Raw genomic sequence first — 277,311 nt, 5'->3', positions numbered from 1 at the left:
TTCTAGGCTATTCTATATGAGCTTCCAAAATATGTTTTTGGTGACTCTTTAGTGTTTTCTCTTCTCTCCCTCTTTTCCTAAATTCCTATCTCGGAGAAGTTTTTTCTCCCTGCTTGATGGTTGACCCTTCCAAAGCACTGCTACCCTTCCCTCTTCCCCTGGAACCTTTGCCTTATTTCAGCAGTATCTCCCATTAGTAGAGTCTTAATGTCTTTCCTCTGCCAGCAAATGTAGTTAAATCTCTCCTGCACAAGAAGAGTTCCATCACCCTTTTTACTTTCTCAAACTTCTACCTTCTTTTCTCCTTTTTCATCATCAAACTTTTCCAAAAAGTAGTCAAGAAGTGTCTATTGACTCTCATTTACCTCACCCCTTGAATTATGTGTTCCAGCCCTTTTTCTCTCCTGAAATTGCAGTCTTCGAGGTCCCAAACAGTCTCAAAGCCATATTGAAAGTCTTAGTCTCTGTTCTCTTCCTTTGCTCCCTAGTAGCTTGTAATGCAGAACCACGGCCTCCTTCCTGAGGCCGTCTTCTTCTGGCTGTGTGTGTCTGCCCTCTCCTGATTCTTCTCTCCAAGAGGACATCCGTGATTCTTCCTGCCCTCTGAATGTTTGTGTGCCTCAACCCTCATCTTTGCCCTCACTCCACTCTCTCTTTGGGTTTTCTCACCTACTTCTGTGGCTTCAGTGATCTTTACATTGACGACTCACAGTCTTTCTCTTGAATTCCAGACCCAGCTGATACAGGTGCCTGCTAGACAGCTCTACCTGGATGTAACTCCTCAGCTTCCACAAGTCCCCCTCCCCCACACAGAAAAAGCTGCTCTCCCACCATGTTTCCCATTTCAGTTAATGCAGTCATCATACTTTTAGTGATCATGTTCAAAATCACAATCTAATAGCTGCCACGTATCGAGTACCTGCTATATGTCAGGTACTTTCCATACATAGTCAAATCCAATCCGCTCACAATAATTGTGTAAGGTTGATTTACTATTCCCATTGTTGTAGATGAGGAAACTCCTAGAAAGTGGTGGTATTCACGAGTCTAGTTAGTGCTAAAGCCTCTGTGCGGTATTTCACTACCTAATCTCTTCCTGCTCCTCTACCATATCCAGCCAGTTTCCAGGTCCTCTGAATAACTGCATGTGCACTGTACATTTGCCCCTTCTTTATCTGCCCACCAACTCCTTCAGTCAGCTTTTGTTCTTTTTGCCTAGGTATTAGCAAACCCTCTTCAACTACCACTGACAGATTTCATTCTAAACTATAGTTTTGCACGTATCACTCCTTGTAAGTAAAAATCCCAAATTGCTCTTGTGCTGAATGAAATTCTAACCCTTTAGCTTGGCATCCAAGGCTCTCCAACCTTTAATGCCAGCCTTTCATCCTACGAGTGCCCTTTGTGGACTTACATTCCATCTGGCCAAGAACATGAGCCTTCAACATGCCCTGCATCCCGAACCCAGTCTTTGTTCTTGCTGTTACTTCCTTCTTTAATTCCTCTTCTTCCTGAACTAAACCTCTCTTTCACATGTGTCTGTTGAAATCCTACCCACACTTAAAGTCCAGTTCAGATGCCACATCCTACCTAAACCCCCTTCAGATCCTCTAAGGAGACATTTAGTTCTACCTCTTCCAACCCCCACTCAGTATTTTTTGCTTTTCTTCATCATACTTTTTCTTGTCCCTGAGATATTTTTGTCAATGTTTGTCTTCCCAACTAGTCTCTTACATTCTCAAAGGATACGGACTATTACTTAGCTGTCTTTGTATCCGTCACCTTAATCCCGCCTCCCTGAAGAGGCCCATGTAAAGAAAAACATGGCCTGAAGTATGCTCTCTGGATGCAGCTTTTGGATGGATCTTTGTAATTTGGGTTCCAAAACGTATTTTGGCATCAAGCCACTCTCTTGAAATATTCAGGTATTAAATAAAAAGCATATTTGTTCTTCATTTCAATTATCAGGTTAATTTGCCTTGAAGATACAGATGAAAGCTGCATTTGGAAGAGGGTGGGTTCAGACATTTATTTCTGTGTTAGAAGTGCATTATTATTGGGGCCGTGTCCAGAGCAGTCATGTGCTGTGTGTAACTTTTAGTTTGGCTGATTTGAACCAAGAAAATAAATATTTGGTCCATTCTTAATCCTTCAGCTTCCACATTCCAGGCTCTGTCAGGTGAGCTGTCGTGCTGTGTTTCTAGACTGAGTGGCCTTGTAGAAGGGAGTCATTCCTGGAAACTGGAATAGATCAGAGATACCCCTAAGAAGAGAGATTATTTTCTCCCATTGGATTCTGACATGAATAAACTTTGCCTACTTTTATACAGTCAGTTCTGTTCCAAGTATTGGGTAGAGGGAAGCAGTGTTCGAGGCTTTGGAGTCAACCCTGGTCCCACCACTTACTAGTATGACTTAGCACACGTTACTTAACCTCTTGGAGTCTCTGTGAGTACTTACCTCTTAGAGCTGTGAGGAGTCAATATAATGCAAGTAAAGCACTTAGAATAGTGCCTAGCAAAGATTAAGAGTTTAATTAATGTTAGGTATTATAGTAATAGTAGGAATATATAAAATACATTCAAAATGGGTTTTATCTATTTATACTTTAGTATGAATGTGCCTGCCTTCCCGCAAATCCACATCAGTGTAGATTAAATGACACTGCTTCGTAGCTTCTCTTCCTAGCCCAGGTCAGCCTCTCCAGCCCCTCTCTCTTTCCTCTCTCCTCGCTCTCCTGTGTGGGTGAGGATATTGCCATAGCCTTGCATGGCCACCAGGAGGAGCATTTGTGCCAAAGGAGGAGTTCCACCTCTCCCGCAGGCAAAAGTTGATTTGAGTCTTCTGGCCACGTAAGCTACCCTCTAGGGCATGTTGCTCGCTAGTGTGCTGTTTTGCGATGCCAGCACTGCCATCTCCCTGTCCCCTACTCCTCCAGGCATACCTGGGGCTCTCTAGTTCTGCATTTCCATTCTCTTCTTTCAGACAGCCTGCTCTAAATGAGTGAACCCTGGTTGAGAGCCAGGAGACCTGTGACTTACCCAGCTTTGCCACTGATTAGCTAACTGCTTGACTTTCTTTCAATCAGTTTCCTTACCTGTGAAATGGGGATGCTAATACCCGCCCTGTGAGCCTCACTAGGTTGCTATAAATCTTAAATATCCTGACATATGTTGACACTATTTATTTATTAACTATAACGTGCCACAAAGGTTACACCTTTGTCTAATCTCATCCTGTGTCAAGGCTCCCTTCCACTGTCTTTGCAGTCTGTGCTCTTCACTCCCATCGACCCTGTGCCTCAACTTTGAAACTTATGGTCAGGAAGGGGATTCAGAGCACTGCTTCTCTACCTCTGCTAACAAAAAGGAATGAGTCCCAACCACAGCAACAGGGATTGGAATTGAAGTTAACTGGAATATTTAGAGAAAGGCTGGAGCCTCTTTTAACAGGGAGAAAAGGACAGAGAGGGAGCTGTCTAGAGCAGCATGAAAGCAGGGATACCTAGAAACAAACAGAAGGTTGGGGTGACTTGCTCCATAATTGGCCAGAGGGAAGGCTTAGCATATTTTTGCTAAAAGGTTAAGGGAATCAGTGAATGAAAGAATGAATGTATTGGGACTTCCCTGGCGGTCCAGTGGTTAGGATTCCATGCTTCCACTGTTGGGGGTCTGGGCTCAATCCCTGGTTGGGGAACTAAGATCCCACAAGCTGCGTGGCACAGCCAAAGAACAAGAAAGAAAAACTAACAAAGAAAAAAAAAATGAATAAATGAATCAGAATCAGTGAAAGAATGAATGAATGAGTGAAATGTGGTCCCTCCCTAGGGTAAGGTATTTAAGGTTTTTGGACACTAGGTGGCAGCACAAGGCAAGAAACCAAGAGATGAAACGAGGCACCTTATCTGCAGCCTCCCTACTTTAAGCATCTTTTCCTTTTCCGCTACCTACATTCTTTCAAAGGGTGACACTCTCTGATGGTAAAGAAGAGGCAGGGAAAAGAAAATGTGAGGGGAGCCAAATACATGTTTTCTAGGGTCATTTTCAAATAGCGCCTGGTGTTGGAGTTTTCCAGCTTTCAAAAGGTCATTTAAAAATAGGAAAATTTAGAACACTGCTTGAGAAATCTGGATTAGGGTAAGGAGACATTCAGATAGGACTCCCGATCTAGACTGATTGGGAAAAGAACTGTGGCTGGAATCTTTTTTGTTTGTTTGTTTGTTTGTTTTAAATCAAATAATGGTACTCTGAGGAAGTTAGTGCCTCATCCATTCCTGCCTCAGGACACCTAAGACATCTCTCCTCCAATTTCTCCATAGATAGAGAGCTCATAGCATTTCTCAGCAAAGCAAAAGCAAAGCAGAAGTCAGGAGTGTAGTTAATGGAAACTCTTCATTTTACCCTCGCATCAAGTATTGGTTCTTTGCTACAGCTTTGCTACAGGAAAGCAGGCTCTGCCAAAAGCCGGGGGCCATTGAGTAAACCCCAGTCTCAGCCAGGAAACCCTGAAAAGCTACTGTGTTACAAAGCAGGGAGTTGATCCTGCCACCTTTGCCACCATAATGCAAGTCTTCTGTGTCATGAACATCATCCCAGTGGAAAGATGTGCCTTCTCCTTAGTTTCACTCTGCTTGGTTTTGTAACTCTAACACAAAATTCCCTTTTCTATATCATTTCCATGCCTCCCACTGCTCTGTTCAGCATCCCTTTTTTTGCAGCCATCCATGGATGTGCAGCCCAGTGAGGCCCCTCCAAATTTCCTTTAGCACAGTAGAACCAAGACCACCATCTTATCCTGTTTTCTCTGTCTGTGGGATATGACTTCTTGATTCTTCCTGTTTCCTCCAGACCTCACGTCTTCCCATGCTTTTCCTTTGAACTGTAACACTTTTTGTCTTTGTAATAATGCATGTAAAGCACTTGAAACAGAACACTCATTTATTCATTCACTCAGCAAATTATTTATCAGATTCCTATTATACTCTTCTGGGCACTCGACAGAGAAATGATTCCTGCCTTCATGGAACTTTCAAGGAAGCTTATAGTTTTCAATTTAGGCTGACACATCCACTGCTTTGTGTTAGAATCTTGGTATTGGAAGGAATGTTTGAAACAGCTAGTTCAATCCCTTACCCAAATGAGAAGTTCCTCCTTCTAAGCCTTTGATGGGTGGCCATTCTTGACCACACATTCCCTATAGCTGGTCTTTTCTGGCCATTTGTACATTCTTCTTCATGCTAACCCTAATCTGCTTCCTTATTCCCATTCACTGATTCTTCTGCACTATTAGTCCTCCCCTCTTCTACATGATGGCCCATTAAATAGTTAAGGACAGATGTCATGTCTTGTGTTTTTCCATGTGCCAGTCACTTTAGTAGGTGTTTTCATATCATCTCATTTAATCCTCACTGTGCAGCAAATGTCATTCTCACCTTACTTACTAATAAGGAAACTGAAGATGAGATGTGAAGTAACCCACCCATGGTCACACCCCTTATATATCACAGAGCCCCCTCAGGGTTTTTTGGCTAATCCTCTTTTCAGAGCTATTTTACATGTCAGTATCTCACTTCAGATGAAGTCAGTTCAAAGAATAGTAACATTCTTCATCTTACTGGATCTGGATGTGAGTCTTGCCCTCAAAGCCAAAAGTCACTAGCTTTTAGCGGTTACGTGATGGTGATGGTATCGGTTCATAATGAGCTTATGATTACCAAAGTCTTACTAAAATGCATTATCATGGAGCATGGTCTCTCCCATTCTCTCCTCTCCCTACATCCTGCATGTTCAAGGTCCTATTCATCCTTCAAGGCCCACCCAGCCCATGCCACCCCCTTAACGAAATCTTCCTGATTCCACATTACCCCAATAGAATATTATCTCTTGCTCTCCCCTTAGAATTTCTGTCTCATTTTCTGAGCACATATCACATCCTGCTATGCACACCAGTTATCTGTGTCCTTGTCTTCACTCTTTAACCAAGGCATATGCCTCATTCCCTTTTGTGTCTCTTAGTGCTTTGTATATAGAAGCAAATATCCAGCCATATTTGCCAAATGAAAAAATCTTATACCTGGGAAATTAACATTGTGTCCCTAAATGTGCAAATGCCTTACACATTGCTGTTAAATTTCTTGAGCAATCGCTTTCTAACTTCTCTGTGGTGTTGGGGCACAGTCCCTGCTCTGTCTTGCACAGTGTTTTGTACAGAACACCCAAACCAGGAGCTGTGGACTACCTCACTGATTTTTCACAGCGGTCCTGTGAGGTAGGCATTATCTCTTGTCTTACAAATGAGGAAAATGGAGTCAGAGAGTTGAGGATCCGGACCCAGGATCACCTAGCTTGTAAGCAGCAGAGCTGGAATGATTCAAACTGAGGTCGTCCTGACTCTAATGTCTGTATGGTTTCTGTCACTGTGCTGCTTTTCTAAAGTAAAACATGTGCCCCTTCTGGAGACCAAGTGTGTTTGGGGCAGTCACCCCGAACAGGCAGTTCGTTGTTTGACCTGTCTCTGCAGATTGTCGGGCGGATGACAAGACAGGCGGCTGGAAGTCCCTTTAGGTTCTTGAGCAGGTGAGAAAACAGCTAAAACTACTGGTTGAGAGACAGAATGGGTTAAAAGTGGCCAAGACACAGGAGACTGTGGGAAGAGACCGGCTATTTGTGTGTGGAACTCTCTCCTGATTTCCTCTTGAATAATTCTCTCACCTCCTGCAAGTCTTTGTTCAAATGCCACCTTCTCAGGGAGGCCCCATCCCTCATTCTCTTACCCTGTTTTATATTTCATTTATTTTCTACGGAAGTTATCACCTCTTAATATATAACTTGCATGATCTAATTCCTGGAGCCGATTTGCACATATATATTCCTCCTGGTTCAGCCATAAACTTCCTGCGAGGCTCCTCGAAAGCCTCCCTCCTCCTCCATTTATGAAGGCCCTTTTGGACAGTGTAATAACAAAAAGAGAATAAATGTGAAAAGCCTATAGAAGAAATGACTTTTAGATGGAAGAAAATGAGTGTTTATGTGGATTTTCGGGTCCTCTTCCCCACAATTCTGCCAAGGGAGGGATGAAAGTTAGATTTCAATAATTATTTCCTAACAGTCACAGGTGGGAGAAACTTGAAGCAACTAGAGAGAGAGGGACCAAAAATGGGCTGGGGCAAGGTGGCCTTAGAGCTGAGACAGCAGCCCGGTGGGGCACAGAACAGGCTGTCCCACACCTCCGCAGGGGGCTGATCCTCAGAGACCCCCAGAGCCCCGGGCCCGCCCCTCTCCCCGATTCCCATCGTCGCAGGCTCCCGAGAAGAATGCAGGTCAGGAGCATAAGTGACCTTTCACACCTCAGACAAGCTAAGTTTGTTTTCTCCTTTTCTGCCCAGCCCGCAGCGGGAGGGAGGGGAAATGGGATGGGCCTTGTCGAACTTTCTCCTGCTACAATACCCCAGAGGAGCTGAAGTGGAGAGAGTAAAGGATCTATTTATTTTGGCTCAGGAGGGACAATGTAAGCAGATGGTCTTTGATGGGATTAGCGGCGTAATCTCTAAGACCCTGGTAAATTGGAAAATGATCCATTATATTCCATGAACCTTTGGCGGCTTCAGCTCCTGGGGAGGGAGGGGCAGGGCCTGGGGGCACCTTGTTAGAAAGGACCCCCCTCTGGGAGCAGCCAAATCTTGCACAGAGAATTTGGGAAGAAGTTCGTTAGCTGAGCGACGGAAGCCCCTCTCCTCTTGAGAGAGCACAGAAATAAGAATTCTCCCAGTGCCCTCTCTGAGCCTCTTTTTTTTTCTTTTCCCTCCTCCCTCTCCTGGGTGTGCTGGGGTGTCTTCACTAATGTCCTCTGTCTCCAACCCTTTCCATTCCCAGGAACTCTTCTTTGGGGAAAGATATTGGGTCTCCAGCCTTGGGAGGCCAGAAAATTCCTCTTAGAATCCAAATGTTAACCCTCCCAGTGTAATCTCAGTCCATCTCCCACTCCCTCCACTGGGACTCCCTCCACTCTCCATAGACTAGAAAGTCGGGCGGAGAAAGAGCCCAGGGGAGGAAGAATGGGCAAATAGCAACTGCGGCAGGGACTGGGGAGGGGAGAAATGTGAAACGGGAGGGAAGGTGATAATGAACCACTCTGCCCAACCCTGCATCCTTTTAACTCACCTCCATCCCCCCAGAGCCCAAGTGCCTCCAGGCCTAGGATCCCCTCCATCTGGAAAATCTGGGCTGCTGAGCTGGAGGCATATGGGAGATGCATTCAGTATGAGGCGTGGTGCAGCAGGTAGGGTCAGATAAGTTATGTGCCGTGTGTGTGGTATCTTGCATTCGTATAGCGCTTTGCAGTTTATAAAGAAACTTTGATGTGCAGAATGTCATTTGGATTTCATAACAACTAAGCGAAGAAAACTGAAATTGAAAAATTGGAAAGCAGGTTTAGAGGGGGTCAGTGACTTGCCTAAGGTCACCCACTTCAGTAAGTGACAGAACTACGACTGAAACTTGATTTCATTATACTGTGAGATCTACTCATGTTGATAAATACGTCTAAGTTTTTATTTTAACTACTGCACAATAGTTTATTTCAGCTTTTAAGTAATTTCCAAAACTTTATTGTTACAACCACTCTTGAAGAGATATCTGCTTGGAATTGTATCAAATTTATAGATTTAACTTGGGGGATTAAAAGCCAAAACACAAATAATCATATGCATTTTTCCATACATAGAATCTCCACAATTCTTTGAACGTAAATACGTAAATAAGGAAAGTTGGGAGGGGGTGTAGAATGAAAGGCAGCACAAGTTAATCAGTTCCAAATAGAAATTTCAATACTTTTGAGTATATTAAACTGTAAGAGATGTAGCAGTTGACTGGTGGAGGTTCCAGGAGGAATTCCACTCATATAGCATTTTATTTCAGGCTATTTCAATGCGTTGAGGTATGTTTTATTTTAGTATCATTTTTTGAAAGAGTGACACTTTGTTATGTGTGTATTTGTTTATTTGAGATAGTTTGAGGCTGATGGAAGGATCTGTAGACTGGTTAAGACAAGAAGGCAGAGTGAAGAGGCAGGAAGCTACAGCCATTCCTCCCCTCCCAAACTCCCCTCAGCAAATATGAAAATTTCCCCAGCAAATGTGAAAGTCAAAAAGCTGACATAACAATCCTGGATTGGAAGAAAGGTACTATTTCTTGAGTGTCTATGAGGGGCCAAACAGGTACACACCAGGTGCACTAATTCACTGAGTTCACAACCCAAGAAAGTGTGTTTCCTCTCCTGCATTTTACCTGTTTAGAACAGAGGCTCAGAGAGTTTAGGTAACTGGCTTAGAGTCACACAGCCACGTAAGGTGCAGGGCTGCCATTGCAGAGTGTGCTCTCCCCAGCACCTTGCTCTTGCATCACACTGTCTGGCCTTATGTCATCCTCTGCCCAGAGCACCCTGCCTAGTTATTCACCCTCCTGGAAAGGCCTCCTACTCCCTGTTCTCCTTGGTTTCTTCCACAGAAATAGCCCACTCCTCACCTCCCACCCCCACAGCTGGTGGCTTTCTCTCAGGTTCACCCACACCCTGCTGAAAATTAATACACAGTATGTTTACTGATGAAGTCCAAATTGTTCTGGGGTGAGACTGATTGACTCACCAAACCTGGGTTGGTCTCATTCCTTCCTGGCTCTGATCACCTTTTCACTGGAAGGACGTGACTCCCAACCCAGACTCTTCTTATATAAAGGAAGAAATAGCTTGGCCAAAGACACATAGTTGGTCCTAGCAGCCTGTTCCCCACCAGTCCATGGGTATGGGAGCGGGAGGAGAGACTAGGGTAGGTATTTATTCAGGTGTTTTGAGAGTGAAACAAACACGGAGTCTGATGACACTGAAGTCAGCTGGCGCATATGGGTGAGCTCTGAGCTCAGCCAGCCACTTAGTGGCTGTGATCCCAGAAGTGGCTCTGCACCTTGATCTGGAGGACTTCAGCTTGCTGGGTGCATCTTAGGCACCTTCTCTGTGCCCTAGGATGTTACAGCTTCCCCATTACCTCACAGCCTCTCTGTCACCTTTCTCTGCTTCTGAGAGCCACAGGCATGTTCAGCAGAGTCTACACGTTCCTCATTCTCTGAAGCTTGTGGCAGGCTACCATGTTATGGCCTCCCCACCCGCTCTTGGAAGCCCAGGGTCTAAGGGCAGAATTTGGCAGCTTTGGAAGATGAGGGAAAGGGCCCCCAGCGGTGCTTGAGGGAGAGAGGCTATCAGCACCTCCTGCCAAACTCCTTGAGGGGCTCCGCTGTCCTTCCACCACCTTTCTCCGTCTCCCTTTTTCCCTTAATTATCTCTATGTTTCCTTCTCCCCAGCATCTCTTCCTCTCTTATCCGTCCCGTTCTTGGCCTCCTCTTTTCTCCTCTGTCTCTCTCATCTTCCTTCTCCTCATCTTGCCAGGCTCCCCTTACACCCCAGCTTCTCCTGGTTATTAACTACTTAGCCCCCTGGCCCCGCACCACAGTCCTGGACTTCCCGCCTGGGGCCGGGGCCCTGAGCTGCGGGCAAGGAGTGGACCTGCAACCGCCCCCCCGCCCCCAAACACCCACGCTCTCAACAGGCCGGTTTTCCGGAGGCTCCGCTCGGCCCCACGAACCTACAGGAGCGTCTACGAGGGCCTTGCGGCCAAGAACACCAGCCTTGGGGAGAACTGACCCTGACAGTCGGGGGACCAAGAGGGGGGGGATCGGAGGATCATTCCTGGTTTTATTTTCCCCGGGGGTGAGTTCAGCAGCGGAGGTGGGGGCAGAGGGGGTCCTCTGTGCCACCGCTGCTAGCGGCAGGGAGTCGGGACTCACAGACCCTGCAGCGGGGCTTTTCGCCGGACCCGGGTCAGGGGAGCGGGCAGGCAAGCAGAGGAGGCCGCGCGGGCTCGGCCTCGGGGAACGCAGCTGCCCAGATCCCCGAAGCTCTCCATCGCCCGGTCGCCCCGTCTAGGCCCCCTTTCCCCTCGGGCGCCTTGGAGCCTTTTCTTTTCCATCTTGTTTCCTTGCCGTTTCTATCATTTAGCTTAACATGTGAAATGCCTTTGGTGTGTTTCCTGTTTATTTCATTCAGTGTTGGTCTCTTTTGTTTTAACGTTTTATTTCTTTTCAAATAGATTTTGTTTCTCCTTTTTCTGTTTCCGAGGCTCTATTTTCTTGGGCTCCCTTCTCGCCTCGCCTCGGCTCGGGCTCTCGTGGCCTCGCCCTGGGGGCGGCGGCCGGGCGGCTCTCGGGTGGGGAGGCGGCCGCTGGGGTCCCGCCGCGGGGAGGCAGCGAGTGGCCCGCACGCCGCGCCCTCCCCTCCCGGAGCACCCCCCCCCGCCCCCCACCCCGGCGCCGCCCGGCCAGTGCGCGGCCCGCGCCGCGGCGGAGCTGGGACTTTGCCGCAAGCGGGAGCCGGAGCCGCGGCTGCCCGCGGAAGCGCCGGGCAGAGGCAGGGGCGCCGGGCAGAGGCAGGGGCGCCGGCGGGGCCGCACGCGCGCGCTCGGGCAGGGCTTTGGCCGGGCCCAGGCACCCGCGGTCCACACACACAAGCCCCAGGTCCGCACGCACTGGGATGCAGGGGCCTGCTGACCTAGATCCACGAGCCACACAGCCACCGAACCTCACAGCCAACTCGAGGGCGTGCGCTGCGCGAGCAGAGCACACACCGACAGACACAAACACCGAGATCAACAAACGTCTACATACTCCACGCGCAAACACACACTCCACTCACAGAGCACGGTCATATGGACATATATGTGATCATAGCGCACAGACACCAGCCGGCACACACATGATTGCACGCTGCATATAGACATGAGGCAGAGACACACAAACCTGCTCGTGCACACACTGCCGCTCAGGGGTGATTTCAGTGCTGACTCAACCCATTGCAATGGTGACCCTGGGGAGAGCACCGGGCAGCGGGGAGGGAACCTGTCTGCTCTCACCAGCCGGCACAGCAGTAGCCATATACACAGCCGCCCGAGTTCGGTAGCTCTGCCCGGACTAAGGTTGTAGGGTCTCCAAAGGTGGGGAATACTGGCTGCTTGTTTAGCTGAGGGATCCAGCCCAAACCCCAGAGCCTGAGCCCCAGAAATGAGCATCAGACCTAAAGAACCCTCAGTGAAGCAGACAGAAGCAGGCACTGCACCAAGAAAATGGCACTGTGTTGAGAGTCTAAAGCAGGCATGCTATATGTGTGCCAGTACGTATTCCGTGCCACATGTATCCCACACAGGGCCGGTGTTTGGCCAGGCACCCACATGGAGACCATTATTTTTGTGAAAAGGAGCAGAGGAGATGTATATGGTTCCAAGAATAAAAGTAACATATGTATACAAATATAGGTACCAGTACACAACTAGGGAGATGTCAAGTAGAAAATCTCTCTCTAGCTCACTGGTATTGTTCTCAGGCTGGCATGCTAGACCAAGCCTCTGTGGCAAGGTCTCTCTCCTTTCCAGGGCAGCCGTGATTGTTTGGTGCCATGGGAGCTCTGTGGTGAAAGGCTGGTTTGTGGGAGAATCAGATGTATCTGACATATTATCAACCCATCAAAAGGGGAGATTTTGGCAGCTCTAGGGGGAAATTTGGGGTAAAAAACTCTCTGAATTGCACCCCAGAACTCCTGGGTTTAGAAGGTTCCCTAGGCTGTAGCAGCATCAGTGATGGCCAGACATGCCCGGCCGATGGTGGAGCCTGACAGCAGGCAGGTGCCCATACACGTAGACTGCGCTGGATGAAAACATAAACCTGTCCATGCCGTACACAAAACCGCTCCACACACGGACAGCTCTGACAACCACACCAGGCAATGTGCGGTTACAGACGCCCAACTGGATTGCCAGAGAGATTAATTTCGTAGGAGAGAAGATAAGAAATATTTAGGTGCACACACAGGTTTCTACAGGTTTGGAGCTCAGTTATTACACAGGAGAGCCACAGCGGCAAGAAAGTGCCTAGCTCAAAAGAGAAACAGGCAGGAGAGTCCCCATCGTAGAATGCCAGGCTGGGCGGAGATGGGTATCTAAGGAGCAGTCCCGGAGGGATTCAAGGGGTAGCCCTGGGAGGGAGTCGGTCGATTCATTGTCCAAATGACTCCAGATGCATGTGATGGGGTGTGCCTAATGAAGCTGCGGATCTCCTCACCGGTTTCTGGGCTGAGCCTGGGGGAGAAACAGGCAGAATTGAGGGCCTCATCCCAGGTGTCTAACGTGGGATAGAGAATAAGAAGTACAGCCCCTGGGGCTGGCTGGCTGTCCGTTTCTGGGTCTGCCCTGTCCTTGACTGGCTTTCTGGTGCCTCTTAGCACCTTTCTCTTTCATTCTCGCAGGTCACTGTCTCTGGGCTGGTCTCTGCCTCTCTCTCAGTTTCTCTCTCTGCTCTATTTATCTGTGTTCCTCTCGCTGTCTCTTCAATTCCTTTACTATTCTGTATTATATAGCCACAGAGAAACACAGCCAGATCCAGGAGCAGATACAAAAACAAATGCAAGAGGTCGCTGGCGATAAAGCCTATCCATCTTGCTGGTCTATATATATTTAGGTGACAGTACATTTTCATTTTTGTGTAAAAGTCTAAGTACAGCCTTGAAACTTTGTTTCCTTTCAGTCTTTTGGCTGCTGTCTCTTTGTTTGTCTCTGTCTCCGTTTCTTTCAGGGACCTTCCTCTTCTTCATTATATCACTCAAGAGCAGGCGTTGTGGCCCTTGGACACTGCCACAGTTTTGGTAATCCCCTCTCCCCCTTATTGCCTTCTATGAAGTTTGCCTCAGGTGGGCAAAGGTTTTTTTTGAAACAGACAGCTAGACTGCCATATTGCAAGTGGTACCTGGAGGGAGACATTTGAAACACGAAGGAGATACAAAATATCTAGGGACATAAAAAGGGCTTGGGGGCCAAACAGAGATACTTCCTTAATTCACCTGGAGGCTGGAGGCTTCTTCTGAGTGGAGTGGAGGGAAGGATTTAGATGAGGCTCTGAAATCCCAGTTGCCATGGGCCAGCAGAATCCCACCCAGCAAGGCAAAGGAAGAGGTACCCAACTCAGTAGGTCAAGCCCTAGGAACAGTATGAAGGAAAAGCAATGAAAACTCTCAAGGTCCCACTTCCCAGCCTTGAATCTGGTATAAATAGTGTCTGAGCAAAAGAAGGATAGACTAGGAAAAGGGAGGCAGTGGTGTGGCTGACTCCTTAGAGACCTAGGCACCCCGTGGAGCTCCAGCGGGGAGCCAGAGACTGAGTGAGCTGGCGGCAGCACAACTCCGGAGAGAGAGGCTCAGCCCTGGTGGGAGAAAGGAATATGGACAGTCAGACTTCCTTCATGCGATTTATGATTCTCCTGTGGTGGTTGGAATAAATGATCCACCAGAACCCTCTGCTTGGGTCCCTTGACCATTTACCAGGTGGTGAAAAGAGGGCAAAGGACTTGGTCATGTGGGCTGGGCTCTGGAGGCAGCAGAGGACTGGGGGAGGCCTGGGCCCTCAGGCTGCCCCAAGCCCAACCCTGAGAGAACCCGGAGAGCTCATCCCTCCTGCCTCCAGATCCTTGTTTTCTCTCCAGATCTGGATTCTTCATGCCTCTCTCTGTTTGCGACTGTTTTTGGCTTCTCTACTCCCTTGAACTGTGGATCTGTCTCTCTCCATCTCTGTCATTGCCTCGCTGCTTTTCTAGCTTCATCTGTCTCTGTTCTCAAGTCTCTGTGTCTCTGCACCCCCTCCCTTTGTTAATTCAAAGGGTTCTCACTGAGCCCCTCCCTGGGCTTCCCAGAATAACATTGAGTAAAATGAGATAAAACCCGCCTGTGGGTTTTTTTCTTGTCCTACGCCCCTCAGCCCCCTCCTCCAGGGCTACAGCCCCCTCTTATAATGTCAGATAATTGCTGGTGTGCAGCTCTGAGAAGCCAGAGCTGATGGGGTGGGGGGGAGAGGAGAGAAATAAATAATAATCTGCTTCCATTCAGCGTATATAGGTTACCTGATTTGCATATATGCTAATATCGCTATAATTACCCTGCTGTTCTGGCCTATGATCAAGTTCTATAAATACATAGGATGGCAGAGCTAGGCCTAGCGACACCACCCTGAAAATTATCGAGTATACATATGTATCTGTGTGCATTTCTGTGTACTCTAAATCTATAAGCCTCTCTTTGATATAACACACTCCTTTACAGATCCTAGCTCTTCCTGGCTTTTAGTTACCCCTCCTATGTTTTAAGGCCACTCCAGGGGAGGAGGAAAGAGAAACCTGAATGAGAAAATATTCTAGGTTATATTTAAATTCTTAGAATTAGTATCATTATGAATAAGTTATTACTATTTTATTAGAAAAATCAAAGATTTCCCCAAATTACTGAATCAGTTATTCTCACCTGAATGCCCCCGCCTCCTATAGGCCCAGGCTTTGGGGTACAGGTTGGGGGATAGGAAGAGGACACCTCCATATCCTAGGTCTTCTGAGATGTTTAAGAAAGTGCTGTCTATGGGAGAGGAAGCAGAGTCCCCTTCCCCAAATCTGCCCCCGTGCCTCACTCTCTTAGCACACTCCCCACTCTCAGGGAACCAGGGGGGAGATGCTCACAGAGTTGTGCAGATTTTTGGGTGATCGTGGCAGAAGTGGGGAGGAAGCTCGGAGGAACATAAAAGACGCAATCCACAGCTGTCTGCTTTTAATTATAATTATCCCCTTTCGCTTCCTTTCTGGCTAATGAGGGGGGGATTAAATTTTTTTCTCCCTTTCTCCCCCTCCCTCCTTTCTCTGGAATTGAGGGGTGGAGTGAGTTCAGGGTCCTCCTCCCCTTCCTCCCCAATCCCCTGGTTACTGGGAGAAAGGCAGACTCCAGAGGGTGGTGACAGTATGAAGAGATTTGTAGGAACAAAGAAAGGACAGGTTTGGATTGCTGGACACGTCCCAGAGTTGGAGAGACCCCCCCTCCATTCCACTGGCACCCCCTCCCATCCACCCCCCAGCTCCCTAGACAAGGAACTCAATGTCTTCCAGCCGGTGAGAAAGGAGCTAAAGGGAGCCCTGGTCTAGAGGGAAGGAGGAGGGGAGGGGTGGGGAGCTGGGGGTGGGGGGTGCAAAATTAGTCTCAAAGGATCTTTATTTCTGAGCTAGTGAAGCAGATGTAATCAAGGGGAGAGCAAAATAATCATCATGGGAGGACTGAGGGGGGGGGAAGCTGAGGCTGGAATGGGGGGACTGGGCCAGGACAGGGCTGAGAACTGGGGGGCAGGGAGCCTTGACTGGGGGCAGCCTGTTACCCTCTCCCACCTCCCCAAAGTCTCCCTGCCTTGGAGGAGGGAAAGAAGGACGGGGTCTAGGGTCTGTAGACGCGGAGCTTTGCCCTCAGAATCCCTCTTTCAGAGCTTGGGCATGGCCAGGCCAGAAGGTGGCTGGGAAGGCACCAGGGAGAAGAGAGCCCCCGCCCCAGCCAGGGAGGTAGTGAGGAGAGGGGAGACTGAAAGCAGTGGGGGAGGGTGAGAGAGGGGAGCCAGCAGAGACTCAAGTGGCCTCCAGGTCTGTGGGACAAAAGTTGGAGGGAGATTTGTGTATGAGAGAGGAGGGGAGGGGGCCTTGGGGAAGGGGGGGCTTTGACAATGAACTTGAGACAAACTTCATTAGCATGCAGGCCTGCTGGCTGTCACGTCAAGCTCAGACTGAGTTCCCATGCAGGCCAGGAAGAGTGGGAGGGAGCAAAAGGGAGGGGCTGAGGGTGGGGGTGTGAGAGAGAAAAGAGACCCGACCATTGTACCATTCTGGGCCCCAGCTTCCACCAAATATCGGGACCCCAGCCCTGGAAACCAACCCCCAAATCACTCTCCCTCCTCTAAGAACAAGATAATTTATCTCCCACTTTGAATCTGTGGTCCCACCCCTCCTCTTCTCTTGTCTAGACTTCCAAGTGCTGGCCTTTGCCAGCCCCCCACCTTGCTCCCCCCTCCAGCTCTCTGCCTTCATCTTCCGATTGTCACTTTCTCCTTTACAACTAAGATCTGGATTTGTGATTAGCTGAGCTGACAGGGACAGGGAGCTGGGGGAGGTTTGGGAAGGAGAGACTGGAATACTTTGAACCTCCAAATGGCAAACTGTGTCCTCTTTCTATCACTCCTTATCAACTCCACTCCCCACCCTAGACACACATCATTTAATCACACTCTCAAGTTCGAAAGTGAATTAGAACTGGAAGGAGACCGGGGACGGGGTATTTCTGTCACACCCTTTCTCTTGCTTTCTTTGGGGATGAGGGTGGCCTGGAGGAACAATAGCTTTCCTTAGCCCCTTCTTCCTGCCTCAGGTTAGCAAAGGCAGTAGGAGGAGGTGGGAAAGAGTGGAGATGACAAAGACCCCTTCCCGGACAGGCATTAGATGGGAGAGGGAGGGGCTTCTTCAGAGTGGGCTGTTGTTCTGGTGCTGGTGGTGTCTCCAGACAGGGGCAGCACCCCCTTTTTGCTGCCTTTCCAGGGAGAGCAGCAAGAGAAAGAAAGAGAGAGGCAAGCGAAATTCCTGAATGGATAGACAGATGCTACGTCATCGGAGCTGCATCCTCCACTCCACAAGAGGCTAGGAGCCGGGAGAAAGAGGCAGTCCGGCGGCAGGGGCCACCCGAGCAGGACCTCCTCCCCACAGAAGCCGGGTAAGTGGCCATCCATGCGGGAGGGTCCTAGCCCCTCAGGCATCTGGGCTGGGGGTGGGAAGGGATTCCCCTAAAATCAGTCAGGGCGCCCTACCTTCCTACTTTGCCCACTGGCTAATGGAGGCGGGTGCAATAATCACAGAAAAGAAAGGCTGATCAAAGATTTAGGGGGTGACCAAAAGGGACGAGGCCTGCGTATGAGGGGTTGCTGACAGAGTGGGGTTTCACCTCCTGCTTCCCCCATCTGTGTATTGAGGTAAGCAGAGGCAGGGCCCTGCCCAGCTGCCCCAGAGAGCCTCTTGGTCCCCCTCCTTCCCTTAGCCCCGGCCAACCAAATGGCAGACAGCTCGCTAAGTTTGTCAATGGGATTCAGGGGGGCTTTAGGGTCACGGTGCTACTGATCCTATTAATCCGCCCCTCCCTTCTCTCCTCCAGACAGGGCCAACATCTTAATGCTTGCAACCAGAGGAGAGGCAGGAAGGAAGCCTGTAGTAGAGATGTGAGGGAAGAGAAAGAATGGTTCTGTATTTGGACTCCCGACCTTCTTTCCTCGCTCTGGCTCTTATTTCTCTCTGCCCCAAAGACTTCAGGTTTTAGGGGCGGACAAAGTCTGAGGAACGGAGGTGACTGGGGGTTGGGGAAAGAGCCACATCTCCAAAAAGGTGGAGACCAGAATTAGGAAACAGCATTGATAGCATCTTGAGTAGTTTTCCCCATTTTCCTTGCTTGTCTCATGAGCTGGGAGGTGGGAAAGGGGCTGAGGGGAGTTCAAGGGCAAGTGAGATGTTGGGGGCAGAAGCTTAGGTTCAAAAAGGGGAGAGACCCTTCTTCTAGCCCTTATGTGATCCCTCTGATGGTGGTCTTTTAATATCTTGTTTTTTAAGAAGGGCCAGAAGAGATGGAAAGAAGGCATTATTCTTATCCCTAGTCCCCACCCCCATGGTGCTTTCTGGGAGACAGGTGGGGACGCTTGTGGGGTAGTAGAGGCTGGAGGCCAGCAGATTATTTCTGGTACCCCAGAGGCCAGATTTCTGGGAGAGGCTGAGGTTGCCAGCCACCAAACAAGCACACACATGTCCCGTGCCTCCTGGGGTGTGGTCCTGGTGACCACATCCCCCTAGACATTGCATGCGGGGGGGGGGGGGGTAGGGTGGGGAGCAGGGCAGAGGTCAGCAAGGAGAGGTACAACTGCTCCAGGGACCCCATGACTCTTTTTGTTTAGGGTGAAAGAGGGAGCCAGAGACTCCCCATCTGTCCTTGTGCTTATTTTCTAGCAAGTTGGGGGTTGAGGTTGGCCTCCTCTTTGCTATGAAGATAAGCATTTCAGACTGAGACATCCCTTTATGAAATGGATGGGCGAGCAGAGCTGAAGCTGGAAGTTAAGTGGGTACTTGTGGGTGTTAGAAGTGGGGAGGGGGCATTCAAAACACCCCTCCTAGAAATAAGCCTCGGATTTAAGGCTTATCCCTGCTGCCCAGCCTTCCATTTTTTCTGGCTTCCTCTGCATTTAGGTAGATTATCTTCCTGACTTAAAAAAAAAAAAAAAAAAAGAAGAGGAAGAAGAAGAAGAATTCGTTGTGGAATTGAGTTTGAGGTAGAAGGATTCACACATACATACGATGACACTTCTTAGTATTTTAGGAGCTGGGCTGCCGATGGTATACATGTCATTCCTGAAAGCAAATACTGGGAAAGTGAGACTATAAAATATTGAGACTGTGTTTCACATGCAACATAAATTTTTTTTTAAAAAAGCTGCTTCGTATTCACCCCTTTTGTATATGCGAGAAAGAGAAGAAGAAGAAGAGAGGGAGAAAACTGATAGCTACAGGATATGTCTTTATGGGTCCTTAGTGATCTGCATGGGTAGATGATAGGTAGTTAGGTAATGATGAGAAGGGGGAGGAAAGCTAAAGACATAACATTATTGACAGTATCTTAAGTGCATAGCCCTTTATAGTTTACAATGCAGTTACGTCTGGGTAGACAAAAATAGATGTCTGACCCCAGATTCTTCATTCTATCCTGAGCATGCTTTCTGGTACTTGGTTAGCAGCAGGAATCTGTGAGAAGGTGGCAGCCATTGGGCAGGGAATTACTCCTCTAGGTTTAAGTCAGAAAGGCCGTAGCACCTCCAGAGGCTCAGTTCACACCCTGGGGCTGGTGGGTTTTGGAGGGAGGTGGAAGGAGATTGTGAGCATGGGCCTGGGTTAGAGTCGTCCAGGAAGGATGGAGCCGGAGAGGCTCAGGCCAGGGGCCCTGCCTTCCCTGAATGTCTAGGCTTTTCTCTTTCAGCTGTCTTCCTGTGCAGCCTGGAGCTCTGGCAGTTGAAGAGGGAAACCTAGACTGTCTGGGTCCTAAAAACACAAGATTAGGAGAAAAGGAGTTGGTGAGAGAGTGTCAGGGAGACTGGTGCTAGGGAAAAGACTGGAGCCACTCAAAAGACTGTAACCTTTGTATTCTCCTCCTTGACAGGAGCTGGGCATCCGAGAAGAAGCAGCCTCATTTGTTTCTGGTGTCATCGTAGGTGTCCACCTTTGGCTTTGGGGGTATTTATTTTCTTATTTGTTTGTTTTTGATGGTGGTGTTGGGGGCAGGGGTGGAGAAAGAACTTGGCTCTGCAGTCACCTGGGTTTTCTCCTGTTCCCTATACCTCTCTACCCCATGCCCTGTCTCTTCTGGCTTTCAGCCCCTGATTTTGGTCTATTCCAATTGCAGTAAGACCTGTGCAGTCATTAATAATGGGAACGGAACACGGTGGCTTAGGAACGAAGGCCACCCCGCACCCAGTTCCGTGAGAGAGAGGAGAGGCCCTGAGGATTCCAGGGACTCTTTTCCCCTTCTCTCACAGGCTGCTGAGGGCAGACGTGGAGGCCAGTTGACCCGGGGGAGGGGGTTGGTTGCAGAGGAGCAGAGATATCTGTACATGGGTGATAGAGGTGAGAAAGGAGAGGCGTGTGGGTTGTTGGGGGACCTGCAAAGCTTAAGCAGCTGTGAGTGGGGGTGTGTGTCAGGGTGTGTAAGCATTGGGAGGCTGGCACTGCTGGGAGTATCCATAGATATGTCATTGCATTTGTTTTAGTTGATAGGTGTGTGTGCGCGCGTGCATGTGTGTGTACACAGCTCCCTTACATACTCATGCTTTTGCCCCTCAAGGAGGCCATTTGCTGATGGCTAACCCTCTACCACCTCTGTCACCTTGTTCTCACCTTCCTGACTCCATAGAGCTCTCAAGCCAGTGAGCAGTGTGTGAGTTCAAGGACAGAATTGGGAACAGGCAGGGAAGGCATTGCTTAGACAGACCTGGGGCATTCTCGGGCCGCCTCTCAACAGGAGGAAAAGCACTTTGTGGGGAGCGAAGGGTGGTATCTCCAAGGATGAAATCTTCCTGATTATGTCTCCATGTCCTTTAAACTCGCCTGCACATATAGAGATATTTTTTCACAGCTTCCCCATTTTTTTTTTAGTGCCAATTCTTGCTTTTATTTGTTACTATTCCATAGAAAATGCAAATATTCTATAGCAAAAGAATAATGCACGATCACGGCCCCAATAATAATGCACTTCTAACACAGAAATAAATGTCTGAACCCACCCTCTTCCAAATGCAGCTTTCATCTGTATCTTCAAGGCAAATTAACCTGATAATTGAAACGAAGAACAAATATGCTTTTTATTTAATTACCTGAATATTTCAAGAGAGTGGCTTGATGCCAAAATACGTTTTGGAACCCAAATTATAAAGATCCATCCAAGAGCTGCATCCAGAGAGCATACTTCAGGCCATGTTTTTCTTTACATGGGCCTCTTCAGGGACACAGACAATGGGTGGGCATCAGGGCTGTAGGGATACGGGTGAGGACAGGCCCTGGCAAAGAATATATGTTCCTTGGGTATCTGAGACACTTACAGACTCAGATCAGCACCAGGGATTTGGTATGCTCTCTCCACAGTCCTCCAGAATTTCCCTGGAAGGACTTGGGTGGGGTCTGCAGACCATCGCTCTAAGAACACTGCAGCGGAATGTTCTGTGTGCTGGAAGCATAGGGCTCTGCTCCAACTGAGGCCTTCCTAGAGAGACTGAGGCTGTTGGGCCAAGGACGAGGGGGAACAATTGCACCCATGTTGCTCCAGCTGTTAGCTTCTCTCAGGTCTGCTGTATCCAATTCTCCGTAGTAGAAGGGTCTCCTCTGGTCAAAGGAACTGCCGAATAGTCACTAACACACAACGTACAACTCCCCCCACTCCCCTCCCATCCCCACACACAGATCCCATAGGACACACATTTTGTCAATACCCTCCCTCTCCATCCACAATGGGCTCAATCCACATGAAGGCAAACTCAGACTTGCAGACAGATACACACATTCTGTAATCAATTCATCCGTTACTGAAGCATCTACTGTATAGCACAAGGAACTCTGCTCAGTATTCTGTAATAACCTAAGTGGGAAAAGAATCTGAAAAAGAATAGATACATGTATATGTATAACTGAATCACTTTGCTGTACATCTGAAACTAACACAACATTGTTAATTAACTGTACTCCAATATAAAATAAAAATTAAAAAAATTAATTCATCAGTTACTGGGCACCCACCATGCTTCAGGCATAGTGTTAGATGCCATAGAGTCAAATATGTGTGAAATCACCTCTGCCCTTGAGGGGCTGTCTCATTTGCTACCCTTGAATTAGCTTCTCTTTTGAAACTGGAGCAACGTGGCTTGGTATACAAACCAATTCCAGTTAACACGATGGTGGGGAGTTTTCTGCTTCTTTCATGGCTTGTAGCTTCATCTCCATTAGAGTAAAGACGAATGCCCCACTCATCCCTGAGCAGGAGCTGTGGGAGATCAGGTTGTCAAGTCCACCCAGACAAAATCAAGCAAAAAATTACTTCATCAGGAATCTAGGCAGAGAGGGGGATTCCAGGTAGATAGTGCTAGGGCAACTTAGAATAATCTTCATTTTCTTTTGTGCCCCGCCCCCCCTTTATGTTTGGACACTCTGTTTAGACTGAGGTACCTCTGCCGGAGCCAAAGCCATAGTAAGGTGCAAGGGGATGTAGCTCTTTATCTAGCTATTTGGGGAAATTTAGATATGCACCCATTCCTCTCCTGACCTTGGGTTTTGAGGAAGTCCAATTGAGTCTGAATTGGGGCAATAAGGGTGGGGGTGGGTTTCTGTTGGGCAAAAACCCCTTTCTGCCCTCTTCCTTCCGCAACAAAAATATAGCAGTGGCTGAAAGGGAAGGGAGGTTCCTGCTGATCCCAACTGCTTCTTACTAGGCCGTCTAGATGGCCCAGGCCAGGGTAAGGAATTGTGGAGATAAGCTTGGGCCCCACAGAGGACAGGGGACTTGGTTGGAAATTAGTGACAGAGAAGAAAGGGGAGGGTGCTAGCTAGCAAGTCTGCCTCTTTCCCACATGCTGGCCTCAGCCCCCAGGAGCTGGGTGAGGGGAGGACTGAGGGGCAGAAAGATTTGTTTAAGGTGCTTTTAAGAGATCTTGTTGGAGGACAAATGGGGAAATACTTGTAGGGGAAGTTGGTGGTGTGTTTGGAGAAGTGTAGGCTCTATTTAGGATTGCTGGAATGTCTAGAGGATATTGGGTATCCTACAAAGGGGTGTGAGGTGGTATACTGAGAAATATTTGAGGAGGTTTGTAGGCACCAAGAGGCATATGGTATCTCGGGGGGCTGGCATGGGGGCTGCATTTGGGGAATGCATTTGGCAGCACACCAGGAGGGTAGGTTTTAAGCGTGGGGAGGGTTCTGCTTTTCTGCAGCTGTACCCCACCATTGGCTGGTGTGCTTTCAGTTCTGGGTGGGTGAAGAATTGACACTGTGGAAGTTTCTAGAAAGCCTTCCCCTTGGGTAAGGGCCTTGAGACCCTATGGAGGCTGACAGAAGAGGGAAAGGTGTGCCAAGCACAGCCCTGAGAATGCCCTGAGACCTGGGGAAATCAGGCCGTCTTCTTCAGCTCCCTACTGTCATTCTGGTAGGGAAATGGAAGTCCCTGGGCTTTATCCTACTTCAAAGTCCCCTCCCCCCAATCATGCAGCAATTATTCAGACACTGCCCAGTTTTTGAGGGGAGCACCAAATGAACCCCACTGGCATGGCTTGCATCTAACCAAGGCAAATAGCATTCAGGCTGGGCTTTGTCCTAGACTCTGCAGAGCCAGGACACTGGGAGATTAAAACAACCTGCCTGGATCTGATGGCCAAACCCTGCATCCCCTGGAGTGCACCCCTGTTGGTGTAGGATCCCTAGTGATAGGAGCCAACCCACATTAGGCAGATGGACTGGCTCCAGGTATCCAAGTCATAGGATTTTTTTAGAACTGGGGCCCAGAGGAGAGTGGGTGGGAGGATGGGGTAACTCGGGACCAGGAATTAGAACTCCTCCCTGTCAGGCACAGCGGATCAGACGGGGAGCTCCATCTCAGAGGGCTTTGTCAGTCTCCAAGAACCCGGATCCAGCCTGCGGACCGGCGTGTGCCACCCGGATTTGGGACACGGCATTATTCGCGTCTGATTCTCCCGGCCAGGTGAGGAGCCAGGTCGGGAAAGCCCGAACCTGAAACCTTGCTTGGAGAATTTTTCTCCCTGTGACCCCGTCTCTCCAGACAGCCAGAGATGGAACCCCGGGGTTGGGGTGCAGGGCTCGTGGTTGGAGGCGCATAGGGTGGGGGAAGGGAGAGAGAACGCTAGCGAGGGCCTCCAGGGCTGAGTCAAATCTGCGGGTGTTGCCCAGACTAATGCCAGCTGGGATCCCCCAGCCTCCCCTGCCTGGAACTTTGGTGCTGCGAACAAATTTAAGAGATATTCTCATTTCTGCACGGCAAAAAAAGGAGGCCCAGCCTCACTCAGACCCTGCATCTCCCAATAGGAGTCCCAAACTTCCAGGATCTTTCCCTCACTGTTTTGGGTTGAAAACCAACAAGGGAGGTTCCCGTCAGTCCCGGAAGGTTAAGATCACCGTCTGGGAAGGACAAAGAATATCCTGATGAGGGAAGGCAGGTAGAGGTAGAGTCTCCAGTCATTTGATTCTTTTGGGGGAGATATGACCCGATCTGTTGATCTGTTTTCCCATCTTTGAGCTCTGGACCTGGTGCAATGGAAAATGTAGAACCTACAAAAAGAGTGAGGTTGGAGACCAAAACCACAAATGGCAATGGACTGGAGATGGCAGGCAGGTCTCGGGGATGCATCAGGCAGCAAAAGGCTGGGAATCAGCGCACAGACATAGTAGTTCCTCCCCCCGCCCCATTCTCCGGGGTGGGGGGGAGGGCGCCCCAATTGCGAGCTCCGGCTCAACCAGGGAGGGGGGAGGGGCGGAGCCGGCGGGGGAACGAGGTGGTGACGTCAGACTCGGCGGAGCCAATCACAGGTTGGCCTGGGGAAGGAGCGTGAAAGGATGAATGAAAAGTCCGGAGCCGGAGCGCGCCCGGGTCAGAGCCGCGGCAGAAGCTGAGGAGGGAGCTAGGGAAGTGAGGCCCGCTCTGCCCTGCTCGCCTTGGCTCGGCGGAGGCTGAGATCCCGGCGGGCGCCTCCACCCCGGCGTCGGCTGAGCCCTGGCACGGGGGACCCAGGGCCATGACGTTCCGTGGGCGGGAAGGTGCCGGGAGGACCGCGCGGGAGAGCACGGATGGGCACACTGGGCTGGATGTAAGTGGCCTGGCCGGCTCAGGACACGCGGTGGGCTAGTGCCTCGGAATCCTGCGTGCCGGCGCCTCCGGCACGAGGGGCTGGCGGAGCCGCACGCCCTCCCCAGGGCTCCCGGGACCTCCTTGACCGTTCCCGTTCCTGATCCGAACCCTCGCCAACCCTTAGGGCACCTCTCGCTTCGGACCCCTGGCCATTTTCACAGCCCTGGGTGATTTCTGGACCTCTTTGCACAAAGCCATCTCTCTGGGGGGTCCTGCGGGGCCCGGAATTCGGCTCACCTTCCCGGCCCACCTTCCCGGCCCGCCCTCCGCTTTCTTCCCTCTTCCCCATCTCATGGGTGCTGTCTCGCATCCCTTCCCGGGTGGTGTCTCTGCCCTTTCCTTCTCTCCTAGAGAGACTCGCTTGGGAGTCTCTGGGTCGCCTCCCTCCCTTCCCCCTTTGGGTTGCCGGGATTTCCCTGTTTCCTGCTGGGACACCTCTGGGGTTTTACCCTCAAGATCTCGCTGCCCGCTCCCCCATGTAGTCGGCGGCTTGGATTCAGCCCTTTCCCCTGCATGAGCTCCGCTTCGCTCCCACCGCCCTCGAGAGTTGGGAGATGCGGTGGGGCCGGCCCCGCGCCTCCCCCTCTACGACCCCACGCGGAGGCTCGGGCTCAGCTGAAAGCTAAGGCTCAGGCTGTCGGATGCTCCTGGATCTTTCCAAAGGAGGGCAACGCAGACCCCGTGAGGTTTGGGAGGCCGCTGCCGTCTTCCCGGGTGGCACGAAAAGCCCGCGCGTCCCTCCTCCCAGGGACCCGCGGAACTCTGGCTGCGGACTCGAATGGGGCGCGCGAGACCCGGCGTCGCAAGCTTTGGGGATCCGGGGGCGAGGCTCGGACTTCGACACCCTCGGCAGTCGCGTCCTCTCCACGCCTTTTTCGGTCTCTGTCGTGTCTGTATGCCTGTGTCTCGGAGTCTTTTTTTCTCTCTGGGACTCTGTCATTCTCCGCCCCCCACCTCCACCAGGGCACCCTTTCCCCAGCCCCCACCGGCGGGAGACAGAGAGGCTGCGGCGATGCAGCCGAGAGGCTGCGTGAAGAGGCGGCGACGGCAGCCAGGAGGCGGGGTTGGTTGTTATCTTTGGTTATCTAGCTGTATGAGTGGTGTGGAGTCTTCATAAAGCTAGATAACCGAAAGTAAAAATAACCCCATACACTGCGCAGAGGGGCCCCGGGAAAGCTGGCGGCACGGACGGGTGGGGGAGGCCTGAGCGAGGGGCTAGAGCTGCGAGGACCCACAGGCCGTGGGAGGCGAGAAGAGGACCCGGCGGCCCTCGGGCCTCGAGACCGCACCTGGCGGGGCGACTTTCCACCCTCCAACTTCGGTCCGCGCAGGTAGGAGTCGCAGTCCCATTGCACTTTAGCCAGGCGCAAGGCGATCTTTCCTCCCGCCGAGTTGGGGGGTAGCAGGCAAGGGCGCGTGGTTACCTCTCGGGATGGGGCCTTTTCTGGCAGTCTGCGGGTTGGCTCACTGCCGGGGAAGCTGCTCCAAGGGAAAGATCCGTTGAAATCTCGTGGCAGGATTATTCCGGACGGTGCCTGGGGTTCCTGGCCCAGACCTGTCCAGTGGGCGCTGGTGAACGGCTTCCCGCAGGCTATTCACAGCTCTTGCTGGGGCGGGACAGTGTGGGGTAGGTCACCTGAGAAGGCTGGGCTTTGCTTTGACCAGCTCCCCGGAGCCATGTAGGTCTATCCTAGCTTGGTCGGGGGCTGAGAATGGCAAAGTGGAGATAAGCGGAGGTAGGCTGGAAGTACTGGGGGTGGGGGCGGGGTTGTTCAAAAAGAGGACAGGGTGACTGGTGAGCCTTTCTGCGCTCTTTCTCAGCCCCCTTGTTTTCATATTCTTTCCTCCTTCCCACTCAGGACCTGAATCTGATATCTTGAAAAGCTTCTCATGCCAGCTTTGTCTTCACTGACCAAAGGTGTTGAGTTGGGGTCTTTCAGGACACCCTGCCTTCCCATTCCATCCTCACTGTCTTGGAAATCATCTCCAAGAGCAAATGGCCTCAAGGAGCTCAAACACAAAGGAATGTGTAGCTTGGTATTTATGCTACCCAGAGAAAGCAAAGAATTAGAGAGATTAATCAGGGCCTTTCCTAAAAGAATCCATTTATCTGGCCTGACCTAAATATTTTAAGCAAAAGAGTGTTTAGGTGCAGTTGAGCGGAGAATGGTCTAGTCACTTGGTAGGATAAAAGTAACTGTAGCAAAACTAGAAGTAGCCCCCTCTGCACCTATTACCTCTCCCCACCCCAACAATTGTCCCAATATGCCCCCCACCCCACCTCACATTCCAGAACACAGGGCAGGGCAGTAAGGAGTCAAAACAGAGCAGGAGAACTGGACAAATGACCTCGTACTGACTCCCATTTCCTGTGTAAATGTAAAATTTCCTCCCAGGAGCTGATTTTACAGCTAGAAAATTATGATTCAATTATGTGGGAGAAATATTGGGGAATTCAAACTATAACAATTGGGCTTCAGAGAGTCCAGAGTACGTATGTCTTCTTCCTTCCGAGGTTTGGTGGCAAGAGAGATTAACGGCCTTTTTGCTTTTTTTCAGCTGTTTGAAATCCGGTTTTTTGGAGGGAGGGGGCAGCTGAAGACAGGATTAGGGAGAAAGAGAGCGGATTGGGGCAGGCACTATTTAATCCCTAACACCACACGTATTTCCCGGTAACAGCACTCTGCCTCTGTGCTTTTCTCTGATCCTCCAACACTGTGGGGTAGCTGTTATTAACCGCATTTTACAAACAGGAGCCACGGACTCAAATGAGTTGCCGATGTCACTCGATGGTTCCAAATCCAATACTTTTCCTACGTCTCTACTCTAGGCTTGCCTGAGGGGAGGACTAGAGAGGATGAGGTGGGTAGACTGACATGGGGATAAGCTGAACAGGGAGGGAATTCGTGCCTCAGCAGAGGGGGAAACCCACCGAGAGATGCAAGGCCTGGTTGTGAGCACGGGCTGACTTTTTTTTTTTTTTTAACTTTTCGTGTAACGGACTGGAAATGTGTATTTGGAATCTGCTGAGGCTCATCCACAGGAGGCTTAGAACCTAGATTATTGGCCACAAAATATAGGTTTATTTTATCATTGTTGTGTCCCCTTAGCATGTTTGACCACAGGGTCTCCAGAGGAGAACAGAGGGCCTGAGGGAACTGGTGGGTTGAGGGTTTACATCCTATACAACAAGCACATCAATGGAAAGGGGGAAGAGAAGCCAGGAGGGATGTAGGGGTGAGGGTTGGTGCCTGCCTTGTGTGTACATGTGGTTGTGTGGGTGTGTGGACGGGGTTGTCAGGAGGATGACGGGTGACAGTGTTTGTGAGCTGTGTGTCTCTGCTTGTGAGGGTGAGAAACTGAGTGATGTGTGACCCGGTATGAGATTGGATGTATGTGATCTGCGGTGGGTAGGAAGCTCAGATGTGAGATTAGGGATTCCTGGCTACGTATAGCTATAAATCCACTAGAGGAAGGGACACGCTGGGATTTAGGGGGTTTTACCAAATGCAGACATCACAGTGACACCCCTGAGTCCTGCCTTCTGCCTCCCCCAACCTTTATACCAAATAGCACCTCCTCCAGCTAAACCCAATAGGAGAACTGATGGAATGGGAATGTGTGGAGGCTGAGTTGAAAGGAGCCCAGAAAGGCCCACCAATTTCTCTTTTGTATCATCACATCTCTGTGTCCAAGAATGTCTAGGTCTGTTCCTCAGATCATGCTGCATCCACCTATTCCTACTGGAAAACAAATTCAAAGCTGGTTTCTTTACCCATTTCCCTCCTCAGCCCTTTATCCCAATACCCTTCCGTACTGAATTCTGAGTCCAGCAGTACAAAGGAAATTTTCTTCTAAATATGTGTCTCAAGTTTTGCATTTTCACTCACACCCTCACCCTGGGACCAATTTTCCCCCAATCTAGGCATCAAAAGGGTGTTGTTGAAAGGTCCTTACAGTAATAGGAATCATCACCATCAGAAAGCCTAGGGAATGAAAGAGGGTGAGCGAGTGTGGCTGAAGCAAGGGCTGTGTGCAGGTGCCACTCTTTACCAGCCTCAGATCAGATATTCGTACAGCGGGGGTGAGAACTTACCTCCTCAGGGTTGTTACATGGAGCAAATGAAGCATCCTGTATAAAAAATCCTATGTGGTGTGATCCCCACATTTAGAGTAATTCTTAGATTGAAGAGGGGTTCAAGGCTACAGTTTGGAACGACGGTTGGAAAGCATACGATTGATCTCAGGATGCAAAAAGGACACCTTTTTGGTATATGCTCGGCTGAGGATCTCAAAACATTTAAACTTGAGGAAGCTCCTCCTCCTTTTCAGCTTTGGAGTTGAGGAGGGACCCTTGGCACCTGAGAAAGCAGTGTCTGAAGCCTGGGGAGAGGAGGAACATACCCCGGGAAGCCTGTTAAGGGAAGTGGCTGGAGTCCATGTGGCAGAATGACCATTGTATTTTTTTCTCCTTAATGGATCTTACCACGTATTGGTAAGAGTATTTAAGATTGGTAAACTGAGTTATGTAGATAGAGAGACATGGCTTGTGTAAATAATTCCAAATTTATTCTATTAAGCTTCTAGAGTTACTAAAAAGAATTTATTAAACTAAAGGACCAGTTAGGTAGTGACAATAATTAACGAACCACAGAGAGTTCTATTAGCATCCAGACTTCATTGCTGAGTGAATTTAAGAAGGGGTGTTTTGGGGGACTTCCCTGGCAGTCCAGTGGTTAAGACTCTGAGCTTCCAGTGCAGGGGGCACAGGTTCGATCCCTGGTCTGGGAATTAAGATCCCACATGCTGCGCTGCGCAGCCAAAAAATAGAGGGGGGTGTTTTCTGTTCTCTTGCCTCCCAAACCCCCACCTTCCTAACTGCTGACTCTTGATTCCCAAGATTGATAACTCACCAAAAAGCACAGGCCCCTCTGCATTCTCCCATATCTGGAAGTCCTGAGGTCTGCACTTCCCAAGGTTTGGGAGTTGGAATACTGATATTTATTTCTTCACCTCCTTTCCACCCTGATGTTCTGGGGATATTTGACCTTTCCATTTACCTTCCTTTGCTGTTGAGACCTCAGAGATCTTGAGTGGTTATAGCACTGTCTCATCCAGAGGCAGGGTGTGCCAACTTCCCTAGTTAAATGAGTTTAGGTTAATGCTTTAAAATCATTGGAGGGCAAGCGTAGACAAAACTATAAAAATATTCTTGGAGCTTTGAAGAGAATGAAGAGCAGGGTTATGGAAGGTAAGTGTGGGCCAGTGCATATTTAGATGGGAGAGAGGTAAGAGGAAAGGGGAACACTTCCTTGCCACCCAGGCTCTCCCAGGGCTCAGAGTGACACCCCCCCTCCTCCTGCCCTAATCCCCCCATTAAGGCTGCCCTGAGTTTGTTATGACAGCGGCTGAAGGCAGCTGAATTGCTGTTTGCTGTGTCTGCTAATTGGACTGAAGGGTTGGAATCTGGACACTGAAAGAGACCATTGTTGCCGTTTACCTTCCACAACTGCCTCCCTGGGGACCCTCTGGGTGAAGGGGAACAGCATGCCCTCAGGGTCATTGCACCCATTCCCTGTCTGCCCAAGGGGTTGGGGTGGGGGGAAAGGTCATCTCATTGACTTGGAGTGGCTTGAGCTTCCACAGTGCAGAAGAGACAGACTCAGCACCTGAATCGGTCTCCAGGCCAGGCCTGGGGCCATTGGGAACTCCTAGGAGAGGGGAGGTTACTGTTTGTCCTTCTCTTCCCTATTCATTCCCTTCTTCAGGGGTCTTAGCATTGCCTCTCCCTCCAGTTGATCAGGCTTAACCCTTGAAATGTTTCTTATTTGCTTTCTTCCAGACCAGTAACTCTCAACTTGGTTATGCACTAAAATCACCCAGGAAGCTTTTTAAAAAATACTGATGTTTGTGTCCAGTGTATCCCAGAGTACCTGAGAATGAGGCCTAGGCATCAGTGGTATTTAAAAGCTCCCTTGGTGTTTCTAAATGTGCAGTTAGGGTTAAGAACCACTGATGTAGGCTCATCTCTCTGCCTGGGAAACACACACACACACACACCTGTGCACATGCAGGCAGGCACACACATGCCCTTTCCTACCTTCCCTACCTTTCCAACCCCCCAAGCTCCTAATAGCTATAATACTATCAGGCAGATTGTGTATCCCCCTCATCTTTATTACTAAATTCCTCGTAGGAGGCTTAGAATTTAGGGTGGAACTTAGAGGACTGTAATCTGTCAACTACTTCAACCTGAGCTCTACCCCAAGGGCAAGAACTATGACTCCATCTCCCTGTGGGTTTCCAAGCAGGATCCAGATGAGGACTGAGCTAATCTGGGACACTTAAGTCATTAGGGATGAAGGTGTGTGAGTTTCAGAGTTTCACTGACTCTTGATCTCTTCCTCCCCCAAGGTAGTATTGGCTATTTGGAGCTCTTCTGAGAGGAGAAACTTCCTTCAGAAGTACGTTTGCCACTTTCTTTACTGTTTCCAAATGTCTCTGCTTCTTCTCTTCCCTTTAGCTTCTCCTCTGGGGTGGGTGGGTTCTGCACCACCCTCCTGCCCTGTTTCCTCCACAAGGGCACCGGAGCCGCATCCAGCACCACGGACAGCTCCCTGGCGGTGAGTGAGGTGGCTGAGCTGACCCCCTTGGGGAGGGTTAGGAGGGTATCCTCCTGTCTGCACGGTTACATATTAAAGACTCTAGAATTTTTAATCTTTGGGAGTTGTTTGCAGGCAGCTGTTGAGTCTCAGGGAGAGGAAAAGGCTGAGGGCATTTGCTATTCCATCTTCAGGAAATTGGGTTTGTCCACTTTGGGGAACCTGAATGAGAGGGCTCCAGCAGTAGGAAGGTTGAGAGTTAAATTTCAGGAAGAATTTAATTTAAGCTCATGTAAGATGCAGAGTGTATGGATCAGGTAGAGCCTTAGACAGCATCAGCTCTATATCCCTCATTTTACAGATTCCCAAGAGAGTGGAAGAGGTATGACCAAAGTCATTCAACTGGTTAGTGGAAAGGCCAAGATCCAGACTCCTGGTTTCCAGCCTGGCTCTGCTTATTGTATCTGATACAATAAGGAGTCTCCCTGCCTGAGCTGGGTGGAGTTTCCCTGCCTGAGTTGGGTGGAGCAGGCCTATTGCTGGTAGGTAGAGTTCACAGGTTGCCCCATACAGAAAAGGACAGGATGCCTGTCTGGGCATGTGAGGTGTCCACACAAGCCAGGAAGAGATGGAACTGACTGTTATCTCTGTCTAGGGAGGCTCAGAAGGGTGGCCTCAGGGAGAAGCACAGGAGAAAGCATACCTAGCAGGAGATAGCAAGCCCATAGGAGAAAAGGCAAGGGAGCAACCATCTGCCAGGGCAAAGAGGGCAGTGGATGGCCACAAGGAGTCTCCAGAGGCCAGCAAGAGTCACGCAAACTGGAGCGGGGCCTGGGAAAGGCCCTTCTGTGTGCCCAGTTCTGCTCCCCCAACACCGCAAGCCTAGAAACAAAGGGGCCATTCTCTCTAGGATTTGATGCCGCCATCCCCGGCTGGCAGTGCCAGGTGGTGGGGGCATCTGGGGGTGTCAATCCATTCTCCCCCCCAACTCTCTAGGTCCTCTGGGGCTGGATGTTGGGGAGGTGGGTGTTTCATGCTATGTTGCCATGGCAACCACCACAACCCCCACCTTCCAAAGCACAAAGAGAGACAGCTTGCACCCCCACCCCCAAGAAGAACCTGGGTCTCGTTGGGAATCTTCCCTTGGGAATCCTCCTTTCTGATGCACAAGCCATGGCATGCATAAGCATCGCCCTCTTTTCAGCTGAAGGTTCAGCCATCAGCAGACCCTATAGGCAGGAAGGCTGGTACGTCCAGAGTCTCTGGGCAAGGTTGTGTAAGTGAGTCCCTTGTACTTAACCCTCTCTCCTCCCAAGCTCTCCTGTCCCTCACCTATAGCCAAGGCCATCCTAGACCTTCTCAGCTGAAGGACGGGGCCTTGACCTTCTACTCTTTCCCAGAAGTGAAAGACACCTCACTACTCCCAGCAAGCCCCCAGGCTGTGGGAACGGGGAAGAGGGGGTCATTCCTGCCACCCTCCATCTGTACCCTCCGCCATTACTCATTAGGCATTCTGCCCCCTCCTTCCGCTTGTTAAGCCTGATTTGCATACATTTGCATAATACAACTCATTTGCATTCCAGGAGGCTCTTGGTAGGAGCCAGGAAAAATGGGGAGAGGGGCTGGAGAAGAGAGAAAAGGGGGGAGATTTTGTTTTCATCAAAGTGTGTGTGTTTGTGGGGGGAGGTGGCAGGAAGAAGACAGAAATAAAAACTCACACTACTTTCTTTCTTCCCTTCTGCCCTCCCTCCCTGAGCTAGACTCAGATGCCAAAGAGAGATGCCAAGGGGCCGGCTTTTCTGTCCTTTTTTGTCTTGCTTCCTCCGGCCTTGGCTCCCCAGCCTGGCCCCCCACCTCGCTGGGCTCTGGCTTCAGAAAGAAAGGGGCAGGGGTAGGAGGCAAGGCTGTGGGAACGGAAGCAGAGGGAGAGAGGGATGCCACCATCTTAGGTAGCCGGTGCCTATGAAATAGCTGCCTCTGACAGGTGCGGGCAGAGAGCCAGCCCTGCTTGGTGGACGTGCAGGGAGGTGAGACCATAGGAAGGACTTTCTGGCTGACCAGGAACATTGCTGAGTCTTCCTACTAGTGGAATTGGGAGAAGAGGATGGGGAGAGAAGGAAGGAGGAAGTGTTGAGGCATGGCAGCCCCAGAAGAGATGTGAGTCTCACGTGAGCAGGGGTGGTAGAGGGGTCTCTGTGTTGAGTTTCGTTCCAGACCCCTCATGAGTGCCAGTGGTTAGAGGACTTGGAGGACTATGAATAGTGTAAAAAAAAAAAAATACTGGAGGAATCAGAACTGAGAGTATCAACAGAAGGAGAAGTGGGGCTAAGGTGTGGGCAGGGAGGATCATCGTTTTGAGGGTTTCTCTGGGGTCTGTGAAGGGCCACTTGCTATGTACTTGAGGTGAAGTCCCAAGTCTTCTCACCTCAGCCCATCAGTCTGGCTTCCACTTTCTTAACTGGTGAAACCTATGCTCTCTCCAGCCACTCACACAGACTTTTCAACTGGACCCAGAGGCCCTTGCTCAAGCCTGGTGACCTCTGTGGGACATTTCACACTGATGGCCATTTCATACTGATGTCTTCCCTTTTGGCCTTTGGTTCTTCTGTTATATTCCTGATTATTCATTCTGGGTTCGAGTCATTCAGTCCTCTGGGTAGATAGGTTCTCCAGCCAGAAGTGTTTCCCAGGGTTCTGCTATCAACTCTTTGTTTTTTCCTTTCCACTTACACTCTTTCTCTTTGATCATTTCAACCATCGTTGGAACTATAAACACTCATTCATTTCTCTAAGGTCCAGATTTGTACCCTAACTGCTACCTGTGGTCCTGCCTTTAGCTCCCAGATCAGACTGGAGTGGTGTATCTGATTGGCTAAGCCTGGACCACATGAACAGGACCTGGCTGCAAGGAAACCTGAGAAAATACCCATGCTTTTGGCTTCCATAGTGGCATATAAGTACAACCTCCCTCCAAAACTCATGAGATGGCCACTCCCCACACATAGGGAGGGCATTCAGAGGCTTACTCACTCAGCATTGTGCTTTAAGTCTCGTCCTACATTCCTGCTTCCCTGCCTCTATCAATAGCATCATTAAACTTCTAGATCCTCAGGTGCAAATCCTGAGAGTTATTCCAGATTTGCCCTCTTCCTTCCCCTTCATCCAGATCAGTCACATCAGAATCCATCACTTCGTCCTTTGTAGCGCTTCTCACATCCATGCCTTCCTTTCCCTTACCCATATCTCCACGTCAGCTCATTCATTGAACAGGCACTGATTGGGTGCCGGCTGTGTGCCAGGTGCCATGTTGAAGAGGAAGGTGGAATATAAAGCTACTTTGAGGGCCTAGCAGCCTACTGGGGGAGGCGGACATGAATAATTACAAGACAGTGTGAAGGCTGCTGTCCTAAAGACCCGTACAAGGTGCTGTGGCAGCATGGGGGCCGGGGCCCTGGGACACCTTAGGGGAGTTAAGGGAGACTTCCTGGAGGGGGCCAAAAGATAAGTGATAAAGTAAAGGGGATAAAAGTGATCAAAGGTAAGCAGGGGGTTAACAGTCTAAAGAATTTGATGAAGTGCGTGGTGGAGAGTGGATAGCATTATGTGAAGGCAAGGAGGTAGGAAAGAACCTGTTGTGTCAGGGAACTAGAGTGTCCATCTGAGGCAGTCTGGACTGGGAGGAGGTGGGAAATGAAGGCAGAAGTTCAGTTATTAAGAGCTTTATGTGCTTCACCAGGGAGGCTGGATTTGATAGGGGCACTGGGAAGTTCGCTGGCAGCCTCAGAGACACTGGGTGGAGTATGGCTCCGGCAGCAGCAGTAACCACCTCCAGGACGAAGGCGGAAACCCGAATCACGCTGCCCGCTGAGCCCAGCAGCAACCAGATATTTAACTGGCTCTTGGCTGATTCTGAACAAATGGAGGAACATGAAAGGACTGGGAGCCACCTGAAGAAGGGTCTTTGCCTCTCCCCCTCTAGAATTACCATCACTTCCTCTCGACCACACCCACCTGCACACTTGGGGCAGGCTCAAGGGAGCTCCCTGGGAAGATGTGTGGAGAAGCCAAGGGTGGTCCCCAGCCCAGTGAGTGCCCTGCGGTTGGGACAGGAGATGGGCCTCTGGGGACTGGAGTGAAGAACAGAGAAGTTCAGTCCTGGAAACTTCCTGGAGGAGAGAGCATGAGAAGGGGTAGGATCCAGGGGTGGGCCAAGGCTCTGGGGAGATTCTTCCTAGAGAAAGGGTGAGAGGCTGGAGAGACAGATGAGGAGAGGATGAGGCCACTGCCAGCCACTAGGGTAGAATGTAAAGGGGGTGCCGCCTGCCGCCCCTCCCCCAGGCACAGCCTCTGCACAAAGACCTCTCTGTGAGTGGCTGTGTACGTCGCTCTGTCAGGTGAGGGGGCTTAGCTCCCAGGGCCCAGTGGGGGTGGGCTGGAAAGGGGTTGGAAGAGGGGAGGGGGAAGGGCTGGCCTCAGGCTTTAACCAGGGCCTGGAAGGAAACGGAAGCTGAGAATGTGCCAGGTCTCACAGTGAAGCCACGGTGGAGCCGTTCCCAGGACAGGCTCCTCTCCAGCACCAAGGCCCTGCCCCTGCTCCGTCCCCGTGTCTTCCCAGGTGTAACTCCCATGTCACCAGGCCTGTCCAGCCTGCCTTCCCCAGCTCTCCATGCCCTCCCACAGTGCCTCTGCAGCGGCCCCACCCAGAGCCTCTCTCTTCTTCCCAGCATAGAGTCCCCTCCAGCTCTGCACAGAGCTCCCCCTCCAGGGAGGGATATACGGAGAGGGTAGAAATTCAAGATCCACCAGAGCCCGAAAAGGTGTCCAAGATCCCCTCAGTCTCCACACCCAGGGGAGGTTTCTCTCCTTGCCTGGCCTCAGCGCCACTTATGCTAATCGGTGGTGTGAGTAGACCTCCCCTACCCCCGACCCCTCATTGTGTACACTGTCCCTGCTGATAGAAGTTTGGATTTGGGGCACTGGAAGTGGTAGAATGACAGTGAACACACCTCAGCTGGCAGATTGCTCACAAATGTAATAGAGGGGCTCCGTCCACAGGAAGAACAGCAAAAGAAGGAGGTTTTGGATTTTGACTCTGGAATAGGACAGGCCGGTCAAGATACAAGCTCTGTCTTCCGTCCCTTACTAGCTGGGTGGCCTCAGGCAAGTCACTCATGGTCTTTGGATCCTAACTTCTTCCACGGTTATCCTGAGGATCAAATAGGTCGGTGTGGATGAAAGCGTTTTGCAAGGCTGGCTGCATGTCCAGCTTCCATTCTAAATGCTGAGGGACACGGAGTTAGAGGGGCCACGATAGGCAGGTGGGGACAGACAAGGAAGACCTCCAGAGTTTGGAAATAAGGGAGCGGGTTGCTGGGGAGGAGAGGGAAGGGACTCTGGGTGCAAAGCGTGATGAAGACCGTCTGGGAAGTGTGGCTGGGCTCCGTGGACTGGCTGGAGCTCTCTGGTCTCAAGCAGGTGAGCATCTTGCTGAGACTGGTTTGGGAGGCACTTGTTAACCACTAGGCAGTGAAATGGACTCCATGACCACAGCTTCTTTCATCCTTCTCAGGAAGAACTTCCCACTGGCCCTGTGTGAATTCTGTCCATCAGTTCCGGGAAGAGAGGAGGGGTGGAGTGAAGCTTGATTTCCCTGCATTGCAATAACCCACCCTGCTCCCTCATCTCAATGTTCTCCACAGGGAACATTAGCCAGACGTTGTGACCTTCCACGGAATGTGTACAAAATGGTACCTCCAAGCCTGGCCGCTTAGGACCCTGATTTTACGGTTCCTCAGCATTGTCAGGAGTGAGCTGAATTCAGACCAATTTAGATCTCCAGGCCGGTGGGCCAGGGAGACCTTGAGCAGGGGGGTCTTTTGTCTCTAAGCCGCTGTCCCTTGTTGTACAAGCAAGCGGCGGGAGGAGGGGTGGTTTTGGCACCATCCCCCACAGAGAGCAGTGGAGACTTTAGGCCTGGAGGGAAGGGCCAGGCTGAGGCTGGCATATGGAGGGAGAGCCCTGGGCACAGGGGGCATGAGCTTCACCCAGCTGGGGCTACCGTCTGTTGGGTTTGTCCATCTGGTACCAGCTGGCTTACCGGCACTGCTCCCGCAACCAACCAGACTCCTTCTTCTGCTGTTACCATGGCAATTGGCCGCCATCTTGTACTCGGGGCGCTATCTCATATCTGGATGTTCCCATGGGGTTCCTGGAGGATGGGAGGTAGGTCTCCAGGGGATTTCATCCCTCCTCTTGGTATCTGTCCAATAAAAATTCATATTAATATATGATTTTTTAAAATAGCCAAAAAGAAGGCTTACTATACATCAGGCTCTGCTAAATACTTCCTATGTGTTATTTAATATGGCTAAGAAGTCATTAATGAGATAAAATTTAAGAGGTTCCCACCCAGTTACCTGTTTCTTTGACAGACTTTTCCTCTCTCCAACCAGGAAATTCCATGATCTTGCTTATTCCTGTCTTGGGAAGTCCTTTCTAATGTCTAACCAAGATCTGTGCTGCTGAAGTACCAGTTCTTTGACCCTTGGCTTCACATGGCTAATTTGAGAGGTAAGGAAGGAACTGCCACCCAGCTTCAGTCACTTTTTTGAGCTTCCTGGACTGTAGCTGTTGGGATAGGGAAACTGAGACTTGGCTAGATGGGTGAGAGGCTCACGTGCCCCTTAAAGACTTGGAGGTCCCAAGTCTAGAATCTTTTGTTTAGCGACGTGGAGTCAGTGTCACAAAGTGCTTTGAAATTTCTCTTCCTTGCCCCCATCCCCACCCAAAGAAAGAGGCAGGGAGCCAGAGACCACTGGAAAGTGATAGTCTCCTAGGCTGGGAGGTGGTGGGGGTGGAAGGCAGTCTTCCCCCTCCAGCCAGCGGGGAGGCTCCACCAGCATCTCTGAGAGACCCTGGCCTGGTGAGAACTCCCTCCCTCTGGAGCTCAAGCAGAAGGCCGAGAGTGGTCACCTTGAGCTAGAGGGGCACCTATACAGGGCACTGAGCCGGGGCCAGCTTCGCCAGGGAATCTTGAATGAGGAGCAGGTGAAGGGAGAAAGGAGGCCCGTCTCGACTGAGGAAGCATGGGCTGGCAGGGAGGGGCCCGGGATCATTTATGATATCGTTGTTCCCCGCCCCACTTTCCCAGCCCCCACCCTCTTCCCAGCCCCCTGCTACTGTACGGTTGCTAGGAGAGGCTCCCTCTGTCTGGAGCTGGGAGGGTGTAACAGGCGGAGACTGTTCCATCTGGACTCCTCCTCCCCCACCCAGCGGAGGGCACTGCCCTGAGCTTCATCTACCGCCCCTTCCTGGGCCCTGACGGATAGCCGTCTCCTCTGTTGTTCCCCCACATCCAGCCAGCCTGGGGCTAGCAGGGTTCCCAGACACGCTGAGGATCTGGAGCAAGGAGGGAAAGGGAGCTGTGGAGGCACTGAGAGCAGCTGGCTCACCTCGGGGCCTCTGGGGGCCAGCCCAGGCTGGGAAGAGGGCCTGGGGGCGGGGGGGGGCGGGGCTGGAGGGGGGCAGTCAGGGACACAGGCATCAAGGAGCCCAGGCTTGAGGGAGACTGAGTCCTCACCTTTGGGGAGCCTCCAGTTTGATGGATGAGGCCGACCTCCCATCCCCACCCCTCCATAGTATGGTCAAGGTCAAGGTTGGGGACTGGCAAAGGCGGGACTGGGTTGGGGGCAGGGAAGGGGAAGGAGGAGGTGGGTCAGGGAGGAAGGAGGCAAGTCCGGAAAGTCTGAGAGTCTAGGTAGGAGGAAGGTGACACGGATCTGAGCAGAGCTGGGCAGCGCAGGGGTGTGGCCTAGATCCCCTCCTCTTCCAGAAATTCTCTTCTCAGATTTTAAAGCCCTTGGAGAAGTCGGGTGAGCTGAACTTTGGGGGCTCCCAAGTCCAGGTGGGGCAGGAAAGGACTGCCGTGACCACAGCTGTGCTTCTGCCACCTGATTTGTGTGTAGTCCCTACTGATTTTCTTTCCTAAGCACAGCTTCCCTCCACCCCAGGAAGGAAGGAACTGACCTGGATTTGGCACCCAGTTGCTTGTGTAAGCGCTGTCTTAGCCATTGTCCCCATTAATCTTGCGATGGTCCTGAAAACTGGGGGATACTGTCTCCACTTTACAAAGGCATGGTCAGAGCCCCAGGTCACAGGACTAGTAAGTTGGGCTGGGCTTCAGATGGGGCTCGGTGGATCCCAAAGCATGTGCTCTCTCCCTCCCCTGTGCTGACTTCCTGCAGAACGTGTTCCAAACACGATTGATCGAGATCAGAGGGACTGAGAGGAGAGACAAACCAGATAGACAGGGGGACTTCTCCACATGTTCTCAGGAGAGGAAGCGGCACTTCTTCTCAGGTGCAGGAGTGAAGTCTAAGGAATGCTAAGAGTCCTTGCAGGTTAAAGACAGGACTGGGGAAGAGGCCACAGGAGCTGTAGAAGTCACCAAAATCTTTCCAGGTTGGTCCCTGGCCAAGGAAATATGCTTTCTGTCTTCGTGAAGCAAATCCCCTGGGCCACCGTCTAGCCTCTCACCTGTTTGGGATCTGAGTTCCTGCCCTGGGCGTTCCCCTCTCTGCCTCCTCTCAGCCCCCAACATCTGCCATGGCCCTGGCTGGAGCACCTAGAAGACATGCCTAGACTCAGTCACTGTCGTGGTAGCCCCCTTCTTCGTGGAGCCCTCCCTGGTCTCTCGCCTTTCCTGGCCGCTGGACACTTGCCCTCTGCCTCCTGCGGAGGTCTCCATCCAAAGAGAAGTTTTTCAATCTTGGCATTTTTTTTTCTTTTTAGACCAAAAAAGAAGAACCTACTTCACCCAGTTGGCTTGGGTTCCCTCTGAGAAGCCATCCTGATTGACTGAAGGATAAAGCTAAACTCCAGCAAACTGAGTGGCTCTTTCAAGAAGCCTTTGAGCAGGATAGAAGTGGGGAGGCCCTAGCCTCCAGCCTGGGCAGCCCATTGTACCTGGAGCCACCTGGGATAAGACTGCTTCACCCTTGCTCCGGGGTCTACAAGCTGTCTGTCTCAGCCCGTCCTGGTTTCTCTTGTGTTGTCTGAGCTGAGACTCCTGAGATGGAAGTTCCATCTCATGTCTAATAAAGACTCTTGAATATTGAACAATAATACTCGTGGTAGTGGATGTACCTGGGCAGGGGAGGGGCTGAACGAGAGACCCATGCTATAGAAGCCACCACTGCAACAAAAGGGGGAAGCCTCACTAAGACAGAACTCCCACCTGTGGGGGGATGGGCTGGGGAGGAAAGATCTCCTTGGCTCCTTCCACCTCTCTGAGCCACCCCAAGGCTCCTGGGAACAACATCTATGATCAGTCCCAGCTCAGAGCAGTGGCTGACGCTCTCAGCCAAGGAGGCCCCTAGGTGCCATTCCAAGGACCAAGAGAATGCGAGAGGGTGGGTTGCTCCCCGGAGAGTGGCTGTGTGGGAGGTCACTGGGCGGCCCTCTGTCTCAGCCACAAAGGGACATATCCTTAGAAATGTCCTCCAGGGTTTGAACAGACCAGAGAGAAAGAGCACCTCTGCCTCACAGGGCCACCCACTCCTGCTTCCTCTCTGTCCACCCTCAGTAGAGACAGAAGGGGATGAATATGCCTAACAGGGATTCAGGTTATACACCAGGTAGGACTTCCCAACAATACTTGGGAGGGAACCTGAGGGAGCAGGGGAACCACAGCAAGAAGGAGCTGTGCTCTTGGCCTCATTGCCCCCACAACACAGCTGTATAAAACATGCTCCCCCAAAAGATAGCGCCCCCCCCCCATCTCTAGAGAGTTCCTGCTGGAAAGTGTTGGCAGAGTCCAGAGTGCCAGCCCCTTTTAAGCTTTCCACCACTCCCTGAGAAGTCCTTCCTCCCATCTAATGACAATCCCTTCATGGAACTACAGTTTGAATCCTGGAATTTTTCTAAATAAAAAGGCTTAAGATAATACACATGGTACAATTCCACCAGCACAAAAGGGAAAGTGTGCCTCGTTCCCTCCCCTGTTCCCAGCCACCCACCTCCTCTCCCAAGAGGCAACCACGGGTGCCTGGGTCCTCCCTAAAATACTCCGTGCATCTGAGCACATATGTCTACACACCCCTCCCCTTCCATCTAAACACTGACCGCAGCATTTTTAGCTTCTCTAGACCAGGGCTCCGAGCCTCAGGTCAAGATGAACCACAGGGGATACTTGCATCTGCTGAAATCGCACACAGAATGCTGGCTAGGCACCTGGGCATAAGTTCCAGGAAGAAGGAATGTAATAAGAGCCACCTGGTCTAGCCCAGCTCCTCATTTTACAAAGGAAACTGAGGCCAGAGAGGGGAAGGACTGTGTCCAGGATCCTCATCATGGTGGAGGCCTGTCAGGAAGGGTCCAGGCTCCTTTAACCTACTTTCCAAGGAGCCCCAGGATCCCCCACAAGGACAGGGTCTAGGAGTACTAATTTAGGCCAAGGATGCAGCCAGGAAAAGGCAGTTCCATTTGTATCACAATCTGGCATATTTGAGGGGCGGAGTCTGGGCTCACCAGGCTTGGCAAGTGCTTCTGAGTTTCCCAGACCGCCTTTCAGGATCCTTCCCGGTGCCCAGCCTTGCCAGGACCCATCGCAGCCCTGGGGCTCAGTTCTCGGAGGGGGACTGCATGCAGACAGGGTCTGGCCTGGGATCTGCAGGAAGGAAGTTGCCCAGGTCTGCTCTCCCCTTCCTCCTGCTTCTGTTCGGACCCTGGAGCCTAGGAAGCAACCTTCCAAGGCTTCCTTACCCTCTAGGTTTGGGGGACCTGGACAGGGAGAAGCAGCTGGTGACTGGGGTCAGCCCTCTGCCTGCACTAGTGGCCTGGCCTCCTGGCTTGGAAGGGAGGCTCCTGGTGAAGGAGCTGGGGCAGGCAGGAGGAGGCGGGAGGAAGGACTTATCTGAGCACAAGAAAGGAAAGCAGGGCACTGGTGACAGCAGGTGGGAGAGGAGCCACGGAGGGTGGGTTGCCTTTTGGAAACAGAAAGACCCAGACCCAGACTGGGGCAGAAGGGGCGGGGAGGGGCCCCTCCCTCAACAGGGATGCCAGGACTGGGGTGGGAGGGTCCAGGCAGAGACACTTAGGAATGTGCTCTCAGAGTCCCACTGAGCGTATGCAGATGAGGCCTGTCTGTATGCAAATGAGACCGTCTGTATGCAGATGAGGAAAGTGGGCATTCTCTTCTCAGGGTTACCATAGCGCTCACCCCTACCCCCTTCCCTCAGGGCCCCAGCTGCAGGGCAGCCTGGGAAGAGGCCAGGCCTGGGGAGGAGCAACCTGCAATAGAAGGTTAGACTTCAGGAAGAACTTACGAAAGGAAAATGGCCAGTCCTGTGAAAGGAACTGTAGAGGAAATGGGGAATCGAGAGGGGCTGCTGAGAAAGCCAGGCAGAAGAAGATGGGGGTGAACTGTGAAAGAACATCTCCATCACCCAGAAACGCAGGCAGACTGCAGAAAGCTTTGAGAGGGAGGCAGGAAAAAAAAGAACTTCGACTGAGCAACCACATCGTGCCAGGTCCCACATGGGGTGTCTTCCACTCACAGTCTCACTGTTCCTGGTGATAACACTGTGAAGCCTTTCACAGATGAGGCCCAGACAGACGGACACGTCCAGGCCACAGTGTGCAAACGGCAGGCCCTGAGCTGTCTGACGCCATGGCAGGCAGCCACAGCTTAGGACCTTCTTACTCCTTCCTGGCAAGCAGCCCCTCCTACCCTGAGGGGAACTGGAGGGCCTTAGGGGTTGGGCGGCTGTGCCTGAGTGAGGGGCGCTGATACACCTTGAGGGGAGGTCTGGCTGGGTCTCAGGTTCAGATAGGGCCTGCAGAGGGCTGGGCACTGGCAGTGCAAGGTAGGGCAGGGCTGTTGGGGGTAGCTGAGCGGGAAGAAGCCAGGGGGGACCTCCGGGCTGGGAAGGATGCCAGGGATAATACCGTGGGGGAAACTGAGGCCCGCAGAGATTGGGAGGTTTGCCCTCCTCACTCAGCAGATCCAAGTCCAAGCTGGGCCTGAACCCAAGGCGCTGGGCCCCCAGCCCAGGGCCCCTTCCTGGGAATGCAGAGGCTGGGAGTGGGGGTGTCTTTGAGAATAGCCTCTCCTCTTCCTCCAGTGGCCCCCGGCCCCCCCACATCCAATGGTGTAGCCAAGGCCTTTGTGGGGAAGCCGTGGGGAAGAGAGGCCCCTTGTTGGCCCATTCATTGTGCTGGAGGCTCGGCCAATGCCAGCCCAGGCACCGGCTGGGCTCCCTTTCCTGGGGGTGCCGGCCGGCCCCCACCCACTACTGATGCCCGCTCCCCAGCTCTGTCATTTCCTGGATCCTCAGGGCTTTGGCCCTGGTCCCGGCTGAAGGATGGCGGGGAGCCCCGGCCCCCACGCCCCCCGCACCTCGCCTTTCACACACTGGCACCAGAGCCGTGGGAACGCTGGATGGCAGCTGGGCACCGGTACCCAGCTCTGCCCACCCCCAGCCCGGCCGACCTCAGAGAGGGGAGAGGAACAGACTGCCCCAAAAAGAGTCCTCTCCAGGACGGGGGCCCTAGAAATCCTTAGCACTAATTAAGAATCTGGGGACAAACAAAGCATTTGCAAGTCAATTAGTGACAGAACTTTCCCAGGAAAGAGTTTCATCCAGGCTCAACTTCAGATAGGGCCACATGCTGGGTCATCTTGTCCCTCCCCCTGCCTCTGCCCTGCTCAAAGCTCAGGGACAGAGGCCGCCCAATGGTCTGCCAGACCCTATGCGGCGGAGGGTCCCAGAGCCCTGATGGGCAAGGAGGGGCAGGAGGGCAAGGCTGCCCTTGGCTGAGGTCAGCGGGAGGTCACTGTAGCGCTGCCCCCAGGAGAAATCCTGTCAGGGCCCCGGCCTCAATTCCACCTGTGACAGACCTGGCGGCTCCTGGATGGAATTGCCAAGGAGACAGCTGGCCCGGACAGGGTGGCATGGGTGGGTTGACAGGAGAATAGGGCCAGGGGGAGATGCTACCCGGAGGACAAAAGGAAACCAGGACCAGAGGAGACCAAGGGAGAGACAAGTGGTCCCAGTATCTCAGCTCATGCCCAGGTGGGAGGCACCCAGTCCAAGGGGTTCAGCTACCCCCATGGGAACCTCAGGCGGACTAGCCCGCCATCTGGGCCACTTCCCACAGAGAGCGCGGCAGAGCCCGCGAGGCGGCTACTCCCAGATGGGGAGGTCGTTAGCTGGGAGAGGGGCTCTCTGCTGAGAAGACCCCTTAATTGGGGGAAGAGAGGGAGGAAAGGGGCTGTTCGGGGCAAACGCCCTAGAGCCAGGCTCGCCATCTGAGGGAGATGAAGAGATTATCATTAAAACGCGTTTGAAGGACTCCAAGCAGGTGGGTCGGGCTGGTGCTAAGGATCTAATTGCTGCCTTTAGCCGGGGCCTCCGCCAGGGCCTGGCTGCGGGGCTCGGTAATGAGGGGGTGGGGGTTAAAGGAGGGTGGGTGAGAAGAGGCGGGGTCGAGGGGCCAGGAGGGGGAGGCTTTCTCTCCACTTCCAACACCTGGCCCCACAGGGCCACGCGCCCCTGCCGCTCTCCCGGAGACACCGGTGGGGAGGGGGTGGGGCGTGCGGTGGGCTGCAGCACAGTGGAGTTCTGGGAGGCCTGGGGAAGAGTCTGAGGGGCCAGGAGTGAGCAAAGGGGATACTTAGGTGCCCACAGAAAGGGGACATCGAGATAGGGGACGGTTAGGGTGTCCTTGGAACAATGATCACAGCCAACATGAACCGCAAACGTCCTCTGTGTCGGGCCTTGTCCAGAACCCCCTCTGCCCTGATTGCATCCTCACAACCACGGCAAAATAGTTCTCCCCTCAGGACGAGAGCAGGACCCAGCCCCCTGGCTAAGCAGACACCAGGGGTCCCACTGGCCAGGGCTGGCTCTTTTCTAGGAAGGGACAGATGAACAAACCCTCTCTAGACTCTGAGAGACCTCAGGCTGAGGGGCAAGAACACGCACACTGTAGCCCAAAGACCCCTGACTCCGGGAGTCCAGCCTGACCCAGGTGGGGCAGAGCCCCTCCCGCCTCTCGCGCAGAAAGCCCACTAGGGACCTCGACACACACCAGGTGTCACACTGCTAAGCCTTTGCATGTGCTGTCCCCTCTCCTTGGCAAGCCATCCCTTCTGCTCTTCTGAAAGATCCTCCTCTCCCCCGCAACCCCGAGATCCCCTGAGAGTTGAGGGTTCTCTCTGACCACCTGGAGCCTGGCTGAGAAGGTGCTTACCGCGCATTTAGGAAACAAATGAATGGCCTGCAGAGGGGTCGGTGCTTACTTTTATAACTGAGGGTCAGATTAGCTCTGGGAGGATACAAGGGAGACCAGGAACATTAGTTGCCTCCGGGATGGGAACTGGGTGGTGGAGACCCAGATGCAGGAGGGAAACTTTACTGTATGGCATACCCTTTCATGCCTCTAAAATTTTGTGCCTTATTTTATTTTCAATTTTTTATTTTATTTACTATTATTATTTTTATTGGTTGCAATCACTTTGTTGCTGTCCATGGGCTTTCTGTAATTGAGGAGAGCAGGGGCTACTCTTTGTTGTGGTGCACAAGCTCCTCATTGCAGTGGCTTCTCTTGTGGAGCATGGGCTCTAGGTGTGCAGGCTTCAGTAATTGTGGCACTCAGGCTCAGTAGTTGTGGCTCTTGGGCTCTAGAGTGCAGGCTCAGTAGTTGTGGTGCACAGGCTTAGTTGCTCTGCAGCATGTGAGATCTTCCTGGACCAGGGCTTGAACCCACGTCCCCTGCATTGGCAGGCGAATCCTTAACTACTGCACCACCAGAGTTTGTGCCTTTAAAGTGAAGAAATTACTGGGGACTTCTGTGGTGGTCCAGTGGTTAAGACTCCATGTTTCCACTGCAGGGGGCCTGGGTTCTATCTGGTCAGGGAGCTAAGATCCCATATGCCACGTGGCCAAATAAATAAATAAATAAATAAAAATAATTAATATTTTAAAAAAGTGAAGAAATTACTTATTCAGAAGTAAATCTAATTTAAAATAATAATCATTGCATCTTTTTAAAGGCTTGAGAAGGACAGTGTTTAACCCCAGAGGCCAGAGCACAAGAGAACCTCTGAGACTCCTCACGAGGGAGGAAACAGTGGAATTTCAGTTCCTTCTCTCTACCTCCCCCTTCTCCCACCCTGCTCCTGACTCCTCCCAGGGCCTGGTCCCCGTGCCCTGCACTTGGCCCAGGCCTCTGAGAGCATCTCAGTGTTGGCCCAGAGAGCAGAAGCGCCCCTTCCCTACTGGGGGTATTGCGGGCAGAGCCCTGGATGGTCACCAGCCCTGCACAGGGCCAGCCACTGAAGCTCTCCGAGCCAGCAGCTGCCCCTGTGGACACCCGGTGACGGCCCGGCTGCTCCTGCCCGGAGCGCTCTGGGAGCTGCGGCCCCGCCCTGCTCTGCGCATGCCCGAGGGCCTCGCCCAGCCGCAGGGGGGGCTGCTGCGGTGTGCTCTCTCCCAGGCCACCTCCCCCTCCGCCCTTCGTTGCTCCATCTGGGACATGGGTGCATCCCTGCCCTTCCTCCCCCTGTGTGGCTGAGCTGAGGATAAAGGAGCTCCGGGCACCCAGTCTTAGCATTCTTATCTGAAAAATGGGGATACGAACAGTAGCTCTTTGCCAGAGCCGTTGGGGGAATTAAATGAGATAATGTATGTAAAGTGCTTGGCGCGGCGGGGCACGAAGTGGGCGCTCATAAATGGCGGCTCTTATTATAGTTATTAAATGGGAGGGACCCTGCAAAATGCGCTAGCCTGGAGAAGGGACTCCTCATTATTGCTCTGGCTGGGAATAATGAGGCCTTGTGGTAATAGCCCCTCGCACTCCCAGGCCCCTCTGACAAAAGGACACAGCGGCTGCTGCGGACGGACCCGGCAGAGTGAGAAGTGAATGGTGCATAATGGGACACTTAGGGGCTTAGCCCAGGCTGGGGGGCACTGGGAAGGACCCTCCGGCTGCGGCTCCAGGTGCTGAAGGGCCCCACAGGCCAGAAACCCAAGCCGATGGGCTGCCCTTTCCCTGCTTCAAGGCGGCTCAGCCAAGAGCCTTCAGTTGCAAACTCAGGTCATCCGGGCCTTTGCTAATATGGACCAAGCACCCCGAGTGCCAGGCGCTGCTCTGCGTGCAGGGTCCCAGCCTGCACCGACAGGCTCCAGGACCTCTAGCCTCCTGAGGCTAGTGTGGCAGACCTACACGAATCCAACCAAATACGCAAAATACATAGAGATGGTGATGAATGATCTGAAGAAAAATAGAAAGGGAAAGGCGACATAAGGGCTGGAGATGGGGTGGTGAATTCAACTTAAAATAAGGTGCTTCCGGAGGCCAGATTTTGTTCAAGCTTTTCTTGCGGAAAATGTTAAATAGATGCAAAAATAAACAGACTAGCCTAATGAAGCCCCACCTACCCCTCATCCAGCTACGACAACTGCCAATCTTGTTTCATCTGCACCTCTACCTACTCTCCCCCACCTCCCATGTCACTTTGAAGCAAACCCCAGACGTCTCCTTTCATGGAGGATGTGATTTGAGCAAAGACCAAGAGGGATGAGGGAGCCAGCAACGTGGTCATTTGGGAGGTGAGTGTTCCAGGCAGAGGGAGCAAGTGCAAAAGCCCTGTGCCTGGGATTGGAAGATCAGGCTCTAATCTCAGCTTTGCCTCTACTGTCTGCGTAAACTCAGTCCCTCAACTGCTCTGAACCTCAGTTTTGTCATCTGTGAAATGAGGCTGATGCCCTCACCCCACAGGGAGTTTGTAGGGGTGGAGTGAGAATCTCTACAAGTGTTTTATAAAGAAGAGCAACGCGTCAGGGTCAAGGTCTACTCTCAGAAACTCAGTACCTTGGTGGTGAGGCAAGGCCCCAGGGTACCCAAGGCTAGGTGGGGGCTGGGAAGGTGGTCTCGGGGTTTCCTGCCGAAGATTACTGTGGAATTTAGTCTAGCAGGTCACAGTGATGGGGAGGGGTCTTGAGCCCAGAGCTGGGCCATGTTTGCTGGCCTACCCCTCACCCCCACCTGCATGGACGGGCCAGAGAATCCAAGGCTGCTGGAAACAAGAGAAGGGCCAGAGGCCTGAATGGCCAACTGTTCTCTGAGGAGGCTTGGCCCCCTTCAAAGACCCTTATCACGACCTCCACCTCCCTCCCAGGGTGGTTATCACCCAGAGGGGCCTTTCCTGGGGGACACAAAGAGACCCTCCACTCCCATCCTCTAGGCGGGATAATGGAGCATTCACACGGAGGGGACCCCAGCCCCACCCCTGGCCCTCTCAGGCAGCTCCCGACAGCCCCATTGTCACAGGCCCGCCTTGCACACGGGTGTCCGTGGCAGGGAAGCCCTAGCCCCCAGCTGGAGCACTCCTGGCCCTTCCCCCACCTCTCCAGCCGCCCAGACTCGGAGCTCAATCTGGGGGGAGGTGGGCCCACCATTCATCCTGCACCCGCTCACTCGGAATTTCACTCCTCTCGAAAGTCCTTACAGAGGGATGGGAAAATGGGAGGGAATCATTAGGAAAATCATTAGCGTCTCAAGGCCCATCTGAGAGGGATTAAGGGATTAAAAGCCTTCCAACCACTCTCTCCTACTTTAAGGTTGTTGTAGGGGTTTTGTTTTCAGGCCTTTTTTTTTTCCTCCTCTTTTTCTCCTGGGCTGGCGGAGGCTAAAGTCATGGTGCATCCTTCCTTCCAAAGCTGCAGGAAAAAGTCAAGACATTGAAGTCCGAGTGGAGAAGAATGGGGAAGAGCAGGTGTGTGGGGGAGGGTCCCTTCCCAAGCTCTCCTGAGCCACCTTGGGCCACTTCTCCAGACATGAGTGGATGGGGAGGGGGTGCAGTGGCCAGGCTGGGCCAGAGGGGAAGCCCAGACAGGCCTGCTGAGAGCAGACCGGCTCCCATGGAAGGTCCCTGAGAGGCCCAGCCCTGCCTGCCAGGTCACCTGCCACCTCCTCCAAATCCTGGCTCACTGGGTCCAACGGAGGCAAAATGGGCCAAGGGCTCCATGCCACACCCCCTGCCCTGGAAGCCCAAGGCTAGAGGTCAGAGAGGAGGGAGGGAGGTGGGAAGGCTGAATCAAGAAAGCCTTTTACTGTCTGCAGTAAGTGACACACAGCCACTGTCCTTGAGCAACGCCCGGTCCAGCAGAGGTGAGCAGGTCAAAATGAATAGCTCCTTACAACACATTGGGAGGCTGGCTGAAATGTGAAAGGGGATGAGGGGGTCTACAGAGGAGGCAGACCTCATCCATTCTGGAGGGCTTCGGGACAGTCCCCTGGAAGGGATGATGTATGAGAGGATCCCTAGGGCCTGGCACCTGGTAGGTACTCAGCAATTGGGAGGTGCACATTCCACTCAGATGCATCGTCCCCTTTCACATGGAGTGTCTCACTGTCTCACTGAAATGCTTCCCCAACCACAGGAGGAGAAATTCAAATACTGTATCAGCTGGCTTGAGACAAACCAGTATTTGGGTTGCTGGAGAGCCGAGGTGCATATTAGGGGGTGACCCAAGCTCTCCCTAGAGTCTTCATGACCTCCATCCTGGCCCAGCCCCAAACGTCCTGGGGAAGAAAGATACTCACATCACGTGACTCACACAGTGCCTCCCCTCCCCAGCACACACAGGCACGGTTCCAGCTTGGGGTCACCCTGGCGTACAGGCTTCCCCTCCATTTCTCTGGAAGCCTCAGCTAAACCCCCTCCGAACGTCTGTACCCACCAACCGTTGCCTGGAAGACCTGAAGCCTGGTGCGGCAGGCGGTGAAAGGGAGCCGCTCTTCCCAAGATGGAGGCAGGCGGGAGCCATCCTGGAGCCAGCACCTCGCCAGTGGTGCGGGTGATAGATGCCGGCTGCGGCAGCCCGCTACAGCATTAATAATCACGTTTATAAATGGTCGTAATTAGCGACTGCCAACAAGAAGCCCGGTACTAATTCCACCAATAATCGAGGCTTGCGGGGCGTGGACCGGAACGCGAGTGAGGGGATGGGTGACTTGCAGACCCCGTGCATGGCTTGCAGACACCATGCAGCTATAGGGTCCAGCTACGGCAGAGGCCCGCTGAGTGGCTGGAGAGATGAGAAGAAGGGGGACCCTGCCCCCACTGGCTCCCACACCAGGGTCCCTTGATCCCCCACGGCGCAGCCTCCTCAGATGGTGCTGGGACAAAATGAAGCGTGAGGAATTGCAGGGAGGAGGGGAGATCCCTGTCTGTCCCTTCAGAGCCAGAACCCAGACGGCAGCCTGTGGGATGAAGGCGAGCCTGTAAAAGCCCGAGTGAAATGAGCTAGAAGGGGATTGGGAACAAGCCCCACAGTGTCCTGGAGCCACATTCCTTGCTCTGGGGAGACGGAGATGGATGGAGCTGAGCTGAGAAGGAGGGGACACTAGGGTGGGAGGGGGGAAGCAGCTTCTCCAGCTGAGGGCTCTCCTGCCAAGACGAGCAGGGTGGGAAAAGTGAACTTATGAATCCAGCTGATGCCCCAGCACAACAAAGCCCACTTCCTCTCTCAGCCTCAGAGCCAAGCTGGGTCTGCTTGGGTCCTGCCTAGGGACCTTCCAGACACCATCCAGAGCAGCCCCAGAGAGCCCCAGAAATCCAGGCCAAAGAGAGAGAAAGGGCCACCTTCCGAGCAGGGATCTCTGGTCAAATCTCTTCTGGGGACCACCTGCAAATGCCCTGGAAGAGAAGAGGGAGGGTCACAGGAGTCAGGATGTGTCCTGGGCTCAGGCAGGTGGACCTGTGTGTGGAGATGTGTGGGGACTTGGGTTTGGCTTCTTTCGGGGGTGGCTTTTGGGATCCCCGGAGGAGTTTCCATGAAGCTGGGCAGCCCCAGGTCAGAATGTTTTGGAGGGTTCCACGTTGGAGCAGAGACCCAGCGAGGAGTTGGAGGGGGGCCCACTTCCAAAAGTGGGGAGTGGGGGTGCACAGAACTCTGGCTGCTTCCCTGGTGACATGAAATGCCTCAGCTCCCAGCCCACATCCCCTGACCCCAGCTTTCCTCTTATCCACTAGTCTCCCAAATGCTATCCCAGGAGGCCAGGCTCCACTGCCTGTACCCCACCTCCACCTCCCCAGAATGGAGTTGCCAGGCATGTTGTACTGGAACAGTCACAGAGGCCAGGAGGACAGAAGGAAGAGCTCCATCTTAGTGAAAACCTGGGCCAAACCAGAAATGAACAGGCCTCTGGGGCAGCTCTAGAACCCCTGCTCCCCGGAAGACTGCCTGCCCTACCAGCATCTTCTCCCACCTCCCCCCACTCAATTCTCTCCTGCCTTACTGGGACTGTAAACCTGAACTTCCAGGGACTGCTCTCATTTTGATGTTGTGCCAATTGATTTTTGCCCCCCAAACCTTATGAGTCCCAGGAGCATCACTGTTTCAAGCGCCCAGGCACTGTCTCTGAAATAGCTCCTCCCTCAGTAGCATCAGCCTTTGATCACCAGCCTGTGTGGGGGTTTAGGAAAGGTGGACTTAGGTCCTGCACCTTGCAGAGTCAAAAGCCCAATTACTGGAGCTCAGCCTGTAAGCACCTGAGAACAGGGGCCAAGTTCCCTGCTAGAAGGGACTCTGCTGGAAGCAGAGTCCCTTGCCTACTGTCCAGGTATTTTCCTCCAATGTTGGACCAGTACCATCTGTTAGATGGCCACATGCTCCTGGGCTGGAGGTAGAGGGATGCACCTCTTTCACTTGCGGGAGGGGACTTTCTATGGCAAATCATCCCCCCCCCCACCGCCACCCCGCACCCTGCACCGTTACATCAGTGGAGAAGTTTATTTCAGTCCTTCATGGCTAGGGTTTCTCCCAGTAAAACGTGGGCCTTCTTAATGGGTGGTGGCTGCAGAAGGAAGCAGGAAGGAGGCCTGGACTGGGCCTGGGGCTCACAAGTCAGAGAGGATCCCTTGGTGGACATCTCTGTCCAGTAACCTGCTTTAGAGAAACCATGAGTGTTTCCCTCAAGGTTTTGGACGGGAACTGTCCCCAGAGACACCTGTGGTCAGTGTGCTGTGAAAAACTGGATGGAGATGGAGAGGATGGGTACCGGGTAGGGAGGATGGCAAGAGCATCGGCTACAGCTAGGTTTAACCTTCAAGAGACAGAGCCTCAGAGAAATGAACTGATTTGCGCAGGCCGCCAAGCTAGTGAGTGGGGGAGCCAAGCTGGGGGCCCACCACGGTCTGACCCCAAAGTCAAGGCTCTTTGGAGAGAGAAGTAGGTATGGAGAGAACAGGTGACCACCCCTCCTTGTCCCCAAGGCCTGATTTGGGTCGCCTTCCGCCTTCCTCTCCGGGCTGGCGAACTCCGAGATCGGCGATCAGACGGCGGCAGAGAGACAATGGCGCTCTGTCCAGGGCGGGCGCTCCGGGACGACAGCTCATCCCTAATGCAGAGACCGCCTCCCCCACCCGGGCCTGGCCGCCAGCCCCTTTCAGGCGCTGGAAGCCGGGGCGGCGGCAGAGGGGGATTCTCACAGGCCGTTGGACATTTGCATAGCCCGCTCGCCCGCCCGGAGACATTGGCCCGCATTGTTCCCGGGCGGCGGCGGCGGCGGCGGGCGCACGGGCCGGGGCGCGCGGGGCGGCGCGGCGCACCGGCTGCGAGCGGGCGGGAGGGCCAGACAAAGGCGACGGGGCGCGCAGAGCCGGGCGGCGGCGGGTGGGGGAGATCCTGACGGTGGGAGAGGAATATCGGGGTGAGGCAGGGTGGGGGGGGGGGGACGCGGCTGCCGAGTTAGTCCGTCCCGGGACCGCCACCGCCCCCCACCTCGGACACCCACGCCGTGTCTAATTCCTCCCCGAGCCGGGGCCACCGTGCGCCGTGATTTGAATCCCAATAGCGGGGCATCTCAGGCCTTTCCCAGGCTGCACAGGTTCGGAGCGCCAGGTCCTCCAGAGGTCAGAGGAGCAGCTCCTAGCTCCTGGCCCAGGGGGACTCTGACCACACAGGCACAGAAGCACCCTGAGGCCCGCGGGGAACCTTGGGCCTCCCGCCAGATGCCTGGGCAGGAAGCCCTGTCGTCGCCCACACGTACCTGAGCCATGCCAGCACCGCGGCCACCTCCAGAAACCCTTCCCCAATGCCTCTGGCTCTGCTGGCTTGACACTGACCCCAGCACAGCCAGTCTTCCCCATTAGTGGGGCCCTGGGAGGCGAGCAGGGGCCCAGTGTCCTCATCCATCATTGTCCCCAGAGCTTAGGCATTGGGGCTGGACAGACAGAGTTCATGAGTGGGCAAGTGTCCGATTGTCCTGCATTGAGAGCAATAATGGTGGTGATCAGAGGGGCTGTCCCTGAGGGGCAGAGGCCTCATTGTCCTGAAGGGGTGAGGAAGGAGCCCCCTTGGCCCCTGTCCCTGCCATCTCCTTGACCTGCTCATTGTCACCCTGTTGACCCAGTCTGAATGGATGGGCCACCGTGTGGGGGACCAGTGGTGCTGAGCCAGGGGTTACAGGAAAGCTGGGGGAGGGGCTCAGTCTTGGTGTAGCAGAAAGGCTCCAAGGATACCTGTCTTTCCTGCCCTCTGAGCTCCCTGCCTGAAAGCAGTGATGGGACCGTCACCCCCATATCCACACCGCAAGTGACGGCTCAGTCCATTGTTTGGACTGAACGATCTATGGACTGCCCACCAGGGTACTAGGCACTAGAGGAAACGTTGGGAGACGGAGAGGAGGAAATGCAGAGTGCAAAACCAAGGGCCTGGTTTAGGAGAGTTCAGCCCTGGACAGAGTCCCCTGAGCTGTGAAGCCAGGGTGCTGGATCTTCTAGTAGAGCTCGGCAGCGTCTCCCAGGCCATGAGCGGCTTTATGCCGGTGATGGAACCTGAACTATCTGGTTATGGGATATTCAGGGCCATCTCCTGTTGAGCAGCCACCACCCTGTCCCTCCTTTCTCAGGGACCTCTTGGTGGGCTACCCTGGGACCTGTAGCCTTTCCTCCCTTAGAAGCTGGCTGGTTAATTGCCCTCTCCCAGGGAGGGTTGTCACTACTCCAGGAAGCCTCCCTGGATTGAGATGGGAGCAATGACCAGCCTGGGCTAGAACAGTCCCTTTTTGTCAAGCCTGGAGGAGATTTGGTTGTGGTCAAGAAAGAACCAGAGTAGAGGGAAAGGATCAGGTGGGACAATGATGGTGGTATGCATAGTAAATGAGTAGTGTTCTCCACCCAGGATAAGCAAGGCAGGGAGGGTCTTATCCTTAAGTTTCTTCTTTCCTATAAGTCTTTCAGATCTCTGTTTGAGGACTGCTCGGGGAGCTCAGGGGCAGAGCAGGCTGTACCTGGACCCATGCAGGGCCAGAGCAAAGGCTCTGCAGGGTGAAATGGGGATTGGCCTCTGCTAGACCAGACTCCCTCCCTCCTAGCAGGGGCTGGATCTGCCTCCAATGCACCTATCCCAGCCAGCAATGGGCAGGGAGGCTGCGGAGGAAGGAGGGGAGATCAAGGGGAGGGATATACCAAATATATTTGGGCCACATGGCCAGGGATGGCTCCCATGGGGCACTTGTCCCTCAGCCACTCTCCTCGTTCCTCAACTTTTCCTCAGCTCTGCGCTTGACCTCTTTCCCCAGCCAAACTCAGTCCCTTCAACTATAGTGAGGATGGCGCCTCACAGGAGCACCTTTTGCCCCTGTCCCAGGACTAGGCACCAGAGACCCCTCCTTGGGTTCCTAGATGTACATAGGTTTTGGTCTGGAGGTCTGTAGTCACGTCCACTCCTGCCAGAAGCCTGGGGAACAGCAGGAGAGGGCAGAGGGGGGTCCCAGTACTTCAGGGCTGGGGAAGGAGCTCTGGTCTACTGGGAGGATGGATTCTCTGTTAAATGAAAGATCTGGAAGCCCTAGAACCACCTGACACGTGGTGGGGACTGGGTACTCAAAAAAAGTTTTGTGGCATGAATAGCGGGCACCAGAGCTGGAGCAGACAGGAAGGAAGGCTGTGGGAAGGACTTCCATTCTTGGTAGAGGATGAAGGCCATGCCTTCCTCTGCTGGGTCTGTGGCGCCCTCTGGTGGTCAGATGGCTTCAGGCCGACCGAAGCCCTGGGCCAGCCTTCCCCATTCTCTGCAGCAACTCTCATGTGCCCTTCCTAGTCCCCACACCTCAGACTGCGACAGGGACATAAGTTGGTGCCTGGGGCTGGCTGCTTCCAGCTTCTGAGGAGTTAGTGGCAAAAAACTCCTTATGCCCTTGTTAGGCCCTGCAGGGGCCCTCTTCCTACTCTGTTCAGAGGCCACCTAAGTTGAGGGGCAGAGTGGCAGGCATTCTGGAACAGGAAGAGCTCTCCAGGAGCCTGAGCTGTCCTATAACAAACACCCACTTGCTGGAGGAGAACGAGCTCCCTGTCTCTGGAGGCAGGTAAGCCCAGTCTGGGCATCTACCTAGTAGAACACAGCACCCTCAGGGGAGTTCCATGGACCTAGGGAACTAAGGTCCTTTCTCACCCGAGGTTCTAACATTGTGAGTTAGATGGTGGGAGGGACTCCCCAAATTCCCAGTGCACAAAAAAAGGAGTCAGAGTCCTTGGTGACCGTGGTATTTATCACCCTGAGAGAGCCAGGCCCTGGCTCTGGCTTCCCTGTAACTGAGTGATGCTGGTCCAGGGATTAGCAGTCACTTGGGTGCCTCACTTGTAGGGCATGGGGGGGGAGTGGGGTTGTGTGAGGCTCTTTCCTCGCCACGGCCAGTTACAGCCAGCCAGCTTCTCCACCATCTCCCTGGCCTTCTACTGCCTCTCCCCCAGTGCTGCCCATGGTAAGGTGACTCCTTCCGGCTCCTGTCTTCTTTCTTGCAGCAGAAGTGATGGGAGCTAGAAAAGAAGAGCTTCCCAACGGTAGCCAGTCATCATCTTCTAAAAGGAGAGCATCCTTTCAAGGGCTAGAGGCAAGTTAGGCCTGAGTCTCTGGTTCCTCTGCCCTCAGAGCTCCCTGGACTAAATTCTCATGCTCCCCAGGCACCTGGAAGGCAAGGATGGAAGAGCAGGTGAAGGCGCAGCTCCAGGGGGCTGGAGACCACAGCTCAGGGGTGGAACCCAGAGGAGACAGAGCAAGCAATGAAGGAAAGGGGCAGGTTGGATGAGAGGAGGTGCGGCAGGGAAGGGAGGGTTGGAGGGTGAGAGAGCCCTAAGGGCCTGAGGGGCTGCAGCTACATCTCACCTCCCAGTAAATCTGGTCCTCATAGCACTGGGAGTCTGGCGGGGAGTCCAAGAAGGGCAGCCTCAGCAGGAGCCCTGGGGGCAGTAGGGGATATTGTGTGAGGCCCGATGGGGGAGACTACCATCCAATACCACAGGGCGCAGAGGAACCAGGAGGCATGAGGTCAACATGATGCCTGGCACAGGAAAATCACAGCGGTGTTTACCAAGCACCAGCTTTTGTCAGGCCCTATGCAAAGTGCTTGACAAGCATTGCCTCCCTGAGTGATCACAGCAGCCCTGCAAGGTGGATATAGTCCCTCTATTACAGAGAAGGGACCAAGACTCAAAGAAGTTAAATAACTCATTCAAGTTTGCACAGCTGGGAATGGACCAAATAGTGAGTCTGTCACGAACCACAGCTCGTAAGCCTTCTGTGGCCTCCTATCCAGGAGGGGTGCAGAAAGCGTTTATTGAGTAAATAAGTAATTAAATGAATAAATGAACTGAACCTTGTTTGAGAATGAAAATCTCAAGGTTAGAGCAGGAGGCTGGGATACTGAATCACGCATTTTATTTTGCAGGCCCAAAGGACTAAGGCCAGACATCAGGCAGGACCGCCTGAGCTGGCATCAGTAGGCAGGCTGCCCCTGCGGAAGGTTTTTGTGCTCCGGTCTAGTGATGGGCCCCGCAGGCCTCTTCCCTCCCGGTCCCGGCCCTACCCCGCCCCTGCCCCACACAGGTGGCCCCGCACACCTCAGGGCCTCAGCCTGAGGTTGGGCTGCCCTCTAGTGGGTAGAGGGAGCGGCACAGGGAAGCCACAGAGGAGAGAGATCCGTCAGCCCCTCGCAGGCGTCCCACCCTCCCTTGGCACCAGAAAGGAACACATACCCACTTGGTCCTACTTACCTGGAGGAGGTACCCCTGAACTCTACAACCCCACCCCACACCTGGCACAAAGCAGGCACTCAATAGATGTCTGTGAGTAAATGAATGTCAGGGGGATGGGATCCAATGGCCCTTCCTACAGGGAAACACCCTCCTCTGTCTTCTGCCCTCTCTGGAGTTCCTGTCAACCCCCATCCCAGCCAAGGTCACTCACCTCCAAGGCCCCCACCCACAGAGGCAAACATCAGTGTGACAAACAGTCCGAAGAGCTGGTGGATGGCCTGAGACGTTGCACTGCGCTGGCCCTCGGCTATGAGCGGAAACACACTCTCTAGGCTGCAGGGAGAGGAGGGTGTGGGGAGACAGGGATGGAGCACGGAGCCAGGGCTGGTCAGTGCATCAGTGCACGGCACTGCTTCCTGCAGCGGCCAAAAGGGCCTCAAGAGAGCCTGCCAGGCTGAGTCACCTCCAGTCAGGCCCACAGCCCGGAACAGCCTCCTGCCCTCTGTGTGCTGGCAACACCCTCACACCTTTCAAGGCTCACTTTGAGGGTCGCTTTTGCCTGCCCTCTCCTCTGAGCCCTGATGTGCAAAAATCTCTCCTAAGGGTCAGCATCTCTTACTTGACCCTTCAGTAATGACACTATTGAGATCATTTGTTCAGTGACCTTCTGCTGCACTTGACTGAGGACTGGGAAGGCAGACCCCAGTCTTGTTCACTCCCGTTTCTTCAGCTCCCAGGATGTAGTGAATGAATGAACTAAAGAAAATAGCTTTTTTGTTGTTGCTGGTCCACAAAAGGAGGAAAAAAAAAGAGTGAGGGAGTTAGTTCCAGAGGGATAATGATTCCATTGAGGATGGGGGGGGGGTGAGGGGGGGAGAACTCACCCATCTCCGTAAGTTTCATGGGTGGCCAGCCCTGCCACAAGGACCCCCAGGAGGGCTCCCAGGACCCCAGGCATCCCATGGAGGTTGTGGACGCCACATGTGTCTTGGACTTTGAATTTTGACTCAAGGATGGGCTGGAGAACAGGACAGCAATAATGGGTCTTGTGTGCCCCCTCCCCGCCCCGGGCCTGTTGGAGAGGTGGGAGGAAGGGTGCTGAAGACCCCCTGTTCTGGCCAGGGCCCGAGAGGCATCTGTACCGTGAAGAACTTGTACCCCAGGGTGGAGACGGCCCCAGCCAGGAAGCCAGCTGCCAGAGCCCCAAAGGGTGTCAGCATCATTTCAGCCGATGTCCCCACCACAACCCCTCCGGCCAGTGCTGCATTCTGGACGTGGACCTAAGGGAGCACAGAAGAGCAAAGCGCTGGCCGCCTTTCCAGATCGTGACACCCACACCCAACCCAACCCCGCCCACCACAGGGGCACCTCCTGCTTCTGGAAGTCGCTCCACCATCTAACCCTTTAACTCTCCTGCTATCCTATCATCACCTCATGCTCTGACCCCACCACCTCCGGGGCGGCTGGAGCCCCCTGTACCCTTACCTGCTCCCCTGCAGAATCGGCCTTGCAGGGTCTCAGACCTCTCCCCCGCCTCCCAGTCCAGCCCTCTGCCTCTCCCAACACCTCTTCCCCATACCATGTCCAGCCGCCCATCCTCCCCGACAAGGGCTGACAAGGCGAAGGTGCTGAGGGTGCTGGCGGTCAGGGAGTAGTAGGTGTTCAGAGCCGTCCGATGCTGCCCATCCCCCAGCGCAGTGGGTGCAGAGTTGAAACTAGGCCAGAAGATCCATAGGAAGATGGTCCCTAAATGGTGGGCAGGCAGGCAGAATGAGAGGAAGGAAGGGACTCCCCCACAAGGGACAAGCTGTGGAACTGCTGTCAGCAGCCTCAGTTCCCTCATCTGTAAAGTGGGGATAGCGATACCTACCTCATAAATGAGGTGGTACATATGAAGTGCACAGCCCATGGCCTAGCCAGTACTAAATGGCCAACAAATGGTAGCCATCGAAGGGTACTGGCACAGAAGGGAGCTACTTGATTGAAAACCACAGGGGGGTTGAGATTTTTTAAGTATCGGAAAAGGAAAGAGAAAAAGGCAAAGGGCACCACATGTCAGGCACTAATCTGGTACTTGATATACGTAACAGGAAAGTCATTTGTTTTATAACCTCAACTGCCACCTGGAGAGGGTGGGCCCTGCCGTGAGCACCGATGGGCTGGGCCTGCTCTTTTGGGGTAAGGACTGGGAGCTCCCTGTGCCCTGCCTGCCCTGTGAGGTTCCCAGGTCAGTCCTGCAGGGAGAGGGGGAGGGGCCCAGGGCAGGGGGAGGGGGGCTGGGGACCCCCGTAGGGTAGGGCCAGCATGGTGAAGATGCTTGAGGGACTGCCCCACACACACATGCATCTTCTGAGAAGAGTTTTGGGAGGAATCAAAGAAGAGGCCAGTTTTCCTGCCTGGAAGAAGCTGGGAGGCAGAGGAGATCTGAGAAGGTAAGCCTCCAGGAAAGCACAGACATCTTGGGAAAGCCTTTGGACTTCAAGCCAAACTTACCTGGGTCTCAAAGGGCAAGGAGGCCTCCGCTGACCTCGGGTTCCACGTGCTCTATTTCACAATGAACCCAGATGTGAGCCAGAAATACAAAACCAGTCTCTTTTTAATCTAAGAGCGGGCACGTCAGTCACTACTCAATGCTACCTTCCAAAACAAAATATCGATTTCCTTTCCTGACTCGTTCGTGACTGAAGAGAGAGGGGCGGAGGCCAAGGCAGAGGCGCGCGCTTAGAAGAAACAGGCGGTGATGACGGTGCTTGCAGGTCAGACCCTACTGCTCCTGGGGTGACCTACGGCCTCCCTTGCGAGTGCAGGGACTTCCAGGAAATCTCCAGGAGGAAGTGTCCTCAGGAGCTGGGGGGCAGCCCCGGGGCAAAAGCCTGGAGGTTAGAGATGGGGAGAAGCAGAGTCTGGAGAGAGAGGGGGGAGAGAGTGGGTGGGGAGGGGGGAAGGGAGGAGGAGCAGCCAAGACCCCACAGGGGCGGGTGTGCCAGGCTGAGGAGTCTGGTTTCTAACTGCGGGCAGTGGGGGCCCTGGAGGCCTTTAGACAGAGATTGGTGCCATCAGACTTGGATTTAGAAAGGCCCCTCGGATGGTTCTGGGGTCAAGTGCACACCCCAGCGCTGAGTTCCAAGAACCTGTAATAAAGCTACTGAGAATGGTGGGCACAGGTCCCGGGGCTCTGATGGAAGAATCTGAGTTGGAAGGGAGTTCCCAGCCAGAACCCCAAGGGTTATAGGTGGCACCCCAAGACCAGGCCTGGAGAGGAACCGGCCCCCCACCCCCCACCCCTCGGCAGGCCTCACCAATCATGGCGAAGAGGTCCGAATGGTAGACGGAGCCCTGGAGATGCTTGCTCTTCTCCAGCTGGGGCCTATAGAGGACCCTGGAGAGGACCAGCCCGAAGTAGGCACCAAAAGTGTGAATCGTCATGGAGCCTCCTGCATCCTTCACCTGGGGAGGTGGAGCTGAGGTGGAGGGGCAGCCCCTTGCCCCTACCGCTACCCCACGCCCTCCCCGCTCAGCGCCTGGCCCTGCCCACCCCCACCCCCCCACCCCATCCCCATCCGGACTCACCTCCAGGAGATTAAGAAGCACAAACTCATTGAGGCCAAACAGCACCACCTCCAGCAGGGCCATGAGCAGCAGCTGAGCCGGCCCGGTCTTGCCCAGTGTGGCACCAAAGGAGATGAGCACAGCCCCAGCGCAGAAGTCAGCGTTGATCATGCTGGGGTGTTGGGGTGCGGAGGGTGAGAGGTGGCTGCAAACAAGGGCAGCCCTGGGGGATGGGGGGCAGGTAATGAGCCTACCCAACTAAGCTCTTCCCTGGTAGGCAGGAATGTACCACCTCGCCTTTCTTGTGGATAAGGAAACGGTCTCAGGGAGGTTCTGGGACTTAGCAAACAAAGCCCACGACAGGTGGAAGAACCAGATCTTGAGTCAAGAGCTCCTCTGAACCCTGCCCTTTTCCGTGAAGCTATCTATCCTCCCGGCAGCTCTTGGGTAATAAGGGGCCTAAAGAAATGGGGAGGTGTGGCTTGAGGATGGGAGAAGAAATCAGGCAACACAACAAGCAGGGCACCTAAAAGAAAATCAGCTGAAGGGTCAAAAACCTGGGAGGGGACTTGAAGGACCGGGCTTGAGCTCGGTCCCTTGGACAGGGGCCTCCCAGGTAGACCTGGCGGGGAGCCAGGGAGGCCGCCGCTGCCCACCTCTCCACGCCTACGTGGATGTGGCCTCCGTGGAAGGAGTGGAAGAACCCCTGGACGAGTGTAGACCACTGCAGGGCAAAGGCGGCCAAGAGGAAGGTGAAGCCCACGCTGCTGAAGCCGTAGCGCTGCAGGAAGACCATGAGGAAGCCGAAGCCCACGAAGATCATGGCGTGCACATCCTGGAAGCCTGCGGGGGCATGTGGCGCTGCTCAGGCCACCACGCAAACACCAATCGGCCATCCTGCCAGCGCCCCTGGCTCCCACCAGCCAGGGCCACCTTGAGGCTGGAGCTGAGCCTATAAAACTCCCCAGGCGTGGCCGGGCCTCCCAGCCTGGGTCACCCATGCAGAGCTGGCCAGCTTGGAGCAGCAGGACCCAGACCATCCCTGCTGTCCCCATGTCAGAGCAAGAGAGTAGAGCCTCCCGCTCTCTTCTCTGCCCCACTCAGCTGCCCTATCCCTAGGTCACTTACAACTGGCGAAAAGTCCAACCTTTCCTGTGTTCTTTCCTGTGGCAGCCCCTGCCCTCTGTGCTGGAAATTCTCTTCCCCTTCCAGCTTTTCTTCCATTTTCCCTCTCTGTTGGAAGTTCTTCTTGATGTCTACCCTGCATTCCCCATCCTTCAGCATCTATACCTCTCCATTTTCAGGATTTTAAATTTTATACGTCAATTTACAAAATAACTTTAAGTTGTTAACAGATATTATCTCAGAGAAAAGAAACTGAAGGGGGGGGCAGGGCTACTGAGCTGTACGACTCTGGTGGAAATAATGTCCCCTGGAGGTATGCAGTATGGCCACTCTGCGAAGGAGGATTTTACCCTATAGTTTGTTTCTTTCTATACTTTGAATATTTTAATTTTATAGATGAATCACGTGAGTTTTTTTAAGTGTCAGTGGCATTTCCAGGCAGGGAGATTTGGGGTCTTTTCAGTTTGCTTTCTGTTCTGTGTAACAAAATCTAAAATAATAAACGGTAATATTAAAAATGAGATAATACAACAATTTGCTTTTGTATTAGTTTGTTCTGTACCCTTCCCAGCATCTACTTGTAAATAGGCTTTGAAACACAACCTAGTGTGATGTTCAGCCAGTGCATCTAGTCCTGTTTCCTTCGTCTTGGGTCTATGTATTCGTAATGCTATGCTCTCTCTGCTTTTAATTGAGAAATACCAGAGAAACACTTGAGTGCGTTATTGCATTTGTTGTAATAACTTACTGAGAAACAGGATCAACCGTGACCCTAAACTCTCCTCTCATAGCTCCATGTGAGAAATTTCTCCTGGAACTTAGTGCTAGAAAATGTCATCTCCCCTAGGAACCAGGAACCTGTCTATTTTTCCCTCATACATGTGACAGATGTTTACTAAGCAGTCATGCATCAGGCTCTGGGAATGTAACTATCAAGTGGAAGACAGACATCAAAGGATCAAAGAATCACATACGTGAGGCTTCCTTGATTCTGATGAGAACACATAACTGACCATATTTCCCCTTTTTCTTGGCTGCCTGGAAGCTCAGAGCTACAATGGAATTTCAACTATGACAACTGTAGGCCTTCACCATGTTCATTACTTGTGTTCTGCTTCTATGCTTTTCTTTTCTTGTTCACATGTTTTTGGTGTAAATGACCTCAAGTCTCTTGTAGAAAGAGGAAGGTCACCAAGAAAAAAAAATCACAATCACCTTTTTTGTTTACAGGTAGAGAAGCACCAACAAGCCAGAAATTTATTACTGAACTTTAGAATGCAATCAATAACTCTGAGAGAAGTAAACGTTTATGCTCTGTGGGTATGTGTATGCTGTGTAAAGGCTGATAGGAGAGGAGTTTGCAAGCCCTTGGCTGAGGGTTGGGTGAGTGCTGGAGTTGGAAGTCTACAGCTCAGCTGCCAGCCCCAGTGGCCAAGGGGGTGAAGGTCTGGAGGTCCACTGGCCTCACTAAATGTCGCCACCACGGTGCCACTTTTCCAGCCCTGCTCACTCCCCAAACCACCCAGATCTCTCTTTCCTCTCAGACCTTAAAACCCAACAGAGGGGGACTTCCCTGGTGGTACAGCAGTTAAGAATCTGTCTGCCAATGCAGGGGACATGGGTTCAATCCCTGGGCGGGGAAGATCCCACATGCCGCGGTGCAACTAAGGCCGTGCGCCACAACTACTGAGTCTGAGCTCTAGAGCTTGCGAGTCACAATTAATGAGCCCACATGCCACAACTACTGAAGCCCACGTGCCGCGAGCCTGTGCTCCGCAACAAGAGAAGCCACCACAATGAGTAAGCCTGCGCATCACAGCGAAGAGTAGCCCCCGCTCACTGCAACTAGACAAAGCCCGCATGCAGTAACTAAGACCCAAAGCAGCCAATAAATAAATAAATTTATTTTTTAAAAAAACCAAACAGAGAAGGAGAGGTATCTTTTAGAATTCAGCCCGCAGCCTAAGTTCTTTTAGCCTCACCGCCTGACTTGTTTTCTCCTTGCACAAACAGTAAAGGGGATGCCATGCCTGTTCTTTTGCCCAAGGACAGCAGGACAACAAGGGGGGCTGGGTCACAGGGCTCCATGCCCATTGCATGCCGAAACCACTCCAGAGCTTGTCTTAAATGGCAATGATATTTACATCTCCCACCCCGGGTTTCTTTGGCATCAAAACTCAATCCCTTGGCCTTTTACCTGGAGTCCAAACATCAAGAAATCTCCTTCACTCGTTCCACTCTGTGGAATGTTCCACACAGATATTCTCCATGGGCTGTGGTGGGTAAGGGGCTACTCCAGGAGGCAGGGGGATAGATAAGATGACCCCTCAACATTCCCTTCGGGGGATCCCTGGGTTGGCAGCATGGAGCCTGTTTTCCACCACATCCCACCCCCACCAAACTCATGCACCTTTGGTTGGAGAGAAGATAAAAGCCCTCTAGGGCCACCTATCACCCTCCCTCCTTCCCTTACTGCCCCTCCCCAACCCCACCATATGGCTCCTGAACAAGGTCAGACTGTGGGACAAGGGAACAGTTCAAGCAGAGGCTTTAGCATCTAACAGAGCTGGACTTAAATTCCAGCACCTACCCCCCACTCCACTTCTCACCGTGTGACCTTGGACAAGCCACTTAACCTCTCTAAGCCTCAGTTTCCTCATCTGTAAAGTGGGGATATAAAACGTGAGAAGCAGGAAAAAGGGAGTGGTGAGCTGGGGAGGCCACCTCCCCCCACCACTCTACCCCCACCTGCCTTTAAGAGGGCGGATAGAGTTGCATTCTCCTAGGAGAGTCACAAACCACTCTAGTCCCAGTTACATCCCCCGACCCCCACATCAAGAAGATCCTGATTCCATCTGTCCTAAATCCCTCTCCCTGCAAGTAAGATCTCAGAGATATAGAAAAAGGAACCTGTCCATATTTTCTTGGAACCTTTTCTTATCTTTGCTTCTGTGTCCCCTGTATGGCTAGTCTTTTCCCCTAGTCTTTCCCCCTCTTTCTTTCTTTCTTTCTTTTTTTTAAATTGGAGTATTGTTGCTTTACGTGTTGTGCTGGTTTTTCCCCTCTTTCTTATTTTCCATTACCTGCCTCATGGGATAAGAGGTTTGTAATGTGGGGGAAAGGCTGCAGACAGGGAGTGAAGAGACCTGGCTCTAGGCTGGCTAACTTGCGTGTGATCTTGGGCAGTCACATGACCTCTCTGGCTCCACATCTGAGAGGAGTGGGCCAGATGGGCTCTGAAGGCCCTTCCTATAGAGATAACAGACACTCAGAGCAGCCATGCACTTGGCATTGGCTAGTCCCACAGCTCAACAACAGCGGCAAAACTTCCTTTCATCTCCCAAATCAAAGGGCAGCGGCTACCCCACCCTCTGGCCCTGACCACTTCTCTTGGACACAGGGACAGGTGAAGACTCAGCTCATCAAAGCCCCAGGCTCCAGGGACCTCACACTTCCCTCCTCCCCAACCCATCCCCACACCAGGGTCCAACGTCCATAGGGATAGAAACCTAGTGCAAAAAAAGAGGTAGGATTCCCACTGCTATTCCTCTTACGGCAATCCGGGGACAGAAAGCTGTGCACACAGGAGAGCCTACCACTGCCGCAGAGCTGGGGGTTTCAGGGAGGACTTTGAAGCAAGCAGGGCTTGGAGGCCTTGAGTGAGGTCCATGGGAGAAGCAAATGGGGGTTCAAGGCAGGCAGCCAGGTCAGACCCTAGAACAAGAGCTTACTTCTCTCAGCCCCCAGGGGACAGGTGGACTGTCCCCTCCCACCTCCCCATCTCCCCAGACAAATGTATGACCCCAAGAGTCTGCCATCCCAGCTCTGTGGCTCTGGCTTTGATTCCAGCATCCACGCTCACCTCATGTAGCCAGAATGGGGTGAAATGTGGGGAGGGAGGAGCTGCATTCCCCTCTGCCTAGGATGGCCGGTGGTCTGGCACTTTACACCCAGGTCCAAGCCTCCGCCTCATCCTCTCAGTCCTCATCACTGTGAGCTTCGTTTTGTTGGGGTTGGGGCTGGGAGAGGGTCAGGTGGGGACAACCTGCTACCAGCTCTTCATACAGAAAGGAGAGTAATAACAGCCTGGGGTTTTTATAGGAGACTCTCACATTCTGGGCCTTGTTTGAATGTATATCCTTCAAACGGAGGCATCTTTCTCCCCATTGCTCAGATGGGGAAAACTGAGGCTTAGAGACCTGCTCAAATATTTGTGATGAAATCTGGGAGATTTGGTCCCAGCTGCCCAGGGCCTGAGTCACAAGGTTGGGTCCTCAACCTTGAAGGAGAGGCTCTGTCCACAACAGGAGCTAGGGGCTTAACCTTCTCCTTCCTGGGCCTTGTCAGCAGGCAGGTGAGCTGTGGTGCTAGGAGCTGAGGATGGCTGAGCCCTAGTTCCAGCTCTGTCACTCACATGATAGGTGATCATGAACAAATGACAACCCCTTTGAGCCTCAGCTTCCTCCCCTGTGAAATGGGCTAATGACCCTGCCTTGCCTCCTTCTCAGGGCTGGGAGGGGCTGCTACTCTGTGATTGGCTGGTAGATAATTACATCATTTTCTCATTGACTCTGGAAGGACCAGCTTTGGGGGACTGGGGAAGAAATGTCTCAATCCACTAGTCTTGGCTGCCTTCACAGCTAATACCTGCATCACTGCCTCCTGCACCCCATTCCCTACCTCCCCTGCCCAGGGGATTTTTTTTCCCTGTGGTCAGGGTGGAGGCCCCAGGAAAGGCAAAGTCTCTGGAACAGCCCCGCAAAGCCCAACTAAGTCAGCAAGAGACTAGGTAAAGTGGGGCTTCAGATCTGGGTTCAAATCCCAGCTCCCTCAATTCTAAGAGCAAAACCCTGAACCAGCCACCTAACCTCTCTGAGCCTCAGTTTCCCCATCTTTGTCTACTTCGTAGACTAAAGGAGAAAATGCCTGTGCCGCCCTCAGCATAATAGCTGGAGCGTGGCACCAGTGAAAGGGTATTATAAATCTGGAGCACCTTCATCTCACAGCGAGCGAGCGGGTCGCCCACCTAGGGGTAGATCTGGGCTCCCAAGTGCTCCCTCCCAAGACCGGGCGGGCGTAGGGTCCGAGCTCCGCGCGCGCCCTCACCCTCACTCACTTGGGTAGCGAAAGTAAAATTCATTGTCCGCGTTACTGCGGTTGCCCCAGTGCCAGCGGGCAGCGTCGGTTTCACGGTCGTAGCGGACAAAGACCGCAAAGAGGATGGCGGTGGCGCCCTGGAGGAGGAGGCACAGCAGGGGCAGCTGCAGTCGCCGGCCCGCCGGGCGGCGGGGAGACCCGGCCATGGGACAGAGGCTTCCAGTCTCCGGCTCCGGCTCGGGCTCCCGGAGCAGCGCGGGCAGACACTCCCGGGGCGGGCAGGGCAGGTTCACTGGGGCCAGGCCCCGCCCAGTCGTGCCAGGCCCCGCCCACTGGCCCAGGCCCCGCCCACGCGGAGGCCGATCTGCAGGCAGGTCCCGGCTCCAGCCCCGGGAGACTGGGAGTGGGGGGGGGGGGGTGGGAGTCGCGGACGGCGAGGGCCTGGACCTCAGGCCTGAGGTGGGGCAAGAAGTGGGAGCGGATGGGGCGTTCGTACCCCCAAGTCCTCTTTCCTTCGGCCCAGCTGACGCTGGAGCCGTGGCGGCTGGGACAGGTCTTGGGAGTGACCCTGGAAAGGCACTTTATGTTCTGCCCTGCTGGGGCACAGCTGCGGGACCGCGGGGGCGGGAAGGAGGGAGGGCACCCGTCCCCTCAAACATGGTGTTAGTTTACAGTGTTTCCCAAAGAATACGCGGCATTGTTTATAGGCTCAGGTTTCCCCAGCCGGGCCCCTCTAGGATTAATACAAGAGAGTTGAGGGGTTACTCAATCTTTTCACCAACTTAAAAAGCGATGGAAGCTGGTACAAAAGTGTAAAGCAATTATATTCCAATAAAGAGCTTTAAAAAAAAAGAAAGCGATGGAGAACAGAGATAAAGAGCGGGCTCTCTAGGCATTGATGATTAACCTGGCCAGGGAGGCCTGAGCCTCTACACTTGAGTTCCTTGCCCCACTCCCAAGCCTTCTCAGCCTCCGCACCACATCTGCACCCCACCACACCTCTAGAGCAGAAGGCTTGACCTGAGAGCAGACTGGGCAGGGGCCCCCTGACACTTGGGTTCCCTGCACATCCAGTGTGGATATGAGAGGGTCTGGGCGGCCCTTGCAGCTGGAAAGAAGGGAAGCTAGGTGGAAGGAGGGTCTTCTCAGTTAAGAGTCAAGAGCCCCTTGTTACACAAGCAAAATCTGCCTCCACTGGGATCCTGGTAGACAGACAGCAAGGAGACAGCTGTTCACGGAGCACTTACCGTGAACCAGGCTTCCGAGATGAACCAGACGACCCCTCCCTCCAGGAGCCGCTGTCCCCGTGGGAGAGAGACACTTAGGAAGGAATCGAATCACCATTGGGTTAGATGGGTGACCCTGGGAATCACAAAGGCTGTGGGGGCCCAGAGGAGAGGCTGCAGAACCCACAGGAGTGAGGATGAGGGAGGGAAGAGAGATGGAGAATTGCTTCCTGGGAGGTGGTGTCTGCAGGCAGCCTGGAAGGACCACCTAGAAACCGACTAAGTGAAGAAAGAAGAGGAGATGCTTCAAGAAGGGGACCCACATAAGCAGAAACTGTGTGCACGTTCAGGGCGCGCAGAAACTGAGGCTGGGGGTGGGTATCAGCAGGCTGGGGTACGTGGCCTCTACCCAGTGGGTGCTGGGCCCCTGGAGACCTGTGAACAGATGGAGGACCCTCGCATTATTGGTTCTGACACCCAGAGGCCACAAGGGGCTTCAAAGAAGAAAACCTGAAGGGCAGTGGGACTGGTGGGGGGCAGGCCCTCTGCCTACGCTGCCTGCAACCTAGCCCTAGCTGTCCGAGGGGTTGTTGTGTGGGAGGAGCTTGCGGGTATTGGCAAAGATGTCCTAGACCCCAGCCTGAAGGAAGAGCTGTCATTCTCAGGGGGTGTGGCCTAGGCCCACAGGGACCAGCCACTGCCCAGAGCTGATGCAGGGTAGGGCTACTCCTAGGAATGGGGCTTGCCCTTTCTCAGGAATTAGAAGGGACAGGAGTGACAGAAGTCCCTGTCTCTCCTCCTTGCTTCCCCTTCTGCTCTTTCCTCGGTTCAACCCCTCCCCACCTCCCCTCAGGGGCCTGAGCCTCTGGCCCAGTATGGGCTCTGGGGGACAGCTGGATTCTAGGTGCCCAGCCAGGCAGGCATGGGAGGGTGGTAGCTGCCTCTGATAACACTGCTCTGGCAGGCTGACCAGCCTGTCTGGCCCTCAGTGGCCCCTGGCCCTGAAGCTCTGTGTCACTACTTGGTCAGCAGGATGGCTGTTTTCTAGCTCCTCCGCAGGTGGTGGGGCGGGGGAAGGAGGTGGGGGCGGGGGAAGGAGGTGGGGGAGGAGAAAATGTCTGGTCAGCAGCCTTTGGATGATGATTCTCAGATAATTCTGCATCTGGGATACTCTCCCAGGTCCTGCCTTCCTCCCCAAAGATGCAGACTCCTTCCTGAGTCCTGTTTGGAAGTGGGGGTTGCTCTGGATTGCACAGGCAGGGACTGGACGGGCCCTTAAGCAGAAGAGTCTTCAAAAGCACAGAACGTCAGAGGGAAAGGAGTGGGCTGGGCCTTCCCACCATCTTCTGGGAGCCCCCATCCTGATTTCAGCCTCCTTCATCTCTATTCACCAGTTGTCTCTCTTAGTCTCCCTGAATTCCTCTGACTCTCTGGTTTTCCCTCTCCTCTGTTGCTCATTCATTCAACAAATATTCACTGAGTGTCAACCCTGAGCCAGGTCCTGGTGCTGTGACCTGAGGTTCTAGTCACATGTGTAACTCAGTTGGGTTCTGGATGCCTCCAGCCCTGGGAGGTGTTAACCCTTTATTTGTTGGCTGGTGGGAGGTCTAGAGGGAGCCCCCTGGAAGGGCCAGGATAGCTGGGCCAGCCTCTGGAGGGCATACTTGGAGACCTTTGGGGAACTGCTATTTGCCAACCTTTATAGGAGGATCTTGGTATTTTAACAACTAATGGGTACCAGCTGGTATCACCCCTGGTCCAGCAGAGAGAAAGACCCTGACAGTCCTCCCCTTCTGAGTGCCCCCCGGCCCACCCGCCCCCTTGAGGGCTTTCCTGGTAGGCCTACACCTGTGAGGTTTCCCCTCGCCCACCACCCACCATGGATAATTTCAGGCCATGGTTTTCTTTTGGATTGCCAAGTGCTGTCAGGGCCCCTGGCCCTTCCTCCTGCCTTCTCTGGACCTGAAAACTCTGATGGAATGGGGGAGCTTCATCTCTCACCCCTTCTTCCACCCCTGACCTCCTCTCAGGAGCCCAAACTCTGTCACCAGCTCCCATCCTGCCTGGACCGGGGTTTGCCCAACCTTTGACCTTCCATCTCCAGTTTCCAGCTGTGACCAGCTGGGCACTTGAGGGTGGCCAAGGGGAACTGGTGTCTGCTGCTTGTCCTGGCCCAGCCTGGCCAGGCTGTCCACGGGGACCAGGGTTCGGGTTACTGAGTAACTCGGGGTTGCTCGGAGCTGTTCTCTACTGGGGTCACCTCCTCCCTATTCCCTGCTCTCTTGGCTCAGGAGTCCCCGAAGCCAAGTGGCTCCTTTTACTCCATCGAGCTACCCCAGTGTTTATGGGGAACAAAAGAGAAAAGCAGCAAAGCAACGGAATCAGTAAGACACTGTTTGTTCATCCCTTCTTTCATTCAACACATCTTTGCTGTATGAGCTCGGCAAATTGCTGAGCCATCTTTGAGTCTCAGCTTCCTTATCTATAAGAGTAATAATGTTCCCTCTGTGGATTACAAATAATTGATGTCAAGTGTTGGCGTTTTCATAAGCAGTCCACAGATACGGTTATCATTGTTCTGGCTGGCTGAGCAGAGAGGGCAAATGGGTCACTGACTCCAACACACTACGGGCGCGTGTGCCTCTGGGGACAGGAAAGGATGGCGGGGGCAGACACAGTCTTGATGTGTTCTCCTGTCATCAGCTGGAGGGAGTGACCAGCAGGGTCTGGGGCCTAGGACAAGCATACTCAGAAAGGGCCATCAGACCAGCAGCCCCCATGACATAACAACTCTTGAATAGAAGAGATTCTTCTTCATCCAACACACATACACTGAGCACCGACTGTGTGCCAGACATGGTGCTAGGGGCTGGAAATCCAGTGGAATGAGATATATCCCTGGGCGGGGGTGGGAGGTCTATCTTGGGCGGATGCAGATGAATCAGCAGGCAATCTCATGGCCAAGCGTGATAGCAGGGGAGACAGCTCCTGAGGAGACCCAACCCACGCTGGGGGTGGTCAGGGAAGGCTTCCCAGAGGAAGTGATGCTTACCTTGAGCTCTGGCCTAATTTCACAGCTAAGGTGCAGCAGGGGGATTTTTTTTTTTTTTTTGTCTAACAGTCTGGTATGAAAATAGAAAAAGAAGCTATACTAGAGAACTCGTCAGTGCCCATTTTCTGGGGGTGGACAAACGCCAGACCTCAATTTTTCCCCAAAACCACAGCCACAGTAGCACCATACACAATATTGTTGTGTTTACATACGGCCAATGGTAGAAATCAAATATGCCTTTTTGTCCCCAGAGGCTCAGCAAAATAGCTTCCATGTAAAAGATTGCCAGAATCAGATAACTTGTATTTGTGAAGGTTTCTTCATCTGTAAAATGAAAATTATACCTTGGGAAAAAAAGTTTGTCATAAGGCGATGATCTCAAATTAAAATGTTTTTCATTTACGTAATACAGTTTGTGTGCATTCCTGCTACGTGCCAGGTGCTACGCTACATGCGAGATTCTGGAGGAATGTCCTCCACTCTCCATCACCACCAAACAGCAGAATAATGCTCTGTTCTCAGGACGCCAAGATAGATGAGATGCAGTTTCAGTTCCCAAGGGCTGGCAGCAGCCCTGCTTCGGTGCTACAATTCTGGCAATCTTGTTGGGGGTCTGCGGTCCATTCCTGACCAATAAAAGTTTTGAAAGACAGCAAAGAGCAGAAGGTGACAGCATGACCTCAGAACAAGAGGGACAGAGGTCAGAGTCCCAGCTCTGTCCAAAAGAGATTTGGAGAAGTTGCTTACCATGGTTTGAACCTCAGTTTCCTCGTCCGTTACATGGACATAATAATAGTAATAACCCCACAGGGGTCGTTGTGAGGATTAATGTCCATAAATCATGTGACGTGTGGCACATAGTGTAGTCATAGTTGTGACTGTTGTTCATAAGGAACGCGTAAATAAATGGTATGGCCATTTCTTTCCCTTCCATTCCTCCTACTAGTAGCCATAGGAGAACTCTGTCAACAGCTAGGGACATGGGAAAAACTGGCCCTGAGTCCTTAGTGTTTGTTTTTTTGGTTGGGTTTTTTTTTTTTCGTTTTTGGGTTTTTTTTGGCCACGCGGCACACAGGATCTTAGTTCCCCAACCAGGGATCAAACCTGCCCCGCCCCCTGCAGTGGAAGCTTGGAGTCATAACCACTGGACCCCTAGGGAAATCCCTCATTCCTTAGTTTTTTCTTATTTTTTTAAATTTATTTATTTGTTTATTTATTTATTTATTGGCTGTGTTGGGTCTTCGTTGCTGCACACCGGCTTTCTCTAGTTGCGGCGAGTGGGAACTACTCTTCATTGTGGTGTGCAGGCTCCTCAGCTCTAGGTGCATGGGCTTCAGTAATTGCAGCACAGGGGCTCAATAGTTGTGGCTCATGGGCTCTAAAGTGCAGGCTCAATAGTTGTGGCACACGGGTTTAGTTGCTCCGCGGCATGTGGGATCTTCCTGGAGCAGGGATGGAACCCATGCCCCCTGCATTGGCAGGCGGATTCTTAACCACTGCACCACCTAGGATGTCCAGTCCTTAGTTTTAAAAATATAATTAAGTGTGTTCAGTTAACTCTCAAGTGCCTGACTTGGTGGTCCAGTGGTTAGGACTTGGTGCTTTCACTGCGAGGGCCAGGGTTCCATCCCTGGTCGGGGAACTAAGATCCCAGAAGCCACGTGGCTCAGGCAAAAGAAGAAAAAAAAAAGAGAGAGAGAGAAAAGCCAGGAGAGAATCTAGCGTGCAGTGGACATGCTTCTAGAAATGGGTCACATGGAGGTGACTGCAGCTAAAGGGAGCGGGGGGATGAGAAGCTACATCCCCATGCCAGCTTCCCTTCCTCAGTTCCCCTAAGGATTCCACTGCCATCACCGAACCAACCAAAACCACACTCCACCCTGGACAAGCCAGGTAAGCCGGCTCAAGCCCTACCACCTCCCTCTGCCAGAAGCTGTTGTTCAGGCATCCTGGGGTTGGACCCTTGCTCCCCTAAGCCAGCCCCATCCTCCCATCTCCAAATGTGAGTGACACTTTGTGATGAACGCCTCTCTTCTCTGGAAAGGGAGCAGCTGAACAGAAATAGTCTTTACATCTGACCCAGGATAGGACAATTGTGAAGGTTAGAAGCACATCTTCTCTGCCCGGGGCCTGGTGAGGGACCTGGCACAGAAGGGCAGGAGCAGCCGGGATGGAGGTGGTAAGACGGGTCCGAAAGGTTTGACAAGAGCTGCGGAAGAGGGATCGGACCGGGCTGTGATCAGATTCAGCCTCTCTGGTGCAGATCCAGGGACGTGGGCTGCCTCTCTGATCTCCCTCCTGCAGCCCCGCCTGCATACCAAGCTCCTGAGACACAGAGGAGAACGTGGGATCTGAGGCTCTTAATGCTGTTAAGCAAGGTCATGACCATTCAGCCATTCATTTCGTAGCTATTTATTGAGCCATACATTGCAAGGTCAAGCAGGCCCTGCTTTCAATCCTGAGGACCCGGCTGTGAACAGACAGACATTGTCCTTGCCCCCATGGAGCTCCTGTTCTAGTGGAGGAGACACACAATAAACACACACGAGTAGACACAGAAGATGTCATGAGAGGTTTGCTGAAGAAAATAAAGTTGAGCGAGAGGACAGAGCGACGCGGCGCTGCTCGACTAGATTGCTAGGGAAGGCCTCAGGAGGGATGGGAGGAAGTGAGAGGGGATCTTACAGACTCGAAGGCCGAGGGAAGAGCAAATGCAGTGCCCCTGAGGTGGAACAGCAAGGAGGGCAGGGTGGCAAGAGCGTGGTAGGCCATGGGGCAGTGCGGGAGGGGTAGCGGGGGCCAGCCCTCGGAGGGCTCAAGGCCCTGGTGAGGAGTTTGGACCATACTATAAGGATAAAGGGGAGCAATTTGAGGGGTCAAGAGCAGAGAGATAATATGACCTGATATATTATTTTAAAGGCTCCCTCTGGCTGCCTGGGGACCATGGGCTGTAGGGGTACATGGAGGCAGGTAACCAGTCCAGAGGTCACTGCTACAATCCACGCAAGAGCCAGTGGTAGCAGTAACAGTGCAGAAAGCTGTCAGGTTCTGGATATATTGGGTTGGCCAAAAAGTTTGTTCGTGTTTTTGCATAAGATGTTACAGAAAAACCCAAACAAACTTTTTGGCCAACCCAATATTTGGAAGGTAGAATTGACAAGGTTACTGAAGGATTGGATATGTGGTGAGAGAGAAAGGAGTTGCTGTGGACTGAACTGTGTGCTCTTAAAGTTACATATCAAAGTGCTGATGCCCAGGGTGATGGTATTTGGAGACGGGGTCTCTGGGAGATAATTAGGTTTAGATGAAGTCATAAGAGTGGCCCCTCATGGTGGGATGAGTGCCCTTGTAAGAAGAGACACCAGAGAGCTCCCCCCAACCTATTTTGCTCTCAGGGTCACACACTCTCTGCCAAGTGAGGACACAGCAGGAAGGTGGCTGACCGCAAGCCAGGAAGAGAGCTCTCACCACAAACAGATCATGCTGGCACCCTGAGCCAGACTTCCAGCTGCCAGCACTGTGAGAATGGTGAGAAAATAAAGGTCTGTTGTTGAAGCACCCAGTCTATGGTGTTTTGTTTTTTTTGTTTTTAAATTTTATTTATTTATTTACCGCATTGGGTCTTTGTTGCTGCGTGGTCTTCTCTAGCTGTGGTGAGTGGGGGCTACTCTTCATTGAGGTGTAGGGATTTCTCATTGCAGTGGCTTCTCTTGTTGTAGAGCACAGGCTCTAGGCATGCAGGCTTCAGCAGCTGCGACACGTGGGCTCAACAGTTGTGGCTTGCGGGCTCTAGAGCGCAGGCTCAGTAGTTGTGGTGCATGGGCTTAGCTCCAAGGCATGTGGGATCTTCCTGGCCTAGGGATGGAACCTGTGTGCCCTGCATTGGCAGGCGGATTCTTAACCCCTATGCCACCTGGGAAGCCCTATGGTGTTTTGTTATGGTAACCCAAGCTGACTAATATAGCAGTCAATGATGGTGCCTAGGTTTTTGACCTGAGCCACTGGTGGCGGGCCTATCTCCAGCAGGGAGCTGAGAAGACCCCTCCCAAATGCAGCCTGTTTCTCCCTCTAGGCTGAGAGATTTGCCCTCCAGACTCTGTACATTAGTTCAGGCGGGTAATTAGTTCAGGCTGTTACCCGGATGCCCCTTCTTCTACTAAAACAGGACTTCACCTTCAAGGCCCACCTCAATATGATTCCCTGCCTTTGGGCTCCTTGCAGCGTGTTCCCCAAATGAGAGCACTGGATGCTCCATTGGGATTCATACTCCACCCCTCCTCTGGACCGGGCCACCTTGAGGGCGACCCCTCTACTGGCCATGGCATGGTCCCCACTCCCAATTTCTGAATGAAATGTTTGGCTGAAAGGAGACTGGACTTTGACTCCAGCAGGGTGAACCAGTCCCGGTGCTGCTGGGAGTCCTTTCCAGATCTCCACCCCCAAGGGCCTGCCCTTCCCTACTGCTTCCTCTGCCTCCTGCTTTCTCTGCCAGGCCCTCCACCCTGAGACAGCTGGTCAGCCGGCAGTGGAGCTAAGTTAATACACCAGTCCCCACCTTCCTCTCCCAATACTAACCCCTTCCCCCTAGACTTGCAGCTCCAGCGCTCACAGCTCAAGCCAGAAGCAGTTTAGCTCCCGTGGCAGGGGGCAGGGGCAGGCCCCAAACCTCCACCCCCCCCGCACCCCCCAGCAGCAGCAGTGGACAGCAAAGAGGGGGCTGAGCTGGGCTCCCTGGCTGGCTCTCAGTGTGCTCGTCACCATCCTATCTTCTTAGCCAGATCAATTTGTAAACAATATTATCCTTCCCACTTATTCATTCAATATATATGTATCTATTTAAGTATTTCATTTTATTAGCCATTTAAATATAAAGCAAATAGCTACTGAGAGCCAGCTAAGTGCCAGGCACTATTCTACACATTGGTTATACAGCAACAGGAAAAGCTGTCAAGAACAGAAACAAAGAAAACCCTGATTTTTCATGAATGCAAAACCTATTAAAGTTCTTTTTAATTGTATTGCTTTCAAACGTGTCACTACTGGGAATTCCCTGGTGGTCCAGTGGTTAGGACTCTGTGCTTTCACGGCCGTGACCCAGGGTCAATCCCAGGCCAGGGAACTAAGATCCCACAAGCCGTCCCTTGCAAAAAAATAATAATAACAAAATAAAACGTTTCACTACTTGAAACTGGTGGTCGGACTGCATCAAATTACTGCCGAGTGGATTGCAAATATCTGATGACAAAAACCCAGAAGGTCCTCAGTTCAGGAAGGGAGAAGCTGGGCTGGTGGAGTGGAGTGTCTTGGGGAAATGCTCCCTGGAGTGTACCCAGAGAACTCCAGGGTTCTGAATCTCCCCTTCTGAACTTCCAAGCTCTGGGCACACCCAACCCTCTGGATTCGGTTAGAACTGCCACATCTGAGGTGGGCAATAAACAGAGATGCAGGTTCAGATGAAAACCACAGGAGGGGGTTCAAGGAACTGGGGCTGCTTTATCTGGGCAACGGAGGTCTTAGATTCGGGGCGGGGCCGGGGGGGGGCGTGCAGCCCAATTGGCTTCTGTCTTCAGCGTGGACGTGGCTTACTAAGGGCTTGGAGAAAGCTGTGGGAGTCAGAGCCAGGTTTATGGACAGGAGCCTTCTGGCCCCCAGACCTGCTGCCCTGCGAGGAGACTGGGCTTCCTGCAGCTGGGCTGGAAGCTGGGTAACTCCTGGCAGGAGAACCATGGGCCCAGAGGGGTAGGGGGCCTAAAGCACGCTCACCAGAACCGCTGGGGAAAGCTGAAAGGGCTCCGCGCGTGACTCTGAGAGACCCCACGGGGCAGCACCCACTCCCTCAAGTCAACCACGCTGGCCTGGCAGAGATGCTGGATCAGTGTCCCTCTGACCTTCTGGGTTGGGGAAGAAACTCTGAAAACATACCAGTGCTTGCTCCCACCCCCAGAGACTTTGATTTAATAGGTTTGGGTGGAGTCCCAGCACCGCACTTTTCTTTTAAAGCTCTGCAGACAATTTCAACGCGGAGCCAGTTGAGGATGGCTGATCTAGACCAGCAGCATCAGCACCCCCTACCGGGCAGCTTGTTAGAAGAGAGCGCTCTCAGGCCCTGCCGCAGACCTACCGAACCAGAAACTCCAGGAGCGGGGCCAGCAGACTGCACGGAACAAGCCCCCTGGGTGATTCGGATGCATGCCGACGTCCGGGCAACGCTCAGGCCTTTTCCAGCTCTAAGAGTCTCAGAACCTCAGGGAAACAAAGGTCGATAACGGCTTACCCTCTTCAGCAAGGATTTGTGTTCATGGTTTAACCTGCCTAGAGGACAAACCAGTCAAACTTGAGATCACAGAATGGTTTCACTTCTTTATAACAGTGTCTCACTTCGTGAAAAATCCAAACCAAAAACTACCCACCTTCAGACAGCAAATAGTGGTCCTTCAATCAGATGCACACATCACCTCCTGTCTCAGAAAATCTACTACCTGGGTCCTTTGGACCCTACTGTCTGCTTTATGGGGTCTTCACCTATGGGGCCCTGCCTTTCCCTTGGTTTTCATCCCATCCTCGGGAGTCAGGCTTCAGTACACAGAGGGAAGGACCTGCCAGGTGAGGGTTGGCCTGGCTCACCCAAAGATGAAAGTGGTGGCAAAGCAGGCTTGAGCAGAAGACGCCACCCCCGGCACCACTGTTTCATTCAGTGGCAAAATGCCAAGGTGTCAACCATAGAAGGATGGGAAAACCACGCCTCTGTGTCAGAGGAAGCCCGCAGCAGAGGGCTTATTTGCAGGGAGGTAGTTCAGCACTCCGCGCTGGAGGATGTGAGGATCCCAGGGTTCCCATCTGTCAATTCCCCCCAGTGCAGAAAAGAAGGAAGGACCCGGGCTCCTCTCAGCGATTTTTCTCCAGGACCTTCTTTTGGCCTCAGATAGAAAGGCCTCAGGACCCAAAAAGGAATCAAGACCTGGAGGGGAAGTAATGGCGAAACGTAGGATCTCTAGGATACACAGTCAGGTGAGAAGGAAGAGGAACAGTAATTAGTGAAATCTCAGCCCCACTGAGGGGAAAGCCAGGAGAAGAAGGACACCGGCAGGGGTGGGAGGGGCGGCGCTCAGGCACACCAGCCATCTTCCCTCTCCCAGACCCCTCCCTGCAATCCCCTCTGAAACACTGTCATGAGGATGTCCCAAAGGCACAATCACGCACTGCAACAGGCACTTATTCTGCAAATTCTCTGGACCCTACCTCTTGCTCCAGCTAATGCTGAGGTGACAGTTTCATACAAGCTTCAACCAGCTTAGCGCAGGTACAGCCTGACAGTGTCTCTCCTGGGAATCTGTGCCATACGTCCCATTTCTTGCCCTCAGGCTTCTTTGCAAGAATCTACAAAAACTCGTGCATGTGTAACTTGGAAGCATGGGGATGTTAGGGACTGAATGTTTGTGGCCTCCCAAAATTCATGCTGAAACTCTAACTCTAAACCCTCAATGTGATGGTATCAATACTAGGAGGTGGGGCCTTTGGGAGGTGATTAGGTCATGAGGGTGGAGCCCCCATGAATGGGATTAGTGCTCTTATAAAAGGGACCCCAGAGAGCAGCTCTCGCCCTCTTTTCACCATGTGAGGACACAAGAATTTGGAAGAGGACCCTCACCAGAACTTGACCAGGCTGGCACCCTGATCTTAGACGTCCAGCCTCCAGAACTATGAGAATTAAATTTGTTATTTATAAGCCACTCCGTCTATGGTACTTTGTTTGTTTATGGAAGTATAACTGACTTACAATATTATATTACTTTTTGTTTGTTTATGGAAGTATAACTGACTTACAATATTATATTACTTTCAGGTGTACAACACAATGATTCGATTTTCAGTTTAGTTTAGTTTAGTTTAGCTTTTGCCCATGCCGCACAGCTTTCGGGATCTTAATTCCCTGACCAGGGATGGAACCCAGGCCCTCAGCAGTGAGAGTGAGAAGTCCTAACCACTGGACCGCCAGGGAATTCCCTCGCGATATATATATTTTTTAATTTATTTTTTGGCTGCGTTGGGTCTTCATTGCTGTGCGCAAGCTTTTCTGTAGTTGCAGAGAGCAAGGGCTACTCTTCGTTGCGGTGCGTGGGCTTCTCATTGCAGTGGCTTCTCGGGATCTAGGCATATGGGCTTCAGTAATTGTGGCACACGGGCTTAGTTGCTCCTCCGCATGTGGGATCTTCCTGTATCAGGGATCAAACTCGTATCTCCTGCATTGGCAGGCGGATTCTTAACCACTGTGCCACCAGGGCAGTCCTTCCCTCGATATTTCTATACATTACAAAATGATCGCCACCGTGGTGTTTGTTACAGCATCCCAGGCTGATTAAGACAGGGAGTTAACAATAGCGGGGCACTCTTGTCCAACTGGGGTCAGGAGCCGATAGATGCATTTCCCCTTTCCATTTCCCCTCGGTTGGTGGTTCTGAGATCCATTTCATGAGGCTCCTCAAAAGGTCCTGCGGGACTGAGCGCGAGTCACCTATAGCAGCGGCCACCGCATGACACACCTTTATATCATCTTTCCCTGCTTCCCTGTTCCACTCCCCTTGTTCTGCATACCTTCTCTCTGGATCACATTCCCAAATAAACTACCTGCATGAAAACATTTGACTCAGACTTTGCTTTTCGGAGAAAGTGGCTAAAACAACCGGTTCCAGACTAGAATGAAGACTGTCAGGATGGAATCTGGGAGCCAGATCACTCTTCAGTCAGATGGCAAAAAGGATTCCATTGCTGGTAATTCCAGGTGTATTACAGCATCAAATAACAAAGATTTTCACCTGTGGTGGAATGGGATGTGGTAAAAGGTGAAGTGCTGGCATTTGTGATAGCTATGACCCTTGAATGATATGGGGACAATGGTAATTATAAGAATGGGCTGGCTTTCAGGTGCTTTGGAAGCCTTCAGAAAAAGAAAATTACAGGCTCAGGTCAACCAACTAAGAACTCAAGGCATACCATGAAAGCCAGAGAGATTCTTTGGCAACGTCTAAGGAGACGCTCATCTAAGTTGCAGGGCAGATGGTTCGAAACTCAGATATGGGATCTAACTGAGGGTAGCAGAACAGCAAAGGAGACTGAACACACAGCATCAACAAGTCTCCAATACCAAAGTCAGAACCCTGACAGGAAAAGAGTAAGGCTCAAAGACCTGGTATGAGACATTTGGGTGCATGAACCTGAGAATTCTGAACCTCCAGGTTCATCTCAGTACTTCAGGGCAGCAGAAGCAATGCTCTTCCCTTGCAGAGATTAGCACCATCATCAAATACTTAAAGGATACAGGGATGGTACTTTTGTTGGGATTAAGTGATAGATACATAAGGGTTCATATACTATTTGATTCATTTGTCTGGCTCCTGCAGAAGCCAAGCAGAGTAGACGATAATAGGAACTTCCCTGGTGGTTCAGTGCTTAAGAATCCACCTGCCAATGCAGGGGACATGGGTTTGAGCCCTGGACAGGGAAGATCCCACATGCCACGGAGAAACTAAGCCTGTGCGCCACAACTACTGAGCCTGAGCTCTAGAATCCGTGAGCCACAACTACTGAGTCCGCATGCTGCAATTACTGAAGCCCGCGTGCCTAGAGCCCATGCTCTGCAATCAGAGAAGCCATCGCAATGAGAAGAGCAACAAAGAGCAGCCCCCGCTCACCACAACTAAAGAAAGCCGGTGCGCAGCAACAAAGACCCAATGCAGCCAACAAATAATTTATTTTTTAAATGGGTTACCATAAATGTAACCACATAGTAGCTCCAATCACAGCTGCCACACTGAATGTGGTATCTTTACTGGCCAGCTTCTCGCATTGATACATGACTGTTGGTCTGGCAAGTGTGTTCTCCATCCTCCTTGGTAAGGATGGTTTAGAACAGTTTTCCTTTATATAGGAAGGACAGCAGCACACAGTCACTGTCTCGCCATAAGGTCATGCTAACTCTCCTGCTCTCTAACCAACAGAGTCTGCAGGGAACTCAACTGTCTTGACACTCTGCCCAACACCATGCCAGTCCACTATATTGATGACTTACTAGTTGGACTTGAGGATCGTGAAGTGGTAAGTAGTTTCGTAAGACTAGAAGATTCAGGCTCCTGACGGTGTGGCTGTTAGCATGACTGGCGCCATCTTGGGCCCTTACAGTTTCTCCTGTCCTTTCGCTGACCCTACCCAGGACTGTAGTGTGCAGTGAATCACTTCTCTGTCACCAAGGGCTTCATAGTTAATAGGTATTGCCTAATGATCATTAGGACCAGGTAGCCTCTATGCTCTGTTAGTCCTCAAACAATGAAAAATACGTCCCTGACTTACTCCCAGTGCCCACAAGACTAGTTACCCATTCACAAATCTCAACTTCGGAATGCACGTCCTGTTTGCAAGCACCTACCCTAGGATGACTATAAAATTCTCCCGTGGCCCCTCTGCGGTGTGGAGTGCCGCTGCGAATGCTTCTGGGCCGTTGCCTGCCCGATCCCAATCCCACCCACTGATCCGCTGATTATGGAGCTACCTGCCTCGTTTTTTGGTCTCAAGATGCCTTCTCAGTTTGGTGGGTGCTTTTCATTCCCTCTGTCCTCTAACACTGACACACTGAAGAAATTTTTAGGGATCCAATAACCTGAGGCATGCCAGGACATCTCCTCTAAAATAAAGGACAAACAGTTGCATTTTGTATCCCCTTCCGCTAAGGAGAACAGTAATTGGCAGAACTTTTTTTTTTTTTTTTTTGATCTTTATTGGAGTATAATAGCTTTACCCTGTTGTGCCAGTTTCTGCTGTACAACAAAGTGAATTTATACATATATCCCCATATCCCCTCCCTCCCACAACTCCCTCCCACCCTCCCTATCCCATCCCTCTAAGTCACGGCGCATCAAGTTGATCTCCCTGTGTTGTGCAGCAGTTTCTTACTAGCTATCTATTTCACATTTGGTAGTGTATACATGTCAATGCTACTCTATCACTTTGTCCCAGCTTCTCCTCCCCCTCCTCTTGTGTCCTCAAGTCTGTTCTCTACATCTGTGTTTATTCTTCCTGTGCCACTGAGTTCATCAGTACCATTTTTTTAGATTCCATATATATGAGTTAGCATATGGTGTTTGTTTTTCTTTCTGGCTTACTTCACTCTGTATGAAAGACTCTAGGTCCATCCACCTCACTACAAATAATTCAAATTCGTTCTTTTTTTATGGCTGAGTAATATTCCATTGTATATATGTGCCACATCTTCTTTATCCATTTATCTGTTGATGGACATTTAGGTTGCTTCCATGTCCTGGCTATTGTAAATAATGCTGCAATCAACATTGTGGTACATATAACTTTTTTTAAAAATTAATTAATTAATTTTTATTTTTATTTATTGGCTCTGTTGGGTCTTTGTTACTGCACACTGGCTTTCTCTAGTTGAGGTGACTGAGGGCTACTCTTTGTTGTGGTGCGCAGGCTTCTCATTGCAGTGGCTTCTCATTACAGTGGCTTCTCTCGTTGTGGAGCATGGGCTCTAGGCGCATGGGCTTCAGTAGTTGCAGCACATGGGCTCATTAGTTGTGGCTGCCGTGCTCTAGAGCACAGGCTCAGTAGTTGTGGCTCATGGGCATACTTTTGGCATGTGGGATCTTCCCGGACCAGGGCTCGAACCCGTGTCCCCTGCATTGACAGGCGGATTCTTAACCACTGCGCCACCAGGGAAGCCCCTACATGTATCTTTTTGAATTATGATTTTCTCCATGTATATGCCTAGTAGTGGGGTTGCTGGGTCACATGGTAGTTCTATTTTTAGTTTTTTAAGGAACCTCCATACTGTTTTGGCAGAACTCTTTAGATTTTGGAGGCAGCATATTTCACACATGGGAATATTGCTCCAAACCATTTATTAGGTGACCTGAAAGGCTATCAGTTTTGAATGGGGTTTAAAGCAAGAGAGAGCTCTACAGCACGTCCAGGCTATGACTGAAGCTGTCCTGCTACTAAAGCCACATAACACAAAAAAAACGCAATGAATCCAAAGGTATCTACAGTGGATTAGAATATTGCAGAGAGTCTCTAGAAAGTCCCAACAGGAGAACTGTAACACAGACTCGGGGTTCTGGAGCAGAGCTCTTTTCTCTGCCTTTTCATTCCCTAGGTGATCTCCTCCAGCTTTATGGCTTTCAATATCATTAATATACTGATGTCTACAGAATTTTTTTTAATCTCCTCCTCAAGCCTCCCCACTGAATTTTTTTTCTTTTCTTTTTTAAAAAATATTTTATTAATTTATTTGGTTGCACCAGGTCTTAGTTGTGGCTCATGGGCTCCTAAGTTGTGGCATGTGAACTCTTAGTTGTGGCATGCATGTGGGATCTAGTTCCCTGACCAGGGATCGAATCCAGGCCCCCTGCATTGGAAGTGCGGAGTCTCAACCACTGCGCTACCGTGGAAGTTACCCCCATTAATTTAACTAACATGTATCTAACTGCATGGGGGACATTTCCTTAAATACATAACAGGCATCGCAAATCTAACACAGTCAGAACTTCACTTCTGTATCCACCCCTTCCTATTCCTCCCCCAGGCTTCCCCATCTCATAAATGACCACTCTATCATTCCAGCTGTTCAGGTCAGAAAGTCATCCTTGACTTCTCTTTCTCTTACACATCATATCCACCCATCACCAAATACTGACACCTACACCTCAAAATATATTCAGACTCCAAACATTTTTCACCACCTCTGTAGATTTGACCCTGGGCCAAGCCACCTTCACTTCTTACCTGGATTATTAAAAATACCTCCCCTTCCTCCCTTTGCCTCTATATAATCTATTCTCAACACAGCAGCCACAGTCATCCTGTCAAAATGTATTTCCGATCACATGACTCTTCACAATCCTCCAGTGGTTTCCCATTTCACTCAGAGCAAAAGCCAAAGTCCTTAAAATAACCTGTAATACCCTACACATCATCTGGGATTCTCATCACCTCTCTGATCTCACCTCCTTCCACTCTTCCTTGCAGTCATGCCATTGCAACCATCTTGAGCTGTTTGTTCTTCCTCACAGTCTTTGCACTTTCTGTTCCCTTGGCCTGGAATGTTCTGCTCCCATATGGCTCATTCCCTACCTTCAGTTCTCTGATCAAATGTTACTTTACTATCAGTAAGGCTTCCCCTGCCTTCCACAATCTCCCCCTTTCCCCCACTGTACTACACCAAGGGTTTTCACAATTTTGTTTTCAGGATCACTTTACACTCTTAAAAATTGAGGACTCCAAACAGCTTTGGGGGTTACGTGGGTTATATTTCTTTATATTTACCTTATTACAGATTAGAACATTTAAAAATATTCATGCATTTAAAAATGATAGCAACCTCATGTTAACAAATATGTTAATAAAAATTATATTATCCAAAACAAAGTTAGCGACAGCACTATTTACGTTTTTTAATATTTATTTATTTAGGCTGTGCCAGGTCCTAGTTGAGGCACACAGGATCTTCGTTGGGGCATGAGGGATCTTTAGCTGCGGCATGCAGGCTTCTTAGTTACGGCATGCATGTGGGAACTAGTTCCCCGACCAGGGATCGATCCCCAGTCCCCTGCATTGGGAGTGCGGAATTTTACCCACGGGGTAAGGGAAGGTCCCACTATTTACATTTTTTACAAATCTCTTTAATGTCTGGCTTAATAGAAAAATAAGTGGATTCTCATATCTGTATCCAATCTGTTGTGATATCACATCCTGGAAAACCCCACTGTGTACTCATGAGAGAATGAGAATGAAGGCAAATAATGTCTTAGTATTACTCTCTACAAAAATTGTCTTGATCTCATGGATCCCCTAAAAGGGTTTTAGGAACACTCAGGAGTCCCTGGCCCCATTTGGAGCACTGGGTACTACACTATATTTCAGTAGTTCTTATTGTCATCCAACATCACTATATATTTACTTGTTTTCTTACTGTCAGTCTCCCTGCACTAAAATGAAAACTCCACGAGATGGAGACTTTCTCTGCTCTGTCCACTGCTCTAGCCCCAGCTCCAAGATCAGTGCCTGCCACATGAGAGGCACCCAGTAAATGAATGAATGAATAAATGAAATGGAACAACAAATGTCATCATCTTTAGGATTACCTCATCATGAAGAATACAGTGATGCTGTAAAACACCACATTTTTAAAACAATTCCACTGATGAATTTATTCTAGAGTCTTAAGTGCCTGTCACCCAGATAAAACAATTAACCACCTATGATGAATTTGATGTCATCCACCCCAACCCAGGCCCCTCTTCCAAGGTTCTTTTGAGGCAAACCACAGACATCATCTGCACATGTTTCTATATGTACATCTAAACATAAGGACCCTTATTTCCAACATTTTATTGTGAAAATATTAAAACATACATAATAGCTGAATTTTTCCTAGTGAAAACTCATAGATTACCACTACCTAACTTCTACAATAACATTTTATTCTATTTGCTTTGTCACATATCTATCCATCCTTCCATCTATTTTAATTAATTAATTAATTAATTAATTAATTAATTTTATTGGCTGTGTTGGGTCTTCATTGCCGTGCGCAGGCTTTCTTTTAGTTGCGGTGAGTGGGGGCTACTCTTTGTTGTGGTGTGCGGGCTCCTCATTGCCGTGGCTTCTCTTGTTGCAGAGCATGGGCTCCGGGCACATGGGCTTCAGTAGTTGCGGCACACGGGCTCAACAGTTGTGGCTCACAGGCTCTAAAGCACAGGCTCAATAGTTGTGGCGCATGGGCTTAGTTGCTCCGCGGCATGTAGGATCTTCCTGGAGCATGGATCGAACCTGTGTCCCCTGCACTGGCAGGCGGATTCTTAACCACTGCGCCACCTAGGAAGCCCTATTTTTTTTTTTTTGATGCGTTTCAGAGTGAGTTGCCAACATCAGTATACTTCACCCCTAAAACCCTACTGTATGGATATCATTAACTAGAGATCAATATTTGTTTACAGTTTCTTTTCAAGGTAAAATTTACCTCCAATGAAATGCACAAATCTTAAGTGTACCATTTGATGAATTTCAACAAATGTATACATCTGTATAACCCAAGCCTTGTATCAAAATATAGAGCCATCAACCAGAAGTTCCCTCTGCCCCTTCCTAGTCAATTCTCATTCCCATTCCATACCCAGAGGCAACTGTTGTTTTTAGATTTTTTCCATCATATATTAATATTGCATGTTTAAGAGCTTCAAACAAATGGAATGATACCATGTGTGCTCTTTTCTGCAAGATGTCTTTCACTTAGTGTAATGTTTTTGAGATTCATTCATGCTGTTGAACGTATCTTTGCTATTGCTAAGTAGCACTCCCTTCCTTGAATATAACAGTTTATTCTAACCTGTCTATCATTATGAAATGTCCCTCTTTATCTCTGGCAGCACAATTTGTCTTGAAATCGATATTATCTGATATTAATACAGCCACTCCAGCCTCTTCCTGTGCTGTTAGCATGGTATTTTTTTTTTTCTATCCACTTCCTTTCACCACAATGTATTTTTATAAAGTCTGTCTTATTCAGATTGACTCCTGAGTTCTTGCAACACAATCTTTTGACAACTTCTTTCTACCTAATAGGATATTTCAGGCTCATCTTTTATTTTTCCTGCCTCAGATCTGGAAACAGTCATTTCTTCAAGGATCTCTGCCTCCTTTAGTTGAAAAAAAAATGGCACTTACAGACTATAATCTGGGTGCTAGGGGTTTTGTTGCTACTGAGTTGATCACTGTTTTGAGGCCTGTTCAGTGAGCATGACTTTCTGTGAAAGGTGTAAGGTCTATGTCTAGATTCACTTTTTTGCATGTGGATGTCCAGTTGTTTCAACATCATTTGTGGAAAAGACTGTCCTTTCTCCATTGGATTGCCTCCATGCCTTTGTTAAAGATCAGCTGACTATATTTATTTGGGTCTATTTCTGGATTTTCTATTCTGTTCCATAGATTTGTCTATTCTTTCATCAATACCATACTTGATTAGTGTAGCTTTATATCAAGTCTTGAAGTTGGGTAACATCAGTCCTTCAACTTTGCCCTTCTCCTCCCTCCTTCTCCTTCTTCTTCAATATTGTGCTGGCTATTCTGGGTCTTTTGCCTCTCCATGTAAACTTTAGAATCAGTTTGTCAATACTGACAAAGTAACCTGCTGGGATTCTGACTGAGATTGCACTGAACCTACAGATCAAGATGGGAAGAAGTGACATCTTAACAAGATTGAGTCTCCCTTGGGACTTCCCTGGTGGTCCAGTGGTTAAGAATCTGCGCTTCCACTGCAGGGGACATGGGTTCCATCTTTGGTCAGGGAACCAAGATTCTGCTAGCCGGGCAGTGCAGCCAAAAAAAAAAAAAGATTGAGTCTTCCTATCCATGAACATGGAATATCTTTCATTAAGCGTGACTATAAATTTTTTTATTGAATATATTTGACAAATAACATTGTGTGCATTTAAGGTGTACAATGTGTTACTTTGGTGTATTTATATTTTATAATATGATTGCTGTTGTAGTGATACTTATCACATTACATAATTATAGTACAATATTGTTATCTATATTCATTCATTCACAGCGCATTAAGATCACTACGGCTGCGGGGCGGGGGTGAAGGGGAAGCTGGGACGAAGTGAGAGAGTAGCATAGACATAGATACACTACCAACCATGAAACAGACAGCTAGTGGGAAGTTGCTGTATAACAAAGGGAGATCAACTCGATGATGGGTGATGCCTTAGGGGAGGGAGGGGATATGGGGACATACGTATAAATTCAGCTGATTCACTTTGGTGTACCTCAAAAGCTGATACAAGAATGTAAAGCAATTATATTCCAATAAAGAGCTTAAAATATATATACATTAAAAAAAAAAGATCACTATGGCTCATTTACTACTTGTTGCAAGTCTGTACCCTTAAACAACATCACTTTTTTATCCCCCCACCCCCATCCCCTGATAACTACCATTTTACTTTGGGTTTGTTTTTTTTTTTTTTTGACTTTGACTCTTTTAGATTCCACATATAAGTGATATCACACAGTACTTGTCTTTTTCTGTCTGACTTATCTCATTTAGCATAATGTGCTCAAGGTCTATCCATGCTGTCACAAATGGCAGGATATCCTCTTTTCTCATGGCTGAATAATATTCCATTGTGTGTACATACTGCATCTTTTTTATCCATTCATCCTCTGATGGACATTTAGGTTGTTTCCATATCTTGGCTATTGCGAATACTGCAGTAAACATGTGAGTGCATTTATCTCTTTGAAATATTGTTTTCATTTCCTTTGGGTATATACTCAGTAGTGGAACTGCTGGATCATATGGTAGATCTATTTTTTTCTTAAATAAATTTATTTATTTATTTATTGCCTGTGTTGGGTCTTCATTGCTGCACACGGGCTTTCTCTACTTGCAGCGAGCGGGGGCTACTCTTTGCAGTGCACGGGGCTCTTCATTGCAGTGGCTTCTCTTGTTGCGGAGCACAGGCTCTAGGCATGTGGGCTTCAGCTGCTGCGGTACATGGGCTCAATAGTTGTGGCTCATGGGCTCTAAAGCATAGGCTCAACAGTTGTGGCACATGGGCTTAGCTGCTCCGTGGCATGTGGGACCTTCCTGGAGCAGGGATCAAACCCATGTCCCCTGCACTGGCAGGCGGATTCTTGACCACTGCACCACCTAGGAAGCCCTGATAGATCTATTTTTAATTTTTTGAGGAATCTCCATGTTTTCCATAGTGGCTAGACCAATTTACATTCCCACCAACAGGGCATAAGGGTTCCCTTTTCACCACATCCCCACCAGTAACTGTTATCTTTTGTCATTTATTTATTTATTGGCTGTGCTATGTCTTAGCTACAGCACGTGGGATCTTTCCTTGTGGCGCATGGGCTCTTCCTTGCGGCATGTGGGCTTCTCTCTAATTGTGATGCGTGGGCTCCAGAGCACATGGGCTCTACAGCTGTGGCGTGCAGGCTCTCTAGTAGTGGTGTGTGGGCTCAGTTATCCCGAGGCATGTGGGATCTTGGTTCCCTGACTAGGGATCAAACCCACATCCCCTGCATTGGAAGGCGGATTCTTAACCACTGGACCACCAGGGAAGTCCCTCTCTTGTCTTCTTGATGACAGCCATTCTAATGTAAGCATGACTCTTAAATTTAAGTGTGAATGGAGAGATCGCTGGCTAAGGGAAGAGGAGACCCCATCCAGACTTTATTCAAAAATTGCATTTTGATGATGATGAGATGATGAAACAAACATACTTACAGACATAACTTATCCTTCCTCTCTCCAGGCAGTTAGGTCCAAACTTATCCACAAATATCAGGGCCTCTCTCTTTCTAAAATTATTTTAATTATTTCTTTCTCTTTCTTCGTGGATAATAGCTTAACCAGAACTTTTTCAATGCCCAACCGCAATTCCTCATGCTTCATTTCAGCCTTATTCCTGCTCAGTCCTCTGTAATCATACAGAATAAAGAAGTCGCTCTCAAAAGCCCTTCAAAGAGTTGAAGCCAATGTGAAGTCCTCTTCTCAATCACTGCTTTCTCACTTCCTCCTCATCTCTGTATTCAAGCCTAACTCTCCTTTCATTTCTCCACATTCCACAGGAAAATAAGCCTCTGGAAAAAGGACCCAGTCTCAATCTCAAGAATAATCTGCTGGGACTTCCTAGGTGGTGCAGTGGTTAAGAATCCGCCTGCCCACTATTCACAATAGCCAGGACATGGAAGCAACCTAAATGTCCATCAACGGATGAATGGATAAAAAAGATGTGGCACATATATACAATGGAATATTACTCAGCTGTAAAAAGCAATGAAACTGGGACATTTGTAGAGACATGGATGGACCTAGAGACTGTCATACAGAGTGAAGTGAGTCAGAAGAGAAAAACAAATATGGTGTATTAACACATATATGTGGACTATAGAAAAATGGTACAAATCAACCGGTTTGCAAGGCAGAAATAGAGACACAGATGTAGAGAACAAACATATGGATGTCAAATGGAGAAAACCAGGAGGAATAAACTGGAAGACTGGGATACCAAACTGCACACTCTAAATATATGCAGTTTATTGTATGTTAACTGTATTTCAATAGAAGTTCTTAAAAAAAAAAAAAAAAGAATCCACCTGCCAATGCAGGGGACACAGGTTCGATCCCTGCTCCAGAAAGATTCCACATGCCATGGAGCAACTAAGCCTGTGTGCCACAACTATTGAGCCTGTGTGCCACAACTACTGAAGCCTGTGCGCCTAGAGCCCGTGCTCTGCGACGAGAGAAGCCACGGAAACGAGGAGCCCGTGCAGCACAACAAAGAGTAGCCCCCACTCATGGCAACTAAAAAGAAGAAAGCCCGCACACAGCAAAAAAGACCCAACACAGCCAATAAAATAATTAATTAAAAAAAGAGAGAGAGAAAGTGGTGACCTAATGTGGCTCAAATGGCTAAGCCAACCTCAGGTGTCCTCTTCTCAAACACTGAAAACTTACGGCTGGACTTGAACCCTCATTAAAGCTAAACTGACTTCCCAAATTAGAAATTTCAGGATGATGTCTCTTGGTGTTTCAAGCTCAAGACTAGTTCTTCTCTGCAATTTAGCTCAAATTTACCCATTGCCCGTCTCTATTTTTAGTTCTGTTTGTTTTTTTTTTTTGGGCACCACGGGCTTAGTTGCTCCGTGGCATGTGGAATCTTCCTGGAGCAGGGATCGAACCTGTGTCCCCTGCATTGGCAGGCGGATTCTTAACCACTGCACCACCTAGGAAGCCCCCCGTCTCTATTTTTAAATCCTTTATCCAGACCCTGGTAGTTTCATATCAGATTACTATTATTAATTTGTGCAGGTCTCTCCACTTCCATTCTCCCTCCACCCCAAAATGTTCTGCCCATTATATATGCCTTGCAATTTGAAAGCCTCCAACTGCTCTCTAGTGCTTCAAATAAAATCAGAGCTTCTAACAGTTGTTAGCAGGATAATTCCCCAGGGAAAGCTGCTCTGTCTGTTCTCAGTGGCTCTGCATTCGGTCTCATATCCTATATTCTGGGTGTAAAAAGACCTCTTCTAATTTTTGATGATTTCTTCTCCTACCTGTAGGTCTTTATCCAAGCTTCCCAACTGACATGGAACTACTTTACTGCATCTGTCCATGCCACCCAATGCAGCTCTTTCATCAAGGGCACCACTTTCTCCAGCAAGATTCCACGATTGGTCCAGTATCCTACTCACCTTTATCTCTGAACTTCCATTCTCCCTCAGAGAACCACTAAATTTTACAATTAATTATTTGTCTTATCTGCCTTGTTAGACAGTAAATCCCCCAAAACTGTCTCTTCTGTAATATGCACCCCCAAGTGCCTTGTATAGTGCTTTGCACTCAGTGAGCACTTACTATGAACTTATGAACTAACCAACCACTTGTAGAATATATACTCCCAGATCCCATCAAGGGTTTACCGGGAAGAGAGTTAGGGGAAACATACACAATAACTTTGTTCCACAATTCATTTCCTGAATTGGGGCAGATGATTTAACAACAGATTGTGAGATAAAGCTGGGAGAGAAGAGTTCTTGCTTTCTCTCCCAGGAGCCAGTTGTGTCATGGATGCTTGTAAATTTTCCAAAATAGCCATCTGCCGTTGGGCAAGCTGGGTCTGAAGCTGGAGATTGGCATACATACATTCTAGGAGTCCTAGGCATTCCTTGGGCTTGTGGTCAATTCCTGAAGGAAGAGCAATGGAAGTGCAAAGGGGACAAAAGAGATTTCATAACTGTAGTGAGGTGGGAAGGGCTCTAATAAGATGACCCCTCTCATCTTTCCGGGCACAACTCAACCCCGATGCAGCTGTGCTCAGCGGTTACCTTCCCCATGAAGCCTACTTGGCCACCCTATTTGAAACGAATCCACTGGAACTTATTACCCACTCCCTTGCTTCATTTTCCCTTTAGTACTTATGATTATTTGGCATATTTTGTAATTATTTAATTGTTGGCTAATTCCTCCTTCTAGAATGTAAACTCCAGGGAGGCATAGACTTTTGTCTGATTTGTTCACTATTGTGTCCCCAGCAGCTGGAGTACCTGGCGCATAAGTGTTCAACAAATATTTGATGAGTGAGTGAAATGGTCTGAGAGTGAGGGCTAACTTCCTTTTCAAGCTCAGGGGATGCCTCAGCATTTTTCGGCTCTTACCTGACATAGTAAGGTCATCAGCAGTGACCTGAAGTTCTTCCTGTTGTCTAATTTCAGCCAGTCTTGCTGAATCAATTTTTTTTTCTAACATTTTCAATTATATTCTATGCATCCAGCTCTTAGTTAACCTTGGTAGTTGTTTACCCATTGTTTGTGTATTTATTGGTCTTGACTTCCTTGTTAAACTCTGAGGTCCTCAAAAACAGGAGTCATGACTCTCTAGCACGCTGTTTGGCTTCCCACAGGTGTGCTAAATACCCACTGATTTCACCATGGGAGAATGAATAACTGGAATGCAAAGAAACCGAGCTAACAGTTATTATTTCCTTCCCTGGCCACTTTTTAACTAACATTACTAGCAAGCAATAAAATGTTCATGTTAGTCCTGCCTAGTCTAATAAAGGCACTAATATGCAAGGAAACAACATAACTTGGTAGAATCAGGAAGAAAATGAAATTAGTAGAACTGAATAATCAACAAGCTACCAGTGAAAAATCTAGAGGTGCCTGGACCCAGAGTTGGGACCAAATCAACAGGAGAAAGCTCCAACCACCTCCTCCATACAACCCTTCCCCCTGCTGAGTCCATTTGGGAAATCCACCCTGCATCCTTCCTTACCTGAGGGTAGCTTTGTTGCCGGGATTTTCAGGGAAGTGACTGGTGGGGAACTTGCTTGAAGATTAATAAAACTGGGGGAGGGTTTGGCTCGACAAAGAGGCACAGCATTACCTTCCTCTTTGGCTGCAACAAAATCAGAGGCAGATAAGTCAGAGTTCATTCCGACAAGGGACAGCCTATTTAGATCCCTGCATCTGGTCTATGAATGCATGTGCTGAGGCCCTGGCCTGAATATCTTCAAAGAAAGTTACATAAGACAAAAAAGAAACCATAGTGGGACTAAGGGAAACCAAGCAGGGATGGAATAAGCTAAAATCTAATTTGCTTACATGTTACAAGTTCTTATTCACCTGTGCTACATGCTGTCTGCTGTGCTGAAAGCTAGGGTACACACAAGACACCTAAGACATGGTTTCCCAGGTGTTTAATATCTAGTTAGGGAGGCAAATCGGACACTGGTGAAATGGTGATATAACAACACAGGACATACACAATGAGTCTGACAGTCTCAGGTGAAAATAAGTCCTTTTATCTTTTAGCTATACTAAGGTGTGATTAAATGTAAACATGAATGTTTTTGAAAGAGGGGGAAGATATCAATATGAGTACAGCCGTCAAAGAAGATTCCAGGTAGGTGGAGGATATTTATTGGACCTTGAAAACGGGAAGCTTTGGATAAGTGGAAAAGATATTCTCAGTGGGAGAAAAAAAGATGGCATGAACAAAGACAAGGAAACAAGAATACGGCTGGAATAATGAGGAGCCCTAGGAAAGTGGCCAGAATTAGGGGGTGGAGAGTGGGAAGCAGGATGGGCCAGGGAAGACACCTTCCAATATCAAATCTGAGACTTTCTCAGAAAGTTATTAGGCCTTTTAGGATTAGAAAATATGATAAAAAAATTTTATTTTAATTAATCCATTGGGATTAAAATGGGTTGGACATGGAGGTTCCTAAAAGGGAAAACAGATTACCTTTGGCAAAAATAGTTAGGTTAGAAGGAAAATTTGATTTGTAGGGAGAAAATGATGGGTACTACAGGAGACGTGTTATTTCTGTCTACTGAGCAACGCTTGCTCTAGAAAACGACTCTTTCCCCAGATTCCAGGTCATACATACATCAAGCCCCTCTCCCTATTCCAACAGTAACAGGCATGTGATCCAAGACAGGCCAGTCATGGCATCCTACCCCCTTGGCAACTGTGACTGATCCACGGGGTAAAAGCACATGAGGCAAAGTGGGCCAGTCATTCCTTGGGATTGATATATAGATTCTGTGTCAAAGCTTGCTTTCCTCTGATTTGTTATGCTGGGAAGATGTAAAGTGGGGGTCAATGAAGCTACTGAATTTGGCTAGCATGCTATGAGAAGCAGATACAAGCAAGAGATTAGAGAGAAAAGAGAGTGTAAGAGAAAGATGGATAGATGGACAGATAGCTACAGGCACTGAATCCAGTTCCAGTCCTTGCGGTACTGGTAGCTCTTCTTCGTATTCTCTGACTACCTGAGCAACCCTCTCAGCTGCACAAGCCTCTGAATTTCCTTTTTCACTCAAGGGAATCTGAATTGGGGTAATGTCATAGTAACATAAATAACATTTTGGACATATTGGATCTGACGTGAGACAAGATGGTCCAAACAGAAATGCCTAGAAAAACAGCTAGAGAGAAGGCACTGAGCTCAGGTGAAAGGTCAAACTGCCAGGCCAGTCACAAAGAGGTGATGAAGGAACCGCAAAAATAAATGAGCTCTCCAAGGTCAAAAACTGTGAGAGAAAACTGGACCTTTGGGGAACTCCCCCTGAGGAGTTTGGAAGATGAAAAGGAAGTGGCAAAGTAGACAGAAAAGCAATGGCTGGAAAGGCAGAATAGCTGGTTCCATGAGAGAATTAAAGGGGTTGAGACAGTGGGGAGTCCATAACTCACTGTCACAATGAGACCAAAAAAAGATAGAAAAATTGAATTCATTCATTCATACATATAAGAGATAGTTAAGTGCTTGCAATTGTATCAGCCACTGAAGATACCAAAGTGAGCTAAACAGACATGGTCACTATTCTCATGGAATTGACAGTATTGCAGTGTAGAGAGTCATTAAGTGATCAAGCACCATCAGTTACTCTTGGTGAGGGAAATCTGAGTTTTCTGCACAGGGTTTGTGGCTTCCTCTGAGTCCTGTTGTGGGAATTCCATCTTCTCCTCGCTCCTGCTCCAGACTCATCATCTCATTTGACTCGCTCAGCATGGTAAGCAGCTACAAGCTGAAACTCAGGCCTCAAGATTCCTCTCAACACTTGAAAAATTTGTGGACTTCCATGCAAATGCACTTCTAAATAATTTGGGCCCTTCCTAGGTGTTTAAGGATGCATTTTCTACCGAATTGTAAGGTTTGAAGAGTACACTACACACAACCCCTACTAAAGGAACCATATTTCTGACTAGACAATGTATAATAGAGGATGAGGTTGGGGAGCAGCAAGAGGAAGCAGAACAGAGAACATTTTAAAAAGTGATTTTCATACACTGTCTTATACATTTCTCATAATGACCCTATGGAGTAAGCAGCTTTACCTGCATTTTTTTGAGAAAACTTAAGTTAGGAAATTTGCTCAAGATTCCACAATTAGTATGTGGCAGTGCTGGAATTAAATCCAGGCCTACAGACTCCAAAGTCATCCTCTTTAATTTACCACTACATAACATAATCTGTGAAAACAGCTAGTTCATTTATGTTCTTGTTGTGACCAAGCAGGCCTCTCAAATAAAGTAATCTACCCCACCTACAGCTAAGCTAATAGGCTCTGGAGTCGGATGGTCTCAGGCACTCCCCTGGCCACCAGTGGGACTGCCCCACTCAGTCTGAGCATCTCTTCACTCTAGCCAACAGTAGGTCTTTTGTTCTAAGTATTAAGAGGAGATACAAATGAATAATAGTACATGCATTCAACATATAATCACTGGGCATCTATCATTTAATAGATCCAGTTCTAGGCACTGGGAATACAGGAATGTTCCCATTTAGTGGGACATGCAGAACAAATACAAATACCTTCCAATGAACTAAGTAACAGGAAGAAAACATACATACAACTAGCTTCATTTTCCCCAAAGCTGAGCAACTGAGGTCTGGTTTTGAGGGAGAGAAAGCAGGGCTCTGACACACACCTCTTCCGTGAGTAGGATGACTTGAATGCTGCGCCATCTGCACACCAACAGGTGTGGTGCCTGCAAAGAATCATAGCATCACGTGACCGACAACCCATGCTATTATTTTACTGTTAACAACTCCGCAAGTTCTCCCCAGCAGCTCTCAGGCTGTTCCAATTGGGGGAGGAAAAAGTGTGAAAGGGTGTGCTGTTCTATTGCATGGCCAAATATAAGTAATTGTTCTTGAACTATTCTTGGTCTCACGGCCCCTTCATTAGCTTGGAAAACAGCTGTTTCTAGTAGTGCTGCATCCTTTTTTCTGGACAAAACAGTACTTGAACCATGCCCAAATCTTGAGTCTCCTGGGAACGGGCAAATACTCTGTGTTTTCTCGTTTTTAACTTTTGTAATACCCGTCCTTTTCCTGTCTTGTAAAGTAATTTAAAAACTCTGGCTCCCCAACATCACTAATGGACTGGTGGCTGAGGAGATGCGGAGGGCAGAGGGGAGGGGATGGGCGTGGAGAAAGAAAATCTGAAAAGCACTACAGGGAACACCTGAAAAAGTGTTTTAGATAGGATAACTCGGCGGGAAAGAAAGCCATCATCCTCACAGCCTCCGGTACCGCTCACAGCCTCAGTAGCAAACATTTGCCTAAGAAGGGAAAAGCCCAAGCGCAGCCACGAGTCAGAAGAAATAAACCACAACTCCCGGCGTGCCCGGAAGGATAGTTACCGCCCAGCCCAGTCCCATCGGACTACAATTCCCATTTCACCCCGCGTCAAATTGGCCATATCTTCCCTCAACCGCCGCTTTAAGTCCCGCCCCTCTATTCCTCCCGGTTGCTAAGGCTGGAACGAAAGAGTGGAAACTGTCACGCCTTTCATAACCTTCGAAGCCGGACAGGAGCTGAGACGCAAGAGTTTAAGTCCCTCACCTGCGGTGTTAATCGAAAGCCTCAACCCCAGGACCCACCGTCGTAGTTGAAACACATGCGCAGTGGCGTGCCGGCCAACTGCCCGAGCCTTGGCGCTTGCGCGGAGGTTCGCGCCGCACGCGGCCGGGAGCGGCCACCCTATTGCGCAAGCGCCTGTGCCCTCTCAGGTCCATCATCGCGCTCTCTCTATCTAGCTTGCCCTGCGTTCTTACGTAGGGGGCGGGGATAAGAATGTCCATTGGTCTGTTTTCGTGCCCGTCAGTGAGCTGGGTGCGGTGATTGGTGGTGACCCACAGAGTAGCATGTTTAGGTGTGAGCCCTGAGGAGGTAGCGTTTTCTGGGCTTCTGTGGTGCTCTCGCTCCAGAAGGTTCTGCCGGTTCCCCCACCTCTGGGTACCCGGCTCTGCATCGCGCCGCCATGATGGGCCATCGTCCGGTACTCGTGCTTAGTGAGTTGTGGGAAAGCCGGGGAAGGGACCCCCCCCATCACCCCCATCACCCCCATCACCCCCATCTCTCGGCACTTTACAGCCTTGCCCCAACCCAGTCCCGCCCTGGTCCGGCCACTGAGCCTTCCAGTCGTTCATTTTGGAAGTCCCCTCTTCGGTTTTCTTCTCTTCTTAACCCATTCTCCTGTCTTCGCAAACGCAAACTGACCCTCTCCGCTTGCCGAGCTTCTTGTCTGTCCGGGCACTGGCCTCGGAAAGATGCTTCCCCCTCGGCGTGCCGTTCTTCTTCCCCAACCCCCGCCGCCGCACGCTTTCTTGAGCGATTTTCGGTGTGTAGCTGAATGAATAAAGGTTTTATAGGTTGGCCTAGCTTTATAATCTTGGCCCATCCGTTAGTAGTGGTGTGATTGAAATGGTTCCACCTTTATCATTAGGGTTAACTATTTCCTCTTAGAATTTGTAAGGCTTAAGTGAGATAAGGAGATACAGCTGCTTAAAAGAGGGTCTCGTAAGCAGTGAGTGGTATCCTTGGCCACTTTTCTTTTCGGTAACCGTCCTCTTGAATTCCCATTCGTCAACTGTTCCTGAAGTACCCTGCTTCCCTCATTAATCTGGCTTAGATGTCCTTATCCCCTCGAGTGTCTCCTCCGTTGTAATCTTTCCCACTCACCGACTGAGTTTTCTCAAATTTTTCGATTGGTTCTCTTTATCCTCCGGCAACATGCCAAATTTCTTTCCTTACTCGTGAGTCCCATTTCCCTTGTCTTACCCTGGTATGTTTCCATCCTGTGTAACTTCTGTGTCCTATCTGCAAGAGCACCTGAGATGCCTGACTAGTTATTTTCCCTCCCTCACCATCTTCTGTGTAGAGAATGCTATTCCGAGATTTTGTCTTATTTTCTCTATACCTGGAAAATAACTGTTTTCAGACAAGAATTCTCTTAACACACACACACACAAAAACACCCTGTTTTTTCTGATGAATCCATCAGAAGGGTCTGTGCAGGATTTTAGTTATCACTGCCTGAAATAGGAATCTAAATTCTGAGAGTTGCAAGTGTGTAGATTTGATGGGACTGGATCGAAAATTTTACAACAAATTGTAGGGAAAATATAATGTGGAGAGAGGAGTGAGGAAAACATTATATTGATTTGGTTATAACCATTGGCTTGTCTCCCATTGAGAGGGCCCTGGAGTGAGTGAGTTGTTCATTGTGCAGCCCTTTTGAGGTCTGAGTTAATCTCTGGCATTAAGGCTGTAACCAGCTAGGCTCCTAATTAAAATATGTAGTCAGCTCTTATTGATGGTAAATGGGTAACTGAGGCATTCTGGTTATATCCAAGCATGAAGTGTCTGTATCTTGGCAAACCTGGACACTTTTGAGTGTGTGTTCTCATTCCACAGCACACTGGGGGACACTATTGCGAATTATGCCAGGACTGTCAGTCAGTATGATACCCTATATCCAAGTACGAGAATATGAACCCCCAAACTCTTTCCCTTTTTACATAAAGGAGACATTGATGCTGTTTTAGGGACACCAGCCTTTTGAGAATCTGATGGATCTCAGGTTATGAATCCTTGCTGTAAATACATGAATGTTTGGTTAGAGGGAAAGTGATGACCAGGATTCCAAAGTTGGTGCTTTATGGTCAACTTCTTGGTATACCAGGGGTTGAAGTAAATAAGTAAGTAGCCGTAAGTATGAATGTTATTTTTTAACAGTTTGTTGAGATATAATTGACATAAAATAAGCTGCACATATTTAAAGAGTACAAGTTGATAAGCTTTAGTCGATGTATACATCTGTGAAACCTGGGTTTTTATTTTCAAAGATTGGGGACTAAATAGTTTATATACAGTGGGGCAATCCTGGGTTGTTGCCTTTTGTTTTATCTATTTTAGGCCAGAACACAAAGCGTGAATCTGGAAGAAAAGTTCAGTCTGGAAACATCAATGCTGCCAAGGTAGCATATCTTTTAAGTTGTTTATGGTAGTTTGCCTGTAGCTGCCATCCGTAGTATTTCTGTATTTGTTTGTGATTTGGCAGTGGAAAAGTTGACTTTCTTTCCTTGAGGAAATTCCCTCTTGGTGGTAAGGAGAGGGAAGCCTTCGCTCTCTGAGCTAGCCCTAATGGTCTTCTCACATTAACTTGTGTGTATTCTGTTGCTATATATTGTTTCATAATACTCTATTTGTGTTTGTCTCCCATATTAGACTGAGTTAGTTGAAGGGAAGAACTATATTAATTCCCTTTTGTATTCCTAGTACTTGCTGTAGATCCTGAATAGGTATTCAGTAAATATCTTTTGAATGAAAGAATGAAATAGCCCTAGATCTAGTTTAGCCTGGGGTGGAGGCCACTATCATGGAAAGGAATACAAATACGTGGGCTTTCAGTTATTTGGACTGCTGGGAAACTGAAGCTCTGGGAGGCATGTCCCTTTTTTTCCTTGTGAAAAGTTGTTTCTTTCTGTATTCAGACAACATTCCCAAAGCAGAAAACAACAAAGATCAGAATCCAGCCATGTGGCGGGCTACATTTAAAGCAGTTGCCAACCCTACTTTAGGAGTGTTCTTATTAAAACACTGGCTCTGTGGGTTCCTTGTGCCACTTCCCTGAACACACACACTCACCATCCTCTGATTTGTACTTACGTGCTTTGTGTTTTCTTTCCAATAGACTATCGCAGATATCATCCGAACATGTTTGGGACCCAAGTCTATGATGAAGGTAGGCTTATCTCATGCTAAACTTCAACTACAGATTTTCCCTTTCTGTTTTCTGGGACACTTAAACACAACTTTTGCTTTCGTCCTAGATGCTTTTGGACCCAATGGGAGGCATTGTGATGACCAATGATGGCAATGCCATTCTTCGAGAAGTATGATTTTTCATTTTGCTTTCTAACATTTTATGAAGGACACATAAAGAGATAATGTAAATAACGATTAGTTTCTTTGGGCTGCTGTAGCAAGTTAGCACAGACTCTGTGACTTGAAATGATAGAAATATATTCTCATGGACTTGGAGGCTGGCGGTCCAAACTCAAGGTGTCAGCAGTGCCATACTCCTTCTGCGGGCTCTAAGGAAGAATCCTTCCTCTTCTAGCTTCTGATGCTTGACCACATTCCTTGTCTTATAAACTCTCCTTCTGTCATATGGCATTGTCTTGTGTGTCTCATAAGGACACCAGTGGTTAGATTTAGAGCCTACCCTGATTACCCCTGTGACCTCATCTTAACTTGATTACATCTGCAAAGGCCTTATTTCCAAATATAGTTGCATTCACAGTTTCCAGGGAATGAGACATCAACATGTTCTTTCAGAGGACATAATTCAACCACAACAGTGGTGTTTCCAATAAATAAGCTAAAAGATAACAGTTCTGTTCAAGAAAATTTAATAGTTAAGTCATCCTAATGCATTTTTCCCCCAAAAGAAAAAGACTTGGAAAGGTGGTTTACTTAGATAACTTAGGGGCCACTTTTAATCTTTAAAGCTGTGCTAAAACAATAAAAGAGAGTAAGTGTGGAAACAAGAAGCTTAAGAGTTAGTTCCAAGCAGAATTGGTTAAGAGGTCTTTGAGTAGTGTTGATTCAATAGAAGTCTATATTTTTCTTTGCAGATTCAAGTACAGCATCCAGCGGCCAAGTCCATGATTGAAATTAGCCGGACACAGGATGAAGAGGTTGGAGATGGGACCACATCAGTAATTATTCTTGGTAAGAAGAGAATGGAAATTTGATGAGGAAAATTCGATTGAAACATTAAGATTTTTGCCAGAAATAATGTCAGAGGGGGTTTTTTGTGGTTTTTGTTTGCTTGTTTGTTTGTTGTTTGTTTTTTTGCCACACCCCACAGCATGTGGAATCTTAGTTCCCTTACCAGGCGTGCAACCTTTGCTCCTCGCAGTGGAAGCATGGAGCCTTAACTCTTAGACTACCAGGGAAGTTCCCTGAGTTATACTTTGAGAAGAACATTTTTACCAATCCCCTAACTATAAATATTTAAAGAACTTGTTGCTGATTTTCCATGTATTCTCTTCAGCTGAGCACAAAATGTTCATCATTGTATAGGATGAGCTTTGTAAATCTGGTTGAATAAAATACAGTCTGTTCTCATTACTCACAGTAAGTTATATTCCTATAAAGTCACCACAAACACTGAATTAGCGAATATGAAACCATCATTCCGGGGCGGGGGGAGGGGGGTACGGGGTTAGGTTCCTTCGAGCCTCTGGTCACATATTTATCAATGCATAAATATATATGTTTTATGGTTTGTTTTGTTTTTTTTTTGGTTTTGTTTTGTTTTTTTGTTTTAATTGGCTGCATTGGGTCTTCATTGTTACACGCTGGCTTTCCCTAGCTGTGGCGAGTGGAGGCTACTCTTTGCGGTGCCCAGGCTTCTCAGTGCTGTAGCTGCTCTTGTGTAGCACGGGCTCTAGGCACACGGGCTCAGTACTTGTTGTTCAAGGGCTCTAGAGCTCAGGCTCAGTAGTTGTGGAGCACGGGCTTAGTTGCTCCGAGGCATGTGGAATCTTTCCAGACCAGGGATCAAACCCCTGTCCCCTGCATTGGCAGGCGGATTCTTAACCACTGTGCCACCAGGGAAGTCCCTGTTTGTTTGTTTCAAAGGCACTTTGTTTGATATATATTGTTGACTCATTAACATTGAATTCATGCCCAATAGCACAGTAACTCATGCCTGAACAAAGCTTATCTAATTAGTTATTGTCTCTACAAGGCACATCACTGCCTTTTTGCACGTAGGAAAACTAGATAGTACTTTAGGCTATACTTAGGCCATTTTAAACAGTGACGTCACCAAGAAAGTGCACAAAAATGTGGAAAATGTGCCACTAAATATACTACATAAAGAACACTCGTTTACAGGATAAGAGCTGAAACAAGGCAGCGCATTGCCTTTTTCTATCTCACCTGAGAATTGTATGCATTGAGTGACTTAAATTTTTTTATCTCTGCGTGAATGACCATGTAAGTGCAGTAAATACTGATTTTGAGCTTACAAATTTTAGCGAGCAGTCAAATAGACAAATACTTGGCTGTACACATTTTAGTGGCTAATTTTTCTGCTTCCTATAGGGTCGTAAAAGGTCCTTTTGAAAATTCAGCATATTGCCTTTAAAAATTCTGTAACAACATGGGAATTCCCTGGCAGTCCAGTGGTTAGGACTCTGCTTTCACTGCCAATGGTGTGGGTTTGATCCCTGGTCGGGGAACTAAGATCCACAAGCTGTGCGGCATGACCAAAAATAAAAATTAAAAAATTATTTAATTTAAAAAAATGAAAATCTATAGTAACACATTTTTAGGGATCGAGGAAAAAAACTATTTTCAATTAGGGGGTGCCAATTTATAGTGTTGGCCCACAGGTCTAAAAATAGAATCCTTACAACAAAATTATGACAATGTGAACTTTTCAAAAATTAATTTTTAAATGCTTTTGTACTGCATTTTGAGAATGGTGAGTTGCGTGGAAATTTGTTTGAGTCACCACCAACTAATCACATCTTTAGATCCAGTTCTTTTGTGGATTGAGAATTAATTACCTATAACTAGTTTTGTGTAGTTTGAAGAGAAACTTGGAGGATGAAAGAAGAAAGTAAGACTCCATATGTTTTCTTACTTTTTTGGGTAAAAGATGAGCTTTAGATATCAGGCAGAATTTTCTAGCTGGTAATCTTAGTTGAATCACCTGGATATATTAAGTAGGTTAAGTATCTAGGTATCTTAGACATACATAGATTTTAAAAATACAAAATTGCCATTTCTGAAGATACCTTTTTTCTATGTTAGTGTTCTGATAATTCTTTAACAGAGTATAGTCTTTTCTGAGTTAACTTGTTAGAGCATCTTTTTAAAATATTTGATTATCTTTTAATATACATGATGGTCACTTAGGAATTCTAAAGTATTGAAATCAAGTATTTGAGCACATGTTCAGAGTATACACGTGAACTTTTACACATTTGTGTACATTTTAAAAATTAGTGTCAGTGGACTTGGTAGTACAAGTACTTTGTGCAGAAGGCCCTTTTTTGACCAAAATAATGGTTTTTCTCTTTAAAACTTTTAGAAGCAAGTTCTTGTGTGTATTTGTATTACTCTGTGTGTGTGTTAATTGGAATTAGAAAATAAGGATGGTTTCTAAAAGAAAGTGACATTTTAGGGCTTCCCTGATGGTGCAGTGGTTAAGAATCCACCTGCCAATGCAGAGGACATGGGTTCAAACCCTGGTCCAGAAAGATCCCACATGCCACAGAGCGACTATGCCCATGCACCACAGCTACTGAGCCGGTGCTCTAGAGCCCATGAGCCACAACTACTGAAGTCTGTGCACCTAGAGCACATGCTCTGCAACAAGAGAAGCCACCACAGTGAGAAGCCCACGCATTGCAACAAAGAGTAGCCCCCGCTCACCACAACTAGAGAAAGCCCGTGCGCAGCAACAAAGACCCAACGCAGCCAATAAATAAATAAATAAATTCTTTTAAAAAAAGATCAGAGGTGCTGGATCATATTTTAAAAAAAGAAAGTGGGCTTTCTAGGTGGCGCAGTGGTTAAGAATCTGCCTGCCAATGCAGGCTACACGGGTTCAATCCCTGCTCCAGGAAGATCCCACATGCCGTGGAGCAACTAAGCCCGTGCACCACAACTATTGAGCCTGTGCTTTAGAGCCCATGCACCACAACTATTGAGCCCATGTGCTACAACTACTGAAGCCCACACACCTAGAGCCCGTGCTCCGCAACAAGAGAAGCCATGGCAATGAGGAGCCTGCGCACCACAACGAAGAGTAGCCCCCACTCACCGCAACTAAAAAGAAAGCCCAAGCGCAGCAAAAAAGACCCAACACAAGCAATAAAATAAATAAATAAATTCGTTAACAAAAAAAGAAAATAAGAAAGAAAAGGACATTTTACCAATAATACCTCTTCCAGAGGGTAAATTTTGTGAATGTTTATGGTATTCTTCAAGGTATAAAGTTTTGTGAGGTTTTTGTTTTACAGTACCAGCACTTTGACTACATACTAGGTATTGAAATAATAATAAGTCAGTTTTCTTTTATGTATTTTTCTGTTTTAAAGTCTTTGGGAAAATGTTTACCTTTTGTTTAGAAAAGTGGAAACATTTATTTAGATCACAATAATAAGTAAACCCTAGGATCAGTCTTTGATCATTTAAAATATGTCTGTGAATATTTTATTTCTGAATTGGCTTGTGCAAAGTATACAATTTGGAATAGTATTGGCATACCTTCTGGGGAAACCTGCTTTAGAAAAAAGAGCAGGTATTTTTAGAAGCATAATGAAGTTGCCTTGATATCCAGGTACTTTTCAAAATGTTATGGTGTGTATATCTTTTTTCAGCGGGGGAGATGCTGTCTGTGGCTGAGCACTTCCTAGAGCAGCAGATGCACCCAACAGTGGTCATCAGTGCTTACCGCAAGGCGTTGGATGATATGATCAGCACCCTTAAGAAAATAAGGTATTGGAGGTGGGAACCAGAAATGGGTAGTGTCAACTGCGGGAGGCCTGGAAGACCAATCTGTTCTTAGGTGGTAAAGGAAGGCCAGGCACATCACCAGTAGTTAATATCCTGGTATTATTTTGTTAGAAGGAGAAACAGGGGAGCAAAATGGAAGGGAAGGGTAAGGGAAATAAAAGTTTTTTTAAAATGGCAAAGGATACAAAGCAGAGAAATAAAAGGAGCTAGGTTCAATTCTTCAAAATATATTTTGGTTATGTGCAGTCTGCTAGTTTCCGTGTTAGATATTGCCATGGGAAATGTGTAGTGAGTAAAACAGCTACCTTCAAAGTTTTAGATTCTAGTGGGAGAAATAAGGAGTTAGGTAACTAATGATTCAGGACTTAAAATACCCTGCCATCATGTATGATTATAACATTCAGTCAGTACTCTCTCTAAAATGCTGTGGAGGATGTAGCCAGTAGTTTTCATTAAAATCAAAAGGACTAGGACTGAAAATGCTATTTGAATCCTGTCTAGTTATCAAAGAGCTTGCTGTTAGTGTATGTTTTCTGAGTGCTATAAGGTAGTACAGGGAATATAGAAATATGACTTCTACTTGAGAGAATGTCAGTTAAATAAGAATATTTAAATAAAGAACAGTTAAATAACTGCAATTTTTTTTTTTATTAAAAAAATTGTTGCGGGGGGGCGAAAGGGACGCTGGGACGAAGTGAGAGTAGCATAGACATATATATACACTACCAACTATAAAATAGATAGCTAGTGGGAAGTTGCTGTATAACAGAGGGAGATCAACTGGATGATGGGCGATGCCTTAGAGGGCCAGGACAGGTAAGGTGAGAGGGAGTTGCGGGAGGGAGGGGATATGGGGATATATGTATAAACACAGCTGATTCACTTTGGTGTGCCTCAGAAACTGGTACAAGAGTGTAAAGCAATTATATTCCAATAAAGAGCTTAAAAAAATAAAAATAACTCCTGGAAGAAAGAAAAAAAAAGTTGTTTAAAAAATAAAACCTATAATGTTCTACTCATATCCTTAGGTTGTTGGGTACACAAGTACCTAGCAATTTGCTGAGCTTCGTATTCCACTGTCTGCTGTTAAGGAACAAAGTATATTATAATATCTTTCTAGCACTCTTAGAGAAGGAGGTGTTTGATTTAAAATGTTTTTGTGAAGTAAGCTTTGTGAGAATGTAGAGTACACAAAGGATTTGTTGAATATTTTTAGCTGCATCATTAACGATTTTCTGTTTATCAAGCAATAACTGCCTACATATCTTAGATAATATTTTTGGAGCTATTGCTTTTTCCGTAAAGTACATAATTCAGCAACTATTTAATGATTGCTTATTGTGTGTCTTGCACTGTTAATAAAAGGAGTTTCAGCAGTATGTGAAAATTTGTACCAGATGGTATCCAAGGTCTCTTACAACTTTATGATTCTAAACATTCTCACCATGTACAAATTTATATTCTCGTTAGAGGAGACTAAACACATAAAAACAGTAAGCACTATGTGGCACACCCTGTATTAAGATGCTAGATAAAATAGAATCAGGTGTCCAAATGGAGAGCACAGACTGATGGTAATTCTCAAGAGGAACTCTCAGAATTTGCTGTGTACAGAATAAGGTTTCAAAGATAAGATGTGTCTTGACCCAAGTTGTGAAAGTTGTATAGAGTTTATTTGGTTGGAGCAGAAGGTAAAGAAATTTTTACTGTAAACTAAATAAGTGTGGAGAGTTGTCAGACATGGGAGCAGATTACTCAGGGATTTGAGACATCTTCCAGGGGTGGGTTAATTATAATCTTGCTAAAAGGCCTTTGTTTCCTACAAAGGAACAGCTTCCCCTTGTTCTGCCTGTTGGCCCACTATTACAGTCATCAAGATATAGATGAGGGACTTTCTTAAATATCCAAGATCTGCCCAAGCATGTTATTCGTTTTTCTTCTCTCCAGTACCCCTGTCGACACCAGTAACCGAGATGCGATGCTGAACATCATCAACAGCTCCATTACTACCAAAGTCATCAGTCGCTGGTCTTCTTTGGCTTGTAACATTGCCCTGGATGCTGTCAAAACTGTACAGTTTGAGGAGAACGGTCGGAAGGAGATTGACATCAAGAAATACGCAAGGGTAGAAAAGGTAGAACTCAAGTGTGTACTTTGGAGACGGATTATCTCCTAGCGTGAATCATCACAATTGTGGAGGAAATAAGTTTAAATCAGAGCAAGATATCTTTACTATTAGAACCAGGAAGAAGAGTATTTGCTCCCTGGAAAACAAAAACTTGAAAAAGAGGGTACCAAAGAGGTATCTGAAATAATTCTGTTAGCTTCACTGCTATCCCTACACAGGGTTTACAGGGACAAGAGAGAGGCTTTTTTTGTGTGTCTGTGCATTTGCATACTATCAGCCACTTGGTCAGGAAATAAACAAGGGCTCTACAGCATAGCACTTATTAATAAGCCCCAGAAAGCTTTCTCCATCTCTGCTAATTTAAGATTTAAAAGTAGCATTAATAGCTTGTGGCCAGTAGATGGAGCCATATGCCTATAACTCATGGAAATATCTTTCAGGAAGTAGAGGTGTGTGCCTTTTTTTTTTTTTCTTTCTTTCTGTCTTTTTTTTTTTTTTTAATATTTATTTGGCTGTGCCAGGTCTTAGTTGCGGCATACAGGATCTTTAGTTGCAGCATGGAACTTCTTAGTTGCGGGATGTGGGATCTAATTGCCTGACCAGGGATGGAACCTGGGCCCCCTGCATTGGGAGCATGGAGTCTTAGCCACTGGACCACCAGGAGAGTCCCTGTGCCCCTTAAGTCTTTGTCAATCACTGAATTTCTGTCTCAGGCGACCTTCAAATTGTGTGTCATAGTCTTAAGATTGATGTACTTCCTAGAGAGAAGGAAATGTAATTGCAACTGTAGTTGTTTTTGAGGTTCATGGGGAAAAGATACTTTAGAAGTCTGAAATGGTGGTCATTGGGAAGGATGAGTGTCTGGGAAGGGAGTTGAGACATTGTCTCCTGATTGTGGATTGAAGTGGTTCTTTTGCTCAGATACCTGGGGGCATCATTGAAGACTCGTGTGTCTTACGTGGAGTCATGATTAACAAGGATATGACCCACCCACGGATGCGGCGCTATATCAAGAACCCTCGCATCGTGCTGCTGGATTCTTCTCTGGAATACAAGAAAGGAGAAAGCCAGGTAAGGTCCCTGGCCCTATTCCTTAAAGTTGATGTAATAATCTATGAATATGGACAAGGAAAATAAAAAGTGTTTATTACATGCCTACTCTGTGACCTTTACAGGTAATCTCTGATTTTTATAACAACCCTTTACAGCAAATGATACCAACTTGCATTTTACAGATGAGGGAGGGGTCTGCAGCTCAGAGAAGTTAGATTAATTGCTTGAGGAACACAGCTGGTATTGGGCAAATAAGAATTTGAACCCAGCTCTCTTTAGCTTCAATTCCACACCATCATGCTGCCTTTCCTAATGCATCAGTAGAACATAGAGAGGGAGGTAATTGAGCTTTGAAGTGCCAAAGAATTTCCAGAGGGCAGGAAGCTGACAAGGCTCCATCACCCTTGGATAAAACAAAGTAATTGAAGCTTATCAAACAGTGGTTGGAAACAAGAATCAATTTCTTAGTGGGAAGAATTAAGACCCTGAGTTACCGTGCATGCTGACAGGTCAAAGGAAACATTGAACTAAATGGCTAGAGACCTTAGCCAAACTCTCCATTAACTGCATTGTGACTTTGCATTCCAGTTGCTTTATAATTAAATGGAGTCAAACTAGATGATTGTTTGAGCTAAAGTGGCTTATAGAGGCATTGGGTCATGGTTTATTGTAACTCATGCCTTCTGGGATACATGAGAGGGCTGGATGGAGGGAGTGTAGTAGTTGGGATGACCCTAAAGAGCTTCACCAGTCCAAAATTTTTAATTCAGAGTGACTTTTCTTCACAACATAGACTGACATTGAGATCACACGAGAGGAAGACTTCACCCGAATCCTCCAAATGGAAGAAGAATACATTCAGCAGCTCTGTGAGGACATTATCCATCTGAAGCCAGATGTGGTCATCACAGAAAAGGGCATCTCAGGTAGAACTCTGCACTTTTCCAGACTACTGTTGTGGTAGAAGAGGGTGGGTGATTTTTTTCCTTGCATGTTGTCATAGATTGAATGTAATTAACATGTGATGGTTAAGGTATGTGTCAGATAAAACCAATTCAGAATCCAGAGTTTCTGGCTTCCAGCTTGACGCCTCTATTCTTGCAGATTTAGCTCAGCACTACCTCATGCGGGCCAATATCACAGCCATCCGCAGAGTCCGGAAGACAGACAATAATCGCATTGCTAGGTGAGTAGACCAGGTAAAATAAGATTCTCCGTCCCGTGTGTTTTTATTGTGTAGCTTCATAATGTAGTCATCGTTAACCGAAAAAGTTTAACATAGGATTCTACAGTTGGCCAGATTACTTACAGAAGGAAGTAAGCCGGGTTTAGCTATCTGCCCTCTTCAGAAGTCCTCTATCTAGGGACTTCGCTGATGGTCCAGTGGCTACACTCTGTGCTCCCAGTGCAGGGGCCCCAGGTTCAATCCCTGGTCAAGGAACTAGAGCTAGATCCCACATGCCACGCGTAAGATTCAACGCAGCCAAATAAATAAATATTTAAAGGGGGGAAAGGTTCTCTGTCTAGAGTAACAGGTATCTGCTGCATGTGTCTCTACTGCTCCTGACCAGTGGGGGGCAACTTATGCTTAGACATCTATGGTCATTACCTTGATGTGGGGGTCCATTTCAGATTAGTCCGTTTTAACTAGCTCAGAATATATAGCAGAACCAACAGTTAACTTGATTGGGTCCTTAGCTGCTGTCAATGCAACCTTAGATTGCATTCACTACTTTAGTACAGATACCTAGGCTCAGATACCATCTATTTTTAAGATTAATTTTTTTTTTTTTAAGAGTAAGTCGATCCTAACATCACATAACATGCCATAGAACCAAATCCAATTTTATACTTAAACCGCTTGCTCCGAAATGGCTCTGGGCATACGTGCATATACATAGTTGACTCTACATGCCCGTGGGTGGGGGAGAAGAGTGACAAATAAAAAATTAGCCCAAATTCATTAAAATCGAATCAGACATATACTTATGTACTTATTGACCTTCCTTTTTGCTTGACCTTTGTAATGTCTTTAGTACAGTCCTGTCATCGGCCTTATAGGATGAGTTCTATCTAGAAATGACCATTATATGGAATATACATGTCAGATACACATAAGAACTCATTTGTCCACATTTTAGGGTCCACTAAATATACTTTGAATTAAACCGTATCTCATTATAGTAGTTGCCTTAGCTGTGTGCACTTTCACTTATAAAGCCATATTAGTTTAAGGAAACTTCACCTACATATTTGGAAATCTATTTCACTAGGCAGCCAAGACCTCTCGAATTAGGTAGAAGTGTTACTAGCAGTCCACTTCTGCCCTTATCCTTGTCCCCCAGCACAGACCCTAGGGCCCAGAAAGATGAGTGAAAGTTATCTGACATCATTTGGTCTCCCTGCCCCCCTTCTCCCCATCTAATCAATAGAGCCTGTGGGGCCCGGATAGTCAGCCGACCAGAGGAACTGAGAGAAGAAGATGTTGGGACAGGGGCAGGCCTGTTGGAAATCAAGAAAATTGGCGATGAGTACTTTACATTCATCACAGAGTGCAAAGACCCGAAGGCCTGCACCATTCTCCTCCGGGGGGCCAGCAAAGAGATTCTCTCGGTGAGTCAGCCTTGGAAGTGTGACTGAATGGTCTAGGTCATTCCATTTCTTGGGAGTTTTCCAGAGGGTCTAAAATCATCCTGTTGCCAATTTATAGTTATTTAATTGCCATCTGAAGCCACAAATCTTTCTTGCTTCTTTCTTTTTTGTTTTAATATTTTTATTTTTAATTGTGGTTAAAAAATTTTTAAATATAAAATTTATCATCTTAATCATTTTTAAGTGTACAGTTCAGCACTGTGAAGTGTATTCATATTCTCATGGAATGGCTCTTCAGAACTTTTTCATCTCGAAAAATTGAGACAGTAGGGACTTCCCTGGTGGCGCAGTGGTTGAGAATCTGCCTGCCAATGCAGGGGACACAGGTTTGAGCCCTGGTCTGGAAGGATTGCACATGTAGCAGAGTAATTAAGCCTGTGCGCCACAACTGCTGAGCCTGCGCACCGCAACGAAGAGTAGCCCCCACTCTCTGCCACTAGAGAAAGCCCACGCGCAGCAACAAAGACCCAACACAGCCAAAAAAATTTTTAAATAAATAAGTAAAATAATTTAAAAAAAAAAAGAAAAATTGAGACAATATACCCATTGAACAATGACCCATCGTTTCCCCGTCTCCTAGCAACACTGCTTCCTTATTTTTTAAGTTGAAATTCTAAATATTGCTTTTTTTCCTTAGCGAGGTTAAGTAACTTACCAAAGGCACATGGTTGGTAAGTAGAGCGTTTCCACTACGCTATGCAGCCTCCTAGAGTGCACAGCTAGACAGGACAGAGTGGGGGTATAGGTCAGACACAGTGGACAAAAGCCTAATATCCCGGAGTGACACCTCCTCCCCGCCGGCCTTCTTACACTTGCAGTTACTGTGTTTTTCCAGGGTTAATAGCATCTGTTGCGCTGAAAAAGTTTGAAGGACTTTTCTTAGTTTGCCCTCCCTGGTGGTTTACCAGACTTGGCCGTCAGCAAGTCCTTTGGTGCTTCTGATTTGTCCTTGAGTCATCAAACTTTGGCTTCATACTATTTGTTTGCTTTCTCAAGGAAGTAGAACGCAACCTCCAGGATGCCATGCAAGTGTGCCGCAACGTTCTGCTGGACCCTCAGCTGGTGCCAGGAGGTGGGGCTTCTGAGATGGCTGTGGCTAATGCCTTAACAGAAAAGTCCAAGGCCATGACTGGTGTGGAACAGTGGCCATACCGGGCTGTTGCACAAGCCCTGGAGGTCATTCCTCGTACCCTTATTCAGAACTGTGGGGCCAGCACCATCCGTCTACTTACCTCCCTTCGGGTGAGTTCCTTTCCATGCTGTTCTCTTGATGGGGTAGGAAAAGCTGTGTTTGGCTTAAGGGGATAGTTCATGTCTGCCTTTCCAGATTCTCCTGGTAGCTTTTTCCCTTAAAATCTTTCCTTTTTCTTAATTTTTGATTTGTTTGTTGTCATCGCTATTTCCTTGTATCCCTACCTTATCAGTCCAGTGTATTTGATTTTTATGTAATGGTGTCTGTCAGCTTACTTGTTCCTAGTATTTTCCGCTTTAATTATTTATTCTTGTTCCAACTACAGGCCAAGCACACCCAGGAGAATTGTGAGACCTGGGGTGTAAATGGTGAGACAGGTACTTTGGTGGACATGAAGGAGCTGGGCATCTGGGAACCATTGGCTGTAAAGCTGCAAACATATAAAACAGCAGTGGAGGTGAGGCACTCTAAGACATATGCTGTGCTGTTCATTTCCAGATAACCAGAAAACAGTGTGTTTGGTCCAGTCTTGAGGAGGGGGAGATAGAGGGCAGAGTGTTCCCCAAAAGATCTCCCAAGGAATTCCATCCCCTGCTTATCTTTAGCTCATTTAAAAAGCAAGGTAGGGGGGACATCCCTGGTGGCGCAGTGGTTAAGGATCCACCTGCCAATGCAGGAGACATGGGTTCGAGCCCTGGTCCAGGATCCCACATGCCGAGGAGCAACTAAGCCTGTGCGCCACAACTACGGAGCCTGTGCTCTAGAGCCCGAGTGCTGCAACTGCTGAAGCCCATGCTCCGCAAGAGAAGCCACCGCAATGAGAAGCCCATGCACTGCAATGAGGAGTAGCCCCTGCTTGATGCAACTAGAGAAAGCCCGGGCACAGCAACGAAGACCCAAGGCAACCAATAAATAAATTAAGTAAAAAAAAAAAAAAAGCAAGGTAGGGAATGCCCTGGGAGTCCAGTAGCTAAGACTCTGCTCTCTCACTACTGAGGGTTTGCGTTCAGTCTCTGATCAGGGAACTAAGATCCCACAAGCTGCGAGGCACGGCCAAAGGAGGAAAGAAAAAAAGGTAACTTAGCACAAGCTGCATCCTTTGCTTAAGGGAGAACTGCATTTTACATTTAAGACTCTGAAAGGGTAGATTTCAGATAAAATGGTAACTATGTAGGAGGAGCTAGGTGATATGTCTAAAAGAAAACAAGTGTCCTTCCCTTCTTTGCTGACCTCTTTGGGGCTGTGGTTTTTCTCCTAGACGGCAGTTCTGCTGCTGCGGATTGATGACATCGTCTCAGGCCACAAAAAGAAGGGTGATGACCAGAGCCGGCAAGGTGGGGCTCCTGATGCTGGCCAGGAGTGAGCAGTGGGCAAGGCAACCTCAACGCACAGAGCCAACAGAGTCTACCCCTTCCCTGAGCCAGACTGCCAGGGACACTGTGGATGTCTTTGTTTGGAGGGGATCAGGTTGAGGGGCAGCCCCAGTCCCTTTCTGTCCCAGCTCAGTTTGCAGAAGGCACTGACATGTAATTCTCTGTTGTAAGCTTTCCATTTAGTTTGCTTCCGATGATTAAATCTAAGTCATTTGAGACCATTGTTATGTGTTTTTCAACCTTGGGTCATATCTCTGCGTCCTGGCAAGGAGGGAGGAGGCAGAAAACCTTACTGGGGAGAAACAGAGATGGGAATGAGGTCATTAAGTATCTTTGTCTTCTTGAGAGGGTATTCTTCAGACTATTCAGTAAATGCTGAAGACACACCATTTTGCATTCACCACCCAAAGAACAGGAAAAACCTGTCCAAACGATGGGTGTTCCTTGTATGTGGTTGTATGTAGAGCAACACCCAATGCGTGCTAGGGCTCAGGCATTTCTCCTAAAGAACATAAGAGCATCTGTTTTTTGTACCATACCCAGTAGCTTTTCAGAATCCTTTGTATCATACCTAGAATTATTTTGTTTGCCCTCTCCCAGTGTTCTTCCTGATTTCAGTCTTTTCTGGCTTGCTGGCTTATTTTCCTAGCATGCTTATGTCACATAGGACCTCTGCTTTCCATGTTAGCAGAAACAAAAGATATGTCCTGTGTTGTGCTTTGTTTTTATCAAGGCAAAAAAAAAAAAACCCTTGTGGCCCTGAGACGCTGGAGGCTAGGTGGGGCTAGCCTTTGATTTCTTCAGAGTCCTTCCTCTGGGCCTTCCACTGTCCCCTTTGTCCTCATGACTCATGCAATCAGACTGTATCTCCTCCCTGGCCACAGCACTTAGTGTTAACTAAGTTGAGTACTAGGTAGAATAATAATAGCTAGCATACAGTGCCGGTTGTGTAATAGATATGTCCTGGGCACTTTGCATATAGTAGCTAATCCTGAGAAGGACCCTGTAAGGTAGGTAATAAATCCATTTTATGATGGGGAATCCAAAGCATAAAGTAGCTTGTCCAAGGGTCACAAAGTCGATAAATGGCAGACCTAGAATTCCAGTGTAGGCAGTCTGATACTATAAGCCGTGCATTTATAGCTGGCTGTGCTGATTGAACAGAGGTGTGCTGTGGAAAAGGGCCTCTGGAGGCTTGACTGTTCGTGCCTGCTATTTAACTTCCCACTTAACCCGGCCAAAATCTTCAGCCTTCCTCTTCTATGAGGCTCTGAGATAAGACTACCTACCTTTTGCTGAAATCCCTGCAGTGTTAATTCCCTTAGAGCTTTAAGACCTTAAGGAAAGGGACCTCCCTGGTGGCACAGTGGTTAAGAATCTGCCTGCCAATGCAGGGGACACAGGTTTGATCCCTGGCCTGGGAAAATCCCACATGGCTCAGAGCAACTAAGCCCGTGCATCACAACTACTGAGCCTGTGCTGTAGAGCCCGTGAGCCTCAGCTATTGAAGCCCACGCGCGTAGAATCCATGCTCTGCAACAAGAGAAGCCACTGCAGTGAGAAGCCCACACACCACAACGGAGTAGCCCCCGCTTGTAGTAACTAGAGAAAAGCCAGCACGCAGCAGTGAAGACCCAACACAGCCAATAAATAGATAAAAAAAAAAAAATGTGCCTGCCAATGCAGGTTACACAGGTTCGATCCCTGGTCTGGGAAGATCCTACATGCCTCAGAGCAGCTATGCCCGTGCGCCATGACAGCCTGCGCTGTAGAGCACACAAGTCACTGCTACTGAGCCCACGTGCTGCAACTCCTGAAGCCTGTGTGCCTAGAGCCTGTGCTCCACAGCAAGAGAAGCCACTGCAATGAGAAGCCCACGCACCACAGTGAAGAGTAGGCCCTGCACGCAGCAAGGAAGACCCAACACAACCAAAAAAAAAAAAAAACCACCTTAAAGAAAGATACTGAGTTAATTTTCAAGTAAATAAAAAGGTCTTGAAGAAATAGTGGTTGCATGACCTGAGAAATTAATGGAGGGAGGAATTGCCTCCCATTTGTTCCTTAATGCTTTTCTAGGTGCATTCTAGTTTCAGCTCTAGTGGTTAAGCACTTGGATAATTGTACATGGTAGTCTTCCCTGCTGTCATCAGTGCCTTCTTCTTTAAGATGTGTAAGTCTCCTGAACCTATGGAAATTCCTCCTGGCGTGTTAGATCAATCCGTACTCTTCAGTCTAGCTTTCACAGCCCCTTTGTGCTGTTCAAAGCCTACATTTAACATAGTGATTAAAGGCTACGCAAGCCACTTTGTGGCCTACATGAACTCTTCAGTGATTCCATGAACACAATTTTGCTGCTACCTTGACTTTGTCATGGTCCTTCCCTGTCAAACTCCCGGATTTAACTAAATTCTATTCTGCACTTGCCCCCACCCCCCATAAAGCAGTATCTTGGAGGTGGTGGGGAGACTTGAAGTCCTGTTTACTCAAACCCCCTGTACCCAGCCAAGACTCTTGCTTATATCCTTGCTTGTCAAGTCCAGAGTTGATACCTCAGGGTACAAGCAGTTTTTCACTCAAGAAAAGTGAAAGGTTTTTTTAAGTTTTATTGAAGTATGGTTGACTTACAATGTTAATATCTATTGTACAACAAATTGACGTATATTGTTTTTCATGTTCTTTTCCAGTCCATTTCCACACAGGATATTGAATGTCACTCCCTGTGTTATGCAGTGGGACCTTGTTGTTTATCCATTCTCTACCCAATAGTGTGCATATGCTAATCCCAAACTCCCAATCCTTCCCTCCTCTTCCCCCGCCCCTTAACAAGTCTGTTCTCTATGTCTGTGGGTCTGTTTCGTAGATATGTTCATTTGTGTTGTCTTTTTTTTTTTTTTCCTGTTTTGGCTGCACCGTGTGGCATGCGGGATCTTAGTTCCCTGATGAGGGATTCAACCCGTGCCCCTGCAGTAGAAGAGCAGATGCTTAACCACTGGACCACTGGGGATGTCCTGTGTCGTATTTTAGATTCTACATATAAGTGATACCATATGCTATTTGTCTTTTTGTGACTTACTTTGCTTAGTATGATAATCTCTAGGTCCATCCATGTTGCTGCAATTGGCATTATTTCTTTTTTATGGCTGAGTAATATTCCATTGTGTATATATATGGTGTGTGTGTGTGTGTGTGTGTGTGTACCACATCTTTTTTATCCATTCATCTGTCGGTGGACATTTCGATTGTTTCCATATCTTGGCTACTGTGAATAGTGCTGCTATAGGGGTGCATGTATCTTTTTAAATTACAGTTTTGTCTGGGTATATGCCCGGTAGTGGGATTGCTGCGTCATATGGTAGCTCTATTTTTAGTTTTTTGAGGAACCTCTATACCGTTTTCCATAGTGGCTGCACCAATTTACATTCCCACCACCAGTGTAAGAGGATTCTCTTTTCTCTGCACCTGCTCCAATATCTTTTTTTAAAGCTCTTTATTGGAATATAATTGCTTTACACTGTTGTGCCAGTTTTTGAGGTACACCAAAGTGAATCAGCTGTATTTATACATATATCCCCAGTATCCAACATTTATAATTTGTAGACTTTTTTTCTTTTCCTTGTTCCTTTTTTGGCTGCACTACATGGCATGCGGGATCTTAGTTCCCCGATCAGGTTTCAAACCCATGCCCCCCTGCAGTGGAAACACAGAGTCTCAACCACTGGACCACCAGGGAAGTCCCTTTGTAGACTTTTTAATGATGGCCATTCTGACTGGTGTAAGGTGGTACCTCACTGTAGTTATTTTTTATATAATTAATTTTTATTGGTGTATAATTGGTTTACTGTAGTTTTGATTTGCATTCCTTTAATAATTAGCGATGATGAGCATCTTTTCGTCTGCCTGTTGGCCACCTGTATGTTTTTGGAGAAATGTCTATCCTCTAAATAGACATTTCTTTTTCAATTGGTTTGTTTTTTTGTTATGGAGTTGTGTGAGCTGTTGGTATGTTTTGAAAATTAATCCCTTGTGGGTCCATCATTTGCAAATATTTTCTCCCAGTACGTAGGTTGTCTTTTTTGTTTGTTTGTTTATGGTTTCCTTTGCTATATAGAAGCTTGTAAGTTTGATTAGGTCCCATTTGTTTATTTTTGCTTTGATTTCTATTGCCATGGGAGACTGACCTAAGGGAACATTGGTACAATTTATGTCAGAGAACGTTTTGCCTATGTTCTCTTCTAGGAATTTCATGGTGTCATGTCTTATATTTAAGTCTTTAAGCCATTTTGAGTTTATTTTTGTGTATAGTGTGAGGGTGTGTTCCAACTTCATTGATTTACATGTGGCTGTCCAACTTTTCAAACACCACTTACTGAAAATACTGTCTTTTCCCCATTGTACATTCTTGCCTCTTTTGTTGAAGATTAATTGTCAATAGGTGTGTGGGTTTATTTCTGGGCTCTCCATTCTGTTCCACTGATCCATGTCTGTTTTTGTGCCAATATCACGCTATTTTGATTACTGTATATTTGCAGTATTGTCTGAAGTCTGGGAGGGTTATGCCTCCTGCTTTGTTCTTTTTCCTAAGGATTGCTTTGGCAATTCTGGATCTTTTATGGTTCTATATACATTTTAGGATTATTTGTTCTAGTTCTGTGGAAAATGTCGTGGGTAATGTGATGGGGATTGCATTAAATCTGTAGATTGCTTTGGGTAGTATGGCCAGAAAAATGAAAGTTTGTAAGGAAATTTGAATTTATCCTAGAGTAGCCAACTGGGGGGAAAAAATGAAATGGGACCCTTTCTTCATTTATTACAGCAAAATTAATTCCAGGCAACTGAAAGATTTAAATATAAGAGTACTAGAAGAAGACACGCGATTTGAAAACATAGCTAGCAGAGGCATTTCCTGGCGGTCCAGTGGTTAGGACTCCACACTTTCACTGCCAATGGCTCAGTTTCCATCCCTGGTCAGGGAACTAAGATCCTGCAAGCTGCACAGTGTGGCCATAAGTAAGTAAGTAAACAAACAAATCAACAAGTACTTATCAGAGTGGGGGAAAACAATAAATGTAACTACATAGAAGATTTGCATGGCAAGAAAAGACAACAAATGAGAGGGGGAGGATGCTGTTTGCAACAATGCAAGAGTTGATTTCCTTGAACTTTTAGAAATTGGCCATTAAGAAGATAGGGCCTCAGAAAAACAGGCACAGGGTATAAATAACTCCAGTGAAGTAAAAATAAATGATTAATAAAACATGAAGAGATGTTGAACCTTATTCACAGGGAAATGCAAGTTAAGGTTAGGTATGGGGGAAACGGGCCTCAAACATGGTGTGAGCATCAACTGATGAGCCTCATAGAGGGCAGCTTGACCAGGCAGTTCTGCTCCTGGGTATTTATCCTACAGATCTGGTTACTAATACGTACGAAATTCTGTTCATAGAGGGATATTCCTTTCAGTGTTGTTTGGCATAGCAAAATGTCGGATCCTATCAAGGTTCTGGCTAAATATACCCATGGAACATACCCCTTGCAATGAAAGGCTGGAGAATGAGACAACTTCAAGTGCATTGATAACAGAACAGTCCTCATTATATAAGTGAAAAAACAAACTGCAGAACAGTGAATTCCATTGTATAGTATTGTACATATATATGTATTATCAATTACACACACACACACACGAGGAACTTCCCTAGCAGCCCAGTGGTTAAGATTCTGTGCTTCCACTGCAGGGAGCACAGGTTCAATTCCTGGGTCGGGGAACTAAGATCCCACATGCCACATGGCGTAGCCAAAATAAATATATATATACTTGAGCATGCATAGAATATTTTAGGAAGGACACATTAGAAACTGGTAACAGTGGTTGTCTCAAGGAAGAACCCAGGTTGCTGGTGATACTTTCAGTAACTTATGAATATTGTACCGTATGCTTTTCTTTTATTAATTTATTTATTTTATTGACTGTGTTGGTTTTTTTTTTTTTGCTGTGCGCAGGCTTTCCTTTTAATTGCGGTAAGTGGGGGCTACTCTTCATTGTGGTGTGTGGGCTCCTCATTGCTGTGGCTTCTCTTGTTGCGGAGCATGGGCTCTAGGTGCATGGGCTTCAGTAGTTGCAGCACATGGGCTCAATAGTTGTGGCGCACGGGCTTAGTTGCTCTGTGGCATGTGGGATCTTCCCGGAGCAGGGATCAAACCCGTGTCCCCTGCATTAGCAGGTGGATTCTCAACCACTGTGCCACCTAGGAAGCCCTGCATTTTTTATTAGCCAAAATGATTTTAGGATTAAGCAAAAAAAAAACAAAAGAAGAAAAACAAAAAGTGCGTTCATTCAGCCAGACACGAACTCCCTCTGTTGACAATTATATATCCCTTTCATGTCCTGTTTTCTGAGGTTTCTTTTCTCCACAATAAAATTGTGAGCTGTTCCAGGACAAGAACCTACGTAGCTGGGGTGGGGGTGGGGGTGGGTCAATAAATATTAATGATTGACAAAAAGGACACTCTGGGGTGTGCTGTCTCCCCCATCGAATTCCTTCAAATTCTTCTCTATGCCTTCCCTGCCAGAGTCGTTCTATATTTTCTGTTTGGATATTGAATCCAGACATCATGCCTGCTTTATAGGTAACTTTAGTGGGACCACTTGGGTAGGAGAGGTTGGGAGTATGTCTGCAAATCTAGTCTGGGATGACTTGCTTGCCGGCTCAGTTGGGGACGACGAACTCCTAACATGCCTGATTCTGTTCTCACTCACAAATCTGAGTTAAAGGAGGCGGTCTCTTTAAGAACAGTTGTGATGGCCCTGCCCTTGAAAGAGATCAGCTGAATCTGTGAGTCACATGACTTCAGCGTCTCTTCCGCCCTCTGAATTTGGGACCGCATGAGAAGCTATGAGGAGCCCTGCCGGGGTTGGGGGCCCTGTGCCCCCAGCCCCGTGCTCCTCCTGAGTCTACTAATGACAGCAGCTCCTTTTGGCCTGTTGGGGGAGGAGACCCGCCAGGTGAGGGGCTAGAGCAATGGTGTTTCAGGATATGCTACCTTGAAGGGTGGTTGGAATCTAGGGCAACCAAGGGGTGGGGGTGGAGTGTGCTTGCACTGAGAAGAGTTTCTTCAACCTGGGGGTCGGGGCAGCCGTGGGTCACGGGACAGGATTGTGGAGTAGGGCGGATATGAGGGCTTCCTGTCTTCCGGTCAAATCTGGACCCTGACTTAGCCCTGAGTCAGCCAGGTCCAGGCAAGTGTTGGATTTTTTTCTTCCTCTCAGTCCTGTGCTCTGATCTCTCCACCAGGGTCAGGGCAGTTCTGGCTCTACCCTCGTCTCTTCCACCCCACCTCTGCCCCTTACAGCAAGGTTCTCTTAGCTCCCACAAGCATTCCTCTAGCCTAGGCCCCCAAGGTCCCACCCTTTCCCCATTGTTTTCCAAGCCCCCCTCTCCTTATCCCCAAACGTCTTTGCCCTGTGTCTCTCTGATCCTATTCCCTTGACCCTCCACTACTCCATGTTCCAGGTGTCTCTGAAGGTAATCTCAGACTGGCTGGACCCTTCCCAGAGCCTGCTTCATATCCGGGCAGTGGGTACCAATTCCACGCTGCACTATGTGTGGAGCAGCCTGGGGCCCCCAGCAGTGCTGCTGGTGGCCACCAACACCCCCAACAGCACCCTGAGTGTCAACTGGAGTCTCCTGATTTCCTCTCATCCTGACGGGGGCCTGATGGTGCTCCCCAAGGAAAGCATCCAATTTTCTTCTGCCCTTGTCTTTACCAGGGTGAGGAGGTTGGGGGAGAACCAGGGGGAATAGTGCGGAGGAGAGGGTTCATTCGAGGTAGAGGGAGAAATTGAAGACTGGGGGTAGGTGAAGTAGAGTCAGGTATGAGAGCCTGGGGTGGGCCCAGTGAGTGGGCGGAGGTGATTCCGGAGAAAGCTGGACTCAGGCAAGCCCAGTCCCTCCCCACCTCCACCCGCCAGCTGTTTGAGTTTGACAGCACCAACACATCCGACACAGCCGCAAAGCCTCCAGGAAAATCTTATCCCCCGTACTCCTTGGCCAATTTCACCTGGAACAACATCTCTGACTCATTGGATCCTGCTACACTGAGCGCCACATTTCGAGGCCATCCCAGTCACGACCCCACTGGGGCTTTCGCCAATGGCAGCCTGGCCTTCAGGGTAAGCGTGCGGGGAATCAGAACTCCAAAGGCTGGTTTATGAGGGTGGGAGCTAATGACGGGGGTCACCTTGAAACACAGGCATCCACCTGCTTCCCACGCTTCCCATGCCTCTTCCATCCTAGGTGCAGGCCTTCTCCAGATCTGGCCGACCAGCCCAACCCCCTCGCCTCCTGCACACAGCGGACACCTGCCAGCTGGAGGTGGCCTTGGTCGGGGCCTCTCCCCAGGGAAACCGCTCCCTCTTTGGGCTGGAGGTGGCCGCCTTGGGCCAGGGCCCTGACTGCCCCTCAGTGCAGGAGCAGCGCTCCATCGATGATGAATACACACCTGCCGTCTTCCAGGTCAGGCGTCCCGCGGAGAAGCAGATGGGTGGGCGGTGAAGGGGGGCCCCATTAGGACCTCAACCATTTACCATTTAGTAAGACTTTATTCAGCTCCTTCAAGTGCTGGGCATTGTGAGAGTCTCTGCTCTCAGTGGAGGAGCCAGAGGGAAGGCAGTTCAGTGTGACTAGTGCTCTGACAGGTGGGATCTGCAAGGGCCCGAGGGTCCAAAGGAGGGAGCTGAGTGCAGGCTTGCTGAGTGTTGAGGCTGGACGAGGACTCAGTGCCATCCAGGCCAGCTCCCCTTTCCACAGAGGAGACATTGATGCCAACAGCCTGTGAGTTCTAGAACCAGGGCTAGGATTCAGGACAGCTCGTGACAGAGGCCGGGAAAGGGTGGGGGAACAGAAGGGTCAGGCACCCTTGGTCCTCCTCATCCTGCCTGTTTGCCTTTCTCCCCAGTTGGACCAGCTGCTATGGGGCTCCCTCCCATCAGGCTTCATGCAGTGGCGACCAGTGGCTTTCTCCCAGAAGCAGGGCAGCCGGGAATCAGCCATGCCCTGCCAAGCTTCCCCTCTTTACCCTACCTTGGCATACCTCCCCCAGTCACCCATTGTCCGAGCCTTCTTTGGGCCCCAGAACTTCTGTGCCTTCAATCTGACATTTGGGGCTTCCACAGGCCCTGGCTACTGGGACCAACACTACCTCAGCTGGTGAGAGCCAGGGCCTGGGCCAAGGGTTTGGGAGGTTGAAGGGGAGGAGGGCTGGGCCTCTCAGCCTTTCCTCCTGAGTCTGCTTACCTCTCTTTCTCACTCTGCTTGCTCTAGGTCCATGCTCCTGGGTGTGGGCACCCCCCCGGTGGATGCCTTGTCCCCGCTAGTCCTGGGCATCATGGCGGTGGCCCTGGGTGCTCCCGCGCTCATGCTGTTAGCGGGAGGCCTGTTTCTGCTGCTGGCCCACAGGCGGCACTCAGAATACCAGCCCATAAACTGAGGCCTGCTCTCTAGAGGGAAGGACATCACTGGACCTGCCTAGCTGGTCTGCAGGCTGGAGGGTCAGTGTTCCCAGCCGGCTGCTCCCTTGCCCCATCTTGCTTTTCCGCGGAACCTCAGAGACCAGCCTCAACTTCTTGCGGACCCAGGTGGGGCTTCCTTCGAACTCTGAGGAGAGACCAGGGACACAGTGATCGCTAGAGGAAGGGTCCCCTCGGTGTTGCCTCCCTGCTCCTCCACCACCACCCCCGCCCCCATTTCCCCTGGATGGGACTCACAGGCCTAAATGAGAGGACTGCTGACTGTCTGCTACCCTGGAGGGCATGAAATAGACGGGTTTTTTTTCACAGGGCTTGTCTCTCCGTGTGTGAGTGTTTGGGGGCTGGTTCCAGGGAATGAGAGGGCTGGAGATGGGCATGGAGGACAAGTTCTTGTTTGCAGCCCCCTTTCCTGCCCAGGCCCAGCTCTCTCCCTTGCCATGGGACCAGGCTCCGGCCAGCCACTCTTCAGTATGTGCAGCTGGGAGGTCTCCGGCACAGTCTGAATCAAACAAGGAAGGGACACTTGAGACTAGCGGACAGACGCAAAGGAAGAGCCAAGGAAGACTGTGGTGGTTGTTTATTGTTACACACTCACACGGGGTTAACATCAACCACTGTGCCTTCCAACCACGCCCAGCCACCCACCCACACACACACCTCTTGGGAGGCAGGTTTCCCTGTCTGCTCCTCTTCCCGTGGGAGAGGTGTGACTTCTGGGCAGTTTGGAGGTGCAAGGTTACAGCGACCTAAAGGGTGGGAAGGAGGAGGCAGCCACTCTGGACGGGGGCAGCTGTAATTGACTTGACTGAGGCCAAAGGGCCTATGAAGGCCAGTCATGGGGGGTCCTGAATCCAGGTCCCCAAACATGAAAGGTTTTCACCAAACATGAAGGTGCTGTTTGATCTGATGCCCAGCCTTTGCCTTTAGGCATGGGGAACGTTTCCAATGTTTTTGAGGCCCTCTGCTTAGACAACCGGCATAGACATGGTCGGAATTTTGGCTGTGGCTCTGCCAGCTGCCTCACAGGAGGCTGGAGAGAGCAGAGCAGCATCCTGCCATTGTGGGCCCTAGTGGCAGTGGTAGGAGGCTGCCTCTGCTCCTGGTCCTGTACCCTCAGCATCCTTAGGAACACGGCTGTGCACCTCTTTCCCTGAAAGAATGTCTAAGTCCCTCCCGCATAATTGTCCCAGGCTCCAAAGGTGAAGGGAGCACCCCAACCCGGGAGAGCAGGGGACAGTCCAGGCTCTGACTGGATGGGACCCCTGTCGGGGCAGTAGGTGGGTTCATCCCACCCAGGTACCAGAGCTGGGAGCAAGGAGGCAGGGCAGCTCAGCCCCAGGCGTGGGGCCTGTAGTCTGAGACCGAGCGGGCGTGGTCGGGGTAGTCCAGGCGGCTCTCGGAGGCAGTGAGCATGCGTTCGGGCTCCACCACGAACATGTAGTAGAAGTTCCACACCAGCATGGACAGCAGGGGCAGGAACGTCAGGCTGTAGCCAAAGCCTCGGAAGGAGCGGCCCACGGCGAAGGTCAGCCAGTATATCAGCCTGGGAGGCAAGAAGAGATCGGGCTTTACTCGAGGGAAGTGCATCAGCTAACTGGCAACAGGCAGACGACGGGGAGAACAGAAAGTGGGGGCAGCAGGTGGGGCTTGGTTGGCACAACTGATACCTCGAAAAACAGCCAGTGTTTATGCACTTACTATGTGCCAGGCACGGTACTAATTACTTTAGGGGCGCTATTTAATTTAGACCCCCCCACAGCTCTGCGAAGTGCGTATATTATTCACCTCCTCTGTTTACTTTTCAGATTTTAATTAAAAATTTTTGAGTGGGCAATATACATTTACATGATTCAAAATTCAAAGGTACCAGTGAGTACAGTGAAATGTCTTCCTTTACTGATTCCCAGATACCCAATTATTTCCCTTCCCCTCCTCACCTCTATTCCACTCCCCGCCAAGACATCCAACATTATGGTTTCTTGTGCATTGTGATGTTTTTTGTATATATGAGCAAAAAGATTTATGTTTTCCTCTCCCCCTTTGTTTTTTGGTTGTTTTTTTTTTTTGAAGTCTGGTAGCAGACTATATATAGAGGTTGTTCTGCACATTGATTTTCCCATTTAATATATTTTGGAGATGATGTTATATCAATATATAAACAGCTTCATTATTTCACAGCTGCAGTACATTCTACTGTATTTATTTCCCCTTTTGCAGATGAAAGAACTAAGATTCCCAAAGTCCAAAGTCACACACGGGGAAGTAGTAAAACCATGATTTGAACCCAGGCCTGTTCATCACCCCCTCTCCTGCCACTTTAGAGGGGCTGAGGGAAAGAAGAGAGTAAGTAAACCAGCTGCATGAGAGCTTGAAACCCAGAGGGATGGATCGGGAGCAGCCAAATGTCCCCTCTTGGAAGAGCCATTCAAAATACACCCCCCTCAATGGGGGAAAGGCAGCAGCTTCCTCTTAAAATACGAAGGATCGCTTATAAAAAGGAGATGCCCCTATTTTTTTACCTGGAAAATGGAGGAAAGCATAACTGCTGCTTCTCTACTGCACCAGGTAGCATCCTGGCACATTAATAATATAAAAGTTCACATCTAGTGAAACTTGACCAAGTACAGACTCTACATGAATTAACTAACTTAATCGTCACGATAACTCCATTTTATAGATGATGAAACTGAGGCACAAAATACTTAAGTAACTTGCCCATGGTAGAAAAGAAGGACCCTGGATGAGAGAGGGAAGAGACCTGGGTCCTAGTCCTGCCTCTGCTGCTGACTGACCTATGCAGCTCTTCTCCCCCAATCTGTAGTCACCTCCCCTCTGTAAGATGGGTAAGATGGACCAGATAACTGCTTGTCCTTTAGCTCCCTGATGATTCTTTCTGCTTAAACCAACTTCTGTCTGAGACCAGCATTCCCCAAGAGGGAGATGGGAGGTTGCGTTACATGAGCTGGAGCTTATTTATCTTGGGAAACATCTACTGGGAGAACGTGCAGGGCTGCATGATGGTCACGAGGCTGGTGGGACAAATGACCACTAGATTACACTCAGAAGTGACAGGAAGACAGATTTGAGCTCAATAGGGAGAATGCTTTAGCAGTTAAAGCTACCTGGAGGGCTTCCTAGGTGGCACAGTGGTTAAGAATCCGCCTGCCAATGCAGGGGACACGGGTTCGATCCCTGCTCCAGGAAGATCCCACATGCCACGGAGCAACTAAGCCCATGTGCCAAAAAACAAAACAAAACAAAACAAATAAAGCTACCTGGAATCCTACATGGGAAATAACAAAAGGAAATGTATTAGGAGAAAAAATGGAAAGACCTGCATTTGGCTTTTGGGTCAATAGTAGTTCACATGAAAACACCCCTAAGGATTTCAGGTGCCTACAAATTCTAAACGAAAGCAGAGTAATGAGGCTGCCTGTTTAGACCTATGTGGCCTCAGTTTGTATGAACAGGACAGTACCCTTGACCAGCCCCCACCCCTCCCATTTGATAGGCAGGAGAATTTTCTGCCTAGAGGGAAGGACACAGGAGAGTGAGGGACCAGGGCCGTTTAGCAAAGTAAACACTGGCGTAGCAGAGTGTTGGAGCTGGGGGGATTGAGAGCTGTTGACAAAGATCTGAATTTGTCTAGGCAACCACAGAGGTCAGAGACAGGGCAGCAGTTAATTAGGACTTTTGAAAAATGAAACAGACTGCCTTATAAAGAACTAAGCACTTGGTCACAGGGAGTGTTCAACCAATGTTCAGGCAAAGGCCACCTGACCAGAGCGCCACAGAGGAGTGGCTGCAATGGGTGGGAGGTTGGTCTAGGTGATACCTGAAAGCACTTCCGGTTCTAGGTTGATATATGTGTCTTATGAAAGACATATGAGCTAATCACCTGCTACCAGGTGAGGTACGGTGCAAGGAAGAAAGTGGACTCAGCTTCCCGGGGTGCACATTTGGGCTGATGCAGGATCCGGAAAGCTCCCTGGCTCTCCAGACTTACAGATGCCTGGGTCCCTCGAGCACCACCACCTCCCCTATGCCCTACCCCAAGCCCCAACTCACCGGGAGATGGCAAAGAAACCAGTGAGCAGAGGGAGCAGTTTGAGGGTATCTTGGGGCAGGTAAGTGGAAAGCACGGCGAGGTTGAAGAAGTACAGGATGAAGAGCTGGATTGACTGGGCCACATATCGTCGGTGGATCTCCACCTCCCGCCGTGGCTCCCCAAAGGGCCGCAGGGCAGAAAAGCACAACAGGCTCAGCCCGTACACCAGCATCCCTGGGTGGGGTTGGAAGACACATGGGATCAGGAGAGGAGCGGCAGGCAGGAGGCTGGGGCAGGGTTCCTAGCAGAGAGCTCGTGGTCATGGGCCCTGCGCCACTGAGGTGGTCCTGGGAGGAGGTGGGCACACAGGGTGCCAGGGTGTGGGAGGCCCTGAGGGTCCAGGTCTAGTGAAGGGAAATTCTCCTGCTCCCCAAGCCAGGCCGGCCCTGCCCTCCAGCCCGGCTCCCACACACCCCCTCCCTTCTCTGCAGGGCCCAGGCTCACCCAGTACAATGGGGAAGGTGGCGAAGACCCCGCAGCGCAGCGTGTAGATGAGGCGGGAACTCATGGTTGGCAGGCGTGGGGCATCGAAGGGCAGGAAGGCATATGCCCCGTAGAGCAGGCAGGGGAAGAGTATGAAGGCGGCTGCCACCGAGGCCACGGCCCTCAGCCCCTCATGGCCTCCACAGCCCCTGCAGCCCCCACAGGAGTGGCCAGGCGGCCTCACCACGGCCTCGGCCCACTTGCACGCCGGGGGCTCAGGGTGGGGGGCCCGGGCGGGCAGGAAGGTCCGGCCGCGCTCACCCTCACTGGCTTCACAGCACACAACGAGGTCTTCCTGGGGCCGCTGCTCAATGCACTGCAGGTCGATGGGCACGAAGGCTCGGGCCACCTTCTCCGGCAGCAGGCTGGCGTCATCCTCGGGCAGCTCCTCTATCTTGGTGGGTGGCTCTGACTCCAGGGGCTCAAGCTCAATTTTCCTCCAGCCAGGGGGATCTGGGAACGGGGCACTGGGCTGGGGGCCAGTCCCCCAGGGCAAGGTGGCAGCCTCACTTACTGTGCTGTCTAGGCCATCCTCTGTCCCCTCTCCAGCTGTAGGAGACCCAGCTGAAGACCCCACTCTGGAGGCCTCAGCTCCAGGGGACTCAACCCCAGCTTCCTCTTCCAGCTTCTGGCCATTGGGGACCAAGGCCTGGGGTGGGCTCTTCTCCAGGGCCTCGGGCCCCTTCACTTCCAGCAGGGCCAGGGTCTCGGGTTCTGTCATCGTGGGGCTTTACTTCTGGGGTCTACCGCAAGGTCATGTCACCCTAGAGGCAGCAGAGGAAAGTTCTGTCAGAAACTGCCGTCCTCTGGCCCTCAGAAGGGGTTGAAAGAACCGGAACTCTCCAGGGCATCTGGCCTCATGGGCTTTTTAGTCCCTTCTGGGACCTTAGGGAGAACGTGGTCCGGAGGAAGGTGTTGAAATAGGGAGGCAGGAGGGAAGGGAGCAGCTGAAATGGAGGCACCCTTTCAACATCAAATGCTATTCAGCAGGAGAGGGTGAGTCAGGGGGCACAGGCCCTGGCAGCTGTGGCCTCAGCCAGCCTCCACCCACACCTTCTACCCCCTCCACCAAAACCCCTGGGGGCATGGCCACCCTAATGCAGGAAAAGGAGGGGTCTAGAATTTTGACAAGGGCTTTCTTCCCACTAAGGATCTTCTTGTGGACAGAGAAGCTGCCCCTTTACCTCCACACCTCCTCGTCCCCTGCAGATCCCCAACTGGAACTCGCCTGGCAACTGATACCAATGATTTGCCAACAGATCTGTCCCAAGGAGCTGGCAGTAGCAGTGCACCCTGTTCTTTTGTCTCCAATCTGGATACTTGGTCAGTTTCCAAACTTCTCAGTAACCCTCCCCCTACATCTCCAGAGAGCCTGGGTCTGTTCATTCTGACCTCTAAGTCTAATCGAGGCTGTTTCCCATGACTCCTCTCTGGTCTTTCTCCCCTCCCTGCCGCTCTCCACTTCACTGCTTCTGGATGGGGCTGATTCCCCTCTCTCCACCTCCTCAAGGACCTCCTACCCCTTACTGTTTGGACCCATGACACCTCCTTACTTTCCATCTGCAGAGAGGTAGAGGGTCCCCAGCGTCCGGGAAGGAGCTGCCCAGCTCCCTGCTGGCTCTGCAAGTATTCCTCTTGGTCTCCCTCCCTTTACCTGTGTCTCCAAACCTGTCTGACCAGAGCAGGTGGGGCCCAGTTTAAAGGGGCAGGCCCCGCCCTGCTGAATCTGCCGACACAAAGAGCGTTAAAGGAGGACGTCATCCTTTCTGAAAGTGGGGGTGCAGCTGAGCGTAGAGGTAAGTGTGTGTTTTAGGAACATGGGATGTGTAGGAACTCCCCTCACAGGAAAGCAAAGGGGGAAAAGTGGGTTTGTGTATCAAATGGTGTTTGGAGTAGATTGGGATACCCAAAAAAGAGGTGGAATTTCTACACTTAAATTCATTCAGTATTTATTGAGCACCTGTTATTAGCTAGGCACTATTCTAGGCACAGACACAGGAAAGAACAAGATGACAGGCAAAGTCTCTGCATTTACAGAGCTTGCTCTATTGGGGTAACATAACGAAAAAAGCCTAGCAACTAAACCAACATGACAATTTCAGTAGGGAAAACGTCTTTGCCAAAGTGATACCTGAGCTGAGACCCAATGGGAAATCAGGAGAATAAGTGGTCCAGGCAGAGAACAGCAAGTGAGAGGCCAATGAGTGAGAAAGACAGGTTGTTTCAGGAACAGAAAGAAGGTCAGTGGCTGAGAAGGGAATTTATGTTCCCATTACAGCAGATACACAGGTCCCCTGAACACCTTGCTTTTTAGGTTAGGTTTAAGGTTAAGAAAGCGATAGGAATCCAAGCTAATCATTTCTATGGGAGGACCAGGGGGCAGAAACCTAAGGGTGTAGCTTCTCATTCCTGTGGATCTTTTCCCCTAAAGGCATTTGAGCTTTGTGAGGGCAGGGACAGTGTCTGGACCGCTCACCTCTGTGTCTCGAGAACCCAGCATTGTGACTGGAAGAGAGCAGGTGCTCAATAAATGTTTGCTGGACTGGTGAGAGATGAATGTGCAAGTGGAAATCTTTGGGTTGGGGTGGGGGAGCTAAAGGGCAGAGGTGCCTGTACAAGAGTCCTGTATTGGAGGGCTTTACTCTTATGCTATGCTGGACTCTTTCCAAGAAAATTTTCACATACACGTTTTTTGTTTGTTTAAATAATGGGGGGAAAGGGAGAACTGGAATCACTCTAACCAGTAATCTGAAAGAGGCTCGGCTCAAACGGGGGTGGGGGGCAGAAGGATGGACCAAATGACCACTCTCGGACAAAGCAAAGTCACGCTCCTAGCTGTGAGCCCATCTGCCCGGACCCAGCTTAGCATCAGCTCGCCGGCAGAGTCCACTGTCCGTTCTCTGGCAGCTTTGTCGATAAAGTTTTTCGCAAAGGCTTGCAGAAGCCGGAAAGAGACCGTGCTGCCCAGAGTTAGTTCTGGCAACTTCCCGGGAGGGAAAACGAGTTTCGCGAGATTTGGTAGCAGCAAGCCACTGGCCCGCAACTTGGAGCTGCTATCGCGAGATTTGGCAGGCGGAGGAGGAGCTGTCGCAGGCAGCCGCCTTACAGCGATGGCGGCCGAGCAGGGCCGGCAGCGGTGGCGGCTGCGGCTACGGCCGGAGACGGCAGTGGTGGCGGTAGCGGTGGGTGGCGGGGGCCTGTGACCGGGAGCCGCCCCCGGACCCGGGCATCATGAGCCAAGGCCCCCCCACAGGGGAGAGCAGCGAGCCCGAAGCAAAGGTCCTCCACACTAAGCGGCTTTACCGGTGAGAGGGGCCGGGGCGTGAGTGCAGCCGCCGAGGGAAGTGGGGGGACAGCGAGGGGCGGGGCCTCCCGGGCGGGCGGGCTGGGGTGCGGGCGAGGGAGGAGGGTGCAATTTTGGAGGGAGCAGAGGGGGCGGGGCCCCGTAACCCGGGATTGAGCTGAATGAGGAAGGAATTGGGTGGGTGGGAGGTTGGGAGCGAAGCACGTGGAGGGATCTCTTCCGCAGTGGGCTTGGGGCGGGTACCGAGCTTTGCTGATTTGGGTTTAGAAGGTGGCAAGTGGGAACTGCAGGGGTTAGGAAGGTGAGGGGGGGGTCATAGATGGGAGCAAAACCCGGAAGGGAATGGTGCTTAGGACCCTGTAAGGGCTTACAGGGAAGAGCCCTGGACTGAAGTCAAGAGAGCCAGGTTCAGGTCCTTGCTTTGCCATTTTCTAATTGTGTGACCTTGGGCCTCAGTGTTCTCATCCTTAAAAGGCGAGATCTGGATTTGATAGGCTTTGAGGTCCACTTATTGGCTCTAAGTTTTGGGAATCTAAATGAAAAGAAAGAGGCTGGAAGACTGTTTGTGTCGGACTGGAAGGGCGGTGAAGGACTTTGAGTCCAGAATGTTCTTAGGTCATAGGAGCCCATTTCAGGGCACCTGGGGACTCCTGAGTCCTGCCTTCCTTCCAGCCTCATGACTACAGTCTTTTGCCAGGCAACTTCCAGTCCTGGTTTCTGATTTCCACAGTGCCACTCACACTGCTCAGCCTTTCAGCCCTCTGCTGGGAAGAGGCCAGTATGAGCTCTTCCTGCCCTGAGTGAGTGCTCCCCGCCCTGAGTCGAGCGTTTTGTGTGGGGCAGCTGGAACATGGGCTCTGGAACTGATTCAAAATAGGGTGAAGCATAGAGACCAAATTGAGTTTTCTGCTTTCTAACAGCGAGTAGGGTTTGGGGGTTTCATTTGGCCCAGGCTCTTTAGAACCAGAGGTGTTTGCATGAGAAGACTACCTTCAGAGCCATGGGCTTCATCTTGGCAGTGAAAGAGTCAAGAGCATGTTGTCTTTTCCTCCCTCGAGTAGGCATCCTGCCTGCTCTGGCTTCCTAAACCAGAAGGCAGAGGGGAGTATAGGTTTCTCCAAAAATAGAACAGTGATCCAATCCATCAGCCCCTGGGCTCCCACTGTGGGCTGCCCCAAGCAGTCTCCGGGCGGGTGAGGAGTTGGCTGGGGTGGCACATGTGCCTCGTCATGTTGCCGAGTGTCAGCGCTGCCTGTCAGACAGAGCGTGGGTAGTGCCCGGAAGATTCCTTACTTGTCCCCAGCTTTTGGTAATGGCTCCTGTCATCCTTCTCATCATTCACAAATCTTGTTTCGCAATCCACTTGCCCTCACAGAACGGACTGACTTAAGCTGATACGTTTGCAAGTGTGCACATGGGTCTGTCTGCTGGTAATTATGTGTTGTTGGCTTTGGGCAGGGTGGAAATTTGAGGCAGTATATCTCTTTTTATTATTTATTATAGCATGATGATTGGTGGGAAGAACTGGGGGAGGAAGGTCTGATTTCTCGGCCCAAGGTAAATGTGTTGTTAGACTATGAAACTGTCATCCAGCCTTCAGTAAATTTGGGAAATTCCCACAATCTATTTACAGAAATGAAAATTCTGAAATGTTTTAAGCACCTCAGAAAAGGCAGCTGGAAAAGGGATGCTGGAAGGGACCCAAGCACCAATTAATCAGGCCAATTTTAACTTTCTTAAAAAACATATTTTTCTTTTTTAACACTGTACGGAGCCTAAGATTACAATGGTGAATGAGACACAAGACTGATTTTTGTAGTGATTGTTCTAAAGGAGATTACAGTTTAGTGGAGGAGCTTATGGTCTGATGGGAAATGTAGAAGAAAGTACAGAGACCTCTCAGCTTTAAGAGTTTGCAATTAGAACTTCCTAGAGTAGTGGTTACTAACCTTTTTGAATTGAGAATGTAGGAAAAGCTCTGGGGCCTGTCCATAAAAATACACACACACACACACACACACACACACACACACACACACACACACACACACACACACACACCCCCCCCCCCCCCCTTAGATCTACACATGGCACTGAAGTTAAAAGCCCTTTCCTGGGGGCTAAGCTGGCATAACACTGATGGCTGCCGGGTGCAGCCTTTGGCATTAAGGGCCAGGCGACTGAAAGGGCTTGGCGTCCATCTCTAGGCAGCCCAGGAGGTGTTTGGAGAAGTGCTGGGCTCTTAAGATTGCCTGTGAGAAGGCCTTGATTATCATCTTACCCACTCAGCTGGGTGTTGGAGGTCACTTTGCCCTGTATAGGACAGCTTTGAGTGGTGTACCACCTGAGCCGCCACAGGACCTAGCCTGCTGCGGCCCACTTTCCCCAGCCCAGGAGCATGTTTCAGTGTTCTGAAACAATTTTGGATTGTTTTAGGGATCATCATCCCTATTTTTTGGTGATTTTGTGCCCAGAGCTGTGCCTGATTCACCTGTTCTCACAGCTGCTATCTCTTGTCCTTTGGGTTTTACCCTTCCAGAGATGATACTTACCTAGGCACCTCTTGGCCATCCATTGCAGAGTTCCCTTGAACTTTTCTTTCAGGGTCTGGAATATCCTCAGGATGAAGACATACTTTTTGAGCACTTACTGTGTACAAGGCAGTATTATAGGTGCTTTATATATTAGCTAATTTAAGCCTCAAAAAGTAGGTGATGATATTAATCCCATTTTATAGATGAGAGAACTGAGACATAAGGAAGTTAGATATTTTACCCAGGACCACAAAGCTGGTAAGAAGTAGAGCTAGGGTTTGAACCCAGGTTGTCTGGTTCCAGAGCCTACACTCTATTAAAGAAACAGTTCTTTCAGCAGAATTCAGGAGACCTTATAGCTAAGCAGTTCAGGGACACCCTCCCCCCGCCTTTCCCTTATCCCATTATTCCAAAGCAGAGTTTTGTATTAGGAATGCCTTTCCTTTATGTCAGAGATAATAAACCTTTGCATAATATTTTTTTTTTTTATAACTAAAGAACATTTATTTGTTTTTCACTAAGACTTTGTCGTGAGGATGTAACTAAACTGCGTCACATCCCCCACCCCAATTTGAAGAAGGGTTAGTACAGTGAATGTTACAAAGCAGATATAACAGTTTGAAGGACTGGAACCAACATTAACGGACAAAACCAACCAATCTACATCATCATAAAAATGTTTAAGTAAAAAAAAGGGGGCAGGGGGAGAAGAGCGCCGCAAAGGGTGTTTCAGATTGAAGAAGATCCTCACATTTCATCTAACACATTCAATCCTGGCTAGAGTGTACCAAAATGGAAACAGGATTACTGTAATACAAAACTTCCACAACAGCACGCTGTACACACCTGTGTTCCAAGCCCACCCCCATCCCCTTAACGCTTCCAAACTCAACTATTTCCCGGCCTGCTGGGCCTGTCGACGAAGGAGTACGTAGATCTTCTCTTTAATCCAGTCTTTGTTATAAGGCTGGTACGTCTGGGTATCAGCTCGGTAAACAAGGCAGCTGAGGTCTGCCAGGTCATCAATAAAATCAAACAACTGACTGATATCATATGTGATAGACGGGCTGTTGGGATTCATTCTCTTCAGGTGTTCTTCATACATTTTACAAACACCTTCCATGCACTCATTCACAGATTCATAGTCAGCATAAGTTCTGCCTTCTGGCCTCTTGGTAGGCTGTACCAGCAAAATGGTGTGAGACATCGCGCCAAACTCCCTCGCTGCAGCCGCTGCTGACTCCCCTTTGCATAATATTAATTCATTCATTCCACCAATATTTATTGAATGGCTACTATATACCAATGCTGTATATAAATTGTTTCATTCAATCCTTACAACAGCCCTTTGAGGTAACTGCTATTATCTCCATTTTTATGGATGTGGTAACTAAGGCTTAAAGAGGTTAGGTAATTTCACCCAAAGTTACAGAGTTAGTAAAACAAAGCCAGGTTCAAACCCTAGATTTTCTGCCTGGCATTACAGCCTATGCTCTTTTTTCCTGAGAGAGTCTATCTTCCCATATTACAGAGTGTCTCTACCTTGACACTGTTGACAGTTGGGGCAGGATAGATGGTGGACTGTCCCATGTATTGTGGGGTGTCTAGCAGCACAGAGTAAATGCCAGTAGCAATGCTGCTTCTTGCCCTCCCCCAGGTTGTGACAATCACAAATGTCTTCAGCGTTGCCAGATGTCTTCTGAGGGGGCTGCTGTATCAGGGTGGAGCCTGTGTTCATCTTGTTTTGTATGGCGCTCAGGCTATAATCCACTTGGTTTCCCCACCCCTAATTTTTTCACTTTTCCTCTGGGATCACTGTCCAGCATCGTAGGTAGACCATACACATGGCTCAGGGGCTGTTTGCCTATATTTCCCTGCAGGGCTGTGGTGGAGGCCGTGCATCGACTTGACCTCATCCTTTGCAACAAAACCGCTTATCAAGACGTGTTCAAACCAGAGAACATTAGCCTGAGGAACAAGTAAGCTGAGACCCTAAACTATACGTTCTTATATAGTTTCTCTGTTCCTTTCCACCTGAAATCCTGTCACGTATGGACACATGTCCTCGCGTCTCCTGACCTCACGGTACAGTAGTGGGCTGTGATGTGGCACTGGGATCCCTCACTCTGCTGCTTCTGCCTCTAGTAGACTGGTGCCATTAGAATGGCATTTGAGCTGGGGCAGTTGGCCATAGTGCATGATGAGGGAAAGAAAGAGGAGATACAGAGGCAGAGTGAAAAGGAGAGAAAGGGAAAGGGAAAGAAAACGAGGATTATCAAAATTCTTACTGCCCCTGCCTCTATCTTTTGGGGCTCCCACTGCTTCCTAGGACTGCTGTCGTCTTGGGTCCTACTGAATGACCCTGGGTGTCTGTTGGGAGGCACAGAAATTTGTCAGTCAGGGTGTTGGCAAATGCCTTCTTGCCCTCAGTTCTGTGTCCCCCACCAGGGGATGGGCAGTGCCTCTCATGCTCCTCTACACCCTCCCAGGCTGCGTGAGCTCTGCGTCAAGCTTATGTTCCTGCACCCAGTGGACTATGGGAGGAAGGCTGAGGAGCTGCTGTGGAGAAAGGTATACTATGAAGTTATCCAGCTTATCAAGACTAACAAAAAGGTAAGGGGAGGTCAAGATCTGGGGAAGAAGTTTGTCTAAAGAGGGGAAGCTAAAGAAGAAAAAGAGAGCTAGGCAAGTGGGCCAGAGCATGGTTGTAGATAGGAAAACCAAGGAAGAGGTAGCAGAAAAGAGGGGGAGCCATATGGAATTAGGATTAGGGAAGGAGGAGAGCCTGATCCCAGATGGGAGACAAGAGAAGTAGGTCTAAGGGCATAGGGGTAACTTGTGAGTGAGAGGAGATGTGGATAAAGTTCCAGAGCCAAGAAGACGTGTTTATTTCTTCAGCAAGATGAATGTGATTAGGGACAGGGGAGCAGAACTAGGATCTGCTTGCTTAGCTCGTACCTTCCCTTTCCCTATCTCCAGCACATCCACAGCCGGAGCACGTTGGAATGTGCCTACAGGACACACCTGGTTGCTGGGATTGGCTTCTACCAGCACCTCCTCCTCTATATCCAGTCCCACTACCAGCTAGAGCTGCAGTGCTGCATCGACTGGACCCATGTCACCGACCCCCTCATAGGTCAGTGAAACCTGAAAGGTGGGCTCAAGGAGCAAGTTCAGATGCTTCTACTCCTGGCCTTCTTATCCCTCAGGATCCCTGTACCTTGTGACCCAGCCGGGCAGGGAGGATTCTAAAAGACCTATAAATGCTTCATGAAATTTGGATTTATCCAAACAAGCGTATGAGTTGGGGTGAAGATCCTAAGGAAAGAGAGAGAGGCCTCTTTGGTCTGGGGTTGTAGAGCAGTGTGGAGTCAGAGGAAGGGATGGAATGATCTAGAGTAGGGCTGGCGCTGGAAGATGTTATTAGTAACATTGTTTTTCTCCCAGTCAAATTTGGCTGGCATCTTCTTTTAATTTTAGAGATTGTTTCCTAGTATTTGATGAAGGTGTTAAAGTTTTTAGAAACGTTGGGGAAATCATGGACATTCTTTCAGGATAGTACAGATCTCTTCTTGGCCTTCTGAGGAACTGGGAGCTATGGTTTACCTGCTTTTCTGGTTGGTGGTTTTCTCTCTAGTTCAGCTGTCCTTTAGAGCTCCTCCTCTCTTCCTCCAGCTGCCCTTGCTCTTCATAGCCCTTCCCTCCCAGCCCCTTCCCTCACCCGGACGTTCTGGGGCAGAGATGGAGGTTGTGTCTGTGCCACTGTGTGGCAGCATTCTCTTGTCAGAAGCACAGCACTGTATTTTGTGCATTTAAAAACATGGAAAAACAAAACAGTGGGGAATTCCCTGACGGTCCAGTGGTCAGGACTCGGAGGTCTCACTGCCAGGGCCCCAGGTTTGATCCCTGGTCGGGGAACTAAGATCCTGCAAGCTGTGTGGCTCGGCCCAAAACAAAACAACATTAATCCGGGGCTTCCTAGATGGTGCAGTGGTTAAGAATCCGCCTGCCAATGCAGGGAACATGGGTTCGATCCCTGCTGCAGGAAGATCCCACATGCCGTGGAGGAACTAAGCCCGTGCGCCGCAACTATTGAGCCTGCGCTTTAGAGCCTGTGAGCTACAACTATTGAGCCCATGTGCTGCAACTACTGAAGCCCACGCGCCTAGAGCCTGTGCTCCGCAACAAGAGAAGCCATGGCAATGAGGAACCCACGCACCACAATGAAGAGTAGGCCCCACTCACCTCAAGTAAAGAAAGCCCGTGCACAGCAAAAAAAAGCCCCCAAAAAACCCAACATTAATCCAAGGCATCATTCATAGGCATTATACCAGATTGCCAGAGGGGCCCATAGCTTGAGCAAAGATGAAGAACCCTTATTTCAAAGGGTTAGTTCCCCAAACCCTTGTAGTTTTTCTTTTTTTCTTTTTTTTAATTTATTTGGTTGCACTGGGTCTTAGTTGCAGCAGGTGGGCTCCTTAGTTGTGGCATTTGAACTGTTAGTTGCGGCATGCATGTGGGATCTAGTTCCCTGACCAGGGATCGAACCCAGCCCCCTACAGTGGGAGCGCGGAGTCTTAACCACTGCACCACCTGGTTTTTCTCCTTATTGATATTTCTTATTCAGCCAACTAAGCGATGTCTCTATAGAAAATATTAGGAAGGGCTTCTCAGAATGGGAGCTACACACCTAGGAGAGTGCCTGCAAAGTGGAGTGGATAAGAGAATAGTCTCTGGAGCCAGACGGCCGGTTGAATCCTGGCTCTGTCACTTACCTGCTGTGCGACTTTGATTTAAGTGTAAGATGGAAGTAACAAGAGTAACTACCTCATGGGGTTGCTTTGAGGGTTACTTAAGTTGGTATTGTAATACACTTAGATTAGCAGCTGGCACATGGGAAACTGCCTCCTAAGTAGCTGAAGCTCTCTAAGTTACAAGGCTGCCTGGGGGAAGGGAGAGGTGAGAGCCCAGGTGTATTTGGCTCTGGCCACCACCAGTCCTCAGGTTAGGCAAGATGACCTCGTCTCCTTCATAAAAAGACTTGCCATAGACTGCCTTCTCCGTGGACCTCCTCCAACCAGGCAGAAGCCAGGAGCATTTACCTTGGCCTCATTCATATGCCATTCTTCCTGGGCAAGTTTCCCATCTTTACCCAAACCTTTTACCTTTAGGTGGGGAGCTGCTACCCAAGGCACCCATGACTGTACTGACACTTGAGCCCCACCTGTTCCTGCTTTCTAGAAGCCTTCCTATGATGACCTTTCGTATGACCTTCCCCCAGGGAGCTGTTCTAGGTTGAGGACCCTAGCCCGTCTGTTCCAGTTCCTTTCTGTCCTGTAAATGACCCCTACCTATGAATCTCCGTGTCCCTACCTCTGTCCACCTGTGAGCCTGTGTCTCTACCCATGTCCTGAATGGGTGTCTGCCCCATAAGGCCGTGTTCCAAAACTAGCCCTAGATTCTTGATCTTCTTTCTCCACCCAGGAAAGGTGTTTCCCCATAGGTAGGGGCAGAGGAATGGACTTATAAACCTCTCTCGCTTTCTTTCTCAGGATGCAAGAAGCCAGTGTCTGCCTCAGGGAAGGAGATGGATTGGGCACAGATGGCATGCCACCGATGTCTAGTGTACCTGGGAGATTTGTGTAAGAATCTGAACCTTTCATTTTTCTGTTCTGGGCTATAGGACAGGCTCCAACTGCTCGAATTGTTGGTACCACCCTTTATGTGGTTGGAGAGCAGGAGGAGTAGTTTGGCCTCCAGTCTGTTTGCAGTATTTCCTTCTTTTCACTGTTCTTCTGTGAGTCAAAAAGGTTGGGTGGATACAGGAAGAAGGAAAATGTCTTTGCATATTATGAAAGTCAGGGTGATAACCTGGTTTCAGTAGTAGGTTAGGGAGATTTTAAGTTGATGTGTTTCTTCTTTGGGGTTTTCTTTTCTCTTCATGCTTCCTAGAGGAATTACAGTTAGTCCTCAGGGAGGACTTATCTGCCTGAAATATGTTTCTCAGAATGGAAAAGTACTATCTTGCTTTATGGCCCCAGGTCTCTAGTCCTGATAGACAAAGTTTCTGTCATTAGACTGCCAGTGTGTGGCTGTCGGATGCGTTATCTTTTATTGACCTGAGGCTCCTCTCCCTGCCCCCATCCCACTCCTGGACCCTTTATAGGCAGGCGGCACAGAGAAAATCAGCTGTTTCACAGTAGATTGACCGAGTGTCATTAGTAATATCTTCTTTGTAAAAGTGAGCAGTTGAATTCCAGAACCAAATCTCAGAAGTCTTTTCAAGCACTTACATATGCTGCAGCTCCCCTTCGTTGGGAAGAGATAATCAAGAAGAGCCTCTTTACTTTACAAACACTATTCTTTACATTTTGGACCTACCAGCAAGAAACAGTTAAACAATTTGCCCATAGTCATGCAGACTTAAGACTGCGCCAGAGACCCAAGCAGCCTGCCTTCTAGCTCAGGTATCTTCCTCCCAGGCTCTCATTACAGCTCTCCAGAGTGGACTCCCAGATGAGGGGAAGTTTTTCTGAAACGTGGAATCATCGTATTTCCTTTTCTCCTCTCTCCTGCAGCACGATATCAGAATGAATTAGCTGGCGTAGACACAGAGCTGCTAGCTGAGAGATTTTACTACCAAGCCCTGTCAGTGGCTCCCCAGATTGGTAAGTGGACCCCACCCTGGGGCCTGCCAACCCAGCAGCATTTTCCAAGAGGAAGATGATGTTGAGATGGCAGGCAGGCCATACTCACTTCCCCCTAGGTCCTTCCCACTCTCAGTTCTTTCATATTTCACCTTGGTTCTGCATTCTTCCCTTTGCAGTACACATTCAGAAGGTGGTGGAAGGGGAAGTGAAATGGGAAAGTCTTGAACAAAGAAGGAAGGAGGCAGAAGAGGAGGTAGAGAGGATGGCTTCCCTGTCCCTGAGGTCTCTATAGAAAGAGGAGACCGTACTCCAGCTTCCCCCACGGAGGCACAGTGAGGGAAGGGATAAGGCTCCATTACAGAGAGAGATGGGGATTAGCGTGTAGGACAGAGAACTCAGAGGTGAGAGACTGAGCTGGGATAGAGGAGAGGGCTCCATGGAGTTCAGTCCACATCAAAAGAGCTACAGCTGCTGCTGAAGGAACGGCGCCCATCAGTGCTGAAATCGCTGGTGGACCAGGTGCGATTAGACTGGTAGGAAGTGAGTCTAGAATCAGTAACCCCTGGAGACACACAGTTCAGCTGCTGATCACCTGAGACACCACTGTCTTACTCTGTCACCTGCAGACCTGCTGTTCTCCCCATGAGTTCTCTGATGCTCAACATGGGTTGGGCCTGGCAGCTTTTGGTGAGTATTATGGCTACAGACTGTGTGGCTTCTCTTTCTCTCCAGGAATGCCCTTCAACCAGCTGGGCACCCTTGCGGGCAGCAAGTACTATAATGTGGAAGCCATGTATTGCTACTTGCGCTGGTGAGTATTTGCCAGCTCTTTCCCCAGCCCTACTTTCATGTCTACACAATTCCTGCTTTGTTTTCTCTCTTCCCTTTCTCCCTTCTCTAGCTCCTGGGTGAGATAGATAGGAGAATGCTAAGATTGAGGGGGTCCCTCCTCTCAGTGGCATCCTGATACAGCCCTGCTGCTTTTCACACAGCCACCTGGATTTGTAGGTACTTGGGCACCTAAAGTAGCTGTCAGCTATCATGCAGAATAACAGGATTGCTGCCTTCCTGAAGAAGGAAATTGATATAGTTGGGAAAATGGTACCAAAGTAGCCTCTGACAAGAACCCTAGAATCGTAGCGCTTCCGTGTCTTCAGGGGACAGAGATGACAGCATGGGGGGACAAGTTGAACAGGGTGGATCACTGCTTCCCTGGATCTTACACACTTAGCTCTTAGAATAAAAAAAATAGTTAGGGCACCGGAAGTTGATTAGGCTTAGGTTACTAAATCACCATAACCAAATGCACATGAGACTGATAGGTAAATGAAAATGCCATTGATTAAGTTTTAGTGAGGCAGTAACTGCCAGGAAACTCACTGTTGCCACCTAATCAGGGCCAAAGAAGAAGCTCTGTAGTGAATTGGGCTTCAAAGCCCAAAGGGAATCAGATGGTCGTCAGAGCTTAAATGATCAGCTGCTAAAGAGTAAAGTATGAGGGTGAGTCAAAAAACACCTGCAAAAAAAAAAAAAAAAAATCCTTCCATACAACAAAAAAACAAAACAAAACAAAACAAAAAAACACCTGCGGAAGTTCTACAGCCAGAGTGCGGATAATTTTTGACTTTTCTTGTAAGATACCTAATTCTGCCTTACAATTCCATGTGCTGTGATCCTTGGTTCGCCTGGTCAAGGAAACCTATTTCCTGTATCAACAAATATTTGCCCTTCTCCTTTTCTAGATCACTACAGACTGGCCTCCCATCCACTGCGGTCACTTTTTTTTTTCTCAATTGAAGTATAGTTGATTTACAATGTTGTGTTAATTTCTGCTGTACAGCAAAGTGATTCATTCTTTTCATATATACTTTCTTTTCTATTACGGTTTATCACAGGATATTGAATATAGTTCCCTGTGCTATACAGTAGGACCTTGTTGTTTATCCATTCTGTATATAATAGTTTGCATGTTAACCCCAAACTCCCAATCCATCCCTCCCCCACCCCCACCTTGGCAACACAGGTCTATTCTCTATATCTGTGAGACTGTTTTGTAGGTAAGTTCATTTGTGTCGTATTTTAGATTCCAAATATAGGTAATATCATATGGTATTTGTCTTTCTCTGTCTGACTTAACTTTCACTTAATATGATAATCTCTAGGTCCATCCATGTTGCTGCAGATGGCATTATTTCATTCTTTTTTTATGGCTGAGTAGTATTCCATTGTGTGTGCGTGAGAGTGTGTGTGTGTGTATGTACGTACATATATATGTATACATACACACACACACATGATATATATATACTACATCTTCTTTATCCATTCATCTGTAGATGGACATTTAGGTCAGGGGTCCCCAACACCCGGGCTGCAAACCAGTCCCTGTTAGGAACCGGGCTGCACAGCAGGAGGTGAGCAGTAGGCAAGCAAGTGAAGTTTCATCTGCTCCTTCCTATCTCTCACATTACCGACTGAACCATCTTCTCCCCACCCCGCCCTGCCCCCAGCCATGGAAAAATTGTCTTCCATGAAACCAGTCCCTGGTGCCAGAAAAGGTTGGGGACTGCTGATTTAGGTTGTTTCCATGTCTTGTCTGTTGTAAACAGTGCTGCTATGAACATGGGTGCATGTATCTCTCTCTCTTTTTTTTTTAATTAATTGATTGGCTGTGTTGGGTCTTCATTGCTGCACACGGGCTTTGTCTAGTTGTAGCGAGCGGGGGCTACTCTTCATTGTGGTGTGTGGGCTCCTCACTGTGGTGGCTTCTCCTGTTGCAGAGCATGGGCTCTAGGCACATGGGCTTCAGTAGTTGTGGCACACAGGCTCAATAGTTGTGGCTCACAGGCTCTAGAGTGCAGGCTCAATAGTTGTGGCACATGGGCTTAGTTGCTCTGTGGCATGTGGGATCTTCCCAGACCGGGACTCGAGCCTGTGTCCCCTGCATTGGCAGGCGGATTCTTAACCAATGTGCCACCTAGGAAGTCCCTGCATGTGTCTTTTTGAATTTTCTTTTTGAGTTGTAGTTTTGTCTGTGTATATGCCCATGAGTGGGATTGCTGGATCATATGGCAACTCTATTTTTAGTTTTTTGAGGAATCTCCATACTGTTTTCCATCGTGGCTGCACCAATTTACATTCCCACCAGCAGTGTGGGGGTTCCCCTTTCTCCACATCCTCTCCAGCATTTATTATTTGTGTATTCATTCTTAAATATGATTATCAGGTTTATAACCTGCCATTGCATCTTTCCCATTCCTCACATGCGTTCCAGGGAATGACCCCATTACTTACGCGGGATCCCTCATCACATTCATAATCATGATTTAGGATGAGTCACTTGCAGAGAGAGCCAAGCACATCCAGGTTTGGGAGGTGCCCACTAAGGTCCTTCTCTGCTGTGCTTCAGCAGTTCTACCTCATGGTCTGTGGGTTAGGCATTTGGCTAGGGCTCAGTTCTCCGGGTGGCGCTGTCTAGGGTCAGTCAGTGGTATTCGGCTGAGGTTGGGGTCTGATGTGTCTGGAGGGTTGGCTCATCCGGACCCCTCTCCCTCTCCATATAGTCTCAGGGCCTCTCCATGTGGTGTCTTCCTCAGGGCAGGTGGACTTCTTACATAGTGGCTCAGGGCTCCAACAGCGCGTAATAACCCAAGAAACTTGGAAGTAAAGTCTGCCGGTCTCTTCAGGCCCAGGCCTGGAAGCTGGTGAAGTCACTCCTGCTGAGTCCTCTGTCAACGCAGCTGCATAGTCGTCTCCCGCCCCCGAGAACCCACTTCTCAGTGGAAGGAGTATCAAAGGATTTGTAGCTATATTTAATTCACCACTAACATGTATTTCTTCTTTTCCATATCTTGCTTTTTATAATTAAAAGATGTTTCAGAAAACAAGAAATTAGAAAAAAGTAAGCATGCTGTTAAGGTCACAGGCTTTGCGGTCAGACTTGGGTTGCAGACTCCGCTCTGCTGTGTGTCAGCCATGTGCCGCTTGCGTTACCCTTGACCTCTCAGGCTTCACCTCCTCATCTGTAAGTGCGGACAGTAGTAGGGTTCAGTGCCTGACACAGAGTGAGGCACTCAGTACGCATTTGCATCTGAATGAATACCGTGCGGATTAACTGAAGTAGCGCGTGTAAATACCCCTGCGCGTAGTAAATGCTTGCTAAACGCTACCTGTTAAGTGCTCTGTGCTTTAAAAAAAGGTGAAGGATAGTGTTTCAGGGATGGTCACTGAGTTAAGTTTGTCACATTGAGTGGGATTCATTGTCCCACTTCTAGATACAAAGGAGATACAGACGTCTTCACTATCATGATTCACCTGGAAGTTGTTTGTGTGTTTTATTAGGAAAGATAGCTTTCACTCTGACTGTGTACATGGAAGGGGAGGCTGGAGGCAGCCTGTATTTACTAAAACCAGTGCTCCCTAAATCCCTGGAAGGCTGACATTTCCCCTCTCCACCTCTGCCTCTGCCAAGACTCAGTAGCTCACCTCTGTCTCCTTCAGCATCCAGTCAGAAGTGTCCTTTGAGGGGGCGTATGGGAACCTCAAGCGGCTGTATGACAAGGCAGCCAAAATGTACCACCAGCTGAAGAAGTGCGAGACTCGAAAACTGTCTCCCAGCAAGAAGCGGTGAGTGGGACCTGTGGGAAGAGGGGGTCTTTCTGCAGTTGGTGCAGTAGCACCATAGGGGCTCTGGAGCCATTCACCATTTACCTTGGGCTCCTCTCATTTCAGATGTAAAGACATTAAGAGGTTGCTGGTGAACTTTATGTATCTGCAAAGCCTCCTGCAGCCCAAAAGCAGGTGAGTGGAAGAGAGTGTGAACAAGAACTGTGTGCCGTGAGCCCCATCCACAATGGCTCCTTCGTGGCGAGGGACTTGAAGAGGAGGGAGTGGGCTGTGAATTCTGCCTCTTGATTGGAAATTCTCTAGCTGGCTAGTCCTTTCTTGGTGTCCCTCGCTGTCTCACCCCAGGTTCCGTGCCCGTTCTCTGGGTGCCTCACCCTCTAGCACAGTGGACGCTTACTAGGTGTTGAAGGAGTGGCCGAATGGGAAGCCTACCCACATCCCTTCCACTGTGGGCCTGCCCTTCCCGTGTTATTCTGTCTGCTTTGGAGATCAGCTAGCACTGAGTCCCGTGCTACTCTGTCTGAATCCTGCCCTAGGGAGCCTGTAGTCTTTTCTCTGAATCCTGTATTCCCATCTCTGTTTGCCTGCCCCAGCCCCCATCGCTGACCTCCCCGTTACTCCTGCCCTCCCACAGCTCCATGGACTCAGAGCTGACGTCACTTTGCCAGTCGGTCCTGGAGGACTTCAACCTCTGTCTCTTCTACCTGCCCTCCTCAGCCAGCCTCAGCCTGGCCAGTGAGGACGAGGAGGAGTATGAGAGTGGACATGCTTTCCTCCCGGACCTTCTCATCTTCCAGATGGTCATCATCTGCCTTATGGGTGTGCACAGCTTGAAGAGAGCGGGTAACTCTCCCTGTGTCCCTCGTTTCTTCCCCACTGGCTTCTGGGAGCCTCACTGCCCTTTTCTGCAGCTCCTTGTCCATAAACGTGCTTCCACAAGCCGTCTCTTCAATACCTGTGTTGCTGCCTGGCTGTGGGAGAGAGGGGCAAGGACCCTGCCCTAAAGGAGCTCCTAGTGAACGGACAAAGGCGACAGCGTATTCCCACCCCCTCCGTCCTCCCGTGCCCACAAACGCATGCACCCTTGACCAGGACCCAGGCAGACACAGCGGTTGAGATGCTTAGCTGATGATCCAGACGGAATTCAGAGTTGCTGGGGGGGGGGGGGGGGGGGGTCAGGCAGTTCTGGAAACCTTTCTGCTAGAGGTGTATGCAGAGCAAGGTTGGATGGAAGGGAGGGAGAGGCGGGGCTGGGTGTGAAGATGCTTGGGGCATGAGGAGGGGCTTGCGTGAAGGCATCAAAGCCAGGGAGGATGAGATGGGACAAGAGCATCCGTGAGCGTACGTGAGGAAGCAGGATGGGCTGGTGCATTCCACGTTACAGGGTGAGAACGCAGAGACCCGAGAAATCTTTTTTTACCTTAGAGGAGGATTCCAGAGGTAGTTGGATCCTTGAAAGAATTGAGAACAGGTGCGATGAGGTTGGAATTAATGGTGCCTGCTCGTCTTCAGGGCCCTGGGCCCCTAATGCTGGCTTGCCTGATTTTAGGATCTAAGCAGTACAGTGCAGCCATTGCCTTCACCCTGGCCCTCTTCTCCCACCTCGTCAATCATGTGAACATACGGCTGCAGGCTGAGCTGGAAGAGGGCGAGAACCCTGTCCCGGCATTCCAGAGCGACGGCACAGGTGCAGGAACGGGGGAGGTTGTGACTGGGAGGGTTGGCGTGGGGCGCGGGGATCATGGGAGGGGAGCAGCTGTGGGGGGGCGGTGCTGTTGAAGAGCGCCTGCGGGTGCCCCGGTTCCGGTTGTCTGTACACCGCACCTCACCATCCCCTTTCCACAGATGAACCGGAGTCCAAGGAACCCTTGGAGAAGGGGGAGGAGCTGGGTCCTGAGCCGCCTCCTGCAGCACCTCAAGACGGCGAGGTCAGAAAGAGCCGGAAGTGCTCCCGCCTCTCCCGCCTGCGCCGCCGCCGCCGCCCCCCCGCAGCTGGCGATGACAGCGACCTGAGCGAAGGCTTTGACTCGGACTCGAGCCGTGACTCAGCCCGAGCCAGCGAGGCCTCGGCCAGCGGCTCCGACAAGAGTCTGGACGGTGGGGGAGCCGCCTTTGATGCCGAGACAGATTCAGAAATGAACAGCCAAGAGTCCCGATCAGACCTGGAAGATATGGAGGATGAAGAAGGGACACGGTCCCCCGCCCTGGAGCCACCTCGGGCCAGGTCAGAGGTTCCTGAATCCCTCAACGGCCCACTGGGCCCCAGCGAGGCCAGCATCGCCAGCAATCTACAAGCCATGTCCACCCAGATGTTCCAGACTAAACGCTGCTTCCGACTGGCGCCCACCTTCAGCAACCTGCTCCTCCAGCCCAGCACCGAAGCGCCCGCCCTGGCCAGCTGCAGGCCCTGTGTCAATGGGGACGTGCACAGGCCCTCAGAGCCAGGTACTTGGGCCTCTTCATCCTCCACACCATCGGCTTTCATCTGAGAGGGGCCACTGGTTTCTCTGTTTGAGTCCCTCTCACCCGCACCCTCGCTGCCTTGCTCGTGGCCTCTGCCTGCAGCGCGGCCCGGGTGGTTTTCCTGGGAACCGCCTCTGCCGCTCGCTTCCTCATCCTCCGCTCCCAGCCGATTCCGTGTTCTCAGTCTCCTGCCACTCCCACCTTGCCCTGTGGGTTTGGGGCTTTCCTCCCCACATACCTTGGCAGCTGTAACTCCCTCCCATGCCATCCCAGGTCCTGCCAGGGCTCCTGGAAGCTAGGAGAGCCAGCACCCACTAGAATGCGACTTTTCTCCTGAGGGTCTTGCCCTGCGGTGCAGGAGGGGCACCTGGGCAGCAGCAGCGCACGTTTGTGGCATCTGCTCTGTGCCAAGCACTAGGCTGGACTTTTTTGGGATCTTGTCCTATTTAACTTTCACAGCAGTCTCGTGGAGGAGTTATCCTCCCTGTTCTGAATGCTGTGTTCACCTGCAGGCTTCTGTGCACAGTGCTGCTTTGGTGTGGAGCATACTTTTCCTCCCTCGCCCCGAGCCTGTCACTTGGCTGATTCTCACTTGCCCTCTAGATTTTAGCTTTAAAGTCACCTGCTCTGGGATCCCTCCCAGGGTGGGCTTCCCGTGGGCTCCTGTAGCCTCTGCACCTACGCGGCCTCCAGCCTTTTCCCACTCAGCTGATGTTGTTGCCGTGTCTGTCTCCCTGCCAACAGCACGAGCCTCTTGAGGGCAGGGCGGTCCACGTTCTGTCCATCGCTGTATCCCTGTTACCTAGCACAGTGCTCGGCGCGTGGGTGGGATTTAGAAAATATGGAAGGAATAAAGGAAACGGGGAGGCTGGTGCTCAGAGGCGGAGTGTGACCTGCTTCGTGTCGTAACCTGCAGAGTCGGGGAGCTGCGAGTTGGAGGTAGTTCTTTTAAGCCTGTACCCTCTTCTCCCCACCTGCAGCTCCCTCTGTCTGCCCTGCCTTTGCACAGAATAGGCACATCATAAACATCAGCTGGTGAGCAGTTGTAGGCCTCGCCAGTAAGCTTGTATTTTAAAGGCACCAGGCTCTTGGCTTAAAAGCAGCCAGTTAGTGGGCCTAGACAAGTTAGGCAGGGGCCTAATTCCTCTCTTTTCACCTCAGAACTTTCCAGAAGAATCCAGGCACCCTCCCCCCCAGAGCTGGAGCCTGTGGCCATGTGCCTCCTGCTCGCTCACCCTGGTTCTCTGTCACCCACCGCAGCCTCTGAAGAGGGCTCTGAGTCGGAGAGCAGTGAGGCCAGTGGGCGCTCCTGTGGGAACGAGCGCAGCATCCAGGAGAAGCTGCAGGTCCTGGTGGCCGAAGGCCTGCTCCCCGCTGTGAAGGTCTTCCTGGACTGGCTGCGGACCAACCCCGACCTCATCGTTGTGTGTGCGCAGGTGCGTCACCCCTGCCGCTGCCCTCGGTCAGCTCCCGGGTGCTAGGGCAGGGTGCCCGCCGGGCTGGGGCGTGGGAATTCCCTCAGATGGGCTGGTCATGGCAGAAGTTATTGTCAAGCACCTGCTCTGTGCTGGCTCCTTATGCTTTTTACGGGACGAGGATTAGGCACGACCTTTGCCCTCAGAGCCTGTGGCCTGGGCTGGGATACAAATTTTGTGGATGAGGAAGGTGAGAGCACTGCTCATTCTGCTTTGTGTCCCCAGCGCCAGGCATTACGCCTGGCATTGTGAGGAGTGTTGATGAAAGTATGTGTTCGAGGGCTAACCTTGGCTGGTGAACACCGGAGTCCGTAGAAAGGAGAGAGCGCTGAGTAGTGATGAGGGAGATAAGACTAGGAAGTGACACGATGTTCAGACAAGGCGCAGGTGTTGCGGGCAGGGCAACGGTTTAAAGAGAGTCCTGCAGCTGGAGCGAGTGGTGTCAGAGGCGGGCTGCCATGAAGGCTGGCTGGGGTGATGGTGGCCTTCTCCTTCCTTTCTCAGGTTCAGAGTGTTAACCTCGCACCTCCGGTGCTCTGAGGCTTTTCTTCAGTGTTGCTTTAGTCCAGTGGCACACCTGGCAGCTATGGAAGACCCTCTCCCCTGCAGGTGGCCCTCTTCCCTAGATAAGGGAGCTCTGGTCGGGGCCAGGCACACCCTTGGGCGTGTGCTTGTGCCTGATGACAGCTAGTTAGTCACTGTTAGTCATCGAGGGTGGTGTGGTTAAGGTGGAGGTGCGGGTCACATCCCCAGAGAGGTGGCCCAATGCGGGCACATGGAGGGCTGAAAGGAAAAGTTTGTGCTAGGTAGGGAGAAGCTTTCTCCAACGCTCTAGCTTTTTCCACTACCAAGATCCAGAGAGTTCTTCCTGTGGTTTCATGCCTTCCTTTTTCATGAAGCCTTCAGCTGGTGATGAAGTTCACTGAGGCTTCATGGCCCCCTTTCTTCATTCCTCCCTGTTTCCTAAGTCTTCTGTGAGCCCTCCTTAGCCTCTTTTGTTAATTTTTCTATCAAACGCTTCTAGGCTGTTGACCACAGCCCCAGAGCCCTCCAAATACAGCGCTTTTTTTGTTCACTGCCAGCCTCCAGCATCGCCCCAGCTGAAGGCTTCCTCTTCTCTCTCTCCCTCAAGAGCTCTCAAAGTCTGTGGAACCGCCTGTCTGTGTTGCTGAATCTGTTGCCCGCTGCTGGTGAACTCCAAGAGTCTGGTGAGTGGATCTCCGGCACTACCCTCCCTTCCTGGCTCCCTCACTGGCCCCATGAAGCCCACCCCCCCTTCCTGGTAACCCGGCCCTGAGGGTAAGGAGGTTAATGGGATTCACTGCCCAGCTTCCCTCACACACAGCAGGCATTGTGGTGTGGGCCTCTCTGGTTTCTCTCCCCGACACTGCCCCAGTGTGGGCAGGTGGCCTGTCAGCCAGGCACCGTGCTCCCTGGGGAAGGCAGTGGAGTGGCAGGAGTAGAGGAGGGGGCCTGCGAGCCAGCCCCGGCTACTGGTGTGGCGCCCATACCTTGCTCGTTGAGAACTGACCTTGACCTTCAGAGCTTATCTGTCTGGTTCATCTTCTCCTACCACCTTCCAGCTGGAAATCACCTTCTCCTCCCTCTGGACTCACCCAAGGGCAATCCATTCCTTCTTCCAGAGCCCCTCCACTCACGTCTATCCTAGTGTAACTGTCCCTGCTGTCAGCGAGCCGTCCCAGTCTGAGCGGTCGTCTGACCCTTCCAGCTCTGGTCTCCTGAAGCTCTGCCTGACAGCCCCGTGTACCCGTCTCTCCTCTCCTCCCCCCCATCTCTCCCCACCTCCTGTCTGAGGAGTATGTCCTGTCTCACAGCCTGTGAATTCCCATAGGGAAGGACTGTGTCCCTCGGGGGCTCCCACAGGCCTGGTGGTCTCATGTGTCTTTCTCCCTAGGCCTGGCCCTGTGTCCCGAGGTCCAGGATCTGCTTGAAGGTTGTGAACTGCCTGACCTCCCATCTAGCCTGCTGCTCCCAGAGGACATGGCGCTTCGTAACCTGCCTCCCCTCCGGGCTGCCCACAGGCGCTTTAACTTTGACACGGACCGGCTCCTGCTCAGCACCTTGGAGGAGGTGAGGATGTCGTTTCTCACGCCGCAGGCTCTGTCGTTCGTCCAACTCAGTAGCAGAGCAGGGGCTCAGGGCTGAAGGGGGCAGGCCGGCATCCCTTCCACCCAGACAGGAAATGTGTCCCTGGGGCCGCAGCTCTGAGTCCTTATTCACTCATTGAACCATCTGGACTTCCTTTCCTTCTCGGCAGGATGTCCTTCCACAGGTCTGCTGTTGGTAGTGCCTCCTTTTGTAGAACAAGCCTCCTTCCCTTTCTCCACCCTTTGGAGAGGACAGAACAAGTAAATTATTAGGGCTTTGAAATCTCTATTGGTCTCCTTTCTGAGCCTAGCCTCCTCTAAGCTGACCAGCAAACAGTCAGAGAAAGTTGGCACTGGAAGCGCATGTGCTCAGTGACTTTTAGTCCAGTGACTTTCACCCCTGAATCTGTGTCACCACATGGGCCATCTGGGGGCAGCAGAGGGAAGCCAAGCAGACAGGCGTCCCAGCCCCTGTCCCCGGCACACGCACACCCTGCCCACCTTGATTTCTCCTTCTTGTGCCGGAGCAGCTTGGCTCTGTAGTCTGTTTTATATTTTAGCATTCTAGATAATGTTTTTGTTTGGTGGGGAAAGAATGGTTTTGCTGACCAAAAACATAAGTTGGAAATGGTGATCTCGTTTGTCCTTCATTTTACACGTTAGAATCTGAGACCTAGAAGAGAGAGGTGGCCCAAGAACCCAGGCCTCGTCACCCCCAGCCTGGGCCCTGTCTCTTTCTCCTCAGCGCTGAGGCCTGCTTCTCTGGTGCTTCTAGGAGTCTCCTCGCCCTGCTTGCGCACTCCTTCTCTGGCAGCTGGAGGCTCTGGGCCTTAGTGCTCCTCTTTTCCACCCCACAGACCACAGGCCTTTCCGGGGAGCCCGTGTTGCCGAGGTGGCTGGGCCGGCAGGGAGGGGGAGGGAAGGCGTCCCGGGGGTGCCGGCAGGCCTGGGGGCCCCTGCTCAGCTGGGCGGCGCCCGTGTCTCCCCACAGACGGTTGTGCGCATCTGCTGCGTCCGCAGCTTTGGCCACTTTGTTGCCCGCCTGCAAGGCAGCATCCTGCAGTTCAACCCGGAGGTCGGCATCTTCGTCAGCATCGCCCAGTCTGAGCAGGAGAGCCTGCTGCAGCAGGCCCAGGCCCAGTTCCGCATGGTGAGTCAGGCCTCCCCTCCCTGTGTGTTCTGCTCCCACGGGCTCGCTGAGACACCAGGACCAGAGGCTCCCGCACGCTGGTGGCCCTTGACGGAAGAACCTGGTCGTCGGGGCCGGGGAGACTGAGCCTAGGGAGCGGGGAGGCCGGGGAGGGAACTAAGGGCTGATAGGAAGTGAGAGGTGTTTTGAGCAGGGGCAGCCTGGCGCCGGACCTGTATCTAGACTGACTGGGGATTGAGAGCCATCTCTGCCGTCTCCTAGTCTGAATTAAACAAGTCATTTAACCTTGCTAAGCCTGTGTCCTCATCGGTTGTATGGGAATAGTAGAATCAGCCTTATGGGGTTGTGGTGACTATGGAATGAAGGTGAATGTCAGGCACTTTGCGCGTTGCATTGAGCTCCGCAAATGCTCCTTTCCCTTCCACTTTCGAGGGATGAAGACTGAGGAATGGAGGGATCCTGGCATCAGACACCATGCAGGAACCCTCCCATCCCATAGAAGCCCCAGAGAGTAGGAGGTGGCCTGTTACTTCTTTCCATTCAGTCATTCATTCCATAAATATTTACTGAGAATCTGCTCTGTGCCAGACCTCCCGTATCCTAGGCCTGAGGGTTACAGTAGCAAACAAGATAGGCCTTTGTCTTGTGGGGCTAACACCCAGTGAGCAACAGTCGGGTTCTGCAAGGAGGCCTGCACAGCCCTGGGCATGTTGTCCCCCCCAAGCTCAGTGGCAGCAGTACATTTTGGGGGGGCGGTGTCTGGCACGGGAAGCACAGCCCACGTGTCTTGGCAAGCCTGGGGTTCTTCTTCATCTCAAGCCAGTTTCCTCCCCCATGTTCTTCCTTTCCCCAACCCCAGGCTCCCCCACCTTCAAGTACCCCCTCCTGCGGATGGGAAGGGGCACAGGCTCCTTCCCAGAAACTCTCTTCCTTGCTGTTTTAAAAGCAAGCACGTTTTGTTAAACAGTAACCTTTTGTGTTAAGACTTTTATTGCTGTTCCATAGGGGAAAACACAGGGGGTTTCAGAAATAATTATGGGGAAGTTACACAGCTTCAAAAAGTGTCAGAGTGTTTGCAGGCATTTCCTCTGGCCTAAAGTTCCCGAAGACTCCTCCTGGGGAGCAGGGACTACTTGAAAGCCCCTCTGATGTGGTGCTGGACACCACAGGTCATGCTGGACCCAGGCCACACTGCCTGCTGCACTGCTGAGTCACGTATCCACCCCACACCAAGGGGTTTCTCTCCCGGCCGCGGCAGCATGGTGCCCTCTCCCATCATTTATCAAGAGTTTTCCACGTGCAGCGCTTTCCTGCGTGTGACGTCTCACTTAACCCTGAAGTAGCCCTGTGCGGTGGGTGCTGGCATCCTCATCTTATGGACGAGGAAGCGCAGGATGACAAAGGGGGAGAGAAAGGGGTGGCAGAGCCAGGGCTCTGGAATTGGAAAGACCAGGCTGCTGTGGGAGTTCAGCTTCTCTGCAGACCAGGTGGGCTGCTGCGCCTGCTCTCTCGGCTCTCGTGTCTGCCTAGTTTAGGGACCTGTGTTTCCGGATGGGTCTGGTCTTCTCCCTCCCTTCTTTCCCTTCTCAATCAGAGTTTCTCAAAGGGGACACCCTGCAGGGGGATAAGAGATGGACACTTCATAACCATAGTATAATTATCAAAACTAAGAAGTTAGGACTGGTACAATACTGTTAACTGTAGACTTTATTCAGATTTCACTAGTTTTCCTACAAGTGTCTATTTTCTTTTCCAGGATCCCATGTTACATTTGATTGTTAATGTCTCCTCGGTCTTTCCTTGTCTTTTATGATCTTGACACTTCTAAGGAGTATTGGTCAGTTGTTTTGTAGAGTGTCCGTCACTTGGTTTTGTTTGGTGTCTTCTTGTGATTAAGGTGCGAGGACACATTCCAGGTTCATATTCTAAAGCCTCCCTCTGATGATGCCAGCTTCCTCGTCAAAGAGCCTTCAGTGGCTCCCCATGACTTTCAGAATAAGTCCCCATTCTTAACTTCATCTTTAGAACATGTTAAGGAATTTGGACTTCATCTAGAAGACAAAGGAAAACCATCACAGGACTTTTAGTCAGGGCCATGGTGGACATCAGGTGGTTTTTGCAAGATTGCCTTGGTTGCAGGCAGAGAAAATGGATGGGGTTGGAGGCAGAGACCAGAAAGAAGGTGGTTATAATAGTCCGGGTGGGAGGTACTGGCTTAACCCAGTGTTGCACATTGAGGATGGAGGCATGCAGAAGGATGTGAATGACTTGTTTAGGAGGTACAGGTGACAGAACTGGGAGGCTGATAACTTCTGGGGCTGAGAGAGAGGGAAAAGTCAAAGCCAGCTAACTTTCTGACTTGGCAGATGGTGGTTTATTTAGCAATCTGAGGAACAGTGAGGAGGAGAAGCAGGTTGGGGTATGTACGTCTGGAACTCAGGAGTGGTCAGGTCTGGGCTGAAGCTGCAGATTTGGGAAGAAGTTGTTTTATTTATTTGGTTGTACTGGCTCCTTAGTTGTGGCACATGGGCTCCTTAGTTGTGGCAGGTGGTCTCCTTAGTTGTGGCATGTGAACTCTTAATTGCTGCACACATATGGGATCTAGTTCCCTGACCAGGGATTGAACCCGGGCCCCCTGCATTGGGAGCACAGAGTCTCAACCACGGTGCCACCAGGGAAGTCCCTCTCTTGGTCTTCTTGATCACTGGAGAAAGGAATATTCCCCCAACTCCTGGTCCCAATGTTAGCACCTGGTTTTCTCCCCTCTTAGGCGCAGGAGGAAGCTCGGCGTAACAGGCTAATGAGAGACATGGCCCAGCTACGACTTCAGGTAGGGTCCAGCGCTCCTCCTGCTCTTGGTTACTGCCTAGAGCCCCCTGGCGTGCCCTCCGCCCTCCAGCTTCAGCGCCTGCTCTGCCCGTGGTTCCCCCCCGCCACCCAGCTACCCTCCCAGCCTCCTAGCCTGCCCTCCCACTGCTGACTTGTCACCGAGCCTTCGTGCTCCCTTTCTGCCTTCACTTCTGTCTCTCTTCATTCTCTTTTCTATCCCTTAACCCTCGTTTCTGTCTGCTTTTCCTACGAGGCCCTTCGTAGAAGGGGTCCCCTGTCCCTCGTGGCAGCAGGGGGAGGCCCGTAAGAGCTGCCTTGAGCACGCTCTTCCCCTGGGCTTAGGCTGCGCGCGGCTCCACTCACGGTGCCTTCTCTCGATAGCTCGAGGTCTCTCAGCTGGAAGGGAGCCTGCAGCAGCCCAAGGCCCAGTCAGCAATGTCTCCCTACCTCATCCCCGACACCCAGGCCCTCTGCCACCACCTCCCTGCCATCCGCCAGCTGGCCACCAGCGGCCGCTTCATCGTCCTCATCCCGAGGACAGGTGCGTGTATTGGAGAGGTGGGGTGGAGAGTGTGGCTGAAAGAGAATCTGGCTTGGAATTGAGAGACCCTTCCTTGGGGCCCAGTTTACACACAGTGGCCTTGGTCAAGTCCTTATGCCTCTCCGAACTTCAGTCATTTCATCTGTGAAGTGGGCGTGACAGTCTCTGTTAAACCCTGACTCACGAGATGGTTGGGAGAAGCAGATGGGAAAATCTAAGTGAAAGCCGTTGGTAAGGTGCCAAATACATTGTTGGCAGAAGGTCGGTCTTTGAAAGAGCCTCAGTATTCCTGTAGGAGCTACGATCCCTTTTCCTGCAGTGTGTCCTGGAGCGAGCGCAGACGCCCCTACCGAGACCCATGTCACAACAGCCTGAGCTCACCTGTTTTGTCCTTCCCCCACCCCCACATTGCCCACCAGTGATCGATGGCCTGGATTTGCTGAAGAAGGAACACCCAGGGGCCCGGGATGGGATCCGATATCTGGAGGCAGAATTTAAAAAAGGGAACAGGTGAGTGCAGGCCTAGCTGGACTTGTGCTGAGCCCAGACAGCAAATGCGTACATGCTCCTCGTGTGAGACATGTGTCTGTGGTCCCGGCTCACAGTTGGCTCACTGCCTGGGGAGGGAGGCCGAAGACATAACTAGAAGTCAAGGTCTTAGGTGCTGAAATAGATGGTGATTAGAGGAGCCAGGAGCCCTGTCGGGGAGCGTTGACCTGCTGTCCATCTCCTCTGGGGCAAACATGAGATCAGCGTCACCGGGGAGAGAGGAACAAACCCCCAACTTCAAGCTGTGGGCTTCTTTGCAGGCGTTTCTCCTGCTTTAGGTGATGAGGTTGCCCAGGGTGGGAGTGTCTTCACTGGGCTGCCCAGGGGCTTCCCGTGGCGGGGGTGGGGGCAGATGGCAGTCTGTAGGTGCCTTTGGGGCCAGGAGAAGACTAGGCACTAGGTGTAAGGAAGAGGAGAGAGCTCCCCACTCTCTGCTGGCTGGCCCAGCCCTTCTCTGCAATTGCCCTCGGCTGGCCAGGAAGCTGCACAAAGCCTGCTTGTTTGGACCTTGTTTCCAGAAGCACTGACTTGAAAGCATCTGCTGCTTCTCTGCTCCCAGCTCCTCCCCAGGGAGGAACCAAATAATCGATGTTATCAGGAGGAAAAACAAGCTGGGCTTAGCAGCTAGGAAGCGACTTTTCAGAATGGCTCCAACCAGACCTGTGATGTGGGAGACGCGCGCCCCCCCCCGCCCCATAAAACCGGGTCCTGTATGCTACCATGGCCTGCTGTGTACGAGGTGCCCTCCCTCTCCTCTGTCCCCAGCCTGCACGCTCTTGTCTCCTTTGCAGGTACATTCGCTGCCAGAAAGAAGTGGGGAAGAGCTTTGAGCGGCATAAGCTGAAGAGGCAGGATGCAGATGCCTGGTAAAATTTCGGCCCCACCCCTAGAACCTCAGATGGGCTGCCTGCCTTGCTCCTCTGTGGGCGCCCCCCAGGACAGCGGGACAGGGCCAGAGAATTCTGTAATAGGCAGCAGGGCCAGCCAGGGCCAGACTCAGCCCGCCAGGGGTCTCCTGCAGGTCTCACCTTAGACGGCGTGAGAGGTTGCTCCAGCCCCGGAGCCCCTGTGGCCCTGAGATCCTTGCACTCTGCATCCTCACTCACTGCCCTCCGCCCAGTCCCTGCAGCGCACCCTCCACACCCGCTTCCAGGACCCACCGCTCCAGGCTGCCTGGTTTCTCTCCCTCTCCCCTGGTGCCCTCCCCACCCCCAGCGTCCCCAGTGCCCTGGAGATCTGGTGTTCAGGCTCTGCTAATGCTGGGGCTTGGCCTGCCTTCCCCTTCCTCCCACCAGGACGCTCTATAAGATCCTGGACAGCTGCAAACAGCTGACTCTGGCCCAGGGGGCAGGTGAGGAGGACCCGAGTGGCATGGTGACCATCATCACAGGCCTTCCACTGGACAACCCCAGCACGCTCTCAGGCCCTGTGCAGGTGGGTCACGGGGCGACGGCCCCAGCACGCTCTCAGGCCCTGTGCGGGTGGGTCACGGGGTGAGGTTCAGGAGAGTGTGGGATGGGAAAGAGGTACTGGAGTTGACTCCCTCAGACCAGACAGCTGCCCTTTTCCTCGTCTGTCACTCCTTCCCTGGCCCCTCAACAACTTGTGCCACGGTTTGGGAGGCCAGGCCCTCTTCCATCTGTCCTCCCCCCAATTTTACAGGCAGCCTTGCAGGCCGCTGCACATGCCAGTGTGGACATCAAGAATGTTCTGGACTTCTACAAGCAGTGGAAGGAGATTGGTTGAGACCGACCCCCAGGCCCTGCAGCGGGGCTGACTCCAGATCTCTCCTGCCCTCCCCGGCAGCCAGGACCACCACCTGTAGTCACCCTACCACATGCAGACTCACATGCGCACACAGGAAGGAAGCCCAGCTGCACACAGGCTGCAGGGAGGGCCCAGGAGCCGGCCGGGAGGGTGGGGTCCCCTTGGTGCCAAGATAGCGTCAGGAAAGCAAGGAAAGTGCTTGGAGCAGGAGAGCCAGCCTTCCTGCTTCAGCCACCCTGCTTTCCCCAGGGGCAGGTGGCCGGCACGGGTGTCTGTGTTTCATTGGAGTGGTTCCTGGACCTCTGAGGGGAAGGGACAGCAGAAGGGGCCCTTCTTCCTCATCCAAGACGCAGGGTGGTTGGTGCCAGGAGTTTGGGTCCTCCGGGCCTGGGGGCGGAGTGGGGTAACACCAGGTGTCTGGGTGGTTCTCTGTAGACCCTTCCTCTCCTCGAGGACCACCCACCCCCCTTGCCTCTCCCCTTGCAGGGGTTGGGTAGCTCTGGAGCCTTGGGGACTCTTAAGGAAGAGGGGCCTGGAGCTGCCTGCACCAATAGCAGGGTGGGGCTTAGCTCCCCTCCTGCGCAGGGGCTGCACACCTGTTGCCCCACTTCTGTTTTCTGTCTCCCTTCGTCTAGCTTCCAGGGCAGGGAGCAGGCCCACGGCTGCAGGCTGTCTGGCCTGTATGCCAGTGAGGGCTCCTGTGTCCACCAGCCCTGTGGTCACTGCGCTTTATGCCCTGGGCTGCCGTGCTGGGACAGAGTGGGATGCCAGTGAGAGAAAAGGGGGGTGAAGTTTGAGGCCACCCCCTCCCCTTACTGTGTAGTGAGGGGCCTGTGCTTGGATGGGCAGCAGAAAGGAGAAGCCCCTTGAAGCTGCGTGGCCAGGGGCCCTCTGCCCTGATGGGCTTCCCTGCTTTTGTCCTTCCCCAGGACTGACGGCCTGGAGGAGTTGAGCACGGGGCTAGCTTTTGGAGTGTTGAGGTGGATGTGGGGGCAGAGATCATGACTAGCTCAGGGCAGTGAGTGGAGCAGCGAGAGCGGGACTGCGTGTGGGAGACTTTGGCCAGGATTGCCTCGGCCCCTCCCCCTCAGGCTGCGCGTGTAGCTCGGGCTGGGGATTGAGGGTGGGGGTCTCAGCTCTGCTGTACCCCACCCCAGCGCTAGCCTAGCTTCCCAGGCTGTTCTCAGAAGACAGCAGGCTTCCCGCCTCCTTCCTCTAAGACAGCAAGTCTGGGACAAATGAGGGGGAGTGGGATCACCCCCACTTCTAGTCCCTGGCAGAGACTGAGACTAAAGCATCACTTAATAAAGACCCCCTGAAGCCTACTCCCTGTCTCCTGGTGCCTTTCTGTACAATTTTATTGGGACATTGGAGGTTACGTGCTGCCATGACCATTTGGAAAGGTGTCTTTGAGGTGGCCCAGTTGAAGCAAGAAACCAGCAATTGGAGCACAAACTCCAGAGATGGTTTAGATAGAGGTGACATTCACTGAACTGAGCTGGTAGGGTCACAGGTGAAAACATACAGATGATCCCGAACAGCATGCAGTTTTGGGGCACTGACCCCCATGCAAGCAAAGGTCTGCGCGTGACGTTACAGTCGGCCCTCTATCTGCAGTTCAGCACCCACGATCCAACCAGCTGGGGACTGTGTAGTACTGAGTACATATTTATTGAAAGAAATATGCATGTAAACGCAGTTCAAACCCATGTTCAAGGGTCAGCTGTATTTTGAAGGCAACAGTGCTGCCCAGGGGGGTTGCAGTCTCCAGCTGGGTCCTCTGAATCAGGGAGAAACTTCCTCAAAGGAGAGGTGAGGGTGAACATTGAAACCAGCCTCTGAGTCTTCGAGCCCAGTCCGTCCCCAAGGGTGACACCTCAAGTGTGTCCGGGGAGTGGAGGGACGTGGGGAACCCCTCGTGGTTGAACCAACGTTTACCAAATGCACTCGCTCTGGATTCCGCCCAGCAGAGGGTCCAAGAGGCAGCGCAGCACCGTGAGAAGTGGTTTGGGAACATCCAGTCAGGGTTTGGACTCCTCTGCCCGGCCTCAGGCAGCGCCTCCCTGGCTCTCAGGAGCCGGGAACCCCGGAGCCGCGGGGCAGCCCGGTGTGAGGGGGCCCCGGCCTCTGCCGGCCACTCTGCGCTCAGCAGGGTGGGGTCCGGCTCTAGGGGCTGGCTGTGTGCTGGAGGCCGAGTGAGCTGCCTGCTAATGGGGCCGGGCCCCCCCGCGCTGCTCCCTGGAGGCTGGACAAGGCTGGGATTGTTCCCTGGCTCCCCTTTGTCTCCCACTCCCCGCCCAGGCCTGGCCTGCCTGCCCGCCACTCGATTCTCCCGTTGGCCAGGCTGGCAAGAGCCAGGGACTCCGCCCGTGGAGCCCGGGGCCTGCCGACCCCCTGGCTTAGGAGCGCGCGTCAAGTGCTGGGTAAGGAAGCTCACCTGGGGCCAAGGCGCCCATCCTGGGGAACTAGAGGCAACGCGCCTGCTCCGTCCGGCCCCTCCTCCCATTTCCATGGCTACAGCACAAACTACTTCCGAGACCTCTGCACCGTCTGAGGGAAGGGACCCTGAGGGGAGCTAGACCCCAGTATTGTCCTGGTCCACCCCTTCCCCAGGCAGCTGGGCCGCACTCAGCATAGGACAGAAGAGCCCCATCCCACTCCCGGGAGGGCTCACCTAAGTTGTTTCTGTTTTTTTGTTCAGCTCCCCCGACCAGGGATTGAACCCGGGGCCTCGGCAGTGAAAGCGCAGAGTCCCAACCACTGGACGGCCAGGGAATCCCCGGGTCATCTACCTTAAAGCTCAGCCAGGGTGCAGGGACTAGGGACCAGTTCTACTTGGTGCCCAGCAGGGTCCCCAGCACCCAGCTGAAGGGCAGAGGGCCCCCAAAATGTTGGAAGACGGGAAGAGAGGCTCGGGGTTCGGGCCGGTGGTGTGAGGGCCTCGAGCGTACGCGGTGCACAGATGAGTAGGCGAGGCCGCGGCAGGAAGAGGGGCGGGGCTGGGCTGGGAAGACTTGGCCTGGAGAGGCGGGGGAGTGTCCTGTTGTCCCTCCTCTCGGGGCGGGTCCCCCCGCCCTGGTGGCCCAGCCCCTCCACTTGTGCCAAGGAATGTGCCTGGGAGAGGCGGCCCGAGGCGGGCGGGGCAGCGGAGCCGCGACCACCCGGAGGCAGCGCACAGGTCTGAGGCTGAGGGGCGCGGGGCTCAGAAGGGACAGGGACCCCGAATGCTCCCTGGGGCACAAGTGTCGTCTTCAGAGAAGAGCCAGGCATCGCCCTGATTCCTAGTCCCACTGGAGGGCATCGGGCCTCTCCAAGAATTCTCCCCGAGCACCCTAAGTTTCCTGTGCTCAGCCCAGACACTGTGAGCCAGGGGGCTTTCTGGTGGTGGCAGTGGCAGTGGTGGTGTGTGCTTGGGCTCTCTCTGTGCTGTCCTCCATAAGTCAGGGTTCTTCTGAGACAGAAATTGGGGGTTGAGGCCCTGGACCCGGGGTCCACCGTTACTGAGCCAGCCTTCTGGCTGAGGAGGACGCGACACTCCTTGCTGAGTTGAGGCTGACCAGCCCCTCTCAATGGGGGAACTGAATGCCCGCAGGCTAGGCTGGGGAGGGGTTGGGGTTAGGACCGCTAGGGAAGCTGGGCCAGCCTCCCCTGGCCTGAAGGAGGCAGCTTGGTGGACAGCTGCCACCCACATGCATGCCTGTGTACACAGCCCACCCTGGGACACAGTGACCAGGTCCAGCCTGTACCCGCGTGAAAAGGGACCCGTGGATGGAGGCAGATACCTAATTCCCCCCCGCCTTTTGTCTCCAGGTCAACGTGGAGGTGCCGGGCCACCATGCTCAGTCTCAAGCTGCCCCAACTCCTTCGAGTCCACCAGGTCCCCAGGGTGAGGGACTCACCAAATCCTACTTCTCAGGGGACTGGCTGGGGCAGAGGTTCTCTTTTTGCAGGTGCAGAAGCCCCTGCTGCAGGCTAACTCTCACCGCTGCCATATCAGAGGAAATGTGGGACTCTTCCTCTGCTCTCTAAGGAACAGGCTTGTGACCTGCTCCCCAGAGCCCAGCACGCTCTTTTATCCAGAGTCCCCTTCCTCAGGGCGCCTTGTGTCCACGGACTCCGCTCTCCCATCTTGTCCCCTTACGATGCCTCTTCTGTTTCTCACCTGCTCTCTGGGTATTGGAACCTGTAGTGAGATGGGGTCGGATTTAGTTTGACTTTGGGGCCATTGTGATCTCCAGCCCATCCCCTTCAACCTGCTTCTAGAGATCTCTCTGGGAGAGAAAGGGTGGGGCACAGTGACTCCCCTCCTCTCCCCCCCCACCCCCCACCCCCAGGTGTTCTGGGAAGATGGTATCATGTCTGGCTACCGCCGTCCCACCAGCTCGGCCTTGGACTGTGTCCTCAGCTCCTTCCAGATGACCAACGAGACCGTCAACATCTGGACTCACTTCCTGCCCACCTGGTGAGGGAGGCTCTGTCCCAGGCCTGGGCCTCGAGCTCAAGGGGGTACTCAGGAGGGCCGGGGCCGCCCGGGCCCGCGGGCTGCACTGGGAGTCGCTGGGGGTCCGATGGCCTGAGCACGTGCCCGCCGCAGGTACTTCCTGTGGCGCCTTCTGGCGCTGGCGGGTGGCCAGAACTTCCGGTCGGAGCCCTACCACTGGCCGCTGCTTGTCTTCCTGCTGCCCGCCTGCCTCTACCCGTTTGCGTCGTGCTGCGCGCACACCTTCAGCTCCATGTCGCCCCGCGCGCGCCACATCTGCTACTTCCTGGACTACGGCGCGCTCAGCCTCTACAGCCTGGGTGAGCGGCGGCGGCGGCGGAGGGCAGGGGGCGGGGCGCTCGGAGCGGGGCGGGGCGGGGGTGCGGCGCGGGCGTCGGGGCGGGGCCTCAGCTCCCGCCCTGCGTCCCCTCTGCCGCCAGGCTGCGCCTTCCCCTATGCCGCCTACTCCATGCCGGCCTCCTGGCTGCACAGCCGCCTGCACCAGCTCTTTGTGCCCACCGCCGCACTCAATTCTTTCCTGTGCACCGGCCTCTCCTGCTACTCTCGGTGGGTTCTCGGCCGGTGGTGAAGGGGAAGGCGGAGGACAGGGCACCCGCAAACACTTGGACACCCAGGACCGCTCACTGCTCTTGAACAACATTGGTAACAATGGGACCATTTATTGAGGACTTGCTGTGCTCAGACTGTGCACCAGCACCGTCCCTGTACTGTCTCTCTCACAGCCATCTAAGAGGCTGTCCCCGTTTTGCAGCTGTTGTCACTTATAGAGTCGTCATGTGGCCTAAGGGCTTTTGTAGCCTCTAAGCTACACCGACATTCCATCTTTGCCAAAGGTCCCGTGCCCTCCTCGGACCCCCACCCCAATATAAGGGTGGAGACCAGCCTTTCCCTCACGCCTCCCAGGTTCCCCGAACTAGAAAGCCCTGGGCTCAGTAAGATCCTCCGCACGGCCGCCTTCACCTATCCCTTTCTGTTCGACAACCTCCCACTCTTCTATCGGGTAAGGCTCCTGCTTTCCTGTCCCGACCCTCACCATGCCCACCCCCAGGCCTGCCCCCTCAATCCCTGGCCACGGCCCCGCCACACACCCTCCTAGGCCAGCACAGTCCAGCTGTGCCCTCCCCCTCCTCATCAGATCCCAGAGACACAATGTCCACCCCCAAAGCCCCTTCCCACTGACCCCGCTTTTCCTTTGCCAGCTCGGACTGTGCTGGGGCAGGGGCCACAGCTGTGGGCAGGAGGCTCTGAGCACTAGCCACGGCTACCACCTCTTCTGCGCGCTGCTCACTGGCTTCCTGTTCGCCTCCCACCTGCCTGAGCGGCTGGCACCAGGACGCTTTGATTACATTGGTGAGAGCAGGCCTGGCCTGGCCCAGGATTGGGGGTGGGATGGGGAGACAGCTCCTCAGAGCAGAGTGAACTGAGTAAAAGAGAGTGTTTCTGGCAGGGCCCTTAGGGTCCAGGCCCAGCCCTACTCCTCAGGTAACAGCAAAACCAGCAGCACGTATGCTAGGGGCTCCGTGCACAGTAGCTCACTCGCTCTTGCTGATAACTCTGGGAATTGGGTTTCTTATTCCCAGTTTTAGGGGAGTAGCAGGCCCAGAGGATGGGGTGCTCACCATGGGGCACAGGATGAACTGGGGCAGCCCTGGGGGTGGGGCATGTGCCCTCACCTGCCACCCCCCCCACAGGCCACAGCCACCAGCTGTTCCACGTCTGTGCAGTGCTGGGCACGCACTTCCAGCTGGAGGCGGTGCTGGCTGATATGGGATCTCGCCGAGCCTGGCTGGCCACGCAGGAACCGCCGCTGGGCCTGGTGGGCACCGTGGCCACGCTGGGCTTGGCGGTGGCCGGGAACCTGCTCATCGTGGCTGCTTTCACAGCTTCCCTATTTCGGGCCCCCAGTACGTGCCCCCTGCTGCAGGGTGGCCCTCTGGAGGGGAGTACAAAGGCCAAACTGCAGTGAGGCCCCAGCTCTGAGCCTGCCCTGGAGGGAGGCAGAGGCCAGGCCCCCATGCTGGGGAGAAGCCCAGACCCAGACCCGATACAATGGGGGCACAGCTGAGCCTGGAACCAAGAGTGGCTGAGGAGGGAGCGCAGAGGTCAGAAGGCAGAGGAGAGGACAAGGGCAGCTGGGGGCTGGTAGAGAGCAGGAGGGTTAGGGAGGGTGCTCTTGATGGGGCTGGAGGAAGTGCTGAGGGTCTGAGAGGGGAGGTGCATGTGTCCAGGCTGGAGCTGCCCTACCCGCCATGGAAGGCTGGGGTGGGGAGGTGTTGGGCCCTTTCATACGGTCCCATTTCTGGTGCTCCTGGAGTCTTTGCTCAGCCCAGGAAAGAACTAACATGATTAACCCAGGCCCATCCTGAATGCTTATTAACCAGGCCGGGAGGCCCACTAGTGGCCCCGCCCCCAAACCAGGCAGTACTGTCTGCTGGCAGCTCTTGGCCTATGGAGACGAGGCTGTCTGTCCCGATCACAGCTGTGTACTCCAGGTGTCTAGGCCTTTGGGAGCTGGTCTGTTTGGGTGTGTCACGGAGGGGGCAGTGGGTTGGGGTGGGGGGAGGGTGCTGGGCTAGAAAGGAGAACCCTAGTTAGACTTTAGGAAGCCATCTTCAATGCTTCTGGAATGAGGCAGGGATAAATAAATAAATACATCAACAGATTTTGGGAAGCACTTTCTGGGACTGAAAAAAGCTCCTCTCCACTCATCCTCCCAACACCTCCTCCTCACACTCCATAGATGGACGAAGAATCACAGCCCCACCAGTTCCTTTTCTGGAGTTTATTCTGGAGCAGCTGGGATGACGGGGATCTCACACTTGCTGGGCAGGGAGGTCAGGGCGAGGGGAGGGGTCCTGGAAAGGAGCCAGAGCTGGGGGCTGCCAGCCAGGCCAGCAGGGCGGTGAGCTCTAGAATGTGCCGTAGAAGCGCCGATAGGCCTCCTGGAAGCCGATGTGGTCGGCCAGCTCGTCACAGTCTGGGTTGAGCTCGCACACCTCCCTCCTGGACTCCAGTGGATCTGGGTAGGGGGCTGGGGCTCTGAGAACCCAACACACTGGCGTCAGCCTCCATGCAAAATGCCCACCCCTCCTCCCACTGCACTTGGGGCTCCAGAGTCCTCCCACAGTCCTCCCAGCCCACCCTGGAGACGTCCTTTTCTCTCACCCCAGCCAGCCATCCAGGTAGCGCCTGAGTCTCTTCACCACCTCGCTGCCCTCCTGCTTGGACACGAAGGCTGAGGAGCAGAGAGGCAGGGGTCAGGTGGCTCTGAGTTTGGGTGGATGCGGTGGGGAGCGGGCTGGCCTTCCTGAGAGCCAGATGGGAGGGGGCAGGAGGGGAGAACGGGACTGAGGGCACCAGGGTGAGAGGGCAGCGCCCCTGGGTGACACAGGCACAGCCACCCGTCAGGCCCCGCCTCATACCTGCGCCTTTGCCAGACTCCGCACCACTGGGCTTTGCATCTGCAAAGAAGAGGAGCCCAGTTCACCCCTGCTCATCCCTAGGGCCCTCCCCTCCTCCCCTCCTGCCCTGCCTGTGCGGCAGCTTGCTCTTCCTTCTTCTCCCTCCACGAGGACAGACGTGGGGGCATGTGGATTGAGCCCACAGAAAGGCGGTGCCCAAGGGACTGCCCGCGGAAGAGGTGAGGAGAGGGGAGGCCAGGGGCAGGGCGGGGCACTCACCTGCCCGGCCTGCGAGGCAGAGCGCGACCAGGGCCAGCAGGGCGAGGGGCAGGAGGGGCCTCATGGTGTGTCTGTCGGCAGCTGCTCAGGACGCGCTCTTCTGCCTCTCCCAGCCTCCGGCGCTGTTTTATACTCTCTGGGCTGCGCCCCAGAGGCAACAGTGCGGGCGGGTCACGGGGGAGTCTGCCAGGGCTATTTGGGGGTCATCCGCCTCAGCTCTGAAGGCCAAACCCCGAAGGATGTTGTGGTTGGAGCTGCGGCTGCTGGGCGGCCCCTGGGAGCAACGGAGGAGGGGAGGCCTCCACCCGAGGCTGCCGGCTCCAGACGGGGTCCCCGCCCCTCCTCAAGGGGTCGCCCCAGGCCCCCCAGCCCGACTCACTTTCCCTCGGAGCCCCAGCCTCAGTCTGAGCACCAGCGGGGCAGGCCGGGGAGGGTAGGAGGGGGAGCCTAGAGAGTAAGGGGGCCCAGAGGTCTAAGACAGATGTGCGCAGAGCTGAGCTACAGCCTCTCACAGACTGTGATTTCCACCATCTGACCCGTGGGCAGGAGCCAAACCCCAGGAAGGGAGGACCGATGCCCTCATTCACCCCGAGGGGCCCTGCCCCGGGGAGACCTCAATAGCAGGCTTGGCTTGGGGCGGCTCAGGCCCTGAGCATCAGGACAGGGGAAGGGCTGGGGCAGCACAGAGCCAAGAGCCCAAAAGCCAACGCAGGTGTGGCCAGGTGTGAGGTAAGGACAGCCCTTCTGTCTGCGGCCGGCCAGGTGGGCACTGAGGTGGGCACCCCCTTCCCCGTGCCCCCCGCAGGTGGGGATGCAGGGCTTCCGTGAGGCAGGGAGATGGCGAGCACCTCTGGGCTCCTGACCGCTGGTCCTCTTCCTGCCCTCACAGCCTCCCCAGTGCCAACAACCTCGGGGACCTGTCCTCCAAGGGACAGAACATCCAGTCTGAAAAACCCCACCCCACACCTGAAAGCCACTTCGGCCTCAGCTCAGCCTGGCGAAGAGGGTGTCCTCACCCACCACCACTCACCCAGGGGAGACGTGCCAGGACAAGCACTGCCGTCCCCACCCCGCAGCCCACGGCTGGATGTGTGGCCGCATCCAGGAGGAAAGGAGCCCTGGGCTCAACGTGGGGGGCGGGGTAGGGATCAGGAACCATCCTGACATCCTCCCGAGTGTCCTCAGTGTGCCCACACAGACCCAACCAGGCCTCCTCCACAGAGTTAGGGTGCAGCCCTCGCCAGAGGAGGAAGTGTTGCCCCCAGCCACACCCAGCCCCTTCACCCTCCAGTCCAGAGGAAGCACTCACCCTGCCTCATGGCTCCTCATGCCCTGTGGCCCTGCCTGGAGAAGAGGGGGCATGAGAAGCCAGAGGACAGAGTCCCAGCCACATGGAGGATCCCCCTGCTCCGTGTCCCAGCGCTCACCAGGCACACATGCCAAGGGGGCCCACCATGGAGCCTCTCTGGGAATCAACCCAAGGCAAAGCGAGGGCAGGCGGGGCTGGACAGAGTGACACCCCCCTGCCCCGGCAGCTGGTCCTGGCCTCCGGGAACCCAAGGCTCCTGGTTTCTGCGACAAGGGGCTTCGCCGCCCTTCCATACATGATGGTCAGATACACCCCCCCACCCCCCCACCCCAGCCTGGAGGCTCTCAGAGCCCTGCAACCGAGGCCTCAGTTGGAGTCAGGGCTCTGGAGTCCAGCACGGGATCTTGGCCCAGGAGAGTCCTGGGAGAGGCCCAGGCGGAGGAAGCATCCTCACAGATTACAGTGTCGTGGCGGAAGTTTATTTGCGGATGTGGGGAGAACATGGCAAGGGCCCTCGGGCTGGCCAGCAAGGGGGCAATCCGTGGAAATTGAACACAGATTCCCCAAGCCAGGCCCTAGGGAGGGCTCGGGAACCAGCAGTGCGTGTGAGGAGAGGAAGCACAGGGCCCGGTTCCCAGGGCAGGGGCTGGCCGAGAATCCTCCAGTGGGAAGAAAACAGGGAGGACTCTGAAGGTAGTGTGTGCTTATGACCGCAGGGGAGCCCCAAAGGCACGATGGCAGTGGAGAGAGCTGAGGCCTCCTTCTCCAGCAAATTCCACCCCTGCTCAGGGACTGTGCTCAGAGGCAGCTCACTCAGGCCCAGCAGCCTGGACCACAGGCCCTTGACCTTGACTGCCCTCTGCTCCTGGGCCCGGCCTTCTCCTCCTCACTCAGGCTCCCTCAGCACGGCCATCAGCTCCTTCTGTTCTCTGTGTAGAGCCTGACATCCATGAGAGAGAACAGACAGATTGGGAGATGAGAAAATCCCAACCTTTTCCCTCCACTGCCCTTGACTCCAGGCCTGAGATTTCCCCAGGATGATATGGAAGGTGTCTGTAACTTAGGCCACAGGCCCAGCAGGGCATGTTAGGAAATCCAGGCCACTCGGCAGGAGTTTATGGCAGACTGGGTGCCACGGCCAGCTAGGCTGGGCCTCCCCAGAGCAGAGCCGATCTTCAAAAAGAGCCCCTAAAGTGTCCCCTTGATCCTCTGACCTCACCAGAGATTTCTAGCAGAGAAACATTCTTAAATTAAGCGGACTTTCAGCTGGGCTACAGACATGGAAATTGTGGTGGAAAAGGGTTCTTTGAGCCCACACAGGGCTCAGCACCGAACACTCAATCCAGCTGGCCCACTTCAAACAGTGGTTAGGATCTGTAGCTGTAATGGGAGAGGCGTGGCTCTGAGAGCAGGGGGCTTCCTTCTCCCTCTTAAAATAGAAACGCTGAATGTCAGAGCTGGCAGGGCACTGGGGATCACTATCTGGCAAACGTGGAAGCCAGAGCCCAGATGGGAGAGAGCCCCGGCCTCGTGGTGACAGAGCGGCAGTGGGAGAGCAGCCCGAGGACTCAGCCAGGCGGCCCCAAGCACACCTGAGCTGACGCAGCGCACTGTGGCCCCTGCCCCAGGAGACCGTGCTAGCTGAGGGCCTTGGTTACACCACCCGGGTGCCTGCTGTGCAGAGCCTGGGCCACCCACGACACTCACTGTATCACACTACACTCACTACACTACACTATACTACACACCCGCAGGGCCAGTGCGTCACAGGAGGAGGCTGAGGGGGTGAAGATAAGAGGAAGCAGAGCAAGGTGCCAGCCATTCTCCTGCTGCCGCCTCTCCGGGGCTCGGGGCCTTACTGAGGCCGGGGCAGGGTTGCCCCTGACCGGTCTTGGGAAGAGAAGACCAGGGGACCCAAGAGCCACAGATCTGGGGATCTAGTCCTCTCGCGAGTAGGAGGGTCTGCCCCAGGAAGGGTGTTGAGTGGCCGTAGGTAGACATAAGTTGGACATTTAAGTGATGGAGAGAACCAAACAAGGGGCCACCATTCAAGCCCCAGCAGAAACCCTCCTTTGGAGCCACACTTTGAGCCAGCGAGGAAATCCACGTGGTCACTCTGTGGCCACGTGCTAGCTGTGTCACCCAGCCTGACTACCCTCCTCTGCCTTATTCACGGGCCTGTGGGCCCCTTTCAGAAATTAAGTTCATCCTCAAAGGACACGCATTTGTTGCATGGGGCATACGTTTCAGGTATGCTGACGGCTCTAGAAGTCACTCTACACATTTTCAAGGTACTGGGCAGTGGTCACGTGGCGTAGAACCCCCGTGGCTACGGAGGGAGGGTCAACCTCGACCCTGACATGGAGGAGGTGTCCCAGGGTGAGTCACTCGCGCTCTCCGGGCAGCTTCCTCCGCAGCTGCAGCAGGGAGCACGCGCCCGAGGGCAGGGCCGGGACACTCACCTGCCAGGCCTGCTGCCGGGCCTGGCCCTGCCGCTGCAGCTCCTCCACCTGCCTGCGCCCGGCCAGGACGGCGTCTGCCAGCTGCTGGTTCTCGGCCTCCTGCTTCTGCACACGGCGCTGCAGGGCGTCCCGCTGCTGCAGGAAGTAGGGCACCATAGCGCTGCGCAGGTCCTTCTGCGGGATCCCACTAGGGCGCCTGCGGGCCGCAGGGAGCGCAGGGTGGGGACAGGGAGGGAGGCGGCGTGTGGGTGAGGCCTCCTTCCAAACCCAGCCAGTGGCATTCCCACCTTCAGCCTCAAGCTGCGCTGGCTTTCAAGGCCGCTCCCGGGGTCCCTCTCACTCCTAAGACCCCACCACACGGCTCCTGCTCCTGAGGGGAAGGCTAACGCCCTGTCCCTTAGCTTCAGCTCCCAGGAAGGCCTCTACCCTTCTCACCAGCCCAGACCATAGCCTTCCTCCTCTCATCCACATGCACTCCCCCCAGCTCTAACCCTCCAGGCCTAGAGGAGACTTTCCTCTGTCCTTGTGACCGTGTGCCTTGCTGGGGTGTCCATGTCATTGGACTGTGAGCTGGAGAGATGGGGGGAGGGTGGCGGCCTGAGAGCAGGCCCAGACCCCAAGAGGCCCTGGCTGGCCGAGGTGGGAAGATAAGGAAAGATAGACCTGAGGAGGCAAGATTACAGGGGCTTCTGAGTGCCCAGAGTGGGGAGATGGGTCAGTTCTGATGGGCAGTGGGGTAGAAGCCACTGTAGATTCTTTAAAACGTCTTTGTCAGTTATCAAAGTTAATTCTCTTAAAGTTATAAAGTCACAAAGCATTACTAACAAATTGAAAAGCACAAAATAGTTTTTCACTCCTCCTGGCCTAGTATTCTACTCAGGAAAGAAATGGAGGCAGGAGGCAGGACCTCAGGCCACTCGCTGTCTTGGTGGCCTCAGCTCTCCACTCCTGTCCCCAGGGTCCCCCTCTCCATCCTGCCCAGAACAACCAGGCAGCAGGGCTGCCCACTGGAATGACCGCTCGGGAAAGAAGATCTTAGTCACTGCTGAACCTCTGGCATCTAGAACAGTATTGGGCGTATAGTAAGCGCTTCGAAATATTTGTTGAATGAACAAATGAATAAAAACCAGATGCCTGGGCGAGACTAATCGATGTTAGATTCCAAACCTTGCTATCCTGCCTCATCCACTCCCTCTGCCCTCTCCCCACAGGCCAGCTGGGTCCTGAAATGAGCTCCCCAGGAAGATTTCTCTCACCCATCACCTCTACCCCTGGACGATATGAGCTTGCCCCCGCTCTCCCCTGCAGAGGGGCACTGCGTTTGTCTCTGCTCTGGGCCACTGTTCACTGTTGGTCCTCTCTAGCTGTCCCTGTCACAAGGTCCTCTCGGGGGCTGAGAGCCCAGAGTCTCAGGCATATGGGTCCAACAGAAAAGCTCCTTCAAGATGTGGAAATGCTGCCTCTTTCCCCGTGAGCCCTCCCGTGGCCGGGGGAGCAGGCATCGACCTTCTCACCAGGCGGGCTCCTTGCAGTCCTTGCTCTCATCCACAATCGCATCCAACGCATTCAGGACAGCTTCCAGATTTCCCTCCGCTTTGATTTCAGAGATTTCCTCCTGAAGAGAAAAGAGGAAAGAGCTGTAATGATACTAGACAATTCCGTATGCTCAGCGACCAACGGCACTTAGTAACGTTTCGGCTAATTTAAGTTCTGTATTTATACAAACATTCCAACTTTTCTACATGCGACTTTTATAATGAAGAAAATAAAGTATAAAACAGACAACATTTAAACAGAGCCTGCAGCAGGCTCTCCTCCTGCACGTCACCTCTGAAGGCTGCAGCCTGTGCCGCTGTCCCCACAGCCGCGCCCCTTTGCTGACAGCACACACACATCCTGGTGCTTAACGAGGCCCATCCTGGAGTGTGACGGCAGGCAAGTTAAGCTCCCGAGAGAGCTCACAGTTACGTAAAGACAGGAATGGAATCCTGTCCTTTTCTGTATCCTCCCCAGTATGCAGTTCCAGTGAATTCAACAATTTGCTAAATGCCTCGTCTGTGTCAGGCTTTACACCAGGTGCTGGAGAAACACAGAGAAGCAGACCCAGGACGGCTCTCCCTGAGCTCACAGGGTCAGGAAGGACAAAATCTATAAACACGATTACAACACAGGGCAACAAGAAAGGGGCATTCAAGACACCCACATCGTTTGTAGGGAAGGGATGATGGCCGCTGTAGCCTGGGGGCACGGAGGACAGTTCTGGGGACTGAGGGTAGAGAGGGGCCAAGGGCAGGGTCCCTGCCTTCAGAGGGCTGACGATCTGGAGGCAGGACCCGAGCCAATAGTACCTGCTGGGCTTCTTGCCGCTCACCTGGATAGATGTCTGCAACTGAGTTACAAACTTGTCATAGATGCGCTGGGTCATCTCAGGCTGCAACTGGTAGAAGTGCTTATAACAGTCAGTGAATCTCTGGTAGCTGGCGGGAAGGAGAGAAGGCGAAGTTTGGGGGGGTTCAGAGTCACCAGCTCTTGCCTGGGCAGCCCTGCAGCTCATCACAGGGCTCTAAGCTTCGTCTCCTTTGTGGCTTTGGTTAAAGGCACTGGATGTAAAGTGTCTCATCTGCAGCTCCAGTCACTGAGGATGGCTTAGCCCCACCAGTCTCCGCACTTCCTCTCAGCAGGGCTCCAGTTGAGTTCAGGTGTCTCCCTCTGAAGGGTGCGTCACGATTACGCCAGCCATGGTTCTTAAACTTGACCTTACCAAGCACCAAATCACCAGGAGGGCTTGTTAAAACACAGATGGCTGGGCCCCACCTGTCAGTTTTGAACAAGCTACCAGGTGATGCTGGCGCTCTGGTCTGGGCACTCGACTCTAAGAATCCCTGGTCACCCCAGTCCCCTTGGAGGGCTGGATTAGGACAGGGCATGTGGCCTCTGGGAGAGATTTCCTTACTCCTAAAAAGAGCCACACAGGAAGGTACTGACACTCTTTCTGTAGGACATGACTTTATCCAGGTGATGCCTCCAGCTTCCGGCAACCATGGAGGGCCTAGCCTGAGGGCAGAGCTGCTACCCTAAGGAGGGAGAGCAGAGAGAGGAAAGAACCGGGGTCTCTGAGAACATCGTCAAGCTGCTGAAAACACCAACCTGGAGCCGTCTTACCTTGGGGCTCCTTGTTAGTGCGGTAATGGATGTCTCCTATTGTTCTTGCCATTTAAAAGCAGGTCTCGAGGCTTCCTAGGTGGCGCAATGGCTAAGAATCCGCCTGCCAATGCAGGGGACACGGATTCGATCCCTGCTCCAGGAAGATCCCACATGCCGCGGAGCAATGAAGCCCGTGCGCCACAACTATTGAGCCCATGTGCCGCAACTACTGAAGCCCATGCACCTAGAGCCCGTGCTCCGCAACGAGAGAAGCCACGGCAATGAGGAGCCCGCGCACTACAATGAAGAGTAGCCCTCACTCAGTGCAACCAAAGAAGGCTCGCGCACAGCAAAGAAAGACCCAACACAGCCAATTAAATAAATAAATAAATAGATAAATAAATAAATAAATAAATAAAAACAAAAACCAAAAAACCAAACAACAACAACAACAAAAATCAGGTCTCTGTCACTGGCAGCTGATTCATCCCTTGTAGCTGGAAAGGCTAAAGGGCTCCCAGTATACTCCCAAGGGCTTGTTCCTCTTGGACAAAGAAACTCAAAAAAATTAAAGGAACTCTCGTGGCTGTTTCCTCTCCCTCCTGCTTGTTTTTGTGCATGTCTCTCTGCCTGCTTTCTCAGGCCCTTCCGTCCGCAAGTGTCCACTGAGCGCCTGCTGTGTGCAAAGTGCTCCAGGTCAGCACTGGAGTGGCCCTCCTAGAGCTTCCAGTAGAGGAAGAGATGGCAGCAAACACATGCAAATGTGGAGATGATTACTTGTGGAGAGTGCCTGGAAGGAAAAGGGCTGGGGCTGAGACAGTGTACCAAGGGGACCACCTTTAAGTGTGGGGGTGGTGAGTGAAGGCCTCGCTGATAAACCAGTGATCAAGGGACCTACAAAAATTGTCTGAGGAGCAGTCCTGGAACACAAAAGCCCACCTTGATGCTTTACTGTGGGCCCAGATACTCTTCAGCCGTGTGCGCCAGGCTGGTGGGCTCTGGACAAACAGGGCGTTAGGCACCTGGAACCCAATGCACAGCCCCCACCACACCCAGGGAGTCACTGCTGGGGCCTGCCTTTCTCGTGGCTCTCTGGGCCTCCTGACCCAATTCCTACCCCCCAAACAATGTCACTGCTGCACCCAGGTGCAGAGTGAGAGCTGTGGTGTGCTGGAGACAGCTCACGGTGGCTTATAAGAGAGAACTACTAAATTTCCAGGAAATCTGTGAGCCAGTTGTTAAACCCAGCCATTACTGAAAATTAAATTATATGAAGTTAAAATAAATTATATTAAAAACAAAGGTACTGGGCTTCCTAGGTGGCGCAGTGGTTAAGAATCCACCTGCCAATGCAGGGGACACGGGTTCGAGCCCTGGACCAGGAAGATCCCTGGAGCATCCCAGGAACATGCCTCAGAGCAACGAAGCCTGTGTGCCACAACTGCTGAGCCTGAGCTCTAGAATCTGTAAGCCACAACTACTGAGCCCACATGCTGCAATTACTGAAGCCCATGCACCTAGAGCCCATGCTCCGGAACAAGAGAAGCCACGGCAATGAGAAGCCCGTGCGCTGCAACAAAGAGTAGCCCCCGCTTGCCACAACTAGAGAATGCCCGTGTGCAGCAACGAAGACACAACACAACCAATAAACAAACAAACAAACAAATTTATTTAAAAAACAACAACAAAGGTACTAACTACTGAAAACATATGACTTCCTAATCATTCTACACATTTTCCACTGCTCTGGAGGCTGTTCCCATCTATGGTCTCGAGCTGTGGAAACAGGTGTGCGGCTGCCCAGCTCTACTGTATGTAGTGATGCTATGCTGGTAGCATCACTTAGGAGTATTAGGAGCTTAGGAGTATTTACACCTTGGAAACTGGCAAACACTGCAAGCCAGGGCTTTACTTCCAGACAGCTGGCTGAACGCATCCACCAGCACACCTTGGGATGAGGGTGACAGTCTCCCATCCTTTTGAGGGTACACTTTCGATATCAGTGCACTTTGGGGGCTAAATCTAGGTACCAAAAGGGCAATACAAAGATGGCAGGCATCCTTGCAACCCTCAGCAGCACCCCAGACATCTTGTTGTTTTGCCACTGGCCCCACGAGCCACGCAGTCTGTGGCTAGATGGAGGAACGTGGAGGACACATGACAGAGAGAGGCTGGAATTGAAACCGGGTAATTGTGGCTGGAAATGGGTTTGGCTCAGACACAGGAGATCCTGTTCCTCCTCCCAGCCCACTTCCCAGAGGCATCTGAGCCGGGTGCATCTCCCCTCAGTTTATGCAGCCGGCAGCAGGCAGGGTTCAGGCAGGGGTGAGGATAATTCTGCCCACCAGTGCTGCTCGTCAACCCTTCTCGTGTCTCCTTTGGGGTCTAAGAGTTCAGTGAAAGTGAAGGACCCAGAAACATGCCCACTGAGGCAAACACACAAGATGGGAAACATATGCTCCAAGGACATGAACGGAGAACAGCTGGGTTGGAGGCCAGGAGGAAAGTGATTTCTTTTCTTCCAGTTTCATTGAGACAGAATTGACATACAGCACCCTATAAGTTTAAGGTGTACAGCATAATGATTTGGCTTACATATACTGGGAAATGGTTACCACGATAAATTTAGTGAACACCCATCATCTCAAATAGAACCAAAAAAAGAAGAAAAAAAAAAGGAATTTCCTTCTTATGAGAACTCATAGGAACTACTTTCTTAACAGCTTTCAAATATACCATTCAGTAGTGTTCACTGCAGTCATCAAGATGTATGTTACATCACTAGTACTTATTTATCTTACAACTGGAATTTTGTATCTTTTGACCACCTTCATGCAACTCCCCAGGGATTTCTTGCTTAAGAGCCAATGCAAACTTGGGAATGATGTGAATGCCCTTGTGAATTTCCTGAAAAAATACCTTCACAGAGAAACAGTAAAAGTGATGCATTTTTAGAAAACTTTCATGGCCACCCCCTCCAAATGTCAACCTTTATCTTCTCACATAAATCCTAATATCTTTGTGGATAGGGATGCCATCTGCAATGGCACTGGGATCTCCAGGGTACCCAGAACAGTGTTAGATACACAGCAGTGCTCAAGATATGCTGCAGACCAGGTGACTGGGGCTGAGCTGAGGCCTGGGCTGAGGCCTGGGCTGCCTGGCCTGAGGCGTGTCCCATTCCCATCCAGCTCCCCTACTCTGGACCCCAGGGTACCAGGCCTGGACTACTTGGACAAAGGAGTCCTCTCCACAGAGCATTCCCAATGGCCTCGCTGCCAGGCCCCTCCTTGCCCTCTGCTGGAATGGTCTCCTGACCTTGACCTTCCAAGGATACACAAAGGGCCCTCCCCTCTGTGCTGGGTAAGTGTACTGGCTCTAAAGACTGCCTGTCCTTGGGACTTCCCTGGTGGCGCAGTGGTTAAGAATCCGCCTGCCAATGCAGGGGACATGGGTTCGAGCCCTGGTCTGGGAAGATCCCACATGCCTCAGAGCAACTAAGCCGGTGTGCCACAACTACTGAGCCTGTGCTCCACAGCAAGAGAAGCCACCGTAATGAGAAGTCTGCACACCCCAACAAACAGTAGCCCCTGCTCACTGCAACTAGAGAAAGCCCATAAGCAGCAACAAAGACCCAACACAACCAATAAATAAATAAGTAAATAACTTTACTAAAGAAATAAAGACTGCCTGTCCTTTTGCCTAGGTTCAAATCCTACCGCTACCACTCATCAGCTGAGTGATCTTGGAAACTACTTTTATAAGCATCAGTTTTCTCCTCGGTCAAATGGAGATAATAACTACCCACTGGTCACAAGTTACTGTGAGGATTAGATAAGGTTACACATATAAATACTTATGTTAGCTACAATTATTATTACTATTCTCAAAGGAATGGTCCTCACCACCCCCAGAGAAGTGCAGAACACAGTCAGTAACTTGGCTTCTCGGGGTTGAGAAGTCTGCAGAAGGCCGGTGCTTAGTAAATTCAACTTGGTTGCAAATGCAGGTGCAGGAAGAACCCAATGGCCCCCACTACAAAGAAAAGGCTACACTGTGGTCCCAGAAAAAGGACCACATTTGTTGTCAATGAAAGTAACTTTAAAAAACTGCATTTACTGAGTTTCAAAAACAGAGATGACTATATTAACTGATTTTAACCTATTTTTTTCTCTTAAACACTTGTGTGATATCTGAGACACCATCACTGTTTTTGAACTCATTGAAAAAGCATGTTGGACCTCCTAGGCGTAGTGGTTAAGAATCCACCTGCCAATTCAGGGGACAAGGGTTCAATCCCTGCCCCAGGAAGATATCACATGCCATGAAGCAACTAAGCCTGTGCACCACAACTATTGAGCCTGCACTCTGGAGTCCGTGAGCCACAACTATTGAGCCCTTGTGCCACAGCTACTGAAGCCCACGCACCTAGAGCCCATGCTCTGCAACAAGAGAAGCCACCGCAATGAGGAGCCCGTGCACCACAATGAAGAGTAGCCCCCACTCGCCGCAACTAGAGAAAGCCCGTGTGCAGCAACGAAGACCCAATACAGCCAATAAATAAATAAATAAATCTATTAAAAAAGAGAAGAGAAAGCATGTCATTTACTGCACTAAGAACTCACTGTAAATTGAATTATCGCTTAAGTTTAACTTAAAATACTTAAGGCCAGAATCAAGTTCTGATGGCTAGTCAATCTGTCAGTTTATATACGCAGATAAATTGTGTAGGAATGGAGAGACAGAGGCACAGACAAGCAAACATGTGTACTAGTGCTAAGGAAGCCCTGGCTTGCCTTCTCCATGGTAACAGGCTTGCTGCCCAATTGAATGCTTGTTCCACGGAGTGTCCGCCAGAGGGCGGACGAGAACTGGAGTTTCCGCCCAGTAAAGGAGTGGAGTGCAAAGACAGAGCAAGACAAATAGAAGCTGGGGAGCACTGTGACAAATTCACGCTCTCCACTCTCGACCCACCACCTGTACAGCTGCTCTAGCGCATTATGAAATGTTTCTTTACAATATAGGAAGGGAGGAAGGAAGGAGGGAAGGAAGGAAGGAAGGAAGGAAAGAGAAAGGGAGGGAGGGAAGGGGAGGGGAGGGGAGGGGAGGGGAGGGGAGGGGAGGAGGGAGGAGAAAGAAAGAAAAGAAAAAAGAAATGTTTCTCTCATCGCTTCTCGGCCTTTTGGCTAAGATCAAGTGTAGAAATGTTTCTCTGTTTGGTCCTTCCCCCTCCACATTTTCTCAGTCCCAGGACTGAGAAAGGAAGAGGGTGAAAAGAAAAAAAAAAACCCAGGAGTATTCCTTATGAAAATAAGAGGTCAGTCAGCCACATGTAAATCAATTAAGTTAGAATACACCCTCACACCATACACAAAAATAAACTCAAAATGGCTTAAAGACTTAAATGTAAGACCTGACACGATAAAGCTCCTAGAAGAAAACATAGGCAAAACATTCTCTGACATAAACTGTACCAATGTTTTCTCAGGTCAGCCTCCCAAGACAATAGAAATAAAAAGGAAAAATAAACAAATGGAACCTAATCAAACTTATGAGCTTTTGCACAGCAAAGGAAACCATAAACAAAAATGAAAAAACAACCTATGAACTGGGAGAAAATATTTGCAAATGATGCAACCAACAAGGGCTCCCTGGAGGAAGCCAGATCTGAGACCTACAAGAGCAGGAGTCAGTCAGAGGACAGAAGGACCCAGCAGCACAGATGAAGCGTAGAGTGCACCGGCATGCCTGTGTGTGAAGGTGTAATGACAGGAAGTGTGTACTGAGCAAGTCAGCATGATGGGGCTGAAGCCGCACACCACAGTCTGGTGAGTCATACCCACACTTCAGAAATGAATCACTGCCAGTAGCACGCATCATCTGCACATTCAAAGAGGGTGAGATATTTCTGAAGCACTTATTTAATCAGAATATTTTATATATTAAGCCACTCTTTTTCCTTTAAAGAACTGTTTCCCAAGAACAACAGTCTCTGCCATTAGTTTAAAACTCTACCAGTTCACGTACTAATGCAATTAACTCTCCATTCCTGTTCACTGTCAGATGTAGTCTTTAAGTCAGTTTACACAAATCACACTCTGCAGCACATCTCGGGCTGGAAGACTGGACCAGGACAGACATTGGACCAGCCTGGCATCTAAGAACTTAGGAACTGTCAATCACCTCTCATTCCCTCAGCTCCTCCAGGACTGACAGCACAGGTGGCACAGCTGCTGAGTGCCACAGGTACCCCAAACAGTGCTAACTTCAACCGGGGCCCCACCAACAGCAACTCTAACCCACTGCCTCTCTTGACAGGTCCTGATTTATAACAAAACATAGCAAGCCTCATCTGCTTGCTTTAGCTAAACAGAAGGATAGCTGTCTCAGAAGGTCCAGGAGGCTGTGAAAAACAATCCCACATTTTCAGAGGACAAGGGAGAGGTCAAAAATGGTGAGCTCCAACAGGGCCACGTTTCTATGTTCTGAAGCCTGAGAAAGGACAGATTCAGGCATCTCTGCCTCAGTCAATCCAATGAAAGGAAGACACCCTAACTGAAGACAGAGCTGTGGGTCCGTGAGATCTGACAGCCCAGCGAGGCCAATAATCTTCCAGTCACTCTGGAGTACATCATATAATTTGCCCCCCTAGTCAAGCTAACATGTATGTGAAAAATATGCTGAGTTGTGGGGAAAATCAATCTGTGGTTTACAATACCCCTTTACGTAACTGGCATGTGAATAAACTAGTTTTTACTATGTGGAGATTCCTCAGTGTAAGCACTTGGTCTTTGGCATTGAGGACGTTTAACTTAATGACTTGGGACAGGGTCAAGTATCTGGATACATCTTAGAAGTCTGTATTCATACATGACACTTACTGAGCCCTTTCTATGTGGAAACCAGTGTAAGCTCCTACTTAACCAAATGAGGGGAAGGATGTTCTAGCAAGGAGAAGCAGTGAGTGGAAAGAGCAGGTGGCAAGGGTCGGGGGACAGTGGCAGCACTCAATGCAGAAGACCTTACGTGCGTGTGTGTGTTTGCACCTGCAAGCTAGGGTGCATATGCTGCACACCCACGGCCCTGGCCACGGCTGGAGAGAGAGGAGGGGCCGAGGAGTGAATGGCCTTGTACTGCAAGCTAAGGAGCTGACATTTGATTCTAGAAGCAACCCTGGGCCAATTAAACATTTTAAGCAGGAGAAGGACATCCTCAAATCTCAGCCGTAGACTGGAGGGAAGGGGCAAGACTGAGGCTGGAGGGGCATTTGGGCAGCTGGTACAACAAAACAATGAGATAGTGAGGGGCTGAACCAAAGCATTCGCACAAGGATGGAGAGGACATCAAGGAGAGAGGCTGGAATCAACAGGATTTGGCGGCTGACTGGAAGTAAGGGGTCACCGAGGACTCCCAAATCTCTGGCCTAGAGAATGAGTAGATGGTGGTATCTTCAACCAAGTTTCAGACCACAGAGGGAGGAGAAATCTTGTTTTGCTAAACTTGATGGTTCTGTGGGACAACAAGTGGAGATTTCTAGTAGTAGACTGTCAGAGATAGAGGTCTGAAGCGCAGGAGAACGATGTGGCTTGGGAATCCTCATTTATTCCACAACTATTTATTGAATGGCTACTATGTGCTAGGGACCATAATAAGCCATGAGTAGAGAGTGGTGAACAAGACAGATAAGGTCCTATCCTCAAGGACCTTACATTTTATACGGGGAAGATGGACCACAAACAAACAGACACTAGAACTATATACTATGATAAGCGCTATGAAGGAATAAAATAAGGTGTCATGATAAAGAACAACCAGGGGAGAAAGGTGGCTTTAGAGAAGATCAGGGAAGAGATGGAGGAAAACGATTTCTGGCAGAGCAAACATCAAGTGCAAACATCCTGAGGCAGGAACACTCTTGACATTCTAGGAAATGAGGAGGTTACTATGACCAAGTATAGTTGGAGAGGGAAACAAGAGGTAGGCAGGCGCTAGAACGTATGTGGCCTTGGAGGCCACGGTAAGGAGCAACGAACAGCCACTGAAGGGTTTTCAGCAGCAGCAAGATATCAAATGGGATGTGATCACGCACATGTGCACGTGAAGCAAGGAAAGGGCACATTTAAGGGACAAGTGGAGGAAGAAGATGCCAAGAAGGAACAGCTAGTGAGGAAAAGGGACAGAGGATGGTACTGGAAGCCAAGGGAGAAAGTTCAAGGACACAGAAGTGGTTACAGTGTCAAATGCTACAAGGAGAGCAAGCAGGTTAAAGATGAAAATAGTATTTAGCAACAGGGACTTCCCTGGTGGCCCAGTGGGTAAGACCCCATGCTCCCAAAGCAGGGGGCCCAGGTTCGATCCCTGGTCGGGAACTAGATCCCACACGCATGCCGCAACTGAGAGTCTGCATGCTGCAACTAAGAAACTCACATGCTGCAACTAAGAGCCCACACGCCACAACAAAGATCTCATATGCCACAACTAAGACCCAGCACAGTCAAAGAATAAATAAATTTTAAAAAATTAAGAGGCTGCAAGAAATAAATAACAAAAAGCAAAGTATTTTGCAACAAAGAGTTATTAATGACCTTGAAAAGAAAGTTTTAGGGGAATGGTGGCAAAGCTGAGGAAAAAACCAGATGGAGAACTAGAACTTGGGGATGTAGAGACCCAAAGCCACAGCCTGGGATGTAAGGGGAAGGGAATTGATGGGGAGGTAGCTAGGAGGATGCAAGATTGGGCATCTCTCAGCCAAATTTATAGATGTATAAACTCCTGCCTGTGGTCTCAATTCTCTCTATGGACCAGGTGTTGGGGTCATTTTCACTGAGAGGGCACAGGCAGCAGGGGAAGGACCTGAGGGACATAATGAAGATTTTAAATAGCTACTGTGGAGAAGGGGAAGAGAACTGGCCGGAGACATAAGGATCATGGGCTCATTGAAGGCCCAGGTGAATTCCAAGAACATGACTTTGTGGAGGCGCAATTTTCGACCATGGGTGAGACTCTACAGTGGTACTCAGAGGCTGAGTGTAGGGGCAGAGGAGTGCAGGCAGGATACTGAAGTTGGGTTAGACAGTCGGTGGGTTGGAAGGATGAGGAAGCAAAGGAGTTGAGAAACAGAAGTGTGGCTGCCTTGCATCTCCAACCGAACCTATGCAAACAGATGTCTTGATTTCCAACCCCAGACCCATTCCTTTCCCCCAACTCTCAGTGGGGAGTGTTTCTTCGCCATCTCAGTAGATGGTAAAACCCTCAACTCAACCACCATCATGAAGAGTAAGCATCCTCCTGGAGTTCCCCTTTCCCTCATCTTCCCCTCCAATCCATTCTACCTCTAATCAGCTCACACCCACCCACATCTTTCATCTACACCATGTCTCTTTCCTGGACCACTTCAGCCCCTACTATGCAGTTAGCATCCCAGGCACAGGACTTTGACCTAATAAGCTTTTCAAGAGTGGACAAAATGATTTAGACTTAAAAATAATGGAATGGCTTAAAAAATTTTAATGGAATGGTTTCAAAAATAAAAGCTCAACACTGAACTACTGTGATCTTAATATAAAATGTAAAATGTCAACTAGTCAACTGCAATTTTTATAATTAGATAAAAATTATATTTAATGTGGGATGTAGATGCTTTTCTCCCCATAACCATAACCTAATTTTTAAACTTACTACTATAACATCATCATTTTTCCCATGAGTCAATATTCTTCAAAATAACTCCATAGTTTTTTTTCCCTTTTTTGTTTTTTTTCGCTGCACCACGGCATGCGGGATCTTAGTTCCCCAACCAGGGATCGAACTCATGCCCCCTGCAGTGGAAGTGTGGAGTCTTAACCACTGGATTGCCAGGGAAGTCCCTCCATAGTATTTTATTAGATAGTTATTATACCTATGTAACCACCATTCTTTTTTTTTTTAATTAATTAATTTAATTATTTAATTTATTTATTGGCTGTGTTAGGTCTTCGTTGCTGCACACAGGCTTTCTCTAGTTGCTGCGAGCGGGGGCTACTCTTCATTGTGGTGCACAGGCTTCTGATTGAGGTGGCTTCTCTTGTTGCGGAGCACAGGCCCTAGGCGCGTGAGCTTCAATAGTTGCGGCACATGGGCTCAATAGTTGTGGCTCATGGGCTCTAGAGCACAGGCTCAATAGTTGTGGCGCACGCGCTTAGTTGCTCCGTGGCATGTGGAATCTTCCCAGAGCAGGGCTTGAACCCGTGTCCCCCGCATTGGCAGGCGGATTCTTAACCACTGGGCCACCTAGGAAGTCCGTGTAACCACCATTCTTTAAACGTTGAACATTTTTGGTGGTTTTCAACTGTTCTCCACCGAACATGGTGCTATGATGAATATTTTCTGTACATAAACTTTTTTGAACTTTTTATTTTGAAGTAATTATAGATCTGTATGAAGCTGCAAAGAAATGTACCCTCCCCAGTGTCGACATCTTACACAACTTTAGTACAATATCAAAACCAAGAAGCTGACATTGGTACAATCCACAGAACTCATTCAGATTTCAAGAGTTAAAAATACATTTGTTTATGTGTGTACATCTTTTTTGTTTTAATGTACCACCTCTGTATTTTTTCTTTTTTAAAAAAATTTATTTATTTATTTTATATTTGGCTTTATTGGGTCTTGGTAGCTGTGTGCAGGCTTTCTCTAGGTGTGGTGAGCAGCGGCTACTCTTCCTTGCAGCGCTCAGGCTTCTCACTGCCATGGCTTCTCTTGTTGCGGAAAACGGGCTCTAGGCACGTGGGCTTCAGTAGTTGCAGTGCGTGGGCTCAGTAGTTGTGGCTAGCAGGCTCTAGAGCACAGGCTCAGTAGTGTGGCACATGTGCTTAGTTGCTCGAGGCATGTGGGATCTTCCCAGACCAGGGTTCGAACCCGTGTCCCCTGCATTGGCAGGCGCATACTCAACCACCGCGCCACCAGGGAAGCCCTGTGCATGTCCATCTTTATCACATGTGCAACATTAAATAAATACCACCTCAGTCAAGATACTAGATGCTTTTTAAATATATTTGTCATGATGTGGGCTGGGGTCTCAAAAAAATCAGAGTCTAGAAGCCTAGAAAGACCTTAACAATCCTACCAACAATCTATCATCTGCACAGCAGAGTACCTTTTAAACATCAATCACTGTACTCGGAGCATTACAAATAAATATATTTTTAAGACAGTGGAGAGCCATCTCCCAAACATGCCAAAAAAAAAAAAAAAAAAGGATTAGTCACAACTTAAAAGGTTATGAATAGCTTTCCATTTCTCTTAGAATAATAAACTCCCCTGCATCTAATAAAAATAATAACCCCTACATATAATGCAACAAAGACAGCCTATGGGGAAAAATAGATATAAACAATTGTGATAAGAAATTTTAAAAAAGAAATGAATGGCTCAATCAAGAAGATTTTTTAAATGAGCATATAAAAATATATATTATATGTACATATATACACACACACATATATATATACATATACATATATATATTTTTTGGCCATGCTTCGTGGCATGCGGGATCTTAGTTCCTGGACCAGGGATCAAACCCATGCCTGCTGCAATGGAAGGGCAGAGTTCTAACCACTGGACAACCAGGGAAGTCCTAAAATATTTTAATAATAAAATTTAAAAGCTCAAGCTAATAAATAAGTATAGAATTTTACACCCAAGAAACAGAAACTACACATCTTTTTTAAGTATACATGGAACATTCACAAAGATCACCCATAGACTTAGCCACATAGAACCAGTGTCAAAAATTCCCCCCAAATTAGAATCACACAAACTGTGTTATCTCACCATAACACGATAAAATTAGAAATCACAACAAAAGGATAACTTTTTAAAAATTACATGTCTGGAAACCAAATAACACACTACTAAATAATCATTGGGTTAAAGAGGAAATGATAAGGAAAATTATAAAGTACATAAAATTAAATGACGGTGTCCATATAGAAAAAAATGAAATTGGACCTCTTTCTCATATCATACAGAAACTAACTCAAAATGGATCAAGACCTAAATGTAAGAGCTAAAACTATAAAATTCAGAGAAGAAAATATAGGTGTAAATCTTCATGACCTTTAATTACACAGTGGTTTCTTCGATATGACACTAAAAGCTCAAGCAACCAAAGAAAAAACTCTTTGCAATTTTTAACCTAAGTAAATAAAATTAATAAGTAAGTAATCTATATTGGACTTTTCAAAATTAGAATTCTTACAAGTTAACAACAAAAAACAAATAACCCAATTAAAAAGTGAGCAATGCATTTGAATAGACATTTCTCCAAAGAAGATACACAAATGGTCAACAAGCATATGAAATATGCTCAGCATCATTAATCATTAGGAAATGGCAAATCCAAGCCACTTCAAGATACCAATTTACACTCACTAGGATCACTATTGGCTATAATCAAAAAGACAGACCTAACAAGTATTGGTGAGGATGTGGAGAAATCAGAACTCTTATAAGCTGCTGGTGTAAATATAAAATGATACACTTGCATTGGAAAACAGTTTGGCAATTCCTGAAAAAGTTAAACAGAGTTACTACACAATCCAGCATTTTCACTTCTAGGTAGATTCCCAAGAGAACTGAAAACACCTGTTCACAGATGTTCATACAGCATTATTCATAAAAGACAAAAAAAGTTAAAACTCCAAATATCTATCAACTGATGAATGGATAAATAAAATATGGTATATCCACACAATGGAATTATTATTGAGTCGTAAAAAGGAGTGAAGTACTGATACAGGCTATAACACGAAAGAACGCTGAGATTATTAAGCTGTGTAAGAAGCCAGACACCTAAGACCACGTGCTGTATGGTTCCGTTTATATAAAATGTCCAGAAAAGGTAAATCCATAGAGACAAAGTAGATAATGGTTACCAGGAGCTGGGAGATTGGGGTGAGATATGGGAAGTGACCGCTAATGAATACAAGGTTTCTGGGGTGATGAGAATGTTCTGGAATTACATAGTGGTGATGGTTGCACAACTTTGGCAATATACTAATTGTACACATTAAAGAGTGAATTTTATGGTATACGAATTAAATCTCAATTAAAAAACAAATGACTATGAAAATATTAGATATAAGAATTTATAGAAACCAGCAAAAGCAGTAATTATATGAAAATTTACAGTTTTAAACGCATTTTTCAAAAAACAAAAAATACTTAAAAAGAAGAGTTAAATGTTCAACTCAAGAATTTTGGGGAGGTCCCTGGTGGCGCAGTGGTTAGGATGTCCAGCTTTCACTGCTGTGGCCTCGGTCCAGTCCCTGGTCTGGGAACCGAGATCCTGCAACCTGCACAGCATGGCTGGGGGTGGGAGAGAAAAAATGAAAGGAAGGAAGTGAGGGAGAGAGAGAGAGGAAGGAAGGGCGGAAGGAAGGAAAGAAGAATTAATTTGGGATGAGACTAATAAAATAAATCTAAATAATTTTTAAAAAAAGATAAGCAAAGATGCCAAAGATAAAGAGACCAACAGTAACCTCAAAGCACATAAATTAAAAAAAAAAAAGTCTGATTCTTTAAAAAGATTAATAAACTAGAACTCTGGCTACATAGTTCCATAATCCAAAATAAAGAAGCAGCATATAATGGAAAAAGGGGAAATTATGAAAATTAATAATTTAAAATAGTTCAAACAGTTGTAAGTTAATAAAATATAACAGACAAAAGAGACAAATTTTTTCTGGGGGGGAAAGACCTGTAAAATGGCAAATCTGTCACAAGAAGAAATAACATCTAAACAGACTTGTAACCATTAAAGAAACAGTAACACCAAAAATCTGCAACAAACACTATGGGGACACTTTGAGGACAAGACAAAGGTGCCTACTGCATCATTGCTTTTTTTTTTTTTTGGCCCACGGGCTTAGTTGCTCCGTGGCATGTGGGATCTTCCTGGAGCAGGGATCGAACCCGTGTCCTCTGCATTGGCAGGCGGATTCTCAACCACTGCGCCACCTAGGAAGCCCCTGCATCATTGCTTTTTAACATAATACTGGCAGTCCTCGACAACCCCAGAAAGTTCCAGGAGTAAATGAGATCTTCCAAACTTTTGAGGAATAGATAATCCCAATTTTATATAAAACATTCCAGAAGAGGGATATATGTGGCTAATATATATTTGGTTCTATAAACTGATAAGGACAGTGAAAGAAAGAAATTATAGGCCCACTTCATTTATGAGCATATAAACACTGACCTAACGAAATTCAACTATATTTTTTAAATGTATCATAATCATATAGATTTATTCCAAGAATGCAACGATAGTTTAACCTCTATAAAATCTACCAGTGTAGATCATCAACATTAATGAACTAAAGAAAAACTACAAGATCTTCTTAACTGGGGAAGAAAAAACTTTTGATAAAGTTCAACACCCAATCATGATCTTTCTAATAATTCTCAGAAAACTAGAATGAGACAGGGACTTCATTAATTTGCCAAATATATGTACCAAAAGTTGCAGCTGAATGTTTTGAGGAACCAGAAAAATTCATTCTAAAGTTTACAAGGAAAAAAGTCAAGGTTCTCAAATAGCTGTATCAGTTTTAAAAAGAGAATACAGGAACTCGCTGCACCAGACTTAAGGTTTCCTACAAAGGCTTGGTATTAAGAACCCATATCCACTGGCACAGAGACAGGTGAAGAGATCAGTGGGACAGAAGAGAGACGCAGGGACACAACAGGCAGAGGGACCTGCCACATGATAAAAGGGACTCCATAAAGCAATGGGGATGAATGAACTGTTTAGTTGACAATGACAGAAAACTAAAAAAATAAGACTGACTGAGACTACCACTTTACACCTGAATCCAGACACATCACATATTTAGAGAGTAAAACCATAAAATAGCCAATGGAAGAAAACACTGGAGATTATCTTTGTGACCTTGGAGTGGGTATAGACTCTATAAACAAGACCTCAAAGGCACAAGTCATAAAATGGGAACCACAACTTAGTTGAAGATTAACGGTTTTAAAACACAAACTGATTAGGCAATACTTAATTTATTGTGACTGTCTGAGGGATGTGGAGTTAGTGCAAAAGCTGAGAAGAGTCATGAGTATCCACACAGCCTGGGAGGAGGTAAAGTGTAAACAACTAAGCGCTGTGTAATTTCTTATTTAATTAAGGGTTTCTGTTACTTAAAGGACGTTATAGTCACGGAAACAACCTAAATGTCCACTGACAGATGAATGGATAAAGAAGATGTGGTACATATATACAATGGAATACTACTCAGCCATAAAAAGGAATGAAATTGGGTCATTTGTAGAGACATGGATGGACCTAGAGACTGTCATACAGAAAGAGAAAACAAATATTGTATACTAATGCATATATGTGGAATCTAGAAAAATGGTACAGATCAACCAGTCTGCAAGGCAGAAATAGAGACACAGATGTAGAGAACAAACATATGGACACCAAGGGGGGAAAGCAGGGTGGGGTAGGGTGGGATGAATTGGGAGATTGGAATTGCCATATATTCATTTATATGTATAAAGCAGATGACTAATAAGAAAAAAAAATCTAATTGTACACTTTTAATATATGCAGTTTATTGTATGTCAATTATATCTCAATAAAATTCTTTTTAAAAGGAAAAAAAGACATTATAGACAAAGTTAATAGCTAATATAGAGTTATTTCTTCTTCAGCCTAACACTGACAAAGGATTGATATCTAGACTATACCAGGAGATCCAGCAAATCAACAAGCTAAAAACCCAATTAAAAAAAATAGGTCTGATGATTGAACTTGGTGTACCCCCCAAAAAAAATAAATAAAATTATTAAAAAAATATATATATAGGTCTGAAAAAAAAAAAGCTATAGGAAATAAGTAGGCAGTTCGCAGAAAAGGAAGCCAAATGACTATTGAGGCATATAAGGAACTGCCCACAAATTAGAAGCATTCAGAAATGTGCAAATTAAAATAATAATGAAATACCCCTTTCACCCCTTCAGAATGGCCAATATTAGAATGGTGGATACCCAGTGATGGTGAAGAGATAGGAGATGGTAGAGCTTTTCTGGAAAGCAATCTGACAAAACATACGTAGATGTAAACCTTTGGATCCAGTGACTTCACTGCATTATATACCCCAGAGAAACTGTGGTGCTAGTCTCTGAGGGGATGTACCCTGGCATAATCTGTGGTGGAGGGGGTTGGAAGCAACCAGGTGTCCATGACAGGTAAGTGCTGGATGCATATTATGAACTAACAAGCAGCAATGAGAAACTCTGAACCATATGCATTTACAGTATATGGTCAGATCTTAAAAAAAAAATCTGCTCAGTGAAAAAAGACATATACAGCACGATTATCATTCATATAAATTTAACACACACACAGACAAAACAACAAACTTTACATGGATGCAAACTTATTCAAATGTCACTTCCTTGCATTCACACTAACCAAAAGTTGCCAGTGCAGGGACTTCCCTGGTGGCACAGTGTTAAGAATCTGCCTACCAATGCAGGGGACACAGGTTCGATCCCTGGTCCGGGAAGATTCCACATGCCACGGAGCAACTAAGCCCGTGCGCCACAAGTACTGAGCCTGTGCTCCAGAGCCTGTGAGCCAAACTACTGAGCCCACATGCTGCAACTACTGAAGCCTGTGCACCTAGAGCCCATGCTCTGCAACAAGAGAAGCCATGGCAATGAGAAGCCCCCACTTGCTGCAACTAGAGAAAGCCCATGTGCAGCAACAAAGACCCAATGCAGTCAATAAATAAGCAAATTTATAAAAAACAAACCAAAAACCAGTGTATTGTCAAAAAAAAAAAAAGAAAAAAGTTGCCAGTGCATATGGGTGCTTAATACCAAGCCTTTGTAGGAAACCTTAAGTCTGGTACAGCAAGTCTCTGTTTTCTCTTCTCTTTAAAATTAACCCAGCTGTTTGAGAACCTTGATTTTCTCCATGTAAACTTTAGAATGAATTTTTCTGGTTCCTCAAAACATTCAGCTGCAACTTTTGGTATCTTCCCCCTCCCCATTGCTCTCTAACCCTTTATGCTGATTTATTTTTCTTTATGGCACAAGAAAGTCCACTGCATGAGAGCAGGGAACCTTCCTATCTTGATCACCACTGTATCTCCAGCTCCTAAAGCAGAACCTGAGACAATGGAGATATCCAATGAATATTTGTGCGTGCATACATGAATAAATGGAGGACATACAGCCAACAGAAAGCAGGGCCTATGAGAGGAGAGAAGGGCAAGAATGAGTAAGGGAAAGCCAATCAAGCAATCAATCAATGGAGAGATCTTGCTTGGACATATAATGATGGTGTGTCATGAATGGTCCACAAAAATGACTACAATTATTTTATCAAATTTATTACTATGGAAACTAGGCCCTGCTTGAAAGGCTGTCACCTGCCTGTCTGGCCTCCTCTGATTTTACTCTCATTCTGCCAGTTCCTAGAACGCCCTGACCATTTCAGGGCCTTTGCACAAGCTGTCCCGCCTTCCTATAAGCTTTTTCTCTAATTCTTTGAAAAGCTGGTTCCCTCTCATTTTTTTAAATTAATTTACTTATTATTTATTTATTTTGGCTGCACTAGGTCTTTGTTGATGCACACGGGCTTTCTCTAGTTGTGGTGGGCGGGGGCTACTCTGTTGTGGTGCATGGGCTTCTCATTGTGGTGGTTTCTCTTGTTGTGGATCATGGGCTCTAGGCACTCGGGCTTCAGCAGCTGCAGCAGTAGCTTGTAGTTGCGGCAGCAGCTTGTAGTTGCGGCAGCAGCTTGTAGTTGCGGCAGCACTTGCTTCAGTAGTTGTGGCTCGCACCCTCTAGAGCGCAGGCTCAGTAGTTGTGGTGCACGGTTGCTCCTCGGCATGTGGGATCTTCTCAGGTCACAGATCAAACTCATTCCCCTGCACTGGCAGGCAGATTCTTAACCACTGCACCACCAGGGAAGTCCCAACCCCTCTCATTCTTTAAGTTTCAGATCAATGTTACCTCCTCAGACTGGAATCCCCTAACTATCCTATCTGGTATTTTCCTTTTCCCCAAGTTGCTAGTTCATTATCTTACCAAGCTCTGCGATTTTTTTTTTTTTAATTTGTTGGCTGTGTTGGGTCTTTGTTGCTGCGCATGGGCTTTCTCTAGTTGCAGTGAGCAGGGGCTACTGTTCATTGTGGTGCACGGGCTCCTCACTGTGGTGGCTCCTCTTGTTGTGGAGCATGGGCTCTAGGTGCACGGGCTTCACTAGTTGTGGCACATGGGCTCAATAGTTGTGGTGCAGGGCTTAGCTGCTCCGCAGCACATGGTATCTTCCTGGGGCAGGGACTGAACCTGTGTCCCCTGCATTGGCAGGCAGATTCTTAACCACTGCACCACCTAGGAAGTCCCACTATGTGATTATTTTGTTTCCTTCGTGTCTCTACCCACTGAATGAAAGCTCCAAGACAGAGGTCTTCTCTGCTTTACCGTATCCCCAGCACCAGACACAGCGCCTGGCACAGAACAGGCACTCAAATATTTACTGGGTGAATCAGTGAGTGAAGACGTGGATCATAAGGCCTTTGTAGAACAGGTAAAGTCCTAAAACCAGGATGGAAGGAAATGCAGGACAAGATGAGAGTCTTGATGAGGTCAAAGAACAAGGGTAGTGGGGACATAGAGGGTGGATGGAGAACAGGCTATGGTCAAACCCCTTAAAGTTCTGATAACAGTGTTTCAGCATTAATGTTCTGGCGTATGGGACCATGGACACAACTATTCCTTTAAACTGTCCAATACTGTTGTGACAGGCTGGGGCCTGAGACCCTTTGCTGTAATGCTTACACCTGGGCAAATGTCTCCTCAAACAACAGAATACAAAGAAACTGTAAGGGACTAAAAAACAACTACATACATGTACAGCTGGGGCAAATTATGAACAAGATACAAAAAGACCAAAAAGCCATCTGTCACAGGATCAAACAGGGTACGAGGCACGATCCCTGCACACAGCACCACTGAGGGGGTGGGCAGACCACTCTAAGCCTCCTCCCCAGCCGGACCAATGGGTCCGCCCCTGCCCTCACCGTATGTAAGGGACCGGCTCGCTACCCCTCAGGAAAAAAAGCAAGGACACTTGTAACTTGTTTCCACGCCCTCGTGCTGCAGCAAGTCTCAATAAAGCCTTATCTGAATTTCTCTGGCCTCTTATCAATTTCTATTGATTAAAGTGTCCAACAACCCAGGTCAGTAACATTATTAGAATACTGTTCATATAAAGTAGAAGTCAAGAAAGCAAGAGTTTCTTTTTATGGTTATACATTTAGTCCTCACAAACACCCAGTAAAGACGGTACTATATTTCCGTAATAACAGCTAAAATTCTAATGCCTTCTACGTGGCCGGCACCGTTGGAAGAGCCTTAGTAGTATTTACTCATTTCAGTCTCAGAAAGACCCTATGGGAAAGGTACTATTGTTCCCATTCTATTCCTGAGGAGCCGAGGCACAGAGCAGTTAAGTCTCGCTCACTTTAAGTTGGGCCAGGATTTGAACTCCAAATCTAATTTCAAACCCTGAATCTTTCCCCTCGACCACCTATAATCAAAACCAGGCTTACTGGAAGGAGTAGTTAATTGTCCTAGGTCTGCGCCACATTACCTGTTAGCAAACATCACGTGACTTCCCGGGACGCAAGAAATGAGAGTACAAAAAGGAAAGACAGCCAATCTATAACCCGCGGACTCGCGGCCCACGTGACTGAGCTGTTCGCTTCGGGCCTCCCTGGTCTCGCGGGATTTAAACTCTGGCGCGACAAACCCTTTCTCTTTCTTTCTCGTCCGCCTCAACCTGCTGCGAGATTTGCACTCATCCTCACTTCCTCCACCTTACCTCCCAGCAGCGACCAACTTCTGGAGGAAGGTGTCCACCATGGTGTCGAAGAGCTTCACCCTCGAAATGGTAGTGCCCGGGCGCGCAGATTCCTGGGACAATTCCCCAGGCCCCTTTTCCTCACAGCCGCTGGCTACGTTAACGCCGCTCGCTTCGGCCATGTTGAACTGAACCGCCAAAGCGAACTGGCCTGGCCGCCCCGCCCACCGAAGCCGCCGATTGGCCGCTCACGGCACTGGGCGCCTCCGATTGGAAGCAGCGAATGTCTATCACCAAGCCGCGGGCGGGGGAGGGGGAACTGCCGGAGGCGGAGGGTTATAGACGCAAGACCAAGATACCCTTAAGTCCTTTCTCCGCAAGCGGGCAAAACAAGCGCAAAGCTCAGGGACTCAGTAAAAACGTTTAATTACACTTAAGAGTCTTCGTACAGTGCAACAGTGAATGTTCGCTGTTAATATTCACAAGAGTCCACTTCATCACATGTTAACTGCATCTCCATTTTATTCCCCTGTCCTTCAATACTCCCACCAGTTTTCCCGTCTTGCCCAGGTTTCCCGTCTTGCCCAGTTTCTTCCAATTTTGGCTACAGACCAATACATCAAAAATTCCAATTGGTCCGAACCATGGTCCTGGGAAAATGGAAGCCCACTGTCCTATCCCCACCAAGACATATTTTAACCAAACCCAATCCCGTCCCTAAAATATTAGATGGGAAAGTAGGGGCCAGGGGTCCCTTTTAGTAGAAGCCCATCATCCTTTAAAACTCCGTGGGGTGGGTGTGTGTGTGTGTGTGTGGGTGTGAGAGAGCGGGAACAGGAAACAGGTGAAAGACTGAAATACTGTACAAGAAAATAAAATGGAAGGAAAAGAGTCTGGGGGAGGAGTCTGGGAGGGAGAAACAACCTAAGACATGAGAAGCAGGAGACTACCTCCTGTGCGTAATACTTTACCCACTCTGTAATGGTGGGGAAGGACTGAGGACAAGGCTCTAGGGAGGGGAAGGTGTGGAGCTGAGAAACACAACCTCTAAAGGTCTCAGTAGGATGAGTGTAAAGAGAAAGGAGGGACCCCTGGCTTCTATTATGTTGGTGGTTCTTAGGGTAAAGGACTGACTTAGAGGCACGAAGATTCAGAATGATCTGTGAGCCCAACCCTTTAGATGACCATTTGTGAATAGGAATTGGAGGACTCTTGACAAAGTGCAAGAAGGGACAAACAAAAATAAAAATAAGTGAGAGAAAAAATAACCCTCAAAGATAAGAGCCCAAGATGGGCCGTGGTGGTGGTGAAGGTAGAGAATTCAGATTCTGATCTGGCCCGGGGGATAGAAGGTGGGGCAGCCACAAGAACTATCAAGGCTTCGGGTAGCTAGCACCTTTCGGGTTGGCACCGTGGCTCTCCCGGGGTGGGGTCCAATAAGAACGTTGGAAGGGTCATCCAGGCCAGATGTCTCAGGTAGAAGTGCACGGTTTGACATGCTGCCTTCTCATTCCGTTTGCTGCATCTCTCCTCACCTGCAACACAGGCTTGGTAGAGGAGGTGTGTGTTGTGGGGGGAAGGCTGAGGCAGGGAAGACGCGCTCATCGTCTAGCTCCTGAGAGCTTCAACGATAATCTCGGCAGTGTCGGGCTGGTAAATGCAGTGGTCCTGGTATTGGGTGACTTCCTCACCCGCCCTTTACCCTCCTCCAAGCATCCCTCCAGAGGGTACCATGACTGGCACGACTCCTCACACTGGGGAGAAGAAAAACACAAACAGTTCCACATCTCAGCGATTCCCATTGTGAGACAACATCTGTTTCTGTGAGTCCATGTGATTGGGGTATATATGTGTATGTCATGACTGCCTGGGGCTGAGAACCTCCACGGCCCTCGCCCAGGTTTGGCTCAGCTGGTTGAGGGAGATGCTCTAGGGCACACATATCCTCCTGTCACTTTCCAAACCAACTACTCTCTCAACCAGACTTTTCAGGGTAGTGTTCCAAGTCCAGTGTGTCCCAGACAGTCTGATTTATTTAGAGCTGTGCCCACCACCATAGTCATCTGGGCCCGGGAAAAACAACAGCTTATATGTCCTTGGGCTGCTGGGACTGAAGGGACAGGGAGACATAGGGGATTGAGGGAAGAGCTACATTATATTTTTCCACCTGTCTGAGGAAGGGGTGGGCTCTGGCTGCAGGACTGGTGCTTTAGCAGGACTAAGACAGTAGCCTGGTTCACAGAAAAATACACACACAAGATAAAGTATCAACATTTCTCCCCAACCTAATAACTCCAAAGAGAGGATGAGTGCTCTGGAGAACCAGAGGTTTTTGCTTCTCCTACTCCCTGTGCAAAAGTGCCTGGCACCTTGCCCCCTGTGGCAGGGCAAAGCAGAATAGTCTGGTGGGCAGCACAGTCCCAAAATAAAAATAAGCAAGTCTAAGAGATGAAGCAGGAAAGGGCTGATGGCGGCTGCTTGGAATCTGGGCTGAAAGCCCAAGAGGAAGAACCAATGGTAGTAAGCACGTTCTGTCTACAGCTCCTCTCAGGATCTCAGGGACCCAGATGGAGGGGAGAGGCAGAGAAGGGCTGGCAGGGGATGGATGGAGTGGGGTTGGCAGGGAGAGTGGGTTTCCTTAGGGCAGGACTGAGTACCTGGACTGAGTGAGGGAGCCCAGTTTGGCAAGAAAATAAAATAATAATGAGGGCAGGGGATCCAGGCGTGGAGCCACTTCAGCAAGAGCAGTTCAAAGTCTCTGTCCCTGTTCCACACAGGCCACCTGGCCCAGGGCAGGGCTAGGTATGTGGTGGGGGCTCCTGGAGAGGGTGCTATCCTCTTCTCTCTGCCCCCAACCCAGAGTAGTGTGGGAAACAGCAGCCTTCTCTCCCCACCACTGGTTACCAGTGTCTCGAGTCCACCAGCTCAGGTCGGAGGCTGAGTTTCTTGAGGCTCTCATAGCCCACCACAATGACAATGGTGGAGGGCGTGGCTGAGATGATTCTGGCCGAAAGGCCTTTCATGAGGCCCCAAGGCCCCTCTTCTGCCATTAGCTGTCGGAAGGTCAGGATGATGGAGTTCTTGCCCTCCACCTGGAAAAGTCAACACATTGGAGGACCCCGGTCTGCAAAGCCCCTCTACCCAATCTCTCTCTGCCTTAGGCTAAAGTGGAAAGAATTAGATACATGAGTCAGAGGGCTAGACTCTGCTTCTGCGGGACAGTTCAGCGCAGTGACTGAGTATGGGCTTTGGTGCCAGACTGCCTGGTATGAACTCTGCTCCCCAGTTTACTAATAGTGTAATCTCAGGTAGTTTACTTAACACTCTGTACCCTGGTTTCCTCAAATATAAAATAGTAATGACAGTACCTATCCCATGCGGTTGTTCTACGCAGTAAACAAAAGAAGAATACTTGGAAATGCTGAGAACAGTGCCTGGCAGGCAGTAAGTATTCAATAAATGTTAGCTCTTATTAATATCATTAGATAAACTACATGGTGATGACTCTTTGGACCTGGTCTCAGAGAGGCTGGATTTGAAATCCGCTCTAAGGGCTTCTGCAGCTCTACCAGTGATTTTGATTCTGATCATCTCAATCCCTCTGAACCCCCATGGCTGGACTCCTCCCCTCCAACCCTGCCGTCTCCTACGCACCCTGTGACCTGTCTTCCCTATCATACTGGAAGCCTGGCTAAGGCACAATCTTTTCTCTCTTCTTTCTTAATAGTCTTGCCCTCTTCTCCCCCAACCCCTATACCTGCCACCAAACTACACTTTTAGAGACCACTCTGCTCAGATCCTCAGTCAATGTAGGACAGACACACTCCTTGTTATACCTCCCCCTACTCACAAGGTGGGCCCATCTCTGACTAAGAACATCTCCCCAGTTCTCTCTGCCTCCTTTAGTACCCTCCTCCACATTCCCTTCATCCTCTGACCACCTGTGCTCCCCTAATCCTCCACTTATCCACAGCCATGTCAAGGGCTTTTTCAGCCATGGCCCTGGTCCTCATATGCATTTTGTGTCTTCCAGTCTGGGAACTCCTCAAAGTAGGAACCTGTCCTTTCCCCTGAATCTCCTAATGGAACACCCAGAACAAGGCTCAGAAGAGAATAAGGATGGAACCTGTATGCTTTATTATTTGCAAACCAATCAGATGCCATTCATTTTCAAGTGTGTGGGTCCTAGAGGGAGGGAATTCTTTCCTAGGGACCAATATACAGTTGACCCTCAAACAACATGGATTTGCACTGTGTGGGTCCACTTATATGCAGTATTTCTTTTTTTTCAGTAGTAACACTACAGCACTAATAAAAATTTAGAAACAAAATAAAAATAAATAAAATAACCGGGAAGATTTTACCATTGCTATTTAACCTTTATGTATTGTATATCTCTCTAAACATGTCAAGATATATTCCTGTTTCTCTAAAGTACACACTTGGTTAATTTAAGAATTCCATGCTTATACTAACATTCAATTTAAAGAGATTATTTTACTTCTCTGGAAATAAATCAAAATTTTATATAGGTAGCAGAGTTATTATATAAAAAATTGAATTCAAAATTGAACTGCCAGCTTACATTACCCACAATGTGTTTAAATATCTTTATGACTGTAATCTATACCAAAATGATTTAAGTAAAAATTCATTTTTATTTATACTTAAAAAAAAACCCAGGGACTTCCCTGGTGGCGCAGTGGTTAAGAATCTGCCTGCCAATGAAAGGGACATGGTTTCGATCCCTGGTCCAGGATGATTCCACATGCTGCGGAGCAACTAAGCCCGTGTGCCACAACTACTAAGCCTGCGCTCTAGAGCCTGCAAGCCACAACTATTGAGCCCATGTGCCACAACTATTGAGCCCTGCATGCCACAACTACTGAAGCCCTCGAGCATAGAGCCCGTGCTCCACAACAAGAGAAGCCACGGCAATGAGAAGCCTGCACACTGCAACGAAGAGTAGCCCCTGCTCTCTGCAACTAGAGAAAGCCTGCATGCAGCAACAAAGACCTAACACAACCAATAAATAAATAAATAAATTTAGAAAATAATAATAATAATAATAAAAATAAAGTGTTTGGCTTCTTTAAACAAACAAACAACATCACAGTACTATACAATCTGTGGATGGGGAACCACAGATTCAAAGGGCCAAGCTATACTCAAATTTTCAACTGCGCAGAGCGTAAGCACTCCTAAACCTCATGTTGTTCAAGGGTCAACTGTACCTGGATTTACCAGCCACCTCCATTCCAACATCCTGGTATCAGGGAAACTGCCTTCACCTCCAACCTGTTAAGGTTATTTTCCTTCCCTCTCCTTCTCACTGTAACTCAATGACCCCACTCTCCTGGATAGCCGTCCTCTTAAGTTAGCCAAATCAGATATTAAAATTCCCCCCATTCTCTCTACCTACAGCAAAACCTACCATTTGTATATTATACATCATCATTCAAATTCTGTTTCCTTGGACTCAGGGCTGTGAAATTGTCACTGAGCTGACTAAAGACAGGGACTATATTTTTTCTGGACAGCACCACCAAGGGCTTTGTCTGTGTTTATGCTGAGTCCACACAGCATAATGTGTGAAACCTATTCAAGAACAGTCACATTCACTGTAGAAGTGAGAAGTGGAGAAGCCGGACAGACTTATGAAATTAACAAAAATCATATTTCTAACAACCATAAACCTATAAGGTAAGGAAGAGGTGGTTGATAGGCTATGCTAACAGGATGAAAGCCTAGAAGAAAGCAGTAGGAATTCCTAGAGGCACGCGCTAGTGAAGGAGTAAAGGCATGCAAGGTAGCAGACAGGACGACAGAAACACTGCAGGTGGGTCAAAGTGCTCAGCTGGTTTCTGTAGATGGTAAGCACAGCCGCAGGAAGAGGCCTGGGTGACCAGGAGAAGGCTGGCTAGACTAGAGGGCCATGACACAAAGAGGTCAGGGAACACTGGAGGGCCTGAAGATGCCGCTTCTAGTGGCTCATCTGGGAGGAGGGTAGAGGAGAAGACGGGTCTTACCTGTACTCGGGTTCGGATGACATCCATGGGGTTGGTGAGGATGGAAGCAGTGGCTGCAGCCAGAGGCCCCGAGATGGCTTGAAAGACGATGTGTGGGCACTCCTTAGGGCAGAGGGACGAGAGCTGCTCTGCAATCAAGGGAAAGACAATGCCTCAAGACATGAGGTACCACCCCATGCGCCCCCACACCGCTTCCACCAGTTGGCCCAACAATGACAAATCCTCCTTCCTTAGCCACCTTAGACCCCATAACTCCCATCTTTTCTTTTCTTTGCTTCCATCTGAACCAACAAGACTTTATAAATTTCAGGCCCCTTCCAGAAGTCATTTTTTAAAATATTTATTTATTTTTGGCTGTGTTGGGTCTTCGTTGCTGTGTGCTGGGCTTTTTCTACTTCAGCAAGTGGGGGCTACTCTTCGTTGTGGTGCGCAGGCTTGGCAGTGCAGTGGCTTCTCTTGTTGCAGATCACAGGCTCTAGGTGCGCGGGCTTCAGTAGCTGCAGCACGTGAGCTCAGCAGTTGTGGCTCGTGGGCTCTAGAGAGCAGCCTCAGTAGTTGTGGCGCATGGGCTTACTTGCTCTGCAGCATGTGGGAATCTTCCCGAACCCATGTCCCCTGCATCGGCAGGCGGATTCTTAACCACTGTGCCACTAGGGAAGTCCCCAGAAGTCATTTTGAACAGGACAAAATTCCTCTGGAGAAGGGGATTTCAAAGCCTCTTTGCTTGCTGATGCCTTTCATCTGATGGACAGGAATCACTCCTGATGTAAAACTCTTATGCTTATGCTCTACTTCTCACAGCTCACAGGCTAGAAAAACACACACTATATTTTCTTATAGGTGCAGTGGATAACTGGTAAGATACATTAAACATTGGTAACACTGATTGTCTTTAAGGAAGGGAGCTGGGTGACTGTAGAAGACAAGGAGCTTTTTCACTGCATACCCTATCGTTTGAATTTTGAACCGTGTGAATGGTTTGAAAAATAAAATTACAATTAAAAGAGAAAATCATACCCTACGTGAAAACTTTTCTCTAGCCTATATCAAGAAAGGAAAATTCATTTTTCAAAATGTTGATGAAGAAGATGGAATAATATCCAGATTCACCGAATCCCGGTGTCACTGGGAAGTTTACCTGAAATGGAATTATTTTGCTCTTCCCTCTCTGGAGGTGAGAGACCAGAGTTTGTTCATTTATTCAACAAAGATTTTACTGAGTGATTACCATGAGCCAGTCACCTTGGGTTCTGAGGATATAACAGTGAATAAAAGAGCCTCAAATCCGTGCCCTGATGAAATTTACATTCTAGTGGGGGAAAACAGACAATAAATAAATAAAAAGCAAAATACATAGCTATGTCAGAACATGATGCGTCCTATTTATAAATAAAAATAAAGCAGGAAAAGGATATAAGAAATGCCAAGGGTAGAGGGTGAAGTTTAAGCAAAGACCTAAAGGAAAGTATAAGTCTTATCGATCTGTGGAAAGAACTTTCCAAGCAGAGGTAACATCCTGTGCGAAGGCCCCGAGGCATGAGCATGCCTGAAGTCTTCAAGGGGCAGCAAGGTTAGTATGCCTACGAGTGAGGGAAGAACAGTACATAAGGTCTAAGAGGTAAGTCATTTAGGGCCTTGAAGCCATCTCATGGACTTTGGCTTTTACTCAGTGAAATTGGATGTAAAATAGATTTACCATCTCCAATGTTCCCTCTCAGTTTTCTCTCTACAATTCAGTCACCATAATACCTTAAAGAATTTTTTTCTTGGGGAGAGGGGCAATTTAGGGGTAGGGGATTGAGAGGTACAAACTGGGACTTCCCTGGTGGTGCAGTGTTAAGAATCTGCCTGCCAACGCAGGGGACGCGGGTTCGATCCCTGGTCCGGGAAGATCCCACATGCGGAGAAGCAACTAAGCCCGTACGCCACAACTACTGAACCTGTGCTCTAGAGCCTGTGAGGACAACTACTGAGCCCATGCGCCACAACTACTGAAGCCCGTGCTCCACAACAACAGAAGCCACAGCAATGAGAAGCTGGAGCACCACAAGGAAGAGTAGCCCCCGCTAGTGGCAACTAGAGGAAGCCTGCACGCAGCAACAAAGACCCAACACAGGCAAAAATAAATAAATAATTTAAAAAAAAAGAGGTACAAACTATTAGGTATAAAATAAGCCACAAGGATATATTATACAACATATACTATACAAATATATATATTATAAAATATTTGCTATATTTTATAATACTAAATAGCAAGTATTTTATAATAACTATAAATGGACAGTAACCTTTAAAAATTGTGAATCACTATATTGCATACCTGTAATTTATATAATATTATATATCAACTACACTTCAATTTTTTAAAAAAATAATTTTTTTTCTCATGCTCCTACTTTTGGTAATTTTTGGCCAGGCAACTAAAGACTAGGGAACAAGCAGGAGAGTGGACGTTGGCAGGGCAGAAGCGAGGACTTCCAAGTCCCAGAGGCATGGCGGAATTCCTTAAGCCCTACCAGACCACCCCCCCAACCCCCCCCCACCAATCACTTTCTTTCTTCCCCAGGGTCAGCATACAAAAAGAAACAAAGTGAACTGGCAGTTGGCCTCAAGGCTGTCTTGCTTCTCCTGAGAAGGAAACATTTTCACAACCACTAGAAGGTAGCATCTGGACTGGCACTGCCAGCTGCCTTGGGCCTGTCTGCCCTGGTGTCCAGGCCTGCAAGCTGCAGCGGGATTCAGATTCCAATTCTAATCATGCACACATGCCATTTTCCTAGCGTTTAGGGAGAGGATGGAAAAACAAATGCAACAGGGTGGGGGAAAGAGCCCCATGTCTTTCCTTCTCCATTATTCATTCAACAAGTGTTTATTGGGCATCTATTATCTGCAAGACAGACGATAAACCCAGGTTGACTTGGTTTAAGTCCTTCCTGGCTAAAAGACTTTGGACAAGTAATGTAAGTGAGTATTCATTTAATGCTTACTATACGCTAGGCACTGTGAAAGCACTAGGCACAAAACAGAGAAATGGACAGGGAGATGCCTTCATGGAACTTACAGTTTAATTAAGGAGCTGAGTGGCAGTTGGGGATAAAATAATTGCAAATTATGACAAGTGCTATGAAGGAAAACAAGGTGCTGAAAAAGAAAACAGGAAGAGCCTTCTCTCCAACTGAGTAAAGAAGTCTTCTTTGCAAAAGGTGGCATGTACGCTGAGGCCTGAATCATGAGAAGGACCTAGCCACACAAAGAACGGGGAAAGGGTATTCCAGGCAGAAAGAACAGTATCTGCAAAGACCTTGAGGTGAGAACAGAGCTTGGTGTGTCTCAGGAACTGAGAGAAGGGCAATAAGGGTGGAGCGGAGTGAGTAAGGGGAGAGGAGCACAAGATGGGGCTGGAGAAGGAGACGGGGACCAGATCACATAGACCTGTATTGACCGTGAGAAGCATTAGATTTTATTTCAAATGCCCATAAAGCAGCATTGATAGGTTTTAAGCAAAACAGAGTGACAAGAGCCAGTCTACTCACTCAACAAATACTTACTGAGCACTTACGATTTACCAGATTCCGAGACACACAGTGTCACAGAGGCTGGCGCATAGTGGGTATTCAATAAATGTTAGTTTCCGTCTTGTTCCAAGAAATTTTCCAGTCAATTATATCAAAATAAAGCTGGGGGGAAAGCATTAAAAACAAAAGAAGAACCTGTGCGAACAACAGAAGGGACAGGCAAATACAAATAACATCAAAGCAAATGTTCTAACTGCCTTAAGAAAGACTGAAGCAATGTCATGGGGGTTGAAAGGAGGGAAAGATCACTTCTGAGTTGAGAGCTACATGGAGGGGAGGGGAGGGGAGAGGAGGGGAGGCAATGAGTCATGATTTCACCAGGGCAAGTGGACCCCCTGGTGAAGGGATATGAACAAGGCAGAAGTGGAAGAGCCGATGCACGGAACGGTGAGTGAACTGGCCTGGCTGCAGCACAGACCATACGTAGGGAAGCAGCAGGAGGTTTCACCATAAAGGGAAGGCGATGGCAGGCTGAAGAGTGTGGACTTTACTCAGCAAGCAGTGTGAGCCACTGAACATCACAACCAGAGCTTAAAGTTAATCCATTAGGGATGTGTGTATAGATAGGAGGGAGACTTGGAACAGCTAGAAGGCTGATGCGGCAGTCCAAGAGGGTAGGAACAGAGCATGGTTTCCGCGAAAGGCAGTGGGAATGGAGAGAGAGCTGGGCAAGATATTCCAGGGTCACCAGGACTAGATGTGGGGACAAGGAAGAGGGAGGGGCCAAGCGTAGTGCCCAAGGCTTCAGTCTCAGTGATTTGGCCACTGACACATGAAAGTCAGAAGAGAAAGCCAGCTTGGGATGCAAAATAGTTAACTGAATAAAAAATCTCAAACGTAAGTGCATGCCTCCAAGTTGAAAGGTCCAAGAGTCAGAATGTCTGTCCAGAGACCTAGACAGGTTAGTTTGGGAACAGAAATAGAGATTTTGGACATATTAGAAAAGGACAACTCTAATTGTAAATGAAATCAAGTGAGGAGAGAGGGGTGAAGACAGACTCCAGAGAAAATGCTCACATTTCCTAGGAAGTTTCTCTAACATGAGGATTGCCAGCGTCCATTCCCAAAGAATCTGATGCAAAGGGTCGAGGTAGAGTCCAGCTATCTGAATTTTACCAAATACTCCAGATGAAAGACTGTGTTACACAGAAGAAGAAAGAGACAGAGCTACCGAAAAAAAAGAAAGAAAGAAAGAAAAAAAAACTACAGTTAGGAAAATAGGAGAAGCAAAAAAGTACAGTGCCATACAAAGTGATTATAGGTTCGGAAGTCATTACAAAATCTGGTCAGAAAAGTTGCAGGTGGAATGGGACAGAATGCCTCTTGCCAAGGCTCAGGAGCCAGCAGCAGAGACCTGGGAGGCGGCAAGCACAGACTTCCCCAACTGAAGCCGGGTGGTTACCCACAGCTACCGACGGCGCGCGGTGGTAGGCACACACAGGTCCTGCTCTTGGCAATGCGTTGTGCCCTTTCAGAAGGAAATCTGGCAGTATGTTTACTGAGGCCCTCAAAAATGTCATCTTTTGACCCAGAAATAGGATTTCTGGGAAATACTTAACAAGTAATGTCTTGTGAACAAAAATACATGATAGGAGTAGAGAGGTTCAAGATTATACCACATCTTGAACTTAATTGATTAAAAATACTGAGGAAAAGGGACTTCCCTGGTGGCGCAGTGGTTATGACTCTGTGCTCCCAGTGCAGGGGACCCGGGTTCCATCCCTGGTCAGGGAACTAGATCCCACATGCATGCCACAACTAACAGTTCCCATGCTGCAACTAAGACCCGGTGCAAATAACTAACTAACTAACTACCTAACTAACTAACTACCTAACTAAATAGAATGACTGCTAGAGGCAAAAAAAAACAGAAACAAAACTGAGGAAAGGCATCCAACTCAAAAGCTCACGATTACCCATTCATTTCATCTTTAAATCCCACAGACTTTGTCCCTCCCTGCCTTAGGATTCTCTGCCAATATTCCACTAATCTTAGTTGATCCTGACGCATCAAGAACACACTCTATGTCCTACAGTCATATACTTTACTGGTCTGATTCCCTCCACTATAACATTAGCTCCTTGAAGGCAAGAACCATGTCTGATTCATCTTTGAATCCTCTTGGATTCATGTGTTTGCTATATGGATGGCCCATTCTTCCATTAAATCTCCCACTCCAACATGCACAGAGTAACAGCATCTCTGTCCCATTAGTAACCCATCCGTCACCCCCACCCTCCTGGTCCCTGCTTACCTGCATAGAAGTGGTAGAAGGGCCACCAGACAGCACTGTTTGGGATGTAAGTAAGCAGTGAAGCCACGTAGCCTCGGTAGAAGCCACGAAGTCCATCAGCCCGCAGGATCTGCCTGATGATGTCCTTGGTTTGGCCAAAAGCAACTACCCCATGTCCCTCTGGATTCCCTCGCACTTGGAAGCGGCCCATTTTCTCACCCTTGCGCTGCATCATCAGGTGTTGGGAGACCACATCAATGGGCACCGTGATGCTCTGAGCCACCAGAGAGGCCGAGCCACCGGCCACCAGTGATTTGACTGTGTTGCTCTGGCTGTAGTCAGCTACAAATTTCCGGGTAAGTTCATAAGTGGTAACATAGCACTGGCCAGATATGAGGGTGAAGGTGTTGACCAGGAAGCCCCGGTAGAGGCCAGTCACACCATCTGCCCGGAGGATCTTGATAAAGGCGTCAAAGGTCCCATGGTAGAGGCTCTTGCCTTTCTGAACCTGCAGGCGTGTGCGGATGAGGGTGAACGGGTACACGCTGACGCGGATCATCATGGTCATTGCCACCCCGAGCACATAGAACTTCTTCTTGTCCAGGTGTTCCCACTCGATGATCTGGATGTTACGTTTGTCTTCCATTGCGCCTGGAGATCTGGGGATTTGAGCAGGGTGGAGGGAATGTGAAGGAGATCAGAATTTGTACTTTCCCCTCCTGGCTGGCCTCTGAAAGCCCAATCTCTGGAGCTTCAGCTCCTGGGGTACTCACTTCCCCAACGCTTAGACTTCATCCAGTCTGGCTCTGCCAACCCTTGCCTGATTCTTCCTCCACAGATCAGGACAGTGCCTCCTTCTCTCTCCTTTGCCAGTCCCTCCCAATTCAGGACCCCTCTTCTGAAAACTGTTTCTCACCTCAGGGGCTCCCCTGGCTCCACTCCCGCCTCAGCCCCCTACCCCCAGATCGTCTGTTCTGGTCTCTCTGCCTCTGCCCAGGCCCTGGTGTGATGGCCCATTCTCCTTTTCCTTCTCTAGCTCACCCAGACAGCTCAGGATGATGGGGACAAACCGTCACCTGGCAGGATGGAAGGCTTTTAGGTGGGCTAATGGGATGTCCCTAAGTGATATTCCAGAAGTTCCTAAAGGCTAAAAGGAAGTGTTCTGTTTTTGATGCTCTTGGGCATACTGAAGAGGCATGGCCTTTGGCCTTTGGCCTTTGAGCCTCAGCAGGCTGCCTCTTTTATCTCCATTTACCAGCTGACTCACTTTATTTCTGGTTTCCCCCGCTGGCCCCTCTGAGCTTCTCCTGACCCACACTCACTGCACTTACACTTTCTCCAGTCTGCATTAGAAGGAAGTGCGAGAAAGAAGGCAAGTGCAGCTTTCACTCCACAGGCACCCACCACCACCACCACCTCCCTTCCCTCTAATGAAAGGACTTAGAAAGTCAGGAACAGGCCAAAGGTCAGAGTCCTCTCTGGTTATTAGATAACTCATTCTAGAGAAAGAAAAGAACCACCTGAGAGCTAAGCAGTTGCCCTTAAAGAGTCTTGAGAACCACAGGGTACAGAATATGCTTGGCTCCTTTCATCTGCATGCATATAAATAATCTCAGCCCTAGATAAATTAAGGGAGATTCAAGTGACAGAGAAGATATAGCGACTCTGCCTTCGAGAAACTCAGTGTCTTCAAGGGGGCACAGTAACCCTCTGGGGAATGGACGTAAGACACAGAGATAAAGAAACCAGAGCAAATTAATGTACATGTGGCCCTCATGTTAAGTGTATCCACGGACTAAAGTTTCAAACAAAACTAATAAGCTTAGAACTGTAATAACTGTACAAAATCAGGAGCTTCCAACTTAAGAAATGTCAAACGAAAGGACATCAAATATTGGACGTGCACTTAGTGACAATGTAATGTGCTCCTGTGGGGGATACTGGACATTTTCAGTCAGAAGGGGAAAGTGGGAAGTTAGTCCAGGAAGCGAGAAGTTAGGGGCTCCCTAATCTCTGAGAAAAATCCTTAACAGCTGGGAAAGGAGGTGGCCACGTCAAAAGGACAATTCTAGAGAGCTGAAATGTTCTACACAAGCAGTCCCAGTGCCAGTGCCTTGACAACTCTCATGTCAAGTGTATAACCAGAGTTCACCCTCAACCACCTTCCCCAACCAAAGGTCCTAAGCAGCCTAAGTAGCATCTTGGTTTACCATATAAGTCATTGGGGAAGCAAGGTTAGTTTTTTGGAATTCCCTGAGCTGGACCGTATCACTTTCATTAAAGTACAAGATACCTGCAGTGCAAACTGAGTACATGTGAGCTGAGGCACATGTAACCAAGACAGGCTTCCTGGAGGAGGACAAACCAGCTTGAATGGAGGAATACATGTGGACAGTGAATGGGAGAGAACAATGGCTTGACACAACTGGGTTGACCAGAACAGAGAATCTAGGCCCTGGGAAATGAGCTAGAGATGGGGTTCTAGGAGGAAAACCCCTGGAACACTGATGTGACACTTGCTATGGGCAAAAGTGGCCCTGCCTCCAGCCTCAGCCTAGGACATCCATCAAGGGCAGTGCGGCAATCTTCTCCTTTGAGGCACTTCAAGAGAAGGGGGTCACTGTATCACTGACAAATGGGGTGTCTGTCATCCAGGGTCCCAAGGTCATGTGTCCATTTCCACTGAGAGGAGAAGAGAAAGAGACACTAGGATTTATTGAATATCTATTACCTCCAGTCATCCTTACAACTTAGCCTCTATACAGTTAAGGCACTTCTGCTAATTGAGGAAATAGAGGTACAATAGGTTAAAAGGAACAGGCCCAAGGTCACATAGCTGGTCAGTGGTGGAGGCAGGATATGAGTCCAAGTTTGCTCCTCTACTCCATCAGGCCCTCTCCCCCATGGGAGTTGAGGAGTTCCGGCCCAAATCACTATGTTCAGTTTAAAGCCAAGTCATTCCCACCCTTGGGAGGCAGAATTAATGCCCTCATGTCTGCCAGTCACCAAAGGGTTAAGCATAAGCTCCTGCCCTGCAGACGCCCTGGGGATTTCTCTCAGCTTTGTTCCACTGAAACCAAGAGCTGCCTCTGCTTTCCCAGCCTGCTTGTGGAGTGACTGAGCTGAGTGGCTGGGCAGGCCTTCTCTCGTCACAGGACAAACACAGCAGGGCTCCAGCAGGAAGGCCTCCTGCCTAGCTCATGGATGCTGTGTGCTAAGCAGGGCAGAGAGGCAGAGCAATGAAGGACTCTGTTCTAGGACCTGGTTTTGTGGGCACCGTTTCAACTTATCAAACTGAATGACAGAGTACCAACATCTCCTGATAAGAAATCCCATGGCACTACCCAGGGCCCTATTTCCCCACGTTCCTCCATCTCTCACACGTGCCAGTCATTTTATTTTATTTTATTTTTATTTATTTATTTATTGGCTGCGTTGGGTCTTTGTTGTTGCACGCGGGCTTTCTCTAGCCGCTGAGAGAGGGAGCTAATCTTTGCTGTGGTGTGTGGGCTTCTCATTGCAATGGCTTCTCTTGTCGCGGAGCACAGGCTCTAGGTGCAAGGGCTTCAGTAGTTGTGGCACGTGGGCTCAGTAGTTGTGGCTCACAGGCTTTAGAGTGCAGGCTCAGTAGCTGTGGTGCTTAGCTGCTCCACGGCATGTGCAATCTTCCCCCATCAGGGCTCGAACCCATGTCCCCTGCACTGGCAGGCAGATTCCTAACCACTGTGCCATCAGGGAAGTCCCTGCCGGTCTATTTTAAATTTCCAGGAAGAAGGGAGGAATCTCCACGGCCAAAGCAGGTAACTTCTACCATTGCCATGGTGACAGAAGAAGCCACTAAGGGTCATGCCACAGAGGACTGAGCCTCTACAATTGAAGAGGAAGGCATTGCACCTACCCCGTCTACCCCTCTGAAAGGTGGGGTTGCTCCTAAAAGTTGGGATCTCAACTTGCTCTCTGTTACTTAACTTCCAAACTTCCCACTGAAATATCAAAACCAGTTCCTTGTGATTCACACTCTGGAAAATCCTCCTTGCAGATACTTATATGCTCACTTCCTTCAGCCTTCCCTTCTTCCAATCCTATCAGCCCAGCTTCTTCATGGCTTTTTCCCAGACCTTTATTTACGTTCATGGCTCCAATTCTGAATTTTCCCCCATCTTTTAACATAGCTTAAACACAAAGGTTAAAGTGCTTCATATGGAGACCCAACAGATGACCCAGGATGTCCTGAAATCATCAAATGAGATGTCAGAGGCAGAGCACCCACTGCTGAGCCCATCAGAGTTAAGGGACAAACTGGCCCAGGCAAGTACACCTCCCCTCCACTTCCCCTCTCCCTCTACCAGAAAAACCACAGCAGACTGTTCACTAGGTTCTCAGATAAGATTCCGGTTCAGGGCAAGGCGGTGTCACCTGGAACATAAAGTCATTTGATAGAAAAGACCACTAGTAGTCAGGAGATCCAAGTTTGAGTTCCACTTCCATTACTTCCTAGTAGAACTGGAACCAAGTCTCTTTGAAATTCAGTTTCCCCGTCTGTGAAATGGGGCCAATAAAGCCTGCCACAGCTATGTAACAGTGTGGTGCAACTCACATGAGCTAACGTGTGAAAGCACTTTGTCAACAGCAAAGCACTTCTATCACTGCAGAAAGCTCTACTGGACAGGGCTGCTCTAAATCTTTGCTACTCGGAGTGGTGCACCGACCAGCAGCATGGGCAACGTCTGGGAGCCTGTTAGAAAGACAGAATTTCAGGACGCTCCACAGACCTGCTGGATAAGAACCAACGTTTTTACAAGGTCTCTGGGTGATTAATGCATATATCGGGGTTTGGAAAGTATTGCCTTAAATATTAAGGACTATCAGTATTACGACAACCATAACAACTACTCTAGGAGTCCAGGACCGTGATGACCAGGTTAGGAGCCCTCTGACTTCATTCTGACTTGTCACCAGGACTGGGCTCCATGGTGACTACTAGACTCATTCAGATCTTTTCAGTCAACAAGCCCCACCAAATCAAACAGCCACCTACAACTCCTGACAAGACATCCGTGGAGTTTGGTCCCCACTTCTGTGCTGGAAACAAGATCTTTGCTTCCTCCTTCTGTTCCTCTGTTCGTCTTACTGCATCGGCATCAAGGCTCTGCATCCTGGGAGCTATCTACCACAGGAACGTGCACAGATGTACATGCTTGCCCACCTGTCCTAATGAATATGCATTTTCTTAGGGAAGTTCCCTGGCACGCCTGCAACCTCTCCCTTCAAGACAACCTCCCCTCTGGGACAGGTACAGGTTCCCACCCAGCCTTCCTTTGGTCTTCCACAGGCGCCCACGTGACCCCTCATGACAGACACCACATGACAAACCTCTTCATCTACTCCACATGACAACCTCTTTAAGCTGCTTCTGTCCTGGTCCCCGAACCGCGGTCTCTGGGTCCTCGGACATGCCCCTCGCCCTGCTTCCTTCGCTGTCAGCGAACCTCATGCTCCTCCGACAGGAAGAGATGACTCGTTGGAGCCGTCCCTCGTTCCCCAAACTGCGTGGCGGGCTCCCACTGAACTGCAGCCGGGCACTGCAGACACCCGCTGCCTCCTTGACAAGTCCAGGTCCTCGGTGACTTTAGTCCTCAGGCACCACAAGCCGGTGGTTTCTTACCTTCTCAGATCAAGGCGGTTCCGCCGCGTCTGAGGTGAACTCCAAGCGCGGACCTCTAGGCCGCAGCTCCCACTCTATCCTCTGTTTCTGGCGACTGATGGCCTCCGGTCGCATCTTCCTCCATCTCGACCCAACTCCAGGTACCGACGGAACCGGAAATTGGGACGTTGTCACTCCCGCCCCCTGCGGGGGGCGGGGATGAACAGTGGGCAACTCCACCAATGGCGTTCTGAGTCTTTAGCCTCTCCCCCCAGCCCCCTCAGCAAGGATGGACGGTCCTGGCAGCCATCTTCAATTCGGGCAGAGGCCACGCCTTCATTAGGTTCGACATGCCCTTAGCTCTACAGCGCATGCGTTTTCTTTCTAATTCTTGGAAATTGAGTCACCCGGCGCTTCTTGAAGATCTTGTTCTAAATGAGTCACCTTGTGTTTCGAATCAATTGGAATCCTTAAATTCAAATCTAATCTGTAATCTTTTGTGAAATTTTTCTCATCTATAGACTCAAAACAGGGGCCAGTGTGCAGCAGGAAGGACTAAGTTTAGACAAACTTAAGGTTTCAGAACTCAAAAAACTGCAGGAATAGGGAACATCCTGTAGGTGGAGTGGTCTCTTCCAGCTCTAAAACTATTTGCCTATACATGGATTTAAAAGAAGAGGCAGAGCTGTTTAAATAAGGGACTGGGAGGTTGGGGTAGAGATTCATTTCAAAATTGATATTTCTGTGGACTTCCTTGCTGGCACAGCAGTGAAAAATTTGCTTGCCAGTGCAGGTGACACGGATTCGATCCCTGAACTGGGAAGACCCCCTATGCCGTGGAGCAACTAAGCCTGTGTGCCACAACTACTGAGCTTGCCCTCTAGAGCCTGAGAGCCACAACTACTGAGCCCGCATGCCACAACTACTGAAGCCCATGTGCCACAATTACTGAAGCTCACGCACCTAGAGCCCAGCCTCCCCAAGAGAAGCCACTGCAATGAGAAGCCCTCGCACTGAAATGAAGAGTAGACCCTGCTTGCCGCAACTAGAGAAAGCCTGTGCGCAGCAACCAAGACCCAAGGCAGCCCTAAATAAATAAATAAATAAATAAAGTCTTTTTAAAAAATAGATATTTCCACAACTCAATAACAAAAAGACAAATAACCCAATTTTTTTTTAATGAGCAAAGGACTTGAACAGACAATTCTCCAAAGAAGATGGCCAAAAAGCACATGAAAAGATGCTCAATATCATTAGGGAAAAACAAATCAAAACCATGAGATCCCACTTCACACCCACTAGGATGGCTAAAATTAAAGCAAGCAAGCAAACAAGAACCTTGAAAGTAGCAAGTGTTAACAAGGATGTGGAGAAATTAGAAGCCCCAGACATTGCTGGTGGGAATGTACAATGGTGCAGCTGCTGTGGAAACAGTTTGGTTGTTCCTCAATATGTTAAGCAAAATTACTATATGACCAAGCAATTGCACTCTGAATGTATACTCAAAAGAGTTGAAAACAGGTGTGCAAACAAAAACTTGTACCCAAATGTTCACAGCAGCACTATTTACAATAGTGAATAGTAGAAAGTAGTAGAAACAAACGGTCCTATACGCGTACAATGGGATGTTACACAATGATATAAAAAATAAAAAAAAAGGAATGAAATATGGCTACATACTACAAAGTGGATGAATTTTGAAACCATTATGCAAAGTGAAATAAGCTAGACACAACAGTCACATATTGTGTAATTCCGTTTAGATGAAATACACAGAATAGACAAATATATACAGACAAAAAAGCATGTAAGTGGTTGCCAGAGACAAGGGGGAGGAAGAGTGGGGAGTGACTGCTTAATTAGTACAGAGTTTCCATTTGGAGTGATGAAAGTGTTCTGCACCTAGATAGTGATGATGATTGTACAGCATTGTGAAAGCCTAAATGTCACTAATAGTAAAATTTATGTTGTGTGTATTTTACTACAATTAAAGAAATTGATACCTCTAGGAAAGATCCCTCCTGAACACCAGATTTGTACTGACAGCTGCCTCAAAACATCAATGGACATTTCAAACTTAATGTGAAAGTTAGTTTTATGTCAATCTGGCTAGGGCTATAGTACCTAGATATTCACTAATAGGTGTTGCTATGAAGGTATTTTGTAGGTGTGGTTAACATCCACAATCAGTTGACTTGAAGTAAAGATTACCTTGGAGACTTCCCTGCTGGCACAGTGGGTAAGACTCTGCACTCCCAATGCAGGGGGCCTGGGTTCGACCCCTGGTCAGGGAACTAGATCCCTCATGCATGCCACAAGTACCGAGCCTGCCTGCCGCAACTAAGACCTGGTGCAACCAAATAAATAAATAATTAACTTAAAAAATAAGTAAAGATTACCTTGATAATGTGGGTGGGCCTCATCCAATCAGTTGAAAGCCCTTTGGAGCAACACTGAGGTTTCTCAAGACTTCAGCATGGCCTGGGTTGGGGAGAGATAAATTAGGAGTTTGGGATTAACACTACTATATATAAAATAGGTAAACAACAAGGACCTACTGAATAACACAGGGAACTATTTTCAGTATCTTGCAATAACCTACAATGGAAAAGAATCTGAAAAAGAACATATATCTGAATCACTTTGCTGTACACCTGAAACTAACACAACATTGTAAATTAACTATACTTCAATTTTTTTTATTATTTTTTTAACAGACAATAAACTGCATATATTTAGAGTGTGCTATTTGGTATCCCAATCTCCCAATTTATTCCCCCCCAGCCCTCCCCACTTTCCCCCCCTTGGTGTCCATGTTTGTTCTCTACATCTGTGTCTCTATTTCTGCCTTGCAAACTGGTTGATTTGTACCATTTTTCTATAGTCCACATATATGTGTTAATATACAATATTTGTTTTTCTCTTTCTGACTCACTTCACTCTGTATGACAGTCTCTAGGTCCATCCATGTCTCTAAAAATGTCCCAGTTTCATTGCTTTTTACAGCTAAGTGATATTCCATTGTATATATGTGCCACATCTTTTTTATCCATTCATCTGTTGATGGACATTTACGTTGTGTCCATGTCCTGGCTATTGTAAATAGTGCTGCAATGAACATTGGAGTGCATGTGTCTTTCTGAATGATGGTGTTCTCTGGGTATATGCCCAGCAGTGGGATTGCTGGGTCATATGGTAGTTCTATTTTTAGTTTCGCAAGGAACCTCCATACTATTCCCCACAGTGGCTGTATCAATTGACATTCCCACCAACAGTGCAAGAGCGTTCCCTTTTCTCCACACCCTCTCCAGCATTTACTGTTTGTAGATTTTCTGATGATGCCCATTCTAACTGGTGTGAGGTGATACCTCCTTGTAGTTTTGATTTGCATTTCTCTAATAATTAGTGATGTTGAGCAGCTTTTCATGTGCCTCTGGGCCATCCATATGTCTTCTTTGGAGACATGCCTATTTAGGTCTTCTGCCCATTTTTTTATTGGGTTGTTTGTTTTTTGATATTGAGCTGGATGAACTGTTTATATATTTTGGAGATTAATCCTTTGTCTGTTGATTCGTTTGCAAATATTTTCTCCCATCCTGAGGGTTGTCTTTTCATCTTGCTTATAGTTTCCTTTGCTGTGCAGAAGCTTTGAAGTTTCCTTAGGTCCCACTTATTTATTTTTGGTTTTATTTCCATTACTCTAGGGAGTGGATCAAAAGAGATCTTGCTGTTATTTACATCAAAGAGTGTTCTTCCTATGTTTTCCTCTAGGAATTTTATAGTGTCTGGCCTTACATTTAGGTCTTTAATCCATTTTGAGTTTATTTTTGTGTATGGTGTTAAAGAGTGTTCTACTTTCATTCTTTTACATGTAGCTGTCCAGTTTTCCCAGCACGACTTATTGAAGAGGCTGCCTTTTCTCCATTGTATATCCTTGCCTCCTTTGTCATAGATTAGTTGACCATAGTTTATCTCTGGGCTTTCTATCCTGTTCCATTGATCTATATTTCTGTGTTTGTGCCAGTACCATACTGTCTTGATCACTGTAGCCTTGTAGTATAGCCTGAAGTCAGGAAGCCTGATTCCACCAACTCTGTCTTTCCTTCTCAAGATTGCTTTGGCTATTCGGGGTCTTTTGCATTTCCATACACATCGTAAAATTTCTTGTTCTAGTTCTGTGAAAAATGCCATTGGTGATTTGATAGGGATTGCATTGAATCTGTAAATTGCTTTGGGTAGTGTAGTCATTTTCACAATGTTGATTCTTCTAATCCAAGAACATGGTATGTCCCTCCATCTGTTTGTGTCTTCTTTGATGTCTTTCATTAGTGTCTTATAGTTTTCTGAGTACAGGTCTTTTACCTCCTTGGTTAGGTTTATTCCTAGATATTTTATTCTTTTTGTTGCAGTGGTGAATGGGATTGTTTCCTTAATTTCTCTTTCTGATCTTTCATTGTTAGTGTATAGGAATGCAAGAGATTTCTATGTGTTAATTTTTTATCCTGCAGCTTTACCGAATTCATTGATTAGCTCAAATAGTTTTCTGGTGGCATCTTCAGGATTTTCTATGTATAGTATCATGTCATCAGCAAACAGTGACAGTTTTACTTCTTCTTTTCCAATTGGGTTCCTTTTATTTCTTTTTCTTCTCTGATTGCTGTGGCAAGGACTTCCAAAACTATGTTGAGTAGTAGTGGTGAGAGTGGACATCCTTGTCTTGTTCCTGATCTTAGAGGGAATGCTTGCAGTTTTTCACCATTGAGAATGATGTTTGCTGTGGGTTTGTCATATATGGCCTTTATTATGTTGAGGTAGGTTCCCTCTATGCCCACCTTCTGGAGAGTTTTTATCATAAATGGGTGTTGAATTTTGTCAAAAGCTTTCTCTGCATCCATTGAGATGATCATGTGGTTTTTATCCTTCAATTTGTTAATATGGTGTATCACATTGATTGATTTGCTTATATTGAAGAATCCTTGCATTCCAGGGATAAACCCCACTTGATCATGGTGGATGATCCTTTTAATGTGTTGTTGGATTCTGTTGGCTAGTATTTTGTTGAGGATTTTTGCATCTAAATTCATCAGTGATATTGGTCTGTAATTTTCTTTTTTTGTAGTATCTTTGTCTGGTTTTGGTATCATGGTGATGGTGGCCTCATAAAATGAGTTTGGGAGTGTTCCTTCCTCTGCAATTGTTTGGAAGAGCTTGAGAAGGATGGGTGTTAGCTTTTTTCTAAATGTTTGATAAAATTCACCTGTGAATCCATCTGGTCGTGGACTTTTGTTTGTTGGGAGATTTTTAATCACAGTTTCAATTTCATTACTTGTAATTGGTCTGTTCATATTTTCTATTTCTTCCTGATTCAGTCTTGGAAGGTTATACCTTTCTAAGGATCTGTCCATTTCATCCAGGTTGTCCATTTTATTGGCATAGAGTTGCTTGTGGTAGTCTCTTATGATGCTTTTTATTTCTGCAATGTCTGTTGTGACTTCTCCTGTTTCATTTCTAATTTTATTGATTTGAGTCCTCTCCCTCTTTTTCTTGATGAATCTTGCTAGAGGTTTATCAATTTTATTTATCTTCTCAAAGAACCAGCTTTTAGTTTTATTGATTTTTGCTATTGTTTTCTTTGTTTCTATTTCATTTATTTCTGCCCTGATTTTTATGATTTCTCTCTGTCTACTAACTTTGGGTTTTGTTTGCTCTTCTTTCTCTAGTTTCTTTAGGTTAAGGTTAGATTGTTTATTTGGGATTTTTCTTGTTTCTTGAGGTAGGATTGTATTGCTATAAACTTCCTCTTAGAATTGTGTTTGCTGCATCCCATAGGTTTTGGATCATTGTGTTTTCATTGTCATTTGTCTCTAGGTATTTTTTGATTTCCTCTTCGATTTCTTCAGTGATCTCTTGGTTATTTAGTAGCGTATTGTTTAGCTTCCATGTGTTTGTGTTTTTTACAGGTTTTTTTTCTGTAATTGGTTTCTAATCTCATAGCGTTGTAGTCAGAAAAAATGCTTGATACAATTTCAATTTTCTTGAATTTACTGAGGCTTGATTTATGACCCAAAATGTGATCTATCCTGGAGAATGTCCCATGTGCACTTGAGAAGAACATGTAATCTGCTGTTTTTGGATGTAATGTCCTATAGATATCTATTAAATCAAGCTGATTTATTGTGTCATTTAAAGCATGTGTTTCTTTATTTATTTTCTGTGTGGGTGATCTGTCCATTGGTGTAAGTGCAGTGTTAAAGTCCCCCACTATGATTGTGTTACTGTCGATTTCCTCTTTCATAGTTGTTAGCATTTGCCTTATGTATTGAGGTGCTCCTTTATTGGGTGCATATATATATATAATTGTTATCTCCTCTTCTTGGATGGACCCCTTGATCATCATGTAGTGTCCTTTCTTGTCTTTTGTACATTTTTTATTTTAAAGTCTATTTTATCTGATATGAGTATCGCTACTCCAGCTTTCTTTTGATTTTCATTTGCATGGAATATCTTTTTCCACCCCCTCACTTTCCATCTGTATGTGTCCCTAGGTCTGAAGTGGGTCTCCTGTAAACAGCATACATATGGGTCTTGTTTTTGTATCCATTCAGCCAGTCTGTGTCTTTTGGTTGGTGCATTTAGTCCATTTACATTCAAGGTAATTATCGATCTGTATGTTCCTATTACCATTTTCTTAATTGTTTTGTTTTTGTTTTTGTAGGTCCTTTTCTTCTCTTATGTTTCCCGCTTAGAGAAATTCCTTTAGCATTTGTTGTAGGGCTGGTTTGGTGGTGCTGAATTCTCTTAGCTGTGGCTTGTCTGTAAAGCTTTTGATTTCTCTGTCGAATCTGAATGAGATCCTTGCTGGTTAGAGTATTCTGGGGGGAGGTTCTTCCCTTTCATCACTTTAAATATATCGTGCCACTCCCTTCTGGCTTGCAGAGTTTCTGCTGAGAAATCAGCTGTTAACTTTATGGGAATTCCCTTGTATGTTATTTGTCATTTTTCCCTTGTTGCTTTTAATAACTTTTCTCTGTCTTTAATTTTTATCAGTTTGACTACTATATGTCTTGGCGTGTTTCTCCTTGGGTTTATCCTGCCTGGGACTCTCTGCGCTTCCTGGACTTGGGTAGCTATTTCCTTTCCCATGTTAGGGAAGTTTTCAACTATAATCTCTTCCAATATTTTCTTGGGTCCTTTGTCTCTCCTTTCTCCTTCTGGGACCCCTATAATGCAAATGTTGGTGCTTTTAACATTGCCCCAGAGGACTTTTAGGCTGTCTTCAGTTCTTTTCATTCTTTTTTCTTTATTCTTTTCCACATCAGTGATTATCACCATTCTGTCTTCCAGGTCACTTATTCGTCCTTCTGCCTCAGTTAATCTGCTATTGGTTCCTTCTAGTGTATTGTTCATTTCAGTTATTGTGTTACATATCTCTGTTTGTTTGCTCTTTAATTCTTCTAGGTCTTTGGTAAACTTTTCTTGCAACTTTTCGATCATTGTATCCAGCCTTTTTTCAAAGTCCTGGATCATCTTCACCATCATTATTCTGAATTCTTTTCCTGGAAGGATGCCTATCTCCTCTTCATTTAGTTGTTTTTCTGGGGTTTTATCTTGTCCCTTCATCTGGTACAAAGTCTTTTGCCTTTTCATTTTTTCTATCTTTCTGTGGCTTGTGATTTTCAGTTCCCCAAGAAGAAATTCTGCTGATACTGCTTGATACTGCTGTCTGCCCTCTTGTGGAGGAAGCTGTCTAGGAGGCTCGTGGGTGCTTCCTGGTGGGAGGGATTGATGGTGGGTAGGGCTGGGTGGGTGGAGCTCAGTAAGACTTTAATCCGATTTGGTGGGTGGAGCTCAGTAAAACTTTAATCTACTCATTTGTCAATGGGTGGAGCTGTGTTCCCACCTTGTTGGTTGTTTGGCCTGAGGCTACCCAGCACTGGAGCTTACAGGCTTTTTGGTGAGGCTCATGGTGGACTCTGGGCGGGCTCATGCCAATGAGCACTTCCCAGAACCCCTGCCGCCAGTGCCTCTGTCTCCTCGATGAGCCATAGCTGCCTCCTACCTCTGCAGGCAACCCTCCAACACCAGCAGGTAGGTCTGGTTCAGTCTCCTATGGGGTCACTTGCTCCTTCCCCCTGGGTCCTGGTGAGCACACTACTTTTTGTGTGCCCTCCAAGAGTGGAGTCTCTGTTCCCCCCAGTCCTGTGGAGGTCCTGCAATCAAATCCCACTGGCTTTCAAAGTCTGATTCTCTGGGGATTCCTCCTTCCGTTGCTGGACTCCCAGATTGGGAAGCCTGATGTGGGACTCAGAACCCTCACTTTAATGGGTGGAATTCTGTGGTATAACTGTTCTCCAGCTTGTGAGTCACCCACCCAGCATTTATGGGATTTGATTTTAATGTGATTGTGCCCCTCCTACCGTCTCATTGCAGCTTCTCCTTTATCTCTGGATGTGGGGTGTCTTTTTTGGTGAGTTCCAGTGTCTTTCTGTCGATGATTGTTCAGTAGTTGTTGTAATTCCGGTGCTCTTGCAAGAGAGAGTGAGCGCATGTCCTCCTACTCCGCCATCTTTCTTCCTTCTGTACTTCAATTTTCAATGGTAAAAAAATAATACATAAATAAAGACTGCAGCATCAACACCAGTGTTCATAACAGCACTATTTACAATAGCCAAGACATGGACACAACCTAAATGTCCATCAACAGATGAATGGATAAAGAAGATGTGGCACATATATAGAATGGAATACTACTCAGCCATAAAAAGGGAACGAAACTGAGTTATTTGTATTGTGGTGGATGGACCTAGAGTCTGTCATACAGACTGAAGTAAGTCAGAAAGAGAAAAACAAATACTATATACTAATGCATACATATGGAATTTAGAAAAATGGCACTGATGAACCTAGTGGCAGAGCAGGAATAAAGATGCAGAAGTAGAGAATGGACTTGAGGACACAGACAAGGAGAGGGAAGGTGGGACCTAGTGAGAGAGTAGCATTGACATACATACACTGCCAAATGTAAAACAGATAGCTAGTGGGAAGCTGCTGCATAGCGCAGCGTGATCAGCTGGGTGCTTTGTGACTACCTAGAAGGGTGGGATAGGAAGGGTGGGATAGGGAGGGTGGGAGGGAAACTCAAGAGGGAGGGGGTATGGGATATATGTATACATATAGCTGATTCGCTTTGTTGTACAGTAGAAACTAACACAACATTGTAAAGCAGTTGTACTCCAATAAAGATGTATTAAAAAAAAAAGAGTAGGTTGCACAATGGTTAATAATCTGCCTACCAATGCAGGGGACACGGGTTCAATCCCTTACCCAGGAAGATACCACATGTCGCAGAGCAACTAAGCCTATGACCTGTAACTATTGGGCTCGTGTGCCGAAACTACTGAAGCCCATGTGCCTAGAGCCCACGCTCCGCAACAAGAGAAGCCACCGCAATGAGGAGCCCATGCACCACAATGAAGAGTAGCCCCCACTTGCTATAACTAGAGAAAGCCCGTGTGCAGCAACCAAGACCCAACACAGCCAATAAACTAACTAACTAACTAAGAGAAGATGTGGAACATATATACAATGGAATACTACTCAGCCACGAAAAAATAGATAATATACATAAATAATATGTATTTTATATATATATATATATATATGTATCTCCTAATGATTCTGTTTCTCCTCTCTGAAGAACCCTGACTGATATTTAGCATTTCAGAAATGGAACTCCTGTTCTTCCTTGAAATCTAACCTCCCTGCTCTCTTCCTCACCTCAGTTCATTGGCAACTCCATCATTTCAGTTGCCCAAACTGAAAATCCTGGAGCCATCCTTTTTTTTTTTTTTTAATTTATTTTATTTATTTAAAAAAATTTTAACCAATTTTTTAAATTGAGGTATAATCTACAATGTTGTGTTAGTTTCAGGTGTACAGCAAAGCAATTCAGATACATATGTATACATATATTCTTCAGATTCTTTTCCATTAGAGGTTGTTACAAAATATTGAATATAGTTCCTGGAGCCATCCTTAAATGTTCTTTTTTTCTCGTATATCACATGCAATCCATCATCAGATACCATAGGCTTTATCATAAAAATATATCCAAACCTACAGACTGGGAAAAAATATTTGCAAATGATGCAACCGACAACGACTTAATCTCCAAAATATACAAACAGCTCATACAACTCAATAACAACAACAAAAAAAAAACCCAATCAAACAGTGGGGAGAAGACCTAAATAGACATTTCTCCAAAGAAAATATACAGGTGGCCAAAACACATGAAAATATGCTTGTTCCTCTTTCCCGGCTGGAACCATGGAGAGTGCAGAAGAGAAGAAAAAGAAGGTTCCTGCTGTGCCAGAAACCCTTAAGCAAAAGCGAAAGAATTTCGCAGAGCTTAAGATCAAGCACCTGAGAAAGACGTTTGCCCCAAAGATGCTTCGAAAGGCAAGGAGGAAGCTTATCTATGAAAAAGCTAAGCACTGTCACAGAGAATCCAGGCAGATCTACAGAACTGAAATCTGAATGGCTAGGATGGCAAGAAAAGCTGACAACCTCTATGCACCTGTGGCACCCAAACTGGCTTTTGTCATCAGGATCAGAGGTGTCAGTGGTGTGAGCCCAAAGGTTCGAAAGGTGCTGCAGCTTCTTCGCCTCCGTCAGATCTTCAATGGCACCTTTGTGAAGCTCAGCAAGGCGTCAATGAACATGCTGAGAATCGTGGAACCATACATTGCATGGGGGTACCCCAACCTGAAGTCAGTAAATGAATTAATCTACAAGCATGGTTATGGCAAAATCAACAAGAAGCGAATTGCCCTGACAGATAATGCGTTGATTGCTTGATCTCTTGACAAATATGGCATTATCTGCATGGAGGATCTTATTCATGAGATCTATACTGCTGGAAAACGTTTCAAGGAAGCAAACAACTTCCTGTGGCCCTTCAAATTGTCTTCTCCATGAGGGGGAATGAAGAAAAAGACCACTCATTGTGTAGAAGGTGGACATGCCGGCAACAGGGAAGACCAGGTCAATAGGCTTATTAGAAGAATGAACTAAGATGTCTGCCATGATTATTTTTGTAATGTGATCAGTTAATAAACAGTGACCGCTTTCAAATTGAAAAGAAAAAAAAAGATTCTTAACATCACTAATTACTAGAGATTTGCTGTATAACAAAGGGAGTTTAACTTGATGATGGGTGATGCCTTAGAGGACCAGGACAGGGCGGGGAGGAGGGAGTCGCGGGAGGGAGGGGATATGGGGATATATGTATAAATACAGCTGATTCACTTTGGTGTAGCTCAGAAACTGGTACAAGAGTGTAAAGCAAATATATGCCAATAAAGAGCTTAAAAAAATAAAAAAATAAAAAAACTACAATGAGGGTGACTTCCTGGTGGCGCAGTGGTTGGGCGTCCACCTGCCAATGCATGGGACATGGGTTCAAGCCCTGGTCCAGGAAGATCCCACACACCATGGAGCACCTAGGCCCATGCGCCACAACTGCTGAGCCCACATGCCACAGCTACTGAAGCCCGCGGGCCTGGAGCCCATGCTTTGCAACAAGAGAAGCCACCGCAATGAGAAGCCTGAGCACTGCAACGAAGAGTAGCCCCCACTTGCCACAACTAGAGAGGGCCTGCGTGCAGTAACGAAGACCCAACACAGTCATAAACAAATTAATTACTTAAAAAACAAACAAACAAAAACTGCAATTGGGGTACCACCTCACAGCATTCAGAATGGCCATCATTAAAAAGTCCACAAATAACAAATGCTGGGCAGGGTGTGGAGAAAAGGGAGGCTTCCTACACTGCTGGTGGGTATGTAAATTGGTGCAACCACCTTGGGAAACAGTATGGAGGTTCCTCAAAAAACTAAAAATAAAGTTGCCATATGATCCTGCAATCCCACTTCTGGGCATATATCTGGCGAAAACTATAATTTGAAAAGATACATGCACCCCAGTGTTCATTGCACTTTTTATAATTAGCCAATCTAAATGTCCATTGACAGATGAATGGGGAAAGAAGAGGTGGTACGTATATACAATGGAATACTACTCAGCCATAAAAAAAGAAAAAAATAATGCCATTTGCGCAACATGGATGCAACTAGGGATTATCATCTAAATGAAGTAAGGCAGGCAAAAACAAATACCACATGATATCACTTATATGTGGAATCTAAAATATGTCACAGGGACTTCCATGGTGGCACAGTGGTTAAGAATCTGCCTGCCAATGCAGGGGACATGGGTTTGATCCCTGGTTCGGGAGAATTCCACATGCCACGGAGCAACTAAGCCTGCGCACCACAACTACTGATCCTGTGCTCTAGAGCCCATGAGCCACAACTACTGAGCACATGTGCCACAACTATTGAAGCCCGCGAGCCTACAGCCTGTGCTCCACAACAAGAGAAGCCACCACAATGAGAAGCCTGTGCACTGCAACGAAGACCCAAAGCAGCCAATAAATAAATAAACTATAAATAAATAAATAAATAAATATTTTTTAAAAATGTCACAAATGAACATATCTGTGAAAAAGAAACAGACACACATACAGAGAAAAGACTTGGGGTTGCTGGGGGTGTGGTGGGGGAGGATGGATTGGGAGTTTGGGATTAGTAGATGCAAACAATTGTATATAGAATGGACAGAGAACAAGGTCCTACTGTGTAGCACAGGGAACTATATTCAATATCCTGTGGTAAACCGTAATGGAAAAGAATATGAAAAAGAATGTATGTATATGTATAACTGAATCACTTTGCTGTACAGTAGAAATTAACACAGCATTGTAAATCAACTATACTTCAATAAAAAAAACTTTTTTAATGTTGAGAGCTTGATCACTTCCCATCACCATCATGCTACTATCCTGATCCAAGCCACCATCACCTCACCTAGATTATTCCGGTAGCTTCCTCACTGGTTTCTTTGCTTCCATCCTTGCTTTTGCTATGTACCAATCACAATAAAGCAGCCAGAGTGATACTTTTAAACTTGAAGTCAGATCGTGTCCCTCCTCTGCTCAGAATCCTCCAGTGGCTCCTCCATTTATTCAGAGTAAATGGCCTGCAGGGTCCTGCAACCTTCCCCCATGCACACACAGCATCTTTCTCATTTCATCTACTATTCTCATTCCTGCCTCAGGGCCTTTGCATTGGCTGTTGCTTCTGTCTAGGAGCTCCTTCTGCAGGCATCCACATAGTTCCTACTTTCACTTACTTCATTGTTTCATTGTTCAAATATCACCTTATCAATGAGACCTACTCTGAATCCCCTATTTAAACTTGTAGCCACTCCTCCCACTCTCAGCCATCGTTCTCCAACTCAATTTTTTTTCTCCATAGCACATCATCATTTAAGGTACCCTATCGGAAGTTCCCTGGTGGCCTTGTGGTTAGGATTATGGGCTTTCACTGTTGTGGCCCAGTTGGGGAAAATCCTGCAAGCCACACAGCAAAAAACAAAAAACAAAACAAAAAAAAAAAAGTTGTTTATAAAGTACTCTATTTATTTTACTTACCTCTCTTCTACACTAGAATATAGGCTCTGTGATGGCAAGAACTGTGTCTGTTTTGTTCATTGATGTGCCCTCAGCATCTAACAGTACCTGTCACATAATAGGTGCTCAGTAAATACTTGTTGAATAAATGAATCGATTGTATAATTGAGAGAGTGCTTACCTTCTGCCGGTGCACAGAAACACAATAAAGAAGCAGCACTGTATGAAAAGGGTTACACTGAAGTGTGCATAGGTCACTATCTCTGCATGAGAGGTTCGAGAAGAACCCACAGGGAGGATGCTGTTCTAGGCAGGAGACGTAGCATGCCCAGAGAACCTCACTGTTGGTCTGTGGTGCATTCGGTGGCGGTAACCAGTAGCTAAGGGAGGAGGGAGGAAGCCTGAGCTCGCAATACTCTGTCTCCCAGGATGCCTCTTCCCCACCCCACCCTAGGCTCTGCTTATTGCCAGTCCACCCCTACTACCTGATTGCAAGCCTTGTGAGGGGAGGAGGCAGATCTGACTCAGGTTTCTCCCCAGCTGTCTAGACCAGATCCTCTTTTTTGCCGGGGGGTGGGGGGTGGGGGGGAGCAGGCGGCACACTGCGCTGGCAGGCGCGATCTTGGTTCCCTAACCAGGGATCGAACCTGCACCCCCTGCGGTGGGAGCACGAAGTCCCAACCACTGGACCATCTGGGACGTTCCCAGGTCAGATTCTGAACGACAGCAAGTACTTTGTACATGTTCGCTGAATAAATGAATGGGCATGCTTGATTGAGAGGTGAGAGTTGAAGAAACAGGCATGGAAGATATTGTCCAAGGGGACTTTTAAGGGAAAATAAGGAAAGAGAAGTGCATAAAGGACCCTGAGGAGTAGTGGCCAGAGAGGTAGGAAGGTGAGCAAGAGCACTGCAGCCAGAGAGCAAAGGATAAGTGTTACAAGCAGGAATCGTCACCAACGTCAAAGGCGGCAGAGAGGTCAGGTAGGATGAGATTGACCAAGATTTTGTTCTCAGAAATGGTAAGCATTTCCCAGGCACCTCCTCTCGCTAGAGCATAGTGCCTGAGGCTGTGGACTGTGGAGATGGGGCTGAGATGCCTCCGTTGCCCCGGGGTTTTGACAGTCCAGCAGGGGTAACTGCGAGTGCCTTCCGGTGCTGTGTTGTATGTTCTTTTATTTATATATATACTGAAAACTTTTATATTTAGAATTAGCCAGCTGGACTCAGTTAGATGATCCCAATTTTGTTGGCAACATCCAAAGCATCATAATCAGGGCTTCCTAGGTGGCGCAGTGGTTGAGAATCCGCCTGCCAATGCAGGGGACACAGTTCGATCCCTGCTCCGGGAAGATCCCACATGCCGCGGAGCAACTAAGCCTGTGCGCCACAACTATTGAGCCTGTGCTTTAGAGCCCGTGAGCCACAACTATTGAGCCCATGTGCTGCAACTACCGAAGCCCATGTGCCTAGAGCCTGTGCTCCGCAATAAGAGAAGGCACGGCAATGAGGAGCCCATGCACCACAACGAAGAGTAGCCCCCACTCACCACAACTAAAAAAAAAAAAAAAGAAAAAGAAAGCCCACGCACAGCAAAAAGACCCAACACAACCAATAAAATAAATAAATAAATAAAATAAAATTTAAAAAAAAAAAGGATCCTAATCAGGAGCTAGTCGAACATATGCCTTCTTCTCTCCATCAGGCCTAATCAGGTGTTGACCTTGGCTAAGGTCAATATCATACATTCTTTACAGCCTGTTTAATCTGGTGCTTTTTGGCCTTGACATCCACAGTGACCACCTGTGTGTTGTTATCTTTTATCTTCTTCATGGCTGACTCGGTGCTTGGTGACGGCACAGTGGTCAAGCTTGTTTCTCTGAAAGGTGCTCTTCCGAGGATATTAGGGATGCTTCCTGAGCCTCAGTGTTTTGGGCCCTCGGAAGGTAGAGGACGTCGGACCTTCTTTTTTTTTGTGGCTGTGGACACCTTTCAACACTGCTTTCTTGGCCTTTAAAGACTTTGCTTTGGCTTCAGCTTTGGGAGGGGCAGGGGCTTCCTTCTTCACCTTCAGCGCTGTCTTCGTGAAATGCTGTGGTTGGGTCTAAGGACTTCATGAGTGATACAGACAGTGAGTGCTGGGGAACTCTTAGGGAAGACTTATCAGCCAGGACTGGGGCAGGCCGGGAAGATGGCACAGAGGAGATAGCTTCTAAATTGTCCCTTAGAGGGAGGTGAGGAAAGAGTACATTCCAGAGCGATGTTGGTGGCAGGCAGAGAAGGGAAACAGGGAAAGCTGTTCTGGGAGCCTCCGGGTCACCTGGATAAAGATGCCCAGCAGGCTTGTCCTTGCACTGGCCAGAGCACAGGAGACAGCTCGGCCCTGGAGCTGCATATTTGACAGTGAGCGACCTATAATGCTTAAGGCAGGAAGTTTCCTGTGGACCCCTTCTCTCTGAGAGGGGAAGAAATTGAGGTGCAGACAGGAAGATCTGTCCAAGTCTATTAACAGCAGATGAAAGTCCCAGGAGCTTAACCCTGGGCTCGTTCCCTTTCCACTGCCCCCCAGCCCTTGGCCTAGAGGTCATGGGGAGCTGCAAGAGAGAAGGTCTGGAAAGGGTGCTTGGAAGAGTGAAAGGCAGGCCTCAGGGTAAAAGCACATCGGGTAATAGGAGGAAGAAAAGGAGCCAGAAGGGGAGAAAGAAATACCAAGAGAAGCCAAATAACTCCAATAAAGGAGCCTCAGCAGACACGACCTTGTGGTATTTGCACACCCATGTTCATTGCAGCACTATTCACAATAGTGAAGAAGTGGAAACCACCCAAATGTCCATCAACAGATAAATGGATAAAGAAATTGTGGTTAATAGTGGAAAACTAATCAGCCTTAAAAAAGGAAGAAAATCCCGTCACATACAACAACATGGATGAAACTTGAGGACAGTACGGTGAGTGAAATCAGTCAGTCACAAAAGGCCAAATACTGTATGATTAGATGAGGCGCCTAAAATAGTCAGACTCATAGAAAGTCGAAGGGGTTGGGAGGATGCGGAATGTGGTTTGATGGCTATCACCTTTCAGGTTTACAAGACAAAAAAGTTCTAGAGATCTGCTATACAATGATGTGAATATAATTAACATCCTGAACTGTATGGTTAAACTGCATGGTTAAGGGGGCTAATTTTATACTACCATGTGCTTTTTACCATAACTGAAAATTAAAAAAAAAAAAATTTGTTTTTTAAAGAAAAAGCCATAGTAGAAGAGAGTTGTGAGAAGAATAGTGTGCCCGAGGTGTGAAAACTGCATAGAGGTCAAGGCCAGTGAGGGGCTTCTGGGAAATCGTGGACAGTAATCCAAGCAGAGAGGAGGGGGGAAGAAGCCAGGCCACAGGGGATGAAAGAGGGCGAGGTGACATTAGGGGTGGGGCGGGAGAAGGTAGCAAGAATGACCCTGCCTGGTGTTTGGTGGTAACAGGAAAGAAAGAGTTTGTGAGGCTGGAGGGGGTAGACGGGAAGGGTAGAACGTGGGAAGGATTATTGCTTTGGTTTTTTTTTCTCGGCACAGAGATCACCTAACACACCTGTGGGTGGAAGAAGGGAGATTAACGATGAGGGAGGATAATGTGGGGAGAGCAATGTAGGGGTCTTGGCCCGGGGGAAGGGCAAATGCACCTGTTAGCCTTAGTTGAAGGAGGGACACGTGTTTTCGTGACAGGAGGGAGCGGGGAAGCTAAGGGGGTGTGCGTGGACCATTTGTCAGATATTGGGAAGGATGTGGCCAGGATGGGGGTGGCTGCACAGTGTTTCTATAAATTCAGTCCACCAAGAGTTGAAACCGACCACCTGCAGTGGGAAAGGGGGGCTGAGGAGCAGTCACAAGACGTGTGGGACAGCTGAGGACAGCAGCTGCGGCTGCGGCACAGGGTCCGTGAGGGATGAGGTGCTGCCTGGGCAGCGGACGCGCAGACGTGTGTTGGCCCCAAAGGCAGAGGTGGAGGCGCTCTCTAGCAGTGCCGGGCGTGGAAGGAAGGGCCGTGGGGCTGGCTGGGGGCTGGGAGGGAGCGGCAGGGCCAAAGAGCGGGGCTGGAGAGAACAATCACCCCACACACCTACGGCCTGCTCCCCTCGCCTCCCGCGGTCCTCGACAAACACAGCACTGGTCATAAGCGTTGTCTTTTTAATAAAAAATAAACTGTCTGTGACAAGCCGTTTCTGAATCCCAAAACAAAGGAGAGGGGAGAGGAAGGAGGTCCAGGGGTCCACCGGGGAAAAGGCGTGAACAAGGCTCAGATTACCCCTCCATTCCAGCCAGGCCGGAAGGGATTACATCCGCCCCGACTGAGGCAAGATGGAAGGAGATGAGACTTCAGGAAAGACCTCCCAGGTTGAGTTGACAAGGGGAGCAGGAGGAAGTGGCTCCCCGCAGTGTCCTGGAGAGCCCTGGGAGAAGAGAGCGTTGGTGTCCAAGTGTTGGTGCTTTCAGAGTGGCGTCTCCAGGTGCGGTGTGCCATCTTACAGTAGGTGTTTTAGGGTCTCCTGCAGCTGTATGTTTCTGGAAGGTCCCGGAATAGCCAGAACTGAAGGATCCTCTCTAAGTCCTCCAATCATAGTAGGTCTGGGGCAGCCGCCGTTAGAGATGCCACATGCTTGGTAGAGGCGAGTCCCATAGGGGAGTCAGGCCGCTGTGCCCAGCCCCACTGAGTGCTACTGGTAGCACGGGGTGGCGGAGAAGGCCCTCTAGTGGGAGGAAGGTGGTCTTTTGTGCTATTGCCTCCCTGGTCGGGGCCGCGCTGCTCCCGGTGCCCCCAGCCAGCATGGCTGGGCGCCCTGCCCTACCCGACAGCCCCAGCCTGTACGCAGAGTTTAAGCCACCTCAGTGCCCTGGAGGTTGCTGTCGGCGTCCACATCACTGGCAGAGGTCCTGCCTTCCTTGGGGGGTTGGAGGCACTGCTCCCTGCTCAATGGGGCCTTCTCCGTGGAGGGCAGAGTCCCACAGCCTTGGACCTTGCCCCGGGCTCGGAGTGCCCCCAGTGGGGAGGCGAGAAGGATGATGAGGGCTCCTGAAAGCACGAAGGCAAGGAGTACCGTGACAGTGAGGAAGTGGGGCCAGTAGGACCGAGGGGCAGCCAGGGCGGCCCCACCGCCGACTCTGGTCAGCGGGGCCTCCACACGTTCCCGGGGAATGCCCGCCAGTTCGGGATCCAGGGCCAGGCGTTGGTCCTGACTGTCCACCCAGTAGGAGACCACAGGGTATGAGAAGTCATTCTCAGTGGCCCAGCACTGATAGAGACCCCCCACCCCATCGCGCAGCAACAGCAGGAGGGAGCCCTGGTAGACTGTGAAAGAGGCGTCTGGGATCGCTGCTGTCCCGTGACTCCAGTGGTAAGAGGCGAGGGCTGAGAGGTGGGGGCAAGGGAGCTCCAGGATGGAGTTGGGGGCAACCAGGACTTCTTTAACTGTAGGTGAAGGAAAGGGGCAAAAGGTTAAGGGGAAAATGCAGGCACAAGGGAATCTCTACCTGACACTTGGGCCCCAACTCCCATCTCCAACTTCTGTTTCAACTCCTAAACTCAACTCTGGCCCCTTTCCTATCTCCAGGCTGGGCCCCAAACTAACCTCCAGTCCATCTGACTCCAACTCTGACACCAGAACTAACCTCAACTCCAATCCTGAATCCCAGCTTAGAATTCCTATTCCTCCTCCCTACAGCCTACATCAAATTCCAACCCAACTCTGGGTATTCAGGTCTCAAGCTGGGCAGGTGTTGGGGGGAGAAACTGAGGCAGGAGCATCCCACCCCCAGAAGTCTTCCCGAGGCTTTGCATCTTCCCCGGCCCCACACTCACTGATCTGGGGGTGGCTCTGAGGCCTGTGGCTCCTGCCCATGGGGCCACTGGCACAAGCCCACTCTGGGTTTCCACGCTCCATGTCCTGCTTCCAGGACTTCCTAAGAAGGCAAGGAAAGCAAAAATTATCCCTTGAAACAGACAAGAGTGGGAAGAGGACGGAGCAAGAGAGGGACGTGCAGGGGGGAAGAAGACGGGGTGGGAAGACAAGGTAGAACAGAGAGGAGGGGAAGAGAAGCCCAGGGTGGGCTGGAACAGCTCGGAACTCCCTGGTGCAGCTCCATCCCTGGAGGAGCCCCCACAGGCCAGGGGGAATCTGGGAGGGAACACGTTAGAAGCACCTGGAAAGAGGAAGACCATAAGCTGGGTAAACTGGCACTCACGGGATGGGGGTGGGCAGGAGGCGGCAGGTTTGGGACTTGGGGTCCCAGGCACAGTGAGGGTCCCGGGCAAGGACACAGTCCACACAGCTCTTGTAGACACTACAACTGGCCCGGGGAACCTTCCAGATGCCTCCTGAGAAGCCTGCAAACACTGCACCCTGGAAGAGAGATGGAGAGCGTCAGGGCACCCCCAGCACACTTAATAAGGAGCCCACACCCAAGGCCCACCCCCGTGGAAGGTCATCTGAGGGTCAGGCCCCGTCCTGCCTGGGTGGGGGCCAGCTGCAGGTTGCGAACAGGTTCAGGGTCAGGGAACATCTGGATCTCCTCCACCAGGTAAGCGCTGCTCTCCCCACTCACGACAGCTTTGTGGAGGAACCCTGTGCCTGTGGAGAGACAGAGAGAGCTGAAATTGTCTGTCCCCATCTACACATCCCCCTCAGGCTCCCCCTCTGACTCCAGATGGCCTCCCCAGCTGTCAGAAAGGTCCTTCTGAAGTGCGCACCGGACACAGATCTGTCAGACCATTTCCCTCTGTGCCACGGAGACGGAGCTCACTTGTAAATGGCTGGAAATCCCCTGCCTCTCAGCCCTTCCTTTGCAACTGCCTGATAAAACTCCATCCCTGGAGGAAACCCCACCGTCCCCTTTCTCGATGGACATGGGCAGTGGACAGCGGAGCGCTTCTGTAGAAAATCACATCACAAGCCTCCCTCACCTCCATCAAGTGTCTCTACTCAAAGGCACTTCAGTGAGTTCTACCTTGAACACCCTTCTAAAAATTACTACCTCCCCAACTGGCATTCCTGACCCCCCTTCACGTTGCTCTATTTATTTTCTAATCTTATAATGTATCAAGTAATTGACTTGTTCAGCATGTTTATTGTCTGTCCCCATGCACTCCAAAAGGAACTAGCTTTTTGTCTGCTTTGTCCTCTCTTGTATACCCAATATATGCACAGCTGATGTCCTAAAAGAATGAATAAACCTGGCGGATTTCTTCCACTAAAGCTCAAGGTCATCCACCTCAGCCAGGCCCTCAATATAATATATGCTTGGCAATCTTCCCTCCCCCCCCGCCCCCCACCCCCTGCAGACAGTCTTTGCTTTCCACAGTGAATATTTGAATCTATTCCTCTCTCCCCAAACCTCCCACCTTTTCCACCTTTCAATCCACCCATCCACCCCGCCCCACCCCCACCCCCGCCACGCACCGGCTCAAGACCTTGTGTCCTCCTTGCCCATCTCCCACCCAAGTCTATACACTCCCCCTTCCAGTCTGATCTCCCTTCTACTCCTTCACTCCCATCCCAGCAGAGGTCTGTCCCTCCCTGACTCACGACCAGTCCCTCCACCTGTGACCTAGAGCCTGGCTTCTTGCTGCTCTTGCAACTTCACCTGCCAATTAGCTCCTCTCCTGCCCATCTCTTCACCGTCTCCCTCTCTACTGGATCCTGATGATCTTCCTCATCTTTAGAAAGAATGCTGGCTGGATCCTACGCCCCCTCCAGTTACCTCCCCTTCCCCTCTTCCCCTTCACAGCTAAGCTTCCTGAAGCGTGATCTCTACCCTCGCTGTTTCCAGCTCCCCCTCTATCCTCCCTCACTCGTCACCTCTCTAGCATGGCTCCCCCCATAAGGTAGACAGCTCTTGCTAAGGTCACCAAAGCCCTCCGTGTTTCTCTCCCCAACCAGAACGAAAGCTCAGAAAAGGTAGGGACGGGGCTGTTTTGTTCCCCCACTGTATTTGCAGAGCCTAGCCGGGTGCCAGGCACAAAGTAGGTGCTCAGAAAACATTCGCTGACTGAATGCCTGAGTGAATGAACTCAAAGGTTTCCCTCCTCAACCTGAGTTGCAGCCCTTGCTCTAGTCCCCTGAGGGGTAGCCTGGGGCCCTTTACTCACTGGTGCCCAGGTACATGACCAGGTGGCTCTTCCCGTCGATGTCCTGGGCTGTCTCCACGGCAAGCCGTGTGTACTCCACACCAGACTTGACCAGCAGGGGTGTCCCCACCACCAGCTCATCCATCAGGAAATGGTTCTTCATGAAGGTCAAGGCTTTATCAGAGGAGGGGTCCTCTGAGCACTGAAGGGGGAAAGAGGCAGATCAGGTCAGCTTTCTCCTTCCCTTCAATACACTCGTTGCCTCTTCCCTCCCTCCCTACCCCTTGGCTAATCTCCTTTGCCACCCTCCCTCTTGGTATTCCTCACTTCAGGATGGTGATTAAAGCTGGACCCTGGAACTGCCTGGCTTTGAATTCTGGCCTCTGAATTCAGCATGCCTGAGGTTCCTTAACAGTGAAATGGGCCTAGTACCGATACATCACGTGCTTGCTGTGAGGATGAAACGCGCTCATGCAGGAAAAGTAATTAGAACAGTGGTGCTTGGCATGAAGTAAGTACTTGATAAACATTAGCTGTCATTATTTTCCTCCATCATCACCTTCACCAAGGATGCCTGGCCACCAGCAGGAAGTAGGGTGAAGGTCCCTTGTAGACAAGGACCACCTTGCACTCACGTCTGTAGGCCCAGGCTTAGCATAGGAACTGGCACACAGCTGGTGCCCAATAAATGTTCGCTGAGTCAGTAATTGAATGAAGGAGGTCACAGAAAGGGGTGGTATAGTAGGAAATGCTTCTCATCGCAGTTTGGCATGAATTTGATGCATGACTCCGGGAGAGTTCCTTCTCCATTCTGGGCCTTCTTTTTCTTACCCATAAAATGAGGGGGTTGGACCGGCTGTTCTCGAAAGCCCTGCCAACACCAGCATACGGTGGCTCTGGGACAGTATCCTGATCTTTGGTCACGATTCTTGTCCTCCGTTTCCAAGAGCACTGTCTTAACACCAGCCCCAGCTCTGTCACCTACAAGCTGTGTCCTCAGACAAGTTACCTCACCTCTATGAGCTGCAACTTCCTCATCTGTAAAGTGATGTGATAACATCTGTATCTCATTTTGATGCCAGAATGAGCACATGCATCTACTCTCGCTTCCTCCCAAAGGCTTTTTTTTTTTTTAAGACATAAACCTATAGGGATGGGGAGAACAGGAGAGGAGACAAAAGCAGCCATATTTTGGAAGCTGGAAAGCAAAGGAACAAATAGTAAAAGACTTAGCAGGAAAAAGAATCTTCTTAAGCCATCCCAGGGATAGCCCCAAACGATCTGATTTATAAGGCAGAATTCCTGAAGTTCATGAATCAGTGGCCCCAGTCACCACTGGAAATGGGGTAAAGGAGGGGCTGAATAAAGATGATTATTTGAAACTGTGTGTAAGAAGCAGGCAGATCTCCTCCCAACTCCATGCAGCTGAGTGACTGTCCCTTCCATACCCTGGTCCAAAACTGGAGGTTTATTTTCTGGAGGGGGTAAGACAGAGGGACTCTGGATGGAGGACAGCAGAGGCGGGTGACACCATCGTGAAAGCAGGGGATTAAATGCAAGTAGACACAGTACCTGCTGAGATTCTTCCCCCACACCCAGCCCTCTTTCCCCACGGCTCCCAGACACCAGGAGCCAGACCATCTCCCTCCAAGCAGAAGACTGGAAAAGTCTGCTCCAGGAAAACTGAATAGAGGTCCAAGAGGAAAGACTTAATGATCCTGACATTGAAGGTCCCTAAAAAAGCAGCCCAGCCTGCCCAGCCTCAGTGGAGCTCTCACGGAATTCAAGCTGCCAAGTTCTACCCAGCGTGCAGAGTTTCCAAACAACTTCATGGTCCCCTCCCTCTTAAATATGAGTAGATAGCTGAGGATTACCAACTATGTGAGTGAAACCATGAACATGAAAGAGATCAAAACAAGGAAATGGAAAAATTGAATAAACAAAAACCTAAGAGGAAACAGAAATGATTCAGAGAAAAAAAACTTCACAGCAAAGTATCATTACTATCTTAAGAGATATGTATGAAGACCGTACACCCATGAAACAAGAACATGACGCTACAAAAGAGGAGTTCTTATTTCAAAGAGCATGGCCAGAGATTACATACGTCCTGAAAGACCACACTACCACTATGAGGTAGTTCCACTCCTGGAAGTCAACCTTTGATCAAGTCTCTAGATGCAAACACCAACCAATTTACAGAAAATACTTAAACTCCATCACAGAGATGCAAAATCATCAAGACCCAGACTGTGGAAAATTCTACATAACAAATAAATTGCAAGAGAAAAAAAGAAGTTGGAAAGGGAACATATAGACTAAAAGTGACTGAAAAGAACAACCAAACCAGGGGCTTCCCTGGTGGCACAGTGGTTAAGAATCCGCCTGCCAATGCAGGGGACATGGGTTCGAGCCCTGGTCTGGGAAGATCCCCGTGTGCCACAATGATTGAGCCTGCGCTCTAGAGCCCGCGAGCCACAACTACTGATGAGCCCACACTCCGCAACTACTGAAGCCCAAGTGCCTAGAGCCTGTGCTCCACAACAAGAGAAGCCACCACAGTAAGAAGCCCACACACAGCAACAAAGAGTAGCCTCAGCTCTCTGCAATTACAGAAAGCCCGTGTGCAGCAAGGAAGACCCAACACAGCCAATAAATAAAAATTTTTTTAAATACATTTATTAAAAAAAAAACACAACAATCCAAATTTACAGATCTTATTAGGATTTTGATTCCAATAAACAAACTATATTTTTTTAAAAACCCTTATGACATCTGTGAGACTCAGAAATTTAAACACTAAATGCATATTAGATTAAGGAAGTATTATTAATTTTTTGGTGTGATAATGGTACTATGGCTATGTTAGTTTTTTGTTTTCTTCCAAAGCCCTTATCTTTTGGAGATACATACTAAAATATTTATGGATGACGTCGCGGGATTAATGGCAGTGCCCCAAAAGCGCTAAAACCTGTGAATGTGACTTTATCTGCAGAAAGGGTCTTTGTAGATATAATTGAAAATCTCAAGATGACTCATTCCGGATTACAATGGGCTCTAAATCCAATGACAAGTGTCCTTATGAGAGAAGTGGAGGAGACATACAGAGATAAGACAAAGTGATGACCGAGGCAGAGATTGGAGTGACGTGCCTACAAGCCAGGGAACACCAAGGATTTTGCCAGCAGCCAACCAGAAGCTAGGAGCAAGGCATAGAACAGACTCTCCCTCATAGCCTCCACAAGAAACCAACCCTGCTGACACTTTGATTTCAAACACTTGGCTTCCAGAACTGTGAAAGAATAAACTTCTGTTGTTTCACACCACCACATTTGTGGCAATTTGTTGCAGCAGCCATAGGAAACTAATGCAGATGAAATGATATGATGTCCAGAATTTGCTTCAAAATAATAAGAGGGGAAGTGGGTGAGGTATAGATGAAACAGTTTGATTGGCTATGAGTTGAAGCTGCTGATGGATATATGGAGGTCCATTATACTATTCTGTCTACTTTTTATATGTTTAAAATTCTCTATAATAGAACATATCTATAAAGGACATATTCAAAGCTCAAAAAAATAGGAAATTCAATATGTTAGCAGAAATCAAAAATCTGATAGAAGGATCAGAAGATAAAATTGAGACACTCTCTCAGAAAGTAGAACAAAGCCAAAGAACTGGAAAAAAAAAATTTAAGGATTTTAAAACTTAGAGGACCAGTCCAGGAGGTCCAGAAGGAAATGAAAAAACATTCTAATATTAGAATGTCAGCTCTATGAGGAAAGAGACTTTTATCTCTTTTGTTCACTGATATACCCCCAGTGCCTACAACAGTGACAGGTGGCCTCAAAAAATATTTGTTGAATGAAAAGGAAACAGGAGGAAATAGTTCAAGAAAACTCCTAAGAACTGAAAAAACTAGATTTCCAGGCTTAAGGGGCAAATTGAATGTCCAGACAATGAATGAACAGAATCCCATCAAGGCACAGTATCATGAAATTTCAAAACAACCAGCAACACAAAAAAGGTACGACAAGATTCCAGTGAGAAAAAAAAAAAACAAAACAGGTGACATTCAAAGAGCTGGGGATCAGAGTAGCTTTAGACTTCTCAACAGCAGCCCTGGAAGCTAGAAGGTAATAGAGTAAGCCTTCAAAGTTTGGAAGGAAGATTATTTCTAGTCTAGACTTAGATACATGTAGGCAAACAACCAAATGTGAAAGTAGAATAAAGACATTTTCAGACATTCAAGGTCTCAAAAAAATTTACCTGCCATGTATCCCTTTCTGGGAATCTACAGAGGCTATCCTCCACTAAAATAAGACAGTGGAAAAGAAAGAAAAAAAGAGGAAATTGTGGGATGCAAGAAACACCAGATTGTCACAAGAAAGAGGCAAAGGGAATGCCCAGAATGACAAGGAAGGGAGATTCCAGGATGGCAGCTATGGCCCGGATATAGATGTAGATAGATGTAGTCCAGACTGCAGCAGAGAGGAAGGGTCTCCAGGAAGGCGAAACGCTTAGAATATGTAATGGATCTGTTTTCAAAAGAGATTCAGGGACTTCCCTGGTGGCGCAGCGGTTAAGAATCTGCCTGCCAATGCAAGGGACATGGGTTCGATCCCTGGTCCGGGAAGATCTCACATGCCCATGCACCACAACTACCGAGCCTGCTCTCTAGAGGCCAAGTGCACTGCAACTACTAAAGCCCGCGTGCCTAGAGCCCAGAGCTCTGCAACAAGAGAAGCCGCCGCAATGAGAAGCCCATGCACCTCAACAAAGAGTAGCCACCCCCCACCAGCAACTACAACGAAGACCCAACGCAGCCAATAAATAAAAATAAATTCATTAATTTTTTTTAAAAAAAAGCTATCAATGTAATGTCACTGGACATGGATTTGGAAAGAGATGCACAAAGGGTTCTTGTTAGTTGCTGCAAGCCAGTTCCAGCACATCGCTGAGTGGGGGTGGGGGTGGGGGGATATGGTTAAATCCTCACCATTCAGAATGGAAATTCAACAGACACTGCCTGAAACTGAAATATCAAGAAGTAGCAATAAAAGTATTTCGAGATTTGAAGAAAAATATCAAAAGAACCAGCTAAAAGAGATGAAGGTGGTTGTCTCTAGAGGGGGGAAAGTGCTGAGGATAGGAGATAGGACTGTTTTTTGTAAATCTATATGATTCTTTAAATGTTGTACATATACAACTCTGATCAAAAAATAAAACAAGGGCTTGCTGGGTGGCGTAGTGGTTGGGAGTCCGCCTGCCAATGCAGGGGACACGGGTTTGATCCCTGCTCCAGGAAGATCGCACATGCCGCAGAGCAGCTGGGACCGAGCGCCACAACTGTTGAGCCTGTGCTTTAGAGCCCATGAGCCACAACCATTGAGCCCGTGTGCTGCAGCTACTGAAGCCCATGTGCCTAGAGCCCGTGCTCCACAACAAGAGAAGCCACAGCAATGAGGAGCCCGTGCACCACAACGAAGAGTAGCCCCCACTCACCGCAACTAAAAGAAAGCCCGCGCACAGCAAAAAGACCCAACACAGCCAATTAAATAAATAAATAGATAACTAACTAACTAAATAAATAAATAAAAATAAATCAAAACAAAAGTTAAATAAGAAATGCAGGTGAAGATGACGAAGACAGTCCTTGGCACACCCCGTTGATATACCCAGGTATTTGGTGCGCACGTAGCCGGGATATGGGGGTGCTGCTCTGTGTTTAGGATGGAGTTGGGCACATGTGGAACGTGGGCAGCTGCAATGGGTGAATATCGGAGCAGACGGGACTTGGGGGTGTGGGGAGCACTAGCATGTGTTGGGCATTTATTATGCCGCGATAGGAGCTTTGACACGCTTATTATGTGTCTGGAGGAGGGGGCGCTGCTCAGTGGGATGACCAGTACTCACGCTGCCTGGCCGGGGACTGATATCAGGGAACCCGTAAGTAGTCCAGCGTGAAGTCTCTTTGTTCAGTTCCTTATACTTCCCCTCAAAGACACGCTTGATGTCCTTCAGTGAGAAAGCACAGACAGCAGAGCTTCTGGTTCCACCGACATGCCTGGAGACAGCCAGAGGGGACGTTGTCTGTAATCTCCTCTGCTGCGCCAGGAAGCTCCCCCTCCGGCCCTGGCCCACCCTTGGTGAGAAACCCCAGAAGGGCAGGAGTATGAAGGGCTGGGTCAGCCCCCAGCTGGCGAAAAGGGCTAGCAGAGCCCCAGACTCTATCCCATCTTAGGATCTGATGTGTGATTATCCTTGATGAGAATTAACTGGGGCTCTGGCCCTGGGGTGTCTCCTGCCTGGCCTGCCCAGACTGGGCCCCTATGGGAGGGGCAGTGTAACCAGCTCCCTGACAGGCTCCAGATGAATCGCTCGTCCTTGGGGGTCCCATGCATTTCTGGTCCTCAGATAACCAACCAGAGCCTGACTACAAGACTATTTTTGTTCCTTCAGCCCTGGTCTGTCTGAAGGTCTGTCTCTCTTGTTCTCTTTAATGTGACTGTGGCATGCACCGTATTCTCAATTCTGGATGCCATAGACACCATACCTTGTTTACAACAGATATCTTTGGTACCTGACACATTGTCAGCAGATACCTGAACACTGTGGGGCCAGACCACAGCAAATAAGTTAAACTTTCTCAGTCTCCAGCCAATGACTTTATTTTTATTTTATGTTGCTGATGGTGTTTTGCTCTTTGCTCTGACCATTAGGAAGCTCAGAGCTAAATTTGTGCTGGCATCCCAGGACTTATAAATGACAAACATTTGTAATGTGCTGACCCTATCTGTGGGTTCGCTTATTCTCCTTTTATTTCCATTTCCTCATAGGTTTTATTTTATTTTAATGTTTGCCTTTTGTAAGCTGCCTCCTATCCTTTTTGGAATCAGGCAAGATATAAACTAATAACCTTTCTGAGCTTTATTTTTTCCATCTACATGAAGGGCATGAGTCAAATTCCTAGGAGATGGTGACAATCCAATGCCTTCGTATGTGAAGTGTGGAGTATGTGTTCGGCTCACATCAGTTCCTACCCTCCCCGGTGGGCTAGGGCAGCAAGGGTGCTGACCCCAAATCCCGCTTCCAGCCCCCACGTTCCCGCCTGGCTGCTCACCACTGAGAGGTGAAGACTGCGAAGACATGGGGATCGGCGGAGGAATTGTCTGCCAGCTGGACAGCGTGGCGGATGACGTTGAAGGGCAGCTGCCCTGGCTGGGCGCAGAGCAGCTGCGCCTTCAGGAAGGTGGTCCACTTCTTCTGCAGCAGCTTTTCGCCGCCCACGTCGTTCTAGGAGCACAGTAGGAGTCAAGGGGAGCCCGGAGCCCGCGTGACCACGCCCTCTTCCCCGCCCCTCACTCCCATTGGTCCCTAAGAGCTCAGCCCCGCCTCTGCCACCTCCCCATTGGCTTCTCCACGGCCAGCCCCGCCTCCCGCCCAGAAGGCAGACCTTGCAGACTCTGGCCACCCGAGATGTGTGGAGCTTCTCGAAGAACTCAAACTCGCTGGCTGTCTCCTCGAAGAAGAAGTAGACGACCTGGGTCGAAGGGATGGCTGCCACGAAGGAGGCGTCCGCTGCAGGGGCGGGGCAGAAAGCCTAAGAGATGCAGCACCTGGATGCCCCGGCTTCCCCTTTGTGAAAACCCTTGGCTCTGGAGGCCAGGAGACACGATGCCTCGGGTCCCACAGCTAGTCGAGCCGTAGCCATGGGTGAGGGGTGGGGGGTGGGAGCGACTGGTACTTTCGTTATTTACGTGAGATGAAAGCTCCACGAGGATGGGAGCTTCGTCTTCTTCCCTGAGGTACCACCAATGCCTAACAGTACTGCCTTGCACATTGTATGCCTCAACAAATGAGAGCTGAGTAAATTAACAGCAATGCACAGTGCCAGGTCTCCGGGACGCGGGAAAGGGGCCCAGACCTGTGCTGGGTGGGGCCCAGGTCCTTACGTTGCAGCCAGCGGAGGAAATTGTCGGTCTTGAGGACAGGCTGGGATCCCAGCGTGCGCATCAGGATGGGCTCACTGCCCAGAAAGTTGTTCATGGTGCCGGAATAGAGCATCCCGTCTAGTGTGAGGAGAGGAGGGGAGACCGCATGAGTGGGAGGGTGCCCCTGCCCTCCTCAGACCTGCTTCTGACTGGGGTCGCAATTCACATCAGCCTCTGGCCTCCTTTCTTTGTTCTACACCTTCCTGTGGAATCCCAAAGCCCAGCTCACAGCCCCTCACTGAGCACCGCGGTTAGGACCTTCTGCCCACGGGGAATGGCCCCCCTTATAGCATTTCGGTGTTTTGGCACTTTTCTGGCTTTCTCTGGCTCCTCCCTCCCACCTCCAGCTGAACCACTTGCCAGTTAGAATCACTCACTGTTCCCCGAAGATGGCTTCATTTTCTTTCCATACCTTGGGTCCTACCCTTTTCTTCCTGGAACACCTTCCCTGCCCATCTACCTATCTTTCAAGGTCCCACTCAGTCAAAGGCCACCACCTCCAGGAAACCAGGGTGGGAAGTCTGTGACAGTTTGTGTCCAGGAGGGCACAGCACCAGGATTTCCACTTTGTAATCCCTACGGTTCCCTAGCACAGTGCCTGGCACACGAGAGGGGGCGTTCATGCAGAGCATGCTTGTTGAGCACATGAGTGAAGCTCAGGCCTCTTCCCTGCCTGAGACCCTTCCTGGACCCTCCTGCCTGTGTGCATCTCTCCATATTCGCCTCGCTCCACCTCCTTTGTGGCAGCTTCAGCAAGAGCTGGTGTTTGGGGTACCTGATTCTCCCTCTGATTTTATGCTCCGAGGTCCCGGGCTTCCCCCTCCTCTGTCCCCTGCCTTTCAGGAAGTTGTCAGTTTCCATATGTCACAGAGTGACCAGGGAAAGCAGTTGTTGGGATGGGCCAGGGAACCTGATACTCACCTGCCAAGACAGCCGTGTGCTTATGGGCAGGGTCGAAGGGGCTTTGGCCTTTCCCCTCCACAACCTTGTCCTTTGAGATGGGCAACAGGTTGGAATCTTGGAGTTCCTAGAGAGGGGGAGTGGCTGGGGGCCAGATCGCCAGAGTCTCACGTCTGGGAAAGGAGGGGCATGAGGGAGGAAGGGGAGGGGAGGTAGAGGAAAACTGATCTGGGGCCAGGAAGCTCACAAGGATCATGCATCTGGAAGACCAGAGTTTTCCAGAGCTGCAGAGGGTGAGCTGGGAGTAGACGTGAGGAGGGATGCTTGGGGCCTGAGAGCTGGTACCAGATAACTCACAATGAAGGTACAAGCAGGGCTGAAGGCAAAGGTGCCGCAGGCGTAGAGATGGGTGGCGTTGAAGGAGACCAGGACACGAATAAAGTTGAAACACTGTGTCTGGGAGAGATAAAGAGTTCAGGCTTCCAGGGCACTTGCCCCAAACTCCTGGGCCCCCAGAGGCTGCTCCCTCACTCCCTAGTAGGGGGAAGGGCTGGGCAATGCTGAGGCAGTCCCCAGTAAGTCTTTACAGAACCTTACGCAGGCAGTTATCATGCAAACAAGTATCCTCTGCTGCCTGCGCCACCTGAGGTCATCCAGTGATGGTCTGGGAACGCCAGAGTTCTCTACCAGAACCCCAACATCTCCACCTCTACTTACCTCATTGCTCTTCTTCTTAAAGGCACATTCACTCTTTTTTGTGTCAGTGGCTGGCCAGGGTATCTGAAGTGGGGCATTGGGAAGGGGAAGATGAAGGGAATGAGGTCTTCAGCTCTAGCTCTGACCTACCATCCCCTCCTTGGCTCTGGTGTGAAAGCAACAGCAGGCATAGTGGTTAGTTACCTGCTGGTGGATGATAATAACCTCACTTTATGACCCTGGCTGTTACTCTGGTGATACTGATATGCATTAGGACACAGCTCCATGGCAGAATGTGGCCTATGGAATCAGACCTGGGTTTGAATCTAGACTCAGGCACTTACTGGCTGAGTGATCTTGGTCAATTTCACAGGCTTCTGGAGGGCACAACTAGGTAGCATATGTAAAGCACCTAATGCCATGATGGTATACAAAGTAGCAGTTGGCAAAAAAACCCCACATTTCCGGGGGAAATTGTTAAGAATGTCACTTCCTCACATCTCAGAGAATCTGTATTTTTAATTGGCGTCCCATATGTGCAGGTGGCCCACAGACCACACACTGAGAAACACAAACCACGGAGATGCTCAGTAATGGCAAGCTCCCTCCCTCCCGTTTTTCTTTCCCTCTCCCTTTCTCCCTCACATTGTTTCCATGAGTAGGGTGACTGTAATTTAACACAGAATCTTCAGTGATTTCTACCAGTGGGTGGGTATCACATTATTGATGTAATTTGAGTCAATGTTTCTCTCATATGTCAATGATTTCCATATGAGCCATTTTAGCAATTAATATTATTCAACCAGTATTTATGGTACCCGTGAATAATGAGGCCACTACAGCGCTTCTTGTCTGTTATACGGATCGTTTATATATGTTTATACCAAGAACTGCTGATTGTTGGGGACTTCGCTGGGGGTCCAGTGGTTAAGAATCTGCCTTCCAATGCAGGCGACACCCGTTCAATCCCTGGTCAGGGAACTAAGATCCCATATGCTACGGGGCAACTAAGCCCGAGTGCCACAATTACTAAGCATGCATGCCACTACCAGCAAGCTCGCGTCCCACAACTAAGACCTGACCCAGCTGAAAAATAAAATAAAATAAAATTTAAAAATAAGTATTAAAAAAAAAAAAGAATTGCTGATTGTCGCTGATTATAGATAACAGCAAAACGGGTGGTTATTCATACGTATGCAGCCCAAGCACAGGGCAGCCTTCAGCCCCCTCCTCACTTCCAGCCCACACACTTCCCCTGGCCTCTCACCATGTTCTTCAGCCTTGGTACCCCTGGATCCTGGATATTCAAAGCCAGAATGGCCTCTCGAGCCCCCACATAGAGAGTGTCTCCATCATCACTCAGGAGCAGAGTGTCAAAATCCTGGAGGCCCTTCTGGTGGAAGAAGCTAAGAGGCCTGCGTCCGTCGCCTGTTGGGAGATGGTGAGAAGGGGTGAGCGATGAGAAGTCAAGTGGGCAAGCAGCTGATTTCTGAGATCAAATCGGGGCAAGGACAGGGTTGGCTGAGTGTGCTCCCTGGGCCTTGGCAGCTGGACCCACTCTTCAGCAGCAGCTCCCGCTTCACCCCACCCCACCCTGCTGGCAGCCACAGCAGCTTTGTGTGTTGATCCCACAGTAGAGAGGAAAGGCAGCCAGAGACAGGGTAATGACAGCCTGGGGCTGGGGGAGGGCGGCCCGCAACCAAGTGACAGGCAAAGGGACAGAAAATAAAGTGAGGCACCGTGGATGCTCTTCCAGGCCTGGTGGGGGGGGCTGCAGTGGGAGAGGACACGTTGGTCCTCACCAGTGGAGAGGGCCTTCTGGCAACAGACAGAGAGGAAGGTATTGGTGACCACAGACAGGAAAGCTAGATGTAGATAAGACTATGTGTCAGAGTAGCTGTGGGTTGTAGGGGTCCCACTCACCAACCCCATTTTCCTCCCTTCCTCCACTGCAGGAAATTTTCACCATGAGAATCCTGCCATAGACTGAACAGAAAGGAAATATCTTTCTCCAAAGTTTCTTGCAGGTGCCTGGATGTCACCTGGGCGTGGGATTCCAGCTCGTCGTGGGAGGTTCCCTGAGGTGTCCCCATCACCGTGGTGTGGCGGAGATGGGGCGTCTGTGCCCCGTCCCCTGACATATCAGCAAGGTGGGAGGAGCTTCTCAAATCCTCTCTCACAAGCACATTTGCACTTTTGCATTAGTTAGAGGACTGACTAGCTAATTGTTACCTTTGGAAGCTCAGAGACTCTTAGGACCAACCAAGAGGAGGAGTTGGGGGAACATGGGGCAAGGTGCTGGAGGCCAGCCTCCTCAGGACTGTACAAACCCCTCTGTTACTGAACTGAGCGCCCTGAAGCGTTGTTGTCTGACTGCTTCTCTGCCTCCCCCTCGGGACCATCAGCACCTCGAGGGCAGGGGCTGAGTCCTGTTTATGTAGTGATCCCAGCACCCAACACAGAGAGGCCCCTCCATCAATGGGCAACATGCATTTCCTTTACCACGTTGCCCCAGGAAGATGCTAAAGACACGGCCATGCCCAGGAGACCCTGCCCCTACAGCTCCTACAGGGCCCGTGTCCTCTCCTGAATCTTTTCCCTAGAGCGGGAGGGCCAGCAGCCCTCACAGCCTCAGTAAGAAACCAGCCAAGCTGTGGCGACAGGGGGCCCAGAGCCCATACCCCAGCCAGGCCACCCTGAGTTCTTGTGTTCCCCATGTCCTTAGTACTGGGTCTGGCATGGCCAGCATCATCTGTGCAGCTGTGTGTCCTGGTGTGTCCTGGTCATCAGGTCCACAGGTGCTCTTCTGGCAGGGGCCTTGGCTTTGGGGCACTTGAGGGCATGAAAGCAGTTACGGGTGTGAGGTGCCCAGTTTGGTAACAGTGACATTTAAGGAGGGAAAGAAAAATCACCAACTCTGGAGAACCAGAAGGCAAATGCCCCTGGCCCCCTGGTCCCCTCACCTCCCTTTCCTCAACCTCTGCCCCAAGTCAGTTTCATCATTCACTCCTTTCTCAGTCTGAATTTCTGTCTCTCTCTCTCTCTCCGAGGCCCTCTGTTTTCCGTGGCACATCTCTCGTGGTTTCTCCATGTCCAATTTCCTACCCCCCACCCTCCGTTTCCCCTCCAGCCCCACGTTGCCATCCCCACACTTCCTGATCACCAGACACTTACCTGCGTAGTATTTGACCCTGGGTGTGGGCCCCTGCCCGTCACCCCCCACCGTCGGCAGAGGCAGCAGGAGCAGCTGGGAGAGGAAAAGGCCCAGTAGGCTCCAGGCGTCCAGGCCCAGGGCTGGAAGGGCCATGCTCAGCCAGAAGGTCACCAGACGGCACTGGGGAAATAGGCACCGGGGCACTCTCTGGGTGAGCAGTCTTTACCACATCCCCCCTGGGAGCCAATCAAACAGCCCGAGGCAGCAGAAGTGCACCCGGGGTCGGGGGGGGGGGGCGGGATGCTAGGGAGGCGGGCCAGTTTCCTCTCCAGAGTGCCCTCAGAGAGTCTCACTTCCATCGTCCTCACAGGGCTTGTCCTGCCTCCCTCCCCGCTCTGGACAGGAGTCCAGCTGTTCTCCGTCCCGCCCTTCTGTTCTCTTTGCACCAAGAGCCCCTCTGCCTTTTCTCCCCTTACTCTCAGGGAAGTCTTTCTTGCTATTTGCTCTTTACCTTCCCTCCCTCCACAGCCCAGAGCCCAAACCCATGCCTGGTCCTGGGCAGGGGACGTGCAGGGGAGCACATTCCTGCACGTACAATATAGATTCTTCAGACCTGACATTCCTGGCACGTTCAGATCTATTGATAGCCAGGGCCTCCTACTCAGCCTTGTGTGCGGATGACCCAAACAAGTGGGCCAGGTCTGAATCGGCCCACTCTGACCTCTCCCCAGCTGGGCTCAGGTTTCTGACTATCAAACCTACAGGCCTCTACTTACAGGGAGGAGATGGGAATCCAGCCCTCCAGGCTGGCTGTCAGCATCGTGCGGAGGAGAGTGGCCCAGGGCAGGGAGTGGCTGGCTGACTCCCGGCCTCTGTAGATGCCCCCTCTCTCCCTGGACTTTGTGCTGCTCCTGTCTGTCTCCCTGGGTCTCTGCGTAATCCTCCCCTGGGACCCCCCCAGTCACCCATCTCATTTCACATACCCTTGAGGCAGCCACAGTGCAGAACCCAGGTGTCCAGACTCGTGGGCGGGGGTGCCACTCAAGAGAAAAAGAAGGGGGGGGGTCCCCAGCCCCAGAGGCCGGGGACGGGAGGCTTAGCCTGGCTGGGTCAGCAGCGCGGCCCTCCAGGTACCCATAGTGGCAAAGCCAGCACTGGGAACTCTGGGCAAGGGAAACCAGAATTTCACCTCTCCAGTTGCGTTGCGGCAGATCCCTGGCTTGGGCGGAAGTTGGTGGATTGGGAGGGGAATAAAAGGAGACACACCTCTCTCTTTCACCCTCCTCTCACCTGTCTACCCAGAAAGTTTAAAAGGCCAGAAAGTTTCTAGGTCATTTTAGACATTCCCCTGTCCACCTCGTCACATCCAGTCTAACCAGTCTAGCAGTGGTTTCTCCTCTCGCTCGAGATTTCCCAGATAGGAGACATGACACCGACACTGTCTTTCATATTCCTCTTTTCACTTACCCACAAGGTGGGGTCTCTTCACTCCTACCTACCGGGAAGTCCCTGCCGTGGTCTAACACTTCAAACCTCCCACTTCCAACTGGGACATAGTCTTTATAAAATAAAACAATTGCAAACAACGGGGACCTACTGTATAGCACAGGGAACTATATTCTTAATCTTGTAATAACCTATGATGGAAAAGAATCTAAAAAAGAATATGTACATATATGTATGTATAACTGAATGGCTTTGCTGTACACTTGAAACTAATGCAACATTATAAATTAATTATACTTCAATTTTTAAAAATGGCTTAAAAAAGTCTAAGAAATCAATACATAAAACAATTGCATTAGGCTCTTATCTGTGGCTTTGCTGAGGAAATTCCTTCTGCAGTCTAATCTCCAACCCTCTTAGGCAGCATCAGACCAGTGGGAGACCCAGAAAATTTCCCATCTGAGCTCATACTTCTGGAACATACTTCTGAGACACCCAAACGCGCCATGGTGGCTGCTCACCCCTCCCTGAAGGCTCTGGGGGAACCTCATGGTACGGGGTTAATGGGGCATCTAGCACCGATGGCTTCATGCCCTATAAACTGGGTAGTTTCCTGCCCACTCAGCCTGAGACCAGCTGACTGCTGGTTAAAGAGCACAGACATCCCAGGGCTGATCTGACTCTAATAAATAACTCACTTCCTCCTTAAATGCACATTCTTCATGGTCAGGAACTTCTTCCTGTAGTGTAACTTCCATCCCTTTTGCCACAGCAAAGCTACAGGGTGCTGGGACAGCCTAGGTTCCTCCTTAGAAGAATTCCTTCCCAGAGTCTGCTCAGCCTTCTTCCCTCTCCCCCTGCTCCCATTTTCCCTGTTTCCCCTCCTGACAGCTGTTTCTGTCACGACCTGCCTAAGACCGCCCCCAGACTCTTATGGAGGCTTTTTGCCAGGTCCTTGGGAGAAACCATGGGCCAAGGCACCCAGAGAAAATTTGCTAGTCTCTCAGAATCAAGGGAAACTCCCACTTTCCAGGCCCCCCAACCCCCAACTCAGAGTGGGAACCTACCCTGCCCCGGGCCTCTCTGCTTGAACAGATTGGCTCTTTTGGGTCTCCAGGAGGAGTTCTGATAGGAAGGGGGTTAGGAGGGATTGGGGGAGGAGGTTCTAGCCCCAGCCTCCCAGCCCTGGGCCCTAGTCCCACCTCTCTGAAAGTGTTAGATTCAATGCCCTGAGCCGAGTTCCTCCTTCTCCAGAGACCCAGGAACTCTCCTGGCAGCAAGTCTCCTTTTCCCCTGCCTCTCCAGCGAATATGAAGTTTGCATTTTCAGGCTTTGGTCTACCCAACAATTTTAGCTGCTAGATACCACCATAATCCCATTTTAAAGATAAGGAAAGTGAGGCAAAGAAGGTTACACAGCCAGAAGCCAAGTTAAACTCAGATCTGCCTCATTCCAGAGTGAATCCCTTAGCTACACACTGTTCCTTCCCCAGTTCAGGAAACTCAGCTCTGAGCCACTTGAATGGAGAAGGCAAGGGTGGAGGGTGGGGGCTGGCAAGTTCTAGCTCCTCTGGGCTAAGAAACAGGGTCTCTGGGGTGATTCCTGACTCGAGAAGAAACAGAAACCTCTCTGAAGAATGGCCAGCAGGTACAGGTCCCTCCCCCTGCCTCCACAAGGGCCTCCTGGTCTAGTTCCCTAGAGGAGCCTGGTGTGGAGGAAGGGCACCCTGCCCCCTACCACTGCCTGTCTTGCAGCAGAGCCTCAAGAGTCAGATCCCAAGTCACAGTGCCGTCTCCCTTGCTTCAGCCCACAGAGCCCACAGCCAGGGCACGTGACCTGAGCAGTGCTCACACGGCCTCATGCTCCGTCCAATGCCCAACGGCTGCCGTCCTGACAGTCTTGATCTTGAACGAGGAGCCCCACACTTGCGTTTTGCACTGGGCCCTGCAAATGATGTGGCAGGTCCTGCCCACAACATCAAGAACGCTCAGAGCTGACAGGGTGCCACCTCCTCACTGTACAAGTGAGGAAACCAAGGCCAGGGAGGGGAAGTGTCTTGGCTGAGGTTGGAGCCAGGCAGCACTTCAGGTGGGGTGGTGGTAGGAAGGGGTCAGAGGTTCAGGACCAGGCTGCAGGGGCCATGCCATTTCATCGCTCCAGCGTGGGAGCTCCCCAACTCCTTTCTCTCCGAGCCCCAGGGCCCAGCCTGGGGACCCCCACGACAATGATGCTGAGTTCAGCCCTGACCCTCCAGTGGGGACTCCTCCCCCACAGCCCCTGGACCGCATCAAATAGTAGCCCCTTTCTGGCCAGCTTTCAGCCCAGGATAGAGATCTAGATGTGGGGATGGAGGTGGGAGGGGAGATGGAGATGTCGCTCCCCACACCTACCCCATGCTCACCCCAGGGGCTCTGTGTCTTCGGCATCCTGAGGGAGCATGGATACCTCACTGAGGGAGGGCCTCCTGGAGCCAGGAGAGAAGCCACTCCTGGCTTTGCCAGTGACCCAGCTGGTCCAGGTTCCCCCAACACCTGTCCCTTCTGGCTTCAGGGACAGCCCCAGAAGAGCACAGCCCTGGGGAACATCAGCTTCCCGGCTCTCCTTCTTAGCCCCACCTGCCCTGCCCTTCGTTACCCTCTTTTCACAATCACAAGCAAGGCAAATCGGCTTATAATTATTAAGTGCCTACTGTATGTAAGGCACTAAGGGTATCTCCAAGCCTCTACTCCCCCAGCATCCCCCACCTCTTCTCATCCCCACGGTCTCCCAGCCTTCTTGCCGCCCACCCAACCCATCCCTCCTAACCCCTTACCCAGTGCCTCCTAGATTTCCTCCTTCCGTCTGACTAGTGCTGGAAGACTGAGCTGAGTAGTGAACACAATGGCCCGACCCCCTCTGTCTGCCCCCTCCTCAGGGCAGAGCCAGCGCCAGACAATGGCCTGCCCCCTCCTTTCTGAACTGTCAGCTCTCCCGCTCCCTTACCTGGAGCTTGGAGATGCTGCCGCGTTTCCCTCCCCCTGGAATGCCAGGCTTCCTGCCTCCCAGTGCCTTCGTCCCTGCCACACCCCCGCCCCCCATCCCCAACCCCATCCCGCCTCACTGGTCCTCAGTCACCATGGCAACCGCATCTCTAAGTGGGAGGGACTAGAATCTCCCCATATTCTTCCTCCTCCTACCCGTGTCCCCCTGCGCCCCACCTTCTGCGGCTCCTGGATCCACATGTGTGGAGGAGGCAGGGCTCTGGATGCGGGGGAAGGCAGGAGGGGGCACACTAGCCCCTGGAGGTCCTCGCTCAGCTCCCTTACCCACTGTCAGGCAGGCACCACAGCGCCAATGTCCCCCAGCTGGGTTCAGGGGATCAGTTGGGGCCAGATCTCCTTTGTGGTCAGTTTCTCTGTGTTTTCCCCATTCTCTCGGGAACTGCATATATGCAAGGGGGTCACACCTGGATGCTGGCCAGCCTGACCCCAGGCAAACTGAGTTTGCCGATGAGGATGCAAATGAACACACAAATATCTATGCAAATAAGCCAAGAGACAGGGTCTCTGTCAAGAAGCCTAAGAAGCCCTCTCCTATTAATATTATCCTGGTGTGCATGGCAAGCGCTCCACTGCCAGGTTCCAGTTTTGCCATTTCTTCCTAAGCCACTTTACCAAGAAGATGCCAAAAGCCTTCTCTGGCTAACCCCCTGAGACCTACCACGAGAAGTTTTCTACTATAAGAGGAGAGATGGAGGGAAGACTTCAGAAAGAGCTTTCCAGAGGTCCATATGAGATAGGGATAAAAAGAGACAAGCCCGAGCTGGATTCGTTCCCATCTGGGAGGCAAGCAGGGATCGGCGTGGATGCTGTGGGAGCTGTGCCTGGCGTCCTCTGTCAGCCCTGATCCTGAGCTGCTATTCACCAGAGCTCCCTCCTGTCCCCACTGGGCCTCAACTTCTTCATTGGTAAAATGAGGAGATGAAAAAGCCCCTTTCAGGGGACTTCCCTGGCAGTCCACTGGTTAAGACTGTGCTTCCACTGCAGGGGGTGTGGATTCCATCGCTAGCTGGGGAGCTAAGATTCCACAGGCCGAGGGACCAAAAAAAAGGAAGAAAAACAAAAAAAGAAAAACAAAAAGCCCCTTCCAGCTTGACCTCTCTGGGAAGATTGTGAAAAAAAGGCACCATGGGCTGGAGAGCAAGAGCCCTGGATCCCAGGCCTGGATACCTATAACATGCTGTGTGATCTTAGACAGGGCACTTGCCCTCTCTGATTCACATAGGCAAAATGATGGCTTTCCAGCTTACCTGGGAGCAGCTCGGCTCATCTCTAGACTCAGTATTTTTAGGAAGAAGGAAGTGAGCGTGCTGGTGTCTGCCCCCGGCAGAGTTTCACAGGCCAAACCTGGTTCCCCTTTAGATTAGGTCTGGGTTGGGGTGATGGGTGAGCATTTCTGTCCAGGGCAGGGCAAGAAGGGCATGGGGTGAAAGCAGAAGTGGACTGAGCAGAGCTGCCACCACATCCCCCATCACTTCCGAACACACCATCCTCTGTGTCCTCAGCCCCAAGGTCTTCGGAACTTAGAGGGTGCCTACAGCCTCTTCTCCCCCAGGACTGGGACACAGCAGGAGGAGAAGAAATGATTTGGAATCAAGGTGTCAGGGACTAGAGGAAACTGAGCTAGGGCTGTAACAGGAAGGTTGGACAGCAGAAAGACTTTACACCTGGGGGTGTTCTTGGGTCCCTGCCCCCATCTCTTTCCCTTTTAGGGGAGTTGGTCACAGTCTCTGTGGCAGAACTGGAAGGGACTACATTTCCATTTCTGAAAAGGGAGTAAAGTAGGGGGCGTCTACAGCTCCCCCCCGCCCCCGCCCCCTCCACCCCTCAGCTCCACTTCATTCCAGGTTACCCAGCTGGGCTTCAGGGTACCTCTCCCAGCTTCCATGTACGGAAATAAAAATTTCCAGGCAAGGGCTAAGCTGTCTGAAGCTGAGTTGTCTTGATGAGGGAGCAGGAACTTAGTCTCCGGTGGTTGCCGTGGCTGTGGTTAGAAATTTGCTGGGGTGAGCTGGACTCCCAAACCCCCTGTGTCTAGTTCTCTGGGGTAGAGAAAGAAGGAGAACCTTCCTGCAGCCTCATCTCCATTTCTCCTGCTGGGGCACACACAATTCCATTTACTCTGGTTTGCTTAGCCTCAGTTTCCCCATGTGTGGGAAGACAGGGCATCAGGGCCCTATGTCTTTAACTGCAGGAAGAGTAGGAAGTAGCTGGATGGAGGTGAGCAAATGAGAATCCCAGGAAAATAAGATGGGGGAGTGAAGGGTGAGGAAACCCAGGCATCTTGCCCCCTGGGCTCTGTTCCTCAAGATCCCTGGGGCTACCCTTCCCCTAGTCTGAGGCTGAAGGACCACCCAGAAGGCCCTCCTACATTATCCACTGAGGTTGGTAAACAGATATTCCATGTCCATGGAAACTGCCATCCCGTGCCCCCCATCCCACCCCAGGGACCACGTTCCCCCTTCCCCACCACTTTCAAGCCTTACCCCCAGCCCAGCAGTGGAGACCCTAACCCAGGCGTCCAAGATTTCCAGCAGAGTCTGTACCAGGCAGGGGGTGGAGCAGAGGCGGGCAGGGCAGGGGGAGGGGGTGGGGGCCCTGCCAGCCCCCTCCGGTGCCCCAGTTCCCAGGCAGCTCTTAAAGGGACCAAGGAGAATTAGCTAGGGGCAGCTTAAGGGGGTAGATGTAGAGGAAAGTGGGTGGTGGGGAGAGGATTAGGTTTGCCAGAGATAGGAGGGCCTGAGTGGGGGACCTGACGCATCTTCTGTTACCCTGGAAACCCGCAGACTCCTCAGTCTAGCCCTCCCCTCATCCCATATGACCCCCATTTTGGCCACCCAGCTATGACTACCACCTCCTCGAATCCTGGCCCCTATTCCCCTTGGGCCCTTGCCCACTTCCTCCCCCCTTCCCATATTCGTGCCACCTCAGTCTCCGGTGAGAGCTGCCAGCTGGCACCGACTGGTACTAAGCACAGAGAATCAGCCCGAGGATTGTAAGGGCCTGAGGCCTGGCCCCAGAGGGGGAGGGGAGGCCAGCACCTCGGAGTCAACCTAGGGTGGAGGTGGGGCAGGAGGCACCTTCCCCTCTCTGTGGCCTTCTAAGTCTTGTTTCCTCCGCCCATCTGGGTAGGGGGCACTGAGGCGCTGGGGAGGCTAAGAGACAAAGGGTCCTGGCTCAGCCCCTCCCTCTCCTACTCCCGGATCGGCTGTCAGAGTGGTGACATAGAAAAGGAAAACGGCTTAACCAGTTACTTCTGGCCCTGGAGTGGCAGGAGAGATACACACATATAAGGCGAGGGGAAAGAAGTGGAAACTGAAAGACAGCAGTGAGCCAGCAGAAAACCTCAGTTCTCATATTACTGCTCTGCTCAAAAATTCCCCCTGGCTCCCCAGTGCCTGTGGAATTAATTTCAAACCCCTTGACTGGTGTTCTAGGCCTCCTTTCACCCCTTCAGCCTGGGAAGGCTCTGCTCAGTCCACTTGGACCCTGCCTTTCCTCAAGTTTCAGTGTAGACTCTATCCCCTACCTGGGACGGTATTTCTTCTCATTTCTACCTGATAGAAATCTTCCCACCCTTCCATGTGCTCCCCTCCAAAAGACACCTTCCTCTGTAAAGCCCTCCTGGGTCCTCCCACAGTATTCTGAGTTGCCACAGTGTTTTCTGGGAATCAGGAGTTCTGGGCTCCATCAGCAGCGAGCTGGGTGACTTAGGCAAACCTCTCTTCTCTCTGGGTCTCAGGTGCCTCACTTAAAACGGGAATTCTAATAGTCTGCCCCCTAGTGGTGAACGTGCAAATTGGTTCCGTCGTTTTGGAAGCAATATGGCTAAAGATCTCAGGTTCTGCAAAAGTGCTCATATTGTCTATTTCTTTCTCTCTCTCTTTTTTAATATTTATTTATCATTTACTTACTTATTTATTTATTTATATTTATTTATTTATTTATTTATTTTTGGCTGCGTTGGGTCTTGGTTGATGCAGGCGGGCTCTCTCTAGTTGTGGCGAGTGAGGGCTACTCTTCCTCAGTAGCTGTGGCATGTCGGCTCTACAGTGCAAGCTCAGTAGTTGTGGCGCACGGGCTTAGCTGCTCCAAGGCATGTGGGATCTTCCCGGACCAGGGATCGAACCCGTGTCCCCTGCATTGGCAGCGGATTCTTAACCTCTGTGCCACCAGCGAAGTCCCGAGTCTGTTTCTGAGCCTATGCATTGATGAATACTTATAAAGCACCTACTATACTCTCAGACACTGCACTCGGTATCAGGGATTCAAACAGACAAAAACATCTGCCCTCAGGTATATGTGTTTCAGTATGGAAGACAGAAAATGAACAAATACACAAATGAAGTATGTCCAGAGACAAGTGCCCTGGAGAAAAATAAACCAGAGAGGGTGGCTCAGAAGTGATAGGACACGGATGAGGAGGAGGATGCTATTTTATCAAATTTGGTCAGGGAAGGCTTTACTAGATGGTGACATTTGAATAGAGATCTGAAGAAAGTGAAGAAACAAGCAAGCAGCTATTTATTTGGTGGGAAAATTGGTCCAGGCAGAGGGAACCACTAGTGCAAATGTCCTGAGGCAGGCGTGTGCTTGGTGTGTTCTAGGAATTATGTGGGCAGTCACTGCAGCTTGAGTGGAGTCAGCACGAGGGAGTGAGGTGAGAGATGAGCTGGAGGGGTCGTCATGCCTGGCTTTGCATGCCGTTTCGAGGACTTTGGCTTTTACACTGAGTGCTTTGGGAAAGCTCTGGAGGGTTTTGAGCAGAGGAATGACCCAACTATTAAAGGGCCACTCCACTACTGTGTAGAGAATAGAGTGTATAAACAAGGGTAGGAGATCAGTTAGGAAACTAATGCCATCATCCAGACAAGAGATGGTGGTGGTGGTGGTGGTGGTGGTGAGAACTAACTGGATTCCAGATATATCTTAAAGATGGAGTTAGCAGGATTTACTATTGGACTGGACGTGGGGTATGAAAGGACAAGAGGAGTTAAAGATGAACTCCAGGGTTTTTGGCCTGAGCAACCGGAAAGAAGCATGGTCATAGGCTGAGGTGGAGCAGATTATAGGCAGAGCAGATTAGAGTGGAGTGGAGCAGAAGAAATCAGCATGTCAGTTTTGGACATGTTAACTTTGAGATGCCATTAAACTGTCAAGTGGGTATCCAGCTCTGGGGTTCAGGGCGAAGGAATGAGCTAAAGGTATAAACTTGAGAGTCACCAGTATATGAATGGCATTTAAAGCCATGCACCTGGAGGAAATCTCTCAGGGCCGAAGTGTAGACAGAGGAGAGAAGAATTGAGCCCTGGGTTACTCCATCTGTCAGAGGTCAGGGAGAAGAGGAAGATTTAGCAATGTCGGCTGAGCAGTGACAAACAAGGTCAAGGAAGATGCAGACTGAGAAGTGGCCGCTGGCTTAGCAACGTGCAGGTCATGAGCACCTTGCAAGAGCAGTCTTTTTGGAATGAAGGAGGAAGCAAGTCAGCAGCTGAGAGTGAGAAGCAGAAGTCTGAAGAGAGAGGAGAGGTGTGAAATAGTCATCTGGGGAAAGGAGATGACTGGTCTAGGGACAGGAGTAGTAGGGCAGGGAGTCCCAGGGGTGTGTGGTCATGAATTTGAAGACCAGTCAGCAGGGGAATCATCAGGATTCCATCCTAAGGAAGTACCTGAAATATTTAAAGACAAGACATTCACTGCAGCATTATTTACAATCATAAAATTGAGAATTAATCTACATGTCCAGAGGGGGTGATTAAATGAAGTGTTGTATATTCATTCATCCATTAAAAATGGCTGCAAAACATAAAACATTTACAAAACATATGTCTTAATAGCTGTAGATAGATAACATTGAGGGGAAAAACTTTCTCCCTTATCTTAAGAAACCAATATGAAGAAGATAATCTTGCCAATAAAAAGAGGAGCAAAAGGGGTAGAAATGTTATTCACATCAGAACAAATGCAAATAAGCAATACACATGGATGGAAAACCATTCTCAACTTCCTTTCAAAGCAATGCAGTTTGAAACACTAATGAACCATCATTGTTTTCCTAACAAGATGGCAAAGATTAAAACTGACAAAAATCCTGGTGTTGGGAAGAGTGTGGGGAAAAGTGGGCTCTGCAGCAGGTGAGAATGGTGAGGACCCCGTTTCTCTGGATGACAACTTGGCAATAGTATCAATGGCATTTATAATATGTATACCTTTGACTCAGCTAGTCCCCTTCTTGGAATTTATTTCATGGAAATGCCCAGAGATGTGTGAAAAGATGTCTGTTCCAGAACACGTTTTGCAAGAGCCAGGAGAAAATTGCAAATGTATGTATATATTTGAAAATTGAAAAAAAAAAATGCTCGAAGGCCTCCCCTATAGTGTTCACAATGGTTATCCCTGAGTAGTGGAAGCACAGATGTTGATTTTTTTCTTTTCCTTGCTCTGTGCTCTCTGTCATGGCCAAGTATTACTTACATGATAGGAAAAGAGTTACTGTTCTTTTAAAATAACCTTTACAAACTTCGAAATAACATTGGAAAGTGCTCATGCATGTTAACCGAGGAAAAGCAGAATCAAAGTTTAAACCACCGTTAGATCCTAACTATGTGAAGTATCCATAAATATATGTTCAGGAAAAAAATTCTGGAAGGAAATCCATCGGGGGTTGCCTCTGGGTGATTGAAAAGGGATGACCTTTTTTCTTCTTTGTAATTAGCTGTGTTTTCCGTTTTCCCACAGAGTATGCGTTACATATCATTAACAACAAAATTTTTAAGTCATGTGTGGTCCGCTGAGTGTCACGTGAAGTAACCACGTGTGTGACGCACCCGCTGGGCGGAGTCGGAGCTACCAATCCCACTGCATGGTCAGCTTGCTGCAGGTTCTGCGGACTTGCCTTCTCCCTGTGCCCTCCCCAGGAGCCGGGACCTTGCCTGATGGTCCCGGTGCTTCCCACCCCACAGCGTGGCCTCTGTGCTCAGAGCCCTCGCGATCCACCAGGGTCCGGCTGGGCTGCGGGGGAGCCCACGCCGTGGGTGGGGCTCTGGCGCCCCCATGTGTCCAGCCTGGGGACTCCATGTGGACGCGCTCGTTTAGAAGAGACAGGACCCCGCAGACGCGCAAGACCCCCTACCCACTGGAACCCCTGAGGCCTTCGCCTGGGACTGAGAGGGAAAAGGGTTTCCTTCTTCGAAGCTGCCCACCTCAGGGAGGGACCGTTTCGTCAAGCCCACGCCCATCCGCTCAGCATCCTTTTCCCAGAGGCACCTGGTTTCAGCCCATGGGGAACCAGAACTTTCCAGCAGGACTTAAGAGGTTTTTCTCCTCTCATTTTGCTTTCTCCAGCCTGTTTTCCCACAATCCCAGACATGCTCTTTTTCTCACTGACTTTTGACTGCAGGCTCAACTCCTCTGCCCCAGGGAATATAAACATATTTTATCATCACTGTTTTTTTTTTTCCCCCAGAGGGGGAGCATAGTGTCATGGAAGCAGGGGTCTGAAGTCAGGACCCTGGGTTCTCTGCCATCTACTAGCTGTGTGGTCTTGTCGAGTTAACGCTGAGTCCCCATTTCCAGGGGCAAAGGGGACAATAACCACCTCTCAAGACAGTATAAAGGTCAAATGAAATAGCACAGAGATGCTTTGGCATCTGTAAAGGGCCAGAGAAAGTTGGTTCCCGTACCTCATTTTCCCTGTTTGGGACCCTTTCCCTCAGTCTGGGCTCCTCATTCCCCCAGGTTCGAAGCCTCCCTCTCTGAAGCTCCTGCTCTACCTGACACATCCCTTTATCCACAGCAGTCCACGCTTTCTGGCTCCCAATGGAGTGTAAGGTCCCTGAGGGCACTGAACACACTGTCTAGTCCATTTCCCTGTGCCTGAGCTGAGCACGGTGTGGCGCCGAGAGACATTAACTGCTTGTTGCAAAGTCAGTCCTGCCCCTTTCCTGCTGGTCTCACTGGCTTCTACTCCCTCCTCCCCATCTGTCCTTGCCCGAGGTCCAGAGATGTCACCACCTTCAGACTGGGCTCATAGCATCGTATGTCTCAGTATTCACACTGAGCTTAGGGTCTAGCACGAAGAAGGTGCTCACTAAGTACTGGCTGGTTGAAGAAAGTTAGGAAGGAAATGCTCTCCTTCAGGCTCTGCGTCTCTGAGGGACTCACGGCGAGAGCCCCTGCGCTGGGTGGGCGATGCTCATGTCAGTTCCTCTCCCCCGCAGCCACCGCTGATGCGCACCTGAAGCTCTGAGGGCTTTGTCGCATCTCCCCTTAGAGCACGGGCAAGGCTGGGCAGCGTGAGGACGTGGGTGACGGGGCAATATTTGTGTGTGTGTGCCCCTCAGAATATACAGTGACGCCACCAACAAAGACAGACACCACAGCAGCCAGGGATAGAAACAACTAGTGTATTGATTTGGGGAGGAGAGAAGGGGTGCAGACGGGGAACGGGAGGCAAGGGGCTCCTTAGTGTTTGCCGAACTCCACAGCCGCACACCCTCCACCCTTCCTCACCTTCCTCCTCTGTGGTGGGGCCCCAGCAGGCTCTCCCCCTTTCTGGTCGGCCTCCCTCTCCCTCCTCCCCTACACCCACTTGACCTCGACCTCCAGTGACCGGGCAGAGCCCACCCCCGGCCCTAAAGCTGGGTGAAGGCAGACTCAAACTAACCTTTCTTCACCCTCCTTCTACCTCCTGCCTCATTCCCATCTCTTGTCTAAATAACATACAGAGAAAGCAAGCGCAGCTGGTACCTGGGAGGATCAAGTCATCCCGGGGCAGGGGGGAGGGGGAGACGGGGCGGGGCAGGCGGAGGAGCCTCAGCCAGGTGTAGTGGAACTGTGGGGGCTGGCCCAGAGGCTGGGCGCAGCCCTCCTCCCTCGGAGGCTGGCGGAGAAGACTCCACACCTGCCTCTTAGGCACCATGTCACAGGGTCCCCGGGATGGGGGCAGTGGGCAGGGCGGAAAAGCAGAAACTAGGCTCTGTGAAAAGCATCCCTTTCCCTTGGCTCCCTCTTTGGTTTTAAGGCAGCTATGGAGTTTCCCGGAAGCAGGGGGAAAGGGGGGAGGAATTGAGATAGATGCGCTTTTTTTTTGGCTTATGTTTTTCCTTCAGTATAAAACCACTGTAGAAAATAACTTCTCTTAGAAAAAAACAAAAACATAGAAGAAAAAACAAAGGGGTCTTTTTCTTTGGCTTCAAGCCCCTTCCCATGAGGTGCGGGGCAGGGGTGGGCATGAGGTGAGGAGGAAGCAGGAGGCCTCCAACCCCACCCCTGCCTGGCAGGTCCCAGATTACATGATGCTGCAGTTCTGGGGGCTCTGAGAGAGAAGAGAGAAGGGGAGAGGTGTGAGCGCCTGTACCTGGCCCGTACCCTCCCTCCCCTGAACCCCAGCCCTGCCCCTGCCCTCCAATCTGGGGCTCAGACAGGAGGGGCAGGACGCAGGGGCCTTGGGCCAGGATCCTGGGCTGCGGGGAGGAGGCTCCCACTCCCCCGGGCTGCGGAAGAGAAGGCTCTCCCCCCCCCCAGGGCCACCCCGTCCTAACCCTCCAGGACAAGGGGACGTGGAGGCAGAGGGACAGCTCACCTGGGTCCGGGGTCTGGAGGTGCCCAGGAGGTAGGAGCGGGTGACCAGGCTGTCCCCGAAGCTGCCACCCCCACTGCCCCCCACACTGCGGTAGCTGCGCGTGACCGTGACACTGGAGGCGGAGGAGCCAGAGGAGACGGATCCGCCCACCTGGGCTCCTGCGCTGCTGGCAGACGCCTTGTCTGCGGGCTGCCCGCACGTCCCGCACAGCACGGTGCGCGAGCGCAGGTTGTACTCGGCGGGGTCCCCCGAGCTGCTGCCGTGGGAACCCTGAGGAGGGAGACAAGGCTCAGGCCGCACGGCGAGTCTGGGACTGACCGCTCAGGCCCAACACCTAGGCTCCGCGCTCCTGCAGGCTCCCGGCTGCCAGGCAGGAAGGTGGGGTTCAGCGCTCAAGGAACCTCACAGTGGGTGATGGGCGATAGGGCTTAGGGGGCTGGGGCTGGGAAGGGAGGACTCGAAAGGGGGAAGGGTCAGGAAGACTTGGGGACAGACAGGGGACGGGAGTTGTGGCTTTGACTCTGTCCTGGCTACTCTGAGCTTAAGAGGGAAAGGAGAGGGAGTGAGCAAGCTTGGAGAGCAGCAGGCAAGCAAGATTAACTGAGAAGGGGGGAGGGGCGAGAGAGACCATTCTCCCAGGAAAAATGGGGAAAATGAGAGGCCATGCATGTGACAGGAATGGGGAGGAGACAAGAAAGGAGACGCATGCAACAGAAATGGGGGGAGAGAGGCAGGGCTCTGTGCCCCACATCTGTCCTCCCGTCCCCGTCCCAGGAGACAAATCCAGACACTCGTCCACTGCTCCCGTGGGAAGACTCCATGGCATCAGAAAGTTCCCACTCCCTTCCTTACCAGAGTAGGGCACCCAGACACCTGGGTTCCCTGTTCAAGGTATAGGGAGGAGAGAGAAGAAAAGCCAGGGCAGCGAGTGAAGTTCCAAAACATTCTTTAATGAAAAGATTTTTTGGCACGGGGAGGCCAGGGAGAGGCTGTCCCCAGGCCTGGCTGGGTGCCCCAGTGGGGGCTCGGCCTCAGCGGCGGCTGCCACTCACGTGGTGGTGATGGAGCAGGTCATCTCCATCCTCATCCTCGTCGTCCTCAACCACAGTCACTGAGCGCACCAGCTTGCGCATGGCCACCTCCTGCCGGGGACATGAGACCAGCCCCAAGGGTTAGGGGCTCAGGGCCAGGGGAGGGGTGTGTAGCATACCCACCCCGGTGACCAGCTAAGAACCTTCTCACGGTCTGCCCTCTGTCCAGCCTGGTGTCTACTCTGTCCTCTGTGGTACCGGAGCTAAGGAACTTGTTTCTACGCCAGGGGGACACTGTCGAGTTCTCTGGGTAGAAGGATGGTCTGCCCTTAACAATCCTCGCTGTCTAACCTCCTCCCCTCCTGCTACTGGGGGAGGCATCTTTGGATTGCCCCCTGGGTGGAGAGTTTGGGGCCTGGAACCGCACAGGAGAGCTGGGAGAAAGTGGCCCTGAACTGGCCCCTTTGGGCTGGGGGCAGCTGGCTCCACCTGTGGCTGTCGGGGGCGGGGGGAGCCTCGTCCAGCAGGAGGCCAGCCTGCAGCATACTCACTTCCCCAGTGGAGTTGATGAGAGCTGTGCGCAGGCTGTTTCCGCAGCCCCAGGTGTTCTGCGCCTTCCACACCAAGTCAGAAGGGGGGCTATGGGTGGCCCCAGCTCCTGCAGCCCAGATCTGGGGGAGGGAGAATTAGAGAAGGGCGCTCACTCCAGCACTCCCAGCCTCAGGCCAACGCATCCCCACCCGAGGCCACCCCAGAGTCCCAAACACCCTGCCACTCACTGTCACCACCTGCCCCGCCTTCAGAGTGAACTTTGGCGGGAAGCGGTAGGTCAGCAGGGGATCATCTCCATTCTGGCGCTTGATCTGCCAGTTGCCCATGGACTGGTCCTGCCACGGAGGGAAGGGGAAGAGGCGAGGCTCGTTCAGGCTCTTGGGTTTATCTCACTCTAGTCTGCCCCTCACCGCCCTCCCCCTCAAGGATAAATAACAGCTACATCTATAGGCTCTTATACTGTGCCAAACACACTCAGTACTTTCATCTTCCCAAGAACTCAAAGAGTTAGGCACTATCACTCATGCCCTTTTAGCAGGTGAGGAAACCGATGCTCTGAGAGGTTAAATAAATTGCCAAAGGTCTCACTGCCACTGATGAGTCGCGGAGCCAGGCCCGAAACCAGAACGTGGAGGAGATCTCCAAACTCGCCCTGGTCTGCCTCTGATGAACAGCCCTCCCCACAAACTCCAGCCCTTCACTTTCCAGGTTTTCTCCCTAACCCGGCTGCGTTCTCTTAGAGCCGACCTGGGGGCCTACCTCATTGGACTTGTTGCGCAGGCGCACGAACTTGCCCTCCTCATCCACCTCCTCCACGGCCACGCGCCCGCTGGTGCGCGCGTGCTGGGAGAAGCTGCTGCGCTGGCTCTCGAGGGCCTCCAGCTTGCGCTTTTTGGTGACGCTGCCTCCACTCTGCGTCTGAGACGAGTGGGAGGAGGCCCGGCCGCGGCTGCGCTGCGAGGTGGGGCTGGGGGACAGGCGTAGCCTGCGGAGGGGGAGACAGGGTGGGGGGCCTAGTCAGGGCGGGTGGCAGGCTGGAGGCGGCTGCGAGCACCTCCCCGACTGCCCCGCAGCCCACCTCTCCTCCTCGCCCTCCAGGAGCTTGCGGTAGGCGTGGATCTCCATGTCCAGGGCCAGCTTGATGTCCAGCAGCTCCTGGTACTCGTCCAGCTGCTGCTGCATCCTCGCCCGCATTTCCGCCATCTCCCGCTCCTTGTCCGCCAGCAGCCGCCGGCTGGTGTCCCGCTCGCGGGCCAGCGAGTCCTCCAGGTCCCGCAGCTTCGCTTCCTTGGCCGCCAGCTGGGTGAGGGGGGCGGGGTCTGGTGAGCTCCCAATGGCCCCGAGTATGGAGAGGTAAGGGGCAGGGGACACCCAGTGACCCTCCCCCAGATCTGCAGGCTCCCATCAGAGCCTCTTGTGGGCTCTAACGTGGCCTCGGCTGGCTGGGGAGTCCTTCTCAATATCAAACTGAAATCTCTTAATCTGCAGGATCTGGGCTGAGGCTAGAACCTATTTCCTTTGCCACAGATGGCCCTGCCAGCTAGAAGAATATTGATGCTCTTAACACCTCCCACGGAGTCTCATGGCAGACCTATGAGTTAGAGAGGGTAGGAATGCCCTCCATATTCGAATGGGAAAACCAAGGCTCTGGGAAGTGAAGGTCACACAAGTGAGATAAGAGGTAGTCCTGCAACAGCAAACAGGTTGTCCGACTCCAAATCCTAGGCTTCTTACTCAGCCTGTGGTCCTGGGGGCATGTTCGGACCTCTACCCTCCCCTCCTCAGGACTTCCACCCGACACCCTGCCCAGACCGCTGGCTGATGCTGGAGGGGTGGGGTGGGGGCATCACCTGCTTCTGGAGCTGGCTGAGCTGGGCCGAGAGGCTGTCGATGCGGATGCGGGACTGCTGCAGCTCCTCGTGGGCGGCTCCCACCAGGTTGCTGTTCCTCTCGGCTGACTGCCTGGCGTTATCCAGCTGGAGGGGAGGACACACGGTTAGGGCTGCAGGGACTGGGAAGGAGGGAGGGGCCCGAGAAGGGCATCACTGCTGCAGCCTCAGGTCCCGGGCGCCCTGAGCTCCTGCTGCCGTCCACCTGATCTCCCACAGGACATCTCAGGGTGGGGGCTGCTGGGGGCAGAGGCAGCGAGGGAGCCACGGGAGAACAAGCACCTTGGCGGAATAGGTCTTCTCCAGTTCCTTCTTGTACTGATCCACCTGGTCCTCGTGCTGCGCCCGCAGCTCCTGCAGGGCGTCCGCCAGCCGGCTCTCAAACTCACGCTGCTTCCCATTGTCAATCTCCACCAGGCGCGTCTCGTGGCGGCGCTTGGTCTCACGAAGCTCCTGGAAGGGTTGGACCCAGACACCGAAATCAGAACTAGCCTTTTGAGGATGAGACCCAGGTGGCTGAGCTCCCGGCCCAATCCTAACAGTGAATGGAGTCACTGTGAGCCCCGCTTTGACCTGGGGGCTGCCCCCCCCCACTCCCCATCCACTAGTACAAGGGAGTCAGGCAGAGGAGCTCTGCACACAGCTGACCCCCCCAGCCCCAGCTCTGACGTCTGTCTCCACCCAGCCCTGGTCCCCCGGTCTGCAGGGCACAGTTCCCACCTCGCTGTAGATGTTCTTCTGGAAGTCCAGCTCCTCCTTCAGGGTCTGCAGCCTGTTCTCAGCATCAACCCGCCGCAGCATCTCATCCTGAAGCTGCTTCTTGGCCTCACCCAGGGCTGCCTCGAGCTGAGAAGAAGGGGGCAAAGGTCAGGGAGAGGGGTCATAAGACATCAGAGCTGGAAGGAAGCTGAGAAGTGGGCTGGGTCCAGCACATCCCTTTATATATGCAGAAGCAGGTCTAGGGGAGTGAGAGCCTTGGATGCCCACAGAGGTAATGATATGTTTATTCCCTCACAGTAACCACTCTGGGTAGGTACTGTGCTAAGGAAAAAAAAAAAAAGATAGTGCCTCCTTTCTCTGGCATGACATAGCAATTGCTATAAGGGAAGTATGTCCAGAGTAGAGAAGGAACATGAGGGAAGGAATCAAAGTGTGCCTGGGGTGGCAGAGGGGGCTTCGGGGAAGGCTTCCAAGAGGCTGAGATCTGAAGGACAGGTTAGTGGGGCAGACAGGAGCAAGTGCAAAGGCACAGAGGTATGAAGGCACACACGTGCACTTCAGGATCTCCAGAAGGCTCAGTACTGCTGAAGCCTGAAGGACAGGGCTCAGGGGGTAGAGTGACGGCAGAGGTGGTAACACTGGAAGACAGGGGCTTGATCATGGAGAGACACGCCCTTATCTGCCATGAAAAGATCCTCTGAAGCTTGAGCAGGGATGCACCTGTCTTACATCTTCATCTTAGAAAGCACAGCTGAGAAAGGCAGCTGGGAAGAGCTGGAGGACAGGACCTCCCAGACTTGGCTTTCTGGTCAACCTGCTGGCTTCTCCTGGTTTCTCCACGGTGTACCGTGGTGGCAGGGCCTGGGAGGGAAGAGAGCCCAGGACAAGAAGCTTGATGACTGACTCTAGTCCTGGTCCTGCTCTGAGCAGGTCTGGCTGTGAGATTTGGGAACAAGCCAACTTCTTTGATTCTTTTCCCTAGCTTGTAACGTGAGAGATTAGAGGCTAGAACAGACAGCAAAGTGTTTCGAAAGTAAAGACCACCGTATACGTGCCGAGCATTAAGAACATGCGTCCATGTGTGACCAACCATCAACCCCCAATCAGGGCTCTGTGGACAGTCTGCATCCTCTCCTGTCTTCCGGAGAGGTCATGGCTCTCTATAGCACGGCCAGACCGGGAGGGATCCAGGGCCAGGCAAATTCAATGCAAAGTTCAATGGAAATGGCTTGTGGATTCTTTTACATTCACCGTGCTAGACACCACAGGCAGCAAAGGAGGATGCAACACGGTCTGCATGGATGTGATGATGCTAGGACACGGGACTGGCCCTGATGGCACATGACAGGTCAGACCAGGCACCTCCCGAGAGCACCTGAGGTGCAGGAGTTAGTGTGGATTTGGCGGGGGCGGGGGGACAGGGGTCAGGTGGGGTCACGGGTGGGCCTCACCTTGGCCACTTGCCCCCGCAGGTCATGCAGCTCGCCCTCCAGCGTGCGCTTCTCACTGAGAGCGGTGCTCAGTGCGGCCTCCTTCGAGTTGAGCAGAGCCTCCAGGTCCTTGAGCCGGGCCTGGGCGGCCATCAAGTCTCCCTCCTTCTTGGTATTGCTAAAGAAGCCAGGGAAGAATGGGTTTAAGAGGAGGAGTCTGTGTCCCTAGAGAGAGAAGTCAGGTCCCAGGTCAGCTGTGGGGCCTGGCTCTGCCATCCCTCAAACTGCCAGGAGAGGGCCTCTCCGGCTTTGGTTTGTTTACATCTGCCTGCCTCTGGGGCTGGACTCCCACTTCCCCCCAAGGTCCCCAAAATCCCCTTCCTGCTTCTCCACCCTTCCCATGACTCAGTGCTCAGGAACGTGCCTGGGGCCAAGGGCAAAGCTCGATCCCGTGAGATGAATGCTTTTCCCTCTCTCCCCTCCCGTTCCTTCCCAAAGAGACAGAGCCACCTTTGTCTCCTGCCCCTTCCCACATAGGGCCTTAACCTTCTCCTGGGCTCCACCCACCTTCCATTCAGCCAAGCCTCCTTCCCTGCGGGCACCCAGACAGTCAGGCTCCTAAGCCTGGGGTCTGTGTGTCCTTAACGCTTATCAGTTTGAGCCCTAAAGGCGTCTGCCACCTCCCCCTAGTTCCTTTTACACACCAGGACTGCTGTCAGGGAAAGTCTTGTTAAAGGTCAGGGAGACCTGGATGAGGACAACCAGGCACGGTATTGACCCTTCCCTTTCTCAGACCCAGCCTGGGTCCCCTGATCTGGGCAAGCACAACGGTTCCAGCCTCCCTCCACCTGGGCCTCATCAGAGCCTGAGAATGCTGAGACCGACCCATTGGCCACAAGCCCCAGCATCTGGCTCCAGATGTGACCCCCAGGCCTCCAGGTCCATCTGGGTTGCAGCCGTGAGCCTCCCCACTCCTCAAACTGGGTAAAGCTTTAGCTAGAACCCACCAAACAGGGGTTGCCTCTGCCACCCCCCTTCCCTGTCTGGGCCCCTGATTATTTTTGCTGGATAGCGACCTGGAGAAATAGAAGGATCCTATTTTCTTAAAGATCTCTGGGGAACCCAAGGACTTTTCAGTTGTAATGATCCCTTCAGCGATGCGTGGTGAGAGAAACCACTAGACCCAGGGAGTGGAAGGAAAGAGCCGAGGGGCCTGGTCCCAGCCGCCATCTGTAACTCATCAGACGTCAAGCACGAACCCACCACGGCAGATGGAAAAAAGGAAAACCAAACGTGGGCAGGGGGGAAAAGTTCTATCCTGGAAAGGAGAAAAGTGGCCCTGCCAACACTGTTCTCCTGCCACCAAAACCCTCAGCTCCAGGAGACCCAACAATTCACTGTGAAGCACGGTGGAGAAGGCTAGGCTGGAGGGCCCGAGACTGAGGCGGTGTTCTCCTGCCACCAGCTTAGGAGATGTCAAGTCGCCTCCCCTCCAACTGGGCTCCACTGGGAGGGGGACAGAGCGACACCCAGACAGGCAGGGTTAGGACGGGAAGACCTTAAGGGAGCACCCCCAGTGTGCACGCTTGCTCTGTCCAGGCCTCTGGCCACATCTCAGAACAACCTGTTTAATGCAACAGTGTCTGTCTCCTGTGAAAAGAGGCCCTTCCAGACCTGGAGGAGGTCTCCCCTCCTCCGTCTCAGCCAGAAAAGCTAAAAATAAAGTCAAAACCCAGCTCAGGTTTTGGCTGCCATCCGGCCCAGCCCCTGGCTGGGAGCACAGCCCCAACTTTCCATGACTTCAGAACTTTTCCGAAGCTGAGGCAGCTGCAAGGGGAGGAGGGAAAAAGAAGAAAAACCACGGGTAAACTGAAGCGACGCAGCAGACATAGATTCCGAGCTCCTTGGGCCGACTCCAAGCCTGGCAGGGACTTCCCAGAAGAGGCCTCTCTACCCTGCAGGCTAACGGCTGCAGCTGGCCGTCCTGGGAGGCTCTCAGAATTTAAAGAACTAGAGGGAGCTGAGCATAGGTTCAGCTTAACCCCTCCTCTTACAGATGAGGAAACTGAGGCACAGAGGACGAAGGTGAGTGACCCAGTGTCAAGCACAGCAAGCAGCTACGGGGACCGGGTAGGGTCAAAGTCAATTCTGGCTACGGATCAGGACTCCTCCTCCTAAGCCACAGGTCTAGAGAGAGCGGAGAAGCCAGTAGGAGAAAAAGGGCTCCCCGAGCCAGCCAGCCTGAGCTGGCTAAAGCAGGAAGGAGCACCGTGATGCTTTCGGAAGACATCTCAAGGGTGTCTCTTCCCTAGTCCCGCCTCTCTGACCTCCTCAGACACCAGAAGAGAAATTTCAGATGTTCTCCTTGGAAATACCTTTCCTGTAGCAATGCCAGGAAAATGGAGCTGCATGGTCCCTGCCCTCGGGGGCTCACAGCCTGACAACTACAGGATTTTGTCCTGCAGTCTAACCTCTTCTGTTCCTACTGCTCCCAAAGGTTGGGTGCTAGTAATACTAATATTAATACTAATACTCAGACTAATAGTAATAATCATATAAGGACAGCAAACAACCTGACTGCGTACAAGACACTACTCTAAATATTATACTGTTAACTCAATCTCCACAGCTTCCCTACTGCGATAGGTGCTAGTAGTACGTGATTGAGGAAACAGGCACAGAGAGCTACATCCAGTTTCCCTCCAGGGTCCTGCAGCGAGTTGGGAGCAGAGCAGGAAATCGGTGCCTCCTGCTCCACCTGCCCTGCTCTAATGGCCTCCAGGGAAATTAAGGGGGCGATTTTTCCTTCCCCTCCTGGAGGCTCTGATGAGCGCTTAAAAGAGATGCGATGAAAGGACTAAGACACACTCTGCAGATGAGGGAAACCACAAGCAAAGAGAGGGAAGCATGGAAGAGCCTCTGTGGTTTTATCAGTCAAGCTTGGGGAGCTCCCCTCTGAGAAGCAGCTGCTATCACCCATGGGCTCATGACTCACACCTCAGGAGCTCTGTGGCCAGGGAGCCACACGCACTCCGCAGGAGACGGGCTGGGGGTGGCAGCACAGAACCCAGCGCCTCTCCAACCTCCTCCCCAGTCTTGCCTGCCCACCAGCTCCAAATGTCATCTCTTCCCGAGTTGGGGTCTTCAGCCCCAGCAGGAATCCCAGAGTGGTAGTGCTGCCCATGCCTGAGTCCTCGGGGGGTTGGCAGTGGGAAAGCGGGGCACGTGCTGACTGCTGCCCCACCGCGGGCTGGCAAGGAGGACAGGGTGAGGCAGGCAAGGGGAGCTGGGAAGGGTGGGAACCAGGGGCTCCACAGGTGACTCATCCTCAAGCAGACAATACCCGGGCAGGGGTCGGGAAATCCTCTAGTGCTCACAGGGGAGACCCTGGCATTACCCACGTCCTGCCCCAGGCCCCATGCCGTGCCAGTGGGGAGCTGGCTCTCTCCCTCCCATCCGCCAGGCTCCCCCAGCACAGGAGTGGCTCCAGCCCAGCGGGCTGGGGAGGCAAGAAGGGCTGGGCATCCTGTTTCTAACTCTTCCCACAGCTGGCAAATCTGATCGCAGAAGGAGGCACGAGTGGGGTGGGGGAGGGCAGGAGAGCAGAAGGGAAAGGAATAAGGAAGAGCTGGCAGCTGGCTCCCATGGCCCCAGGCTGGGGTTCTGGTTCTGGGAGGCCGCGGCTGGTGGGACAGGGGAAGCCAGGCTCCAGGGCCACTGCAGGCCAGGACTCTGGGGGCCGCCTGGAAGCTGGGGAGAAAGGCACCCACACAGCAGAGGGGCTGAGTGGGCACTGCGCCAGGCGCTGACCCGCCCGCTGAGTCACCCTGCTCAGCCCAGCTCCGATGCCAGATATGGAAGCCAGGGTCGGCCGCACGCGTGTTTGGGCCCGGTTGCTGGGAGCAACTTGCTAGGCCCCGAGGGAGAGAGGCCCCCATTTCCTCCACTGGGCTGAGGAAGAGACAAGGGGCGCTGAGACCACGGGCTGCGGCTAAAAATAAGACGTGGGGGGGCAGATGGCCAGGGGGGAGGCAGAGTAGCCGGCCCAGCCTGGCCGGGGCTCCCTCAGACCCGCCCCGTCCCCTCGCGGCCACGCCCCAGCCTCACCGGCCCTCGGAATTCCCCATCGCCGGCGGAGAGGGGGAGGGGGAGGGGGAGGGGAGGGGGGGAGGGGAGGCAGGCGCACGAGGGTCCCCGAGCCCCCGCATGTCCTGCCTCACAGGAAAGGGAGCCCCCTGTGGCTGGGCAGGGCACAGCAGCTCCGGGCGCACAGCCGTGAGCCCCAGCCCTCCTAGCTCGGCAGGAGCTCGCCCCTCCCCTCCCGGGGCGTCTAGACCTCTGCCCTGCCAGACCCCCTGCCAGGTGATGGGGCGTCTCCTGCGGCCACCCCCCAAACCGGTCCAGTTCGCACGTTCCTCCTTTTGTCCCAGCAACTCCTCCCACGGAAATGTTATCCTTCCCTCCCTCCACTTATCCAAATCCAGGGCCCCTGTCTCCTTGCGAGCCCCGCCTCAGTCCTACGCCTCCAGATCCAGCCCCACCCGTCTCGCCTCTTCCAAGTGCGTTCAACTGCTGTTTTACCTGCTGGTTTATTCTCTTTCCAGTAATGTGTGTCTCGGGGCTTTTTCTGTATGTCCCCAAATGCCCTGAGACTAGGAGGTTCACATGGTCAAGGCTTCCAGGGGGAACTCCTCCTGGACCAACTCCTGCCCTTTTACAGATGGGGAAACCAAGGCTTGGAGAAGGCAGCCTCAGACCCTAAAACCCTGCCCACCCGGTCACCTGAGGCCACCCACAGCAGATGGGGACAGACACGGAACATGGCATGATGCACGAGGGGTGAGGGGGAGGTGCAGAAAGTAGACAGAGACACCCAGGAAGAGAGCCTGGGAGACACTTCAACTGCTGCTCAATTGCTAGGAGCCACCCTGGTCCAAGAGTGACGATACAAGGACCTAGTGAAACAGCCCTCAAACATCAGCTACTCCCACAGCTGTGTGGAGCCTTGAGGCTCGACAGTCTCCCACCCCCGAAAGTAACCACTGCTCGGTTTCTTGGCTGGTCTGTGGGTCTGCCATCACTCTCATGTACAGGCAGGATGTGGAAAGGCTGAGACACCTGGTTCCCCACTCTGGCATTCGAGGCACCAGCCCTCTCTGGAAAGGAGACCTTAAAGAGAGAAACTGAGAGGGGCAGGTGTTCTAGGGACTTAGAAGCCCCCTGAGCCTTCCCCAAAGGCCACCTATGAAGTTCTGAATGTCTTACACCTGGAAAGCACAAGGCAGGCCCCCAGTATGGACCCCCACACCCTGACCCCCCCCACACACACACACAAGCACATGCACCCACAGCAGGCACGGCTCTGCTTCTACACGCCTCCCTTGGGCATGACACCCGCCACATATGCTCGGGGTCTGAGGGTCCTCAGATCCCCTTCCAGAGCCGCCAGCTCCCAGCTGTTCTCGCCCCAGACAAAGCCAGGTCCTAATTCCAAGCAGAGGGAGGGCTGGGATGGGGGAACTGGTGCAGAGAAGGGGGACAGGAGGCCTGTTGACATGTTCAGACGCAACTCCAGCAGAGGCGCTGGGCCTGGCAGGGGGCCAGGCCTGAGTCACAGCTGCTGGGTGTATCAACGTGGCATTGTGCAGAGGCAGGAGAGGCCTGCGGCCAGAGGCCAGGGCGCTGGGGTCCTGGACAACAGGCGGCCGGCTTCCTGACCAACCGCTCCCTCCAGGTCCCCTGCCAAACTCCACTTTCTTCCTGGCCTGTCTCTCCAGAAATCATTCCTGTGTTGTCATAAAAATGCAGGGCTGAGGCCTGGGGACAGACCAAAAGAAGTGGGGGCATGGAGGGGAGAAGGATGGCCTGGGAAAAGGTAGGATGTCCTGGGGGTGGGAGGGAGGGAGGGAGGCCACTGGCCAAAAGGTGGGACATTTAGGGGACCCCTACGAGAAGGCGACTCAGCAGTCCCTTCTTAGGACGAATTAACCCTCTGTCCGGTGGCTCCTGGTTACTAACCCTGACAGTAGTGGGGAGGGGGCGGAGCCTCCCCCCAAGATGGAGAAAGGAAGTAGGGGAGGACCTAGGAGTTCTGGTCCCACCGCATTCCAGCTCCAGCCTAGGAAAACGCAACACTCTCTTCCAGCCGGTAGAGGGTGGCAGCCTTGGAGTTTCGGGAAGAGTAAGGGGGTGCCTTGGCAATCCCAAACAGCCCCCTCTCAACTGCCCAGGACTCGGCCCCTCCAAATCAAGGGTCTCTAACTCCCCTGAGCCAGCCCCTAATGGGACTCCTGTGTTCTGTTCCCCTCCATCTATCCCCCATCTGATTCAGGCCCTCAGCCCTCTTGCTGCCACTCAGCAAGAACACCCAGCATACTTTTCAATAAAAGGCCATCCCTCAGCCTTTACTTCTCCGACTGGACAAGTGCAGGGTCTCCCGGCCACTCTCTACTCTGCCCTCTACCGTGACTCAGCTCCTCTGCTGGGCCTGGGATCCCTGCCAGAATTATTCCTAGTTTCCACAGGCACGATTCAAGCTTGCTCTCCCACAAACGGGCAGGGGGAGTGCCTGCCCCTCACCCCGTCCCGCCACCTTCCCCAACTGACCCCTTCCGTGAGAGACTGTTAAGGGCCAAGACCTCCTCACAGCCCAGCCGCAGGTTGTGGGTGCAGGAAGGATAGGAGGTGCGCAGTTCAAGGTCACCCTGCACCGCCCTCTGATTCCCGGCTCATGCTGTCTAATCCTGGCCAGCACGAAGGTAACAGTCCTGCCTGCCCCAGAGCCTCCCTTCTTCCCCAACACAGGTCCATGGGACTCTCCCTCTCCTGCATGATACAGCCTACATGACATGTCCTGAAGGGAAAACGTAGTGTCCTTTCCTACGAGCAATATAAACAAAGCAAAAGCCAAGAGTGTAATGTCATAATAATTAACTGTTCCTCACAAACTTTCTCTGGGAAAGAGAGGAGGGTGTTAGTACTTTTAATTCCACAGCTTGTGGGCCACATTTCTATTGAGAATAGCATTGGCTATTAATTATATTCACATTAATTATATTTGATTTTCATATTTATAGTGTGGTGTTTTAGAGGACTGTTTTCTCACTTTGTGGGTCATTGTACTTCCCACTTTGGAACCGGAGGGATCTCTGGAGACCTTCTGCCCTAACCCCTTTCTTTTAGAGCTAGGGAAATCCAGAGATGGGGAGTGATTTGCTCAAGGTCACACAGCAATTTGGTGGCAGGGCCAAGCCTAGAACTAAGGACACCAAGGGCCAGGGCTGTTTCTGCTACCTCGTGCTACCTATCATTTTGTAGGTAGGCCACCTTGCCTCTTGTTAAGTGACAGGAGACGCTGCAACCTCCCCCAAAGAACCTCTTTCTCACTATCTCCAAGAATATTAGAGCTTGGTCTGTGTCATCTTCAGTACACCGGGGGTCCAGGGAGGTTAGAATGGAATGAACTGCCCTGGGCCTCTGAGCCAGACCGGGTCTCAGCTGCCGCAGCTGCTAGAGATGGTCAGGGGCTGGGGAGGAGGGTGGCAAGGAGGGGAGCAGAGGCAGCTAGAGATGGTCAGGGGCTGGGGAGGAGGGTGGCAAGATGGGGAGCGGGGGGCACAGTTGGTGGGTAAAGGCATCTCCTACCAGTTGTCCTCCAGCTGTCCCTGCCTTCAGCCCTGACACTGAGCTACTGAATCCCTGGGGGTGGGACTGGGAGTGGGGACAATGGGCACATCCCATGCAAGAGTAAGTCTCAGATTCCTGGAGGTCGGGGGATGTGGCGGCCTGGGGCCTCAATCATGGCACGGCAATCAGCGGCCCTGGCAGGAATGACTGTTTCTTGTTTTTCTCGGGCTTCTTAAGTACTTACTGCTCAGCCCACAGGGTTAGCTGTGCCTTCTTCTTTCCATTTGAATAAGAATGTGGACTTCAGGGTGAGGGGTAGTGGGGAGAGAGGACACCAGGAGCTCCCTCAGGTGAGGACGGGGGCCCAGGTATCCTCAAAGGCCTCCATCCCCCTTATCCTTATGTATCTACCAAAGGCCACAGCCTCTTGCAGATCCGGGCAGACAACTCCATGACAAGTCCCAAGACAGTCTCAAGACAGGAATCGTCAGCCTCCCAGAGCTCTGTCTCATGATCTGTGGCCTGGCGGGGTCCTGGGTCTTTCTAGGTATGGCCTGTGGCAAAAGCTATTGATCAAGTGTTAACAGGCCCTGCAGGACAGCAGAATATTAAGGCAACACTGGCCCCTGAGCAGAATCTCCAGACTGCAGCAGTGCGCCTCAGTCACCCCAACCCACCTTCCAGATCCTCCAACCCGTTCCCTAAGCTAGAGAAGTAAGGTTTAATGGTAAGAGCACTCCACTGAGAGTCAGGAGGCCTGGGCTCAAGTCCTGACCCGTCACTCCCCTGCTGTGTGACATGCGACAAGCCTCTGTACCTCTCTGGCTTTCGCTGTTCTTATCCTGCTGAGAGCTTGGATGAACCTGGGCCCTCAGGTCCCTGCCAGTCCCAGGAGCCACATAAGGCGGGCAATTCAGGAAGTTGTCGAGCACCCAGGCCTTGTCAGGAGGGAAGAGATGCTTCTGCTTTGTGGGCCTGGGATCTCCCCACTTCTGACTCAGCCTTCCTCCACCCGTTCCGCAAGAGAAGACACAGATCCTAGCACCTTCCCGCAGCCCAAGCCCATAACTCTGGACTCAACTCTAGAACTACTTGTGCATACTGCCTGTCAGGAGCCCCAGTTCCAGACCACCACCACACGTCCTAAGGCAGGAGGCACAAAAGGCTCCCAGGATGCAGTGGGGAGCGGGCAGCAGAAGATGCGGACATTCAGGCCCCCACTCCTCCCTTTAAGACTTCTGCTGCCTCCACCCTGTCTCAGGGAGGGGGGGGGGGCCGCATCTGAGTCATCCACCCAGCTGTCCTGCCTGGGGTGGGGCCTAGCTCCAAGCCTGGACCCCAGGCAGGCCTTCCTTGATGCTTCTACCCTCCTCATCCTTCCTGTACTTAGGTGTCCAAATCCCTCAGGCTCCGGAATAGAGAGGATGTATGTATGTGTTTGTGGGCGCGGGCAGTGTTTCTGCTTGGAGCCTGTAACCCAGCCTGATGAGAGGGTGCCCCGAACTCCTGGGTGTGCTCAAGGTATCCAGGCTGAGCCAGGAATCACCACAAGATCTTACAGACACCTCTGCATCCCAACCCAAAGCCTGGCCCTGACCTCTGAGCTCCAATTAAACATTAAGCCAGACAACACCTTCTCTCTAGGCTTTCGTGGGAGGAGTCAGGACAATGCCTTTCTTCCTCTCCCAAATTCTTCCACCCTTCACCTCACCCTGAGCACAGCAGAAGCCAAAGGGAGCAACAAATCCTTGCCTCTGGCCCTGGGGACACAGCACAGGACAGAAACCCCAATCTGAGCCCTCTTCGTCTCCACCCCGCCTCCCATCGGCCTGGGATCCAGGTGTGCAAACCACCGCCCCCACCCCTGCTTTTCCGGAAGCCCAGCCTCCCTAGCCAGGATCAGTGGGAGAGAGGAGAGGCAGGTGGCTAAATATAACAAGTGCATACACCACCCCCGGCCCTGCCCCACGTGCGCACACCCCCGCCTGGCGTCCCAGGCCCGAACAGCTGCACCAGGAGGCATAGGAGACAGACTGGCGTGGCTGGCTCAGCGAGAGACCATAGACTCCCCTCGTTCTGTTCCCTGATCAATGCCTTCCCCAGAAAAAGATCTGCTAAGAATGCCCTTCACAGGGATCTGCAAGGTAGTAGTTTGGTATTTGAGTGGACTAGTTTAGAACACAAATTCTCTGGGACTCCCCTAGCTTGCCTCCTGTCTGTCCTGCTAACTAAGTTATTAATATCACTAGTGGAAAATGACAGGAGTGATCCCTTTCAATAGAGATAAAGTCACCCTGAGTTCCCTGGTGGCTTAGTGGTTAGGATTCCCGGCTTTCACTGCCGTGGCGGGGGTCTGATCCCTGGTCTGGTCCGGGAGCTGAGATCCTAATAGCTACGCAGCCAGGAAAAGAAAAAAAGTCACCCTGCCTTCCCACGCAATTTCCATCACAAGGGGATGATGGATCCGCCACAGCCACCGTACCTGGGGCTGGGGGCTTGCGAAGAGCATGGAATACACAAAGGTTCTGAGAAGAGCAAGAGTCTGGAGAAGATGATGCATAGGGAAAGAAGGGAAGTCAAACCATACATAGCCCCTTCCCGCCAACTAGGGATCTCCAAGCACCTTTAGTGCTCTTTGGCTGAGGTCTTCCATGAAAACAAATTCTTGGGGAACTGAAGAGGGCCTAAACTTCCCAGCTCCAAAGGTCTTTTTCAAAGAGAGGGAGGAGCCAAGTAGGGTGCGGTAGGGTGGGGCAGGGATGGGTAAGGTAGGAGTGGCCTGAAGCTTCCAACGGCTGGATTTCAAAAATGTCACTGTATTCCAGTAGTTTAATAAAGCAAAGAACAGCAACAAAAAAAAGTCTGTGGCTGAGATGGGCCAGAGCAAAGGCTGCTTGGCTTGGCTGGGAAAATGAAAGTGGATCACTCCAAGGAGGGAGACAGGGAGGGACAGAGCCCCCAACCATCGAAGACTCCAGGCAGAGGGTGAGGGAAGGGTGAAGGGAGGTGGGGAAGAGGGGATACAGACCCGGGCATAGCACAACTTCCTGAGCTTGGAGCCTCTGCCCTCTGTCTCCCTCCCTCCTTTGCATTCCTGGGCCAAGCAGGCCAAGGGCTGTGGGAGCTGTGGGGGAGCCGCTCTCCTGGAGCTGTTTGGTGGGCCTGTCAGAGTCCAGGGAAGGTCCCAGACATACAGGGAGTGAAGGAGAGCTTCCCAACTCTTAGAAGGAACCCCAGAAAGGATCATGCCAAGGGGGCCATCGCCATGCCCCTGCAGGGGAAAAAGGGGGTCACCCCGTTTTGGTGACCCCTCTCCAGCACCACTGGACATCTGCCAGCTTGGGAGCTCTGTCTTAGTGGGTGTCATGTGTTCAGAGCCAGGCTGGCCAAATTTGGCACAGTGCCAAGTCTGCCAAGAAAGTTCTAAGAAGACCCTTTCACCCACTCCAAAGTGTCCTGGGCGCCCAGATTTCTTAGACCTAGCAGGGCCAGTTTGGCTTTGCCCAAGACCATCCCCCAGGCCCCAAATGACTGGCAAATCCCACCCTGACAGAATGTGGGCCTGCCCCTGCCCCTACTTGGCCCCGATGCCCCCGCCATTCCTTATATACCCCACCCTCTCCCAGAGACCCCTCTCTTCTCTGTCCTGTCTTGACAATTTCTCTTGGCACTGCCAGTCACCCGCTGGGAGCAGTTCCGGGGAGGGAGGAGACTGTCTGGCAAAGTTATCAGCCGCCTGGAACCCGGCAGGGGCGACCCTCCACCCTCCCTCTCTGCTCCTCTCCCGGCCCCGCTCCGCCACCTGGGCGCACTCACCGTGCCTTGAGCTCCTTGAACTCCTCCCGCACTTTGCTCAGCTCCAGCTGCAGGCGGGCGCGCTCCTTGGCCACCGAGTCGAGGGTCTTGCGGGCATCCCCGAGCTCGGCCTCGTAGGCGGCCTTGATGCCGGACACCTCGCGGCTGACCACCTCCTCAGACTCGGTGATGCGGAGGCGCAGACCTGCGTTCTCCGTCTCCAGAGAGCGCACACGGTCGATGTAGACAGCCAAGCGGTCATTGAGCTCCTGCAGGTCCTCCTTCTCCTGAAGCCGGGTGATGCGAGTGGGCGACAGCGGGGTGGAGCTGGCCTGCGCCCCACTGCGGGTGGCGCGCCGCTGGGACGGGGTCTCCATGGCCGGCAGGGTGGCAACGCTGCCCGCGGGGCAGAGGTCCCGGGAAGGGCGCGGGGCTCGGGCCGAAGGACAGAGATGGCTCGGGGTGGGAGCGCGCCGGCTCTCGGCTGGCTCCTGGCAGGCGTGGGGATCTGGGCCGGGCGCTGTCGGACCTCGGGATCTGGGTTGGCCACTGTGGATGCGGCGCTCCCGCGAACACTCTGAGTCACCGGGCGCCGGGGCAAAGGCTCTAATAGGTCTAGGGAATGGGAGGAGGGGCCACTGCTCTTAAAGGGGCCGTCGCATACCCACTCGGGTGGGGGCGGGAGGGGTGAGGAGGGGAGAGGACCGCCCGGCGGAGGTGGCAGAATAGGGCCCCACCCTCTCTCGCGCACCCCCGCGCGTGCCTGGGGCTTCGCTGAAGCTCGCGTCTAGGTCCCTGCCTGCTCAGCGCTCCAAGCTGCAAGCTTACCCCCACTGCTTCAGGCCTTGGGGGCAGAGGGTGGGT

At 50.3% G+C, this 277,311-nt stretch overlaps 13 protein-coding genes, 1 long non-coding RNA gene and 2 pseudogenes across 32 annotated transcripts; 6 read left to right on the top strand and 10 right to left on the bottom strand.

Moving 5' to 3' along the window:
* The first annotated feature begins 17,552 nt into the window (after window positions 1–17,552).
* On the top strand, window positions 17,553–40,988 carry LOC130861400 (uncharacterized). Its single transcript, XR_009055571.1, has 4 exons — window positions 17,553–17,644; window positions 20,120–20,193; window positions 38,412–38,529; window positions 40,750–40,988. It is a non-coding gene; the product is annotated as an uncharacterized LOC130861400 (long non-coding RNA).
* A 15,511-nt stretch (window positions 40,989–56,499) lies between these two features.
* On the bottom strand, window positions 56,500–68,031 carry RHBG (Rh family B glycoprotein). 6 transcript variants are annotated; one of them, XM_057726644.1, is made up of 10 exons: window positions 67,794–68,031; window positions 62,209–62,395; window positions 61,574–61,724; window positions 61,303–61,450; window positions 59,583–59,749; window positions 59,146–59,283; window positions 58,888–59,021; window positions 58,215–58,336; window positions 57,135–57,208; window positions 56,500–56,936 (listed from the first exon to the last, which is right to left on the bottom strand). In XM_057726644.1, exons 1-10 carry the CDS (start codon window positions 67,978–67,980, stop codon window positions 56,868–56,870), a joined length of 1,377 nt encoding a protein of 458 aa, XP_057582627.1. In that variant the 5' UTR covers window positions 67,981–68,031; the 3' UTR covers window positions 56,500–56,867. The 6 variants fall into 6 exon arrangements, 4 of the variants coding, with proteins under 4 accessions (XP_057582627.1, XP_057582614.1, XP_057582651.1 ...); XR_009052596.1 differs by having other exon boundaries at window positions 57,135–57,309; window positions 61,303–61,724; XM_057726631.1 differs by having other exon boundaries at window positions 61,303–61,724.
* Window positions 68,032–92,545: 24,514 nt separating this feature from the next.
* On the bottom strand, window positions 92,546–98,117 carry TSACC (TSSK6 activating cochaperone). 2 transcript variants are annotated; one of them, XM_057726681.1, is made up of 4 exons: window positions 98,034–98,117; window positions 97,077–97,136; window positions 93,915–94,037; window positions 92,546–92,825 (listed from the first exon to the last, which is right to left on the bottom strand). In XM_057726681.1, exons 1-4 carry the CDS (start codon window positions 98,050–98,052, stop codon window positions 92,608–92,610), a joined length of 420 nt encoding a protein of 139 aa, XP_057582664.1. In that variant the 5' UTR covers window positions 98,053–98,117; the 3' UTR covers window positions 92,546–92,607. The 2 variants fall into 2 exon arrangements, with proteins under 2 accessions (XP_057582664.1, XP_057582673.1); XM_057726690.1 differs by having other exon boundaries at window positions 97,996–98,095.
* Window positions 98,118–98,291: 174 nt separating this feature from the next.
* Window positions 98,292–114,592, top strand: CCT3 (chaperonin containing TCP1 subunit 3). Its single transcript, XM_057726615.1, has 14 exons — window positions 98,292–98,444; window positions 100,351–100,412; window positions 101,129–101,179; window positions 101,268–101,330; window positions 102,075–102,171; window positions 105,843–105,960; window positions 107,926–108,112; window positions 109,028–109,177; window positions 109,953–110,085; window positions 110,264–110,345; window positions 111,592–111,772; window positions 112,808–113,053; window positions 113,329–113,460; window positions 114,262–114,592. Exons 1-14 carry the CDS (start codon window positions 98,414–98,416, stop codon window positions 114,364–114,366), a joined length of 1,638 nt encoding a protein of 545 aa, XP_057582598.1. The 5' UTR covers window positions 98,292–98,413; the 3' UTR covers window positions 114,367–114,592.
* Window positions 114,593–121,227: 6,635 nt separating this feature from the next.
* GLMP (glycosylated lysosomal membrane protein) lies at window positions 121,228–124,213 on the top strand. 2 transcript variants are annotated; one of them, XM_057726473.1, is made up of 6 exons: window positions 121,228–121,379; window positions 121,888–122,145; window positions 122,346–122,546; window positions 122,671–122,889; window positions 123,332–123,582; window positions 123,697–124,213. In XM_057726473.1, the coding sequence occupies exons 1-6, from the start codon at window positions 121,260–121,262 to the stop codon at window positions 123,860–123,862; spliced, it is 1,215 nt and encodes a 404-aa protein (XP_057582456.1). In that variant the 5' UTR covers window positions 121,228–121,259; the 3' UTR covers window positions 123,863–124,213. The 2 variants fall into 2 exon arrangements, with proteins under 2 accessions (XP_057582456.1, XP_057582463.1); XM_057726480.1 differs by lacking the exon at window positions 123,332–123,582 and having other exon boundaries at window positions 121,238–121,379.
* TMEM79 (transmembrane protein 79) lies at window positions 123,835–130,183 on the bottom strand. 4 transcript variants are annotated; one of them, XR_009052574.1, is made up of 5 exons: window positions 130,047–130,183; window positions 128,455–129,257; window positions 127,971–128,184; window positions 124,560–125,445; window positions 123,835–124,029 (listed from the first exon to the last, which is right to left on the bottom strand). XR_009052574.1 is itself a non-coding variant. In XM_057726512.1 (5 exons), the coding sequence occupies exons 2-4, from the start codon at window positions 129,212–129,214 to the stop codon at window positions 126,892–126,894; spliced, it is 1,014 nt and encodes a 337-aa protein (XP_057582495.1). In that variant the 5' UTR covers window positions 129,215–129,257; window positions 130,047–130,183; the 3' UTR covers window positions 125,321–125,445; window positions 126,860–126,891. The 4 variants fall into 4 exon arrangements, 2 of the variants coding, with proteins under 2 accessions (XP_057582478.1, XP_057582495.1); XR_009052573.1 differs by lacking the exon at window positions 123,835–124,029 and adding an exon at window positions 124,262–124,401; XM_057726512.1 differs by lacking the exon at window positions 123,835–124,029 and adding an exon at window positions 126,860–126,931 and having other exon boundaries at window positions 125,321–125,445.
* Window positions 129,651–159,812, top strand: SMG5 (SMG5 nonsense mediated mRNA decay factor). 3 transcript variants are annotated; one of them, XM_057726459.1, is made up of 22 exons: window positions 129,651–130,289; window positions 136,212–136,310; window positions 136,821–136,944; window positions 137,311–137,467; window positions 139,884–139,973; window positions 140,910–140,999; window positions 141,714–141,792; window positions 145,482–145,607; window positions 145,713–145,781; window positions 146,242–146,450; window positions 147,157–147,294; window positions 147,453–148,052; window positions 149,331–149,506; window positions 150,678–150,753; window positions 151,461–151,636; window positions 152,645–152,803; window positions 155,574–155,633; window positions 156,014–156,173; window positions 156,593–156,683; window positions 157,514–157,588; window positions 158,018–158,156; window positions 158,385–159,812. In XM_057726459.1, exons 3-22 carry the CDS (start codon window positions 136,846–136,848, stop codon window positions 158,466–158,468), a joined length of 2,853 nt encoding a protein of 950 aa, XP_057582442.1. In that variant the 5' UTR covers window positions 129,651–130,289; window positions 136,212–136,310; window positions 136,821–136,845; the 3' UTR covers window positions 158,469–159,812. The 3 variants fall into 3 exon arrangements, with proteins under 3 accessions (XP_057582442.1, XP_057582432.1, XP_057582422.1); XM_057726449.1 differs by having other exon boundaries at window positions 136,780–136,944; XM_057726439.1 differs by lacking the exon at window positions 129,651–130,289 and adding an exon at window positions 131,500–131,798.
* LOC130848297 (enhancer of rudimentary homolog) lies at window positions 135,150–135,572 on the bottom strand. Its single transcript, XM_057726588.1, has one exon. The coding sequence runs from the start codon at window positions 135,536–135,538 to the stop codon at window positions 135,224–135,226; it is 315 nt and encodes a 104-aa protein (XP_057582571.1). The 5' UTR covers window positions 135,539–135,572; the 3' UTR covers window positions 135,150–135,223.
* Window positions 159,813–161,565: 1,753 nt separating the features above from the next.
* On the top strand, window positions 161,566–165,657 carry PAQR6 (progestin and adipoQ receptor family member 6). 2 transcript variants are annotated; one of them, XM_057726522.1, is made up of 8 exons: window positions 161,566–161,667; window positions 162,300–162,375; window positions 162,824–162,951; window positions 163,084–163,289; window positions 163,410–163,536; window positions 163,894–163,990; window positions 164,190–164,340; window positions 164,682–165,657. In XM_057726522.1, the coding sequence occupies exons 2-8, from the start codon at window positions 162,325–162,327 to the stop codon at window positions 164,954–164,956; spliced, it is 1,035 nt and encodes a 344-aa protein (XP_057582505.1). In that variant the 5' UTR covers window positions 161,566–161,667; window positions 162,300–162,324; the 3' UTR covers window positions 164,957–165,657. The 2 variants fall into 2 exon arrangements, with proteins under 2 accessions (XP_057582505.1, XP_057582513.1); XM_057726530.1 differs by lacking the exons at window positions 163,084–163,289; window positions 163,410–163,536.
* Window positions 165,658–165,763: 106 nt separating this feature from the next.
* BGLAP (bone gamma-carboxyglutamate protein) lies at window positions 165,764–168,305 on the bottom strand. Its single transcript, XM_057726603.1, has 4 exons — window positions 166,671–168,305; window positions 166,413–166,451; window positions 166,156–166,225; window positions 165,764–166,029 (listed from the first exon to the last, which is right to left on the bottom strand). Exons 1-4 carry the CDS (start codon window positions 166,732–166,734, stop codon window positions 165,900–165,902), a joined length of 303 nt encoding a protein of 100 aa, XP_057582586.1. The 5' UTR covers window positions 166,735–168,305; the 3' UTR covers window positions 165,764–165,899.
* A 14-nt stretch (window positions 168,306–168,319) lies between these two features.
* Window positions 168,320–193,646, bottom strand: PMF1 (polyamine modulated factor 1). The gene is made up of 5 exons (XM_057726579.1): window positions 193,483–193,646; window positions 172,813–172,918; window positions 171,956–172,056; window positions 170,442–170,637; window positions 168,320–168,919 (listed from the first exon to the last, which is right to left on the bottom strand). The coding sequence occupies exons 1-5, from the start codon at window positions 193,641–193,643 to the stop codon at window positions 168,866–168,868; spliced, it is 618 nt and encodes a 205-aa protein (XP_057582562.1). The 5' UTR covers window positions 193,644–193,646; the 3' UTR covers window positions 168,320–168,865.
* On the bottom strand, window positions 185,669–211,255 carry SLC25A44 (solute carrier family 25 member 44). Of its 5 annotated transcripts, XM_057726559.1 has the most exons (6): window positions 210,968–211,255; window positions 206,076–207,984; window positions 205,324–205,961; window positions 199,491–199,618; window positions 196,366–196,553; window positions 193,793–195,215 (listed from the first exon to the last, which is right to left on the bottom strand). In XM_057726559.1, exons 3-6 carry the CDS (start codon window positions 205,946–205,948, stop codon window positions 195,149–195,151), a joined length of 1,008 nt encoding a protein of 335 aa, XP_057582542.1. In that variant the 5' UTR covers window positions 205,949–205,961; window positions 206,076–207,984; window positions 210,968–211,255; the 3' UTR covers window positions 193,793–195,148. The 5 variants fall into 5 exon arrangements, 3 of the variants coding, with proteins under 3 accessions (XP_057582542.1, XP_057582527.1, XP_057582535.1); XM_057726544.1 differs by lacking the exon at window positions 206,076–207,984 and having other exon boundaries at window positions 210,676–211,255; XM_057726552.1 differs by lacking the exon at window positions 206,076–207,984 and having other exon boundaries at window positions 193,798–195,215.
* Window positions 211,256–221,275: 10,020 nt separating this feature from the next.
* LOC130829292 (60S ribosomal protein L7-like) lies at window positions 221,276–222,022 on the top strand (annotated as a pseudogene).
* A 3,688-nt stretch (window positions 222,023–225,710) lies between these two features.
* LOC130836952 (60S ribosomal protein L23a-like) lies at window positions 225,711–228,646 on the bottom strand (annotated as a pseudogene).
* A 2-nt stretch (window positions 228,647–228,648) lies between these two features.
* SEMA4A (semaphorin 4A) lies at window positions 228,649–246,549 on the bottom strand. 2 transcript variants are annotated; one of them, XM_057726416.1, is made up of 15 exons: window positions 246,321–246,549; window positions 245,358–245,517; window positions 243,451–243,611; window positions 242,205–242,267; window positions 241,845–241,943; window positions 241,509–241,614; window positions 240,549–240,665; window positions 240,050–240,174; window positions 239,717–239,889; window positions 238,510–238,660; window positions 232,615–232,795; window positions 230,979–231,097; window positions 230,712–230,869; window positions 230,329–230,429; window positions 228,649–229,938 (listed from the first exon to the last, which is right to left on the bottom strand). In XM_057726416.1, the coding sequence occupies exons 2-15, from the start codon at window positions 245,488–245,490 to the stop codon at window positions 229,346–229,348; spliced, it is 2,280 nt and encodes a 759-aa protein (XP_057582399.1). In that variant the 5' UTR covers window positions 245,491–245,517; window positions 246,321–246,549; the 3' UTR covers window positions 228,649–229,345. The 2 variants fall into 2 exon arrangements, with proteins under 2 accessions (XP_057582399.1, XP_057582408.1); XM_057726425.1 differs by lacking the exon at window positions 242,205–242,267.
* An 11,663-nt stretch (window positions 246,550–258,212) lies between these two features.
* LMNA (lamin A/C) lies at window positions 258,213–277,057 on the bottom strand. The gene is made up of 12 exons (XM_057726402.1): window positions 276,469–277,057; window positions 265,048–265,204; window positions 263,597–263,722; window positions 263,159–263,329; window positions 262,838–262,963; window positions 262,066–262,286; window positions 261,747–261,972; window positions 261,215–261,322; window positions 260,987–261,106; window positions 260,457–260,546; window positions 259,405–259,674; window positions 258,213–259,137 (listed from the first exon to the last, which is right to left on the bottom strand). The coding sequence occupies exons 1-12, from the start codon at window positions 276,822–276,824 to the stop codon at window positions 259,111–259,113; spliced, it is 1,998 nt and encodes a 665-aa protein (XP_057582385.1). The 5' UTR covers window positions 276,825–277,057; the 3' UTR covers window positions 258,213–259,110.
* Between the last annotated feature and the right edge of the window lie 254 nt (window positions 277,058–277,311).

This window comes from Hippopotamus amphibius, chromosome 1 (genome assembly GCF_030028045.1).
Source record: "Hippopotamus amphibius kiboko isolate mHipAmp2 chromosome 1, mHipAmp2.hap2, whole genome shotgun sequence".
NCBI lineage: Eukaryota > Metazoa > Chordata > Mammalia > Artiodactyla > Hippopotamidae > Hippopotamus > Hippopotamus amphibius.
Note: the sequence above shows the minus strand (reverse complement) of the source record. Positions and strands in the feature narration are given on the sequence as shown.

What these genes read in the sequence shown, in the direction of transcription:
- RHBG (XM_057726631.1), bottom strand. Translation starts at nt 67,980, where the DNA reads ATGGCCGGGTCTCCCCGCCGCCCGGCGGGCCGGCGACTGCAGCTGCCC. An exon ending in ATTTTACTTTCGCTACCCAA is followed by an intron (nt 62,396 to 67,793) that starts GTGAGTGAGGGT and finishes ATGCCCCCGCAG; the next exon opens with GCTTCCAGGATGTGCACGCC. An exon ending in AGGATGGGCGGCTGGACATG is followed by an intron (nt 59,284 to 59,582) that starts GTATGGGGAAGA and finishes GTGCTCCCTTAG; the next exon opens with GTCCACGTCCAGAATGCAGC.
- TSACC (XM_057726681.1), bottom strand. An exon ending in TCATCCTACTCACGGAAGAG is followed by an intron (nt 94,038 to 97,076) that starts GTGTGTGTCAGA and finishes ATTTTGTTGCAG; the next exon opens with CCAAAGAGGAAGGTAATGCT. An exon ending in GGCAACAAAGCTACCCTCAG is followed by an intron (nt 92,826 to 93,914) that starts GTAAGGAAGGAT and finishes CTCTTCCTTCAG; the next exon opens with GAATTGACCACAAGCCCAAG.
- CCT3 (XM_057726615.1), top strand. Translation starts at nt 98,414, where the DNA reads ATGATGGGCCATCGTCCGGTACTCGTGCTTA. An exon ending in CACAGAAAAGGGCATCTCAG is followed by an intron (nt 110,086 to 110,263) that starts GTAGAACTCTGC and finishes CTATTCTTGCAG; the next exon opens with ATTTAGCTCAGCACTACCTC. An exon ending in GACAATAATCGCATTGCTAG is followed by an intron (nt 110,346 to 111,591) that starts GTGAGTAGACCA and finishes TCTAATCAATAG; the next exon opens with AGCCTGTGGGGCCCGGATAG.
- GLMP (XM_057726473.1), top strand. Translation starts at nt 121,260, where the DNA reads ATGAGAAGCTATGAGGAGCCCTGCCGGGGTTGGGGGCCCTGTGCCCCC. An exon ending in CTGCCCTTGTCTTTACCAGG is followed by an intron (nt 122,146 to 122,345) that starts GTGAGGAGGTTG and finishes TCCACCCGCCAG; the next exon opens with CTGTTTGAGTTTGACAGCAC. An exon ending in ACACACCTGCCGTCTTCCAG is followed by an intron (nt 122,890 to 123,331) that starts GTCAGGCGTCCC and finishes CTTTCTCCCCAG; the next exon opens with TTGGACCAGCTGCTATGGGG.
- TMEM79 (XM_057726495.1), bottom strand. Translation starts at nt 129,214, where the DNA reads ATGACAGAACCCGAGACCCTGGCCCTGCTGGAAGTGAAGGGGCCCGAG. An exon ending in CACCTTCCCCATTGTACTGG is followed by an intron (nt 128,185 to 128,454) that starts GTGAGCCTGGGC and finishes AACCCCACCCAG; the next exon opens with GGATGCTGGTGTACGGGCTG. An exon ending in GGTTTCTTTGCCATCTCCCG is followed by an intron (nt 125,446 to 127,970) that starts GTGAGTTGGGGC and finishes CTTGCCTCCCAG; the next exon opens with GCTGATATACTGGCTGACCT.
- SMG5 (XM_057726439.1), top strand. Translation starts at nt 131,725, where the DNA reads ATGAGCCAAGGCCCCCCCACAGGGGAGAGCAGCGAGCCCGAAGCAAAG. An exon ending in CACACTAAGCGGCTTTACCG is followed by an intron (nt 131,799 to 136,211) that starts GTGAGAGGGGCC and finishes ATTTCCCTGCAG; the next exon opens with GGCTGTGGTGGAGGCCGTGC. An exon ending in AGGCAGGATGCAGATGCCTG is followed by an intron (nt 157,589 to 158,017) that starts GTAAAATTTCGG and finishes TCCTCCCACCAG; the next exon opens with GACGCTCTATAAGATCCTGG.
- LOC130848297 (XM_057726588.1), bottom strand. Translation starts at nt 135,538, where the DNA reads ATGTCTCACACCATTTTGCTGGTACAGCCTACCAAGAGGCCAGAAGGC.
- PAQR6 (XM_057726522.1), top strand. Translation starts at nt 162,325, where the DNA reads ATGCTCAGTCTCAAGCTGCCCCAACTCCTTCGAGTCCACCAGGTCCCC. An exon ending in GAGTCCACCAGGTCCCCAGG is followed by an intron (nt 162,376 to 162,823) that starts GTGAGGGACTCA and finishes CCCCACCCCCAG; the next exon opens with GTGTTCTGGGAAGATGGTAT. An exon ending in ACTCACTTCCTGCCCACCTG is followed by an intron (nt 162,952 to 163,083) that starts GTGAGGGAGGCT and finishes TGCCCGCCGCAG; the next exon opens with GTACTTCCTGTGGCGCCTTC.
- BGLAP (XM_057726603.1), bottom strand. Translation starts at nt 166,734, where the DNA reads ATGAGGCCCCTCCTGCCCCTCGCCCTGCTGGCCCTGGTCGCGCTCTGC. An exon ending in CTGCCTCGCAGGCCGGGCAG is followed by an intron (nt 166,452 to 166,670) that starts GTGAGTGCCCCG and finishes TCTTCTTTGCAG; the next exon opens with ATGCAAAGCCCAGTGGTGCG. An exon ending in TACCTGGATGGCTGGCTGGG is followed by an intron (nt 166,030 to 166,155) that starts GTGAGAGAAAAG and finishes TTGGGTTCTCAG; the next exon opens with AGCCCCAGCCCCCTACCCAG.
- PMF1 (XM_057726579.1), bottom strand. Translation starts at nt 193,643, where the DNA reads ATGGCCGAAGCGAGCGGCGTTAACGTAGCCAGCGGCTGTGAGGAAAAG. An exon ending in AAGTTGGTCGCTGCTGGGAG is followed by an intron (nt 172,919 to 193,482) that starts GTAAGGTGGAGG and finishes CCTTCCCGCCAG; the next exon opens with CTACCAGAGATTCACTGACT. An exon ending in GACTGCAAGGAGCCCGCCTG is followed by an intron (nt 170,638 to 171,955) that starts GTGAGAAGGTCG and finishes TGCGGCCCGCAG; the next exon opens with GCGCCCTAGTGGGATCCCGC.
- SLC25A44 (XM_057726544.1), bottom strand. An exon ending in CTTCTACCACTTCTATGCAG is followed by an intron (nt 199,619 to 205,323) that starts GTAAGCAGGGAC and finishes CCTTGATTGCAG; the next exon opens with AGCAGCTCTCGTCCCTCTGC. An exon ending in CTGGTGGACTCGAGACACTG is followed by an intron (nt 195,216 to 196,365) that starts GTAACCAGTGGT and finishes TCTTCTCCCCAG; the next exon opens with TGTGAGGAGTCGTGCCAGTC.
- SEMA4A (XM_057726416.1), bottom strand. Translation starts at nt 245,490, where the DNA reads ATGGCCCTTCCAGCCCTGGGCCTGGACGCCTGGAGCCTACTGGGCCTT. An exon ending in TTTCCTCCGCTGGCTGCAAC is followed by an intron (nt 240,175 to 240,548) that starts GTAAGGACCTGG and finishes CCGCCCCTGCAG; the next exon opens with CGGACGCCTCCTTCGTGGCA. An exon ending in TCAGAGCCACCCCCAGATCA is followed by an intron (nt 229,939 to 230,328) that starts GTGAGTGTGGGG and finishes CTTCACCTACAG; the next exon opens with TTAAAGAAGTCCTGGTTGCC.
- LMNA (XM_057726402.1), bottom strand. Translation starts at nt 276,824, where the DNA reads ATGGAGACCCCGTCCCAGCGGCGCGCCACCCGCAGTGGGGCGCAGGCC. An exon ending in TCAGCCAGCTCCAGAAGCAG is followed by an intron (nt 262,287 to 262,837) that starts GTGATGCCCCCA and finishes CCCCTCACCCAG; the next exon opens with CTGGCGGCCAAGGAAGCGAA. An exon ending in CCTCCAGACCCCGGACCCAG is followed by an intron (nt 259,138 to 259,404) that starts GTGAGCTGTCCC and finishes CTTCTCTCTCAG; the next exon opens with AGCCCCCAGAACTGCAGCAT.